Genomic DNA, 248936 nt, shown 5'->3' with positions numbered 1-248936 from the left:
TTACGTAACCTATCCCGGAATCAAATCTTGCGCCGCAAACACACCTAAATTTCTACCTTCTTCATCTTCCAGCTCATATGATGTTGCTCCTCTTCTAGCTATTATCTTACAAGGAACATAAACGGGGCCAAGTTTGGCTGAATAGTGATCAGCAGCACTTGAAATTTTGAAGTTCTTCTTGTAAACTTTTTGACCAATGGTAAAAGTAGGTGGTAGACCTTTGTGTCTGCTGTCATAGTTCTTCTTGTACTTTTCAAACTGTTTTTTGTTGTTTTTGATTACCTCTTCATATACGGTACCCATAGCTTTAGTCCTGCTTTGGATGAATTGATCTGTTGATGGATCAGAAGTACACCTATCCTGAAGATGGTCTCTTCCATCGACTATCGACTCATATCCATGTACTAGGAAAAAAGGTGTGAATCCCGTAGATGAATGCTTGGTATTATTGATCGCAAATTCTATTTCAGGGATCTGAGAATCCCAAATACGGTGATCATTTTGACAATATGTCCGGATACAAGCCAGTATTACTCTGTTCACTCGCTCAACAGGGTTGTTTTGACAATGCCTCCTGCTATTTTTGAAATGATGAACATGAAACTTAGACAACAAATCTTGAAACTTATTAGCTAAAAACGTTACAGCGTTGTCTGAAATCAACACTTGAGCGCATCAAATTTTAAAAACCAATCACACTTAATCAACTGAGACAAATTTTCAACACTTATTTTTTTAACAGGGAACAGACGAACATATTTAGTGAACACATCCAGACAAACTAACAAATCACTATTTCCCGACTTACTACGTACAAAACCACTAATATAGTCCATAACAATCATTTGAAATGGACGCGTAGCATCCTTCTGTTCTCCCATTGGAGGAACAGTAGCAATCGTCGAATGCTTCGACTGCTTACAAGTGCCACACTTAGACAAAATCTTTTGGACATCAGATTTCATCTTAGGCCAATAATATTTTAATTTTATTCGTTCAAGTGGCTTTTCTACACCAAGGTGCATGATTTTGGCATGTTCCTCTTCCACTAGTTGTGTCATCTTGTCAGGTGGCACAACCACTTTCCATTCCAGACGACCCATTTCAAGAGGAGATCTGGAAGTGACAAACTTGTACAAGTCACCATTTTCAATTTTGAAATTCTGGTAATTTTCTGGAGTATGACTAACTTTATTTTTCAACTCATTGTACCATTCTGAAGTCGAGTCGGCAAAAATGGCACAAACAGCTCGACTGAGGGCATCGCAGACTACATTGTCTCGGCCTTTCCGATGTTCGATGGTCATGTCGAATTCTTGTAATTTGACAGACCATCGTGACAGCCTTGAACTAGGACGCCACTTTGCATTGCAGATGAACGTTACTGCAGAGCAATCAGTTATCAGCGTGAAGTGGGATCCCTCCACATAACATCTGAAATGCTCGATTGCTTCGAGAGCAGCTAAGCCTTCCTTATCGGTGGGCCCATATTTTCTTTCACATGAACTCAATTTCCGTGAGAAGTAGGCAATAATGTGTTCTTTACCATCCAACTCCTGCGTCAGTATGCCAGCTATTGCTACATCACTTGTATCGGTTTGAATGGTAAATTATTTTGTCCAGTCTGGGTTGGCAAGGACCGGCTCTGAAATCAAACATTCTTTCAGTCTGATAAATGCCTGTTCAGCTTTATCATTCCACCTAATCTTCTTGGGCTTGCCTTTCAACAAGTCAGAGATAGGGGCTGATATACCGCTAAAATTCGGGATAAAGTTGCGGTAGTATCCCGCCATCCCTAAAAATCTGCGAATCTCCTTTGGAGTTTGCGGTCGAGCAAACTTGGAGATCGCAGTGACTCTTTCAGGATTCGGCTGGTAGCCGTTCTCTGAAAGAATAAAACCTAAATATTTTATTCTTTTCAGGCAGAATTTACACTTAGCCAAATTCACAGAGAGGTTAGCTTCTCGTAAGCAATCAGCGACAATTTTTAGATATTTTATGTGATCCTTGAATGTTCTGGTTGCAATTATAATATCATCAAGATAGGAAAATATGAATGGCTCGTAGAGCCCTTCTTTCAAAACCCTGTCAAGGATACGAGACATGGTAGCACTGCTATTGATTAACCCAACAGGAAGTCTTTTGTATTGGAAAAGACCCCTACCAATAATTTTAAAGCTTGTATATTTCTTAGAGTCTTCCGCCAGCTTGACCTGTAAAAACGATTTCTTCAAATCCAGAACTGAAAAATATCGATTTTTGCCTAAATTGTTCAAAATTCTCATTGAGCTCGCTAGAGGATATGCGTCTCTAACGGTTTTGGCATTTAACTTATGAGCATCTAAGCAAAGCCTCATATCACCATTTTCTTTGGTAACTGGTACAACTTGCAAGGCCCAATTTGAGTTTGAGGGTTCAATTATGTCTAAGTCCAATAATCAATTTATTTCTTCATTGACTTTCTTTTGAATTGTGGGCGACCATGGATGGGGATTCAAATGAATGGCATTTTTATCTGTGAGCTCAATGCTATGTTCCATGACATTGCAAGCTTCTAGAGTGCCAGGCTCTGATATTTTAAATGAACATTTAACGGATTCTAGTAATTCAGTCTCTTCCGCATTGAGAACGTGAGAAGCTGGCTGAATTTCATTGCTTAACTCTACATTACAGGTTGCTAGATTATCAATGTCATCAAAAGTAAGCTTGATATTGAATAGTTTGAAAAAATCCATTCCTAAAATACAACGAGTTCCAAGCTCAGGTACAACTAAACAAGGTAATATTCTCGTTGATTTATTCACAGTAAATGGTACGTCTACAAATCCTTTGATTTGCATCGGTTCACCACTGGCAGTTGAAATTTTGAGGTCTCTGTTCAGATCTTGAATTTGCAGAAAGCTGGTTAAATTTCCAAAGTGTTCTCCAACTAATGACACATTACTCCCACTATCCAATAATCCATGCAACTGAAATCCTAAAACAGTAAATTTCAAAAAATATCTAGCATCGTTATTTAAATTCACAAAAACGGTTTCAACTTGATGAAAATAACCATTGTAATTTATTGAATAATCTGTTTCATGTTTCTCATCGGTACAATCTGTATTCTGAAATTCGGAAATAATTTGCTGAAAAACATTTATGGTTTTTGGATCTCGACGAACTGGAGGAATTTCTGAGGTTGGGGAAACCACCTCCTTCAATCTCCCCTTCTCTGGTTTTTTGCCTCACAGAATGGACATTCCTCGTAATGAAATTCCGGAAGTCCACATATGCAGCAAAATACATTGCGCCTTGAGAAACATTTCGTGAAATGATGACCAAATTTTCGGCAATTAAAACAAATTCTACGATCAGGAACTTTATAGTGTCTCAGAATATCATCCAACGACAACTCCCTCCATCCACAATCTGGTTGGTATTCTTGCTGAATATTTTGATTATTGTTATAATTAGAATTGTTTCTTGGTCTATTGCTTTGTGAATTAAAGTTTTGATTTGAGCTGTTTTGATTATTTCTATTATTATTTCGATTATGTTGCTGAACTCGTTGTTGATTGGTTTGATTACTATTGTTTGATTGAGGTCTGACAAAGGAATTAAGATTTGCTCTGGAATTGCTACTAAAATTGATTTCATTGATTTTTTGATTTTCGAATGAGAGAACAAACTTATTCATGATTGATTCATTGTTGTTATCAATTCGAGTGCACAGTTGTTCAAGAGTGTGCAAATCTTTCACGTCCACTAAGGCCAATCGGTCTCGGTAGATGGGCCTCATTGTGTGCCACATTATGTCGAATTTATCTTCTTCAGACATTGGAGTGGTTCTGCACAAAAAGAACTGTTCCATGCGAACCAAAAAATTGGAAAATAATTCAGCTTTCGCCTGAAACATTGAAAATGAACGCACTTTGATATTGTGGTCAATGTTACTTGGCAAAAACTGGTGTCTCAAGGCTTGGATAAAGTAATCCCAGTTTTTGTTGCGTAAAATCGGCCATTTTGCAACATACCAGTCTTGAGCAGGCCCTACTAAGAGAAAGTGGGCTGATTCAAACAATTCTTCTTTCGACAGGAGGTTGAAAGTCTTTTCATTTCACTTCACATGTATTTTCCGGACTCTATTTGATTTTTCCACAAAAATTTCATTTTTTTCGGTACGGTGCCCAAAACATCAAAAATGGGGGTGAGATTGGGTCAAGCAAGAACGATAGTACCGTAAAACGGGGTAACTTTGACAATGCGGGTAACTTTGATAGTGCGAGACCCCCAACATATTAAACGAAATAACGAAGTTTCTGTCAATCAGTTAAGAAAAACGAATGCAAAAGTATAGAGTATTAATATGACACTTCATGTCAAAGCTATGTTATGCAAATATTAAAAATTTACAAGATTTTAGCATTTTTGCAGCGCTTACAAACAATCTGTTCTACGACCACTATTTGATGAAGTCATAATGAGTTCGTCACTTACCCATGATAGCCTAGTTATTGTAGAACATGAATTCGGTCTCAAATCTCTTAGCGAAAACCATTTTTACAAACTGGGACCATTTTTGTAATCTAAGTCAGAAATTTCCATATATCGTTAAACGCCTAGAGGTATGCAACGCCCTATAAATGTTCCGTAATTCATTCAATCTTGTTCGATTTATACTCCATTATCAAAGTTACCCCAAAAGAGAAAACCGACTTTCGATTATATGAAAAATTATATATCCATTCAGAATAAATCTTTTGGCAATCTATCAAGTGTAATCGATAACTAGGATGTCAGTACTTGTTTTAAAAATATAAGTTGCTATTCTTTGAAACAGCATGCATAAATATTGAAGTTTTCCTCGAAAAAACTATCAAAGTAACCCCGTTTTACGGTAAATGAATTTGCAAGTCATTTTACGGCGCCGGGTGTTCTCTTTTTTCATTAAGATGTGTTTATTCTTTCTAAATACAGCATCTCTGAAACATCAAACAAGTCTGCTTGAGTAGTCCGTGCATTGAATAACAATGCAACGCATTTTGACAACTTCTCAAACCAGCAACTGTGTTTCGTGCGCAGCAACATCGTAAAATTTTATGAAATGGATTTATTTTTTGTAATTTAATTATTTATCAGTATTTTCATATTATAGAAACATCTCAGGGAAGTACAATAAGCTGGATCGCTGAAATATTGAGATTATGACGTCAACATCTGCCTCAATTGTAGTGATCGTGGAATGTCGCACCAAAATTTGACTATTTGCGAAGGTTTAAAATAATCACTGTTTCAGTACACCTTCGGAGAAATTGAAAAGGTTTTATGGCAATTGGGCTTATTTTACGAGTGGCGTGAGGTGACAATTGTCGGTGTCGTATAGCGAGGTGACAACTCTCGACTCGAGTGAAGTGACTTGCCGTGCAAATCAAATGGAGAGTCACTTCACTCCAGTCGAGAATTGTCACCCCGCTATACGACACCGACAATTGTCACCTCACGCCACTCGTAGAATAAGCCCAAATGGGGATGAGACTTTGAAGACAATTTGAGGGAAAAAAAACAAGAAAATTTATGTAAACTTGACGATAAATGTTGGATTTACATATTTTTTTCTCATAGATCTTCAATTTTTTGGAATAATCGTTCTTTTAAGTGAGTTTATCATACCTGTGAAACATCTTAGATATCTTTTCGTCTTGTTTGCATCGTATTCCATCAATATTTTTCAGCTGTGAATGGTTTTGCAATCATATTCTCAAAAATAAGTTTTTTCAATAACAGTGACCCAATGTCAACCCCAAGGGGTCAAGGGGTGAGATTGGGTCATTTTTCATTCAGTTGTAGTGCCGCTGTGAGTAAATAGTTTTCTTTAATTTTTTTAACAGTTGCTAATGTACCATCAAAGTACATACACACCAAATTTAAAGTTTATTGGAGTTATATTGCGATAGTTATTCAATAAATAAATCGTACATATCTTTTTTTGACCCATTCTCACCCCCAACGACGGTTCTGGAAAAGTACACCACTCCATTGGACCTCCATCAAGCACTATGCTCAGAACTTTCCTTTGAAAGAATCCATTCCGATCACTTACAACGTTTCAGCCCACGAACATCAACACCCCTTCTGGTTGCTGGACTTTCGTGCCTGCTGTTCAACATCGCGCTAGAAGGTGTCATGCGGAGAGCCGGGCTCAATAACCGAGGTACGATTTTCACAAGATCCAGCCAATTTGTTTGCTTCGCGGATGATATGGATATTGTCGGCAGAACATTTGGAACGGTGGAAGACCTGTACACCCGCCTGAAACGTGAAGCGACAGAAGTCCGGACCAGGCCGGTGAATGCATCAAAAACAAAGTACAGTCACCCCACAGTTATGGATCATCTAAGGGTCATTTTTCAGAACAAAATATAATTAAAAAACATGGTGAAGCTGTACAAAACAAAATTTCCGCCCTGGCACTGAAGAATATAGTTGTTTTTGAGAATATACCTCAAAATACCCGATTATTAACGAAAAAGTGTCGATTTCGAATTTCAAACGATGTCCACCCCACAGATGTGGATCAGTGGGAGAGGAGGATCCTTATATGGATCAAATCGACTCATATTATGAATCAAAACACTATAGGGTGATGTGCTAGTATCCATCGTATTAGGCATTGATAAGTGAAAACTGCAATTTTCCCAGTATTGCAATGAATGATGCTGATACAAACCGATGCCAAACAATTCTTTCTCAAAACGGCTTTAGCATTATACAATAACATTTTGATAAATCTTGATCTCTTTTTGGAAATAATGCAAAGAACCATGCATCTTACCGTATTCTCAATCCGCCGTATCGTTTTCAATTCCGTCGCAATCAGTTTCCAGATGCGGCTCACTGTGATGTATTGAGTGGTTAGAACACAACATATCAACGCTATAATAAAATGTTTTACTAGAATATATAGATCTACGGGCATCTCCCTCCATTCCTTCAGCATGATGAAATATACTAATTTCCTTTAAAATTAATTGTTCGTCATCCAAATTCAGCCCAAACATATGAACACAACTACTTTTGACCGAACAATAGACCATTTCCGTCAGACCTTATCCCATATTTTTATATTTTTCTTCGAAAGACGACCATTTTTAATGATTATTGGCGTTCCAAGATCTAATTTATATGAAGTCCTTATTTTCATACAATTTTTTGAAAACTTGGAAATTCACCACTTTTTTTTCAAAACTGTCGTGCGGCACAGTTGTTTCAACCCTGTGGGTATACAAAGTGGAGATTTTTTCACAACTTTTAGTCATACCCCTGCGTTGCGTGTTTGTAGACATGTTGAAATGTCAATGTCAAATCGGACAATCAACAGAAATGGAAAAATCCATGTTCTGAATCTACTCAGGTGGAGAAGATCATCGATGCGTGTCATTGTTTCTCTCTCTTATTCATCCGCTGTGCTTATGCCGCGCAGATTGTGACGTCACTATTGTTTGTTAGTTGAGGAATAGATTATCGTGCACATCTTCAACGAGGAAAAATAAATACTCACACATCAGTTTATATGGCACTTTCATAGAAGCACGCACCTTGCATTCAATGTACAATCCAACATAATGCGTTACATTGCGTTACTTGTTGGTTTTGTTAGCTACGACGCCATCCAATATATGGCAAACATGGTGGGAGAATATTATGGTGGGACAAAATTATTTAGGTGTGAGTCTATTGGAGGGCAAAATCCTCAATATTTGCTCTGAATAAGCACAGCGGCACGGTAAATGGCTGGGCATGGCGTACCATTGGTACCTCGCGTACCTACAGGAATAAAATAGACCCCATTGTGTGGTCCTTAGCCTCTTGCCCAGCAACTCCTATCCCTACCTCCTCGTGGTACTGGCCGGGGTACGAGTAACCTTGGGGAAGATCGGGTAACCAACCCCCGGTGGGAACTTTGGTCGTATGCTGACAGGGAAGGGGGGGTTTGCTTCTGCAAACCTCGAGCGTCTGTACTCCATGTTAGGAGCGGCTCACAGCAGCGTCTGTTCCCCATGTCAGGGGCGGCTGATCATCGTCCGAGTGCCAGAGAAGGACTCTAAGCTAAACTGCGCACTATGGCCCCCCGAACATATAGGGGGAATGGTCCTCCGGAAATCTAGGGGGTTGGTGTCAGGCCCTGCAAGCCAGCCGTAAAAATACACCAGCACAGGAACGTCAACGAGAGAATACGGACCGGAACAATCGGCAAAGACCACAGCGACGAAAATGGACTTGCGATTGGAAACTCGGTACGTGGAACTGCAAATCTCTCAACTTCATCGGAAGCACACGCATACTCTCCGATGTACTGAAGATCCGCGGTTTCGACATCGTAGCGCTGCAGGAGGTGTGCTGGACAGGTTCGATGGTGCGAACGTTTAGAGGTAATCATACCATCTACCAGAGCTGCGGCAACACACGTGAGCTGGGAACAGCTTTTATAGTGATGGGTGATATGCAGAGGCGCATGATCGGGTGGTGGCCGATCAACGAAAGAATGTGCAAGTTGAGGCTCAAAGGCCGGTTCTTCAACTTCAGCATCATAAACGTGCATAGCCCTCACTCCGGAAGCACTGATGATGACAAGGACGCATTTTACGCGCAGCTCGAACGCGAGTACGACCGCTGCCCAAGCCACGACGTCAAGATCATCATAGGAGACTTAAACGCTCAGGTTGGCCAGGAGGAGGAGTTCAGACCGACGATTGGAAAGTTCAGCGCCCACCGGCTGACGAACGAGAACGGCTTACGACTGATAGATTTTGCCGCCTCCAAGAACATGGCCATTCGCAGCACCTACTTCCAGCACAGCCTCCCGTATCGATACACCTGGAGATCACCACTGCAGACGGAATCACAAATCGACCACGTTTTGATCGATGGACGGCACTTCTCCGATATTACCGACGTCAGAACCTATCGTGGCGCTAATATTGACTCCGACCACTACCTGGTGATGGTGAAACTGCGCCAAAAACTATCCGTCATTAACAATGTACGGTATCGACGCCCGCCTCGGTATAACCTAGCGCAACTGGCCCAACCGAACGTCGCTGCCGCATACTCGCAGCATCTCGAGGTAGCGTTGCCGGAAGAGGGCGAGCTTGACGAAGCCCCTCTTGAGGACTGCTGGAGCAACCTAAAAGCAGCCATCAACAACGCAGCCGAGAGCATCGTCGGGTACGTGGAAAGGAGGACATGTGACGATTGGTTCGACGATGAATGCAGGCAGGTTTTGGAGGAGAATGATGCAGCGCGGGCTGCAATGCTGCAGCAAGGAACGCGACAAAACGTGGAGCGATATAAAAGAAAACGAAAGCAGCAAACCCGCCTATTCCGGGACAAAAAGCGCCGCCTGGAAGAAGCGGAATGTGAAGAAATGGAACAGCTGCATCGTTCACAAGAAACGCGAAAGTTCTACGAGAAGCTTAACGCATCCCGAAAAGGCTTCGTGCCGCGAGCCGAAATGTGTAGGGATAAGGACGGAAGCATCTTGACGGACGGACGTGAGGTGATTGAAAGGTGGAGGCAGCACTACGATGAACACCTGAATGGCACGGATAACACAGGCGCCGAGGGTCACGACAGCGGAGGAAGCGGCTACGTCAGCACGGCGGATGAAGGAAACCAACCTGCCCCCACATTGAGGGAAGTTAAGGATGCCATCAACCAGCTCAAGAATAACAAGGCCGCTGGTAAGGATGGTATTGGAGCTGAACTCATCAAAATGGGCCCGGAGAGGTTGGCAGCCTGTCTGCACCGGCTGATTATCAGAATCTGGGAAACGGAACAGCTGCCGGAGGAGTGGAAGCAAGGGGTCATATGCCCCATCTACAAGAAGGGCGACAAACTGGAATGTGAAAACTATCGTGCGATCACTATCCTGAATGCCGCCTACAAAGTGCTATCCCAGATTATCTTCCGTCGTCTATCACCAATAACAAATGAGTTTGTGGGAAGTTATCAAGCTGGTTTCATCAACGGCTGCTCGACAACGGACCAAATCTTCACTGTACGGCAAATCCTCCAGAAATGCCGTGAATACCAAGTCCCAACGCATCACTTGTTCATCGATTTCAAAGCGGCTTATGATAGCATCGACCGCGAAGAGCTATGGAAAATAATGGACGAGTACAGCTTTCCCGGGAAGCTCACAAGACTAATAAGAGCAACGATGGACGGTGTGCAGAATAGCGTGAAGATTTCGGATGAACATTCCAGTTCGTTCGAATCCCGCCGGGGACTTCATCAGGGTGATGGACTTTCGTGCCTGCTGTTCAACATCGCGCTAGAAGGTGTCATGCGGAGAGCCGGGTTCAATAACCGAGGTACGATTTTCACAAGATCCAGCCAATTTGTTTGCTTCGCGGATGATATGGATATTGTCGGCCGAACATTTGGAACGGTGGCAGATCTGTACACCCGCCTGAAACGTGAAGCGACAAAAGTCGGCCTGATGGTGAATGCGTCAAAAACAAAGTACATGCTGATAGGCGGAACCAAGCGCGACAGAGCCCGCCTGGGAAGCAGTGTTACGATAGACGGGGATATTTTTGAGGTGGTTGATGAGTTCGTCTACCTCGGATCCTTGTTAACGGCTGATAACAACGTTAGTCGTGAAATACGGAGACGCATCATCAGTGGAAGCCGCGCCTACTATGGGCTCCAGAAGAAGCTGCGGTCGAGAAAGATTCACCCTCGCACCAAATGTACCATGTACAAAACGCTTATAAGACCGGTGGTCCTCTATGGACATGAAGCATGGACCATGCTGGAAGAGGACCTGCAAGCACTTGGAGCGTTCGAACGAAGGGTGCTTAGGACGATCTTTGGCGGAGTACAGGATAACGGTGTGTGGCGGCGGAGAATGAACCACGAGCTCGCTAGGCACTTCGGCGAACCCAGTATCCAGAAGGTTGCGAAAGCCGGAAGGGTGCGCTGGGCAGGGCATGTTGCAAGACTACCGGACAACAATCCTGCAAAGATGGTGTTCGCGTCGAATCCGGTTGGCACAAGAAGGCGAGGAGCACAGCGAGCGAGGTGGCTTGATCAGGTGCAACAAGATCTGGAGAACGTGGGCCAAAATCGAAGTTGGAGAGACACAGCCATGGACCGAGTAAATTGGCGTAACATCGTAAACGAGGTTTTATCAAATTAATTGATGTAATACCAACTAAATAAATAAATAAAATAATAAGCACAGCGGAAGAATAAAAAAGAGAGCTAGTGGCTCGCATCAATTATATTTGCCACCTGAGTAAACCAGAACATTGCGGAGAAATATGTCGCAAGCTCTGTTATCAAATTGCCAAACTGCCCACAACAAAAACCTTCACGACCACAACAAATATTGTCCCCATCCGCAGTGCTCCACAATAATTCCCAAAAACGGTTCTGCTCCCCACCGGCCCCGTGGACGGCGGTAAACTGGAGGGAGCGACGAAGATTTCTCCATGCGACAGCATTTTGTTCTGGTCACTTAATAACCATGCATCGAAGCTGGGGGAATCCATTCTGAATGATGGATGTGCCAATCGAGGACATCTTGTATAGTCTTCCGGATTTACAGTTTGAAAAAAAAAGGTTCAAAACATAATGCTACGCTCATCGCCAGCCCCCGGTCGACCACAAAACCGGAAGAGAGAAAGATTCTTCTTATATCCAATTGGAGCATCACATCAGCTCCAGGCGAAGGAGATGGTATGATTGCGAAAGATTTCGTCGTGATCTTTCGCTTGCACCAAATTAGTCACCAGCAAACCAAAACAGCATCTAATATATAACGTATTAAAACATGAATAAAGCTATAGATGGTTGTACGCCTGAAATAACCTCGAAACTCCAACATTTCCAGCAGCGAATGGCAACTCCTTATAAAAAAAAACAATTTCAGCAGGATTGTCAAAGAGCGGGACAGTCAATACAGGTTAATGGAAGAGGTAAGATGAAAAGTTTTCCGTGATGTCACCATGTACACTCCCCAAGGAACAATTGGTAGCTTTTAAGATACTTACGTGTTTGATACAAGCTGCATAGCAGCAACCATTGCTGAACAACTTTTAAGTTGAATCATTAATTGAATAAAATTAATTTCCGCTTATAAAAAAGCTGTTATTCCACTTGCAGTTTGTGTTTTGAATAAGAGCTGAATAAACCTCCGAAAATGCAAATATAGTAGCTTTTGTTCTACAACACATAAGAAGTTTAACAATTGACTGATTAAAAGCTTCTATAGGTTGAAGCCATCAATTTAGTAGCATATTGAACATTTGATTAACAACAAATCGTACAAAAGTTTCAGTGTCTAATACTTAAAATGTTGACCAGCATGATTAGTAAAACTTATAAACAATGTGAATAACAGTATATGAGTATGCTCTTATTCAAGCAAAACATATTATGTCTTTTTATGTTATTTTCAAATGTTTCAAATGTTTTTCAAATCAAATTCAAGACGTGTATGCGATGTATGGATTAACGTAATGAACGTAATGGCGACGTAATGGATCAACGAGGGTAAAGTTCGAATCACATTGGATTAAAAATATCAAAATTTAAATTTTCTAAATGTAGTTATCATCATCTGGGACGTTATTGATATCGGGAAAAGTTACTAATCATAACATTTTTAATGATAATCGAAGTATAAATAATAATTAAACAATAGTTACATGAAAGTGGTTACCCAACTTACAGTCAAGTGTCACAAATAAACATACAAAGTTAATTATTGTTGAATAATGGTGACAGCTGAAAAAATGCCCTACAAAGAGCTGAGAAGATGGTATTTAGATCCAAATTTAAGTCAATGTTCAACATTTTTCATTGGAATGAATAATAATAGAATCAACACTTATTAAACTTCTCCAAAGAATCTCTGCCGACGTTAAGATTGTTTTACTAATGAGTTGAACAAGTCATTTTTCCTTCTATTAAAGAGCCAATATTCCACCAAACAAATATAATTGTGTAAACAGATGTACATGATGATGATGATGATATAGGCTGCCATCTATTGTAGCAAGGTATCCACCGGTAGCAATGGCCTATTCTAACAAAACAATTTGTTCAAGATTGTATGACTATTCGTATTCAATCATACTCCTGTCTGAAGGGCCAAAAACGAATGGCGGACCCGTAAGCAGAGACACTTACGCGAAACCCGCAAGGAAAAAGAATCTCCTTCCAAAAGTAAGTTCACACGAACAGTCGTATAATCAAGCCCTTGCTTGTCAGAAAGACCCAATAGATGGGAAGAAGAGCCCGCCCTTTTTCCACGAAATGTTAGCGATAGGAAGTTGACAGTTTCACTCTTCCTATCCATCTCGCTTCAATCGGGTGCCCTGATGGTCCCACCCAACCCAAAATGCATATAACATTGGAAATATAATCAAATAACACAAGTCATCATGGAAAGATCTCACCGGTTTTTTTTATCCTTGTTGTATTTTGAAGCTGGTCGTCGCAACGATGTCGTCGAACTATTTCACCGTTAGCTATAAAGTATCATTTATGCGAAACTGTTCAAAAACCGAGAAAAAAAAACAAACTTCCACTCCTCCGATAAAGCGATACGAAAATTAAATCCACTTGTTGGGCTTCTCAAACTGCACTGCCCGAAAACCGAAAAAAAAACTTCCATTCCGACGAACCGAAAGCCAAAAAAAAAACACTTCTGCTATGCGAAAACTGTACCCGCTTGCTGGGTTTCTCCAAATGAAGATCAAACGGTAGAGTTGCCAAAATCGAACGGGCACTGTATTAAATTTGCAACACTCCAATTGAACACCACTGTACATGCCCAGTTTTCTAATCGTACCGTCATCTTGCTCATACCCGCTTCTCTTTCCCGCTTCCGAAAGATCACTTTAATCAGTTGGTGTGGGTAAAACTCGCAAGCGAAAATTCTCCACACGTTCACCTCTCTCACCACACCACATCCACCCGTCCTACCTTTCACTACCACTACTACTGAGACCGCGTTCACTCAAACACTAATCGCTTCCCCCGCGCATGCTGTCGCCAATCATTTTTTTTTCAACGCAATTCCACTTTTTTAAATTCTAAATTATTATCTTTTAATCCATTTTCCAACTGAAATTTAACTTGCACTCGCGACTTTGCTCTTTTCTACGTTCGGATATGTATTTTTCGTCGATTTTACTTTGATATTTCCACATTTTTTCACAATTTTAGTACCACGTTAAAAATGCACAACCTTCCCTCAGCCAGTGCTGCCAGGGTCGAATTGTGTAAACAGATGTACAGGAGACGAACTAACGTTTTGGTTGCTTCGCACTTCAGCTGTTTCCATGTTTAACATGAAAATGATTAAAAGCTGAATAGGTATTTTATAAAATCCTAATACAACATGGATATATCATCCGAGCAGGTCATCCAAAGAAGTCCAAAATAACGATTACTAAACACATTGTTCAGCAACAAAGAAGCTTTACAAAAGAGGTCACACCATGGCCAAATTTTTGAAAAATGGACAAAATATCTAAAAATTGCGTTGTACTCCTAATGTATTGCAATGATCAACTTACTAATATTATTATTATTTATCTTTATTTGAGTGGCTTTTCGCCCTTGGCGAATTCATCACTAACTTACTAATTTATAAAAACATATTGGATACAATAATAACTGATGCTTTCTCAATACAATATTCAATTATGTTTAGAAAATATTTTGAATCAGTCTTCTGACATAGGATTATTGATTGAAATAAGGTACAGTGGGGGAAGTGTAGCAGTGGGGTAAGTGGATCATTTGTCAATATAAAGCATAAATACTTGAATATGTTGAATGTTTTCGCACCATTGCTTCGTTTTAGGTTATATTCTTACGCCCACGCTGAAACTATTGCAAAACTGGTACTACACGTACACTAACACAAGCAAACTTTTTAGCTGCAAAAAGTAATTATTTTGAAAATTGTTTTCCATCAATCAAAAATTCATTGTATCTCTGTCTAAAATCGAATTCTTTTATTTTTTTCGACACATGGTGAGCATTTCAGTTCTAATTGAAGGAAGCACAATGAAAAATATGTCATTTTTATAAATAAATACAAATATATTGGACATGGTACACTTACCCCTACTTTTTAATGGGGTGGGGTAAGTGGATCAAGAATAATTATCATTTATTGGCAGACTGCTTACGAGAAATTTAATAAGCTATAATATCCGCAAATGTTGTTTTCCTTTATTAAGTTCCATTCCCAGCTTGAATTTGTCAAATTGGCCATAGAAAATTTGAATTAATCCACCTAAAAGTTTTTTAAACCTTTCTGGTATAAAAAAAATATTAAAAAAATAATAATTACAAAATTCACACGAAACTTTTCGTGGTTTATTTAAGCTGAGTTGTAAAAGAGCAAAATATACTTATTTTCCAATCGAGAGCATAGTATCGTACCTTATTTGACCATATAAATTGTTCTAGACAGATGATACACATATATTCAAAAATAAAATAGAAGGATTTCAGTTTGTTTTTCAAAAGCAAATGTAACTAATGTTTTTAAACCATGAATGTTTTTCGAAAATATCTTTAAGAATAATCCTACAATACTTCTGTATAACTTATGCGCATAAAAGAAAGAATTTTCTCCAAATTTTTCTAGTTAAAATGTTTTTTTTTTTGTTCAAATTAGTACGAATTAATATATACGTACTTTTTATAATATTTTGATTTAATAAAAATACTTTTTAATTTTAAAGTATTAAAATGTATCATAAGTAGCACTAATAACAAGAGCGAGGGTAATATCATTCTTATTAAACATAATCACACTACATTTGTTTCGAGAACAGATTTTTTTTAAAAGGTGATCCACTTACCCCACCATGGTGGGGCAATTAGATCATTTGGCGCAAATTTTTAAGTCTCTCATACTCAATACATAACAATCAGAAAAATCGAAATAAATGACGATTTGAAGTATAATAGTCCCTTATTTGTTATCCACAGAAAAAAGTTTGAGTTACATAGTTCACGTTAGCTGTACATAATAATGAAGTTAACTATTGATTTTTCTGTATCCACTTACCCCACGGTACCTTATATTTTATATTTGTATAATGTTTAATAGATGGAAAAAGTACGACAAATAATTAAAATATTAACCTAGTAGAAATATTATACATTTAATAAATGAATTTTAGTATAGTTAGATGAACAATTCAATTAAAGTTTTAACAGGTTAAAACTTATTATTAAATTCGATTAATCATTTCAGACTGTTCTTACTTTGCGAATAAACTTTATTTTTGACCAGCATTGAAATAAATTTTCTCACTGTGTGCTATAAATAGCCGACTGAGTTCAGCTCGCATCAGTACTGAACAGCAGCAGAAGTAATGCGCTTATTCAGTTGTTGATCAGCATAGCACGTGTTGATTAGTTATTGTTGAATAGAAGCTCAAGCATGATCAATAATCAGCTACAAGAGGTTTATATTGGGCACTGGAAGGCTGATATATGAATTCAAGGATGGCGCAGATGGCAAGATATACCGCTGACGATGGGAAGGTCTCGAGTTTGAATCCAGTATTCAGGTAATTATTAAAAGTGTGGTTATTAATTCATGGTAAAGGTATACACTGCATTTGATGTATACAGTGTTAGCTATTTTTAGTCATTTATTTGTTTTCAATCAATTTTGTGGCAGTTGAATAAAAGCTGAGATGAATGCTTATAAGGCGATTTTGAAGTTGTAGAATAAAGTCAATATACAACGACACGCTTTATAACTTCTCCAAATTTGTGTGAACAACGCCTGAACAAAGGCTTCACTTAGAAATAATTAAAATGTTGTTAAACGTGATGCTGAATTAAACTGCAATAATGTAGTTTGTTAAACTAGCGTTGTTAAATCATCAATCCTTATTAAGCTAAGTGAAACCTGAATAAACATCATTACAATACATGATTACAGTCACTAAATGATAAGAAGCTTAATAATTTCGCCAGATTTGCTTGAACAATGTGTGCGTAGCAGCTGCAAAGTAATATAATATAGCAACTATTCAGTATGTAGTTGTGAAAAATTGCTTAATAAATGATTATAAAATAGGCAAATGTTTCTTGGGATCTCTCTATCATGATTGATCCGAACCAGCTGATCAAATATTCGCGACTACGAAACAAAAAGAGATTCCACAAAGCACTCGCACCAATGGAAAACCTCGTAAGGAACTGTCATCGTGTGCGTGAAAAAAAAGCAAAAAATATCTCTCTCCTTGTTTTTCTCACAGAAAACCGAATAAAACATCAGCAGCTTCGGAGTCGCGAATTCACCACGATGTGGAGAAAGAATCATAGGGCAAAAAGGGGTCGCATAAAAATCGGAGAGAAATAAATTGTAGGGGACCGAGGAGTGAACTAACGTGCCGCAAGTTTTTCATTGTTTTCTAATAGTTAGAGACTTCAAAACATATCGGTTCCTTTGGAAAGTCTGTTCAGTGAATAGACCATTTCCGTATTTTTTTTTAATTGCTTATATGGTTTCTGTTAATTTACTGAACAAACTTTCCAAAGGAACCCATATGGTTTGAAGCCCCTAACTATTGAAAAACAATGAAAAACTGGCGGCACGACTTTACACCCCACGGTCCCCTACACTTTATTTCTCTCCGATTTTTATCAGACCCCTTTTTCTCCTATGATTTTGTCTCCACGTTGTGGTTAGAGTGCCTGTAAACAAGAGTGACGTCATGTTCCAGTTTTGACAGATCTCCTGCTCAATTGGAACGCGGATTTGTATGGAAATGACAGTTCGTCGCTGTTCCAATTTTGACATTGACGCCACTCTTATCTAGATCCACTCTGGTTGTGGTGAATATTTGATCAGCTGATTCGGGTCAATCATGACAGATACCTTTATTTACGTTTTCATCCGCCACTTCCACCGTGGCTGAAATCAACAAAATCATCCCGGAAACCATCTTGGAGCTGCTGCTGGTCGTCAATGTTTTTAGTTTCGGTTCCCCCTCCGCAATTTTAAGGGTAATTGTGTGCGCAAATGATATATATTTTTATTTGTCTCAAGACTCCCCGGACGCTTTCCATCGTCGTGGTTCTACTAATTTGATGGTAAAAGAGATCCAGCACGACGAAATTTTTCACGACAACGGTGGGTATCCTTTTCATCTTCATCGCTTGTGGTTGCTGTGGTGCTCCACTTGCTCTTGATCTTTTTCGGTTTTGTGGTTCGCTAAGGGTGGCGAAGAAAATTTTGCTGAAATCCAAAAAATCACCTTCTTCGAGATCGCAAGAAATCTTTGATTGGCACATTATTCTGTTTGGATTCCTGAAGCTTCCATTGGAATCGAGTAACAGTATGCGTTGCATGGTGAAATCTTCGTCCCCAGTTTGCCGAAGGGCACAGGGCCGAAGAGGAGCAGAACCCTTTTCATGAACTATTCTGGAATTGTAACCTCTCAAAATGGTTACATTTGTTTTTTGTAAATATTCCCTGTAAATAGTATTTTTGTTCATTATTATTCTTATTATTATTGTTATTATTATTCTTATTATTATTCTAATTTTTACTTTTATTATTATCCTTACCATTATTATTTTTCTCATTACTACCCTTATTACTATTATCGCATTTATTAAAATTACGGCTGTTTAAAAATAACATGAATTTAAAATTGAAATGCCTATTCTGAAATAAAATGAATTTGAAAAAAGAAAATGAATTACACAAAAAATATCGAATGCACTCCACCTTGAACATCCCCATCCCTATTCCCATAACGTTTGTACTACACACCACCGTTACCAGCGACAGCTGTCATGACGGTGGTAGCGATTCGAGAGCAGCGATTGTATAAAACCGTTTGTCAACAGAAAAACGGTCTCTAATAGGTGAACAGACATCACCACAAGTTGTTGTGCCGCGATTTTAATCGTGATTCGTTCTCTTTCCGTACAGTGAACGATTAGTTCGGAAGTGCAATTTGGTGGCTGATTTAAATCCGCCATAGTGGTTTTGACGGAGGTTGATGGAGTGCCACGCTTTGGCCCAACCGTAGTGCCAACCGCAGTGATTGTGGAAAGGAGTCGCTGGTGTGTCCCGTATTTACCCAGCCGGCCCGGGACCGGTTCGCCATTGAATGACCGGAGGAGTTACGCTGTGACCTAGTCGGACCGATCGTCGAAGAGAAGCCATCAAGAGTCACCAGGGAGCCAAGAAGCCATCAAGAGTCACCGGGGAGCCAAGAAGCCATCAAGAGTCGCTGGGGGGCAACGTTCTGGCTCTGTAGGCCTTCCCCTGTTTCGTCGTTCTATTCGCTCAGTTTTGAAGGATGTTAGAATTAACGGGTGGTCATACCCGGCTGTCTGACTGGGCTTGCTGCTGACTGACTGCCTCGTACGGAACCCGCTCATCATCGAAAACCATGGAAGAATGGTAATCTGGTATGTGGTGCACGTTCTCCTATCCCATTATAATTCCATCATTCTCTTTGGAATATCAGAACCATGAATATATATAATGTATAGTTAAACTACCTTAGCTTTTGAACATCATTTATTCTTGCGCATTTCCCTATATTCCACCCTATCTCATTTAATGAATAGTCCACCTGTTTGCTTTGTTTTGTTTCTGATTCATTCATGCCTGTCCGTCGTCGTCGTCAGAACCATAATATTTTGATTGTCCTCCTCGTCGACATAGTTCGCATCATCCACTTCTTTTTTCCTCTTTCTTTCGTTCCCCATGTTTACCCTTTTAACAAGGGTCGAACTAAGGGGAATGTTTACCATTTTCATAACGCCTCCCCGGTGGCGGATTTCGATCGATTAGTTCGTCGGTCCAACCGAGGGGTCTGCAGCGATATCGCTAGGCTTCCTCAAAATTATTTAGAATAGGGTACCCTAGAATCTTAATTTAGTATATATAGCGTGTGAATGAATTGCATGTTGTCTTGGGAAATAAAGTTTTATCCCAGACAACCGTATGAATGAGATGAATATATGAATGAATTTGTATGAAAGGTGGGGGTAATGAATGTGTGAGTGAATGCGTATATTTTCTAATCCCGAGAAAATCTCGGCGATGATCCCATTATTATGGAAGAGATTTCCGTAAAGTTTATTTTCTCTCCTAATAATAGATTAGTTTTAAAATAGGCTATAATTGAGTTGATTTAAAATAGAAGTTTAATTTATAAAGATTTGATGATGAGAGGATGGATAAGAACGCTTTTATTCTGACGAACCTGTATTCTGGAAGGCTGTATTTTCCAGATTCACTTATTATTTCGATACAACTCAATCATTGTCCTCTTATTTCAGCTTATGGTAATTAGAGAGTACAGTGGTCAGGCTCGCTCTGCAATTTCATGTAATTTGAAGGAAAAGAGCCTCCTTTCGTGATCAATCATTTATTTATTTTATTTATTTTATTTATTTATTTATTCTCATTAAGTAACATAAGACTATTGTCTCTTTGAATTGTTACCTTTTGTAAAAAGGGGCACAGAAAGGTGCATCAACATATCAAAACTAATTCGATTACAATTCAATAATTCATCGCTTAAATCTAATTTAATTTGATGAGATTCTTGGCGTGAGTAGAAAATCCAAATCTAGTTGTGAGTTTTTGACATAATACATTATGAGAAATGGAATCGAAAGCTTTCGAAAAATCTAAGAGCAGAAGAACAACTGGTCTTCCTTTATCCAAAACTAATCCTATGTCATCAAAAACCTTCAACATAGCGGTTTTCGTGCTATGTTTTTCCCGATACCCGGATTGCTGTTTAATTAGCAAATTCTTCTGGTTGATATAATGGCAGACTTGATTCTTAATTATGCGTTCAAAAACTTTCGACAACGCTGAAAGAATGCTTATGGGACGTAGGTTCTGCAAGCTATTGAGATGAGTTTTTTTCTTCAAGGGTAAGATTTTAGTTTTTTTCCATTCATCGGGAAAAACGCTGGTTGTAACAATGGAATTGAATAAATGTGTAACAGGTCTAACTATAAGTGGATTGATTGATTTCAAAAATTTTATGGGTAGATTATCCAATCCAGTGGCATTTGATTTCATATGATAAAGCGCATTGATTACATCAATTTCATTTATTTGGTCGAAATAGAATTGGTTTCTGATGGTCACGCTGGTAGTAGCATTATATGTATCCAAAATACAATTACTCTTAGAGAAATTATTAGCAAAATTTGCATTAATCACATTGGATTCAAATTCATTTTCTGAACTTTTAGTTCCCTTACCAACACCGATGTTTTTCAATCTTTTCCATAACTCTTTAGAGGGAAGTTTCGTATCTAAATTTCTTTCATAGTATGCTCCTTTTGTCTGGCGAACTTTCAATGTCACCTTGTTACGGAGAGTTTTAAATGCTTTCAGATCAGATGAGCTTTTAGAGATTTTCCACCGCTTATAAGCCAAATCGCGATCTACAATGGCTTTGCTTATAATGTCGTTAAACCAAACAGTTTGTTGATTTTTCAGAAACAATGAACGTACAGGAACGTACTTATTATGCAATTCAAGAATGTTGGAATTAAAAAAATCAAGCAGGGAATTTGGATCATTTATACGATAATAACTATGCCAGTCTAAGGAGTTGAATTCATCTAAAAGACCATTGACATCGATGGCATTATAGTTACGATATTCAATTTTTTTAGGAGTGTGAACAATGTCAAAATCAAGTGATGCAAAAATCATATCGTGATTGGAAAAATTTGGAACATCTATTTGGTTAAACCTAAGAACTCGTGCCTTTGAATTGAATAACATAAGGTCCAACTGCGAATATCCGTTATTATGAAAAAAAAAAGTAGGTTCGGAGCCTAAACTGAACATATTGTGGACGCTCAGCAACGCCATTAATTGTGAAGTTCTGGTCAAATTAGGATTCAACAAATTTGTATTGAAATCACCTGCAAAAAATAAGTTCTCATAATTTGTGCCATAATTTGACAACAAATAATCAATGGTATCAACACAATTGAGCTCTGGTGGATTGTACATCGCAACGAGAAATAACTTTTCACTTTTAAGGACAATTTCTACGGCAGCGTATTCACAATACGACACACCTGAACGACGGATGGATTTGTCCAACAATCGGTAATGAATTCCTTGCTTTATGTATATCAAGATGCCACCTCCTAGCCTTCCTTCTCTATCATTCCTAATGATGTTATAACCATCAATCGCCAGTAGTGAATCGTCGGTTTTGTTATTCAACCAGGTCTCAGTCACACATATTACATCAATAGCACTTGATTGGGCTATTTGTCGTAATTCGTCTAGTTTGCATAACTTGCGAGCACATATGCTCTGACTATTAAGGCTACAAATTGAAAGTTTATTGGCAATAAGGGCACTTTTCATGACGGTTCCTGGCAAACACCAATTCAAAGAGGTATCTCTAGTAGAACCACTAGCCATAAGGATAAGATAAGAACAAAGCAATTAAGAGGAAATCTGTAAAGAGCACACGCAATTGACTAAAAACTAACAAAATTACATAGAAAAATTCGAACATATTCATAATTATTCGACGCGTATATTAATAAGTTTAACAAACCACACTCGATGAATGATAGCATCAATCCAGCATCTACTGCAGCAGCATCCAAATGGCATCCAGCAACCCCAACAGCAACAACAGCAGCAGCAACAAAGTGGTTTAACTTTTAGGAGGGGAGACACGGAAAGATAGGAGGGAATGAAGGATTAAACAACAATTGGGCCTTAAGGATAGGTTACAGTAGAGCTTGTAGATCATTCTCCGATAGTATAGGCTTCTCTTGGTCGTTGGCTGTTTTCTTGACGTAAACAATCCCCATCCTCGTATAGACTCCAGCTAGTTTTCCTCTCTTTTTCATTTGCAAGGCTTTTGAACGAAGCTCCCTCGCCGCTGGTTCCAAATTCTCGTTCACAAATATACGCTGATTAGATGAGAACCCGATGTCCGTGAGCGAAAGCTTTCTTGAGCGTAGATAACGGGCATAAAATTCGTTTCGTTGTATGGTGATTGCAAACTGAACTAGTATTAGGTAAACTGTTCCGCTTGAAGGTGAACCTCTTACGAGCCTTTTGATATCGACCAGTGGAATCGTTTCATCTGTATATCCCAGAGATTGACACCACTTGATAAAATGATCTGGCAGACTCTATCCTACTACGAACGGTACACCGCTTACGATGAGATCGTTAGCACGCATGCTTCGGTCGACGGCAGCTAGGCACTCAGTTTTATTCGTTTTGACGGTGTTCAGTATATCAGTTGTGGTTTTCAGGGATTCCTTGCGCATGTTCTCAAGTTCCGAAGTGATGTCCGAACGCAGTTTGTTCATTTCGGATTGAAATGAGTGTTCCAATCGTCGAATCTCTTCATTAGTAGATTGTTGATAGGTAGCAAACTGCGATTTCATCAATTTAGCCAGATCAGACACACTCATATCATCGGCAGCGGAGCCAGGAAGTTTGGTCGTAGATTGACCTCGAAGAGTACGACGATCGTCTGCCATGATTGCTCGATACCAGCCGCCCGTTTAACGGAAACTTTGGATGCTGTTTGCGTTATGGCTTCCCACGAAATATTGTAGAAATTACAAATTTGTTTTCTCAATTTCGGCAGTAAACTGATCAGCAACTTGACAAACTTCACAGTAAAATGCAGTAACTATATCTCTAATTTACGGAACACAGTGAAAACCGATTTATACGTGGGAATAACCGTGGTTTCGAAGATAAGCGTCTGCACTATACTTTTACGTGTACACCATTTCTGTCACGAGCACACTCACGACTGCTTCAAATTATCACTTAAATTGCAGGGGAGAGAGCCACTGTAGGAGAACTAGCTTTCAGTGAATCTATCACGAATTCGGGAAGTAGGACTACTGCTTCTCCAATTCGATCTTGGATCGTGGAAGTTCGCCTCTCCCGGTAATTCCTTTGATCTTAAACAGTGACTACTAATCTCGAAAAGAAGAGCTCCCACCGAGGAAACAATCACTTTTCCAGATTGGAAGTCACCAACAAGAGAAAAAGGTTTACTGCAAACTAATTATTCTAAGAGGGAATAAGATTCGTAGTTCGGCAGCCAGACTCTATGGCTGAAAGTTTGGTGATTTGGTGGAAAAGAGCTCCTCTCTGCACGGAAAAATCATTCCACTAAATCAAAATAACCTTCAGCTAAAAGAGAGCTGCCAAATAAGAGCTCCTTACTTGACCTTCTCCTTCTAGTGGACAGTCTCTATTATTAAGTGTTACGTGATTTTGTGGAAAAGAGCTCCTCTCCATGGACAAATCATTGCACAAAATCAATCTAACACTTAACAAGAGGAGGGCCACACTGACATTTTTCCCTGACCAATTTCCTTTTCAGTGGACAGTCTCTATCATTGAGCGTAGAGTGATTTCGCGGAAAAGAGCTCCTCTTTATGGAAAAATCATTTCGCAAAATCAAATTACACTCAATGAGAGGAGGGCCACAAAATTCCATGATCCAAAATATCCATTCCCAACTTCTCTTAAAAAAAGTGGGGGATGAATGTAACCTCTCAAAATGGTTACATTTGTTTTTTGTAAATATTCCCTGTAAATAGTATTTTTGTTCATTATTATTCTTATTATTATTGTTATTATTATTCTTATTATTATTCTTATTATTATTCTTATTATTATTCTTATTATTATTCTTATTATTATTCTAATTTTTACTTTTATTATTATCCTTACCATTATTATTTTTCTCATTACTACCCTTATTACTATTATCGCATTTATTAAAATTACGGCTGTTTAAAATAACATGAATTTAAAATTGAAATGCCTATTCTGAAATAAAATGAATTTGAAAAAAGAAAATGAATTACACAAAAAATATCGAATGCACTCCACCTTGAACATCCCCATCCCTATTCCCATAACGTTTGTACTACACACCACCGTTACCAGCGACAGCTGTCATGACGGTGGTAGCGATTCGAGAGCAGCGATTGTATAAAACCGTTTGTCAACAGACGGTCTCTAATAGGTGAACAGACATCACCACAAGTTGTTGTGCCGCGATTTTAATCGTGATTCGTTCTCTTTCCGTACAGTGAACGATTAGTTCGGAAGTGCAATTTGGTGGCTGATTTAAATCCGCCATAGTGGTTTTGACGGAGGTTGATGGAGTGCCACGCTTTGGCCCAACCGTAGTGCCAACCGCAGTGATTGTGGAAAGGAGTCGCTGGTGTGTCCCGTATTTACCCAGCCGGCCCGGGACCGGTTCGCCATTGAATGACCGGAGGAGTTACGCTGTGACCTAGTCGGACCGATCGTCGAAGAGAAGCCATCAAGAGTCACCAGGGAGCCAAGAAGCCATCCAGAGTCACCGGGGAGCCAAGAAGCCATCAAGAGTCGCTGGGGGGCAACGTTCTGGCTCTGTAGGCCTTCCCCTGTTTCGTCGTTCTATTCGCTCAGTTTTGAAGGATGTTAGAATTAACGGGTGGTCATACCCGGCTGTCTGACTGGGCTTGCTGCTGACTGACTGCCTCGTACGGAACCCGCTCATCATCGAAAACCATGGAAGAATGGTAATCTGGTATGTGGTGCACGTTCTCCTATCCCATTATAATTCCATCATTCTCTTTGGAATATCAGAACCATGAATATATATAATGTATAGTTAAACTACCTTAGCTTTTGAACATCATTTATTCTTGCGCATTTCCCTATATTCCACCCTATCTCATTTAATGAATAGTCCACCTTGTTTGCTAAGATTTTGATGTAGGACTACGTCTACGTCCAGGTTTTGTTAAAGGGAAGTTCTTCCGCTCATCTCTCCCAATTTCCTCTTGGAGCAGCATAAACGACCCTGAGGCCCAGGACAAAAGCCCGGTTGGGGACAATAGTGGTTCCCAACCTTAAGAATCTCTAACAGAATACGGTAGAAACTTCCGGCGGGAAGACGAAGGGGATATTTGTTGTGGTCGTGGAGGAATTTTCGGGGAGACCTGAGAGTGATAAAACGGGGAAGTATGTAAGCTCTATTGGTCATATGGTTCCGGACCAGTTTGACGATATAAGCAGCAGATATCAAACGGTAATTGCTAAGTATCCGTTGTGGGTCTCAGATTTGTCCGTTTTGTTGTGTAGTCCGTGTGTTTGATTCTTGATTTGACATTGACATTTCGTTATGTCTACAAACACTCAACGCAGGGGTGAGAATGAAAGTTGTGGAAAAATCTCCACTTGGTTCACCCACAGGGTTGAAACAACTGTGCCGCACTACTCATAATGTGGTGAATTCTCAAGTTTTCAAAAATTTATATTAAAATCAGGAGTGCATATAAAAAAGATCTGAAAGCGTCAATAATCATTAAAAATAATCGTCTTTCAAAGAAAAATATAAAATAGGGGGTAAGGTCTGACGGAAATGGTCTATTGACAGAAAGCATATAAGCCAATAAAAATTTTTCACGGAAATGGTCTATTATATACGCGTAACGCTCTGTCCAAAATACATAAAACACCCTACTGTGAGCAAATGCCATAATAGACCATCTCCGTGAAAAATTTTTATTGGCTTATATGCTTTCTGTCAATTCACTGAACAGAGTTTCCAAAGGAACCGATATGTTTTGAAGTCTCTAACTATTAGAAAACAATGAAAAACTTGCGGCACGTTAGTTCACTCCTCGGTCCCCTACAATTTATTTCTCTCCGATTTTTATGCGACCCCTTTTTGCCCTATGATTCTTTCTCCACATCGTGGTGAATTCGCGACTACGAAGCTGCTGATGTTTTATTCGGTTTTCTGTGAGAAAAACAAGGAGAGAGATATTTTTTGCTTATTTTTCACGCACACGATGACAGTTCCTTACGAGGTTTTCCGTTGGTGCGAGTGCTTTGTGGAATCTCTTTTTGTTTCGTAGTCGCGAATGTTTGATCAGCTGGTTCGGATCAATCATGATAGAGAGAGTGTACATGGTGACATCACGGAAAACTTTTCATCTTAGTCCCTCTTCCATTAACCTGTATTGACTGTCCCGCTCTTCGACTTTCCTGCTGAAATTGTTTTTTTTATAAGGAGTTGCCATTCGCTGCTGGAAATGTTGGAGTTTCGAGGTTTTGTCAGGCGTACAACCATCTATAGCTTTATTCGTGTTTTAACACGTTATATATTAGATGCTGTTTTGGTTTGCTGGTGACTAATTTGGTGCAAGCGAAAGATCACGACGAAATCTTTCTCAATCATACCATCTCCTTCGCCTGGAGCTGCTGTGATGCTCAAATTGGATATACGAAGAATCTTTCTCTCTTCCGGTTTTGCGGTCGACCGGGGGCTGGCGATGAGCGTAGCACCATAATGTTTTGAACCTTTTTATCAAACTGTAAATCCGGAAGACTATACAAGATGTCCTCGATTGGCACATCCATCATTCAGTATGGATTCCCCCAGCTTCGATGCATGGTTATTAAGTGACCAGAACAAAATGCTGTCGCATGGAAAAATCTTCGTCGCTCCCTCCAGTTTACCGCCGTCCACGGGGCCGGTGGGGAGCAGAACCGTTTTTGGGAACTATTGTGGAGCACCGCAGCGGCTGCGGATGGGGAAAATATTTGTTGTGGTCGTGAAGGTTTTTGTTGTGGGGGAAAACCATCAGATTGGAGGAACTGCGAGAATAGACCATTTCCGTAATTTTTTTTAATTGCTTATATGCTTTCTGTTAATTTACTGAACAAACTTTCCAAAGGAACCCATATGTTTTGAAGCCCCTAACTATTGAAAAACAATGAAAAACTGGCGGCACGACTTTACACCCCACGGTCCCCTACACTTTATTTCTCTCCGATTTTTATCAGACCCCTTTTTCTCCTATGATTTTGTCTCCACGTTGTGGTGAATATTTGATCAGCTGATTCGGGTCAATCATGACAGATGAACTAATCTACGATGACGTCACGCTGCAACTTCCAGCGGGAAGAAAACCTTTACTGCGGGCCTGCGCTTTAATCCACTCAATGTTCATCCGGTGAACATTCCTTGACTGGATGTTGGTCCGGATGTCATTTTATGTAAACACGGCCCGCATTTAGAGCGGAAAAGAAAAAGAAAATCGACAATAAAAGAAGACCGTGGATAAGTCCATACCTTTATTTACGTTTTCATCCGCCACTTCCACCGTAGCTGAAATCAACAATATCATCCCGGAAACCATCTTGGAGCTGCTGCTGGTCGTCAATGTTTTTAGTTTCGGTTCCCCCTCCGCAATTTTAAGGGTAATTGTTTGCGCAAATGATATTATTGCTCCGTTTTTATTTGTCTCAAGACTCCCCGGACGCTTTCCATCGTCGTGGTTCTACTAATTTGATGGTAAAAGAGATCCAGCACGACGAAATTTTTCACGACAACGGTGGGTATCCTTTTCATCTTCATCGCTTGTGGTTGCTGTGGTGCTCCACTTGCTCTTGATCTTTTTCGGTTTTGTGGTTCGCTAAGGGTGGCGAAGAAAATTTTGCTGAAATCCAAAAAATCACCTTCGAGATCGCTAGAAATCTTTGATTGGCACATTATTCTGTTTGGATTCCTGAGGCTTCCATTGGAATCGAGTAATCGAAACAGTATGCGTTGCATGGTGAAATCTTCGTCCCCAGTTTGCCCAAGGGCACAGGGCCGAAGAGGAGCAGAACCCTTTTCATGAACTATTCTGGAGTACGGTAGAAACTTCCGGGGGGAAGACGAAGGGGATATTTGTTGTGGTCGTGGAGGAATTTTCGGGGAGACCTGAGAGTGGTAAAACGGGGAAGTATGTAAGCTCTATTGGTCATATGGCTCCGGACCAGTTTGACGATATAAGCAGCAGATATCAAAAGGTAATTGCTAAGTCGTGTAGTCCGTGTGTTTGATTCTTGATTTAACATTGACATTTCGTTATGTCCAGGGCTGGTAGCAAGAATTGGTACCGAAAAAAGTTATTTTAGTGACCAAATTTGAGAAATAAGTGACTAAAAAGTGACTTTATATTCTCGAAAAAGTGACTAAAAGTGACTTTAGAAGTAAGCTGTAATCAATTTTATTTCAATTCTAGTATACTGTTTTACGATCAATATCAATTATGATAGGGAATATTCCATATGATCTTCTGCAGGTAGTAGGTCTAGTTGAGTACCATATTTGGACATTTTTATTGTGCTTCCAAATTTACAAGATATCGCCTAGATTTTTTTCAAACAGGGTAGTTTATATTTACGTAAATAATCCTTTTTTAGTAGATTTTGAATATTTTCAAAATTTTGTGTCTTTTATATTACCAAAGTATTTTATATTGTACATTTTAATAAGAATTTGGAACATTTGTAAAATTAAAATTTTTGTCATTCCACATTTCCATTTAAACTCCAGCTCTTCTACCTAATAAGGTCAATATTTTTACGCATTAATCGATATCTATATAAATAAAAATGGAATGGTGTTTGTATGGCACGAAATGGCTTACGAACGGGTCAACGGATTTGAAAGATTCTTTCTCAGTTTTGTTCGTCAGGGGTTCCGACGTGTTCGTGTGTATAAAAGTCCCAGGATATTCACCGGGAAAGTTGAAAAAACGAGCGCGAACGAAACTGTCATTTTATATGGGACGATCAAAAGCGTTTTTCAACAGCCTACTTGATGGCAAGACGAAGTTTGCCGGGACCACTAGTTTCAAATAAAAAATGATGACAGAAGATCAAATTTGATTGGAATACTGCTTAAACCGCGTCCTTTAAACGCCGACTAAGGAAGAAATTTTTCATCAGTAAGTTTAATGGCCTTCCATTCACATTCTAAGACTTCCTCGTAAAATTACGACAAGTAACTTTTCGTTTTGCCGTAAATTATATACCTTAATGTATTCAATCTGTTTTTTTTTTTAAGAAAAACCACGAACGAAAACTTGAAAAAAATCATATTTTTTGTGAAAAATTTTGAAAAATCCACGAGGAATTTCTAAAAAAAATCCTAGTGTAATTTCTGATGAAACTTGTGTGAGTTATAATGATGCATACCTACAAAGATAACACTGCGGAACACGTTTTTGTCTCCAGCACCAAAATACCGCTGTTCACTTAATTAAGGGTTGCTGAATCCATTGCCGTTTTCAGAAATATCATAGCACGTCTAGTTTTTGAGATATTGACTGTTGAAAATGCAAAAAATGACTATTTCAGCCAACTTGCATGCAAGTTTGCCAGCTTGTAAGGTAATATATTGGCTAAATTTGCCACAGAATTCAAACTGTATGTGTATAACAATACTTATTATCAAAGTTTGTAATATTTTCGATGCGAAAAAGTTATTTTTTTATGGTTTAGAGATTTGTTGTATTTTGCCATATAGAAGAAACGAAGAATTTTGTATGGAGACTGCAAGCATGTTGAAAAAATCGGTTCAATCGAAATTTAATCGCGCAATTTCAATCAAATTATGTCTAAAATGAAAGTTCAAGTTCTATTTTGCATGTTTGGCGGATTAGATCACAAATTTTTTTTGACAAATCGTACTTTAAATTTCATGTAAACATTAATGAAACCAGAGTTTTATGCAACTTTGGCGACCTGTAGCTAAAAATTGTGACGTGCTGGAACATTTCTGAGAATGGAACCAGATTCAGCAACCCCAAATCTACTAGAGACACATAATTTGATCCTTGAGACACGCAAAAATGTCATTTTTGTTACGCTGTGTAACTGAAAGATCTCTCGAATTCTTGATGAATATATTTCTTGATAAATTACTATGATAATAAAAGCATACTAATCCATCAATGGTCGGAGCAATGACTGTAATAATTTCTGTAGTATTAACTAGTGTGGAACCTTGAATGAAATTTTAAAGAATCTATGCAGGTCTGGAAACTGTATTTGAATAAATATCAGTGAAGTGTTTGAGCCGCAGTAATAATATTTTGAAGAAATGCTGGAGAAATTTCTAGAGGAATCTAATGAGGAATCCCAGATGCAATTCATCGAGCAATTCTTGGAAAAGATTTTATACAATAATAGCTTAAGTAAGTTTTGAGAAATTCCGGAGAGTAATTATGGATGAATTTTTGAGAGAATCCTTATAAAAATGCCTGGATTAAATGAAAAATGCGTAGGAATTATTGTTGGGTTTCTTGTAAAAATGTCGATTTTTTTCGAAAACTCTATAATAAATCTTTGGGGAAAAACTTCTGTATGGCATGCGGGAAGAATCCTAGAAGTTGAAGTTGAAAAAATCTGTGAAAGATCAGTGATCTGGAAGAAATACTGAGATTTTTTGTGTAGGAATGCTCTAAAATTTTTAGTATAAAATGGAGAAGAAATTCCTCTGAGCTTCTATTGAAAAATTGCTGGTGGCATTCCTGGTGGAGTTCTTGAAAGTATTCCAGAAGGAATCTCTGGATAAATAGTTACGTAATAGTCTCTGAAGGTTTCTCTGGAGCCTCTAGAATGTTGCACCAGAATTCATTGCAAGCAGTTTAACCATCTATGTCCGACGACTTTAATCGACAGTTTCTTTATGAAAAAGCGTTTTTGTAAAAAGTAATTCAAAAAACAATAATTCGAAGGGTCTATTTTTTCAAAATCAGTTCAAAATATATTGGTTGTTTTACAATAGTAAACTGATTGCTCACCAATAGTTTTACTATTCAAAAAGTTATTTGAATTTTGGATCTGATAAGTATAGAATCATAATCTACTGTTAACTCTCCCTTACTCGATATTTTGTATCTCGATATCGAGTTAGAGAACCACAGTAAAAGTTGGTTTTCATGGCTACTGCGATGGTCCCTCGGATCGCATTTGCACTGGTTTTTTGTTCCATATTTCGATACCTTACTCGATGGCCCCTTCAATATCGAGTTACGGAGAGTTGACTGTAGAAACTAATGCATAGTATTCCTCTGGTTCGGTTTGCCTCAAGTTCGTCAAAAATAATTGAGCTCTGGAGCTACTATGGGAAAGAGTGGGTTATGGCAAAAAAGTGACTTTAGATACCATATTGATTATAATGTCTTTAGAGACCTTAACTAAAAATAAACACTTTTTAGAGATATTCATTGAAATAGTATCCAAGCCTTTAAAAAAGATCTGCTTACCTGAAAATATACTATTTTTACTTTCAAAATATTTTCAAATTTAGCGTTACGTAATAAATGGACACTGCCTTTGGTGGTTCGAGGTTTTTTTTCTTGCGTATAGCCGAAATTCTCTGTTAATTCCAGGTTTTTCCAGGTTGAATAAAATTCCCTGATAATTTCAGATTTTCCAGTATTTTAAATTAAGAAGGCCGATTCACAATTTTCTCGCGAAAAATTAGCTCAAAATAGTTGAAAAAAGTGACTTTTTGACGAAAAAGGTGACTTTAGTTGAAGTGGCTTCAAAAAAGAGACTTTAAAGTGACTGGCCTCAAAAAAGTGACCAAGTCACTAAAAAGTGACTCGCTACCAGCCTTGGTTATGTCTACAAACACTCACAGTCTTCAAAATTGCCTTTGCATTTCGTTGCTTTGATGTATAAAACAAGGAGAAAGAGAATACACTATCCTTATTTTCCAATCCAACAAGGCTTTGATTTGCTCCAATCATTTCGGTGAAAATACTGCATCATTTATTTGAATTATTTGTGGCTCCTTCGACTTTGCGCACTAGGCTGCAGGAGGATAACAAACATTGTTGGTAGGCTTAGCAACCAAGAATGTTTTCTTTTCATTGCAAGGTCAAAAAGTGCTTGTCAGTAGGTAGGGTGATCAAAGTAATTTGGACAGACCGTTACGCGTATATAATTTGGCCATTTACGGCAAAATCAAATGGAGGTGGCCAAATTATATACGCGTAACGCTCTGTCCAAAATACATAAAACACCCTACCTATCCATTTGATGAATCGGTGCAATGTATTTCTTCTGATTTCACAAGACTGGGTGCCAAACCAAAGCAATGAAAATTATTGACAGTCTGATCTGCAATGTTTTTAAACATATACAGCGGGGATTCGCTGGTTGGAACACGACTGCCTTCCATCAAGCAAATCCGATCCGTTAGTTGGAGCGACTAACAGCTGGTGAAAATGTTCCAGACTAACGCATCTGGAGCGCAAATCCTCACGAAATATGTGCGTACATACACATTTGTTCAATATAGGGATACTTCAATGCGCCGGTACTCAGACGTCAAATCAGTTTGACATCTTTTCTTGGCATTCGGGTGCTTTTAAGTTGGATTTTTTTCCAACCAGCGATCATCCAACCATCGAGTCATTCCATGTAGTGGACCCCCAGCGAGCGAATTCCCACTATAAATTGTCTCTTGCCAATAGGAAATATATTTCTGAGTTATGTGATGATAAGCTAATAGGGTGATCAAAGTAATTTGGACAGACCGTTACGCGTATATAATTTTTTTTTCTTTGGGATGTCTAGTTAGACGGCTAAGACCGATCACGGTCCATCTCGCCAATATATAATTTGGCCATTTACGGCAAAATCAAATGGAGGTGGCCAAATTATATACGCGTAACGCTCTGTCCAAAATACATAAAACACCCTACTGCAGTACTAGCAGAACACTGACGACATTGAGAAGAATTCGGAACTACAGAGAAATAATAAAACGCGTGTGCTTGCTGTGAGATACAAAAACGAAGTGAAGTTTTATTCTACCAACTGTTACAACTGTCAAACAGGCCAAGGTGATTATAGTAGGGAAAGGTGATCTTATTTACACATTAAAACTAAAGTGATCAGATTGCTTTCTCAACACCCCTCCTCAAGCTAATCACTATTGAACTCCCAAAATTGAACAGTGTTTCTTGAAAGAAGCTAACGGTAACCCTTTGGTCATTAGATCTGCCGGTTGATCACCACTAGCCCTGTATTGAACACTTATCTTTCCATTTGCGACGCATTCCTTGATGAACTGGAGCTTTACATCGGTATGCTTCAGCTTCCGAGACGGCGCCTCCGAACCAGCGATTGCTTTTGCTGATTGGTTATCTTCAAATACTACGATGGGCTGCTTGTCACGAATTTGCAAATCCAGAAACAGCTTATCGATCCAGAGAGCTTCACACATGCAGTCGGCCAGAGCACTGCATTCCGACTCAGTTGAAGAAAGTGCGATCGTTCGTTGCTTCGTAGTCTTCCACGACGTAGTCGCACCATATATCTGGAACACGTATCCAGAAACGGAGTGCCGATCGTTTTGATCTGACGCCCAGTTCGCATCTGCATAGCCGACTATTTGTCCGGCTGTTGTCTGTCGACGGTAGGTCAATCCATGATTTGTCGTTCCCCTGAGATACCGCAGTACTCTCTTCAGATGTGACCAGTGCTCTTGTGATGGGTTGCACTGAAATTGACTGAAAAAGGAGACAGCTGAGCTCAGATCAGGTCGTGAGGTGACCATGAGGTAAGTCAGACACCCAATCAGTTCGCGATATGGCTTGCCAAGTTTCTGCTCCTCTTCCGGTCTCTGCAGCTGCAAGTTGGCATCCATTGGAGTTGACGCAGGCTTACTCGATTCCATTCCGAAACGACGAAGTACTGCCTCAGTATAGCCCGGCTGGCTAAGCTTTGTAATTCCTTTGGTGATATCGCGTTCGATCTTCAGTCCCAGAAACATGCGAGCTTCACCAAGGTCGACCATACGAAATTCACGTTGTAGCATCCGCTTAACCACTTCAATTTGAGACAAATCCTTGCAAATGATGAGCACATCATCCACGTACAGAAGCAAGTACACAGGACCAGTCTTGCTCCATCGTACGTACAAACAGGTATCCTCTACACATCGCCGAAATCCAATTCTAGCCGCGAACTCGTTGAACCTTTCGTTCCATGCCTTCGACGCCTGTTTCAGCCCGTAAATCGATTTGCTCAGTTTACATACCTTATTCCCCTCCTCAAATCCTTTGGGCTGCCTCATATGTCATATGTAGATGTCCTCGGTTAGCTGGCCGTGCAAGAATGCAGCTTTCACATCCATTTGGTGGACAAAGAGATTTTCTTGGTTTGCCAGAGCGAGCATCATACGTACAGTGGACATCCTAATTACTGGCGAATAGGTTTCACTGTAATCATAACCGTAGCGCTGAGTAAAACCTTTAGCAACCAGCCTCGCTTTCCGTTTGTTGATGGATCCATCCGGGTTGGTCTTCAATCGAAACACCCACTTACAATCTATGGCTTTGCGACCCGGCGGTAGTTCTGCCAGCTGCCATGTTTCGTTTTCGGCTAACGACTTCAGCTCGTCATTTATCGCTTCCTTCCATTCCGGCCAGTCAGGTTGCAACTTCAGCTCGTCGATGGTCTCAGGAAGGTTCTCCACGTAATTTTCTGCGTTGAGTGCATAAGCGACACACGAGTAGTCGTTCAGCTTGGCCGGCGCGTTCCGAACACGCTGGCTTCGGCGAATCTCCGAAGGATCTGACTCGTTCCCATGCAGCTCCACTTCTTCCAGACAGTCGTCAAATTCGTCGTCTTCGTAGGCATTAACGACTTCCAGGCGGTCCGTTTCCACCTCAACCAGATCCGGTACATTGTCCTTCTCAGTTACCGACGATGGGGTGTAAGGGCCAGCCAAATCCACGCTGCCACCGCTCTGCTTTCCACCAGGAACACGAGCTGTTCCCTGGAGATACAACCGCTCCTCCACGACGATATCCCTAGCTGTGAAGACTTTCCGCGAGTCCCACAACCTATATCCGTTGGCGCTGTATCCGACGAAATAACAGCATTTGCTCCTGGATTCCAATTTGTTCCGCTTTTCCTTCGGAACAAAACTGTATGCTTTTGCACCGAAGATACGAAACTTCGAGACGTCAGGCTTGTGGCCATACCACATCTCGTATGGTGTCTTGTTTACCGTCAACGCTGCCGTTGGACTTCGGTTGATAATGTAAACCGCCGCCAGAACTGCCTCGCACCACAGAGTCTTCGACATTCCAGCATCCTCGATCATCGCCCTTGCTTTGTCCATTATTGTGCGATTGAGCCGCTCGCTCACACCGTTTTGCTGCGGCGTATACGGAATGGTGTATTCCAGCTGTATACCTTTTCCCCGACAAAAGTTCCGAAACTTTTCTCCGACATTCTCCCCTCCGTTGTCACAGCGTAAACGGGAAATATGGCTGTCAAAGTGTGACTCAGCCATCGCCGCGTATGTTTCGAAAGCTTCGAGCACTTCATCCTTCGTGCTCAGCATGTATACAGCAGTGAAATGGGAAAAATCGTCCGTAAAAGAAACAAAGTATCGCTTACCGTTATACGCTGCCGGTGTCATGGATCCGCACACATCGCTATGGACCAGTTCGAGAGGACGGGAACTCCGTGGCAACGGCATCTCCGTAAACGGCTTTCTTGTCTGTTTACCTTTGAGGCACGGCTCACAGAGGGCACTTTCCACGAGATCACTCTTCTTCAGATTCAGGCCATTGACCATTTCAGTGTTCACGATCTTCAAAAGTCCACTTCTACCGATATGGCCGAATCGCCTGTGCCATAGCTCTTCGCTGCTTATGGCTTTTTCACTCACTAGAGCCGACGGCTCTTTCACTCGCCACACATCAACGTTCAGTTCGTAGAGTTTGTCCTTACGTTTCCCCGTGCAAACGACCGTGCCGTTTCGCAGAATCTCGACACTGTTCTTCCGGAACACTACCGACATCCCCAACAGTCCTATGCGTTGGATCGAAAACAAATGGTACCGCAGGCCGGGTACGTACAACACTTTGTCCACAACAGCTTTCTCTCTTCGATTTCCAACCCTTGTAGTAATGTCCACAACACCGGAATAGTTGCTCTCGAGTGTTTGCCCGGAAGCCACTTTAATTAGCACTGGTTTGTCAAGTTTCTTCACGTCACGCAACCAATCAGCTCGTCCGATCATATGATCAGACGCACCCGAGTCGAGAATCCACGAAACGTCACTTTTATGTGAGTCGTTTGGCACTGAATGACCCTCAAACACCACCTCTTTTTCAACAATATTTGCTTTCCCTTTCTGCACATTTTTCTTCGTGCCTTTTGGCACACCGTCGCCACGAACACGATCATCGCGACTAGGACACTCCGCACGCTTATGCCCCACTTTGCCACAGGAAAAACACTTCCACTTTTTCTTCTCGAAACTTTTCTTGCCTCTCCCGGCGAAAGCGGTAGAGTCCACCTCCGCGCTGACGTCATCGCTGTTCGCGCGCTTAATGCTCTCATTGAGCAGCCGAGCACGTACGAAATCCAATGTGCACTGTTCGTCCGATAATGTTTCGAGCACCGTAACTAGCTGGCTGTACGACCGCGGCATCGACTGAAGTAAATAAAACACCACCAGCCGCTCGTCCAGCTTTATTCCCGCCAAATCCAAATCACGAACAGTCTTGTCGAAACACAACAGATGATTTTCCATCGAACCGGTTTCATCAAACTTTAACGCCGATAACTTCTTTAACAAGAAAAACTGTCCGGAAATTCCCTTCCGTGCGAACGCGTTCTGGAGCGCACTCCAGATTTCGACCAGGTTCCGCTTTTGCTTCACGTATTCGAGTTGAGAGTCCGCGATATTTCGAATTAGCACCGATTTGCACCGCACATCCCTCTTCCGACGCTCATCCAAAGCTGCTTCCTTGTTTTGTTTAACTTGAACACTGTCTCCGGCGAGCACTTGAAAATCCACCACATCTTCCGCAAGCTACTGAATGCACTGCAGGAGACCCAGCTCCTCCAAGTGCACCTCCATCCGGAAGCTCCAGTTGGCAAAATTTGTTCCATCGAACAAATACACTACATGGCTGGAATCGACTTTTCACTCACTCGACCGAGACTGTTCGAACACGATGCAACACGTTTTCTTTATCTGCGGAACAAGCACAACTTGCAGGTTAGGGCGTAGGCTGGGCCCATGACCTGAGAAGAATTCGGAACTACAGAGAAATAATAAAACGCGTGTGCTTGCTGTGAGATACAAAAACGAAGTGAAGTTTTATTCTACCAACTGTTACAACTGTCAAACAGGCCAAGGTGATTATAGTAGGGAAAGGTGATCTTATTTACACATTAAAACTAAAGTGATCAGATTGCTTTCTCAACAGACATAAATGACCTCAACTAGCGAAAATATAACTGACCTTTTACATCAAACTGTTTTTTTTTTCGTAGAAGGAGCTAATCTTTAAACAAATGATATTACTCATATAAATTATAAGTTTATACCCATGGTAAGTACATTAGACTACAACACTTTTATTTATTTACTATACTGTTTACATTGCCCTTTAGATAGGTTTGAGATAGGTTTCAAGAAGTTCCAATTGAAAGCTCGCTGAAAACCGCATTTTTGAAAGGGGTTGTTTTTATGCTTACCGAGGCTGACAATCCGAGGTCTAGAGTATGCAGTTTGCGGTGAAATGATTTGAATCAATGATGCATTAGTTTTGATCAAGCACAGGAGCAATTGAATTGAAAAGGCGCGAATCCTACGCGAAGCATTGAATAGGGTCCTAAAGCCCTGTCCCAATTTTAGTGTCAAACGCTTAAGTTTAGGCCAATAACACATGTTTACTCAATTTTCTAATGTTTTCCGTTGGTTTGAGTCCAAAAAACATTTTTTAGATTTTGTCACACTCCTTGGCTTAAACTCAAATTTTGGGTGTATTTTGTTTTCCGTGTCCCTTCCGAAATGTCAGATAGGAACAACCCCAGTGGTAAAACTAAAACCCCTGTGGTGTTTTTGTCGACTAAGCGAACGTCAAACATGATCTTAAGTGTCAAGGTTCATTTATGGACCCAATTTTTAAATTAAAGTTCAAACATGATATAGCCGTTATTTGAGCGGGAAATATTGCTAAAGTAGTTGCAGTAAGATGCTGTTTCGTGTTATTGAATAAAAACAAGATTTCATTAAAAATTTTAGGACCCAATTTTCAAAGCATGCTTTTCAAAATATCTGTGCAGCAATGATGATCTTTGAAGACTGAACACTCAACGCAGGGGTGAGAATGAAAGTTGTGGAAAAATCTCCACTTGGTTCACCCACAGGGTTGAAACAACTGTGCCGCTCTACTCATAATGTGGTGAATTCTCAAGTTTTCAAAAATTTATATTAAAATCAGGAGTGCATATAAAAAAGATCTGAAAGCGTCAATAATCATTAAAAATAATTGTCTTTCGAAGAAAAATATAAAAATAGGGGGTAAGGTCTGACGGAAATGGTCTATTATGCGGAAGGAAGTAGGTACGGAAATTAAAGATTGTGAAATACAAAAAAAAAACAAAAGAACAGATTAATAAAAAGAGAGTGATGGTTCAATAGGGTCCTAAAGCCTTGTCCCAATTTTAGTGCCAAACGCTTAAGTTTAGGCCAAAAACACATGTTTACTCAATTTTCTAATGTTTTCCGTTGGTTTAAGCCCAAAAAACATTTTTTTAGATTTTGTCACATTCTTTGGCTTAAACTCAAATTTTGGGTGTATTTTGTTTTCCGTGTCCCTTACGAAATGTCAGATAGGAACAACCCCAGTGGTCGAACTAAAACCCCTGTGGTGTTTTTGTCGACTAAGCAAACGTCAAACATGATCAAAAGTGTCAAGGTTCATTTATGAACCAAATTTTTAAATTAAAGTTTAAACATGTTATAGCCATTATTTGAGCGGGAAAAATTGCTAAAGTAGTTACAATAACATGCTTTTTCGTGTTATTAAATAAAAACAAGATTTCATTAAAAATTTTAGGACCCAATTCAATGAATATCTATTTTGCCTCAGAAAAATGGCTTGACCAACGTTTGAAAATTAAATTTTCATTCTTCGCCGCGTGAATATGAGCTTAACAGCTCAATATGAAATAGTACTTCAATGCATAATATGCATAGGGTAACCAATATATTTTGGACCCCTATATATTTTGGACCCCCTTGGCCATTTTCCTGCAAATTTCCCAGTTTAAATCGAAAGACCAACTCAATTTGCATGCCATTTGGAAAGATAGGACTATTCCGCACTTACACCAACCGTTTGTACAAAGAAAATGTGTTTATTTTATCTGAAATTAATTTAATTTAATCGGTGCATCCATGCAACCGTTACAACATGTTACACACAGAAATTGGAGCCGTCAGAAATTTACCAAACGTAAACAAATACTTTTTTCAAATTTCTGGACAAAAAGCGTAGAATTTCTTCGGTTTTCCATTGTCGATCGATTGATTAGACTATGGGCAAGCATATTATACATCCAGTGTCATGGACTTTGTCGCCAAACGATAAAAAAATGCCGGGGGTCCAAAATATATACTTTGAGGGTCCAAAATGTATTGGTGTGTCCAAAATAATGAAAAACAGTGCTTCACAATTCAATTATTTTCGACGTTTTTTAGAACCTACATGACCGTTTGGGCATTTTTATCTCGTAGAGGAAGTTTTGACATGTTCTTTGACTTGGTTACGCTGTGCAATTAATTAATTTGGACACAAAACTAAAATCTCTTCCTTAAGGGGTCCAAAATACGACCGTTACCCTATTAGTCTTCGCTCAGTTGTGGTGCATTATCTGCCGTTAGTGTTGTTGGCACGCCGAAACGAGAAAATATAGTTCTCAACTCGTCAATTGTACTTTCCGATGTGATACTAGACATCTCACATATTTCAAAGTATCGACTGTAGTAGTCCACGACTACCAGTAGAAACTGTCCTTCTGGGAGTGGACCTAAAAAGTCTATCGCAACATCCTGCCAAGGTCCAGTTGGTAAGTCTCGGCGGCTCATCGGTTCGGGTGGATCGGGGGTGGAAACCAGCATGCATCCCCGACATTTCTTAACAAATGTGTCAACATCAGTGTCGATTTTGGGCCACCAAACGGAAGCACGAAGATGGCATTTCATCATGCGTGTTCCAGGATGGCCATCGTGTGCCAAAACTAGTACCTTTTCACGCAAGCATTTTGGAACAACAATTCTGTCGCCCTGCATCAAAACGTTTCCAACCTGGCAAAGCTCCTGTGCAATAAGACGATACTCTGCTGGAAGCTCAAACAAACGACCCTCTTCTAGTTTTCGTAGCAGTTCCTGAATTTCATCGTCTTCATTACAAATGGCATCAAGCTCTTCCCATCTAATAGCCGCGTTGGTGGCGGCTGCATTGGCAATCTCGTTAACGAAAAGCTCTTCGGAATAATCGAACGGGGTTGGTACCAGAGTCGCCAGACGTGACAGAACGTCAGCTACGTTCTTTTCTCCAGCGATATGTTTGATCGAATAATCAAAGGCTTGCAGGCGAAGCACCCACCTTTCTATTCTAGCGCATGGTTTTGAGCGTGAGGTGAATAGATATAGCAACGCTTTGCAGTCCGTAATTAAGTCAAACTTTTTTCCGAGAAGGTACATCTGGAATCTTTCGACGCCCCAAACGGCCGCCAACGCCTCTTTCTCCGTTTGGCATTACCGTTTCTCAGTTTTGGTCAGCGATTTAGATGCATAGCATATGACACGGTGTTCCCCAAAATTATCAGTCTGCACTAGCACCGCTCCTAATGCGTTGGGACTGGCGTCTACGATGACAGACGTTGCATGTTCCACATTCAAATATCCAAGACTGACGGAGTGTGAAAGTGCATTTTTGATGGCTTCAAAAGATGCCTGGTGTTCGCTAGTCCATTCGAATTTTACAGATTGTTCTGTTAGTCTTCGCAATGGTTCGTCTAGGGTTGCTAAATTATTGATAAATTTATTCATATAATTTGCAAGCCCTAGGAAACTTTTCACTTCGGACGTATTTTCCGGACGCCTAAAGGATACGAGGGCTTCGACTTTGGATGGTGAAGGACGTATACCATTGGGGGAAATTAGGGTAACGGTCGTATTTTGGACCCCCTAAGGAAGTGATTTTAGTTTTTTGTTCAAATTAATTAATTCCACAGCGTAACCAAATCAAAGAACATTCCAAAAGGTAGAGAAAAACTTCCTCTACGAGATAAAAATGCCCATACGGTCATGTAGGATCCAAAAAACGTCGAAAATAATTGAATTGTGAAGCACTTTTATTCATTATTTTGGACACACCAATACATTTTGGACCATCAAAGTATATATTTTGGACCCCGGCGTTTTTTTTATATTTTGGCAACAAAGTCCACGACACTGGTTGTATGATATGCTTGCCCATAGTCTAATCAATCGATTGACAATCGAAAACCGAAGAAATTCTGCGCTTTTAGTTCAGAAATTTGAAAAAAGTTTTTGTTTACATTTGAAAATTTTCTGACGGCTTCAATTTATGCGTGTAACGTGTTGTAACGGTTGTATGGATGAACCGATTAAATTTAATTAATTTCAGATAAAATAAACACATTTCCTATGTACGAACGATTGATGCAAGTGCGGAATAGTCCTATCTTTCCAAATGACATGCGAATTGAGTTGGTCTTTTGATTTAAACTGGGAAATTTGCAGGAAAAGGCCCCAGGGGGTCCAAAATATATAGAGGTCCAAAATATATTGGTTACCCTACATGACCAATGAATTGAACTTCTGGAACACCGATCACGCATTTCTCTTGATTCAAAACCACCCCACGGTCTCGCAGTCGTTCGTATACTGCGTTTAAGCGAACATTATGTTGCTCTAAGTTTTCGCCTTCAACGTATATATCGTCCAGGTAGCATACCGTCCCTATTAATCAATGTTTATTTTATTTTATTTTTTTTAATAAGTAACAACTCAACATGACTTACCCTCACATCCAACCAAGATTTCTTCCATCACCTTCTGGAAAATCTCAGGAGCCGAAACCAGCCCAAATGGAAGTCTCTTGAATCTAAAGAGACCTCGGCTGGTGATGAATGTCGTCACGTCACGTGACTCAGGGGCAAGCTCCGTTTGTAAAAATGCATCACGAATATCAAGTCTACTTCTTATTGCGCCCTTACCGATGCGTGCTAGTAACTCGTCGACTACCGGCATGGGATATCGTTCTCGTAAAACTGCCTCGTTCACGCGTCTAAGGTCTAAGCATACACGTGGCTCACCGTTCGACTTGCCTACCACGACTAGCGTCGATACCCAACTTGTAGGTCCTGTTTTGACCTAAAATAGTGTTTCCAACAAATTCAACGTAAGGATGTGTGCTAATACTGAAGAACATTTAGCTTATTGTATATTTCAGTGTTACCCTATTCGAATCAATAATTATTTATTCAAAAATAGGTGAGTAAATATCATGTATTATTCAGACTGATATGGTAACAAAAGAATATCATTTGACGAAATTATTTCACCTCAATGATGTCTCGATCCAGAAGTTGATCCAATTTTTGGTTCACAGCAGACTCGTAGGGAAGTGGGACACGTCGCACCGGCTGAAATACAGGTTTGAACGTCGGATCCATGTGAATTTGTACCTGTACATCCTTTATTTTGCCAAATGGAACATTATTCACTTGATTAACTTCGACACCAATTTTCAAAACTCCAAGAGCTTTTGCGGTTGTATCACCTAAGATACCTTCACGTTGACCTTCCTTTACGACGAAAAACTTGGCGCATTCACTTTTATTTCCGATTTCGATCTTTGCTTTGAATGATCCCAAAATATTCAAAGGTGTTTTGCTTCCAAACCCTTTGATAACTTCGTCGCCTCCTTTTTGCATTTCGTAAACCACTACTCGTTGTTGCTTTAAGGTTTCCCACGCCGTCGAGTGGATCAAATTAACGTCGGATCCTGAGTCCACGAGCACATCTAACAGAACACCACCGATTTTGCATTCCAGGATGTTGGTGTCGTTTCCGAAATGGAAACAGTAGTAAGATTTTCCGCTTGTATCCGATTTAGAGTCCAGTTTGCTATCGGTGCTTGGGAGGTCATTCGGCTTTTGATCGATTTTCTCAACTAGACGTACCTTCTTCGTCTTCTGATGCAATGGCACGTCCGCAGGTGCAAAGCGTTTTCTGCACACAGCCTCAAAATGTCCGACACGCTTGCACCGGCGACAATTTTGGTTTCGAGCTTTGCATTCCACAGACATAGCGATGTGCCCTTGCGTGCCACAGTTAAAGCATTTAATTTCTCGGCTTTGAGGCATTCGACGATTGGGCCATCGGTTAGGAACTACTGGTGGCTGTTTCATGGGTCCTCGCTTTTGAACTCTGAACACCTTTTCTGCCTGTTGTTCTCTCGACTGCTCGTTACCGTTAAGACATGTAAAGTCGTTGACCTGCTGTTCCACTCCTTCCATCATGGCACCCATGCTTTCGACTTCCACCAACGTGATGTCCTTCTGCAGAATTCGACGACGAAGCTCTTCCGAAGCACATCCTTCTACGATCACGTCAATTACGTAGATTTCAGTTAGTACTTCGCGAACATCAGCTGGGTACTTTTCTAAACCGCAGTCTCCGAGCTGTTGTCTGATGCGTAAGACAAAATGAGCGAATCGTTCGTTTTTTTCTTGACGCATTTTGCGCAATCGACAACGTTCGAGAATATACTGGCGCCCTGGCTCGAAGTATTCGTGTAGCTTGGCAATCGCATGGTCGTACCAATTCGATTTGGTCGATACCAGAGGTAGCTTATCAGCGTCGGGTAGATTCTCGTAAACACGTTGCAGTTGCTTGCCACCGAAATGAAGCAACTTCGCTCTCATCTTTTTCTGGTCAGAAACGTCATAAGCCTCGAAATAGATCTCGAGAACCGATCTCCAACACTTCCACTCTTTGGCCAATTGGTTCTTTCCAATCTCCTCACATCGGAATGGAGGAATCGGACGAGACTCGTCGATCTGTAAATTTATAATTTTGATCAATTTAGTTTTTTTTTTCACAAAAACCAAATTATTATCTCGTTGTGGTGTTACATGTATTGCAGTTAACAGTGACAATATCACTGCCTGCTTTGATATACCGCAATGTTTTCATCTAACGGAACACGCACAAGAAAGTTAACAAGAAACTCCTCAGAGCCTAATCTCACATACTTCTCAAAGTTATAACCTCCAAAACTCCTCAGAGCCTAATCTCACACACTTCTCAAAGTGATAACCTCCAAAACTCCTCAGAGTTATACTTTTGCTCTCCAGCATAATTATTTCATATATTCTTTGATTTAACTTTCTCGACAGAAGTTCCTCAGAATCAACGTCATCTCCTCAGAGTTCGAAACCAATCGTTTAAGTATAGTAATCTCAACAGCAGTTCCTCAGAACTTTTTCTTTAACTCCTCAAAGTTTCATAAAATTGTACCCATAACTCCATTTCTTGTATTCTCCTCAGAGACAATATATTAAATCTTCATTCTATTTGTGCGTGTCCAAGATTCCAGATTCAAGATACAAAACAGTCCTTGTGAGTTGTAACTGATTCGACACCTGTTTTGTAACCTAACCTTCATTTTTCTTACTTTTTTTTCTAGTCCGGGACTACGCCCCGTCAAAGTTGACCCGCGTGGCCTTATAAAACAATGTGATAAAATATGCTTCCAATTGCAGTTTTCGCTGTACTTACTAGTTTTTCCATTATCCTCGTCGCCAGATGTAGAGGTTTCGGATGAATAACAGCAAATCCACTCGTTTTATTTGCGTTTTAAATATATAATTTCACAACTTACTTTTCCCGCTTACAACCGTTCACCCTGATAGTCACAGTCAAAATCCCCTTTTCTCCTCTCTTTTCCTTTCTACTCTCCATTTTCTCTATCTCTACATATGAACTCTACATTACGCTCGTTGCACGAGGGGTGCGCCACTACAAGTAATGTAGTTTATACTACTGAAAAAAGAAATCCTTAAATTATAATATCAATGTTCATAATGTGGGTTTGGCGGAACAGGATTCAGTGCATTACGCGACCGGTAGGAAGGAAATCGACGGGAAAATCTCGGAAAATAATCGGACCAAAATATGAACGCACGCGGTACTCTCGAATGGCGTTTTTATTAGATAACAACAATCAAAGTATACAAACTGAAAGGTATACCACGCAATGTGGTTTATGCTCTGGTATGGCAGATGTCCTGCCCGGTGTAGAGGGATGACACGTTGTACTCCTAACACTCCTCCTCAACGGTCAGCCCTCGGAGGTCCAAGTCCAAGTAGCTCCGAGAACCGATGGTGTTTCACAGCCCCAAGTGGCTTCGTCAGCACGTCGGCTCTCATTTCGTCGGTTTGACAATATTTCAGCTTTACGGTTCCTCGCTCACACAAATCCTTGACGAAACAACGCTTAGTCTCCACATGTTTCGACCTCTTGTTGATCTTCTCCGATTGTGCAAACGCTAGACAACCTTGGTTGTCCTCATGGACGACAGTCGCGGTCAACTGGCTCTCCCCCAAATCTTCCAACAAGCGTCTCATCCACAGAACTTCCTGGCAAGTTTCTCCCAACGCAATGAACTCCGCCTCCATGGACGAAAGGCTCACGCAGTCCTGACGACGACTGACCCAAAATACGACACCTCCAGCAAAGAACGTTGCAAATCCGGTCATTGACTTACGCGTCTGTGGGTCTCCTGCCCAATCAGCGTCCGAGTACGCAACTAGCTCGTTGGTCTCGACGCCTCCTAGCTTTAATCTCCAGTCGACGGTGCCTTTAAGGTAACGAATCACTCTCTTAGCAGCCGTCCAGTCGTTCTCAGTAGGCGCAGCAAATTTTCTCCCTAAAATCGACGCACTTGCAGCTATGTCGGGTCTTGCACACACTGCACACTGTGCTACGATGCGTGCCTTGAATCGCGCTACTTCGCCCGCTTCATTCAGCTTCGCCTTGTAAACCCAGCGACTACCTACTACTTTCTTGCCGGGCGGCAAGTCGACTAGGTCCCAAGTGCCGTTCACCATGTGCGACTGGTACTCGTCGTCCATCGCACTTCGCCAGGATTTTGCTTGCTCAGACTTCGTTGCTTCGTTAAAGTTCACCGGTTCCTTCATCGCGTGGGTAGCAATACCCACCTCATAATCTCCTAAATGCTTCGGCAACTTGCCACGAGTCTTCCGAGTCGCCAACTTTGAAACGCTCGCTGGAACATCCTCTTGCTCAACTGGTTCTTCAGATGGCTCAATTTTAATCGCCAACGGATCCTCTTGGAATGCTTGAGGCGAACCCATGTCAAAGAACTCTTCACATTCGCTATCCACTTCGCTTGAATCATCCTCGGCTTCATTCATATCCTGCTGCTCATCGGCCGGCGCCGAATTTCGCAACGGCATCCAGTTCACCTCGTCGTCTGTAGGCTCCGAAACAGTCTTCGGCTGCGACACAGCTTCCTCCTCCTCAAGCTCGACGAACTTGGCATCGCGACTAATTGTAACCTTCTCGGTCTCCAGATCCACAAAACGGTAGGCCTTGTGCTGTTCGGAGTAACCGATAAACGTGAGCTTACGCGCCTTGCTGTCAAATTTTCCACGCTTGGTGTCCGGAACGTGAACCCAAGCCTTACAGCCAAACACCTTCAGGTAGCTCAGGTCGGGTTTCCACCCAAACCACTTCTCAAAAGGCATGCTGTCCACCGATCGCGACGGCAATCGATTTTGCAAGTGAGCAGCCGTCATCACAGCCTCACCCCAATACTTCTTGTCCAGCTTGGCGTCAAGAAGCATGGCAGTTGCCATCTCCTGCAGGTAACGGTTCCTCCTCTCGGCGACGCCATTTTGTTGAGGAGTATAGGCAGTCGTGTATTGCGCCTTTATACCCTCTCGCTCAAAGAAACTCTTCAAACGTTCGTTGCAGTATTCCCCGCCGCCGTCCGACCTGACTACTTTCGGCTTTCTTCCGAAAAGGGTTTCAACGTACCTGACATACTCCATCAGTCGATCCGGGGCGTCGGACTTCTTTTCCAATAGGTACACAACAGTATACCTACTGTGATCGTCGATGACAGTCATTAGAAAACGGTTTCCACTCGGCGTGGGGGTTCGCATCGGACCGCACAAGTCCGTGTGCACGAGGTCCAACACTTCCTTGGTCTTCTTCGTAGCTGCCTTCGGTATCGGTGTCCTGGAGAGCTTACCTTCAATACACGGCTCACACGTCATACGTATGCCGCAGTCTTTCAGCACCATTCCGTTGCAAAGCTTCTCTTTATACATCTTCTCTACAACCGACAATTCCCGGTGCCCGAACCTTCTGTGCCATTGGTGTTGGCACCACTCACTATGCCGCTTGCATTGCACCTCCATCGCAGACTCGGAAATCCTCAAAACGTACAAACTTCCACTGCGATCACCCTTGGCAACAACTTCTCCAGCGACGTTAACGATTTCGCAGCCGTCCCGCTTGAATCCAACGGTAAATCCCGTCTCAGTCAACTGTGCCACCGACAACAAACTGCTATTCAGCGTTGGCACGAAGAGAACGTCTTTCAGGGTGATTTCCGTAATGCCGCCACAACCACTCACACCGTTCAGCTTACAGTCACCGGATCCAACAGACTTCACTGTGGCCCCATTCGCCAGAACCACGTTAGGAGTGTCATCCTTCACGAACAGCGTGTAAAGTGATTTGCTGTTTGTCATGTGTCGACTAGCACCGCTATCGATCACCCAGCGGCTTTCCTGCTGCTCCTCACCGGCAAGAAAAAGAACTGCATTCGAATGCTCCATAGTAGCCTGCTTCGCTTTCGGGTTGCCCTTCTGCTTCTCTTCACCGCTTTTATTCTGCTTCTCCTGGAGTAGACGACAATTTCGACGCAGGTGCCCCTTCTTCTTACAGAAGAAACAAGTTTTCTCTGCAACACCAGCACCAGCATTGGTCCTCGCTTGGCTCTTCATCGCTTTCACATCGGATGATCCACTTCCGCACTCCTTGCGCCGCTTGTATTCATCGAGTAGTTTGGATTTCACCAACTGTACCGTCAAAGCGCCGTCAGGGCGACCTTCGAGCGCTGTCACTAATCCGGAGTAGGAATCAGGAAGGCTCCTCAGGATTATGGCGATCTTCAGAGTGTTTTCCAAAGCCTGACCGGCATTCTCCAGCCGACCGAACAGGTCCTCTACCTCGAATAAGTGGCTTTCCAGATCTCCTCCTTCGCGCAAATTCAAACTGCAGAGCCGTTTCAGCAGCGAGACTCTCGAAGTGATGGTTACCTTCTCGTGATAGTTCTGCAGCTGCTCCCAGAAATCACGCGCTGATGCTGCCGTCTTCACAAGGCTGTACTGGTTGTCTTCGATGCACAACCCCATCGTAGCCTTCGCCTTCTTATCGTCCTTGGTCCACTGCGGCGTTTCCGGCTCCAGCTTCACGGTGTCGATGACGTACCAGAGTTCCTCTCTGGTAAGCAGCATTTCCATTCTAAACTTCCAGGTTTGCCAATTCTGGTTGTTTAGTTTGGCAAACTTGCTGATGGAATCCATGCTGCGCTGCACCAATACACTCACGACGACGCCGACGACGCAAACAAAAGTCAAACTTTTCCCGACTGACCGAACCGAAAATCACTTTCGCGAACGACGCACTTTTCTCACGGAAAACTCACGATTCCTTCACAACTTCCACTGGGCCCATAACCTGTGGGTTTGGCGGAACAGGATTCAGTGGATTACGCGACCGGTAGGAAGGAAATCGACGGGAAAATCTCGGAAAATAATCGGACCAAAATATGAACGCACGCGGTACTCTCGAATGGCGTTTTTATTAGATAACAACAATCAAAGTATACAAACTGAAAGGTATACCACGCAATGTGGTTTATGCTCTGGTATGGCAGATGTCCTGCCCGGTGTAGAGGGATGACACGTTGTACTCCTAACACATACACACTTAGATTTTATTACCGAAGTCGGTAAAATTTTACTGGGTTTTTGAACAGCAGAGTTAAGTCGGTAATATTTTATAAGTACCGAAAACTCCGCAAAGCCAGGAAATGTTGAACTGTCAAAAAAGTACCGACTAAGTCAGTAAACATTTTTGTGAAACGTTACTGTCTTTTTCAGTACAATTATTTTTATTTACTTTTGTTTACTGATTTTTTCGGTTATACGATTTTAGTACTACTGGTTGTTCTCAATATGAATCTAATGCTAAAGGTTCACACTTAAAAACGACATCGCTGTTCGGTAATTTTTTTACGGTTTTCGATCAGTAAATCACAAAAAAATACTGAGATTTCAGCACTTTTTGTTGAAAGTACTAGTTTTCAGTAATAATTTTCCTAATTTACTGAACTCAGTAAACGATTATGCTGATAAAACAGCAAAATTACAAATTGACCGAGAAAAAGCAAAAAGTCAGTAAAATGATACTACTGACTAATCGATTCTTTTTGCTGAGTTTTTGTTAATATAAAATGAAAACAACTAACCACGTTTGCTATTTGCCAAGCGAATGTTTTGTTTTCATTTTCTTGATATAAATTCTAATTTTATTAATATTTACACACATCCAGCTCTATTGTCTCAAGTCGCAACTCATGGTAAGTAATCGAAAGTCTGTTGACGAATAAAAATCACAACGATCTTCCGCCAATGCTTTTGCAGCTGAATGATTTAACTAGCCCTTTGTTGCGAAGCGACATGAGCCTTGCATCCCAAACTTACGGAAGGCCGCTCCGGTTCTGGTGGATGGACTGGGCAAGTCTCTATCATGCCAGGGTGCCATGTAAACCGAGTGTGGGAAGCGTTGTGAGGAAATGTTGGGACATCAGATTCCAACCATGGGATGGACTGGAACATAAAAACGGGAATGATGAAATTGAAGTGGGAACCTTTAGCATTAGATTCATATTGAGAACAACCAGTAGTACTAAAATCGTATAACCGAAAAAATCAGTAAACAAAAGTAAATAAAAATAATTGTACTGAAAAAGACAGTAACGTTTCACAAAAATGTTTACTGACTTAGTCGGTACTTTTTTGACAGTTCAACATTTCCTGGCTTTGCGGAGTTTTCGGTACTTATAAAATATTACCGACTTAACTCTGCTGTTCAAAAACCCAGTAAAATTTTACCGACTTCGGTAATAAAATCTAAGTGTGTTTTGTATTTGTATTTAATCCAACTGACTTTGTTGTCTCATTGAATATTCTTATCCTATTACATAAATCCAGAATATAAAAACACTAACAGGAATCAATATAACAATCGAACATCATTATAATACTGAACATAACTGCATGAGCAACATTACACAACATGACACGAGATATAATTAATACTAATATACATTCATCAAAACATAACAAAACACAATACAATATGTTATTATAATATTAATGTTCGGGCCTCCAAGTAACGTTGTGTCGTGTGAAAAATTCTCTAAATTTAACATATTTCGGCCATATCAATGGATTCATAGCCTGATCTTTCCACTTTTTATTGAGAGTAACTTTGAATGAAATAAAATCCGGCGGATGAGAGTTGTTCCATTTGGACACCAGTTTTGATACATCGATGTGTTCAGGGTCCGGTGTGTTCAGCGCTAGACAAACCATTCTCTGAATATCCCGCTCAGAGACACTAGAATCAATGTTCGAGATGAACAATGAGAAATCGTCTCTTTCCGTATACTGTGACGACTGCTGCTCGTTTCCCACATTACTCGCATCTGTATCGCTTGTTGTCATTTCGTCGAATTGCATGTTTGTTGAAACGGGTGTTGAATGTAGTGGAGCACGATCATTTAAAACAGGAGTCGCGGCAAGTTTAGAAAGCGTTTCCAATATTCCCGCAACAGTGGTTTTCAGGTCCCTAATTTCATCGTCGATGGCTTTACCTTTGATTGAATCTGCAGACGAAGTAAGCCATGTTCCGCCACTCATTCTCCGGAATTTGACCATGCATTCATCACACATCCATATGATATTCGTTTTCAAAGCGAATGTGCACAAGTCATCTTCGCTTAGGCCAACACAATTAGCATGAAAGAGACACGCGCACTCTCCTTCACAAACAGTAAATTGCTCAGTATGTGCGTCTACATTCTGAGTGCATTTTTTGCAAACTCTCCTATCAGCCATTGCAAACGGAATACTCCAAATATGCTTCGATGTACAACGCCAGAAAAAACTGGTTTTTTGAGCAAATTCAGGATCAAAACACTCCTACGACTGCTATCGGCATGTGCGATATATAGCGGTAATACGTGTAGATTACATTTAACGATGATGTGACAGTCCAAAAACGCTACTAGACGAAGAGCAACAACTAACGCGTGCGAACAGTAACAACGGAACTCCCACTTCAATTTCATCATTCCCGTTTTTATGTTCCAGTCCATCCCATGGTTGGAATCTGATGTCCCAACATTTCCTCACAACGCTTCCCACACTCGGTTTACATGGCACCCTGGCATGATAGAGACTTGCCCAGTCCATCCACCAGAACCGGAGCGGCCTTCCGTAAGTTTGGGATGCAAGGCTCATGTCGCTTCGCAACAAAGGGCTAGTTAAATCATTCAGCTGCAAAAGCATTGGCGGAAGATCGTTGTGATTTTTATTCGTCAACAGACTTTCGATTACTTACCATGAGTTGCGACTTGAGACAATAGAGCTGGATGTGTGTAAATATTAATAAAATTAGAATTTATATCAAGAAAATGAAAACAAAACATTCGCTTGGCAAATAGCAAACGTGGTTAGTTGTTTTCATTTTATATTAACAAAAACTCAGCAAAAAGAATCGATTAGTCAGTAGTATCATTTTACTGACTTTTTGCTTTTTCTCGGTCAATTTGTAATTTTGCTGTTTTATCAGCATAATCGTTTACTGAGTTCAGTAAATTAGGAAAATTATTACTGAAAACTAGTACTTTCAACAAAAAGTGCTGAAATCTCAGTATTTTTTTGTGATTTACTGATCGAAAACCGTAAAAAAATTACCGAACAGCGATGTCGTTTTTAAGTGTGTAAGGGTGTTTTATGAAATGGTTTTTTTCACCAAAGTTGACTTTGATTTCACCAATAGGTAATTATGTTGTTTGTCAAGAGAGATATTTCAACAAAAAAAATAACTTTGGTTGGAATCGGACGAAAATGTGTTACAAATCAAATTTTGCTCAATACTCGAAGTATTTTTAGTCGGCAGAAATATTTTAGTAAGAACAATACTTTTCAAATTCATAAGGTAAGCTGGAAAAAATATTCCTTTCATTATTTCTGCTCAACTATTGATAAGATATAACGTTGTTCGTTTTATCAGGACAAGTGAAGACATAATCGAATTCAATTCGGAACATAATTCCTAGCAGGATATGATCCCCAAGTAACCACGAGCATTATATCATTGCATTAATTTGATCGAAAGTCAACATTTTTTGCATTAACGTGAAGATGCATCGAAGCCAAACCTTGAATTTTAAAGAGCACAAATCTAGAGAACCAGACAATCGTTTATGCTGAAAATACTACTCACTGGTCACTCGCTGGTGGTGACCAATCGATTAGATTTTCAGCACGAACCGTTGTCAGATTCTCTAGATTTGTGCTCTTGAAAATTCGAGGTTTGGCTTCGATGCATCTTCACCTTAATAATGTTATGATGCATTTATTCAATAACTCAAGCAATGATCCATTTGATTAACATTATAAATGCTTTGTTGCATTAAATATAGACCGATTAGGGTGTTTTATGTATTTTGGACAGAGCGTTACGCGTATATAATTTGGCCACCTCCATTTGATTTTGCCGTAAATGGCCAAATTATATACGCGTAACGGTCTGTCCAAATTACTTTGATCACCCTACGGCAAAATCAAATGGAGGTGGCCAAATTATATACGCGTAACGCTCTGCCCAAAATACATAAAACACCCATGTGGGATGTCAACGATGGCGGTGATTTCATGCTGCTCTCCAGTCGAATGACGGTTCTGTCTATTATAATCTATCTAAAAATTCAATTCCGTATTAACTTCAAATTATCTGAAAAAATACCAACTTATTACCTTTGAAAATATTCGAACAAATTGATGATACTTCCGTAAATAAATCCGCAATCAGCGTCCAGTTATGCTTCCATTTGCAAATTTTCATAACAACCTGTAGTAAACGAAAGATGACGAATAAAATTAACATCTGTTCGTTACCGCAATAGTTACCAGAATGCATTGTCCCGCTTCAACTTAAGCTAACGATCCCGATTTCGCTCCGCCAAGTCAAGTAGGTGCAATCTTGGAGCTTTATCTCCGAAGTTTCACTACTACATATATAATCACATTACGCAAGTCACTCGTGTTGCGTTCATCATCTTCCGAGCTCCACACGAGAATCGTGTGGCTTCAATTCGTTTTTCTGTATTGGGCTCGCTTCAATCCGAAGTAAGCCTTCGTTCAATTTTTCGTGTTTCTCTTGTTCTCTAATGTTGTTCCGATTAGAACTCGAGCGATACCTTTAATTTCGGTTGTATACACACTCAACAAAATCATACCATTTTATTTAACATTATTACCCTAACCACTACATTATTCCCCTTCTCTACTCTCCGAAATGAATATCAATATATTTTTGTTTATTTATGACGTTCAACAGTATTAACAAAGGTTTGAATACATGTGTATACAACTTATCGAAATACTACTGAATTTTGGTCCAAATACGACCATTCCAGATCTTATCCATAACAAATCCTAATCCAATCCATATCCGATGCAAATCTAAATCAACTCCGATCCAAATCCAATCGAAATTCAATAGAAATTTACATTTAATCATTATCCAATCCATATCCAATTCAAACCTAAGCCTAATCAAAATCAAATCCAATACCAATGAAATCCAAATCCAATCCACATGCAATCTGAATTGATATGAAATCCAATCCAAATCCAAGCAAAATTCAATACAATAAATAAATAAAATCAAAATAAAACCCAATCCGAATCTCCGAATCCAAATCCAATCCCAAATCCAATCCAAATCCAATCCAAATCCAATCCAAATCCAATCCAAATCCAATCCAAATCCAATCCAAATCCAATCCAAATCCAATCCAAATCCAATCCAAATCCAATCCAAATCGAATCCAAATCCAATCCAAATCCAATCCAAATCCAATCCAAATCCAATCCAAATCCAATCCAAATCCAATCCAAATCCAATCCAAATCCAATCCAAATCCAATCCAAATCCAATCCAAATCCAATCCAAATCCAATCCAAATCCAATCCAAATCCAATCCAAATCCAATCCAAATCCAATCCAAATCCAATCCAAATCCAATCCAAATCCAATCCAAATCCAATCCAAATCCAATCCAAATCCAAATCCAATCCAAATCCAATCCAAATCCAATCCAATCCAAATCCAATCCAAATCCAATCCAAATCCAATCCAAATCCAATCCAAATCCAATCCAAATCCAATCCAAATACAATCCAAATCCAATCCAAATCCAAATCCAATCCAAATCCAATCCAAATCCAATCCAAATCCAATCCAAGTCTAATAGAAATAAATTCAATCCGAATCTCCAAATTCAATCCAACTCCATTTCAAATCCAATCCAATCCAAATCCAGAGCCAATCTAATCTAACCGAAATGCTAACCAGATCTAAGCATACTAAAACCAAATCCAATCCAAATTTAATCCAAATCCAATCAAAATACAATCGAAATCCAATCCAAATCCAATACAAATCCAATCCGAATCCAATTTAAAACTAATCCAAATCCAATCCAAATGTTAACCATATCTAAGCATAACAAAAATCAAATCCAATCCGAATCCAATCCATTCCAAGTCTAAGCATAATCAAAATCAAATCTTATACAAAATCAACATAAATCCAATCAAATTTCAGTCCAAACCAATCTTAATCTAATCCAACCCAAAGCCTTACCAACTCATATTTAAATCCAATCCAAAGTTTTTTTTATTTAATCCAATCCAAATACGACACAACTTCACTCTAAATACAATCCAACTCTAACAAAAATCCAATTGTAATCCAATCCAAATTCAAATCAATCCAAAACCGATCAAAATTTCGTTATTTTTTTTGGATTTTTTTTATAACTTTTTTATAAATTTAATTTATATCAAACCTAATTCATATCTATAACAAATATACTCCATATTCCATCAAAATCAAAACTCGAATCCCAATCTTATTCAATCAAAATCCAATACAAATCCTGTCTTAATTAAAGCAAACTCATATCCAAATCGAACACAAATCAAATCCAAATTTAATACGATAAGATTCGTATTCAAATTCAAATCCAATCGAAATCTAATGCATATCCAATCTAATTATTTTGCAATCTAAATCTCATCCAATCCAAATCCAATTCAACTTCAATCGGAATTTAAATCCAAATCCAACCCAAATTCAGTTCATATCCAATCCAAATCCGATCGAAATCCTGTTCAAATCCAATTCAAATGTAATCCAATTCTAACTCAATCCAACTCCCATTCGTTATTTTTTTAAACTTCAGTAACTCCAAATTTAATTGAATTCCATTGAAATCCATTCCATATCAAATACAACCCTAACCCAATCAAAACTCAATCCAAGTCAATCCGAAATCAAATCTAAACCCAATCGAATCGAAATCCCATCTTAATCCGATCGAACTCCAATCCAAATTTAATCCGAATCTTATCTTAATTTAAATTCAAATCCAATTTTAATCCATATGTTTCATAAATTAGAATCAAATGCAATACAATTTCGATCTTAATTCATTTCAAATCGTATTCAAATCTTTTGCATTTGTTTTTTTTTTCATTATTTGTTTTCAATTTGATAACTCTTTACTGTTCGGTTTCTCCTCATTTAAATACAATTTGTTTTTACTTCCATCTGTAATGGGCTGTTTTTTTGTCATTCTTTTTTTTCCATTCGATTGCTCTTTAATAGCAGCGCTTCATTCATTAAGTTGTTTTTTTTTCACTAATCCTTTTTTTTGCTCCGATCAATTATTTGTCTTGCCATTTATTTTTTTTTTCATTGACTTTAATCATTTATTTTCTTTTGCCGATCCTTTCAATTTTTTGCCATTTTTTTCACTGACTTCAATAATTTTTTTTGTCATTCTTCTCATTTTTTTACTGTCATCATATTTTTTTTTTTACAATTTATTTTTTCATTAGCTTCATTCATTTTTTTGCCAATCCTTGCATTTTGTTTTGCTTCTTTAATTTTTTTTTTCAACTTCTCAGCTGCAATTTCATCATATTTTTTTTCTCTTTCATATTTCCAATGCAATCGAAACCCTTTTTGACTCATACTCATTTTTCAATCAAAGCACATACTTTTTTTTATCCAAAACCATTCTAAATCCAATATAAATCCAATCCAATTACAATCCATCCCGAATCCAATTCAAATTCAATCTAAATCCTATCGAATTTCAATTTAAATCCAATCCAAATCCGATATAAATACAATCCAAGTCCAACCAAAGACCAATCCTATCCCAATTATAATCCAAATATCACATAAATCCAAATCAAATGCAATCAAATTTCGAACTCAGTCCATTTCAAATCAAATCTTTTTTACATTTTATGCAATGCTTCCCTCCATTACTCACTACTTTCAACTCCCTGACCGCTTTTCGTCCAACTTCTACTTCCATGCACTTCAATTTCCATTACGATTTCAATTGCACTTCCATTTCACTATAAATTGCACTTTTTCTACTGTCACTGTAACAAACACTGTAATTGAGGTACCAAAATATAATTACTTGAACTACTGGTTCCAACAGGCCACAGGAATCAGAAAATTCGACCGATTGGCCTACCGGCTGCGCCATTGTAGTAAACGAAAGATGACGAATAAAATTAACATCTGTTCGTTACCGCAATAGTTACCAGAATGCATTGTCCCGCTTCAACTTAAGCTAACGATCCCGATTTCGCTCCGCCAAGTCAAGTAGGTGCAATCTCGGAGCTTTATCTCCGAAGTTTCACTACTACATATATAATCACATTACGCAAGTCACTCGTGTTGCGTTCATCATCTTCCGAGCTCCACACGAGAATCGTGTGGCTTCAATTCGTTTTTCTGTATTGGGCTCGCTTCAATCCGAAGTAAGCCTTCGTTCAATTTTTCGTGTTTCTCTTGTTCTCTAATGTTGTTCCGATTAGAACTCGAGCGATACCTTTAATTTCGGTTGTATACACACTCAACAAAATCATACCATTTTATTTAACATTATTACCCTAACCACTACACAACCTTATGAGTTTTTCACACTAGTGACAGCTATGAGCTTCATAAGGTGACCCAATGGGAAAAAAATATGAAATTCGTTAATGTATTTGCCTGAGTGTAGGAATCGCCAAAGAAATTTCTCGCCGATTCCTTGCAGAAATTTTCTACAGCGACTCCCGTTTGAACTGACATTTCTTTTCAACTGCGTACTGCGATCAGAAAAATTAGCTTTCTTGATCGTTTCCTTGCAGGAATATCCCATGCATCAAGATAGGCCGAGAAATTACTTGTCAGCAGCGAATCAGGCTTTAAGCCCGATTCGCTGCTGACAAGTAATTTCTCGGCCTATCTTGATGCATGGGAAATTTCTGCAAGGAATCGATCAAGAATGCGCTTTTTTCTGATCGCAGTACGCAGTTGAAAAGAACTGTCACTTCAAATGGGAGTCGCTGTAGAAAATTTCTGCAAGGAATCGGCGAGAAATTTCTTGAGCAATTCCTTTTCAGTAGCAAATCAGGCTTTAAGAACAACCAATTTTTTGGGTTGAAAATCAACAAAAAAAAAATAGTTTATTGTTTCAAGCGAGGCTGATTTTTCTCCGTGAAACTCTTCGATGACTGTTTTTATTTCTGAGTGTACACTGAAATGAATTTTATTGTACAAACTACTAAATCCATGGTAAAATTAAGAACTGCACCAACGATTTTCAACCGACTACATTAATCTGTTAACTCTACCAAAACATAGTCAACAAGAAAATATATTCTGTTTATTTAACCAGAGTTGTAGTATTTATGACTAGAAACATTCTAGATTTGACAAGTTAGGCATTATACTTTTGACCACACTGTGTTGTACGGTGGGTGCCACGGATTGAAATACAATGCAGGTAACTTAACTTTAGTGTGTAATAAACTTATTAACCCGTATAGGCCTGAGTGAAAACAAAAATTCTAAAATCCTCACCGCTCAGCGAATTCTTAATGGATTCAAATGATTTTTTGCCAGTATACTGGCACACATATCTAGTTTCTAGAAGTGGACAGAGGAACGCGGAAATATTCCTGTGGTCGGAGTTATTCCGGTGGATCACTGGGTCAGGTCGAGTGAGAAGGGTACTATGCGTTTGTGCCCCTGGAGGTAGGCAAATTTCAAGTCACTGATAATTTCCGGAATCGTTTATAATGTGGCCACTAAATGACGTAATTTTAATAAAATTGCATCAGTGTAAACCTTTTGAGAAACGATTGAATTAAATAACTATGAGTTTTGCATTTGATTAATCCCACAAATGACCATTTTCGGGTCCCGGGACATCTCAAACTTACGATAAAGTGGCCAGTTTGTATCTGAACATCTGTGCCAAGTTTATGGGAACGCATTTCAATGCACAATTATGTTTGATTTCTACTTTTCGAGAATTGAAACGAATTAGTATGCAACAAATCTACAGCCGGTTTTTCCGGGAATTACGTCCGAATGGCCACATCCGGTATATTTTAAACGGTGCAAAACTCTTCATTTATAATGTTGAATGTCAAATTTTAATAATTTATGCAAATTAAAATTATTGTCATTTCAAATAAATGAAGGTAACTTGGCATGTCCTAAAAAATAGCCCTTTTATACCCGACTTGACCCAGTGACCCACCGGAATAACTCCGGCCACAGGAAAATTTCAAGGTTCCTCTGGCCCCTTCTAGAAACTAGATATGTGGGCCAGTGAACTGACAAAAAATCATTTGAATCCGTTAAGAATTCTCTGAGCGGTGAGGGTTTCAGTATTTTTGCTTTCACTCAGGCCTATACGGGTTAATTTTACCGAATTGATAACGGTAACGTGATGCTCAAACAAGAAACGCTCGGCTTCTGTCATGCGGCGGCCCCGTTTTCTTTTTCAATTTTTCATCCAGTTTGTTTTGTTCGAGGTCGTCGTAGCTGGAGCCAAAAATATTAATGGAAAGAAAAAAAAGATATTTAATATTTATCTCCTGCATTTTTCGGAACTATTGCTTTTTTGAAATGATTGCATAAAAAGCCGTTCGCGAATTTCAACTCTAGGATTTCACATACAAGATCGTCTGCATAGATCTGTGGGCTTCGATTATGGTAAGTAATTTCAACCTGAGATATCGAAAATGGGAAAGTGAAATTCCTGCTGGATTTATTTATAGCTCTGAATTCAATCTCATACCAGATTGATTGATTGGCTTAATGAAATTAAATATTCTTGGAGCGAATCTACCAAGTTGCAGTTTGATGTTGGCGCTGTGATAGATAATTATAAAATTCATATATTTGCCGTAGTATCAATGCTAGATATTAAATTTCGCAAGGGGTTCGTGCGCGCTTCACATCCTTAGCGGAGGTGGGGGTAAATAGGGCGATCTAGTATTGATTCAAACATTAAATGACTATTAATTTGTCTTATTATTTAACTGCACATGAAGAGACAACTGTCGCATATAAAAAAATCTTTAAGGTTACTAATAAGAATTCACTGCAAGGAGAAGGAAGATCTCCTTGCAGTGTATTCTGATTCGAAATACCTAACCGAAATATTCAACAAGAATTTTCTAAAATGCTAATCCAAGATTTCCTTTAGAGATTTATCCATCAATACCAGTTTCCTAATAGTTACTCTAGCAGATCTTCCATAGATTCCTCAACTGCCTCAAGGTAGTCGTTAATTCATACATTTTGTAGATTTCCGCATCAGGGTACTACAATTTAGTATTTAATATCCTATTATGTAAATCACATTTTGAGGTTTCTTTACAGTATTGGACAAAACATTTGCAACTTTTTTCGATTTACAATACAAATGGTAAGCTAGATTTCAGTTATTTATCAGGGTGTCGACTACCTGAAAAAAACCTGCAAAGTCAAGGAATGTCAGGGAATTCATTTTTGATCTGGAAAATCATGGAAAGTCAGGGAATTTCACTTGACGTCAGGGAAAAAAATATCAATACTACAACATCAAACGAATTTATTGTCTGCAAAGTTATCGATCAGGTTAATAATCATGATGTTTACATTCAACACGATATATGAAAAAAAATGGCTAATCAATCTATCGAAATAGCAGTTAACTTAAGTTAAGCATTCACCATTGAGAAAATGCTCTTATGTATAATAGAGTAAACTGTACATGTTGCCTTCTCAGAATTCAAATTTTATGAAATAAAAAGCATCAACTGTGCTCTCCGAAGTTGGCGTGGAATGCTTTAAGCATATTTTGTTCTAAAGTTTCCTAGATCAACTCATTACCTAATTTCGCGCATTTTGCTCAAAACTTAAGAAAAAATGGTGTTCACTCCATTCAATCATGACAATCTTTACAAGTTTTCTCAAAATATCGAATTGAAGATGATAAAAAGCCGCATCTCAAAATTTTAAGAGCATTAATATGGTGAATCAAACAATAATTTATTTAAAAACAAATCGATTGGTTACTCGCTGGTGGTGATCAATCGATCAATTTTTCAGCTCTGAACACTTTTTAGTTTTCTAGATTTGTGCTCCTGATGGTGGTTATTTTTTTCAATTGAATGTTTTGGACAGTTTTACTCTTGGTATTGGGGATTTTGCCCTCCAATAAACAAAGATCCGATTTTTTCACATTCACTTAAGCCGTAAACCACGTTTACCCATACAATTAAACAAGGTTTAAGGCCTAAGCGGGGATGAAGAAATCGGCCCTAAATCCTATATAATATTGTCACATCATTTTGCCATATATTGGATGGCGTAGTAGCTAACAAAATCAACACGTAACGTACACTATTCATTGTGCATTGAATACAATGTGCGTGCTTCTGCTAAACTGTGATATAGGTATTTATTGTGCTTTGCAAGATAAATCCACGGAATGCCTTTATCTGAAAATCTCGATATATTTACCGTCGCAGTGATAATAAAAATCATCAAATGTTTCAAATTTGGCAAATGCTTGCAGAACGGAACAATTCAAGCCTACTTGAAATTTGACGTTGCGTTTGAATTGCGCGCATATAATCTGCGTGTTACCGCTGCCGCTGGATGTGGATTTAAAATGAGCGCCGCAATAAACAGTCGTGTTCGTTTCTCCATCTTGAAAATTTGCACGAACATCTATTCAAAACGAGCAATTTATTTGATGTAAAATTGCAGCATGAAAAGCATGAATAAATGAAAAGTATAAAAAAGTGTCGAAAATACGTATGTTTCAGATTTGACGATATGGACAGGATATTTCCTGATATTTTTCAGGTTGTTTCTGAAAACAGTTTATTCAGATAAAACCGCCTTTCTTCATGATTTTTAATCAAGAGTGTTCTTATAGATATGCCCAGTTTTTTTTTCTAATATAAATATACCCATAAAATTCCTTTTTTTATTTTTGAATCCGGAACATCATTGAAAAGCAGAAATTTCAAGAATATTCTTAGAAATAATCTGTCCTAAAAACTATTGACATTTTGTGAGATTACTTGGAGATACTCATAAAAGAATTCTTAGAGGAGTTCCTCGAACCATTGCTGGAGGCACGACAAATTCAAGAGGAACATTAGAAAACGACGCATTGATCAATATCTGAATGAATTTCGTTAAGATTGATCATCACCAAAATCAGGGCTGTGCATTTTCGAAAGCATTTTGTGAAACACGAAGGTTTGGTTGCGTCGTCTCGATGGTGACGAACAACTGCGTCGCATCGTTCTTCTCATTCGTTTCGTTACCTGATTGTAAGCAGCGAACAAGAAAGGTGAAATGAAAGAGTAAGAACTTCGTTTCATTTGCTTTCATTGAAATCTATCAAAATGTTTCAAGTTGGATTTTACCTATTTTTTGCAATAGTAATGTATATAACTTGTTAGGTAATAAATTAAGATAGAGAAAATATGCGGGCCACCACGTCGATCATTTGAATTAATCTGCTCCTAAAGTTAGAGACTACCGATTGAAAGACCAGCTCGCTGTGGTAAGGCTCTGCTATATAACGCGCGACGCACAGGCAGCACGAAAGAAATGAAAGACTAAGCTTGCTGCGATGAAAGGAAATGTTTATCGGATTGAAACGAAACAGTAGAATTTCAATCGAAAGGGAAGCTTGAGTCAGTCAGTTGGGGACTGAAAATGCTTTCAATGAATTGAAAATATACGGCCTTAACCAAAATGCAACCATTTCATTAAATTTTCAATGCGAACGGTTGTCAGGTTCTCTAGATCTGTGAACTTGAAAATTCGAAGTTTGGCTTCGTTTTATAATCACGTTAAGAATATTTGAATAAATTTCTCGGGAAGAAAACCTAGGCATAATTCATATCGTAATCCTAAAATATTTACTAAACTGTAAGAATCATCGTGAAGAATTATTGAAAGTATTCTAACGAAGAAAAAAGAAAACATTTTGCGCAAAAACATCTATGCGATTCCTGAAAAATTGTTTAGGAAGTATTCCTGAAATAAACCCTGGCCACGATCACAGGGTTTGACGGTGCCAAAGTAGAAGGTGCACCATAATAATACCCGCCTGTGAAACATATCACCTTCCCAATACTTTGGCACACCTCTAACGGTTCATGATTTATCATGAAACGGCTGCATTCAGGCGGAGGATCTGTTAATATGTTTCGGCATATTATCAGGTCCTCTTCGAACGGAGGGACCGCCAGGGCTCATTAGATACTTATAAACCAGTGCTGGTTGTTTATGGTTCAGTTCGTTTACCACGAGCTGTAGCATCCTTTGTACTAATCAGTAATGGTTGTTAAGTTTCGAAGCTAACGTGTGATCAATCGTGTTATAATGCAACATAAGAATGGGTGTTTGGTGGAACTGCGCGTAACACTCGTTGTTATTAAATTTAGTGATTGTGAGGGTGCTAATAGTGATTTTATAATAAAATCTATGGTGATGAAAATTTGAAAATGAAATTGGAAGTGATTCTGATAGTTTTGTTAAAAATATAATAATGATGATGTATAATGATGTGAACTCTACTAATTTAATAAAGGCCATAATACATTTTGCAATCATTTCTCTGAATATAAACATTATTGCCTAGTTCTTCAAACATGCATGATAAACGTGTTAATAATGACAGCGAGTGCAGAAGAATGGATCTAAGTGATTTTGTTTTACTTTAATTTTTTTGATAGTGCTAAATTGTAGTTTGAATAGTAATGACTCTACAGCAACAAAAATAATGAAACATTTAAATTGAGTATCTTTTAATTACTTAGTAATGCTAACAGATGGTAAATGGTAATAACAATGAATTTATATGAAAATGGTGTGATATGAAAAGTGATATAATGGAAAGTTGATGAGTGATAATCGGTGATATACGTGATAGTGTCGAAAATAAAAGTGACGATAGTGAGTGATGAAATGAAATGGGGAATGAGGACCTTTTAATAAAACTATTTCGTTCTTCACTTTAACCACTCTAGTAGCATTTCAGACCTTACCATAGTTTGATAGTAGTCTGAACTACTAGACTGCAAAACTACGGTAAGGGCTGATTGCTGCTAGGGTACACAGTGACCATTTGAGCAACATTGCTTAGGAACGTCTGTGTGATGAACGTAATAGAGGCTTATAAAAGCAAATGTTGGGAAGGAGCTTAGGGCAGATTAAGAGTCCCAGTACTACCCCTATCGCTACTGACAAAAAAAAGGAAGTATTCCTGAAATAATCCTAGGAATTCCAACTGCTATTGAAGGAAGATTGGAAAATGTGGAAATATGTGTTAAAAAATGTCTGTGAAATCTATGTGGAATTCCTTAAAGCAATTCTCCAAGAAAGCTCTTTGGCAATGGATAAAATTTTACCTCGATAAAAAAGGTCAAATTTCAGGATTATTTTCTTACATTGAAGATGGAGGAGGGTCGTAATAGTGTTGCACCTTTTATGAAAAGTTATAATCTGGCATGATCAGGAAGGTGTCCAAAATTGCCGTTTATGCATAAAAGTTGTGAAATTATATCTGAGGTAATTCAGCAGCTGAATACATCTTTTTCATACGGATTTTCAAGTTTGAAAAGTAAACAGATATTATGTATCTTCTTGTTCAAATCGTATTTACTTCGGTTCAAATTAACCAATTCAGTGGTCTCGAATTTTTCTGGAAAATTACTGGAAGGTCAAGGAAAGTCAGGGAATATTATTTTCAAAATTGAGTCGACAACCTGTTTATGGACCACATTAATTTTAACATATATTTTTGAAGATTTTTTCAACTTGTTTAACCATTATAGTATTATAGAACCTGAGTAAAAACAAAAGTCAGTGAATGAATTGTCACCCAACACGCAGCAACAAAGGCAATATCATCTCCTGTTCTTGTTGCAACAATTTCATTCCGCAACATCAGTTTATCACCACTTGAACAGTATATGACAATGATCAATCAGTACGCGCGCAGCGATTTTCTGCACTTCGCATTGCAATCTTCTGTGTTGGTAAACATTGGCACATTATCGAACAGCATTCATAAAACAAATTTGGTTTTGTGTTCAAAATAACTGATTAATCGTGAGTTGAAAAGGTTGCAACAATGTTGCGTCCTGTGATTGTCATGACAATCATTGTCATGCTTTAGATTGTATCATAATCCGCAAAAGTTGGGATAAGCGGTTGTGAGCGAGCATGCCTTGTTGTTTGTTTTTCGTCTCCTTTGGTGACAATTTGATTCACTGGCAAAAGTAGTAACACCCTCATTGCTAAGCGAATGCTTAGGGTGAAGATGGATCGAAGCCAAAGTTCAAATTTTCAAGAGCTCGGATCTGGAGAATCAAACATTCGTTTGAGCTGCACCAGCTAGTGCCCAATCGATTAAGTTTTCAGCCCAATCGGATGTTTGGTTCTCCAGATCCGTGTTCTTGAAAATTTGAACTTTGGCTTCGATTCATCTTCACCTTAAAGCAGAATTTCTCAACCGGTGGTCCGCGGACCTCTAGGGGACCGTGAAGAGTTCCCAGGGGGTCCGCGAAGCCATTGAGAACAAGTGTCGTTTCTCCTAACTGATGAATAAGTCTCGCGTTAAAAATTAAAAGGGCCGATCCTCAAATCATTGAATCACAGTAAATTTGATATGAATATTGATCACCACATTTTCAATTCCTATTTCTCTGTATTCAAATACATCTATATGACATTTTACTCGTTGAATGAATTTTACTATTTCAACACGTTCATAAAAGATATTATTATGAAAACTGCCAAAAATGTGGAAATGAGATTAAATGTTTATGAGTTTTGTTAGCGTGCCGTGGCTTAAGGATAGCCCCTTTGGGTTTCCAACGAATTAGCAAGAGAGAGTCATTGGCCTCTCACCCTACTAAGGCCAATGATAGTTTGCGATTTTTTCCGATTGTAGGCCATCTTGATGGAGAAAGATCCGATCATCGGCCGTTTTGAGTAGTGGACCAATGAATGATTTGGAAAAAACAGGTATTGGCTGTTTTGAAAATCGAGTTTATAATGTTTTATAACGAGTTTCATGATTATGTTGACAATGTTTGTATAGTTTGTGTGTGTTGGGAGATACAATCGAATTGTATCAAAGTCCGATTTTTTTTACAATTGGATCATTGGAATTGTGAAAAATGTGGAAAAATGTGATTAATCTTTAAGGCCCAAGTAAAAATGGAGCAAATGTCATTTTTCGCCGTTTAAATCAACTAATCAAAGAAAATAAAAACACAGAGCCTCTTTATCTTACAAGTAAAACAGAAGTGTGTTCTTATTTCTTACGATTTATCGATTTTAACTGCTTTTTCACTTTTGGTATTTGCTTCATTTTTACTTGGATACAGTTTGGTCTCAAGAAAACATTTATACCGAGTTGCAAATATATGATCTGTCTGAAACCTTTTTGTTCCTTTCAACGTAAATTCTTGGTCTTAATCTGAAATAGCCGACAACCAAGAATTTATGCTTCAACTTCCAACCGCAACCCCCAATAATTCATTTCAACTGTGAAAATACTGAAAAATATCATCCTGTCAGTTAAGGGTTGCAAGTCAGCTATAGTTACTCATCGCACAGCCATGGCTGCAATTTCTATCCAGTGTGATCTTGAAAACTAAAAACTAAGATAATTTCTGGAAGGTATCAATAAAAAATATCTGAAATATTTGAAGATTAATCCTTAGTAGATTTTGCGAGCTTACTGGCGAGATCCAACGTTTTCGGAGATTTCCTAACAATTTTTTGATAATTTCCCCTACGGCTTGTATGGAACACATGAAATCTGCAATTAACTCCTGGCAATATTTTTGGCGGAGTTATTCCATGTGAAGTATTTTATTCTTTGCACTCCTCATTCACTTTGACAAGGTTTTTTTTTCAAACTACTGATCACAATATGCGTTGTTTCCAAGCGCTTCTTATTACCAAGTTTCAGACAATTCAGCCTAGAAAATTCCCCCTGTCAAAGTGGATCCTGGAAGTGCCGAAGTTTTTTAGTTAATTCTGAACCGTACAAAAATGCAGCTTAGTGTTTTGTTTCAGACAATTGGATCATGAAAACCCCCTTATGAAAGTTCCTTGTCGTTTTATGGGAAAATACAAGGTAAATTCATGACTCAATTCATAGTGGACTCCTTCAAAAGATTACAGCAGTATTCTTGTATTGATGATTTCTCCATTAGGATTTGTTGTGGATTACAGACATGATTTGTAGAAGTGCCTGTCCAGTACATTAGGTAACACTTCAATAGTCGCATTGTGTATATTGTACAACATAGTTAAGAAAACCACCTCGCTTTTCAATCACATCCACAGCTTTGTGCTTCTGGCAATGGTACACTACGTGGCGACCGGAAGGGAAAATTATTGGAGAGATTCGGTATTTCCATAAACATATATTTTAAGAACATCCATTTTTAGGGGTCCGTGAGACATTTGTAAAGCTTCAAAGGGGGTCGCGGCACCAAAAATGATTAGAACCACTGCCTTAAAGGATTTTTTTTTCTATCTTTATTAACGAGATTTTTAGCCCTGGGCTAGTTCATCTCGGGACCAACGGCTTTACTTCCCCTTCCGAAGGAAGTCGTCACTGAAATTTTTAGTGACTATGTCGGGGATGGGATTCGATCCCAGGTCCTCGGCGTGAGAGGCGAGTGTTCTAACCACTACACCAGGTCCGTCCCCTTAAAGGATTCAAATAATGTTTTGTCAGTATACTGGCACATATATCTTGTTTCTTAAAGTGGCCAGAGGAACTCGGGAATATTTCTGTGGCCGGAGTTATACCGATGGGTCACTGGGTCAGGTCGGGTGAAAAAGAGCTATTTTTTGGGACATGCCAAGTTATCTTTATTTATTTTCTAATTTTGAACATTTAATATAAAGAGTTTTGCACCATTTAGAATTTGCAGGAGGTGGCCACTCGGACATAATGCCCTTTTTATTGTTTCGGTTATTGCTAGAGTCTAACGCTGTTTTCGTCGGTCCGTCGTTTTAAGCAATTTAATCGCGAAGATCCGCATTATAAGTTTATATTGTCGCTTGTCAATATATGTGACTACGTCTTTCAATTTTTGATGTGATAATTACGTCGTAAATGCTTTGCATTTGCTGAAAAATTGAAAAACCTTCAACGTTTTCACCGTTCCTACAATGAATACGGAATGCAGAAACTGTGCCGCAAACATCGACATGATGAAAGAACAGTACACCGTTTGCGAAGGAAGATGTGCGAGAAGATTCCATGCATCGTATGTTGGTGTTAGCGAGGTAAATTTGTGTGCGCTATCCAAAAACATTATTTGGATTTGTAATTGTAATTGTAATTGTAATTTATTAAACGTACGATATCCTGTTAGTTATACAACTATTAATCGGGACAAGGAAAGCAAACAAAGAAAGTGTTTACATTGGAAAGCTAATCTAATTACAAACAATGTAATTTGTTAATGAACTGATTATCGTTGAATCTAGTTCTGGATTCTTAGCGCTTGTTTGAATGTCGCTAATGTAGGTCTGGTCTTAATTCCGATGGGTAATCTGTTCCAATGTGAGATTCCGTATATCAGCAGGCTCTTCTTTTTACTCGTTGTGTGCGCCGGCAACTGGAAGGTCCTCGCACGTTCCATTAACCCTCGCTGGAGATGCTGCTGGATGTACTGTGGAAGTTTCTTGTCCCACGCCTGGCGGTAGAAACAGCATATTCGTTGACGGTAGTTGCGTGGAAGATCATGACCGAGGATGGCATTTCGAAAGGTGGATGTTGTGTCGAATCGATTTAATCTGAAGATAAATCGTAGCGAAGACTTGAAACATCGATGCAGCCTATCTTTCATTTCCACGGTGAGGCCGGGATAGTAAACAATGTCGCAGTAAGTAAAAACCGGCATAACTACCGCTTGTACCAGTTTCAACCGAACTTGGGGAGATAGCACTGGTGTAAATCGACGAAATGTTCGCAGGATGTTATACGCTTTCATCGTCGTCTCGTTGACCAGATCCGTCCATTTTAGGTTTTTATCCATTACCAATCCGAGATTAACGACTTTGTCACTTAGGTCGATGGTCTCCCCGCAGAACCTAATGTCGAGACTAGGAGTGATCCGTCCTGCCTTGCAGAAAACTATGCCTTGGGTTTTCTTCGGATTCGGGAAGAGGTTGTTCATTGCTGCCCAGTGTTCTATGGAGCCCAAATCTTCGTTGATACTGTGAACCAACCTATCTACGTCATCAATAGGTCCGGATACGTAGATCTGAAGATCATCCGCGTATACTCACACTTTAGCATGGTTGGTAGGCTATTGATAAATAAACTGAACAACAACGCACTGAGGCACGATCCCTGAGGAGTACCATCTACAAGAATCCTTTCTGCCGATATTTCTTCTCCAAGCTTGACCACTTGGCTTCTATCTTGTAAGAAGGACTCGATCAATTGGACAGCTGACTGGTCAAAACCGAATTCTCTCTGTAGCTTTTGGTGTAGCTTTGCGTGTCGTACACAGTTGAATGCCAGGGAGAAATCCACAAGTACCATGACAGTGCACGAGTTGGCGTCGAAATTGTTGTAAATATCATGTACAACCTTAACCAATGCAGTCGTAGTACTGTGATTCTTCCTATACCCGGATTGGTGCTTATCGAGGAGAGGCGGGTCTGCTGCCTGTAGGTATTCGGTGATCTGGTGAAGTAGTATCTTTTCAAGTACCTTGGAGATGGCCGGGAGCACGCTAATCGGTCGGAAGTCCTTTGGCTGAATTGGACTTGCTGCTTTTGGTATTGGAGTAACTATGGCTTTTTTCCAGATATCTGGAAATGTGTGCGACCCTATGATGGTGTTGAAAAGATTTACAAGGAGTGGTAGTATGAAAGGACACAGCATTTTTACGAAAGATATGGGGATGTGGTCCGAACCAGTCGCATTAGATGATATCTCGTAGATCCTCTGTGAAACATCAGCCGCATCCGTATATCGAAATTCAAACCGTTGGCGGGTAGCATTGTTCCCAAGGACGTTGTTCTCACCGCGCGAAATTAAAGGTGATGCTATCTGTTGTGCTGACCGTTGGAGATGTAGATGGCCCTCAGCAAAGAACTGATTCAGCTGGTCGACATTTATCTGCGTATCGGCCACATTACGTTTGGGATTGTTGTGTATACCGTCTCTTTGGAGATTGCTCCAGAGTTTCTTCGCAGGTAGCTCAGGAGAAAAATCCTGTCTGCATACCTCTTCTTCGCAGCTGAGATCAGCGTGCTAACTCTGTCACGTTTTGCGCAGTAGTCTTGCCATTGCATATCGCCTCTTGCTCGGTTGGGGTTCCTCGAATAGAGTTGGAATGCTAGGTCTCTGAGTTTAACTGCTTGTTCGATGTTGCAGTCAATCCAGGGCCGAATTTTGCAAAGCAAGGGATGCAATGTCTGAATCGCCCAGATCTAGTTCAACGTCAACAATTGTAGTTGAGCTGGATAAATTGAAGTCCGAAGTTGGAAGAATCAACGATGCGATAGCTGAAATCAACGATAAAATTATTGCGCCAGATCGCATACTAAGTCATTCAACTCCAGTTACTACGCCAATGCCGTCGAACAACACCAACGTTCGAACGTACAGCAGTGATAGCCATTGTAGCTGTGTGGTTCCAGACTGTGAGGAATTGTTTTCAATTGTTTTGTCTAACATCGATAGCAGCGTAACCGAATATGACATCGTTCGTTTGGTTTCTCGTTCACTTTGCGCATCAGAGCCCGAGTGCTTGAATGTCACAAAATTAGTACCGAGTTGGAAAAGTTGTAAAAATTTCGATTACATATCATTCAAAATTGTTTTGAGTAAACGTTGGAAAGAATCAGCAATGAACGCTAAGACTTGGCCGAGTAATGTGAAAATTCGAGAGTATGTCGACAGATTAAATTGTTCCTGGAAACCGGAAAACGTTGACCTCACTTAGTAACGATTGTTTGAGTTATTTTATGATACGTGAAGCTATTGATGAAACTATGTAACTTTGGGTACGTTTGTGTAATTGATGATGAGAGACTGTAAAACTTTGCAAGTGGTTTATTTCTAATGTTTGATAAGTATCGTGATTATGAATAAGATGATGTTAGAACTAGTTTTAATATGTTGTTGTGCTCGATTGTTAATCTGTATATGGTCAATGCTTATTTGTGTAACAATTCTTGAATTTTGTATTAGTTTAAGTTTAAGTCATTCAATGAGACCCCAGAAGGTCAGTTGAAGCAGCTGAAATAAACAAATAAACAAGAACCGGCTATAGATTTGTTGGATATTAAACCGTTTCAATTCTCGAAAAGTAAATATCAAACACTAAAATGCGTTCCATTAAACTTGGCACAGATGTTCAGATACAAATTGGTTTTATCGTAAATTGTAGGCGTTTCGGGAATCGAAAATTTTCTTTTGTACCCGACCTGACACAGTGACCCACCGGAATAACTACGTCCACAAGAACATTCCCAATATCCTTTGATCACTTTTAGAAACTAGATATGTGTGCGGGTTTTTACTTACTTATGAGTCCTGGGCACCCATTCTGGTGCATAGGGCCGACGTGAAAGATATCCATCCTGGGCGATTGCCAGCTATCGCCTTGACCTGCGGCCAGGTCAAATTGTCGTCGACTTCTTTTATTTCTTTGTTGAGGCTGCGCCGCCATGAGCCTCTGGGTCTGCATCTGCTGCGATGTCCTGCTGGATTCCATTCCAGTGCTTGTTTGCAGATTTAGTTGACGCCCCGAAGTAGAGTGTGGCAGACCTAACCCCACTTTCGTTGTCGAACTTCTGTTTGTATCGGTTGCTGGTGGCACTGACGATGGAGCTCAGCATTAGAGATCCAGTTGTGTGGCCACCATGCCCGAATTATATACCGTAGGCATCTGTTGATGAACACCTACAGCCGTTGAGTGTCTCCGCTGATACACACCACGTTTCACTGGCGTATAACGGCACAGACTTACTTACTTATTTGGCTTTACATCAATTATCTTGATAAAGCCTCGCCAACAATATTTCGCCAATTCACTCGGTTCATGGCCGCTTCTCTCCATCCTCGACTGTGACCCACGCTCTCCAGGTCCTGGTGCACCTGGTAAATCCACTTAGCTTGCTGCGCCCCACGCCTTCTTGTTCCGACCGGATTTGTAGCAAACACCATCTTTACAGGGTTGTTGTCCGGCATTCTTGCAACATGCCCTTCCCAGCGTATCCTTCCAGCTTTAGCTACCTTCACGATACTGGGTTCGCCGTAGAGTTGAGCGAGCTCGTGGTTCATCCTTCGCCGCCACACGCCGTTCTCCTGCACGCCGCCGAAGATCATCCTTAGCACTTGGCGTTCGAAAACCCCAAGAGCTTGCAAGTCCTCCTCGAGCATAGTCCACGCCTCGTGCCCATAGAGGACTACCGGTCTTATGAGCGTTTTGTACATCGTGCATTTAGTGCGGGGGTGAATCTTTCTTGACCGCAGTTTCTTCTGGAGCACATAGTAGGCACGACTTCTGCTGATGATGCGCCTTCGTATTTCCCGACTAACATTGTTGTCAGCCGTCAACAAGGATCCGAGGTAGACGAACTCGTCCACCACCTCGAAGGTATCACCGTCTATCATAACACTGCTTCCTAGGCGGGCCCTGTCGTGCTCAGTTCCGCCAACCAGCATGTACTTTGTTTTCGACGCATTCACCATTAGCCCGACTCTTGTTGCTTCGCGTTTAAGGCGGGTGAACAAATCTGCCACCGTTTCAAATTTTCTCCCAATAATATCCATGTCGTCCGCGAAGCAAACAAATTGTCCGGATCTCGTGAAAATCGTGCCTCGACTGTTAAGTCCGGCTCTCCGCATGACACCTTCTAGCGTAACTTTGAACAACAGGCACGAAAGTCCGTCGCCCTGTCGTAGTCCCCGCCGAGACTCGAACGAACTGGAGTGTTCGCCCGAGATTCCCGGGAAAGCTGTTCTCGTCCATGATCTTCCATAGCTCTACACGGTCAATACTGTCGTATGCCGCCTTGAAATCGATGAACAAATGGTATGTAGGGACCTGGTACTCACGGTATTTCTGAAGGATTTGCCGCACGGAAAAGATCTGGTCCGTTGTCGAGCGGCCGTCAATGAAACCTGCTTGATAACTTCCCACGAACTCGTTTGCTATAGGTGATAGACAACGGAAGAGAATCTGGGATAGCACTTTGTAGGCGGCGTTTAGGATGGTGATTGCACGATAATTTTCACACTCCAGTTTGTCGCCCTTTTTGTAGATAGGGCATATAACGCCTTGCTTCCACTCCTCCGGTAGCTGTTCCGTTTCCCAGATTCTGAGTATCAGCCGATGCAGACAAGCGGCCAACCTATCCGGGCCCATCTTGATGAGTTCGGCTCCTATTCCATCCTTGCCAGCGGCCTTGTTGTTCTTGAGCTGTTGAATGGCATCATTAACTTCCCCCATCGTGGGAGCTGGTTGGTTTCCGCTGTCCGCTGTGCTGACGTAGCCATCGCCTTCGCTGTCCTGACCTTCTGTGCCTGTGTTCTCTGCGACATTCAGGTGTTCATCGTAATGCTGCTTCCACCTTTCGATCACCTCGCGTCCGTCCGTCAAGATGCTCCCATCCTTATTCCGGCACATCTCAGCTCGCGGCATGAAACCTTTGCGGGATGTGTTGAGCTTCTGATAGAACTTCCGCGTTTCTTGAGAACGGTACAGCAACTCCATCTCTTGGCATTCCACCTCTTCAAGGTGGCGCTTTTTGTCCCGAAATAGGCGAGTTTGCTGTTTCCGCTTCAGTCGGTATCGTTCTACGTTTTGCCGAGTACCATGCTGCAGCATTGCAGCCCGCGCTGCATTCTTCTCTTCTAAAACCTCCTGGCACTCCTCGTCGAACCAATCATTTCTTGAGCTCCGTTCCACATATCCGACAATGCTTTCGGCTGCGTCGTTAATGGCTGCTTTGACTGTCCTCCAGCAGTCCTCAAGAGGGGCCCTATCGAGCTCGCCCTCATCCGGCAACGCTGCCTCAAGATGCTGCGCGTACGCATTGGCGACATTTGGTTGTTTCAGCCGCTCGAGATTGTACCGGGGCGGGCGTCGGTACCGTACATCATTGATGACGGATAGTTTTGGGCGCAGTTTCACCATCACCAGGTAGTGGTCGGAGTCAATGTTAGCGCCACGATAGGTTCTGACATCGGTTATGTCGGAGAAGTTCCGTCCATCGATCAAAACGTGGTCGATTTGCGATTCAGTCTGCTGAGGTGATCTCCAGGTGTACCGATACGGGAGGCTGTGCTAGAAATAGATGCTACGAATGGCCATGTTATTGGAGGCCTCAAAATCTATCAGTCGTAGGCCCCAGGGGCTTTGTTAGATTTCATACTTTGGATGGCTGTTTCTATCTCATGCAGTGATGGAGCTTCGGTGTTAACGCGATTAATACGCCGAACCCTAAGCGGATCATGCTGATTGTGAGGTTTTTTTGAAAATCCTTAAGAAATTCATGGTGGAGTCTAGAGTAATTTCGGGGGCTATCTTGAAAAAAAAGGGGAAAACTTTTAGAAGGCCGTTAAAGAGTCATTTTTTTGGGTAAATGCCTGAATTAGTTCCTGATTAAATTCCTGGAAGTACAGTATACAGTAGTACGAACAGCTATACTTGTAACTTCCAAGAAAAAAAGTAAAAATATTCATAGAAAAAAGTCTGCCCGGAGTTTGTGAACTACTTTTATAAATACAAATTTTAATCTCCTGATTCATGTGAGAATTATTTTTGGTTTTCTTGGTCTTGCTCAGGTTCCCGTTCAATTTTTTTTCCTCCTATTCGGTCTTTTTTGGTCTGTGTTTCAAACATAAGGTCTCTAAAGTTCCTAAATTGCATAAATTCTTGCATGCCATATTCATTTAGCACAGATTACTCTTTCTGTTATTGAGATGTCGCTATAAATCATTTCATTATAAAGTTTTTGCATATCGTTATGGCCCCAGATAGCCGTAGCGCTAAATACGTAGCTATTCAGCAAGACCAAACTGAGGGTCGCCATAGAAAGAAGAAGAAGATATCGTTATAAAGAGCTGCAAAATAGTCGTTATCTTGTTTAGAATTCAGTTAACAAGTGTAAAAAAGTCAATAATTACTAACAAATATTAAGAAATTGTTATTTATTATTGTACATTTAACAACAATGATTAAGTTAGGTAAATAAACTCAATAAAATTATTTTTAACCATTTCATTCTATCTATTCTTTCTTTATTATTTTTAGGTATGTTTGATGAGTATTTCATACGTCATAAACAACTTGTAATGTTACACCGTTGAAAAAATATGTTTAAAACAAAATTTCATCAGAAAAAGTTTATAGTGTGCATCGGTGTTTTGAAAAATGTCGTTATAATGAATGACTACTAGGTATATACAACTGGAACGTCGTAATAGATAACGGTCAAAAAAAGGAAATGTCATTATAAAAGATAAACTCAATATGTGAATTTTAAGGGACCTTCGAAAACGTCGTTGCAAATTGGTTTGTCCAAGAAAAGTGATTATCTTTGCAGCTCCATATGGAAGTAGTGCAGAAGTGATTGAGTATCCATTCGATTACATCCGAAACGATCGATGAGTTTTTCCACTTACGGGTCGTAATTGACACTCATTGATTTTATTGTCCTCTGGTGTTTAGTTCAAACGCGCTTCTTTTTTCAACTATTCTGCAGTACCCTACTCTCGGCCGTTATTATTTTTGTTTTTGTTACGGACAACTTTGGTCGTGTTTTTTTCCTGAGCGGATTGGTTTTTGACAATCATTGGTTTTATCGGTGTTTAGTTCTTTATGCGTTTTTTTTTTTTGTTTTTGTTCAATCCGATGACCCTAGAGGGATCGGTTTTGCTTTGTAATAGCTATAGAGCAAAAGTAATTCCCGTTCAATCGACAGGCATTACGCGAAATACCATTCATAAAATAAATAAATTACTGTTTTCTCTTTTGATTGCCGGCATTCAAAAGATTAAATTAAAAACATTTAAACTACAAATACTCGCCAGCTTTTAAGGCGAATCCTGACGTTATACCTCTCCCAACCTCCAACTCTGTAGCACTTATGAGGGTGTCGCTGAGTCGGTGGCCCCTCATTAAGCAAGTGCTACATCAACATATCCTTCCCCTATCCCAAGTTACGGTAAAGATGGGCGTGGCCGGAAATAGCGATATTCATGCGTTTAATTATCTTGTTCATGATTGGAACAAGGTACACTCCCCTGCCTTGTTTCTGAAAGCAGTCTGGACAAGATTATTAAAACAGAAACATGAATGTTGCTAGTATCCAATCTACGAAGTATACCGTAACAACGCTAACGCTAACCTTCGAAAACGTCGTTGCAAATTGGTTTGTCGCAATAAAAGTTGTCGCTATAACGAGCTTTGACAGTAGTAGATAATCAAAAAAATCTAACTGTTTTGTTTTGTTCAGAAATGTGATATACACAACAAATTTGCAAATGTAATAAACTCAACCAACAAACAAGTCAGTTTGTTTGGATAAATGTACAGCTTAAAAAAGCAGGAATGTAAATTATGCGAATTATTTATACCGCATGAATCTGAGTGTGGGACTGAACCTTAGGAATTCGTCCGTTGTGTGCAAAACAAGCATTCCAACGAGTGACTTGCAGCATTTTTGTCGAGACGTGCATTTTTCAAATCGTAAAACAACCAACGACTAATTTTAGCACCGAGTGGTACGAGCGTTTCATGAATGAATCTATTTTAGAAATAACGTATACCTATATTATGCTCAGTGCCCATTCCCACATTACTGTTCTCTGCAGCTTGTCGGGTTGACAGGGCTGGTAACAGGTATCTTTTCAGAGACTTCGGTCTCTATTTTAATGCAAATCTCTAAAAAGTCTCTCGGGTCAGATGGAGCAAGATGAGCACCCTAAGTTGTTTTGGTAACATCCTTATAGTTTGACATTACTTTTTCAACTTCCATCCATCATATGTTTTGATAAGTGAAGTTTTCCAAATAGCTGTTTTATCTTCGGTCAAAAATACTTTGCACGGAGAAAACGGAAAACCCATATTTGAAGATTTTTAACTTACTTTTGAGTTGTTTTTCTCTCCCTATTTCATTCGCTCCTTCTATTGTTGTCAGAGAGCGAAGAACAAAACAACCCAAAAGCCGAACCTTTGTGCGTTACCTCAAATTTGAGTAGTGTAATAGTACTGGAAGTTGAGTTATTTGATATGCCGGTTGAGTGAAAAGAACTTAGCCAGTAGGTTTTTTTTTCGCATGGCTGCAAGTGAAAACAACTTTTACCCCATCAACCCCAAATTAGGTTAACGCACGAACCTCTGGAATTGAGTGGAATGAATTCACTTTTGAGTATTTAATTTTCTCCGTGTGAAGCAAGATGACGCATAAAAAGATGCAATTTACTGAAGGAAACCATTACTTCCCAATGCTTGTAATATCCGAAGATTTATCTTGAATTTCTGATAGTATTTATATTCTTGTAATTTAACTTTCAAGCTATTATTAAATCAAAAATAACTTTCAATAAATTTCTGAAAATCCACTAAGAAATTGATATAAATTTTTGTTTGTTAATGAAACATGAAAAAATAGTTTGGTGCAAAGCGGATACCGTATGCTAAGCTTAAAACTATGTGTGGTTTTATAATTTCACACTTTTTCTCATATTTGAATATATGTAGTGCTCATCTTGCCCCAAAGTTTATACATATACCTTATTATTGATATGCCCAAAAAATTGAAACAATTTTAATATTTGATAAAAGTTTCGCATCAAATTATCTACAGAAGATTGTTCTATAACTATACCGCCAAAAAAGTATAAATGAACTTGTTTACGCAATCAAAATATCTCTTTTGAATGATCAAATCTCACATGGAAAGGTTATTTTTTGGACTATTATGTATTTTTTACAATATTTAAGTTACGATGTTGATTTTTCAGTTGAAATTGTTGGCTTTGATATCAATTTAATGTTATTCATTAGAATCCCATAAAATGTATTGAAAAACTTCGGTAAGAACGCCAGAAACAAATCTTGCCCCTTGGAAGGTCTCTAAAGTCTCTTTTTCTGCTTGCAGTGGATTCTGCTTCAATTTCTATTTGTTCCAGAAAAACCTTCAGAGACTATTACGCGACTACTGTACAGAGTCTTCAGGAGAATCTGAGCCTAGAGGAAACACTGCCGAAATTACTCTAGTCATTTCTACAGAGATTCCTTCTGGAATACTTTCAGCGACTCCTCCAGATATCACTCTATTGATTCCACCCAAAAATTCTTCCAGTGGCTTTTTAAAGTATGCTAAGAGGAATTTCTTCAGAATTTGCTCCTGGAAATCCTTAAACACTCCAACGCATCTACTTTCTTTAATTTCCGCAAGAAAAGTTTTCGGAGAGACTTTCTCAGGGTTTTCTTCAGATATTTTTGATTAGTTCTTCCCCTGATTTACCCAGTTGTTACTATAGGAAATCTTCCAAAAACAGGAGTTCTACCAGATTTTTTTTAAGAATTCGTTCAAGGATTTTTCCAAGAGGGTTACAAGAAATCCCACTTACCTTTCTCCAGTTACCCTTCCAGGCATTCTCAAAAATCCATCCACGTTTACTCCCAGGAATGGCTCCTCAAAGAATTATTCAAGAAAATATGTTTAGTACTTTTCCTGGAATTCCTCAATAAATTCGATATGGGATTTCTCATGCAGTTCCTTCACGCATTTCTCAAGAAATTTCTATAACATTATATCCAAGAATTACACCTGCGGATCCTTAAAACAATTTCTTAAGTAATTTACCAAGAAAATTGCAATTTAATGGCTTCTTCATATCCTCATTCAAGGTTTTCACCAGCCTATACTACAATAATTATTCCAGGGATTCCTCCGGTCATGTAAATTTCTTCAGGAATTTTGTACAATAATTTTCAAGAATTTCATGCAGGATATTCTTCGCAGATTTGATTGTTTTTTTTCAAGCAATTCATATTCCATATCCTCCAATACTTCTTCAAGAGGAATTCTTTCAGGGAATCTTGTACGAGCTCATCAAGAATTACTTTTGAACTTGTAGTGTTATCAGATGCTACTTCATAATTTCCTTTTAGGGGAAAGGTATTCAATATTATGATTTCATGGAGACATTACTTAAAAAATCTTTGAGGACTCCTTTGGTGAATTCAGCATAGATTTTCTGGAACAGTTCCTGAAGGGATTTTCAGAGGAATCTCTAGTGTACCGTTTAACATTACAGACACTTAAGGTCCCAGTGAAGTATAATTCATCCAAAAGCATATACATCAAATCATTCTGAATGATTCCTAAGCGTCATCAAGCTTAAACATAATTTTAAAGTCGTGGGTAAAGATTTGTATTCCGCAACTTGAAAAACCATGAGAAATGTTTGACTTTTTCATGATACTTAATTCGTATGCAAAGCCATTGTTCCATATACCAGACACTTTGATCCGAATTCTGGAAATATGAGCTTTAGCATAATCAGAAATGTCAAACCATTAATTAGGCTCACTCAGCCATTAGAGAGACGTCTAATTCAGTTGGGGATTCTAAATTTGAATGGATATGTATCTATGGATATTGCTTACAGAACACGCCTCCAAAGGGACTTCTTTTGAACGGAAACAATTGAAAAGTTTCAAGTATAATGTTTCCCATATAGAATGTTTGGAATAAGAGGAAAATACAAGTTGAATTCATGAAGATGTTCTGAACGGGAATCTTGGTGGGAGTTTTGAAAAAATGAATATGAATAAATTCCTGGAGGTCTTAGGATTTTCTTGGAAAATTTCAGAAATAATTTTTGAAGGAATTACTAATGGAATCTCGTAGGTAATTTCTGTGTTTAGCCTTTGAAAAATTCCAGGGTTAAATATTTGATTCTAAAAGAAATTTTTGTAGGGATTCCTGAGAAAGTTTGTAAAACATAAAAAAACATTTACAGTAATATGATTAATAATACTTGTCGTAATATCATGAGGAATTCCTAAAAAGTATCTTAAAAATATTCTTAGAAGTCCCTTTTTACTCATTCTTAAAGCAAGAAGTCCTATTTTCAAGACACTTAATCACTGCCAGTCCTGGGTAGAACTTTTGAATGGGATTACTCCACTAAATGTATATATTTTAAAATATGAATATTCTGGTATTTTCCATTACTTGCAGGGTAAAACATCGTCGCCCGATGCCTATACAGTGGCACCGATCCATCATCATGTCGAATTACTGGATCAATGCGTTCAGCTGATAAACTCGGAATGGCCTCGTTCGTACACTGCTCGCCTTTGGAGTTTGAAATCCTCTAAAGATACATTACCCACTAGCATGGTACTGATTGATGGGACCGAGAGCGGGAAACCAACTGTTTTGGCGCACGCTAAACTATCTCCAATACCATCTGACGCAGATGCCGTCTTCATCGAGACCGTTGTCGTGGATCGACGATATCGCGGAAAGGGTCTAGGGAGATTTCTGATGAACGAAGTAGAAAAGCACTGCTTTGGAACGCTAAGTCTTAGAACGATTTACCTGTCAACCATTGACCAAGAGGGTTTTTATGCTAGATTGGGGTATAAATTATGCAAAGCCATGAACATGTTTGGAACTAGAAACGCATTCAATACTTCCACGAAAAAAATATGGATGATGAAAACGCAGAACGAATGGAATTCAAATCATTCAGCCAGTAGATAAAACATTCAAACATAAAGTAGACATACATCAAGGGAAATATGTTGCTTATATGTCCATTTAGGTAATCTACGTGACAAATGACCTGATCTGTGGCTTAACAAGATAGATTCAAATTTTACTTAATATCTAGTATGTATTTCACCCAACTCGTGCTGCAATAACTGTTATTAATGTGTAAATAAATTATTTGTAGTTACTATTTAATTATTGTTATTTATTTTCATCTGATTTGTTGGAATGAAGTTTGGTATGGTATTTTGGAATGATTCGCCCAATGTATGAAGCTATTGTTCATGCACGATGAATCACTTAAAGTATTTATTATAGTAGAGATAAACTAGTTTATTATTTTTTTATGCTGTGCAAATTTAAAGGGGTAGGACCCGTCATTGATTTCCAAATTTTCAAAACAGTTTTTTTCGTTTAAAATCAATAAAATTCACACGAAATTGTGTTCACTGTATTCTATTCTCAAACCAATACACAATGAACACATTTTCAGTTTCCGTCATCGTAATCACGTATTTATGAAAATGTTGTATGTTTCAATTCACTCCGCAATGGGGCATATAGAAACACTTTTCAGTAAAAATCAATACTTTGAAAAACAGCCTATTACGATGCGAAATTGCAAAAAATAATTAGCGACTTTAGACCAATTGCCTGCGTAGTAGTGCAATGTTGACAAAATTTTCTTTGTTTGCTGTGAGAACTGTCACAACATTGCTTTTGTTTGCTGTGAGAAAGAAAACATAAACAGAATTGCTGCAGAGCATTCACTTTCTTGTTGGACTGACGTTGACCGAAAGCTTAAATGTCGCCAAACAAACATCGATACGTTTTTATTCTGCGGAAATCGACTTGTGTAAGATTGATTGTGCGTTGGTATTCGTGACAGTTTGCTTGAAGACCTCTATTCAGTAGTTGAAGTATTATCCCCACTGTAATCTCCTTCTTGACCGTTGCAAAATTATGTTTGAGCTTTAATCAGGCTTTGAAAAAATTAACGATCATTGACACACGAGCCATAATTTCATCCCATTTATTCGCCTACATTCATGCAACACCCATGACATTTACCGTTCGTGTAAGATGACGATCCATGAACATAAACAAGACAGACACACACTACTCACTGTTTGGTGCCGATCACTGTGTGTCAACACGCTGACCCACTCTCATTCTGATCAAGAAACAGAGGCGAATATTTTCCATTTTCTGCGCTATTTTTGCAACCAAAGAGATGTTCAATGAGTCAATAGATTATAATTAGGTTGTTAAAGGCTGTATTATCAATAAATATGAAAGTTATTACCAATTTTATGCAAAACATAAATCACCCGAACGACTCGCTACTGTTGCAGGCTGTGAGAGTTGCTGCTCTCGAACGCTCTCGTGCCACGTACCAAACGAGAGAGTGAATGTTTACATTCATAGGGCTTTCCGAATGCGATGTGCCACGAACTGCTATAGTTCGCTAAGTGTAACACTCTCCGAATATGGTTCGATCGGCTTCTTTTTCTTCTTTCTGGCGTTACGTCCCAACTGGGACAAAGCCTGCTTCTCAGATTAGTGTTCTTATGAGCACTTCCACAGTTATTAACTGAGAGCTTTCTTTGCCGATTGACCATTTTTGCATGTGTATATCGTGTGGCAGGTACGAAGATACTCTATGCCCTGGGTGTGGGGTGTGTATGTTTAATATCTTTCCCCTTACATGCGTATGTTTAATACCTTTCCCCTTACTGGTTGACAGCTGAGACGGTAATGCATGCGTATGCTATGATCGCAACATTAGTGTGTGCGTGATGTGGCCGTCAGTCTTCCAATCGCCTCAAGTCAGTCAGTGTTAGATTTCCGGTGAAGTAAGTCACATTCCGGGTGATTCTTCCACACTGTTATAAGATGGCTGACAGTCTCCCAATTTGGGATTGTCGAGTATTTACATTGGCGATCCTGCCAGGAGCTTATTATTGACATTGCTTATTGGTAAGCCAGGTGTGAAGAATCACTCGGAATGGCATTTCAATAGAAGGAGCGGTTCATAAACATGGTGATACAGCTAGCAAATTGTGATTGAGTGTGTAAGGTGCAGTGTGCAACGAAAACGACCGATGGAAAAGTGTATGAGAAAACCTGTGGTGCGTAGAGAAAACCACTCTGGTAGAGTAAATGGAAGCGTAATGAAAACCTTCCAAACAAAAATTGGGTGTGTAATGAAAACCACCCGGGAAAAAATAGGGTGCGTAATGAAAACCACCCCGGGAAAAAAATAGGGTGTGTAATGAAAACCACCCGGGAAAAAAATAGGGTGTGTAATGAAAACCTGAGACGAGACTCGCGAAGAGGAAAAAAAGCAACGTCATATCACAGACAAACAGACGTCACACTCTCATCACTGGCCATCGACCACCTTTTTAACGGTCGATTCAAAAATATGGTAGGTGGCCAATCCGCCACCCGCAGCGCTCGCATCGTTTTTGTTCGTGTTTGACGTTTACACACTACCGCCATCTGTTGGCCTATCGGCCAAACACACCAATTTTAGCATTGGGCGTACATGCCCTCGTGACTATGATTTTGATCGAGATTTGTTCTAAGTGTTACGTCTGTTTGTCTGTGGTCATATGCAGCCCAGATTTCGCTGTCAGATGCAGCCAGTTGATTTTGTGGGCGAATATGTGGAGAGTATTGGAATCATTCATAAAAAAAAATTGATTCAGCGAAATATTCTATTTGATTTGCGCTGACGAAACTAAATCGAAACAAGCAAAACATTTGTTATTGCAATGTTTACTGCGTTTGCGGATATGAAATTTAACTTGAAAAGGTTTTCTGAACTTGGAACGATGCAATCGCAATTCATCTTTGCCATTGAGTTCATGTAAAAGCTTGAACATCTTGCTCACAAATTTGTGTAAACACAGAATCGAAGAAGAAAATCTTAGCAACCGTAGAAAAAGAAGACCGACTTCGCGAGTCTCGTCTCAGATGAAAACCACCCGGGAAAAAATAGGGTGCGTAATGAAAACCACCCGGGAAAAAATAGGGTGTGTAATGAAAACCACCCGGGGAAAAAATAGGGTACGTAATGAAAACCACCCGGGAAAAATAGGGTGCGTAATGAAAACCTCCCGGGGGAAAAAAATAGGGTGTGTAATGAAAACCACCCGGAGAAAAAAATAAAAAATAGGGTGCGTAATGAAAACCACCCAGGAAAAATAGGGTGCGTAATGAAAACCAACCGGAAAAAAATAGGGTGTGTAATGAAAACCACCCGAGGAAAAATAGGGTGTGTAATGAAAACCACCTGAAAAGAGGTGCGTAATGGAAACCACTCTGGAAAATAAATATTGTGGGTAATGTAAACCACCAGATAAAAATAGGGTGCGTTATGAAAACCACCCGGGAAAAATGGGGTGTAATAAAAAACCACCCGAAAAAAAAATATGGTGTGTAATGAAAAACACCTGATAAGAAAAGAGTGTGTAATGAAAACCACCCAGAAAAAAAAATGTAATGAAAACCACCTGATGAAAAATTAACCCAGGAAAAAGTAATGAAAACCACCGGGTGCAAAACAGGGTGTGTAATGACAAACCCTCAGAAAATAAGTTTTGTAAAGAAAACGACCTGAAAAAATAGGGTATGTAGTGAAAACCACCTGATAAAATAAGGTGTGTATTGGAAACCCTCTGAAAAAAATTGGTGTGTAATGAAAACTATTCGAAAATAATAGGGGATGTACTACAAGATAACCCGGAACGAAATAGGATGTGTACAGTGGGAATTCGCTCATTGGGGGTCCGCTACATGGAATGACTCGATGTTTGGATGTTCGCTGGTTGAAAAATATTCCAACTAAAAAGCACTCGAATTTCAAGAGAAGATGTCAAACTGACTTTGACGTCTGAGCATCGTCGCATTGAAGTTACCATATATAGAACAAATGTGCATGTATATATGCGTTTAGTGACGATTTGCTCTCCAGATGCGTGAGTATGGAGCATTTTCACCGTCTCTCAGTCGTTCCAACTAACGGGTCGGATTCGCTAGATGGAAGGCAGTCGTGTTCCAACCAGCGAATCCCCGCTGTAATAGAAACCGCTCGGGAAAATAGAGTTTATAATGAAAACCCACCTGAGAATAATTGGGTGTGGTAATGACCTCCTGAGAGAAATAATGCAAATCACGAAAAAAATTATGTGTAATGAATACCACCTGAAAAAATATGGTATGTAATGGAAGCCATCTGAAAATGGATGTGTAATGAAAACCTCTAAAGAAAACCCAAGTAACCATAAGCACTAATAATAAGCCCTTAATCAGCATCATAAATGCGTACATGCATTATAATAGCACCACAAATGCTTACACACCTTATAACAGCACTTCCGCTACATAGAAACCCTATTACAGCATCATTAATGCTTCTAAGCCTGATGCATACGGGCATTAAATAAGCACTATATTGGCTCTATATTCGCATACAGGGCTTGTTTAAATGACATCCAGTGTTTTGACAGATATACCACGTGCTTTGTGTTTGCATGTAGTGGTGAGAGGGAGTCAAACATAAGTCTTCTCACTACTACAATTGCAGGTTTTATGACGGGGAAAAGTGGTGGTTTAAATTGGTCACTTTTCTTTCCAATACTATTCATCTTATGTGGGCGAAGGAGCAAAGGAGCAGAACTTCAACAACTCAACAATACAGGTGTCGCAGGTTCGAGACGCAAAATGAGGAATTTCATTATCATAAAACAAGGATCAATATGTGGCAATTTCAAGTCCTTAAAAGGATGAAAACCACCAAAATGAATAAGTCTGATACGGAGAAGTACTATCTCAATCATTTTATAACATATTGCATACTATTCGAGGTTTCCGTTTTCATTCATTTATTTATTTACCTCGTGTACCAGCTGCTTGGCCGCATACGCGAAAGCTCTCTAGCTGCGTACGCGAAAGCACAAAATATTCGCCCGAAAAACCTGGCGAAAACAACTGACATTTCTCACGTGGTCTTATATCAGCACTAGTGATGCCGAGAAGCACGGTTATATCTTCGCATTATAATGGCACGCTATTTCGCCTTTTCTGGCATTATAATAGCATTATATGCGTATATAGAACTGACAAGCATCAAATGATTACCCTATATGCGCATATAATGCTGTTACCGTGCCGCATTATCGTGCTTACTGGTTACTTGGGAATGGCATGTCGGGACAACCCCTAGAGACAGGTAATGAAAATTGTCTGAGAAAAGTCGATAATGTTGCGTAATGAGTCGATTGATGCGTAATGAGAATCGTGTAGGTAGAGTGAAATGGTATGTCGGGACAACAGGAAAGGTTGGAATCTGTAGTGTTTAAGAAAACTCACCCAGAAGTTTATTTTGTTTATCTCTAGAGTGTTAACGAAATTCACTCTCAGAAACTGGCTAAGTAAACACTAAATATAAAACGAATCAGAAATACGGAACAGTGATCTTTGGGGACTGGCCTGGTGTAGTGGTTAAAGCACATATCCCTCATACCAAAAATCTAGGATTGTATCTCAACTCCGGTATAGTCACTTTTGACGTTAAGGTTACAGTTATTATTATTATTTTTATAGAAGAGACTTTCAGCTGAGATAACTAAGGTTACACGATCGACTTACTTCGGAAGTGAAATTAAGGCGTTAAGCTCGAGATAAATAAGGCCAGAGTTATCACCTTAATGGAAAAAGAAGCAAGCAATATTTTATTGAATTTTGAATTGAATGGATTATGAAAATTGAGTGTCTAGAAATTTACGAGAAATTGTTGTGATCCTGAAAGTTGGTTAGAGTTCAGTTTTTTTTTATTTGATACTACCATAGTTAATCTTGAATAAGTTGCAGATACAACGAAAGATCGATTCTCAAGTTAAAATCATTCGAGTACAATAATTTGATGACACAGGTCGGGCATCTGGAGATGTAAGTCGTGAAAATATTATTACGGATAAGTGATTGTCCAATTAGGAGAGCCGGCTTCTAAAGCCATGGAGTCAAACAACTTCCCATTTAACGGCGATAATGTTGAAATATATTTTCAACGGCTGCTGATGTGAATACTCTACTACTACCTATTGAATATGGAATACTACAACATCAATAACAGGTGAACATAAAAATGGAAAATACACGTCTGTCACGTGAATGACCATCGCCACGTTGAAGTTGTGCACGAAAAGTGTTGGTTTTGATCCCTCATATGTTGTACAGAAAACAAAAGCGCGACCAAAAAGTGTTGAAAGTTTGTGTTAACTATAGAGCTCAAAGTTAATAGCAGTTCGGAGATGAACCAGTTAAAAGCGTGAAAATCTCCTTAAGAATGTATAATAACGGGAACTATGTATCCGAAAAGTAAAGTAATCGCCTTCCTTCATGCGTGGGAAATTCCTTGCAAGAAATGGTCAAGAAAATCAATTTTTATTAAATCACAGTACGCATTTGAGAAAGTATGGCGCTTCACACGTTACTCGCTGTAGAAAATTTCTTGAACATTTCTCCCAACTAACAATTTTAGCGCTATAAGCCAAGATTATTTGCTTTGTGCTGTATAACAGTTGAATAGAAGCAGCGAACGCAGCAAAAAAATTAAAGCTGTCAAAAATAGAATAAATCAGAACATAACTATATAAATAATTGCATTGAAATATAAATATTGGTAACACTAGAACGGCGCTAATGATTTTTTTTTCGGAGAAGAAGGAGAATGTGGGGTGTGTATGTTTAATACCTTTCCCCTTACATGCGTATGTTTAATACCTTTCCCCTTACTGGTTGACAGCTGAGACGGTAATGCATGCGTATGCTATGATCGCAACATTAGTGTGTGCGTGATGTAGCCGTCAGTCTTCCAATCGCCTCAAGTCAGTCAGTGTTAGATTTCCGGTGAAGTAAGTCACATTCCGGGTGATTCTTCCACACTTTTATAAGATGGCTGACAGTCTCCCAATTTGGGATTGTCGAGTATTTACACTGGGAATCGAGAAAATTTCCTTTGGAAAAGATCCTCGACCAGTGGGATTCGAACCCACGACCCTCAGCATGGTCATGCTGAATAGCTGCGCGTTTACCGCTACGGCTATATGGGCCCCTGGTTCGATCGGCTTATTCTGATCGAAATCCAAACACTGGCTTTAACCTTAATATAAATATATTCATATAAAAAGCGTTACAAGGGTTATGAAATTTGTGAATAAACCCAAAGCAGTTGGTTTTCATTATTGACACTTTAGACACAGACAAACAGACGTCACACTCTCATCGATGTCCATCAACCACCTTTTTAACGGCCGATTCAAATATATGGTAGGTGGCCAATCCACCACCCGCAGCGCTCGCATCGTTTTGTTCGCGTTTGACGTTTACACACTACCGCCATCTGTTGGTCCATCGGCCAAACACACCGATTTTAGCATTGGGCGTACATGTCATCGTGACTATTATTTTGATCGGGATTTGTTCTAAGCGTTACGTCTGTTTGTCTGTGCTTTAGACATTCATATTGGCTTCACATGACAATGTTGATACACATGTATGACGAAATGTAATGACGAAATTCATATGGCTTTGTCCTTATTTCAAGCGTGTGCTAGAATAAGGGCGTAAGTCGCATAATCGATTTCTCTTCATCGATCCTCTCTTCTGTGAATAAAGGTGATAGAATGCAAGTTTGTCAGCATTTTTTCACTTCAGACCGCTTGGCAGCGATGCAATCTTGCGCTCTGAAGAGAAAAACTGCGGACAAACTTCCAGCTTGTCACCTTTATTCACAGAAGAGAGAATCGAAGAAGAGAAATCGATCATGCGACTTTCGCCCTTATTCTAGCACACGCTTGATTTCTGCCGGATCCATAATCGTTAACTTTAATATTTATGTATGCACACACATAGATCAAATACCCGCATAAACCCAAATCACAACGAAACTGTATTGAATACAGTTTATGGTTCACTTTCAACCAAGCCCACAATAGTACATCGGATCATAAGCCAACCATTGGTTGGTAATGTTTTGACTGTTATGGGTAAGGTTTTTCAAGATCCGACCATATGGACAACGGGTTGTTAAGAATGTTTACCGCTCCAAAACGCAACTTTTCCCATACGAAATTTGAATGATAACAGCAAAAGGAGCATATCTATTAAGGTGAAGTTGAATCGAAGCCAAACTTCAAATTTTCAAGAGCACAAATCTGGAGAATCGAACACCCGTTTGAGCTGAAAACTTAATCGATTGGTCACCACCAGCTTAAACGGATTTTCGGTTCTCCAGATTCGTGCTCTTGAAAATTTGAGGTTTGGCTTCGATTCATCTTCACCTTAATGTGGAAAATCATTCAATCAGAGAGTTGAAACTATAGTTGGAGTACAGTTTTACAATGACAAGAAACAGTTGTTGATATGGTTCAAATACAATTGTATATTATTGTTTTAATTTAGAAAATTAAAAGGCAATATATGGTTCATCAATAAATGTCCACAGACAAACGAACGTCACACCCTCACTGATGTCCATCGACTACCTTTTTAATGGCCGATTCAAATACATATTTTGATTTGAAAATCAGACTTTTCTATTTCCAGTTCGTGAATTCAGTACTTTTAGGTTGAACTTAAAAGTAAGTGGCCATCAGCTGCATTTAGGTTTCTTTATTTTTAAATGTAAGTTGCAAGTTTTGTTAGTTTTTGAATAGTTATTTCAACGAGAATTGATTTTACACTGCCATATTTAGCGAATTCATTTTGCTTTATCATGAATTAGGGTAAATCGCCAAATGTTGAACGGTTAAGATAGACGTTTTGTGTTACCGTAATCCGGGGTAACATTGATCATGTTTTTGAATATATCTTAAATATTTCGTTTGAAAATGCAAATGTTGCAAATTTGATATTTTTAAAAACAAGTACTGCCACCCATAGCTCGTGACTTTATAGTGTATTTTGTTTTTAGAAAGATTTATGCATGTTTAAAAAATGTTTTGGGCGATTTTTTTATTAAGCTGATTTGGGGTAACATTGATCACCTATGTAAACAACGTTCGGTAATATTGAAAATGTCGTCACTGAGGGATTCCACGGAGGCATGCAAGTCGATTCGTCATTTTCCGATATCAAATCTTCAAGTTGAGTCACGACTAACTTTCCAAAAGGGTTTATGTGAAAATGGTTCAAAAATATTCAAAAAGCTGCACAGCAAAAACGGTTCGTTCGGTTGTTAGACAACTAAAGAAACAAAGTTAGACAACTAAATAAAGATTCCAAAAAAAATACACACAGTAAAAAAAATTTTTTTTTGCATTAAAGAACATCATTTTTGTCACAAAAACTCAAATATCTCAAAACCCTATCGGAATACTAACGTAATTTTTTGAGGGAAAACGGTCCATTATATTAGCTATCTACCATAAAAATTTGGTGATGGTAAGCCAATAAACAAAAAAGTTATGACATTTCAAATATTTCACAAATTTGACACTTAGTGAAATTTTATTTTTTTTTCATTGTTAATTTGTTTTAGGACCGCAGTTTGTTGCTGAATTTTTGTTAAGGGTACCACATGAGGTTAACAAGTTGTTTTCATGATATTTTATTTAATTATTCATAACTATTATAGCATCTATTAAAAAGTTAGATGCGATCCAGTGTTGTGATCTAAAGTCTTGATAGTGTCATATTTTTTATTGTACGTAACTGAAGAAAAATTCTCTCAATAGTGTTGAAACCTTTTGATAAAAGAAACCTATACACTCAAGAAAATGGCTCCCTTGAATTAATGTGGATTTGCACATACGTTGCTTAAATTTCCAAAATCATTAGTTTTATATGCGCCATATACACACTATGATAGTAATAAATACCTACTATTTGCAGCACATATACGCCATTTGAAACGTATTCAAAGTATGTGCAATGTATACATTCTTCTGAAGCACATTGTGTAAAAACATGGCGTCCGTAAAAAGTTTTCGCGGTGGTGATCTAAATAAGCTGCATTTGTTCAGCGATATTTTGTTTGAATTGGAAGGTAATTATGGCTGAAAATCAACTCTATGATATTGTTATAACTTAATCTACTTTTATGCAAAGAATATTACAGTAATAAACGATGACCAGGACGATAACCGACTGATGAACTACCCACCTCACTGCCCACAGAGATGTGATGAGAATAAAGACCAAAACGAGTTGCCTCAATAAGCAATTTTTGGTTCGTCTGCTTCACCTGCTTATTATAATTATTTTTTTTATCATACCGCATATTGAGGCTGTTGTAATATGTCTATTAACCCTCTAATACCCAACCCCGCCTTTAGACGGGGTACACTTTGAAATTTTGTGTATTTTTTCGTAGCTCGCAAATCAAATGATTTTATTTTTGGCTTATACCTTGACTCATAACACGCATATAAGAAAAGTTTTTTATGACTTTTGAAACTTGTTTGTATTTTTAGAAATTGTTTGAAAAATTGCATTCTTATATAACCTACAAATGCCTTGGCTTCATTTAACGTGTAATATAAAAAATCGTACCTTTATATTTTTCTACGATTAAACTATCACAAACGAAGAGCCTGGTGGTATTAAAATCATTTCAAACCTGTTTTTCCGTTAGTTACACGGAAAATAAAATACGCTCCGAAAAAAAATTCAAAATTTAATATTTTTAAAAATACCGTAACAATTTGAATTTTTATTATTGCCAAAAATTAACAACTAGAAAAGGCTTCAAGAAAAAATGAAAAAAGCTAGGGGTGTTCAAAAATAAAAATTATAAAAATCAAAAACCAAAATTTAAAAATTTGCGAATAAAAATTGTGGTGACGAGTGCCTTACATGTGGTGCATCACCTTTATACACACATGCGTCTGCATGTTGGAACCAACGAACGCTCTGCAACGCAGCAGCACAAATCAGTCTTTCGTGCATACTGAAGCTTAACACACGCGGCTACCACAAGTGGCGACGAGGATAAAAAACAAAATTGTGGAACGGGCTTAAATGAGTTGAAAGTTTTAATTAATACATTGACAACTTCTTAAGTTTATGTAAAAATCAATGTTGACAATGATATGTGAAATGTTGACAATGTGGTATGCGAAAAAAAAATGGAATTAATGAATCAAGTGTGTGAATTATGAAAAGGTTTTTTAGTGGAAAAAATGCGGCAGAATGTGAAAGAACAAAACATATATTGAAATTTGTGATACATGATTTTTGGAAAGAAAACAGTTCAGTGAAAAAAAAAACAGAATCAAAGAGAAACGGATCTTAATTTTTGATGATGCTGTATCAAGCAGTGCAGACGGTGACCTTGGTTTTTTTTCGCACGCGCAGAACAAAAGGGAATAAGTGATTGTGCTGTGTGGCTGAAATGAAAAGAAAATCGCGCATGCATTGTGGTGCGGTTTCAACTTCCAGAGTGTACTATTCGTTCGAAATAAAATGCCTCGTTGGATGAAAGCTGATCGTTGGTTGCGTTGTGTGGCATCAAAATTTCTCTAGGCCTAGGCATTAGCTTAGATCTGGCAAAGGTATGGTAAATCATTTAGCATGCTGTACAGCGTAGATCGGCACAAAAAGGTACGTGTTCGCTTAAAATGATTTTTTTTATATTATCTATCCAAGTCATCACTGCAAAGTTGCTCAAGCGTCGCATCGCAGGGTTGGCGGTTCCAACAGTTTAGTGCTGCAACAGTGCATTGAAATTGCCAGTGCCGCTCGAGCACTATAATGAAAAAGTCGCCATCGACCAGCGAGCTTAAAATCGCGCGAAAAATTGTTGAGCAATGTTGATACTTGCACGTGGTTTTATCAACACCTACAATGGCATAGAACTGCTTTGATGTTTCAAACTTATTAGCATTTATGCATTGAAGGATTTAAATGTGCATTACTATGAAAAAAATAAATAAACTGAATAATGATAATGTGAGCTAAAATATACAGAACATTTTGTGTTAAAAACAATGTTCAACATCTGATTAGCGAAGGAAAAAAATCAGGCGGCGCATCAGGAGTAACAGTTCTCAATCATCCGAGATTTTCAAAGGAAAGTTCGACTTTCTCTACAATAAGAAAAGAGAATACCATATCATGTTCAAAGAGAGCATATCATGGGAAAAGATGTAGTGATTCAATTCACTGTAAATGCAGGATGAGCGTTGACTAAATTCGCTGGTGATTTCATATAGAAGTCTCTTAAATTTGCTTTGAAAACTGAATTTATTACAGTACGTATCACAAAAAAAAGGAAATAATTCAGCAAATATAAGAGGTTACAATATATATCGGGTCAAATTGTAAGAGACCACATTCTACACGATTTTTATAGTATAACAGCTAAACGATATGAACCCAATAGATCTGTTCCGCAAGGGAGAGCTACACATTTTTATTAATCACAGTGATTATCTGTTGCAGTGTATTTTGTATTAATATTTTGTTATAAATGAAAGCAAACATCGCAGATAAATACATATTTGTGTTATGGGCGGATAATCCGTATAATCATAGAGCCATTCAACATGATATTAAAAAAAAAAGTTCAATTGAATCAACTTGTGAGAGCGTAAATAGTTTTATTCGATTTTAGACCATATTAACATTTCGTTTATTAGTACCGACGAAAATATGCAGAAACGTTTTCAGCAATCGCGCGATATGGTCTTCACTCAAGATTCACCATATATATTTGTTTTGTTTTCACATATCTATCTTGTGCGTACTACCAAACAGTACACTTAATTACCAGCAAACCTTTTAAAGTACAACTGTTGTCTACAGTGCAGATTTTCTTTAAAATTATGTTTTTGGACGATTCCAAAGTTTGCATGTACCAGAGGTGTGTCCAGTAACTTCTTTTGCAAGTATTCTGTCTTTTGCATGAAGCATGTCACGTTTGTTCATTTTTGCAGGAAAAAAGGTTAGGTACTACCAAAGCAAAGGCGGTGTTCAAGTCTAAGATAGGAACGGAGTTACGAAGATACATCACATTGAGAAGGTTTCTGGGACTGATTTTTTTGGTCGAAGCCTTCAAGTAGTATTACATACTTGCTATACCACTGTATGTAGATGCTGTGGTGCGACGCCTAATAGGTAATAAATACGTTTTGTTATCGGATATCAGACATCTTTGCAAGGATTGCTATACGGGAGCAATCTGTCATGTTGTAATTGGTCAAATATGCAAAGAGGTTATATTTAGCTACAAAACATGAACTTTTGAATGAGCTGTGATTAAATTCACTAGAAGCGTATTGAAACAATAGTTTTGAGCTTATCAACGACAAAATTAAATAGAAAAGGTTATTAAAATCTTAATGTTATTAAATTCACTGAAGGTACATAACATATGATTGAATTTGATAGAAAGCAGTGAGTTTTGATTGAATTTACTGAGAGCACAATGGACGAACGCTAATAAACTCTATGAGAGTGGATAAGAGGACTGTGATATAATTCACTACATAAGGTATTATCGGGTGCAAATAGACGAAAGCACAAAAAAAAGTTGTGATTAAATTCACTGAGAGCGCAATGAAAAAGGAAATAAAGCAGCTGAGCATAAACATGGAAAACCGTGACCAAATTGGTTAGATGCACATGAAAAGTATTGTGATTCAATTCACTTGAAAACATAGAATGAGCTGTGATTTAATTCACTAGTATCACAATCAAAAGAGGAAACGAGCCAGCTGAGCATAAACATGGAGAACAGTGACTGAATGTGCATACATTGAAAGAGTTGTGATTCAATTCACTTAGAAAGCCAGAAAGAGCTGTGATTAAATTCACTGATTGAATGACGGGAAGCTAATTATAAAACGCACTGCATAATCTGAAACTCGGAGAACTAAAGTAATGTCAAAGAGTTTTTTTTTGCCAAAGCTGCCATTCTTATGTCGTGTGGAAGGTGCGATGATACTATATGGCCAGGAAATCAAGGAAATTTCTACAACGACAACATCTGGACCGGCCGGGATTTGAAGTCAAGCACCTTCAGCATGGTTTCGATTTGTAGTTCTGAACGTTACCTTAGGCCAAAGAGGCATAGCATAAAATTTAGATAGAATGATCTAATGATCTAGTTTAGTTTAATTATAAACATGATGATATAAAAAATAAAACAAATAAATAAAATACCATTTCTTAATTATATTTTTGATATTATGTTATGTAAACCTGAGTACATTTTATCAGTATTGCTAGCCACTAATTAAAAAAAACACTTATTTCATGATGTGCCGTGGCAATGTTTTTGCATTAGAATTGCTTAACTCATAAACATACAGCCTTATTAATTTTTTGAATATCAATCTAAACTTAAAAAAAACTAAACTTTTAATCAGTACTCAGGAATGAAAGTCTTTCAATTATATTTATTATAAAATTTTCGAAAAGGAAAATGGCCATCAAAAGTTTTTGTTTTTCCTTGCGACATGTTAGTAGCTGTGATTCAATTCACTGAAAGTACTCTAAGATAGTAGAGTATCAGAATACTAACTCTGAGTTCGAATGAACTAGAGTAAGAAAAGAGTTCATTCACATAATAAACAAATAATAGTATATTGTATGAAAAAAGTGCATTGATGGAAATTACTAAGAGCACTCAAACAATGCACGGAGGTGAATCAACGGGTATGCGTAAGACGTCCCGGAGCCTGCTATACTTGCGTCAGAAGAGGCACTACATTTTCTTCACCTCGGAAACAATAAGTTTCATTGTCCGTGTTCGTGCCATGGTCATAGTTGTAGTCTAAGGTGGCGCCAAGACCTCAGACTCTTCGCTGAGGTTTTCAATTCAAAAGAGATCGTTTGTGCCTGGTTGCAGTGTTCCAAAGGAGGCTTTATTATTATTATTGTTTTTTTCACGAATTATTAGACTTTCATGACGGAATTGAGAAGCCGCCAATAATGTACTTACGGTACATTTTCAAACACCTTTTTCATTTCATTCTTGGTTTCAGTCACTGCCAACTGGTTTTGACATGAGTACACGACCAGCTGGTGAGCCGAGAACAAATAGAAAATAGTAAACACTGACTTAGCCGGAGAAAACTGTCATGAACATCAGGATCCGAAAAAAGACGAAATTCATATCACTGAAGTCCAAGTGAAAAAAAAAAAATCGCAAAAGAACAAAAAACAAAACAAAATTTCTCAGAATTTGAATTGTATTCAAGTGAAACATGTTTGAAGAAGCTGTACTCCACAAATCTGCATAGAAAAGGATTAAATGGAAAATGAATGGATGATGATATTAGTATTACTTGTGGAACATGGTTACTTCTATAAGACAGGTAGGATTATAACTCAAAACAGAGTTGAATATTATCTTAGCAATAACTTGTACTGTAGGACAGAATTTGGCTTTGCTATCGAACAATATCGAACAATAGATATTAGTGTAATAAAATCTTGGAATGTTAAATTACAAAACCAATACTTAATTTCTCAAAGGTTCGAATGTTCTATAAGCATAACAAAGCAATAACCATGCGATTTTAACATGACAATCCTTAATTTGTATAATGTATCGCAAGGAGAACCAATCCAGATCTGTAACAGTTACTTTTAAGTGTAATATAAATTTTAAATTCTCAAAGCAATGTAATATGTTTGAATTAAGTGTAGTAAGAATCTCTTTATGATCAATCAATTCATATCCTTTAAACATGTAATGAAACAGAAAGACTATGATTAAACTTGTATTACCATTGAGGAGAGAAGCAGATTGCTTTAGTTCTGTAAGAATAAAAGGCGATGTTATCTTTTCAACGTTTTATTTCAGAATGGTCTTATTTGTCACTGTCCAAGTCAATGCCTACTTAGCTCTAGAACTATGCACCAAAACCTACTACAAGTTCCTTGATAAATGAAAAGGAAATGAGATCGATAGACTAGGAGTCTTTGAAACAATAACCAAAAAAATAGATGCACTACAATTATTTGAATATAAATCTCGTCATAAGGCAGTTTGCTTGTATGATTGTTAGAATAAAATCATACTTGAGTTGTTAGACATAGACAATAGAAATTTATAATAAAGAAAGGGGGATGTGGTGACGAGTGCCTTACATGTGGTGCATCACCTTTATACACACATGCGTCTGCATGTTGGAACCAACGAACGCTCTGCAACGCAGCAGCACAAATCAGTCTTTCGTGCATACTGAAGCTTAACACACGCGGCTACCACAAAAATAAATAAATGCCCGAAACGTGTTTAAAACGATTTTAGATAACGAAAAATAATACTTAAATCTAAAATAAAAATTTAGGTATTAGAGGGTTAATCTATACAATAAACCTTTCTTCTTTATTTTTGATCATTGTAGAATATTATTGCGGCGCTTATATTAAATCCACATCCAGCGGCGGCGGTTACGCGGCGGTTACTGCGACGGTATATCGACATTTTCAGATAATCACATTACGTGGATTTATCTTGCAGAGCACAATACAAGGAAAACCAAAAACGTTCATTAATATGATTTGTCCAATCAATATACTCCATTGAAGCCGCCCATGTAAAGTATGTGTCTGGGTTATGGATTGGATATGAAAAAATCGTACTTTCAATGGAAATAAAGATTGACGACAATCCATTGATTTCGCACATATCCTTCATATGCAAACCCCCATTGCAAAAATCCATATGGGTTGGCACATGCATCAAATGAGGACATTATCTTGAGTGTAAGAAATCTAATATTGAAGACAAAAGCTACAAAAAAAGTTTTCTATACAGGTATACGACTAGTTTACCTGCAAAAAGTTCACCTCGTAGAGAACAAGGCGGGTCTATACCCAGGTGATCTAGTATACGTAAAGCAGGTCGGTTTTCTCGGCGCTGGTTTTAGCGTTAGCGTTAGCGTTAGCGTAGTTACGGTATACTTCGTAGATTGGATACTAGCAACATTCATGTTTCTTTTTAATAATCTCATCCTGACTACTTTCAAGAACAAGGCAGGGGAGTATACCTTGTTCAAATCATAAACAAGAATACTAAAAGCATGAATATCGCTATTCCCGGCCACGCCCATCTTTACCGTAACTTGGGATAGGGGAAGGAAATGTTGATGAAGCACTTACTTAATGAGAGGCCACCGACTCAGCGACACCCTCATAAGTGCTACGGAGTTGGAGGTTGGGGAAGGTATATTGTCAGGATTCGCCTAGAAAGCTGACGATAGACCATAAATATTTGTTGTTTAAGCGTTTTCAAATTAATCTTTTGAATGCCGGCAATCAAAAGAGAAAACAATAGCTTATTTATAGTATAAATAGTATTTCGCGAAATGCTTGTCGATTGTGCAGTAATATTTTTGCTCAATAACCAGTAAAAAGCAAAACCGATCCCTCCAGGGTCATCGGATTGTATAAAATAACGATACGCGTAAAAAAAATCACGCCTATTGAAAAACTGTACTGGGTGGTACGGTATTTTTAGATAATCAAAAAACGTTCGAAACTAAACACCCTAGGATAACACAGTCGGTTTTTCTGCTCAAAATTCTACGAAAAGCAGAATCGATCCCTCCAGGGTCATCGAGCGGTTGAAAAGCATCCACAACCGATTGTTAGTTGCGTAACACCCGCCCGGATAGAATGCGCAATCTGAGCATAATTATCAAACTCCGAAAATAACATTTTCCGTTCAAGAAACGATCAGAAGTTCCACGACGCGGACAAAAACGATCCGGAAGGCTCACAAAAGAAAAAGTTTCATACTGGAACAAACTCACCGGATTGATTCTCTAAATTTATGTGCTGCCTGTTACTTCCGGATGGTTCGGTGAACTTAGGGCAGCCAAAAACCAACAGTACTGAGGACACAAATCAAACAAATCACTTTTTCATTTTTCACTTTTCACTATTCCATTTCTGAATGTAAAAACTGTCCTGCTTGGGCTTCACGAAGCACTACCCAGCAAGACGCTCCAAAACAGAAAAAAAAACCAAAAAAAAAAAAAATCTCCAGCGACGAAAACACGCGCGAAACCGTGAGCTAAATCTATCCGACGACCCAGACAGTGTCAGTAAATCGTATCCAGAGTGGAAGACTACAAGTGGTAGTCGAAACAGGGATGAGAAAAGTACTGGAGCAAACATTTACCGCCTCTACATTTACATCTTTCTACACGACCATCAAAATCCAAAGCAAACCATGACGGTTCAAAACAAAAAAATGTCACGGCTCTTCAAAAATGTAATCTTCTTCTTCCTAACGTTTTTCAACCCCGAATCGGTTTTCTCGGCGCTGGTTTTCTCCACAAAGTTAAAATCTGATTACACCTGGGTATAGACCCGCCTTGGTAGAGAATAGACTTTGTTAATCATATTTGGGAGAAAGCGAGTAACTTCAACAACATCAAAAACATGATAGGTACATACCATGAACATACTCACGAAAAAGCTAAAAATATACTACCACTATGGTTATAAAAGATTTAATTGTAAAATTTTTCTTCAGTCAAGCAAACGACAACTCAATTTGCATGCCATTTGGAAAGATAGGACTATTACGCACTTGCATCAACCGTTTGTACAAAGAAAATGTGTGTATTTTATCTGAAATTAATTTAATTTAATCGGTGCATCCATGCAACCGTTACAACACGTTACACACAGAAATTGGAGCCGTCAGAAATTTTTCAAATGTAAACAAAAACTTTTATCACATTTCTGGACAAAAAGCGTAGAATTTCTTCGGGTTTCCATTGTCGATCGATTGATTAGACTATGGGCAAGCATATTATGCATCCTGTGTCATGGACTTTATCGCCAAACGATAAAAAAATGCCGGGGGTCCAAAATATATACTTTGAGGGTCCAAAATGTATTGGTGTGTCCAAAATAATGAAAAACAGTGCTTCACAATTCAATTATTTTCGACGTTTTTTGGATCCTACATGACCGTTTGGGAATTTTTATCTCGTAGAGGAAGTTTTTCTCTACATTTTGACATGTTCTTTGACTTGGTTATGCTGTGCAATTAATTAATTGGGACACAAAACTAAAATCACTTCCTTAGGGGGTCCAAAATACGACCGTTACCCTAGTCAGTAAAAACTTAAAAGTGATTTTGTTTATTAAAATCTAACGAGCAACATGAGTAGTCGCTTTCTCAACTGTTGCAGGCCGTTTGCAGAAAAAAAAGTGTTCGAAAGAGCTACGAAATCTCACCGAAAGCACCATAGATAAACTGAAAGCGGCTGGTTATGCTCCTATGTCTACATTTAATACAAATTCACGCATTTGTACGTCCTGCCGTTTAAACGTTGACAAACGGGCAATCTGTACATCATCGGTGGATCAGGTTGCAGGAAGTTCGAAAACAACAACAATTGAGGAATTACTAGATGCACCGACAACAACTGAGGAGTTACCAGAAGTACCAAGTGCAGATAGTCTTGCCACGGTACCATCAGCGACATCTGTTTCAACAAATCAATCAGAAGATGAGTGCATCCAGAAGGTCAACATCGAACGCTTCAACGAAGGGATAGCTGGAATAAAAGTGACTCCGATTAAATGGACGAAGATGGGTTACGTCAATTATCCCGAGAAAAAATACCGTGAAATCAACGAAGCTGTACGAAGAAACCTCTTCAAATTAGGACCTGAGGATGTGGAAAATACAGACTACGATGAGGTAATTATGAATATGAAGGAAAGGTTCTCGAATCTAGCCACGACAAGGAAAGAAAAATTATTGATTTTGTCGATGCTGCCAAGCTCGTGGTCTATTCAAGACGCCATTGATGAGTTCAAAACCAATAGAATACAGCAAAAGAGGCAAAACAATCCAAAAATAACTGTCTTGCAACCAAAAATGCTAGGTCGAGTACTTCATTAACAGATGAGACAAAAGAAAAAATAATTATATATTTTGAAGACGATGAAGTAAGTAGAGCTATGCCTGGCCAAAAAGATTATGTATCTGTAAAAAAAGATGGAAAGCGTCAAGCAATCCAAAAACGATTAATGATGACTACTTTGAAAGAAGTAGTACACGCTTCAAGGAAATTAACGAAAATATTAAGGTAGGTTTTTCCTCATTTGCAAGCCTTCGTCCAAGGCAATGCAAGCTTCTATCCAATTCAGGAACACATAATGTTTGTGTGTGCACAACACACGAAAATATTAACCTAATCTTACATAGTTTGAAAAGAATCAATTTATCAAAGGATATTAAAATGTTAACTGGTAGTCTTTTGTGTGAAAATACAACATCAAATTGCTATCTACGATCTTGTTCGGATTGTCCAGATTCTTCATCATTGGAAAATACTTTATTCGCTGAGTTTGAAGAAAATTATATTGATCAGTTATCATTTGAGCAATGGGTGACCACGGATAGGTGTGACCTACACGGAGAAAATGCAAAATACTAATTAGATTGCTATTTATTATTTGTGTTTCATTTAAGGTGTTTATTATATACAAATTATATTAATTATGCATTTCCAATATATTTTTTATACTAGACGATGCATATTTGGAAATTATTTTTTGTCATGCATTTGTGTTGCTTGTTGCTACACTTGGGACTTCGATTTTTTTTTGTTTCAGTTTCGGTATACCAAGATGGCCGGAGGAACAATTTTCCTGTGTGGTTGTGAATATTAAGTTTTTCTCCTTGATCGGGCAGTTGGAAGTAAATTAAAATAGCCGTGATTGAAGTAATTCAGTCCTGCGGTAGTGACCAAAACGTATTAGAAACGCCGGAAACATTTTTCGCCGTCCGGAATGGCGATTTATTGACCGACCCTAAAAGTAAGATTCCTCCAGGAGGACGATGAGATTAAAAGCGATGAAAAGGCCGACGTATGGTAAGTTAGATTGTATGTTTACTCATGAATTGTGGTTGAATGTTTTCAATCGGTTACAGGATAGTTTCCACCCAGCATCCGGCAAAATTCCCATGAGGCAGGGGATCTTAAAATGGACACCAAACAAGATGAACCATACGCTAGAACAAAGGAGTCCGGGAACACGATGGGAAGATGAGTATGAGAGTGTACATTTCAAATTAGTATTATCCAAAGTGAATAACATGTTATTTTAATGACGAACATGATGATAAAATAAATAAATGGGATATAGTTTGTTTTATTCTATTCGTATTGAATTTTCAGTTCATCTTCACATATATTTGATTCAGATTTTTTTGTAAACAAAAGAATAACGGCGGTATAGAAATAGGAGCGTGATAAGCATTACGATTATTAAACGATTTTTATACTATGCAATCATATTCCAGAAATATGCATTCCAAGGGGTGAATAGACCGAATATGGTTTTAGAATGGTATTTATGCCAACTAGTATTTTATTTTCTTAGCGTGTAGAAACTATTGTAAAACCTGTAGATGAGTTTGTGTCATATTTTTGCTTGAAATTAGAAAGTTTAATTCCTCACGACTTTATTAAAACAGAGCAATCCCGCTTTTTAAAAATTACGAAAAATACATTACAAGATGGTGAATTTTTAGTCATTTGTGATTTTTCTGAAAACTATAGCTTTGTATTGCAAGATGAAGTGCAGTCCCATCACTGGAACGTACAACAAGCTACAATTCATCCATTCGTTATTTATTTCAATGGAAGTACGCAAATTGAACATTTTAGTTTTATTGTAATTTCCGAAGATTTAAGACACGACTCAGTATCTGTAAATTTGTTCATTGCCAAAATGATTAACTTTTTACGCGTTGATAAGGATAAAGAAATCAGAAAGATATATTTCATGTCTGATGGAGCAGCATCGCAGTACAAAAACCGTAAGAATTTTTCGAGCCTATGTCAATTTAAAGCAAAGTACGGAATTGATGCAGAATGGCATTTCTTTGCTACGTCACATGGCAAAGGTCCTTGTGATGCTATTGGAGGAACCATAAAGCGCATGGCCACAATAGCAAGTTTAGCCAAAGAACGTGAGCATCCAATTAAAACTGCAAAAGAACTATTTGATTGGGCGAATCGCAGAAAAGAAGAAGATTTAACAAAATTATCATTTTGTTTTACTACTACTGAAGAGTACGAATTAACGGCATCAGAGCTCAGCGAGCAATATAATAACGCGAAAACGATCCAAGGAACCCAAAAATTTCACTGTTTCATTCCATTGTCAGAAAATAAAATTAAAGCAAAACTATACTCGAACTGTACTGATAATGATGCAAAAGTGTTCGATATTGTAAAAAAATTGAATAACAATAAATAAATAAATAAGTATTAATAAAATGTTTTCATGATCTCATAACGCATACCCAAATCCAAAACTTCTAAAGTTTATATATAACATTTAGAAACTCATCGATCATACTCTAAAAAAAAATATCCTGGTAAAAAAAAAAATATTTTCGTGTAATCTGTTAATTCATTTTAATTTATACATATATACATATACATATAATATTTATACATATACATAATATTTATACATATAATATACATAATACTAATGAATACATGAAAACGACTCGTTTAATTCACGCAAGGCCCTTAACAATAAAATCAGCAACAAACTGCGGTTCCCGTAATAATTTAAACTGAAAAAAAAATTTTTTTTCTACTAAACGTGAAAATTGTGACATGTTTGAAATGTCATAACTTTTTTGTTTATTGGTTTACCATCACCACATCACATTTTTATTGTAGATAGCTAATATAATGGACCGTTTTCCCTCAAAAAATTACGTTGGTATTCCGATAGGGTTTTGAGATATTTGAGTTTTTGTGTCAGAAATTATGTTTTTTAATGCAAAAAAAATTTTTTTTTACTGTGTGTATTTTTTTTGGAATCTTTATTTAGTTGTCTAACTTTGTTTCTTTAGTTGTCTAACAATCGAACGAACCGTTTTTGCTGTGCAGCTTTTTGAATATTTTTGAACCATTTTCACATACACCCTTTTGAAAAGTTAGTCGTGACTCAACTTGAAGATTCGATATCGGAAAATGACGATTTAGATGGAACTGAAAAACTGTGCAAAGTTTCAGCTCAATAGAAAAAAATGAATTAAAAAATTTACCAAATTTTGGTGCTGTTGCTTGGAATCACTCCACTTACTTAAATCATGGCTCCTGAAGCCGAATATGAAAGTCAAACGCTTACAAGTCATTTACTTTTTGAGTTATTTTAAAATTAAAAACACCTCGAACCAGGAAATACACCTAAAGGTAGGCAATTTCCTAAGGGAATTTTACATTCTTAACAGTAATTCGGTAATGTTGCCTAATTTAGCACACTTTTGAAAGTTTTAACAACGGAATCGTTTTCGGCGATGCCATTTTCAGTAAGAAACGCATTTCCATTGCTCATATCGTTTGCAGAACTTATGTGTGACATGAATCTTCGGTAGTGTCATCCTTAACCATCAAAATTATTGTTTCGAAAAGTTGCCAAATTCACGCATAAGGTAAACGCAATCTTCGCAAAAATCTTCACTTCTATTAGCTCATGAATATGAGAAAGAGAAGCACCACTCATGTTTTGGAAATGTTCCATCAATAAATGATAATACCAACTTTTTACGAGATGAGTCATTCCGATCAATTTTACCCCCATGATCAATGATACCCCGGATTACGGTATTTGATTTTAATGGAAATTCTGATAGAAAGGTTGCTAAAAGAGCATTCTACACCGTAGGCGATTGTTTAACATTATTCCTGTTACATTTTTGGTACTGTAATGTCCATTTTGAAATGAAAAATATATATTTAAAAAAATATTTCTATACCCAATTGTTGAACACATACATAACCCATCTTATCCTAATGTTGAACTATTACGGCGCTCATTTTAAATCCACATCCAGCGGCGGCGGTAACGCGCAGAATTGCAACGTCAAAACTAAAGTAGGCTTGGATTTTTTCGTTCTTCAAGGACGCAAATGTTTCAAATTTGCTAAATCTGGATTTATCTTGCAGAGCACAATATTGTCGCTAAATGGTGACCGCTTTACTCCCGCGTTCATTCAACTTGCAAGTTCGCGTTCCTCGTCGGTTGTGAGGACAGGGTAAGGTCCGCGAAGCACTTTCCCTGACCACTCTGGGCTGAGACGGAAGTGAATCGTCCCCTTCGGCACTCCATAGACTTTAGCGGCTTCTCCTAATGTACATTACCTTCGACATTACAGCATCAATCGCGAGATTGAGGTTATACTCTGGATTTTTTTTTGTTGGGGGATTAAACCTACTGCGTCCATTATTTAGAACTATTGTACTCCGGATAAATCGGCAGCCGATGCGTAATTTCCATCATGATGTAAACAAACAAACGGTGATGACATTGATGCCATAGTGAAGATAGTGAAATTCGAAAAAGATTCAGGGTATAGCCAGGGATACAATTAATCATACTTTACTGAATCGCGTTTTTCATCATTGCAACAGACACCATTATAGGATTTTTTTTAATAATAATTATTCAACAGATATTTAAAGCAATAAACAATACTATATTGTGTAATGCAATATTTCATTTCAATATAGGTGTTTGCTACGTAAATAAAAAATCTGGCAATACTGTTGATGAATCCAAGACTGTCATGTTATGATAGTGTTCAACAAATGGAAAATGTACGTGAAACGAAAGTGCAATTGAAAATGTTTTTATGTTTTTAATAGGTACGAGTAAATTGTACGGATGTTTAGAAAATAACTAAAGTAGACTTTTACCAGGTCCGTCTAACTCGAGCTCAGATTGGGTACCACTTCTAGTACTGCATTTGGTCCCTCGGTAGTGCAAAAGGTACCCAAGTTTGACAGATCGCAGTCCACTTTTCACGGCATTCTAGATTACCTTATGAGCCATAAAATTTTGGGCAACTGCAAGGCACATGGAGGTCTTTAATTTGTCTTTGCTTTTACTAATATCGTGAATAGGTGCTTAACCCAATATACGCAGTATGTTTTACTACACAGCTTATTTCATAGCAGCCCCAGCTTAAGTTTTTTCTAAGAAAATTGAAATTTTCGTTTCACCTACCTATAAAAATTTGCAATAAATATTTCGTTTAAGAAATTAATGTGCTAATTAAATTTATTTACAGCTAACTTACAAAATAATCTGTATAATTTATTGAAACTGTTTGAAAATGGTTCAATTTCCTGTTTTAACATGGTTTCTACAGATCGTTCAACATTTGGGTAGCGTTCAACAATTAGCGAATTACCCTACAGAAATCAAGAGATGGTTGAAAAAATTACTTTTATTCGTCATCAATATAACTATGAAACATGGTAGTTTTGACTGATTCAGTCTTGCGTTGCCGCCATGGTAAAAATAACGACACGAAGTGTTCGAAAAGAATGCATTGCGTAGTCTGCACAAATCAGTGTAGTTGTGTGTTGGCGAACTGCTATTGATTTTTAGTATTTACAGTCATCTCTTTTACTCGATATTCAAGGGACCATCGAGTTACAGAACACAAAACCAATGCAACTGGGATCCAAGGGACCATCGAGTTAGCCATGAAAACCAACTTTAACTATGGTTCTCTAACTCGATATCGAGATACGAAATATCGAGTAAGGGAGAGTTAACTGTATATCCTTTTTTAATAGTGAAAACAACATGGAGTAAATATGATTTTGATCAAAATAAATTCATCTGACCGTTGTGCACTACCCAAGAATTGAAACAATGAAGCTATAGCTATAGCTCGTTGTTTCTGAGCAAGTGAATGAATAAACATCCAAACCAACATCACTGGTAGATAGATAATGGTCCTTTCTTCACCATAGAGTTGTTAAACAACGTGGATTTACAAAAAATTCAAATGCTCAGAAACAATGAGCTACACACATGGTCACCAATGGCTTTTAGGGCGAGATCACGAGTTATGCGAGAATTGGGTCCTAAAATTTGTAATAAAATCTTGTTTTTATTTATTAACACGAAAAAGCATGTTACTGTAATTACTTTAGCAATTTTTCCCGCTCAAATAATGGCTATATCATGTTTAAACTTTAATTTTAAAATTTGGTCCATAAATGAACCTTGACACTTTTGATCATGTTTGACGTTCGCTTAGTCGACAAAAACACCACAGGGGTTTTAGTTCGACCACTGGGGTTGTTCCTATCTGACATTTCGTAAGGGACACGGAAAACAAAATACACCCAAAATTTGAGTTTAAGCCAAAGGATGTGACAAAATCTAATAAAAATGTTTTTGGGCTTAAACTAACGGAAAACATTAGAAAATTGAGTAAACATGTGTTTTTGGCCTAAACTTAAGCGTTTGGCACTAAAATTGGGACAGGGCTTTAGGACCCTTCGGGCCCTTGTTCTTCGGGTCCATAAACTTTACGTTTGCAATAGTGTAGTTTTACAGGTTTTTACCGCTTTATTTTTTGCGTGTGATTTCACAATGAAATTAATTTCAGTGTGTTATTTCAGTTTCTTCAATCGAGGCATTTTCAAATGTACGACTAGTTTTTCAATTTTGGTTGGCAGCTCTGAATTATTTCTTTTTTTTTCAATCCGCGGTGTAAAACGTCAAAAAGTTCTTTCTTGCTAGAAATTCCGAGCAGACAAAATGGGTTTCGCTGATCTCTGGTATTCGCATCCCCGTAAATATGGACAAGGTTCCCGATTCTGGTAAGTATTGGTGTAAAATTGCACGATAATGGACGGTGTGCTGAATTTTGACGAAGGAAGCTCCAAGATCGGCTTTCTATTCACGAAAACATTCAGCACATGTGTACTCGACGCCATGACGTCAGGGTTCGCTTAAAATTAATATTTTCCTTCATATTTTCACAGCCGGGCTTGCTCCAACAATCATGGTATGATCCGGAAGTACGGTCTCAACATTTGCCGTCAGTGCTTCAGGGAATACGCCAAGGATATTGGCTTCCGGAAGGTAAGTGAAACATTTGTAATGCAGTAAATACAGGATTTGAACCTAACCTCAATTTTGTTTTGTTTCTAGCTGGATTAAATTCCCTCGACGTTTTCTCTTGCGGTTCGGTTTATTCATCACCTTTGCCCGAAAAGATGGCCGGGAATGGTTCTGTTGATGTTCCGATTATTGTACGGTGTCATTGCTGATGAATAAAATTGACTGACAAAAAATGTAAGTACCTGATGTGACTATTTCATCCGAAACATCCGTAGTGATCGTGATGATCCAGAGGAACCAATAAGGGACATTCGAGAATTACGTCCATTTTTTGGGGCGGCTGAGCGGCCAGATTGTGTTTTGTTTAATGATCAACAATCGGTAGATACCGGTAGGCTTATTAAACTGAATACAAAGTTTTGGACATAATCAAGGTACTGGTAGCAGGTTTCTCTTCAAAGACTTGGTGTCTATTTTAATGCAAGTCTCTAAATTGTTTCTATTTCACTAAGGAAATTCAGTGAATTCGGATTCGAAATAGGTACATAGCCATGAAGTTTCCATAGGGCTTACTGTAAACAATTGCAAAAATGCCCGTATTTCCTTTAAAGATTTATCCACAAATACTAGTTATTACTTAAGCAAATCTTCCGAAGAATTCCGAAATTCCTAAGATTTTGAAGAAATTTGTTAAAGGCTATTCCAGAAACCCAAGAATTCTTTAAAGATTTCCTACGTCGTCATGAATTCATCTACGATTTAAATCGTTTGTTATTGAGGAATTTAATAAATTTATCTAGAATTTTCTCCAACACGAATTACTCACGTAGATCTTTCAAAAAAATCTCGAGTGAATTTCTTTGCATCGCAAATGAATTGATCAACATATCATTTGAGATTTCACACCAGCAATTATTCCGACAATTTTTGTTTCAATCATTATCTTACAAATTAATCTGGACATACCTCCAATACTTCTCAGAAGTATCGAGTTTTTCAGTGATCCTCGTAAGAGTTCTTTAGAAGTTTCATTAGGGATTACAATTAGATTTCTTATAGCAATACTTTCAGGATTTTTTCATGGATTTCTCCAATAATGTCTTAGAAATTGTCATTGATAATTCTTTGAAAAAATCCTGGGTAGTTTATTTAAAGATTTCCTTGCAAAGTTTCCTAAAAAAATATGCTGGGCTGAAGAAATTATAGAAAGAATCGCCGGAGTTACTTCTAAAGGTATCATTAGAAACTTTAAAATCTGAACGACAATTCTGGAGGAAATCCTAAGAAATCAGTGGGAACTTCTCTGCACAAATTGTTGCTAGAGTTATTGAAAATGTCCTACTCAAATATCTTGGACGAACCTCCTAGCAAAATCGATTAAAGAATCACTAAATCCAGTATTGTGTTGAAAAAAATTGTGACAGAATCTTTAGAGGAATTCTTGAAGAAATTCATGGCGGGGTGTTTGGTGTATTTCTGGAATTATCCTCAAAAAATTCCTAATTGTCCAAAGAAACAACAACTGAACCAATTGCGGAAAAGCCTATATAAGATATGATGAAATTGCTGGAAAAAAAAATCTTAGAACAATATACGAACAGTTAATCAGTGCCGGACTTGGGCGCCAGGGGGCTTAGATCTGATCTCATAAAGGGGGGCCCTTAATTCAAAATTCAACACGTTTTGGGATTCCACAAACTAACGTATTAAATTTGATTTTCCAATAAGATGTTGAAAAAAATGTGAGAAACTTCAAAGCCGGTTTTCTGCAAAGTACCGTAAGGAGGCCATTCTGTCAAAAATCGGTTTTTCGATATTTTTCGCAACTGCTCTGAAAACAACCCCGCTGGCTTCGACGAGAAGGGCGGATGTGACGGCAATTCCGGCGGCGACGGAAGATTTCAGTTTCCACCGAAGACGTAGTATTGGGTAAGCTATTTGAAATCGTTGGGAGGACTGAATATGCGACGGAGACTGATGAAATGGACTCAGACGGAAGTTATACGGCCGTTGATTAATTCGTCAACAAATGCAAATCCCTGGGCTTGAGATTATATTTTCCAGAAAGCGATGAATTTTGATAATTGATCGCTGTTGTTAGTAGTTTTAATTAGATGTTGGGTGAATTTCAAAGCAATGGCAACCTTTTTATTACAAAATTTAGATTTTATCTTCTGATCTAAAGATTCTGGTTAAACTACTGTACTATGCAGTTGAGCTGCACTAGGCTATCACTTATTAAAATTACTTTCACTTCGGGAAAATATAATTTCAAGCTGGCGAGAAGATTACGAATAGGGGGGTCTGTAGCCTTGAGGTTACGCTTGCGCTTCATAAGCGGAAGGTCATGGGTTCGATTCCCAGCCCCTCCACAAAAAAACCCGTCCAGCCACCAGAAGACGCCTCACGGAGGACCGTGCTTTGGGAAGCACGTCCATCCTCCGTCAGTATCAGATGGTGACTGAGACAAACTGACCCTCTTCGCAGGCAGCTAGCCTCACTAACAGCAGAGCTCTCTCTTACCTGCTCGGTGTGAGAGTAAAAGAGTAGGAGAGAGTGAAACTAGATGTAAATATAGATAAGTTAAAAATAGATCTGTATCGGTAAAGAAGCTACAAGATCAACTGAGTCCGGCACAGTGGTGGCCACGAGCACGGAGTGCCCTTGAAAAAAAAAAAAAAGAAGAAGATTACGAACTGAGGGTGGGCTAGGCAGGGCTGGTAGTGGGTCACTTTTTAGTAACTTAGTCACTTTTTTCGACCTGGTCACTAAAAAGTCACTATTTCCAACAAAAAAGACACTAAAGTCACTTTTTTCAGAAAAATGGTCACTAAAGTCACTATTTTTGCGATCTGATGATAATAAAATTGCAGGCTGTTTTAGCTTTTTAAATACAAACAGCAAGAAAGGGATGGTACACAAATTATGTCACGCTAAATTTCAACTTTTTCGATCCCCTCCCCCCCTTTGTCACGTTTTTTGTATGAGTCCTTCGAAAATTTTGTAAGGCTTGTCACGCTTGACTTGACCACCCCCCCTTGGAGCGTGACGTAATTTGTGCATGACCCCAAATGGATATTTCTTATTATAAAGACAACTATAGTGTGATTTGGAAATCGAAGTGTCAAAGTGGCTTTTTTCTGGAAGAATTCAGATGAATTATCCGTAGACATTTCCAAAGGAAAGTGTAAAAATATTTTGGGAAAAGTTTTGGATAAGATTCTGACAAAACTTTGAAAGCAACTTTAGGATGAACTTTTTGGCCTAAATATTTTAATACATTTTGGCGAAAACCAGGACCAATATCTGCTGAATAAATTATCAGTGAACTTTCTGCATTAATCTACAGCTATAGAAGGTATCCTAAACCTATCTTATTAAAGAACATTATCAAAATTCCTCCGGAAGATAAACATTGAGAAGAACAACCAAAAAAATCAAAAAGTTTGTCAGAAACTCGTCCAGGACGACCAGGGGCAAGTACCGGTTTGATTCATATTACGGACACTTAAGGCTTCAGTGAAGTACAACTAATCGAAACACATATAAATTTGATTGTTCTGTACAACATTTTAGCGTAATCAGGCCTTGCAAACACTTGAGTTTTGAATGGGGGGTGAAGATTTGGATTCCACATCTTCGATTCACTGTAATCAATAAAATAGTTCGGCCTTTTCATGATTTTTATTCAGGGCACAACCACATTTTTGCTTCATATTCCGGACAGCTCTTGAAAAACATAATTGTTTGACTGATATCAGTGGCTGTTTCCTCACGACAAATTCACTTGTTCATGAATTTCAGCAATAAATATGCGATTTCAATCGTTTGTCATTTTCATATCAGACAAAACGTAAGGTTACGAGTCGCTAATGAGTTTTATAATTGTTTTCAATAATATATTTATCGCGTGAGCAAATGAACAGATCTACAAGTTATTCAACAATGCTAGGACGAAAGCAAGATCCTCCTCTTTCTCCCAGTGGTGATAGTTTTAATCTTAGTCTCAAAAACAACGAGTTACACACTTGGTTACCAACGGCTTTTAGGGCGAAATCACAAGTTATGCGAGATTTATTGAAACGTTCAGTTGAAATATAGATACTTTAAGTTTACGCATAGAATTTTTTTTTAATTCCTAATGCACACCAGTCTCATTTGTCTAGACTTCGTCAACAATTCTAGAATGCCTAGAATTGTTTATTTGGAAGGAAAGTTTAATTTTACGGAAATTTCACCACAAATTTAGCCTGAGTTTCTTTTTTTTGAATTTTCAATTCTGTCAGGTTTTTTGTTTTGTTTTTCAGAATGTTCTGTTATTCATTAAAGATTTTCACCACAATTTTGTCTACAACCAACAATTTTCCTTCGATTTATTCCACTGTTTAGTTTAGTTTGTATCTATATTTCAAACTTTTCAAAGAATTTTTGCCAGTTAGCTCCTCATGAACAGGAATTATACTAAAAATTCTATCACGAGTTTGTTTTCCGGAGTTCGTGTCTGTGATGTTTTTTGTTTTATTTTTCATTTGATTGAAATCTGAAACATAAAGCAGTAACTTATATCAAGTTAATATTCGTCTCGTGAAAAAATACGATAGGTTAAATCTTCAATTCGCCATCTTTTCGACAACTTATGGCAATCAACTTTTATAGTGAACAGGATAAATGTTAAGAAATATTTCAAATTAATGGAGTTCTCTACATTCTAAATTCACCCAATATGTAGATTGGTTAATATACACATAGAATATATTTTCATTTCTGGTCATTTTATGGCTAATATTTGTTGTTTTGAAGTCACTTTTAGGTCACTTTTTGGTCACTATTTTCATCATTTTGGTCACTAAAGTCACTATTATTTTGCTGCCTGACTGCTACCAGCCCTGGTTAGGAGCACAATCAGACCCTCGAATGTGCAATGTGGGGTAGTAATTGGGAATGCCATTGACGGTTTGTAATCTTCTACGAGGTTTTCGAAACCCAACAGGGCGCGTGCACCGGGTTGCGGATAGGAGCAAAGGGAGAACAATAGCATCTACTTAAAATAATAGAGCAAAAAGCCGTTCCGTATTCTTTACAGTCTAACTGGGAAGGCTACTCGCTCGGTCAAACTCAGGCCCATGGCACGAGACGACTTTTAGCGTAGTCAACATCTCCATGTGTTTACTCATTTTCGGGTAATTTGAATCGAGAGTGCAATCAGAATCCCTCCCCTTGGTTATGCGACCTTGCCGCGATGGGAGGGCATAATCCATTAGCCCATATGATGGAAACCAAAGGCGTAACCTGTAGTGGTGGTATCACATTTTGGCACTTTTTGCTTAAAGCCGCGTCATAATTCATATGGCATAGACGCAATAATATCTCGGATGTGATCCAACGGACATTCTGCGTCATTGATAGAATTGATGCCCATTTCAAATAATTAATCTATTCAAAGTAGACATTAATACTATTGGTGACGTTCAGTTTGCCTTTTGCTAACCAGAATGATCCGTAGCCACTCTTACTCTTACTATTAGCTAGCTAGATACATCGTTATCATATACGACGTAGGGAATACATAGGAACTCTTAGGAAAATGACTAGTAGATTCACTGAGTAGAAATAAGTGGCGACAATCTTATTTTAATATGGTTTTTACATTGCCATAATAAGAAATACCTCTTTTGTAACAGCGATATAAATAATCTAATTCCAGCTTCATTTTCGCAAAATGTACAAGTAGAAAGTAGGCGTTGTGAAGCATTGCATTTGCCACCGAAAAGTGAATCATGTAGGAGACTGTAATAGAAGCCTAAGGTAACTTTACTTTTCAATATTCACTATAAAATGACTGTGGAAAGTAAGACGCTGAGATCGATCATTAGGGTACACTTGCTAGTTTCGAAAAATTGTTGAACAGACAAGGAAAGCGACTTTTTTCTTCAAGGATATATGAACGTAATGACCAATAAATACTTTTAACAACAACAAATTAAATTAACTAGTACTACTACTAAACAGCCTAATTTTGTTAAAACTTGACGACAATTGACATTTAAGACTCTAATCTAACGTAAAAGACAGGAGTAATCAGAATAGCACTTGAATGACAAATTATTCAAAACCATTTCGACTAAACAGTATTAGTAATGACACTACTACACTACTATTTCAAACAAATTCTGATGGAGCTGCTGATTTTCACAATGCTTCCTTTTCTCAGAAGCAAGGGAATATGGGTACTTTTCAAAAACTACCACGTCACAATACTAATAAAAAACAGTGTTCATGTGGGCGCCATTGCCTAGTCCGTCTGAGTATTGGTCCTGGTAGAGGGGAAACTTGGCAAAAGCCAGACCGAGGGTTCAGCCTTGACAAGTTAAGCTGTCAGGCAGCTCCAACTGAATACCACAAAAAAAAAAAAAAATGAATCGAGAGTGCAATCAGAATGCGATGTTTTGTTTAATGTTTATGATCCATACTCGAGCAAGTGTCGCAATCAAATCACTGATTGCTTGCTTGGAGGCTTGCAAGATGCCTTTTAATGTTTGCTTTCCTTCCAAAATCATCGAAATGTTGAATGTGCTTTAACTTTTTGGCACATTATTAGCTGATTTTACAATATCAAAAATTGATAAACAAACCATAGCAAACAATCAAACAAAACAATGGTCTTTATTTTCACAGTTCTTACAACTGACAGTGGGCGATATTCACTTATCGCCCGAGACATCCTGGCTACGAAGAACACTGTGTATCGATATATGGTTGTCATGGGCCTGGTCAAACTACATCCTCCGTGACTTTCATCAATCCCCCAGAGATTTATAACATCCGGGGATCCATTCCAGAGCAGCGGAAATTTCAACACAAATATCATTTTTTTTACTTGACACAATGTATTATTCATATAGTTATGTAAGAGATAATGAATAAATGTTATGCTCTTTGTATATTTCTTCTCATTTTATGAATAACATAATACATTTATTTCCAAAAATATTATTTCCTGAAGTGAGTGACATCTACTCACTTTCGCAAATTTCAGATTAAACGAAGTGAGTAAGTGTTACTCCCATATTAACATTTGACAATGTTACTCTAAAGTGAGTAACGATGGTGTTACTCACTTTTGAGCAGTTCCACTTTGTTCCGAAGTGAGTCGAAATCTACTCACTTTTGAGTAGATCTGAACGAGCGTGAATGAAATTTTGACAGGAGGTGGTGTCGTAACGCGTGATAGTAACAGTAATATCATCAGTGTTGCCGTTTCGTAAAATGGACTATCGCTGCAATACTATCGAAGTGCAATTAGGCTCTTATGATTACGAACGCTAGAAATACTTCGTGATAAGAAACGATTAGCTGTGCGCGTATAGATACAATTCACGGCGTTCAAGTGCGATTATTTAACAAGAGTCATTGACTCCTTTTCATTAGTTTTAATAGTTCGTTTATTAGTCAGTTTGCTGATTTTGCAGTAGAAGTAGTAGAAGAAAAAGTGAAAGATGCAAAAAATTGTTGTATTTGGAGGCACCGGTATGACCGGTCAATGTGCTGTGCAATATGCGCTTGATAAGGGTGATTATGCATTTTTCTTCGCAAATAAATGAATAGGTATGCTAATTCTCATCATTATTTGTTATGTAGGCCTCAAGGTTCGCCTTATGGTGCGAAATGAAGCAACAGTTCCAGAATCTTTTAAGAATCAAGTGGAACTAGTGAAGGGTGATGTAGTCAATGCAGAGGATGTAGTCAAAGCGATTAGCGACCAGGAACTCGTATGCGTTGTATTGGGGACAAGAAATGACCTGAAACCGACCACAATGATGTCGACTGGGATCCAGAATATTGTAGATGCTATGAAGGCTGCACATCTCAAAAAAGTATCTGTATGTTTGTCATCCTTCCTGTTTTTCGATGCGGACAAGGTGCCAAAGATGTTCACTGAGTTGAATGCTGACCATAAACGGATGCTGGATGTACTGAAGGCTTCCGATTTGGAGTATCGTGCAATTCTTCCTCCACATATCGCTGGTAAGTTTATTATGCAATGCGGAAAATCATGGGTTGGGGTTGAAACTGTGATTCAGAACGGGTTTCGCCAGTTCCAACCTAGGTTCAAAAACGAGTTTGACAATAGACATTTGACATAACTAATCAAATTATTTAGCTGGTATTCTGCACAATGGTCATTAGGCATAACATAAAGAACAAACTATTAGAGCAGGCCTGCCCAACGTACGGCCCGCCGCTTCATTTTGTACGGCCCGCGAAGAGCTCTGAGATCTTCCTCATAACTGGCCCTTTTACTGCTCTACCAGCTTGATATTAGAACATTTCAGGACTAATTGTTACAATTTTAGATTCTTTTATTTTGAAGATTCTTCACATTAGTTCATTGAACCTTCTAAATTTACTTGGTGTTAATGATTTAAAAAGCTTCTGTTAACAAATAATGATTTTTTATGAGAAGTAAACACAAGAAATCTTGTTAATAACTTTCTTAACAATCAAGAAACAAAACTGATTTTATATCAAGTGCCAACAAACATTGTCAATCAAAGTTTATGACCGAACCGAATCTCACTATATCAGAATCACTATATCACTACATCTTGAGCATAGAAAATTATATCAAATATTAGTCGAATTAATAGGCTATAAAATCATATACAGAATTCACACATAAATTTCAAAGAAAACTCAGGCACGATTCTTACAAAAACGGTAGAGCAAGATTTTATTTGAAATCCCTGGAGGATTACAAAATATTCTAGCCATGATTATCAGCGAATATGGGACATTATTTTTAGAAAGGTAAATGAATTTCTTACAGAATTCTGAGCAGAGCAGACTTCTTCAGTTTATAGAACGAAATTTTAAAATGTGTATATGGTTGGGTTCTGACGAAGTGCTGAGAACATTTTTCACAGAATCCAATGCTTTATTCTTGCAAATGTAGGGAATTGTTTCTAAAAAACAAGAAGGAATTCTCAAATAATATTAGATTAGAATCTGACAAAATCCTTTGAAAAGTGTGATTGAATTCTGAGAATGATTGTATAAAATCCTGGACAACATAATTACAGGGTTCAGGGCAAATTTTTCAAAAGAATCCTTGGTTGGATTCTGCCGTAATCAGGAGCAGAATTCTCACAAAATTTAGGGCAAGATTATCTCGTCTATTTGTAATATTTTCAAAAGAATTGTTATCACTTTTATTTGATTTTATTAACAAATTTTGAAATTGCTGTATTAAAGGTGGGGATTGCTCATCAAACCTTCCGGTCCGCCTCATAGTTACGTACTATTTGGTGCTGGGTGTAGTTCTTGTTTTTCCAGCTGTATTGAAAAGCATGAGCCATAGTCTTTGGCATACAATCGGATCTATCTTTAGCAGAAAAGAACCGAAATGTCTATCGACGACCGGTGATTGCTAGCAGATATAGTGGAGAGCTTGTCTTGAAACGTTCATCGCTTCAAGCTAGTTGAAAAACTGAATACACTGATTGCCTGTCGATCAGAGCCGAACTAGGCATAGATCGTATACATACATCTGAATCTACATGTCTCCGATGTATTACATCGTTCCAGGTGGGAGTTATCTGATATGTGAATATGGTACCATAACAGAATTTTCCATCTGAACGAAGTGATAAATCATAATATTCCGCAAACTGTATCACACATCTACAGAATGTATTGCGTGAAGTTAAGACACAGCAGAGTATTGGGTACATAGGACCAAGTCCCTGCCGGGTGGCGCGAAACTGATGAGCGATAGACAATAGAATCAACAACACTGCCATAAGGGATAGTAAGCATGTGACTATTGTCGAAACTTTGATTAGGAGGCAAATCAACATCCCAAGATCAAATTTTTGTTACAACCCAATGTAGGTATTATTAAATTAGGCTGTAGAAAATGATAAATATCTGATCACTTAGGAACCTTGCAACAGGTAATAAATGCTCGTAATCTGTTTTCTTCGAATACACATGTATAAATTGTTAAAATTGCCGAATCATACGCGGAATTTATTAAACGGATCATGAAATTAGGACTGAAATCATAATGATGATAGATTATCAACTTTCCTTTCGTCTTGCTATTTGTTACCGTTAGAATCACCAAACTGATTGGTTTCCCACTACTTACTCCAATACAACAGCACGAAAACTGAAGTATTATAATCGCGCGTTGGAACTTTCAATATCCATATATTACATCAATAGTGAATTCTTGTATGTAGCCAGTATAAATAACAGAATCATCAACTTCTTGAACATTCTTTAACTGAAAACAGGATGCTTGTTTTATCAAACATGCTCAATCTGCACCTAAAATCTCGGATCCAAATAGTTTTCTAAATAAAATTGTGTCTAAATAAAACGTGTAGGCCAACAAAACATAATTGAGTAGGAGTTTACAAGTTACTTAGCACATGAAAAGCAGTTTAAATTAATCTATTACTAGATCAACACTAATGCTCACATTTTCATATTCTCATTTCATCATGGTCCTCATTGCTCGAGCGGAGACGAACACCCTGGAGATGGAAAAATCGACAGCGCTACGATAAGGAAACGTAACAGATGAGAAACTATCGATACATTTATCAATTATAAAACCCCGTTTTAATGTTAACACTTTGTTTCTGTTTTTTCTGTTTTTTTCGTTTCAGCAATCAAATAACCGAACCAACTCTACTATCTTTTCATTTCTTCTTCGTTATACTTATAGTCCTTCTGGCACTGAACCGAGTGGTGCGCCTTCCGCTTTCTTACTGGTGCTGTTTTTCCTGTACATTTGGCATAGTGTCGGAGGTGGTGTACTGTATTTGCTATACAACGCGCTACTTTCGATATTGTGCTTGGCGTGTGGGGAAGCAGTACTAGTGGTGAAGCGGAGGGCGCCATTCGGTTTAGTGCCAGAGGGACTATATATATTTAATGTATCTGAAGCTTGTGGGACCGCTTTAATTCCGGCGCCTGCTTGTGGAAGATCCCGGTGTGCTAAACGGTATAGGACATGTTAACGGGGGAGGCTTGGTAGGTCCTCACCCAGCCCGTGTCTAGATGGGCGGATAATTGTCTGCCAGGGTGTGGATTGAGCAATTACAATTACAATTACAAATTTTGAAATTGCTGTATTAAAAAAAGGTTGGCCCGCCTCGCGATATTGTTTCTTAGATTTGGCCCGCGATTCAGAAAGGTTGGGCAGGCCTGTATTAGAGGGTCAACTATGGTGAGAACCCAAATTATGCTAAATGACCACCCAGTTTTTAATATGGATATGCAAATTGACTTGATGATGATTATTCAGAAGATAAATGATTCGCTCTTTTTCAATTACAGATGAACCTTCAACCGAGTACGTTATCGCATATGACAAATCGCCTGGATTGACGCGTTCGATTTCCAAATTAGATTTAGGCAAGTTTTTGATCGAAGCGCTATTCGAAGATCAACATGCTGGCAAAGTTATTGGAATGTGCACGAAACCTGCTTGTTAAACTGACGAGGGATGACATTTCACTTGCATTATAATGGACGCATTATTTCTAATACTAGGTAGTGTGTTACACATTGAATCGTTTATTGAACATTAAATAGAATGCATAGCTAGCAATAAATCACAAATCGTATCTTCCTTCTTATAGTTATAAACAATATTCCTAATTTTACGAATCATATGATTGATATCCAGTATGGGACGGTCCACTTTAGTTGCACTTTCGATAGCATCGTCTGGATTTTCTGGGTTTTCGGCGATATTGTTCTGCGTCTCATCCGATCCTTCTACATCCCAATCTGATAACACTTTTTTCATCCAATGCTTTTTGCTTGATGTGTTTCTAGTAGTGTTGGTTCCAAAAATATTAATTGCCTTACAGAAAATATATCCTAACTTGGCGTAAAATACTTCTTGACCATCGGTTGCCAAGTATACGTTGTTTATGTTGAGTATTCTTCTGCAGTAAAGTTCAGCCTCTGTTACTAAATATGTTCCAATGCCTCGTCCACGATACCGGTAGTCTACTACTACCGATTCTAGATAAGCGGCATCTAGATCGGCTGGAACAGGTGATAGTTTTGCATGACCGAGTACGATGTTCTCTCCATTAATAAGCTGTGATAGAACCAAAGTAATAGGGAGAGTATCCGTAGATGATTCAAAGCTCCAGAAGCGTGCCATACGCGATCGTGGCCATTCTGAATTTATTAAACGAACGCATTGTTCTTTCAATTCCGGATGATGATGGATAGGAGCAACTACATAAGGTTCATCAGAGGTCGGAGGCGGTGGACCCTTAGAAAGAAAGATTGAATACAATGAAAGAATATAGAGGACATAATATAATAATTAAGGAATAATATAATCAAAAAATGTATATGAACTTAACCCCTCTAGCGGCAGCATATATTTTTTTATTATTTTGATCGCGGGGCCTTCCTTAGCCGAATGGTTAGAGTCCGCGGCTACAAAGCAAAGCCATGCTGAAGGTGTCTGGGTTTGATTCCCGGTCGGTCCAGGATCTTTTCGTAAAATTTCCTTGACTTCCCTGGGCATAAAGTCATCGTACCTGCCACACGATATACGAATGCGAAAATTGCAACTTTGGCGAACAAAGCTCTCAGTTAATAACTGTGGAAGTGCTCATAAGAACACTAAGCTGAGAAGCAAGCTCTGTCCCAGTGAGGACGTAATGCCAAGAAGAAGAAGAAGAAGTTTTTGGTTTACAAGTTTGCAAAAAAAAACTTATGTTTAAAGCTCTCAGTACCTACTCGTTTTGTCGTATATGCAAATATTTGTTCAGGCATAAACCAACAAACATTGGTTTTAACACTGACAATTTTTTTTTCGATGTAGAACATTTGTTTGTCTCTGTATCAATCCAAGACAAATATTTGCCAAGTGTACTGCTAGTTTCAAATCGGTGTCAGAGTTTTTTTTTCTTTATTGCGCTCCAATTTCCTTGACAGCTATTTGGTGTATAGTCAATTTATCAGAAAATAAATAAAAACATTGGCTATGAAGGAGCTTCTAAAAAATCATGCAAATCGGTTTAGTTGTCTCCTAAAAATGTCAAAATTACTAAATAATGTTTTTTGATGGTTTCAAAATTACTGAGAGTGCTACAGAAATGTAAATGCTTTTTAGGTACTCGAAAACGGTTGCACCAATTTGCTTCATTTATTTTTCACAGCAGACTCTCATCAAAGTATTCACCTCTATTCTTGTTCGCATGCTTTTTCGATCGAAAAACGTTTTGCATTCCCATTTACACCAACAAAATCAAGTGGACCATGAATTCGAACGAATAAGATTTGATCGTAAATTTGATATGCCGTAAATGAATTATTTAGAAAAGCGAATAACCGAACATGAGTAAAAATGTTTTGAAATATTTACGTGGTTATGGCTACACGCCAAGGAATTTTGGAATCAGATGATCAACGATTATATACGGACAATATGGACAAAACGTTTACAAATGCTCAATTTACTATCTGTCGAAGGTTTGGAATAAATTTATGAAAAGCATGACAGTTTTCAAATTTACTTCACCTTAGAAAAACATAGGTATTGCAAATAGAAATATGAAATTGTACTACAATGTCATTCAATCTCTTGGATTCATATGATAGATAACGATAATTTTCAGTTTCTGTTGAATACAATCGGTAGTTTTTTTAGATGGAAGTAAGATAAAAGGTAGGATAAAGGTATGATAAGAGTTCAATACCAATTAGTTAGTGGTTAGTTAGTTCGCCCAGGGCGAATATCCACTTGAATAAAAATAAATAATAATAACTTTTATGCAGTTAAATCTTTATTGAATATATCGATATATATAGTGAAGCTAAAGGATAAAGACCGAACATATGTGAAAAGTCAAAAAATTACAATATACTTACATCATACATTTTTCGGGGTTGTTCACTTCTTTGCTGAAAGTATGTATCATCATCTTCATCCTGGTTGTAGAAATAATAGTAGTAGTAGCTTTGTCTCTGGAACAACAATTCATCGTTCAGTTTATCCTGTTCTTTGGCAATCCACTCATGCGGATTTTTTGTAATAATGAACTTTTTTATCATTTCTTGCGATTTTTCCCGTTGATAATAATAATAGTATTCATATTCCTCTATGCTAATTTTCTTTTCCTCAATCTCTATACCAGATTTGTAAAAACTGTATAAAAATTTCAAACCCAAAACTTGAATATCTCGTGTAACGACAAAAACATTCTCCATATTCAGATAATAACAATGATCATCTCTTACGATCACTTCTAGTAAACACCTTTTGGCGCACGATGGAATCTTTGATAGCGAGCAGTATGCAATCACTTGAACTCTGTCTGAGTACGCACTCTCTAGTATTACATACGAAGGCAATGGCTTAACGGCTTCCAGCTTTTTAAGCTCTCGTTTCCTTTTACGGCTCCACTCACAATTCAGTTGTCGATTGCATTGCTTGTAGTACTTATTCTTATCATGAATGGGCAATACAAAAAAATAGCTTGTTGTTGCTGTAGGATAGTTGCGAAGGCAGTTCTGAAAACAGAAAAAAAAACAATTATGTAAAACGGATTACAAGTATACGGTTCAATGTAAAACGGTTGTTTTGAACAATCCTGTGAAAAAAATATTTCCACCTAATAAATAGTGATAAGAAAAATAGATAAAACTTGCTTCTTGTGAAACCTCGAATTTTCAAGAGCCTAGAGAACCAAACTGCGCTCCACATTAAAAAATTTGATCGATTGGTCACCACCAGCAAGCAAGCTATGGATCAAATTTTCAACGCAAACGGTTGTCAGATTTCCCAGACTTGTGCACTTGAAAATTAAAAGTTTAGCTTCGTTTCATAATCATCTTGAAAGCATTTTTTAAATAGGTTTGTCTGTAAGACAAAATAATATCAGAAGTTAATGTATGTAAAATAAAAAATATTTCAAAATGTATCTTGGTACACTTTCTATATTTTACCAAGTCCGATGATACAACCGTTAGCTGAACGTCCTTCACGTTACGTATTTTTAGATATTTTTGGTAGCCCAATTGTGTATCAAAAATTTATTGTATTAGATTCATAGCTGTAACCGTACGAAATTCCCTCCCCTTGGTTATGCGACCTTGCCGCGATGGGAGGGCATAATCCATTAGCCCATATGATGGAAACCAAAGGCGTAACCTGTAGTGGTGGTATCACATTTTGGCATTTTTTGCTTAAAGCCGCGTCATAATTCATATGGCATAGACGCAATAATATCTCGGATGTGATCCAACGGACATTCTGCGTCATTGATAGAATTGATGCCCATTTCAAATAATTAATCTATTCGAAGTGGACATTAATACTATTGGTGACGTTCAGTTTGCCTTTTGCTAACCAGAATGATCCGTAGCCACTCTTACTATTAGCTAGCTAGATACATCGTTATCATATACGACGTAGAGAATACTTAGGAACTCTAAGAAAAATGACTAGTAGATTCACTGAGTAGAAACAAGTGGCGACAATCTTATTTTGATATGGTTTTTACATTGCCATAATACGAAATACCTTTTTTGTAACAGCGGTATAAATAATCTAACTCAAGCTTCATTTTCGCAAAATTTACAAGTAGAAAGTAGGCGTTGTGAAGCATTGCATTTGCCACCGAAAAGTGAATCTTGTAGGAGACTGTAATAGAAGCTTAAGGTAACTTTACTCTTCAATATTTACTATAAAAATAACTATGGAAAGTAAGACGCTGAGATCGATCATTAGGGTACACTTGCTAGTTTCGAAAAATTGTTGAACAGACAAGGAAAGCGACTTTTTTCTTTAAGGATATATGAACGTAATGAACAATAAATACTTTTAACAACAAAAAATGAAATTAACTAGAACTACTACTAAACAGCCTAATTTTGTTAAGACTTGACGACAATTGACATTTAAGACTCTAATCTTACGTAAAAGACAGGATTAATCAGAATAGCACTTGAATGACAAATTATTCAAAACCATTTCGACTAGACAGTATTAGTACTGACACTACTACACTACTATTTCAAACAGATTGTGATGGAGCTGCTGATTTTCACAATGCTTCCTTTTCTCAGAAGCAAGGGAATATGGGTACTTTTCAAAAACTACCACGTCACAATATTAATAAAAAACAGTGTTCATGTGGGCGCCATTGCCTAGTCCGTCTGAGTATTGGTCCTGGTAGAGGGGAAACTTGGCAAAAGCCAGACCGAGGGTTCAGCCTTGACAAGTTAAGCTGTCAGGCAGCTCCAACTGAATACCATACAAAAAAAAAAAAAAAAAAAAGATTCATAGCTGTAACCGTACGAAATTGAGATTGAAGGCCTATTGAAAAAAATGTTCAGTATGTATTTTTTAATGTTACAATCTTATGTTATAAATTGGTGAAATTGCAAAAATGTAACACGGTTTGGAGAAATTGATCACTCGCTGCTGAAATGCTTAGCCACTAATAAACAATAGTTACAAACCTGCATTAATTTTGTTTGCTTTTTAGCTTCAAGAGGTTGAAATTTCCATCCATATTTGCACACTTTATTTCAAATTGAAGCGATTTCGGAATTCCATTGATTTTTTTTTTTCGAATTGCGATGATAATATCAAATCGTCAATGCAAAACAAGCAAGCCAGAAAGACGTCCAACATAAAATTACTCGCATAACTTAAGATCCCACCCTATATGCCATTTGGTAACCGAGTATGTAGCTCATTGTTTTTAGGCAAATTAATGATCCCAAATAAAAACTCGTTACCGGAAGATAGAGCAGGCTTTTCTTTTTGTCGTAGAATTGTTAAATAACGTATAAATCCATTCATTCGCTAAGTAAAGCAAACTACACACTTGGTTACCAATGAATTTTAGGGCGATATCATAAATTATGCGAGAACTGAACGATATGAAGAACGTTTTTGGTGGAACCACGACTCAAAAAAATAAAACCATTTTCATAGGAGCCGGATCTTATTCTTGGAACTTTTGATTCACTTCGACAGTGTTTTTATTTTTTATTTTTTAAAAGAGCTCATATTTACCCACAATATGCATCGTATACAGAATTTTAGATCTTTATGCATGAATTAAATAATTTCCGAAAATTCATTTCCGGAAATAAAATATGTTTATACTAACGAAGGAATACATCAGAATGAGTGAATAGATTGAATATGGTTTTTGAATGGTATTTAAGCCATCTAGTATAATGTTTTCTAAGCGTGTACTGAAGCGCTTCGTATTGCAAAGTTTCAGACAACTCGTCCGAGAACAACCCTTCATGCCAAAGTGAATCATGGAAGTGCCCAAGTGATTCTGCACGGATTTTTTTTTGAATTCGAGGCTTCCGCAAAATCGCGAATTTTTCATTGTCCATTAATATCACTGACGAATTCGAACAAAAGCGATACGGGTGAAAAAAAAATTGGCGCAAAATTTGAAAACTATTCACCCCTTAGTATGATGTACACTCAAAATAATCCACATGTCAAGGCTTCGTGAAAATTCACGTAGATCCCTAAAATGAACTTTTCCTCAATTTACCTGACAACGGTAACAATCATCTAACCGTTGGTAAGGATGAAATGAGACTTCAGTAATATTTACTGTTAATGATCATCACTCCTACGTGAAAATCACGTACCCCACTTAGATTAATTTCGATAGGTCGTTCATTCTGTGTTGTGGTTTGATATTTGACATTTTATATCACGTTAATCATTTGTTGTGCTCGAGATGGTGAAGATGAGGTCAGTTCCTAAAAGAATTTCTCATTTTGAAGTATGGAGGCGAATTGCAAATCAAATCAGCATCAGATTTTTGAGCACGAAGAGTTTTTGCGGCACTTGATTGATTTGTTTCATTCTACCCAAAGCGTAAGTATTAAAATGTTTTGTTTGCATTGTTTTATCTAATCTATCGACATTGTGTGATTCTGCAGGAGCTGTGTAAATCTGGATCCCAAGTACCAAGTACCAAGTTGTATACCCGTTAAACATCTACTGCAGTGGCGATTCCCTAACCTCAAATCTACCTGTTCCACGAATAGAAATTCTTGAATCTCAGCAACAAATTTGCATGTAATGAGTAGAGATTAGTTAGAAAAGAAGTTTTCAATAATTAACTTTTTGATGTATAATCTAAATTTGTCGAAATAGTCGTTTTTAGAGTCGTAGAACAGGTAGAAAGTGAGGTTAGGAGTCGCCACTGATCTACTGAACAAAGCACCGCTATCCAACAAAGCACCTAGTAACTCGGTCGGAACTACCTAGGTACTAAATACGTGCGGCTGTAACGAACTGGAGAACAATATCATCGATTTAATATAATAAAACACTTTTCTTCAGATAGTTGAACGGTTGAACCTTTCGTTGAACCCTTTTTGAGTTGAATAAACCTTATGAAATTCAAAATGAAGCAGAGTAATTATTATGGAAATTGTTGATGGATTTTTCGGGAACATCATCTAGCATGTACTGGAACAGCTTGTGAAAGATACGGGAGAATTCACGTAGCTGTTACGTGAAACTTCGGTGGAAGTGACGATGCTGGAGTGATCATGCGTTCATTCTGTGTCACTTATGATCCACGTAAGTGCTACGTGAAAAGAGGGATGAAAAAAAAACCACGTATGTTTTTACGTAACAATGACGTTTGGATTATTTTGAGTGTATGTATCGTGAAAAAGTTTGGGATCACCTGAGACGCATGCAAATCATGTTCTGCCATTTTTTTCAACTGATTTCAATAGTCTATGGGTTATTTCCACGTAAATAATGGGGCGTATATAATAGGGTAACGACTGTTTACATCGATCTTGAATGCAGTTGGCGCCAGCGGTAAAAAGTACAAACAACAACCTTTCGAACATTTAGTTTCTCTCACTGGCCGCTGAGCGGAGACACTGATGTTTGCACACTCAATCTGTTCGGTAAAAATAACTGGGTTTTTGAACTACCGAAAAAGTCAGTAAACTAAAAAAAATGTCAGGAATCGAAAAACAGATTTTTTACTGAAATTTTGCAGAGAGCTTTCTTTTTATATCATATATCTATAAAAAATAAAACATGGTGAAATTTGCTTTTCAATTACGCGTGGCGACAGTTTTCATTTTACTGACTTTTTCGGTAGTTCCGAAACCCAGTAAAATTTTACCGATCCCAGTAATTTAATCTAAGTGTGTGTATTCCACTCACTGATCACACTAACCTCGGTTCTCAAATTTCTCAAACAGCCAACACAAGCGCATGGAAGAATGGTTGTCGAGAACTGTCAAAACGTATGAGAAATAAATAATGAAAAACGTAAATTATTTGCAACTGGATCGTAGTGATTAGAAATCAAGCGCAATGTGAATAGATAACTTTTTGTGTTTAGTTCATGTTCCATGGTGGTTTCTTTGCTTCAGGATTTCGTTTTTACTACCACTGAAAACGAGCCATCTGTTTTTTTCTGTTTCGAATACCGCCCTATTGGTACAAGATTTTACAGAATGTTCGTGTTTAAGTAAGTTCTAGGGACTCAAACTTTTGCATGATACACCACATTGATGGGTGAACCCAAACTTTTGCACGATGACATGAATTACTGTTTTAATTGTTTTCAGATTTTTCCACCGAAATTTTGCAAATGCTCTTCAAAGATTTTAAAATTACGATACTAATGCCGTACCGGTTTTCAATTTTGGTCTATCCAATGCTGAGAAAATTAGCCATATTTTTCCAGTGTGATTTTTGAAAAAAGTCACAACTTCAAGTAAATATTTAGTAAACAAAATTCAAAACAAAAATACTGGACGCCATGTTGAATCTATGTTGGGAATAGAGATATTTAATAAACCGAATTTATTTTCATGTGTAGTGATGTTGATTGTTTTGGTAGAGAAGGTTCTATTAGAATCGGTCATTTGCCAATACTAAAACAGCTGGTTCCTTTCAAACCGACAACATTTTTTGAACGTCCGTTTCTTCAAAATTACTTAATCATAGTCATATATGACTATTTTCTATCTGCCACTCTTCCACTCGACAGGTTATTTTTATGCTATTTGTAAATTTAACTGGGTTGAAGCACCACTAAGCTTGAATCCAGTCGAAATTACAATTCTCGATTACTTTTTCAAATCGACGTAAGTAACTTCCATACAAGGGGGTGGCAAGAGCCAATAATTACCAACCCAACATCAATTCAACATGGCGTCCAGTGTTCTTGTTTTGATTATTTTGGGATGAACAAAACAAAGTTTTTATGGGTAAGAGACATCAATGATACCTCGCTGATGCATAAAACAATAAACAAAATGATGAACAAATGAAAAGCCTATTAAAATACGACGATTTTATGCGATATGTTTAATTGCCAGAATCTAGCACTAGCAGCATATGAGCCGTATACTCGAAAATCAGGAGCAAGGTTAGGGCAAACCGACCAGAAAGTGGGTACCAAAACGCGAAGTACCAAAACGATGTGAGGAAGAGCCGAAATGTATGCAGAATGACAGTCGTGTCAGTGCTTCCATACGATTTTGAGAAAATTAATTCAGAAGAATCACACTAAACTGTTTCAAAATGAATCACCTTTTTAACATTGTTTCACCGTGTACATTGCTTAAATTTTGCATACAATGAGCTCGCGTTCAAAAACTATGGAGTTCCTATTATTTCACACAAGAATTTTATGACAAAATGATAAGCCGTTCTATTCAGTTACTTGCGACGTTTCTCGTCGTTTTGTAAATCCGAAAATTAAACGTTCTAAAAGTGAAAAATCGAGTTAGTTCAGAGCGAAACGTGTAGAATTTCGTCTGCGAAACACGTAGGATCGATGAAGTAAGTTTGTACACTTTTTTAACTTGAGTCTGTATGAATAAGTTTTCGAGACTTAGCGTAAAAATGCACAGCATAATGAGAGAGAGGCTGATAGAAAATAGTCAGTTAAGTCATTAACTTCAGTAATTCGGTGACTATTTTTAATACTGAGTGCAGTTTCCAATTTAAATTTTGCCGCGCCGCGTTGACGTTCACATCGTTGTGCCCCAGCCCAAGGTATTTATAGAAAGGTACATTGATCTAAGCAGTCAGTGGATGCGGGGAATGATAAGCAGCGAGGGGGTAGAAAATGACAGCTGGTGAGTTGGCTGGCTGGCTACTTCCCTTCCCCTCCGCTGATTGTTCTCGTTTCCATGGCACAATTATTATTTTGTTATGTTTTCAAAAACAAATTGAACATATGTACTCTAGCAGAGACAGATTTCGAGTAGAGAGATTGGTAAGCAAATTTTCTGGTTTAAATCCATGTCTTATTTCAATAATCTAGTTCTAGAGTGTCGGAATTGTGCATTGAAACGAAATTGATATTCAAAAAGGACCTATGGAATAATTTTGTTGCTGCTAATCTGATCTGAAATGGAATATGTCAGCTTGTTTGAGACATCAATTGGTCACTGTGCTTTACTCGGTTTGATTTAGAAATGAGAACGAAGTTTTGAGCTATGGAGGTGGTTATGATTGGTAACTAAATATTCTTCTTTTCAGACTGTTTCTTGCAACGGTGACAGACGAAATAGAGCATGAAAGTCGCTGAAATGGTGTCTCATTTTGATCGTTTTTCGGAGTTGACCCAGTAACAATTTTCCATATTCGTCAACACTGATTTTTATTTGCAGATTACCTTAATGTTTTTGTTGTACCAGAAAAAGCTACAAAATATATTTGTTATTCTTTGAGTTTTCGAGTAATGTGTACAATATTCAATTCTACCCACTTGCATGAATTGCAACAGCTGTAATGTGCACTAATGTATCATATAAGGTTTAAATATTTTTATAGTATGTAACCGTACATATACTGTTTATACTCGCACAACAGTTCTATTGATATAAAAAATCTCATAGAACTTGGGACTGTTTCCGAGTATGGGCAGTACAACCGGTGATTGCAGTTACTGCAATGGACATAGGTGTCTCGTAAGTTCGGTCAACCGTTAGAAAGTACATTTAGCCGAATATGAATTTTTCTCTGTATCCATGCAAGATTCCCTACTTCGGAAGTAGGGCGCATCAGAGCGCATCCGGATGCGAATCAAATGCATAACTTCCGAAGTTAGGTATCTCGCATAGATTCTGAGAAAAATACAACTTCGGCAAGACAATGATTCTAAGTTTTTACTGCACCGACAATACTATTGTGCCACAACTGTTTTCACATCATATCACTGAGAGAAATAATTACATTATTTATGAACACGGTCGTTTGCGAATACCCTTTAATGGGTAAAAAAATACTCATTTTGGAATAGCACCCATATCTGTCAGAAAGCGGGTAAATTCAGAAATGTAAAAAGGGTAAATATATACCCATTACAGTAAAGCAACTGTAGTTTAAAAATGGGTGTTTAAAAACCCATTTATGGGTGAAAAATAGTTGGAAATCATGTACAGTAATTTGAAGCAGCTTGTGCGACGCAGTATACGAATTGAAAATGGTAGTTTATTGTTTGTAGGTTTTACTTTTAGTATACAACGTGTTTACCGATGAAAGCACTTCACTAGTAAGTTGTGAACTTAAACAGCTTTATACAGATTAACAGATAAAAATCTTGAAACACGCATAATTTTCAGGTTGTCTCGTTGTTTCTGCCACCTTGCCTGTAGCTGACATGTCGCTGGTCGAAAGGAAGTAGCTGTTGGTGCAGAAACAAAATATCTTCATATATTAATACATTTATCAAGCGTATTGTATTAATGCAATAAATTGTGTTATTAAAAACTAATATTTCGATTCATATATTTATTTATTTCATGAGTTATGATTTGAGGTTATAATTATTTATATCTATTAATCGCAAAAAGGGTAAATTTTTACCCGTTTTTTGGCAAAAAGGGTAAATTTTTACCCTTTTTATGCCGAGAGCTAGTTTTACAAAAAGGGTAAAAAAAATACCCATTCATTGACAGAAATCGCTTTTACCCGTTAAAGAGTAAACCGTGTTTACTCTTTAAATGTGGAGAGGCACTTCTAGCGGAAATGGGTAAATTTTTACCCATTAAAGGGTATTCGCAAACGACCGTGAAGGTCTTTAATTGCATCGCTATCGAGTCAGCTTCTTGTAATGAGAATGTATGATCAGCACTGAATAATTTGAAGAAGTAATTCGAAAACTGAATTCTCAAACTGCGGTTGATTGACAGGAAACAAAGCGAAGCGGTTTAAGGGGAAATATGTTGCTAGGATCTCAAGGCTTGCTGACCTGATGAAGCATAACAAACCTGCCAGCTGTCTGATTGTTTTCCAATATGGCGGAATGCCCTGTTTGACACATTGAACTACCTCCCTTTTAAATACCTTGCCCCAGCCTTTAGACGCTGAGACTTTCTGAAGGGCACACTAATGATTGACATTTTCTGACAGAAGAAAACAAACTCAACGACAACACAGTCGAGTGTTTATAAAACTCTCGCTTTAAAATTGTATTTACTGAGTCGAAATTTGTATAAAAACTGTTTGAAAATATAAGAGTTGGAAACTTTTTCGTTCTTTGAAAAGGAAACGTCGTTTGCGCCCATATCAATGATGCCTGGAAGATTAGGACTTCCGATTGCTCAAGAGAACCCTCTTTGGATATCCTGGCACGATTCCAACTGGATACCAATTCTGAATCCGGCGAATATTATGGAATACTTTTCTGAAAAATCGAATCCTTTCTATGACCGCACCTGTAACAATGAGATTGTCCGGATGCAGCGGCAAAGCCTTGAGCTATTAGGGTAAGTACATTTTTTACAACCCTGTGAAAGAGTAGTAAAAAGTAGGTACACTTTTCCTGTTTTTTACGGTTTAGGGTTACCATCCGTCCTGATTCATATTTTAGAATATGTCTTGAGTTTCCCAATAAAATGTTATTTTGTACCGATTTTATAAACAACGATTCAAACTTTGCTTTTGACACTTCATATTCAAATTCAGATTCCAAATGTACAGAAATTTTATTAAAATTGTTATTTTTTCCATAAAATTTTATAATGCAAGAAAGCTTTAAAAAATATACCAACATGTTAAAAACTATCTCCTATTCTCACTGCAATGGTGAAAATCTATTGCTTTGAAACGCATAATTCAATTACATTTGCAAATTTCTTCCGGTTCTCTAAAAAGTACTGTTGTGAAATACATTTTTGAAGCTGTTATTTTTAAAAATTTGAAAAAGATGCTAATTAGGTAAAAATAGGTATGTTTGGCTAGTCTAGCTAAATTTACTGACAGGTTTTAACAAAAAAATAATTAAAATATTTCAAAATATTTATCTTTTATTGACCGCGAATACGATTTTCGAGACAGTTCTAAATACTATCCATTTAGAATTAATGATTGCTATTGCTAAGAAGTAGCTAAAAGCAGTTTTTAATATAAATTTCATTAGATCAATGTCGGTTATATGTTATACGGCTCATCTGTAGAATTATCCCGTTCATGCTTCCAACTTCGACGAAGACGATTTTTGCTGAACCGAACACTGGCGAGCCTCAACGCCATGCCTTCAGATCTCTTCATGTATCGTTGATAAAGAAATAATATTTTATTATGTTGTTTTCTCGGATACTTCTTTAGTCGTATCAAATAAGTTTTGTCAAAACGCGTACGACTTTTGTTTTTTTACTATTGGCCTCTAATCTCCACGGCTGATCATATTCAATCACATCACTAGTTGCAACACTCCTTTGCTGTGTGAACGATTTTGCTTCATTGTGGGGTTTGCACGGACGTGAATAATAAAATGCGACGATTTACAATGTATTTACTACTGGATTTATTCCTTCGATCGTTTTGCTTCTCGGGTTTAACAACAACTGAGTTTTTGTTATGGTAACCTATCACTCAAAAAAATCCAAACGTCGATGCTACGTGAAAAATCACGTAAGCTCTCATTTATATCACTGTTGTCAATTTTACCTGACCAACGTAAGACGCACCAATCGATACTAAAAAGTATAGACACACTTGGTTTATGAAGTCGAAAGAGGACAATATTTTATTTGACCTTCGCTTATATAGCCTGCATAACAATAGGATCTCATTTGGTATTATTCTAGGGTGTTGGTAGTAACTCATATTGATCAATGGAGTAATAGCTTGAAGAGATAACTTTACTGCCTGCACTGAAACTAGAATATGTTATATCTTTCCCCTTAAGAAAATAGAATACATTTTTAAAAAATTAGACCATTTAACATTCTTACTGAAACTGATAAAATGCTTACTACAATTATCAAATCATTCAGAACTGATTATTAAAAACTTCATTCATGCAATTTAACTCCATTCTATTATCAATTATTTTACTAATCAATTTGTTTCATATATAATTAAAATTTCACTTAAAATATATATATTCTTCTTTCGAACATTTACGCTTTAGTCTCTTAGATCTTCTTAATTCACTTTTCGATTGCATGCCTTCATTCGATAGCAACACTGTTGGATGCACTTCACATTTTGCTGGAGGTGGAGCATAATCATTGGATGGAAATCCCATGAACGAATCTTCATCATCGATACTCCCATACTTTCTTTTCTTGGCTCTATCTCTGTTGAGCATCGGTTGCGATTCTCGACCCAAATCATCTCGAGGATCTTGAACATATTTATTTTCAGAGTCACGGCTGGTAGATGTCGTCGGTGTCTGGGTATCCGGAACGTAACATTACGCCTGGGTCCGGATTTGCGTGGTATGTTCACCTGCCCCTTGTGAGCCGAGATGATATGCGTTCCGATGGAAATCTGTAAGATATTTTGAGAGATTCGTTTAATAAAAACAGCTTCAATCCATTTGGGAATATTTTTAGTGTTAGGATTCTTATAATGAACCTTATCCCCTGCTGTTAAAGTAGCTAATTTATCTTTAGTGACTTGAAGATTCACATTTTCCATACTCGGATTTCTAATATTTGTATCAGTTATCTGTGTTGACAATTGTTGTTTATATGATTTCTTCGGATTTATCAAATCAATTATTGTTTTAGGACGGAAACATAGTACTTTTTCTGCCGGATAAACATCCTCGTCAGATAAACAAGTATTTCGGTAGGTCATAAGGAAATAACTAATTTTATCTTCCATGTCCAAATGTTTTGTTTTAGGATCCAACATGATTTTTTTTAAAACATCTTTGGTTACTCTTACTAAACGCTCGGCTTGGCCATTACTTTGTGGATGATATGGCAGGCTTTTTTAAACTTGAATTCCCTGTCTTTCAAGAAATCCAACGAAATATTCCGAATTGAATGGAGGCCCATTGTCCGTAACTATTATGTCCGGTAATCCAAATGTTGAGAAATATGTATGAAATCTCTTAACAACCTTTTTTGCTTCGGTTCCGTATTTCATACAGTAGATTTCAAGCCATTTTGAATAACTGTCGATTACTAAAAGAAAAGTTTGTCTCTCAAAAAAGAAAAAGTCAGCATGGATTCTGCCAAATGGTCTTGAAGCCGGAATCCACTTAGACGTTTTGTTTTGACCCGGAACCACTGCCATTTTTAAGCAAACATCACAAGTTTGCACAAATGTTTCAATATCGCTATTTAGTCCAAACCAATAAATATTTTTACGCGCCTGCTGCTTCATCTTAACAATGCCAACATGGTTTTTTTTTCTGTTTCATTTATTAGAAGGCTCACACGCCGTACCCAGCATCACAGAGCCGATTCTCAGTTTCTATTACTAATAGAAAAATTCAAACCCTTTACAAGTTCATTATTCGATAAACTCTGTTTAAGTTCCGTATGATCCGTGTTTGGGGAACACTGGTCAGAGCAAGCCTTTTTTGTTGCACTCTTCCCGTTGATCCGCCTCGATCGCCGTCGCTTATTTGTAGCCTCATTGTGTTCTGTGGATGAGTTTGATCCATTGTCATCATCAGTCCAGTCGTCGTCATTGTCATCGTCGTTTTGTTGTTTCGCTTCAGTTTGGTCAGGAGATGGTGATGTTTGCCGGTTGTCGTTTATGGGAGGAAAATCCTCCTGATTGAACAAGTTGTTGGACGATTTTGATGCTGTCGATGTTTGCAGTGATTTACGAGCAGGTGCAGCGCTTGAACCTGCACACTTTCTGCCAGGATGAGATGGTTCGGAGCATCGTTGGCATGATTTGGGCTGGCCGACATAAGAGACCATAGTAGGTTCATTTTCTATGGTGATGAACGATGGAATTTCTCGAAGTAAATTCATCCTGAGTACTCGCACTCCGTTTGAAATTCCGGGAAAGTAGTGCTTCCACTTCTCACTTCTAATGGAGATTACCTCTCCATACTTCATCATGTGGTCAGCGATTGTAACTTGACTCATCGACGGTGGGAGGTCGTGGATTCGGACCGTCACTGCGTCACAATCGATGTAAACCGGAATTCGAAATTTCGTGTTACCACACAGCATTGTTCGCTTCCAATTATGCTCTAATTGGTATCGAGCGACAATTTCTTTTGATTTCATTTCGATGAGCACACAGTTGCGCGTGTGATGCAACTGTATGCTCTTAAGATCAGTAAGCTGGAGCTTTATTTCATTCTCCAAAAATTGCTGCACATTTGCCACATCAGGGCGAACGGGGAGAACACTAAAGTCCACCACTAGAGTGTTATTTCGCGCACTGCACATTTTCCACAAACTGCAAACGAAAGCGAGAAAGGCAAAGAAGTACGTCCGACGCGTGCAAAGTTTGGCTGGGAACTGGATGCCAACATGGTTGGCATGTAGAAGCAATAATACTTTGTTCTGCAGAGAAGCTGGAATGACCATCCTATTTTGAAAAATAAGGTACCCATCTACCTCTTCAAGATCATTTTTGTGGGAATAAATATTTCTATAACATCCATCGATTCGCTCAGGCCAACCGTTCTTTATATAATCGAGTAATATTAGTAAAAGTTTATCCTTTTGAGTTTCTATTGCAACGGTTTTATGATCAATAGGCATATCTGTAGACAAATTGAGGCTATTAATGTAATGTCTATCCCAACTTTTAGGAACTTCTTTTTTTAGTGGAAAGCGTGAGCAAAAATCAGCGTTCGACATTTTATTTGAAGGTCTATAAATAATTTCATAGTCGTAGATTGATAATTCCATCGCATAACGCTGAAGTCTTGTCGCTGAAATAGAGTTACGACCTTCTTTCCCTAAAATTCCTATTAGGGGCTTATGATCCGTAAAAATTGTAAATTTTTGCCCGTACAGAAATTTATGAAACTTTTTAACGGTTGAAACAACTGCCAAAGCTTCTAGATGCAGAATTGGATAAGTTTTTTGTGCTTGGTTTAATGAAAAGGAAGTAAACCATATAGGTTTCTCTGCTCCATCAATAATGTGTGAAATTACACCTCCCAAGCCATAAGATGAGGCATCGGAACAAACTACAATTTTTTCTTTTGGATCGTAAAACGTCAATAAATTTGCTTCTAAAAGTTTTTGCTTAAGGCCCAAACGCAATGATAGCGGAACGGCAACGGAATGCGGAACCGGTTCGCCAGCATGAACTATAATCAGCTTGTCGACTCAGTGTTGATCCAATTTCATTCGTTGTCAGCTCAGTCGAGATGTTGTGATTCATGCTGGCGAACCGGTTCCGCATTCCGTTGCCGTTCCGCTAGCATTGCGTTTGGGCCTTTACTCTTTAGAAAAGCTTTGATGTTAAATTCTTCCAGGCGGTTCAATACTAACATCAACTTTTTATGACAATCATCCAGATTTTTTCCAGCAATCAGGACATCGTCTAAATAACAATATACAAATTCTATATCCTTTAAAATTTCATCCATTATTTGCTGGAATATGGCAGCACTAGATGATGCCCCTTGAGGAAGTCGATTGTATTTGAAAAGACCTTTAAGAGTGTTTATCACTACAATTTCCTTAGATTTTTCAGATAATTCTAACTGTGTATAAGCAGTTGTTAAGTCCAATGAGCAGAACACCTTACACCCTGCCAATGAAGCAAATAAATCCTGGGCTGTAGGAAGGGGGTAGGTATTAGGGATCAAAATCTTATTAATAGAAACTTTACAGTCTATTACCAATCTTATATCACTATCTTTTTTAACGACTACAATAACTGGGGAAGCCCACAAACTAGTCTTGACAGGTGTAATGATGCCATCTCTTTCTAACAATTTCAAGTGATCTAAAACTTTTTCTTTCAACCTATATGGCACTTGGTAAGCTTTTTTGAAAATAGGTTGATTCTCTTTCAATACAAGATCAGCTTCAAATCTTTTAATAGGGGAGGAGAAATCTTTGTTGAAAGTTTTCGAAAAACGCGATTTTATGTCATTTACCAATCTATCTTCAATGCTTGCATAAGATGTACTATTAACATGAATAATATTAGCGAAACTGTTTCTCCAACCAGTGCATAGAACATCTAACCAGCTTCTACCCATTAAAGGGGTAAACTTGTGTTTTTCATCTAAAACCACAAGCTCCAAATGCGCTAATTTGCCATTTAACGAAACATTTATGATAGCTTTTCCAAAAATTTTCAGTTTGGATCCATTAACAACAATTAGTCTTTTCCTGCTTTCAGTCATTTCAACTTTTCCAATTTTGTTAAGAAAATCAGCTTTATTCATAATGGAAACTGCTGACCCACTGTCAACTTCCATTAAGCAATTTTTTCCTTCCAATTTAACATCTAGGAGACAAGGTTCGCTATTGTGACATGCAGAAGCAACCATTAAACAAGGATAATCACCTTCTTCATCCTCGCTGTCGCTGTCATAGTCAAACTTCAATCTCTTGAAGTAGTCGTGTACGTTTTCTGGCTCAGCTTCTTTCTCTACAAAATTGATCATGTTATTTTGATTTTGACTCTGCTGCTTAAAACGGAAGCAATGCTTCTGGATATGTCCTTTTAATTTACAAAAATTGCAAATAAAATTAGCATATCGACCACGACCTGGTTGACGCTGTCCAGACCTAGCTCTTTCCCTATCACTATAATATGAATGCGTATCCCTATTGAAAAAGTTTCTACCTCTAGATCTGCTTCTGCTACGATCTCGCTGGTCATCGAAGGGTTTCCTGCCAAGTCGATGTTTGACAGAATTAACTCCGGTTTCTTCATTCATAGTTTGGGACCTAACATTAGCCATATCAAAACTCTTAATAATCTTCTCAGCTGTTCTAACCACTAAATCATCTTCATTTAATAAACGACGCTGCAACTCTTTATCATAAATTCCAAAAACTAGTTGGTCTGTAATAGCGGTGTCACGAAACTGTCCAAAATCACAAGCTTCAGCTAAAAGTTTCACTGCGAGGATAAAGTTCTCGCCACTTTCACTAGGACCTTGCCTTCTGCACAGGAATTTATATCTCAATAAAATCTCAGACTCCACTTTATCAAATCGTTCCTTTAGCTTCTTAGTAATTTCCGCGTATGAAATAGTTTTTAGGTCGGTAGCCGGAAAAAGCAGTTCGTCAAACACAGTCATACCACATAAACTCATAAAAACGTCTTTTTTGCGACCATCAGGAATGTCATTAGATGAAAAAAAATATTCAAGACGCTCGACATAATTCGCAAAACTTGTGCCGGGCACATAAGGGTCGACCGTACCGTATAGCGCCATTATGGCTGAACCGTAATGAAAGAAACAAAAGATCTTTATAGAGCAATACAAATAATGGCATCCAAAGGTAGATAAAAGAAAATCCACGTACCTTTTACTTTGTATTTGATGATTCCGACACTTTCAGGCTTCTAATGCTCTAACCGATGAAACCTTTCGAAGCAAACCACAATGCAAATTATATGCTCCGAACGATCGAATCGATGTAAACGATCCGAAAAAAAGGAATCCAGGAAATGTGCCCGAAATGATAGAGATGGCGGCGTGCTGGTATGGCGTAGGAGGCGATGTGGCTGTCTGAGCGGCGTAGGAGGCTATTTGGCTGGCTGATGGGGCGAAGGAGATGGCGTGGCTGATGCGGCGAAGGAAATGATCCAGAAGATTTGATTCGAAATATGCACATTTACTAGGAAACGTCTTCTTATAATCCTCTACAGAATTAAAACCAGCACACGAGGTTCTGATCACTTTTCAGTACACGTTCTTTTTTATGTATGCACACTGATCTTTTCAACCCGGCCTCCAGATCAACTACAAAATGGCCTTGTAGACTACTGGCCCTTATGACGTACTGTTGTTGTTGTTGTTTGAGAGGGACTTTAACCCGAAGGTCATTCGTCCCTTTATGACGTACTGTTACACTGCCTTTGTTCTATTCAGCAATCAGTGCTCACTAGCGAACAAAAATGGTTATCTACCGTACTGTATGTCCAAAAGACACAGATTCCTGCCAAGGTCTTCTAACTGAAATGAACTATCACTCAAATTTACTTCGGCTTAACACCCGCGTTCTTCAAAATGTTTTACTTAATTTTTTTCGCTACTATCTTTGATCCGTCGTCGCCACTAAAAAGTATAGACACACTTGGTTTATGAAGTCGAAAGAGGGTAATATTTTATTTGACCTTCGCTTATATAGCCTGCATAGCAATAGGATCTCATTTGGTATTATTCTAGGGTGTTGGTAGTAACTCATATTGATCAATGGAGTAATAGCTTGAAGAGCTAACTTTACTGCCTGCACTGAAACTATAGTATGTTATAGCTACGTGAGCCAGACTCAAAACCTGTTTAAAAGTCACCGAAGTGCTGCATGAAGTCTACGTGAATTCCACGTAGCTGATTTCCACTTACGTTTCATGTAAGGGCGACGTTGATTATTAGTGGAACTGAGTGGCTCATTGCCACTCAAATTTTGTAAACAAAAGTTTTCCTCTGACAGTTGGTACAGGTGTTAACATCGAGTAGAAATTTTACCATTTCAGTTCCGTGCATTTCGTTTTTAGTTAAAAGAAGTGATAAAATCGAATTGATACGGTTTAAAAATGAAGGTAAGTTTTTCTATCGTATATTTTTTGTTTGGTTTACTAACATTCCATTGATTTCAGCTCGGATTTCAGGCAGCCGGCAAAAAATGGAACATACCGTTAAGACAATAAAATATTTTAGAATAAATCAGGGCTGGTAGCAAAAAGTGGTGCCGAAAAAAGTTATTTTAGTGACCAGATGTGAGAAATAAGTGACTAAATAGTGACTTCCGATTCTCGAAAAAGTGACTAAAAGTGACTTGAAAATCAAAACGTAATTTGTTTTATTTCAGTTCTACTATACTGTTTTCGATCAAGAATGGAATGTCCAATATAATCTACTGCAGGTAGTAGGGCTAGTTGAGCTTGAGTACCAAATTTGGACATTTTTATTGTACTTTCAAAATTTCAAGATATTGGCAATTTTTTTTTTTCAAACAGAAAAGTTAGCATTTACGCAAATCATTCTTTTTTAGCAGACTTACACTGCCGTGAAACGCAAGTCAGTCCCATCTGCATTTTCGTCAAAAATGAATTGAGCTCAGTTTTCAACATATCTCCCAATGCTCTTTCAGCTGCACTAATGAGATGAAATGTTTTGTTCAGAAAAATTAGGAAAAAACAGCAAGTCAAATTGTCCCATAATGAAAAGTAGCCGCATATCAGTCCCACTACAGATTACCGCACTATGTAACACAAAAATGAACCGTCTTTTGATTACTTTTATATTTTTCTCGAAAAAATATGGTAGTGAAAAGCAAATTCTGAAAGTTTCATTAAGATTTGATCATGTTCCAATTCTCTTGAATTTTTTGAATAATCGTATGGAAAACGAGTTTGAAAACTTCACAGGCCATTTTCTCAATGCCTACTTTTTACAGATGGGACTGACTTGCGATTCACGGCAGTACAACCCTTTTAAAATTTCAGAAAGATGATTTGAAGAAGATCACCGTTTGTGTCTTTCATATCATTAAGTATTTTATTTTGTAATTTTCAAAATAATTTGGTATATTTGTGATATTATTGTTTTTTGTCATTACACATTTCCATCCAAACTCACAAAAAATGACATCCTAAAAACCTCTGAAATTGAATTCATTGTAAACTGTGTAGATCCAATTTTTTTCCATTACTTCAGGTCGATAAGAATTCAAGATTTAGTCAAGAAAAATTATTAGCGTATAGATAAAGATGGATAAAATATAATATTGCTACATTCTATTAGCTTTGTGTAACTAGACCAATATTACTAAAAATGTAATATTTGACCTAATGATTGATGGTCAAATTAAAAATGTTGATAGAAGATCGAATATGATTCTTAAGACCAATGTCCTTCGAATGCCGACTAAATGAGAACAAATAGTTGAATCAAGTCTGAGTAAAATTGAAATTTTCCATCAGCAATTTAATAAGGAGGTGCGTTTGGCCAAATGGACATCAAGCATAAAAACGATAGGCTCAATAGGTCGTTCATCTGAGTTATGCTTTTAAAGTAGTTATTAGCACTAAGCTCCTAATATTTTAATCAAACTTACTAGGAGACTTTCATGATTCACTTGGTATTGGGGGTTATAGTCGGTCGAATTGTCATTAAGTATGTAATTAAAAATATTTTAATACCATGCATATTTTTGTCGAATATACACTCCGTGGCTTTCTAAAAACCTCTTGCCGAAATGAATCAAAAGTGCCAAGAAGAGGATCCACCTCCCTACATTTCTTTGGAGATAGCATGCATGATTTCATTAAACAATTCAATGAAAACGATAAATTCTCTGAAGCTTTTCTGTATTATGTATTAATCCATGAATATATGCATACTCAATAAACTTCGAAAAAGGTTTTTTTTTTCAAAATTTATTCCTAGAAACAATTGATAATATACATTCCTAAAGGATGCTTAAATACATGCATAAGAAAAAAGGAAGTATACTCTACCCAAGGTCTATTCGGCCATTTTAATGGTTTGGTTTGCAAATGAAGACTGTCCTAAGAAGTATATATTTTCTTATTCTCAAATAGTTTTTTTTTTTCGTTGTAGTGTTAAATACCTATATTAAAGATTTTGTAAAAATTTAAAGAGCTAATGTGCTTCATACTAGGCTGGTTTGGGTAATAAAACGAATTCCGAAGATAAAGAGAATAATTATGTTCCTATTTTGAAACGTATTACTCGACAATAGAAGACAACATAATACATCACAAGATATAAAAATTCCTATTGAATGAGAATACACGAGATATTTAACAGAATACGTAAAATTTAAACCTTTAATTTTACATCAATGAACTCATACCATACTAATAATAACAAAGATACTATCACAAATGGAGTGAAACTCTATGAAAGATTAACTTTTTTTCACATGAAAACCATGAACCTATGGATACTGACATGAAATTAAATAGACCATTTCCGTCAGATCTTACCCCCTATTTTTATATTTTTCTTCGAAAGTCGATTACTTTTAATGATTATTGACGCTTTTAGAACTAATTTATATGTACTCCTTATTTTATTATAATTTTTTGAAAACTTGGATATTCACCACTTTTTTATGTGGAAACTGTCGTGCGGCACAGTTGTTTCTGACGACGATACGAGCAGGTAGAAAACACAGCAGATCAGCGAAGCCGCAGATTCGGATTTGTCACGGGAAATAAAACACGCGAGCTAACTTTGAACGGTTTTAATTAGAGTTAAAATGAATATCAACTGTACGCGGGAAATGTGCTTTTAGGAATGAGCATAAATGTCAAACGTACCTGGGGGTACAACAATGCGCTAGTAATCATACTCACGGGGGGTGCTTGGATGCACCGTATACTTAGCCGGAGGTAATCATCGTTCCTCTACACTCCTCCTCGATGAGCAGCCTCCGAACTTTCCGGAACTCCGTTACTCCAAGCCTAACATAATGCGGAAGCGGTCGTGCTTCAGCGGTCCCAGCGGCTTGGTCAGTATGTCGGCTGCCATTCGATCTGTCGGGCAATACTCGAGTGCGATCTGCCCCGTCGAACACAGCTCCTGCACGAATTTCTGTCTTGTGTCTATATGCTTAGACCGGCGGTTGACACGCTCCGTTTTCACGAACGCGATACAACCTTGGTTGTCCTCACGAATCGTAGTAGCTTGCTCCTGACGCTCACCGAAATCCACCAATAGTTGCCTCAGCCAAATCGCTTCCTGACAGGCCTCGCTGAGGGCAACATATTCCGCCTCCATAGACGAAAGGGTTACGCTTGCTTGCCCACGACTTGCCCACGAGATCGTTCCGCCGCAAAACATGAAAGCGAATCCTGAGGTAGACCTGCGACTTGCCACGTCGCCGGCCCAGTCGGCGTCCGAAAAGCCTTGCAATGCTTGATCTTCACCACCCAAACGTAGACAATAGCCGTTCGTCCCCTTAAGGTAACGCATCACTCTTTTCGCCGCCACCCAATCTTGCTCCGTGGGTGCAGCAAACTTTCTTCCAAGGACAGCCGCACTGTTGGCAATGTCCGGCCGAGCCACGACCGAAAGGTACAAGAGACTTCCAACGACACTTCTGTACTTGGAGATGTCCTTCAACAACGCACTATTATCTTCGCTCTTCACGTAGTTCGGGTCCATCGGCGCCTTTGCCGGTTTTGCTTCACTCATACCGTTGTCTTCGAGCAGCTGACTTATGTAGTTCTGCAAACGAATCGTATACACGTTCTCTTCACGACGAACCTCCATGCCGAGGAAATGGCGTACATCCCCCAAGCATGTCACTTCAAACTCCGCCTTCAATCCGTCCGTCACAGCATCCAGTTCCTTGGAGATGGCCGACGCCAGTAGTATGTCGTCGACATACACGAGCAGAAACACCTTCATACTTCCACAGCCTCGCACGTACAGGCAAGGATCGGCCGATGATTGCTTGAACTGTAACTTGACCAACACATCATGAAGACGCTTGTGCCAGCATCGCGCGGATTGGCGTAATCCGTAGATGCTCTTTTTAAGTTTGCAGACATAGTCTTCTTTTCCTGGAACTGCATACCCAGGAGGCTGGCGCATATACACCTCTTCTTCCAAGATACCGTAAAGATATGCTGTCTTAATGTCGAGGTGCCTTACCGCCATCTTCCGCTTGGATGCAATCGATAGCAGTGTGCGAAACGTTGCGTGTCGGGTCTCCGGCGCGAACACATCTTCAAAATCCTCCCCGAATTTCTGAGAGAATCCTTGGGCGACGACTCTTGCCTTATGTTTCGCAATGTTCCCTGCCTCGTCACGCTTCAGCTTGTATACCCACCGCGAACCTACGACTTTCCTTCCTTTCGGCAATGGGACAAGTTCCCATGTCTGGTTCCGCTTATGGGAGTCAAGCTCGTCCTCCATCGCATCTCGCCATTCCTTGGTCTCCAGCGCTTCTCGAACGTTGACTGGTTCCTCCGAAGCACACGCTACGTTCCCAACAGCGAAATCAAGAACGTACTCTTCTAGGTTCCGCGGTGTCTTACCACGCGTTTGACGCTGCGAGCGACGAACTGGTTCCACCTGAGTAGGCTCTTCTTCTTCGTCGTCATCTGCCTCTGGATCCGGGGCAGGCTTCTCCTCATCTTCAAGCTTCAGTGGATCTCTCTCCTCCTCAACGGTTGCTCTCTGCTTCTCGTTGGCTTCCGGCTTCAGCGGCATATCTACCGACGAACTACCGTTCCGCAGTTCCACAAAGCGCGCGTCGCGGCTGACGGTGATCAGGTCAGTCTCGCAATCCACAAAACGGTATGCTTTGTGATCCATCGAGTAGCCCACAAAACGTAGCTTCCTCGATTTGCTTTCTAGCTTTCCGCGCTTCTGATCTGGAACATGGACGAAGGCCTCTGCACCAAAGATGCGAAGGTGAGCCAGATCCGGCTTACGGCCCCACCATAGCTCATAGGGGGTCTTCGGGACACTTCTTGAAGGCAAACGGTTTTGGAGATAGGTAGCGGTTAACACCGCCTCTCCCCAGTAACGCTTATCCATGCCAGAATCGATTAGCATACATGTAGCCATCTCCGTAATGGACCGATTCTTGCGTTCGGCCACATCGTTCTGCTGGGGAGTGTACGGCGTCGTGAACTGCGGCATGATCCCTTCGGCGCGATAGAAGCTCTTCAGGTCGTTGTTGCAAAATTCGCCCCCTCCGTCGGAACGAATGGCTCCAGGCTTCCGGCCGAAAATATTCTGCGTCCATCGAACGTAATCCTTAATGTGCTCCGCTGCATCCGACTTGTACTTCAACAAATATGTCACCGTGAAGCGGCTATAATCGTCAATCAAGTGCAGAACGTACCGATTTCCACTAGGGGTCGTGGTTTTCATCGGCCCGCACAAGTCGGTATGCACGATGTCGAGGATCCGTTTGGATTTACGCTCCGCCACCGGGGGAAACGGCTGCCTAGCGGATTTCCCTTCGAGACAACATTCACAAACAAGACGCATGCCACAGTCACCTACCTTAACACCTGTTGCTAGGTTTTCCTTGAAGAGTCGTTCAGTCGCTGCCCAGTCACGATGGCCGAATCGCCGGTGCCACTGGTGCTGGCAATTCTCACGATGCTCACCAGCGACGGCCTTGTTGGAAACTTCCAGCGTTCGAAGGTAGTACAAACCTCCGTAGCGATAGCCTGTTGCCACCACGTCTCCTCCTGCATCAGCAATCCGACAGCCTTCGCCATCGAAACTCACCGCAAGGTTCTTTTCTGCCAATTTGGCCACTGATAACAGGCTTGTCGAAAGCCCTGGAACGAACTTCACACTCTTCATGTCAATCTTCACCGGCTGACCGGCACCGTCCACACCACTAATCACTCCACTGCCTTCTCCGAGGATCTTCGTCTTCTGTCCATCAGCGAGCGTGATCCACCCGCCAGAAAACTCACTCAGCGTATCGAAAAACTCGCGACTGTTGGTCATATGGGCGCTGGCCCCACTGTCAATGACCCATGATGACGACCGAACACTTTCCGAACCGGTAAATGCCACATTTCTTCCGTCGCTCTGGGCGGCTTTCGCTTTGGGAGCTTCTTTGTCCCCACTACCTTCTGCCTTCTGCGCCTTAAACTTCCGGCAATCACGCCGAAGATGACCCGGACGCTTACAGAAGTGGCACACGCGAAACTCTTTCGTTTTGTTGTCGACCGACCGCATTGCTTTCTCCGATTTCGAACCGGAATTACCACACTCGCGCTCCAAACGACGATGATATTCATCCATTAATTTGGATTTGACGATATCGAGCGAGATATCATCATCTTCACGGCTATCCAGAGCCGCCACAATGCCATCAAACGAGGGAGGCAAACTTCGCAGGAGCATGCACACTTTGGTGTCTTTGTCCAGCTCCGTGCCGGCCGCGTCTAATCGATCGAACAGTTCATCCACCTCACGCAAATGTTCCTCCAAATTACCGCGCTCGGGGAGGTTAACCGCACACAACTTTTTCAATAATGAAACTCGCACCGAACGCGTCGTCTTTTGGTGGTACGATTTCAGCGCGCGGAACACGACATGAGCACTAGCACAATGTTTGATGAGCGGCAGCTGGTTATCTTCAATCAGCAACACCAAAGTGGCCTTCGCCTTTCGATCGGCGGTCTTCCACTCATCGTCCTGTCCCTCTTCATCCGGGACGGGTTCACTCACAACAGTCCACAAATCTTCCCGTTGCAACAGCATCTCGATGCGCACCTTCCAGGTTGACCAGTTTGTGCCATTCAACTTGGCAAAGGCAAAACGAGAATCAGCCATCTTGGCAAAAACACTACCGCTATTCCGCACTCGCGACGCTTGGAGAGAACAAAAGCTTTTTCACCAAAGCCACCGGTGGCTCTGCACTCAGCAGCAGCAGCGCACCAACACACACAAACGCCGTCGAACTTTCGCGATACTCCGTCACTTCCGATCGGACTATTTCTTCCGCAATTTCTCAAATCCTACTGCTTCCTGGGACACCATAACCTGACGACGATACGAGCAGGTGGAAAACACAGCAGATCAGCGAAGCCGCAGATTCGGGAAATAAAACACGCGAGCTAACTTTGAACGGTTTTAATTAGAGTTAAAATGAATATCAACTGTACGCGGGAAATGTGCTTTTAGGAATGAGCATAAATGTCAAACGTACCTGGGGGTACAACAATGCGCTAGTAATCATACTCACGGGGGGTGCTTGGATGCACCGTATACTTAGCCGGAGGTAATCATCGTTCCTCTACAGTTTCAACCCTGTGAGTATACAAAGTGGAGATTTTTCCACAAATTCCGATCTCACCCCTGCGTTGAGTGTTTGTAGACATGATGAAATGTCAATGTCAAATCGGACACACGACAGAAACGGAAAAATCCATGCTTTGAATCTACTCAGGTGGAAAAGATCATCGATGCGTGCCATTATTTCTCTCTTTTATTCTTCCGCTGTACTTATGCACAGCAAATTGTGACGTCCCTAGTTGCTCTGCATAAGCACAGCGGGAGTATAAAAAAGAGAGCTAATGTCTCGCATTAATGATCTTCGCCACCTGAGTTGAAATAGAACATTACGGAGAAATCCGTCGCGAGCTCAGACGCATTCCTGTTATCAAACTGCTTCCGGAACCATAAGGCCGCTTCCTCATTTATTTACCGGAATTATGAGCGCTTCCCTGTTTTATATGCCCCTCTACCCCTCGTCATCGTGAAACAAAAAGTAATTCTCGCAGTGCAACCAATCTGTTTACCTCCACAATAAAAACCTTCACGACTACAACAAATATTCTACCCCGCCCCAGCCGCTGCGGTGCTTCCCGATAGTTAAGAAATGGTTGAGCTCCCCACCGGCACCGTGGCCGGCGGCAAACTGGAGAGAGCCGCGAGAGCTCCAAAGATTTCTCCACGCGACAAAATTTTGTTCTGGTCAGTTTATACCTATGGAAGCTGGGGAGAATCCAAACTGAATGATGGATGTGCCAATCGAGGACATCTTGCAGTCTTCTGGATTTGCAGTTGGGAAAAAAAAAAAAAAAACAGTTCAAAACATTATGCTGCTATGCAGCAAAATTCTCATCGTCAGTCCCCGACCGACCACAAAACTGGAAGTGGGCAAGACTCTTTCTATATCCAGGCCCCAGGCGAAGAAAGTGGTGGTTGTGAAAGATTTCGTCATGATTTTTCGTTTCCACCATCAAACCAAAACAGCATCTAAAAATAACATTAAAAAAGAAATAAAGTTATAGATGGTTGCACGCCTTACATAACCTCGAAACTTCATAATTAGAAATTGTCAACATCTCATGTAGTGAATGTCAGCTCTATATAAAAAAGTTAAACAAATACAGCAGGAATGTCAAAGAGCAGGACAGACAATAGAGGTTAATGGAAGAGGGACAGAGATGGAAAGTTTTCCGTGATGTCACCATGCACGCTTCTATCTGTCATGATTGATCCGAACCAGCTGATCAAATATTCACCACGATGTGGAAAAAAAATCATAGCGCAAAAAGGGGTCGAAAAAAAATCGGAGAGAAATAAATTGTAGGGGACCGAGGGGTAAACTAACGTGCCGCCAGTTTTTCATTGTTTTCCAATAGTTAGAGGCTTCAAAACATATCGATTCCTTTGGAAAGTTTGTTCAGTAAATTGACAGAAAGCATATAAGCCAATAAAAAAAAATCACGGAAATGGTCTATTGAGTTCCGGCACTCACCATTCACGTAGCTGTTACCTGAAAAGTGCGATGGAAAAAAAACTACGTATGTTTTCACGTAGCCTTGACGTTTGGATTATTTTGAGTGTAGGAGTGTGCCAAAAGTTCGACACCACCACAGTGGGGGCCGTCACATCAAGAATCTTATTCTATGGCCGGATGATGTGACTACTTTTTTATTTTCTTCAATTGTTGGATGTAGTTCTTTCAGGGCAAATGCTGGCTTCACACGGTCAATTGATACACGCTGCTGTTTCCCATTAACAATTACGTCTACAAATTTGTCTCCACACTCGATGACTTCGTACGGGCCTTCATACGGACGCTGTAAGGATTGTTTACCATATCGATGCGTGCGATTTTTGCAATTCCGCATCATATTAGCCTACTTTTCATGAATAGTTTGAATAGTATAACGGCCTACTTTTCCTAACAGAACAAACAATTCTGAAAAGTGCTACTTTTCAGCACTCAAAACGGTGCCGAAAAGTAGCACTTTTCAGTACTATTTTAGGAGCAGTCAATTTGTCATCGCGATGACTCTTCATACGCAATTCGCGGTGTCTCTTCATACGCAATTCATCGAATTGCTCTGTGGTTCTCAATGACTTACAATGACTACAAGCTTACGATTTTATATCCATTGGGTGATCTGTATCCGTTGATTAGCCATACGGATGCGGAACCGGCTCGTCCAGTGAACGTAGAGGCGGTAGGTGAGCCAGATCAAAACTGACTGGAACTTCGTGTGGAACTTTTTGTGTAGGAAGTTTGACCCATTATAAATAACTGTACCTACAACACAGACGAAAACTGCAAGCGGCGTTTTACCTGGCCCTTTCATGAATTAAGAATCAAGATCCATTTGAATTTGGGTGAGGCGAAAAAAAATGTGACATTTACGTTTATGGTCATAGACATTATTGCATCACAGCCTACCTGATTGAAAATACCGAGGGCTTCTACGCATGGCTGTTTATGTGGATTTTCTTTTCAATTTTGATTGTGCTCCTGGAAATAATCCAACTGAAACTGCATTTTTCGTAATAGCAAAAAAAAAAGTTGTATGCAACTCGTTGCAAAACTCGATTTTTTCAGCACTCGTCGTATTTATCTAACTCGGAAAGTCTCGTCGGATAAATGTACGACTCGTGCTGAAAAAATCATCATTTTGCATTTCAGATTCTAGTTGTCTACCCTGATCAGTTGTGATTTATTCCGGTACTCCGAATCTTGAAATCCATGAAGAGCAAAATGTAGGGTAACGGTCGTATTTTGGACCCCCTAAGGAAGTGATTTTAGTTTTTTGTTCCAATTAATTAATTGCTCAGCGTAATCAAGTCAAAGAACATGCCAAAATGTAGCGAAAAACTTCCTCCACGAGATAAAAATGCCCATACAGTCATGTAGGATCCGAAAAACGTCGAAAATAATTGAATTGTGAAGCACTGTTTGTCATTATTTTGGACACACCAATACATTTTGGACCCTCAAAGTATATATTTTGGACCCCTGGCATTTTTTATCGTTTGGTGATAAAGTCCACGACACTGGATGTATAATATGCTTGCCCATAGTCTAATCAGTCAATTGACAATGGAAAACCGAAGAAATTCTACGCTTTTTGTTCAGAAATTTGAAAAAAGTTTTTGTTTACATTTGAAAAATTTCTGACGGCTTCGATTTCTGTGTGTAACGTGTTGTAACGGTTGCATGGATGAACCGATTAAATTTAATTAATTTCAGATAGAATAAACACATTTGCTATGTACAAACGCTTGATGCAAGTGCGGAATATTCCTATCTTTCCAAATGGCATGCGAATTGAGTTGGTCTTTCGATTTAAACTAGGAAATTTGCTGGAAAATGTCCCAGGGGGTCCAAAATATATTGGTTACCCTACGTGCCACTATTTCAGCAGTTATGTCTTCGATCGGAATCGCCTCAGGCCATCGAGTGTAGCGATCTATCATCGTCGTGAGTAGATAACGGTACCCATTACTCGGAGGAAGCGGACCCACGATATCCATATGTACCTATTTTTTTAAAAAAGACACGGACACGTTAAGGCCGCACGGGACGTCATCATAATCACCCTATCCATTTCAAGAAGCAAATCCCAAGAATTGCTCCATATATCGATGCAAAAATGTATCACTATGATTCTATATATGTAGTGCACAACCCGATACATTTTCAGCTTCATTGGTTCACTAAAACTCGAGATTTGCTTCTACAAAGTTTTGATGATTATTGTTAGAGTGAGACGAAAGATAGGAAAAATAACACGGTCTCCCGTGTCCCTTTTTTTTTTTTTTTAATTTTTTTTATTAGTATCATTCCAAACATTACATTCATTTCTTATATCTAGGTGTTCTGTGTTATTTGACAACACTATCATCCTAATTTGGTAAAACAAATTTAAGATTTAATTAACATTTTGTTAACAACATATTACATTTCATTTGCCGTAGCAGTTCAGTTTTTTTACAGGTGAGTTGATTTCACCTGCTTATAAGAGAAAAAAAAATGTTTTTAATATACTTAACCTAACTTAACCTAAACATATAACGCATTAATCGTGGCAATAGAAGATTGTAACGATTTTTGCCTGAAATTATTGATGATTGTATTTGACATTTGTTCCAATGTTTCAACATTGGATATTCTATGTAACTCATTGGTACTATACCAGGGAGGAAGCCTCAGAATCATTTTCAAAATTTTATTTTGAATTCTCTGCAGAGCTTTCTTCCTGGTATTACAACAGATAGTCCATATTGGTACAGCATACAACATGGCTGGCCTGAAAATTTGTTTGAATATCAACAGCTTGTTCTTAAGACAAAGTTTTGATTTTCTATTAATAAGGGGATAGAGACATTTTACATATTTATTACATTTGGCTTGAATGCCCTCAATGTGATTTTTGAAAGTTAAATTCTTATCTAGCATGAGCCCTAGATACTTAACTTCATCTGACCAATTTATTGGAACCCCTCTCATCGTGACAACATGTCTACTTGAAGGTTTCAAATAAAGAGCTTTTGGTTTATGTGGGAATATTATTAGTTGAGTTTTGGAAGCATTAGGAGAAATCTTCCATTTTTGCAAGTATGAAGAAAAAATATCCAAACTTTTTTGCAATCGACTACAGATGACACGCAGGCTTCGTCCTTTGGCGGAGAGGCCTGTGTCATCCGCAAACAAAGATTTTTGACATCCCTGAGGTAACTCAGGTAAGTCAGATGTGAAAATATTGTATAATATTGGTCCCAAAATGCTGCCTTGAGGAACACCAGCTCTTACAGGAAGTCGTTCAGATCTGGAGTTCTGATAATTAACCTGAAGTGTACGATTTGACAGATAACTTTGAATTATTCTAACAATGTATGTTGGAAAATTAAAGTTTTTTAATTTTACAATCAAACCTTCATGCCAAACACTGTCGAATGCTTTTTCTATGTCTAGAAGAGCAAGACCAGTAGAATAGCCTTCAGATTTGTTGGAACGGATCAAATTTGTTACACGTAAAAGTTGATGAGTGGTCGAATGTCCATGGCGGAATCCGAATGAACAGCAAAAATTGAATTTTCGTTGATGTGGGCCATCATTCTGTTCAAAATAACCTTTTCAAAAAGTTTACTGATGGAGGAAAGCAAACTGATTGGACGATAGCTAGAAGCTTCTGCAGGATTTTTGTCTGGTTTTAAAATTGGAACAACCTTAGCATTTTTCCATTTGTCAGGAAAATATGCTAATTGAAAACATTTGTTAAATATATCAACTAAAAATGATAAGCTACTTTCTGGAAGTTTCTTGATGAGGATGTAGAAAATTCCATCATCGCCAGGAGCTTTCATGTTTTTGAATTTTTTAATAATAGTTCTCACTTCTTCCAAATCAGTCTCCCAGGCATTTTCGAAAACGTTCTCTTGATTGAGAATATTTTCGAACTCCTGAGTAACTTCATTTTCAATTGGACTAGTAAGTCCTAAATTAAAATTGTGCGCACTTTCAAATTGCATAGCAAGTTTTTGAGCTTTTTCGCAATTAGTTAGTAATAATTTGTTTTCCTCTTTCAATGCCGGTATTGGCTTCTGAGGTTTTTTCAAGATTTTAGATAATTTCCAAAAGGGCTTAGAGCCAGGGTCCAATTGAGAAATTTTATTTTCAAAATTTTTGTTTCTCAATTGAACAAAACGTTTCTTGATTTCTTTCTGCAAATCCTGCCATATAATTTTCATAGCAGGATCGCGAGTGCGTTGAAATTGCCTTCTCCTCACGTTTTTAAGACGGATCAAGAGTTTAAGATCATCGTCTATAATCACGGATTCAAATTTTACTTCACATTTTGGAATTGCAATGCTCCGGGCTTCAACAATGGAATTTGTTAAAGTTTCAAGAGCATTGTCAATATCAAGTTTAGTTTCTAAAGAAATGTTAACATAAAGATTGAAGTCAACATACGTTTTATATATATTCCAGTCAGCTCGTAAATAATTGAAAGTGGAGCTGATAGGATTGAGAATTGCTTCTTGGGATATTTGAAATGTAACAGGGACATGATCAGAATCAAAATCAGCATGAGTAATCAGTTGGCTACAAAGATGACTAGAGTCGGTTAAGACCAAATCAATCGTAGATGGATTTCTAGAAGAGGAAAAACATGTGGGGCTATCAGGGTATTGAATTGAGAAATATCCTGAAGAGCACTCATCAAATAAAATTCTGCCGTTGGAATTACTTTGAGAATTATTCCATGACCGATGTTTGGCATTAAAGTCACCAATGACAAAAAATTTTGACTTATTGCGAGTCAATTTACGCAAGTCAGTTTGGAGCAAATTAACTTGCTGTCCAGAGCATTGAAAAGGCAAATAGGCAGCTATGAAAGTATATTTACCAAACTGTGTTTCAACAGAAACACCTAAAGTTTCAAAAACTTTAGTTTCAAATGATGAAAATAGTTGATGTTTTATACGCCTATGAATGATGATTGCAACTCCCCCACATGCCCCATCAAGTCGATCATTACGATAAACAAAAAAGTTAGGATCTCTTTTGAGTTTAGATCCAGGTTTTAAATACGTTTCGGTAATAACTGCTATATGCAAGTTATTAACCGTAAGAAAATTAAACAGCTCGTCCTCTTTACCATTCAGAGAACGAGCATTCCAATTTAAAATATTTAAATTATTATTTGGATCCATTAGAAAAACGTAATCCAATAACAATTTGATTTGTAAATTTTACACCTACTTGGACTGCTTCAGTCGTAGTGGTGGCTTTGAACATTGCATCAATCATTAGATTCAATTGTTCAGTTAGAAAATTAAAATCAGAGGCAGACATGTCATGTGATTTCCCATTGGAATTTCCGGTAGGCGAAGAAGCGGAGTTACCTGTGGCGGTAGGGTTTTTTCCATTTGATTTGAAACAAGTGGAATGGGTACCCATGGATCGAACAGGGGAGGAGTTCGAATTTCCTGCTACGATATCGGCAAAGGATTTACCGTGGGTAGATACATTCGAAATAGAAAGATTCGAACGGCTACCCGACGGATTAAAATTTGTTTGTGAATGAGCATGATTATGATCTTCCTGATGGGTATGATTCATGATCAAGCGATCGTTAACTGAAAAATGAGCATTGTTCGATACTCTACCAGGCAAATTCCGGAAACGACCGTTATCGTAACGGATATTATCTTTCATCTGCCTGGCACGAGCCTCAATGACCTTTTTGCGTGAAGGACAATTCCAAAAATTGGACTTATGGTTAGCCCCGCAATTACAACATATGAATTTGGTGGTATCTTCCTTCACTGGACAGACGTCTTTGGCGTGAGAAGAACCTCCGCAAATCATGCATTTAGCATCCATGCGACAATTTTTTGTACCATGACCCCACTTTTGGCACCGACGGCACTGAGTGGGGTTCTGGTAATTTCCTCCAGGTTTCTGGAAATGTTCCCATGTCACACGGACATCAAACAAAAGTTTTGCTTTTTCTAAAGCTTTAATATTATTTAGTTCTTTTTTGTTAAAGTGAACTAAATAAAATTCTTGAGAAAGCCCTTTCCGAACAATGCCAGATTGGGTTCTCTTTTTCATAATGATTACTTGGACTGGGGAAAATCCAAGTAAATCATTTATTCCATTTTTGATCTCTTCAGGTGATTTATAGTCACTTGAGAGACCTTTCAAGACAACTTTGAACAAACGTTCAGTTTTGTCGTCATAAGTAAAAAATTTGTGCTTCTTTTCTTCAAGATGTTTGAGAAGAAGCTCACGATCTTTAAGAGTTTCCGGCAAAACGCGACAGTCTCCTTTCTTTGCGATTTGGAAGGAAACCTTGATTCCCCTAATGGAGTTCAAGATCTCCTGCCTAAATCCCCCAAATTCGGAACAACTGACCACGATAGGCGGCACTCTTTGCTTCCTCACTTGAATCAAAGAGCCTGGGCTAGAGGCTGCTTCGATTTGGTGTTCGGAAAATTTGTCTAGAGCATCGAACTGATTGCTCATTTCGATACAATTATTCATTTCACCCTTGGAAGAAAGTTCGCATTCCGGAGAAACGTCCTTTCTTCCATTCTTGCCACGTGTAGTGACAGTTTTAAAACCCACTTTTTTGGAAGGAAGTAGTGAATTCAGAGATTCACCCTTCCTTTTGTTTGTTGTTGATACCATGTTTAATTAATAAACGAAAGAAGACGTGACCTTCGAAAGGTTTTTTCCCAAGACGGTGTCCAAGAAGGATTACCACCGCTAGCTTTCGCCAACGGGTCCAACGAAAAATCGAAGGCACGGGTCCAAACAAGGATCGTAAAGGGATCAATAGTAGAAAAATAGTACTGAAAAGTACTGTTTTAGTAGCACTGAAAAGTACCGTTTTTAATTTTAGCACTGAAAAGTACTGTTTTTGTAGCACTGAAAAGTACTGTTTTATTGCTTTAGGTAGTTTTTAAGAAAACTTCCAAGAGCAGAGAGAATTCGTGTACGCACAGCACGAAGGTACGATGCGCACTGCCCCGTGTCCCCTTAATGCTTCCAATGGACGATTATGTCCTTTGAAGGAAGCACCACACTAGACAACGGACTAGCATGCAACGCCCAGTGGCACAGTCGATATACTTTCCTGACGAAAAGTTTTCCGGACTGAAGCGGGAATCGAACCCACACTCCTTGACTCGATGCGGCTAAATGCTTGGTAGCACTAACCGCACGGCCACGAAGCCCGCAATTTCAGACGTTTAATTTTCGATTGTTGACAGGACAGACAGTGCTTAACGAAAATTGCGATGTCCTTATTCATCGAATTCCAAACGAATCGATCCGCCACCAACTTTCTTGTCGCTCGAACACCTGGATGCGATAATCCGTGCACTATTTGCAGTACGCTTGGAAATGGAAATTATCACAGTACAGGAGCGTGCCATCCCGGAAAGTTTGTTCAACCAACTTCAGTGATGACCAAGGATGGAAAAAAATCGTCTCTAGCGACTAACAACACAATATTTGAACGGTCTAAGACAAGGTATCTAGAATCTTGGTCTAAGAGGGCCGTCATTCTTGCAAAATCATTAGGCAGGCATCCACAAATTACGTAACGCTCTAGGGGGAGGGGGGAGTAGGCTCAAGCGTTACGGCTCATACAAAAATTTGAAATTTTTCATACAAAAAGCGTTACGGAGGGGGGAGGGGGTCAAAAATTTCCAATTTCAGCGTTACGTAATCAATGGACGCTGCCTTACGCGCGCTTTTCACAGATAGGTACATGGAGCATCTGATGCACTGTTTGTCGTGGGACAAAACGTTTGTCGAATAGTGTAACATGTTGCGATCAGAACACATTCACGGCATTGATTTTCGCCCAAACCATGCCAAATATACTTTCGGATCAGGATACGACTTCGGTTTGCAAACATTTGATCGTTAGCACACATGTGGAATGATGCATTATTCGCGGAAATAGAAATAATAAACCATAGAAGAATAATGTCGCTGGTGTTCCCTTTGTTCTCGCTCAGAAACATGTTGGGTACATAAGTGTCAAACTGCATACATTTTCGCGTTGACATTTATAGCCCCGCCTATCTCCGCCAGCAAAAGATGTTCCTACTGCGACACCAGCGACATTCTTCTTCTATGGTTTATTACTTCTATTTTCGCGGAGCGTAGTTTGATATAATGACGACAACAGGTTAATCGTTGTTGCTATGAGCCTCTGTACGTACCATAAATTCTTTTGTTCTTATGACTTTTACTGTGCGCCGTGTGTTGGTGCTGTCTCGCTCTCTCTCACGGGCGACTTAAAAACAGGGCGCACAGTAAAAGTCAAGCATTCTATAGCATGCATAGGCTAATGATCGCAGGATAAAGAACAACCGCGATGCATCATTTATTTTGTCATGATCACTAGATTTCCACCCTTGGTGATGATGATTTCAGCAGCTGTTGCAACTCAGGATCATCAAGTTGATTTTCCGCAATCGCATGATAATCGATATTTGCTAGCGTCGTTATTGCATCAACTCTTGAAAGAGCATCAGCGACGTAGTTGCTTCTCCCAGCTTATGTCGTTTGTGAACTGTGAAATATACTGGAGATATCTGTCCTCATGAGGAAGTCTCGACGTTGAGCTTGATGTGAGTACATTCGTCAATGGATTATGATCCGTGAATATTGTGAATATGCGACCTTCAACCATATGACGGAAGTACTTCACCACCATTTTCATAGCCGTAAGTTCCCTACCAAACGTTGAATACTTCTGCTTTGCTGCTGAAAACTTTTCGCAATAAAATCCCAACGGCTTCCATTCTCCTTGTACCAGTTGCTGTAGAACCGCCCCGGCAGCAGTGCTGGAGGCATCGATCATCAATCCCATCGGCTAAGATGAGTCTGGATAGTGCAGTAACGTTGCATGAGACAGTAAAGATCTACATTCTTCGAATGCATGTTTTTGCAAATCGGTCCAATGTAACTTGCGATTGTCATTTTTCTTGTTTCCTGGGATTAATTTACGTAATTCTGCTTGCTGATCAGTGGCCTGTCGGATGAAACGTTTATATCCATTAATCAGTGCTAGAAATCGTCGTAGCTGTTTCACGGTTACAGGAAGTTCATATTGACGAATGACCTTGACTCGATCCGGAAGCGGGAGTATTCCGTCCTTGGTAATAGAATAGCCGAGAAACTCGATCTGATGCTGGGCAAATTTACATTTTGACAAATTAATCATCAAACCGTTTTCGCGCAGCACAATCTGAACATGACGTCGATGTTCTTCAGGGCTTGTGGAAGCTATGCATATGTCATCAATAAAGACAACCACGAAGTCCAGATCGGCAAATATTTGATGCATATAACGTTGAAACGTTTGGCTGGCATTGCACAAGCCGTTTTGCATCGTAAGAAAGTCAAATAACCCGAAGGGCGTAATGACGGCTGTTTTAGCTATGTCCTCCTCATTCATAGGGATTTGATGATATGCACGTTCGATATCAATAGTTGTGAAAATGGTTTTCCCCTGAAAAGTATTCAACAAATCTTGAATATGTGAAACAGGATATCTATCAGGCACAGTCACTTTGTTGAGTGCGCGATAGTCTCAGACAAACCGCCATTGCCCGTTCTTTTTCGGGACACAATGCAAAGGGCTGGCCCAGCAACTGTTAAAGGGTCGACATATTCCTAGTTCTGACATTACCTGCAACTTCTTTTTGGCCGCCTCCAGTTTCATTCATTCATTTATTTGTATAACATTGTTATTACAATAAAACCGCGTCAACAATTCCACGCCATACAACTCGATTCGCAGCTGCCTCCCTCCATCCTCGGCTGCGGCCCACACTCGTCAGATCTTGTAGCACCTGGTCAATCCACCTAGCTCGCTGCGCCCCACGCCTTCTTGTTCCGACCGGATTCGTAGCGAACGCCATCTTTACAGGGTTGTTGTCCGGCATTCTTGCAACATGCCCTGCCCAGCGTATCCTTCCAGCTTTAGCTACCTTCACGATACTGGGTTCGCCGTAGAGTTGAGCGAGCTCGTGGTTCATCCACAGACAAACAGACGTCACACTCTCATGGCTGTCCATCGACCAACTTTTTAACGATCGATTCAAATATTGGATAGGTGGTCGACCACCCGCAGCGCTCGCGTCGTTTTTGTGCGTGTTTGACGTTTACACACTACCGCCACCTTATGGTCCATCGGCCAACTACAGCGTTTTTAGCATTGGGCGTACATGATTTCGCGACTATGATTTTGATCGAGATTTGTTCTAAGTGTTACGTCTGTTTCTCTGTGGTTCATCCTTCGCCGCCACACGCCATTCTCCTGCACGCCGCCGAAGATCGTCCTAAGCACTCGGCGCTCGAAAACCCCAAGAGCTTGCAAGTCCTCCTCGAGCATAGCCACGCCTCATGCCCATAGAGAACTACCGGTCTTATGAGCGTTTTGTACATCGTGCATTTGATGCGGGGGTGAATCTTTCTTGACCGCAGTTTCTTCCGGAGACCGTAGTAGGCACGACTTCCACTGATGATGCGCCTTCGTATTTCCCGACCAACATTGTTGTCAGCCGTCAGCAAGGATCCGAGATAGACAAACTCGTCCACCACCTCGAAGGTATCGTTAAGAAGGTCTATCGTGACACTGCTTCCAAGGCGGGCCCTGTCGCGCTCAGTTCCGCATGTACTTTGTTTTCGACGCATTCACCATTAGCCCGACTCTTGTTGCTTCGCGTTTTAGGCGGGTGAACAAATCTGCCACCGTTTCAAATTTTCTCCCGATAATATCCATGTCGTCCGCGAAGCAAACAAATTGTCCGGATCTCGTGAAAATCGTGCCTCGACTGTTAAGTCCGGCTCTCCGCATGACACCTTCAAGCGCAATATTGAACAACAGGCACGAAAGTCCGTCGCCCTGTCGTAGTCCCCGCCGAGACTCGAACGAAACTGGAGTGTTCGCCCGAGATCTTCACGCAGTTTTGCACACCGTCCATCGTTCCTCTGATCAATCTTGTGAGCTTCCCGGGAAAGCTGTTCTCGTCCATGATTTTCCATAGCTCTCCAGTTTATCAGGGGCCAATCTCTGTGCTTTTGTTGCAACAGGTGGACCTTTCGTTACTATGGGATGCTTCACCTGCCTGTGGGCAGACCGCCGTACGCATTTTTGAAGGAAGTGTAATATTCCACCAGAAGATCCTTGTAGGGGCGGTCGTAGTCGATTTTCGTGACACTGTGTATAATTGTCGATGCGGTAAAAAGTTAGAAACGGTTTCTCACCGAAGTTGGATTTTTTCTCAAAATACTGCTGTAGCAATTCCGCCGATCGATTTAAGTTGAGTTTTACCGTCGATTAACCGTCGATTTTGAAAATCCACGATTATGCCAAAGAATGCCAAGAAATCAGCTCCAATTATTGCGACGCTCACATCCGCCACCAGAAAATTCTAAGAAAACCGACGGCGAAGACCAAGATCCATGGAAACAAAGTGAGATTCGTATGTTTTGATTTTAGTTCCATTTGCAGCGTATAGAACAAACGATGTAGATCCCCTTAATCGGTCGTTTCGTGTAGCTGGTATGATGGAGACATGAGAGCCGGTGTCAATAAGGTATCGGCAATTGCTGGAACGGTCGAACACAAGCAGACGGCGAGCATCCACCTTCGCCGTATCAGGTGAGACTCCATCTAGTTTTTTGGCTCTTCAAACACACAGGGTGGCCGACACTGTCGAGCATTTTTGTCGTATTTGCGGTGGTACCAACAAACTGTACTTGATTCATCGTTGTCTGTAACTCGTTCACGTCGAGCTCTGGAAGAAGGTCGGCTTCTAACTCCGGTTGCCTTGAGGCGTCGCACTTCCGCTGTTAGACTTGCTATTTGCTCGTGCAGTGACGATAAATCGCTTTCAGTGGAGGCAGTCGCAGCCGCTACGTGAGGGGCAGACGTTTCGATCATCTTGTTTCTGGACAAACATTTCAAAAGGGCACATCGACATTGGTAAACATTGGGTTTGCAAGACGCTGTTGAGCCCAATTCAACTCGATCACGCTCACCAATACCACTATCAGGAAGAGCTAACGCCAATCTTTCTGATAGTGGTGTTAGTTTGCGTGGGCGGGCTAAGATGTGCTCAACAGCAACGTTTCTAAAAAAAAGGTTCAAGACCTCTTGGGCCCTTTTCAAATGTTTGTCCAGATTTGCTATTTCGGCTAGCTTGCTGAGTGTTCCATCGCTTATGGGAAGAATCGGCCGCAGCACGATTTTCTACATTTTATTGGAGATTGCAGGGAATTTAAAACTTGCTTACTATACTAGACATTGACTCTCAGGTAATCAAATTCGTTCGACTTTCTTTCAAATTCAAGGATGGTAACAAACAAGCTTTTTAAGATTTAACAAGAGTGTTCTTTACAAAATATAAAACAATACTTGTTTGAACCAGCACCAGAAGAACTGAGAAGAGTAAATGTTGAATCCTTGGATTTGAAAAGCAAGTTTTCTAAGTTTTAACAAGGGCTTAATAAAATTTTCCGATTGATAAAAGCGTGGTTAATTTGATAGTTGAATTTTGTGTTTTTGAAACTTTCATTGCCAAAAAGCAACGTTCCACACAAAGGTGCTTGTTCCAGTTGGCTCAATTGTTCAAAACAACGACCTACACACTCGGTTATCAATGGCCTTTAGGGCGAGATTATAAGTTATGCGAGATTTGATTTGTTCGGCAATCGTCAGTAATATCTGTAAAAGAGTACACTTGAGTCTTTAGCAAAAACGTAATAGCACACTAATTTTTAAGGCAAAAAAATATTAGGTACGTCTGGTAACCCAAATCATAAAAATGGTAACATAAGACAATATGAAATCATTTACTAAATCACTATTACAGAAACATGACCGGTGTGGAATATATACTGCTGCATGTACAGGATCCCATCCTGTATGTCATTCGAAAGCAGCACAGATACAGCCCGACGGAAGCAACTCCACTTGCGGATTATTACATTATTGCCGGGACGGTTTACCAAGCACCGGATTTAGCGAGTGTTTTCAACTCAAGGATTCTGTCCACCGTGCATCATTTACAAAGTGCTTTTGAAGAAGCCAGTTCGTATTCGCGATACCATCCTAGCAAAGGATATTCATGGGATTTTACTTCTAATAAGGCGCGTAAGTATATCTTTTCATTCATATATTTATCCAATTTCCATTTATATACTTGTTTTTTAATTGGGTTGTTTAGTGATGAAAAATTCGCAGATTTTTGTAGCTTGATCGAAAGAGCACAGTTTTCTAAGTGTAACACGATTTTATTGCGCTTTATTATCTTAATTTTGATATAGTAAATGATTAAAATAGATTCCCCTGGCCACGATCACAGGGTTTGACGGTGCCAAAGTAGAAGGTGCACCATAATAATACCCGTCTGTGAAACATATCACCTTCCCAATACTTTGGCACACCTCCAACGGTTCATGATTTATCATGAAACGGCTGCATTCAGGCGGAGGATCTGTTAATATGTTTCGGCATATTATCAGGTCCTCTTCGAACGGAGGGACCGCCAGGGCTCATTAGTTACTTATAAACCAGTGCTGGTTGTTGATGGTTCAGTTCGTTTACCACGAGCTGTAGCATCCTTTGTACTAATCAGTAATGGTTGTTAAGTTTCGAAGCTAACGTGTGATCAATCGTTTTATAATGCAACATAAGAATTTGGGTGTTTGGTGGAACTGTGCGTGACACTTGTTGTTATTAAATTTAGTGATTGTGTTGGTGCTAATGGTGTGTTTATAATAATATCTATGGTGATGAAAAATGAAATTGGAAGTGATTCTGATAGTTTTGTTAGAAATATAATAATGATGATGTATAATGATGTGAACTCTACTTATTTAATAAAGGCCATAATACATTTTGCAATCATTTCTCTGAATATAAACATTATTGCCTAGTTCTTCAAACATGCATGATAAAAGTGTTAATAATGACAGCGAGTTCAGAAAAATTGATCGAAATGATTTTGTTTTACTGTAACTTTGGTGATATTGCTAAATTGTAGTTTGAATAGTAATGACTCAATAGCAACAAAATAATGAAACATCTAAATTGAATATCTTTTAATTACTTAGTAATGCTAACAGATGATAAATGCTAATAACAATGAATTTATATGAAAATGGTGTGATGTGAAAAGTGATATAATGGAAAGTATATCTGAAGTGTATTACGAAAGTTGATGAGTGATAATCGGTGAAATACGTGATAGTGTCGAAAATAAAAGTGACGATAGTGAGTGATGAAATCAAATGGGGAATGAGGACATTTTAATAAAACTATTTCGTTCTTCACTTTAACCACTCTAGTAGCATTTCAGGCCTTATCATAGTTTGATAGTAGTCTGAACTACTAGACTGCAAAACAACGGTAAGGGCTGATTGCTGCTAGGGTACACAGTGACCATTTGAGCAACATTGCTTAGGAACGTCTGTGTGATGAACGCAATAGAGGCTTATAAAAGCAAATGCTGGGAAGGAGCATAGGGCAGATTAAGAGTAAGAGTACTACCCCTATCGCTACCGAAAAAAAAAAAAAAAAAAAAAAAAAAGTAAATGATTAAAATAGATTTAATTCCGTCGACTCAATGACATTTCCATTTACATAATGACAGCTCGTCCCGGAGTAAAATTTGCCGAGGGGTGATTCAAACGCGATTTCCATACGAAATTCAAACGTGTTTCAAAAATAGTTCCAGGGCACGGAAAATTATGAAACTTTGGATTCTGGCTCAGTTTTTAACGTAGAATCAGAATATGTAAAAAACAGGATACCCCTAAACAAGCCAATTATGAATCATGGTTTACGGCTAACCAGCCGAGTGGAAGTTTAACAACTACCGAAAAGCTAAACATTACATATACTTTGCAATTGGATTAAATGGACAAATTGATGTGAAGTTTTGCGAAAAAGTTACACGTCTTCTCAGTGAGAATCGAAATCAGGGAGTCGTGAGTTCAATTCTCACTGAGAAGACGTGTAACTTTTTCGCAAAACTTCACATCAATTTGTCCATTTAATCCAATTGCACAGTATATGTAATGTTTAGCTTTTTGGTAGTTGTTCCATTTATACTTTTTTGCTGCTACGAGTTTAATTTGTTTGTTGTAATTTTATTCTCAACGCAATACCTGTTAAACTAAACGGTGGTTTAAGCCGAGGATGCAGTATGAATATGTAGTAATACTGTATTTCGATTCATGCTTGTTCTATTTTGTGGATACTGCTAGAGAATATTTATATTCCAATGATGTAACGGCACGAGGTTTGCTGTTACTTTTTATTCAAACACTCATCTGCTGACGATGTTCAATCTGTTCAATGTGATTGCACTTGTAATTTGTTGCTTTATTCATAATGATATCTGGTTAGTTAAACTTTACATCTGGTCAAGGAAACGAATATGTTGGCAGGTTCTTTTATATATAGTGAACAAACTGAGGATAATCCACTAAAAATAGGAAGAAGTGTCCTATTGTTATTATTATCTTTATGAGGAGATTTTTATCCCACGGCTGGTTCATCTTCAAAGAAATGTCTTATTTGTAGCATATTGAGTACACATTTTAATTTTTTTTTTGTCTTTATTACCGAGATTTTTAGCTTTGTTGTTGTTGTTTGAGAGGGCCTTTAACCCGAAGGTCATTCGTCCCTCGAGATTTTTAGTCCTAGACTAGTTTATCTCGGAATCAAGTGGTTTACTTCCCTTCTTAAGGAAGTCGTTTACCATAAGCTTTACGACATAAGTGACTATCTCGGGGATGGGGTTCGATCCCAGCCAGGTCCTCGGTGTGGAAGTCATGAGTGCTAATTACTACATCAGGCCCATTCCCTATTTCCATTTTTATTACTCAGGTTTTTGAGTTTGAATTTTGGGCCCATTTTTTTATTCAAGTTTACACTACCCGGGCCTTCCTTAGCCGAGTGGTTAGAGTCCGAGGCTACAAAGCAAAGCCATGCTGAAGGTGTCTGGGTTTGATTCCCGGTCGGTTCAGGATCTTTTCATAATGGATATTTCCTTGATTTCCCTGGGAATAGAGTATAATCGTATCTGCCACCCGATATACGAATGCGAAAATGGTAACTTTGGCATAGAAAGCTCTCAGTTAATAACTGTGGAAGTGCTCACAAGGACACTAAGCTGAGAAGCAGGCTCTGTCCCAGTGAGGACATAATGCCAAGAAGAAGAAGAAAATCATCCGTCATAAATACGGACTCGCTTGAAAAAGTATTGCAACATTCAGTTGAATATTGAATCACCCTGAAAAGTTTAGCATCGCCTCAAAACAGGAACATTCATGATACTGTATCTCGAGATGCTGATGATCTATAATTTTGCGGTCTTCAGCAAAGTTGTTCAACAGGTCAAGGACATTCGGCAAGCAAGTAGTTTGGTTCGCAATTCTGCCGTTAGGTGGCGCTAATGAGCATGTGAAATTGAGCATCTTAAGCATGTTCTATCTCGTGATCCATATGTTATAAAATGTTCAAGTCTTTGGCAAAGTTATTCAGAACGCCAAGGACACCCGGAACACACGTTATTTGATCCATGATGTTGCCACTAGGTGGCGCTAGTGAGCAGATTAAATTGAGCAGATAGATGCCAGATAAGATAGAAAGTTGGACAGGGTCAAGGACATCCGAAATACAAACTGTGTGGTTCTTAATTTGGCCACATGTTGCATTGAGAATTTTAAGCTAGTTCATATCATATTCAATTGATTCAGATCAAATCCATTGCATATTCACGTATTTCAGATCTGATGCATCTTTCAAGGATTCAGGTATGTTTTATTTCATTTGCAAGTGATTCATGCCTGACGCACATCATATTCAATTTCTTCAAGTCAAAACCTATTCATATCCAAGAGTTTCACGAATGATTGACTTTATATTCAAGTGATTAATGTTGATTCATTCCATACCCAACTGATTAATGTCTGATCCTCTTTATATTTATGTGTTTCAGGTTTGATTCTCTCCATAATATATAAATCATGTCAGATTCACTCCATGTTCAAGTAACTCAAGACTTCATATTCAAGTGATTCGGGTAGGGTTCGCTTCATATCCAAGTGATTCAGGTCTGATTCACTTGATATTCAAATGATGAAGCTCTGATTTTTTTATATCCATCTGTTACACAAATACTTGATATTCAAGTTGTTCAGGTTCGATTTACCTAAAAGTTAGGTCATTCAGTATTGTTTCACTGCATTTTCCAGTTGGTCAGATATGATTCAGTTTACGTTCAAGCAGTTTAGGGCTGATTCACTTAATTTCAAGTGAATAAAATCTGATTCACTTTTTATTCAAGTGTTCCAGGTACAATTGACTTCATTTTATTGAGACTCAGGGCTGATTTACTTCATATTCATCTTTGAGTGATTTAGGTCTGATTCATTCATTTACAAGTGATTCATGTTTAATTTACTTCGTTTTCAAGTTTAGAGTTTGAATTCATTTATTTTTTAGTCATTCGGGTTTGGTTTGCTTCATATTTAAGGAATTCAGGACTGATTAACTCCATTTTCATGTGATTTAGGTTTGTTTTACTTCATTTTCAAGTAATAAAGTTATGTTTGAATATTTATTCATTTGACACAGGTCTGAAAGTTAAAAGCTTTCAAATGATTTATATTGAAATCTCTTCATAATCGTGACTGATTTACTATAATCAAATGTTTCAGGTCTGTCATATTTCATATTCAAGTGATTCAGTCCTGATTTGCTTCATTTACTAGTGATTCGAGTGTAAATAATTGGACTCCAATTTTCTATCTTATCTGGATCTGAAGATATAGCTTGCTTGAAATCCTAAATTTTATTTGCTCACTAGTGGCACCCACCGAATATTTTTTATTAAAAAGTCTGCTTTCCGGATGTCCTTGACACTCTGCACAACTTTGCTGAAGACTCGAGCTTTTTTCATCTCACGTGGATCGCAAGAAGGACTTGCTTAAAATGCTCATTTTCACTTACTTACTAGCGCCACCTAGCGGCAGAACTAAACTGTTTGCTTCCGGATGTCTTTGACTTGTAAAACAACTTTGTCGAAGACTCGAACTTTCTGTCTCATCGATGACAATTTGATTAACTGCCTAGAACATTAAATAAATTGAATTGAATTAATTTATTAGTTCAAGCACATTGGAAACATCATCTCAAAAATATCTAACACATAAAAAAAAACTCATTTGATAATGATAAATTGTATTGATTTCTAAAAGGGTAATCCAAAGTAATCCTGGTTTTGTTTTAAATGGACACATTTTTTTATTTTTGTTATTTATGCATTTCTTTTCATTTCATCATGGATTTGCCTCATATTTGGCATATTTGTTACGTACATAAATCAAAAGAAGCCCCGTTCGACGGTACATACAAAAAATCTCATGCATAAAAACATACAAAAAAAATATTCCAAAAAAGTTTAATTAAATAGATTTTTTTCTCTAAATAATTTTAGTTGCAGAAAAAAACAAATCCGAGAAAAGTAAAGAGACACCAGCTAAAGAGGAACCGAGCTCTCTATTTCAACGGCAACGCGTGGACATGCTCTTGGGCGATTTATTGAGGAAATTTCCTCTTCCACTTCCCCAAATGCATCAGACACAGAACGCATCCCACCAGAACCAAAATGGAAACACTGGCACGAACAACGCAGATGGACACGATTCGGTGAACATTAAACAGGAACCTGTTGAACATGCCTCGATTGATCCGAACGATACTGGCGCGGGTCTTCTTATATCAGGCATTAAGGAAGAGACCCGCAGTGATATGAAACCTCCACCGGAGAAGAAAATTAAGATGTAAAATTTTTGTATTACACAATCCACAATTTCATGTGCACATTAAACAACGCTACCTTAAATCTTATGCAATCTTTCGACTTGAACACTTTTTTCAAAGCACTTCTCCTTCTGTTGTTAGCCATGCTTCTCTGATAAAATACGCTGGTAAACTGAAACAGTTCACATTAGGAAACATCCTCGCGATCAGCTGTTCGAAAATCGAGCCAATCGGGTTTTATTCTTCAAGCGATACGACGTGATACGACGAGATAGATCTGCTTTTGTATGATACCTTCTCATGGTATATGCATTCCCAAGTAACCATGCTGCTCAAGTTGCAAATTATGCATATAAACGGTGTACAGAAAGATAGGTGCAATTTGAAGTGGGAACGGCTTGAGCAGCATGGTTACCTGGGATTCGAGTTTGAATTTTCATTATTAATGCGACAGCTTCCACGCCTCATTTCACTCGGAGGACTAACCCGAATGTATTTTTAATCGCATTGATAGTAAACATAAAATTTGAATGAATGCCAATATTGAAATGCCTCGAAGTCTAGTCAGTCTCAGCCGTCACAATACGGAAAAACCGTCGTAGACGTAACAAAAACTGTACAGTGGTTTTTCGGTTTTATCATCACTTATTTTAGTCACTATACCCAAGTAATCACGCCGCTCAAGCTGCAATTAATGCATATCAACGGTGTAGGGAGCCGGATTCTATTCTTGGCACTTTTGATACACTTCGGCAGTGGGGTTTTTTGAAAGCTACTTATCTTATATTTGGCTACAATATGCGGGGTATTGAAGTGCTTCTTCTTGTCAAGTTTAAGACAATTCGGCCAAGAAAAAACCCCCATGCCAAAGTGAATCATGGAAGTGCCCAAATAGCTCTGTACCCTATAGAGCTAGAAGCCATATTGAATTGTAGTTGAATTGTTATTATTAAGTTGTAGCTTTGAGGCAGCCACTTTGAATCGACTTTAATTGTACATATATAGTGATGCTAGCTTTATGTACACCGTTTATGTGCGTATATTGCAGCTTGAGCAGCATGCTAACTTGGGTACTTGGTCAAATTATTCAGATAACCACGTATCTATATATGAATACTTCATGTTTGCTCTAGACGAATTCCATGTCAAATCGGTCAGCCATAGAACTCGACCATCTTCGATTAGCAATAAATTTTACACATGTTTTTGGTATGATAGAATAAGTGTTTTCCAAAGAAAAATCAATCATTTTGACTCGAGAATAACTTAGAGAAATAAGAATAAATAAATGGCCTATACATTTTTGCATGCAACTTATTCGAAAAATTCTAACTGTTGATTCTATAGAAAAATGTTCTATGAAGAAGTTGTAGTGAACCGTTTGGCCTACAAGAAAAATTTCATGAAAAATTCAAAAATACAACTCAAATTTTAAATTACACAAAACCCCCATTTTCAATATTTTTTTAATTTTCACCATAGAATCTTGATAGTCCGCACTATTCTATCATACTGAAATCATGTTCAAAATTTAATCCCAACCGAAGACTATCGAGCTCGATTTTTATTTCTTCCGACTCATTCTGGATGGAATTTATCTCTATAGTGTGCTATCAGATTTTGTTTTAAAGTGACATAATCTTTAAGAGCCGTATAAAGCATAATTAAAGTGGGAAAGGGCCCCACAACAACCAAATTAGTGCAATATTTGATAAAGCAGGTTTAATGCACAAGCCCTACTAAAGCATTTATGGTTGTATTTTTAGGGATTATGATGTATATTAGCTTAAAATAATGCATATTTCGGGCATGCGTTAGAGTAAATGAGTCCATTGGCTACCTTTCAATGTTTTTTTTTACCATCTCAATGATTTTTTTTTTGTTGGAATCAGGATTCGAACCCACAACTTGGATGATGATGTGCTCGATGACTGGCGCGTTGGTGTCCTGTGCTAAAGCTGCTGATGTGATAAGGTAGGATCAAACTTCTTTATAAACCAAGCCACTGAGTGTGTCAACCATTACTATTCGCCCAGTTTTTACGAATAGAAAGAATTCTCTTCGGCGATTGAACAACAGTGGTTTCCTTTCCTCACCAAATGGAACATCAATAGAAAGAATTTGATCACCATTCTTTCTCGTAGATGAAATAACAGAACTTAACTCACAAAACAAAGTCCTAGAGTATTGAAAAGATTTCAGATCAGGTGAGAGAAATTGATCGACATTTCTTCTCGCTCCATATGAATAAAAGAGTCTCATAGATAAAATACAACATAATTCTGAATGAATACATATATCCTTAAAATCGGAATTCGAGATGGAAGAAAGTCATTTCATTATGAAAATTGTTCTTCTTCCATTTCCCACAAAACGAAATGAGCGAGTGCGAACGTGCTTGATCGTCTTACAGCATAACTGTATACACGCAAGCAAATTTTGTTGTATAATCTACCGAATCTATGGTAGAATTAAGAACTGCACCAACGATTTTCAATCGACTACAAAAATCTATTAAGTGTACCATAATCTGGTAAAAATCACTGAGCAATGCAGTAAATGAAAACCATGTCAATAGTATCGTCCACTACAAAGGGCCCATTCACAAATTTCATAACGCTGAAGGGGGTGGGTGGGTGTCCTCATGGCGTTACAGTTCATACAAAATTTGTAGAGCATTCTTACAAAAAGCGTTACGAAGGGGTGGGTGGATGTCAAAAATGCCCATTTTCGGCTTTATGAAATTTGTGAACAAACCCAAAGCATTGCATTTCAATCTGTGACACCCACCGAAGAAGAAAGTGTGGTCAAAAGTATAATGCCAAACTTGTCAAATCAAGAATGTTTCCAGTTATAAATACTGCAACCTGGTGCTAGGCAGCCATGTTTTTGAGTTCGGCATAAAACTCAAGAACAACAACGTTAAGTGGCGTAATCATATCGGGGATTTTTTTCGATTTTTTAATGTGTTCCACGCTAACTACACCAACTCAAATTACCTTGCTGTACTGCAAACGAACAGTTAGCAACCGTTTGTTTGTGCCAATCTAACTGTTGTTGAGAGAAAAAAAATTTTCTGCATAAAAGATTACGCCTTTCTCGATTGTTGGCCCTTAAACGACTATTGTTTACAAATATTGAGCTGTCAGTGGGAACCAAAGACGTTTGCTCGTTATTTTCCAATGGGGTAGTATGGGCGGTGTCAGGAGGCTGAAATACTGCCACTCTGGTTAAATAGACCGAATATAATTTCTTGTGTAGTGATGTTGACTATGTTTTGATAGAGTTAACAGATTAATGTAGTAGGTGGTAGTAGGTTGAAAATCGTTGGTGCAGTTCTTAATTTTACTACGGATTCAGCAGTTTCAACAATAAAATTCATTTAAGTGTATTCACTCTTAACGCTTAACATAATGCGGAATTAAAATAATGCTACAAAGCATTTATTGCGCAGTTCCCACCTTATTGGGCCCCGCACTTCAGAAGTGCGGGCGGGTTCATAAGTGCGGAAACGTCAAACCCTTTGTTTTCGCCGTTGGCGAGCAAGAAAAAGCAGTGAATCGGTTTCGCGCCAACGAAAATTGTTTTCGTTTTAGCAAAAGCATGTGCTCTCAGCAGGATTGCTAGTTTGTTTGTTTTATTTGTTTCACGAAAACTTGCTTGTAAAACATTTGTAAAAGTATGTCAGCCACTTGAAATAGGCGTGTTCGATTATTATTAATTGTGGCAATGATGCAGTCAAGTGCAAATCTGCATTTGGATAAAAAAACCAGTGTAATTTGTCGCGTAAATGTACATTTGAAGAACTTTGGGTATGAATCCATTTGCATGGAAACATATTTGGAACCACTGCTTGGTGACCTTCGAAGTGCGATACACAACTTTCCCAATACTCCACTGCACTGTGACGTCACGCATCAATTTTGACAGGTACTGGTCCTGTTGTTTACAGTTTGGACTTAGTACTCTTTTCGAATCATTCTTAATTTCGTGAAAGTTTGCTGCGATGAGAGGTCAAATCCACTGCAGATACCCACGGATCGTATTATTCTATCTTCCTACCGTGGAAAATCGTCACCATCAGCATGCTGGTGATAGAAATGCGAAGATGAAAAAATGATGGAAAAAACGATTAAGTCCGAAACGTAAACAACAGGACCAGCAGCTGTCAAATAAGTGAGGTTAGGCTCGTCATATGCAGCGCTCTATAGGCCTATTCACATGACGTTCAAAAACAGCTGATCGGGGAGCTCTTTGACAGTTCTTCTATGAAAATGACAGCCTCGTGTATGCACCGGTCCTCCACCGATGTAAACAAATGCATAGACGGACCTGTCACATGAAAAGGCCAATAATCCATTTATCAAAGCAAAGCACAATATAATGTTAATCAAATGGATCATTGCTTGACAGTTCTCGATTACTTTTTCAAATCGACGTAAGTAACTTTCATGCGGTTTTGAGAAAATTAATTAAGAAGAATCACAACCTGTCTTCTAAAACTGTTTTAAAATGAATCACCTTTTTAACATTTTTTCGCAGTGTACATCGCATAAATTTTGTATACAAAAAACTCGCGTTCAAAAACTAGATAGTTTCTATTATTTTCTACAAAAATAATTATAGAAAAATGATAAGCCGTTTCTTTCCGTTACTTTCGACGTTTTTCTATCAAGGCTGGTTTGCTACTGACAAGAAAAGGAATCGCCTATCTCGATGCGTGGAAAATTTCTTCCAAGAAATGGTCAAGAAAATCACATTTTTCTGATCGCAGTACGCAGTTGAGAAGAAATGTCACTTCAAAGGGGGCTCTCTGTAGGAAATTTCTTGACCCATTCAGTCAAGGAATTTCTTTACTTTTCTTGAGCGAAACAGCATACTTAGCTTCAGTGTAAAATCGGCTCAAGTAGTGTTTTGTTTTGATTCGTGGTTAAGTCACTTTGTCTCTCCATACAACGGAGCGGTGAAAGTAGCGGTTGGGTTGCGAAAGTTAAAATTCTTACTTACTCCGTGTTCGCACCACCCAACATCGAACAACCATCACCCAACTGAAGGTGTCGGTTTGGTAGCGTGTAGTAGGTAGGCGAATTAGAGTAAGCAAACTGTCGGGTGTTGAATTCGTCCCGGCGCAAAAAGTAAATATTGGGGAGGAAGATTATTTTGTAAATTGAGAAAAAGTTACTGTATCGTAGCCATTGCAAAGTTAGATGAATTGAATTCGAGCGCGTAGACAAATTTCTAGTTTTTTTACGCAATTGTGCAAAGTAGAATTGAAAAGTGCTGTGGAAGGAGAAATAGCAGTTCGGAATTGGTTTTCGAGATTTCGGATATAGCTGTAAGTAGTAGAAAACGTATTGTAAACTAGTTGATATTTATTGAAGATGATTCACAGTTTGGTGATCAAGCCCGAGCGAACGAAACCTGCAAAGAAAAGGATAATTAAACGCAAACTATAAAATGTAAGTTAAAAATAATTAGGAAATAATAGCAAGAAAATTAATTGAATACATTTAGTTTCAAGCTGCTGTAACCGAATAACACTGCTGTGGAAATTTTATTTCGAGAACTGGTCCGAACGAACATTCTTGAAAATTTTATAATGTCGAGACCAAGTCAGGATCCTGAAAGGACAGGTTTCAACTGCGCGGGTTGCCATCGTCCGGATGATGACGAGAGTGAGATGGTGTTTTGTGACCACTGTCAACGGTGGTACCATTTCGGATGTGCTGGTGTGTCGGCCGATGTGAGGGACGTTTCGTGGTCGTGCGAAGAGTGTCTGCGCCTGTTGGCGGACAAAGAGGGGCCACCCGGCCTAGAAGAGGAGTTGGAAAAACTCGAGCAAGAGATGGAGAAGGAAAGACAGGCCATTGAATTGGAGAAAATCCTTCACAAGAAGAGGCTGGAGCATCAGAAAAAGCTATTTCTGCTGCGTCAGCAGGCGGAAAAGGAGAAGCGGGATATGGAGTTGGCGTACGAGCAGGAGCAAATGGAACTGCAGGTGACAGAAGAAGAAGCCCACCGGAAGAAGCGCGATGAGATGCTGAGGCAGATGCAAGCGAAGCTGGAGAATGTGAAGGTTGATTCGGCAAGGAAAGAGGTAGCAGAACGGGAAAGAGGAGCATTCGGAGCCGTAAATGGAGAAAGTCAGGAAGAATGGAAGTCCAAGCAAGCGAAGTCGGGGATGGAAAAGCCGGATGAAGATGAGCCCGAGAAACGAAAGTCGAGCAAATCAAACCGGAAAACAGCTGAACCGATGAAAGCAGACCGTGAGGATTACCGTGGAGCCTTCAGCAAGTTTTCCACACCGAAAGCGTCCGGAGTTGCACCGCCTGTACTACAGGATTTGACCTCGCTACCTGCTGTAAGCGACAAGCGCACTCCGCTAGGGCATCCAGCGTTGCAGAAGAAGAAGAAAAAGCAGTTCGTCGAAGTCGAAGAAGAGGCTCAAGGATTGTATCCAGCCAACGAAACATCCGAGGAAAAGGAGTCCGAAGATTCGGATTCAGAGGAAGAGAGCTCGTCGCAGGAGGAAGACTTCGGAATGCGTCCCGAAATCGTTATGCGTGGACCAACGAAGGCCCAACCACAGACAAACAGACGTCACACTCTCATCATTGTCCATCGACCACCTTTTTAACGGTCGATTCAAAAATATGGTAGGAGGCCAATCCACTACCCGCAGCGCTCACATCGTTTTTGTTCGCGTTTGACGTTTACACACTAACGCCATCTGTTAGTCCGTCGGCCAAACACACTAATTTTAGCATTGGGCGTACATGTCCTCGTGACTATGATTTTGATCGAGATTTGTTCTAAGTGTTACGTCTGTTTGTCTGTGACCCAACTATCCGCTCGGCAGTTTCCTACATTCACGGGGCGGCTCGAAGAATGGCCGATGTTCATCAGTGCCTACGAGACGTCTACTAAAGCGTGTGGATTTTCCAATGTCGAGAATCTTGCACGACTTCAAGAGTGCTTGAAGGGTCAAGCGCTGGATGCGGTGAGAAGCAGGTTGCTACTTCCCAGTGCAGTGCCGCAAATTATCAAAACCTTGCGGATGCTGTACGGAAGGCCTGAGCAGCTGCTGAATATGCTGCTTTCGAACGTGCGATAGGCTCCGTCGCCAAAAGGGGATAAATTGGCGACGTTCATTCAGTTCGGTGTCGTCGTTCAGCAGCTTACCGACCATTTGGAGGCAACGGGACTGACAGCGCATCTCATCAACCCGATGCTCATCCAGGAGTTGACGGAAAAACTGCCTGCCAGCACGCAGCTGGAATGGGTGCGGTACCGGAGGAAAGCCCAAATCGTTACGCTCCGGACATTGTACAACTTTCTCTCGCGAATCGTTAAGGATGCTAGCGAGATCACTCCGTACAGCGAGTCGGCACCAGTTGCATCGGATCAAGCGTTCCGGAAGAAGAAGGGAAGGAATGAGCATGCCGGATTTTTGCACACGCACAACGTTGAAGACAGCGGAGCAGTCCACCAAGTTCCGCAAAGGGAGAAGAAGCCATGCAGGATTTGCGGCCGCTGCGATCATCGGATTCGGAACTGCGACACTTTCAAGAGGTTGCGTCTGTCGGAAAGATGGGAAGCGGTACGGAAGTGGAAGCTTTGCCATCTGTGCCTCAACGAACACGGGAGCGCACGATGCAAACTGAACTTCCGGTGCAACGTGAACCAGTGCAACGAACACCACAATCCGCTGCTGCACTTCGACCAAACGGTTAGCACGAATTGCAACGTGCATCTGCATCGCCAGTCGGTGATTTTCCGGATGATACCGATCACTGTCTACAACGGGAAGCTGGCCGTAGACACCATTGCTTTCCTTGACGAAGGGTCGTCATACACGTTGCTGGAGAAGTCGTTGGCCATCGCGTTGCAAGCCAGAGGTGTGACGCAGCCGCTCCGAGTTACTTGGACAGCTGGCGTGTCCCGAGTGGAGAAGGATTCGCAAAAGGTAGAGATCTTCGTTTCAGCCCGAGGATCGACGCAGCGTTTCCGCATCAAAGCCGCCCATACGGTGGAAAGTTTGAAGCTACCGCAGCAAACGGTCGCTTTGTCGGAAGTCGTCAACGGCCATCCCCACCTGCGAGGTCTGCCGGTGGCCGAATTCCATCGAGGAGTCCCGCAAATCTTGATAGAACTGAAGGACATCCATCTGTATGCGCCTCTTGAATCCAGGATTGGTAAACCGGATGAACCAATCGCCGTCCGATCCAAGCTTGGTTGGACGATCTACGGTCCTACGTGTGCAAGCCGAGCCGAGTCTGGAATAGTCGGCCATCACAACTGTGAAACGGTTTCGAACCAGGAGTTGCATGACATGTTACGAAGCCACTACACCCTGGAGGAGTCGGTGATTTCCGTGGCGATGCTGCCGGAATCCGAAGAAGATAAGCGAGCGAAGGCGATTCTCAGCAATGCGACTGTGCGAATTGGTGATCGCTTTGAGACGGGGCTATTGTGGAAGGAGGACGAAGTACGGTTCCCCGACAGCTACCCGATGGTGATGAAGCGTTTCCGTTGTCTGGAAAGGCGGCTAGCGAAAGACGATCAGCTGTGCAAGAAGGTAAGCGAGTTGATTAACGACTATGCGATGAAGGGCTGCATTCACGTAGCAACAGAAGGGGATTTAAGACAATTCGAGCCAGAAGAGGTGTGGTACTTGCTGATCAGCGTGGTGGTGCATCCCAAGAAGCCGGGAAAAGTGCGTCTGGTGTGGGACGCGGCGGCGGCGGTCAACGGTGTGTCGTTGAACTCGAAGTTGTTGAAGGGGCCGGACATGTTGACTCCGCTTCCCAATGTTCTAGCGAAATTCCGTGAGCGAGTAGTAGGTTTCGGAGGCGACATCAGGGAGATGTATCTGCAAGTGCGAGTGCGCGCAGCAGACAAGCGAGCGCGGTTCGTTTTCCGCAACAGCGCGTCGGAAGAGATGAAGATCTACATAATCGACGTGACGATGTTTGGCGCGACGAGTTCTCCTTGCACGGCGCAGTTCGTCAAGAACCGTAACGCAGAGGAATACGCCGGACAGTTTCCGGAAGCGGCTAGAGCGATAGTCGAGAATCATTACGTGGACGATTATTTCGACAGCACGGACACCGTCGAAGAAGCAGTGAAGAGGGCCCAAGAAGTGATATTCGTCCATTCCAAGGGCGGGTTCGAGATCCGAAACTGGGTGTCGAATTCGGAAGAGTTTCTCCATGGCATCGGGGAGCGCACACCCGACCAGAACGTGCAGATCCTGCAGGATAAAGAATCCAATCTGGAGCGTGTGCTAGGAATAGTGTGGAATCCAGTTAGCGACGAGTTCACCTTTCTGGCGAAGCTTCGAGAAGATCTGGTGCCGTATTTCTCTGGCGATCGTCGGCCGACTAAGAGGATGGTGATGAGCAGCGTTATGAGTCTGTTCGATCCGCTAGGAATGCTGGCAACATTCGTGATCCACGGGAAAATGCTGATCCAGGATCTGTGGCGAAGCGGCAGCGACTGGGATCAACCGATCGACGACGGAAGCTGCGAGAAGTGGGATCGGTGGATAGCTCGTCTCCCGGAGATTGAACAGGTGAAGATTCCCCGCTACTATTTTCATGGGTCGAGGTCCGTGGATTATGATACGCTTCAACTTCACGTGCTTGTCGACGCCAGCCAGGACGCATATGGTGCAGCGGCATATTTCCGGGTGCTCACAAGTGATGGGCCAGCTTGTTTTTTGGTGATGGCGAGGTCGAAGGTTGCTCCGTTGAAAATGATGTCCATTCCGAGGCTAGAGCTGCAAGCGGCGGTGATCGGAGCGAGATTATTGCAGACGGTCGTCGAGGCGCACTCGCTAGACATCAAACAACGGTTCATTTGGTCGGATTCAAGAACCGTAGTCTCCTGGATCCATTCAGAGCAGCGGCGGTACAAGCCTTTTGTGGCGTTCCGGATCGGCGAGATTTTGAGCCTCACAAAGCACAGCGAGTGGCGTTGGATATCGACGAAAAGCAACATCGCGGACGATCTGACGAAATGGAAGAGTGGAAGTAGCCCACAGTATTTCGATCGGCCGAAATCGTGAACTTAATTCTGTAGCACCTTTAAACGTGATTTTTTCGGAATGGTGTCTTCGGACGAAAATTTTCTAAAAATATAGCGCATATATTGACGGTAAATGTTAGTTCGCAACTTTGCCACGGGCGGCGCTGCGAAAATATTTTTTTTGAGATGACGATCTTTAAATATGATGTCTTCGGCAAAGTTGTAGATAATTCAAATACAAACAACTTTGCCAAAGACACCTAGTGTGTATTCAGCCGCATTTCCAAAATACGGGAGTATTTTATGAACGACCCCCTAAAACTAGTTTTTCTCGTATATTTTGAAAATGTGAAGTTTCCGGTAGCAACAATGTTCTACAAAATTGTGTAAACAGTCAAAATAAATCATTCTCTAGAAGACACTAATCTTCTAAAGACCAAGGAAAAGCAGTTATAACCGTTTAAGTGCAAAAATCAGTCATTTTTGGGGTCCATGTATTTATTTGGGTGGCAGCTGGTGGCAGATGAAACCTAGTAGGGTTAAAAATACATCATTAGTAGTTGTAAATGTCGATAGTGTCATTAGTATCCACGAGTATCCCTTTTACTTAGAGGAAGTTTCATCAATGACTCTTATTACCCTGAAGTACTTAGTTATGTGATGGGTAGAGGGCTATGGGACTCCAAACTTCTTCTTTTTCTTCTCCTTGACACATTCTTCATCTTTATACACACACTCAATAGGTTCCAAATGCTTTTATGAAGAAAGTTCTCAATTAGTCTTTGCAAAATGACTCGCCATACAACTATTTTTCGCTTGCAGTTTTAGCTATTTTTCGTACATAGTAATAGTATACACTATAGTAAGTGCAAGCTATGCAAATTTGGTGAAATATTCTGTTGAGAAAAGAATAAATCATTGAATCACTATTCTGTAAATCACATCAGTGTTTAAATGTTAACGCAGTTCTTATGGTTGCAACACTCATTTACAAAATGATCTGATATTGAGGCACTTGCCTGATTTTGGATTTGAATTTGATACATCACTTAATTTGCTACTTTGGGGGGTCCGTAGACTTGAGGTTACGCTTTCGCTTCATAAGCGGAAGGTCATGGGTTCAATTCCCAGCCCCTCCACAAAAAAACCCCCGTCCAACCACCAGAAGACGCCGCACGGAGGACAGTGCTTTGGGGAAGCACATCCAACCTCCGTCAGTATCAGATGGTGACTGAGACAAACTGACCCTCTTCGTAGGCAGCTAGCCTCAAAACGACTTAGGAACACGGCAAAATGGTGGTTCATGCAAGAGCAAAGAACTATGGCTTATGGAAATCGATTGGACTGAACAGCAGAGCTCTCTCCTACCTGCTCGGTGTGAGAGTAAAAGAGTAGAAGAGAGTGAAAGCAGATGTAAATATAGATTAGTTAAAAATAGATCTGTATCGGTATAGTAGATACAAAGAAACTGATTACGGCACAGTAGTGGCCACGAGCACGGAGTGCCTTAAAAAACAATTTGCTACTCACCGCATCGTTCTTGCACGTGTCATGTAGTAAACACTAGCCTGCTAGTTTATCTTTTTGGTCTTTAAGTGCTATTATTCGACCAATTAAGCGTGTCAGTTGTATAATGCTAACATGCAGAGCGAATTAAAGTGCTATTTGGTTACTTGGGATGTACGAAAAAACGCAAAAATCTCAAGTGAAAAATAGTTATAGGGCGAGTCATTTCATAAAGCGTCTTTTCAGAAGATTGAGAACTTTCTTCAAAAATGTATTTGGAACCTATTGGTTGTGCGTAACGATGAAGAATGTGTCAAGAAGAAAAAAAAGTAGTATAGAGCCACATAGCCCTCTACCAATCATATAACTAAGTACTACAGGGTAATAAGAGTCATTGATGAAACTTCCTCTAAGTAAAAGGGATACTCGTGGATACTAATGACACTATCGACATTTACAACTACTAATGATGTATTTTGATTCCTACTTTTTTTCATCTGCCACCAGCTGCCACCCGAATAAATACACGGACCCGAAAAATGACTGATTTTTGCACTTAAACGGTTATAACTGCTTTTCCTTGATCCTTAGAAGACTAGTGTCTTCTAGAGAATGATTCATTTTGACTGTTTACATAATTTTGTAGAACATTGTTGCTACCGGAAACTTCGTATTTTCAAAATATCGGAGAAAAACTAGTTTTAGGGGGTCGTTCATAAAATACTCCCGTATTTTGGAAATGCGGCTGAATACACACTAGGTGTCTTTGGCAAAGTTGTTTGTATTTGAATTATCTACAACTTTGCCGATGACATCATATTTAAAGATCGTCATCTCAAAAAAAAATATTTTCGCAGCGCCGCCCGTGGCAAAGTTGCGAACTAACATTTACCGCCAATATATGCGCTATATTTTTAGAAATTTTTTGTCCGAAGACACCATTCCGAAAAAATCACGTTCAAAGGTGCTACAGCATTAAGTTCACGATTTCGGCCGATCGAAATACTGTGTAGCCTGGACTCGAATGGACCGTGGTTTCGAGGTCCAAGTTTTCTTTACCAGCCGGAAGAACGGTGGACAAATCAAGAAGCGGTAGAAGCGAATACTCCTGAAGAGGTACGGGCGTGTCATCTGCTTCACGACATTTCGATAGTCGATGGTCGATGTGTCGCGCATTTCCCGTTGGAAGGTGTTGGTCAGGGCGGTTGCATGCGTCTACCGGTTCATATCCAACTGCGACCGGAAGAGCAAGGGTCTGGCGATCGAAGCGGTTCCGGCAACACCTAGAGTGCGCAGTTTGGTGAAGAGAACCATACCGGCGGTGGCAGTTCCACTAAAGCGAGAAGAGCATCAGCGAGCGGAAGCCTATCTTTGGCGGTCGGCACAGGTCGATTCTTACGAGGAAGAAGTGAAGACTATGGTGAAGAACCGTGAAGTATCACGCAGCGAGTGGCAACCGATCGAGAAGTGCAGCAGTCTGTACAGCGACAGCCCGTTTTTAGACGATGATGGTGTACTGAGGATGGAAGGCAGAGCAGCACAGGGTTCGTTCCTCCCTTTCGAACTCCGGTTTCCGGTTATTCTACCGAAAAAGCATCCCATTACCCGGAAGTTGCTGGAATATTACCATCAGCAAGCGGCGCACGCGAATTCGGAGACTGTGGTCAACGAGGTCCGACAGCGTTTTCGGATTCCGAATCTCCGAGCGGAATTAAAGGCGGTGGTGTAGGCTTGCTTGTGGTGTAAGACAAGGAAATGCGCTCCAAAGGTTCCTCGGATGGCACCTCTCCCAGTAGCGCGAATTACTCCTGGGTGGAGGCCATTCAGCTTCACCGGCGTGGACTATTGCGGTCCGATCATGGTCACGGTTGGGCGAAGATCCGAAAAGCGTTGGATCTGCCTATTTACGTGCCTCACAACGAGAGCGATTCACCTGGAAGTGGCACACAGCTTGACGACGCAGGCGTGTCTGATGGCGATTCGACGTTTTGTGTGTCGCAGAGGCAAACCGGTCGAACTCTATTCCGACAACGGGACAAATTTCCAGGGAGCGAGCAAGGAGGTAATCAAGGGGTGGATCACTTTTCCAATGTACATTTAATGTGCATCAACTTGCATCAAATGCATTTTTTCTTCATTTACATCAACTTATCCATGACCTTTCATGACATCCCCGTATCATCATAGCAACATGTTGTTTGCTATGAAAAAAGTGAAAAGTTGTTACGTTTCGTATATTTTGATCCTGTTCAAACTTCAATAATCAATCAATTAATGAATATTGCAGCTGTTATTTAACATAAAATTCATTTCTTCTAGGTCTTCATTTCAATTTGAGCAGATATGATGCCACCCAGCCGATTTTTTCAATATTTTGTTAAAGGCATGTCAACTTCAAAAGCTTTGTGAAGGACGGTCTAATTATTCGTATGGCGTTATACAGTTCCAAAGACAAGATTATTAACCAATCATAAATATGTATTTAATAAAAGCAATTTCTTGAAAAATGTATAATTATGTATGAAACTTTCAATACTTAACTTGACTCTTTCCAACTCCCACATCTTACATGTAGCTGGTATTCTGATAATATATGGCTTATTTTGGATTAACTTTTGCATGTAAGATATCTGCAAATATTCTGACCATAAATATTTTGTATTTCTTTCACTACCATTGGGCTGTGCAGCACTTAACCAAAGACAAATTAACCCTTAATTTGCATATAATGAGTCCGCAGAAGACACCGACTCGGTTGGATGCAATCATGCATATTTTTTCGGATTCCCGTACTTGTAAAAACTACTCCAGTAATCCAGTGTTAAACGAAATGTGCACTATTAAACAGGAAACTGAATGCCCTACAGCTGTGAAAGCGAATTTCTCAGTCTATGAATCAGTTCTCCAATGTCGCTGTTCGTCATAGAAAAAGAAATGTTATTCGTAACGACCTTCGTTTTATGGATTGTTATCTGGTGTTCATCGTAAAATCACGTAAATTAATACTACAAAAATTGTTCATGATTCACTTTATATTTGAATCGCGTGTTATATTTAAGTTTACCCATACGTTAGGTGTGGCTCCTTAATCCAGGCTGTTAATTTTTGATTGTTCACTGATCCTGTAATCCAGAATCTATCGGTCCTGCACCTCTCTATAGCAGAATCGTAGCAAAATAGATCTTCTCTAAGAACTATCACAGCTATCACCATATAAACTCCCAAACGGCTGATGCTTCTCATCCCATGAACCCATTGTGTTGGACTTGAAAGCTGCAATAAAAATACTAATTACACAAAGGTACTACTCCTCTGATTCGATACGAAAATGTTTACAGAGAGGTTTAGTATTTTTCGATTGAATGCCGACACTGCACCGCCGATATCCAATTTCCAATAATTGGGTCCTAAAATGTTTAATGAATTCTTGTTTTTATGTAATAATACGAAAGAGCATGTTATTGCAACTACTTTAGCAAGTTTTCCAGCTCAAATAACGGCTATAACATTTTTAAACTTCAATTTTAAAAATGGTTTCGAATATGAACCTTGACACTTGTGATCTTGTTTGACATTCACTTTTTCGACAAAAATGCCACAGGGCATATAGTTTGAACACTGGGGTTGTTCCTATCTGACATTTCGGAAGGGACACGGAAAACAAAATATACCCAACATTTGAGTTTAAACCAAAAGGTGTGACAAAATCATAAAAAAATGTTTTTTGTACTTAAACCAATGAAAATCAACTAAAAATTGAGTAAACATGTGTTTCTGCCCTAAACTTACGCGTTTGGTACTAAAATTGAGACAGGGCTTTAGGACCCTATTGCAGGAGAATTCAGGACCACGAATTTTGTGAGCTCCAACTCGGCAATAAATGGTAGATTGAGGTATTTACAACACTTTCACAGACTGTTGTAGTTTGCTCATAGAGCAGTTTGACAGTTCAACAACGATAGCACTATAGCATTGTAGCAATCCATGGATTAGGAAAAAATGAGTACATTCAAATGCATTTGAATGCATTTATTTCTGCTGATATATTAAATGCATCAAGAGTGATCCACCCCTTGGAGGTAATTCAGAAAATAGATGGAGAATACGAAGAAGCGATGACGGATGCTTGGACTCGGTGGAACTTCAATCCACCAAGCGCGCCCCACATGGGAGGCGTCTGGGAGCGGTTAGTCCGATCCGTGAAAGCAGCACTGGCGGTGTTGAACGATGGCAGAAGGTTGACGGATGAGGTCCTGCTGACCACACTGGCCGAAGCAGAGGACCTTGTGAATTCACGGCCGTTGACGTACGCAGGATTGGGACCCGAGGCAGGTGAAGCGTTAACACCAAATCACTTCGTGAAAGGTGTAGACCTGGCTGTAGATCAGGTTTCGAAGACAGCGAATGCGGAGGCTTTGCGAGACCTCTACAAGCGGTCACAGGTGTTGGCCGATCGGATGTGGGACCGTTGGATAGCGGAATACGTGCCGGCGATCTACAACCGCACGAGATGGCATGCAGAGACCCAGCCAATCAGGCCGGGGGATCTAGTGTATATAGCCGAAGAAGGAATGAGGAAGTGTTGGACACGTGGAGTTGTTAGAGAGGTGTATCCTGGTGCTGATGGCCGAGTGAGGCAAGCGTTGGTGAAGACGGCGAAAGGAGAGTTCAGGCGTCCGGTGGCAAAGCTGGCGGTGCTAGAAATTCAGGAGCGTAACTCTGGTGTTGGAGTAGCCCCCCCAGAATTACGGGGAGGGGGTATGTTCGCACCACCCAACATCGAACAACCATCACCCAACTGAAGGTGTCGGTTTGGTAGCGTGTAGTAGGTAGGCGAATTAGAGTAAGCAAACTGTCGGGTGTTGAATTCGTCCCGGCGCAAAAAGTAAATATTGGGGAGGAAGATTATTTTGTAAATAGAGAAAAAGTTACTGTATCGTAGCCATTGCAAAGTTAGATGAATTGAATTCGAGCGCGTAGACAAATTTCTAGTTTTTTTACGCAATTGTGCAAAGTAGAATTGAAAAGTGCTGTGGAAGGAGAAATAGCAGTTCGGAATTGGTTTTCGAGATTTCGGATATAGCTGTAAGTAGTAGAAAACGTATTGTAAACTAGTTGATATTTATTGAAGATGATTCACAGATTGGTGATCAAGCCCGAGCGAACGAAACCTGAAAAGAAAAGGATAATTAAACACAAACTATAAAATGTAAGTTAAAAATAATTAGGAAATAATAGCAAGAAATTGAATACATTTAGTTTCAAGCTGCTGTAACCGAATAACACTGCTGTGGAAATTTTATTTCGAGAACTGGTCCGAACGAACACTCCGTTTTGTAATTTTTAAATAAAACGTTCTAAAAGTGAAAAATCTAGTTGTGTAAGAACGGAACGTGTGGAATTTTGCCTGCGGAACACGTAGGATCGATAAAGTAAGTTTGTTCACTTTTCTGACTCGAGACTATTTGTATAAGTTTTCGAGAGTTATTGAATAAATGCATAATAACATTATTAATGCAAAAATGTCGTCTTTCGTTTAAATTACTGCAATGATATTAGCTTGTGGTTACTTGGGTTTTTGGATATTATGGGTAAACTTTACCCATATTTAGGTAGACTGATCTTAGCGTGTAAAGTATGTTTCACTATACAGGGTATTCGCTGGTTGGAACACGACTGCCTTCCAACTAGCGAATCCGACCCGTAAATTGAGACGACTGACAGATGGTGAAAATGGCCCAGCATCTGGAGAGCAAATCTTCACGAAACGCGCTTTATATAAATGTATAGTGGGGATTCGCTCGTTGGGGGTCCGCTACATGGAATGACTCGATGGTTGAATGTTGGCTGGTTGGAAAAAAAATCCAACTAAAAAGCACTTGAATGTCAAGAGAAGATGTCAAACTGACTTTGACGTCTGAGTACCGTCGCATTGAAGTCTCCATATAAAGAACAAATGTGTATGTATATGTGCGTTTCGTGACGATTTGCTCTCCAGATACGTTAGTGTGGAGCACTTTCACAAGCTGTCAGTCATTCCAACTAACGGGTCGGATTCGCTAGATTGAAGGCAGTCGTGTTCCAACCATCGAACCCCTGCTGTATTCTTCAATGCGTGGAAGAACACCAATTTCCGACCCTTTCATATTTTTAGGCCTACTTTGCATGAAAATCCAAAAATTGAAACAGATTTCTTATTCCAGACACTTCCTAACATATTTTTATACATTTTCTGTTGTGCTTGACCCGTATTTAAAACGTATTCAATTTGAAAATTTTCAAAATAAGTTTTTTCGTTCAAAATCATGAAAGTTTATCATACAAACTACGGTCACTGTATTCTATTCTTCAACCGAAGCACAGTGAACACATTTTCGTCGAATAAATTTTAGGTTTGAACGGCCAATCAGCAAATCAGGTTTAAATTTTCCCCGACAGAATATTTTCAAACTATAGGGGTACCGGGGCAAAATGAACACTAGGCCGTCCTTTATTTTTCGAAAATACGAAATGTTATAAGTTCATCATTGTAAAGTGCTCGTTTTGGTAAGAAAAAAAAAATCAGGTAAAAATTTGAAGTCCGTACGTGGACGCTAAGTGGTCCCCTTGGTTGCCTTGAAGGCATCAGGTGTAGATGACCCCGTGCGCAAAAAGAGCTCGCTGCTCTAGTACACGCTACGTGAGTACGAAAAGCCATCCTGCGCGCGTTATATTTAAGTATTCAAGCGCATGAAGTGTTTTAAACAATGAAAATCTATTGAACAAAGCTAGTTAACATGAAATTCACTACTACAAAGAAAATAAACTTTAATGCTCACTATCAACACGCGCAGGGTAATTTGTTACTAGTGGCTTTTCGTACTCACGAAGCGTGCACTAGAGCAGCGAGCTCGATTTGCTCGAGGTCATCTACACCTGATGCCTTCAAGGCTGTTGGGGACCACTTTAACAATGACAAATTTATAAGGGTCCATTCACAACTTTCATAACGCTTACGTGGGTTGGTGGGTGTCCTTAATCTGTTACAACTCATACAAAATTTGAAAAATATTGATACAAAAAGCGTAACGGGGAGGTTGGTTGGTTATCAAAAATGACTATTTTTGTCGTTATGAAATAAATCCTAACATTTCACAATTTCGAAATATAAGGGACGGCCTTAAGGATAAAAAATACAATACAAAAACAATATAACGTATTGTAACAGTACAATTCAATATATTGGAAATACAATACAGTATATGTAAAATGACAATACAATTACAGTACAATATATTGTTTTGAACAGTTTACTGTATGGTATATGAGATTTTTGCAATATAATGGTTGGGTGGTTAAGTATCGTAACAATACAAATACAGTCAACTTTCGTTCGTTGCACTAAACCCGTGGCCCGATTAGTGAAAGACTTTCACTAATCGGGCTAAGTTTTGAGCTGTCAAAACACCGATTACAATAGAAATTCAGGGCTACCAACATTGACAAATTGCGGTTTATGTCAGAAAGTGACGCTTGCCTTCGTTTTAGGTGGGCTATAGCCCACTTAACGAGAGCCCAATTAAAACGAAGTGCAATTAAACGTAGTGCAACGAACGAAATTCGACTGTATATATATTTTCTCATGCATACATTTTGAAAATACAATACGATATAATGTTCATGTATTGTCTTGATTAGCAATTCGTGTATTGTTGTACAATACAAAAACAATTCAACGAACTGTATCATGGTTGCATTCGTCGTTACAGCTAATGTCAAATGACTCCTAAAAAACTACTTATTTTTACTTTTTGAATATTTTTCACCCAACATTTCTTGCTTTCTGAACTTGTTTTGTTTATTTTTTTCAGCAAAGCTACATAGAAAAAAGCAACAGTTGTTTTACGCGAAAATAGGAATTTGACCAAAATTGTAAGGTATAAAACCAATTAAAAACAATACAATGTTCTGTTACAATATATTATATTGTTTTTGAATTGTATATCCAAACAAGAATAATATTGCTTCAACACTCAATTTCAATACGTTGTATTGTATCCAATACGTTATATTGCACATTAATGGTTTATTCCATTCACTGAATGATACGTTTTTATCCGGGTTATGACTCCCCCCATTATTCGGAAAAAATCTGAATAACTGATTTTTAACATAAAATAAATGTCAATTTAAATAAAATTCAGGTGAGCTCTGCTTTCCGTGTTCGCTTTTTATTTAACGAAAGTCATATCCCTCGGCGTCGGTGTTCTCATCTGTCAATGTGATTGCGAAAAACGCTATACTTCGTCTGTCCGTCTTCGGATCACTTTTGCTGCTGCTTTTTGCTGTACGAAATTTGTGGATGTCAGTGAAAGCCATCGGCAGTGCAGAAAAGTTTATTTCGTCCTGAGAATTAAAATGGCTGGTCTAGTTCAGGATTGTTTTTCTATTGGAAGTACCGTGGCCTGTACGACATGCTACAATCAGAACATCGAAGGCGAAGTGCTGGCCTTTGACCAACAAACCAAAATGCTGATATTGAGTATCCTTTGCAAAAAGTTTTATTTGGGGTGACATACTGTGGGTTCTATTTTGGTTTCTAATTCCTCAATCACAGGTCTCTTCGGAATCTATATACAAAAGATTCCCTTGTTTGGGAAGCGTTATACTAAAAACCCGATGATTTTCCACCTAATTTTCCTTAATCAATGCATTTTACTAAATCACAAAGAATGTTCGTCCGCCAGTAACTCTTCGAAGCTAAATGATGTGTACATTCTCAACTTGGCGCTCTGCAGTGATGTCCAAGTCAAAAAAGAAGTAAACTCCATACCAGATCCACCACAGTCCTTGAATCTCCAGCGCGTAAGTATATATTAATCTCATAAGTGTAATAACAGAATCCTTGTTTAAAAATACCAAACTTAGTACTTTTCTCATACATTATTTTAAGAACAGAAAATATTTCAAAAAAGACTAAAATATTCGGTGAAATTAACATGCTAACTCAATTCACTTTCCCATAGAGATGAAAGTTCTTCGAAATGAAGTTAAGTACACGGTGTCCCAACAGACCGTTAATATGAGAAAAAAATGTCCACCAAATCTGAGTACAGGGCTTGATTCCTGAGGTCATTCTGCACCTTTGGGCTTCTAGGGTCCTAAAGCCCTGTCCCAATTTTAGTATCAAACGCTTAACTTTAGGGCAGAAACACATGTTTACTCAATTTTCAAATGATTTTCAGCTTGAGCTTGAGCTTGAGCTTAACCCTTTCTTTCCCACAGCTTTGTTCGACAATTTAACTATCAAAATGGCGTTTCTAAAAAAAGTGCTTGAACAAAAGTTGTTCCAAATAAGCTATATTATTCAAAATCACAATAAAAAATTTAGATTGTTTTTCAATAGTTAGTTGATTGTTTTTCAATAGTTTGACCCTTAGGTCACTTATTTCGATGTTTGATAAGACAAATGAGCGTATACATTTATTCCAATAATTATTGAGCTACTCGTACCAATTCGGTTTAGCTAGCGTTCGTTGAAAATCGGTGGATCACCTGTGCTACCATGGGAAAGAGAGGGTTAATTGGCCGCCCGTGGATGCTACTCCAGTATCGCCAGATCAGCTGCACTTATACAAGGAACCAACCGAATGACTGCTTGGGACTAACAGGCATCCTCAGTGTATAAGTGCTGGTGATCTTCTATTTTTAGCGACAATGGTGCCTGCCACGTCAGAATGCAGACCAATGTGGGGAGGGGGAGGAATTGATGATGCATTATACTGGCTTCCACGTAGACCGTATATACCACTGCATCTAAGCCAGTTCATGCGGGAGTGTATGGATTGGGGGAAAGGCATGGCAGAGAGGTTTGCTTTTGTGGTAAGCAGACTGCCTATGTATCAGGCGTAAGGAAAGGCATGCGCGTGGAAGAATGGAAGCGTTAGGGAAACGGTTTCTTGTCCGTCTCTGGTTCTAGCGTTTGCTATGAACGAATAGTTTGAGTGTGATAGATGTAGAATGTAAGATAGAAGTAAGTGAGAGAAATACAACTACAAAGTACGAGGAAAGGGACGGGCCTGGGATTGAACCCATGACCTTCTGCTTATGAAGCAGAAGCGGTAGCCATCAGACCACCAACCCCGTTCTTTTACTCAATTTTCAAATGATTTTCATTGGTTTAAGTCCAAAAAACATTTTTTTTTATGATTTTTGAGGTTTTGTCACACCCTTTGGTTTAAACTCAAATTTTGGGTATATTTTGTTTTCCGTGTCCCTTCCGAAATGTCAGATAGGAACAACCCCAGTGTTAAAACTATAAGCCCTGTGGCATTTCTGTCGAAAAAGTGAACGTCAAACATGAACACAAGTGTCAAGGTTCATATTTGGAATCATTTTAAAAATTGAAGTTTAAAAATGTTATAGCCGTTATTTGAGATAGAAAAATTGCTAAAGTAGTTGCAAGAACATGCTCTTTCGTATTATTAAATTAAACAAGAATTCATTACACATTTTAGGACCCAATTCCAATATAATGTTGATGAAATGTTCGATAAAAGTGAAACATACAATGCTACATATTATTTATCTTCAGCTTATTTTTCAATTTTCAACACTAAGTGACTAGCCCACTGAATCTGCCGTATTTATTTCACTTAATAATATTAACCTCTTTGTTCATCTAGTACTCTTGATGTATACTTTTAGTTTTCACCGAGTATTGTCCTTAGCGCTTATCGTATTTTGTATTCTCAGCCAGAACATGAATTTAACTACACGGGACGCATAATTTCCACATGTCACAAGTATTCCAAGATTAACAAATGCTTCAACAATTTCAAACAAATCCTCAATAAATACTATCAAATTTTCAACACCACTAGCATGTAGAGAAAGAAGCAGGTTCAGTTTTGTTGGTGCTGAGGCAGTGCTTGATGGGGATGTAGTTGAAGTTGTTGAAGAGCCTTGGAACACTTATGACGTGTGACAATAATGTTTCCGGTGTAATAAAATTACGTGTTCTGGCTGCGAGTACATATCACCTTTTATTCATTACGTAACCAGCTAAGAAACCCGAAACTTGCAAAGGAAATTGACATTTCTACACAGTTGATTACTAAGGCTTATCTGAATGTTCAATGATGGCTTATTTGACTTCATCGATCATCTTTGTAGTTAATAACTTTGCCAAAATATACAACTCCACAATACTTTTACGATATCACGATCCTTTGTCGTACAACACTGAAAAGTGTTTTTAAGAGTAAATCAGTTTTCAATAATAATGCGAAAAAATCAACGGCGAAGATTGAAAGAGGATTGCAAGTAAAGACTGGACTCGAAAAAAAGAGACACACAAAAATGATCACCAAACATTTATTTTAAATCGGATAGGCTAATTTTCAGGGATTCAATACCTGTATAATTGCCATGTTTAATTTATTTATTGAATTTCCTCTCCCAAGCTGAATGCTCGTACATTTCTCTTAACACTGCTCATGAAATCTTGGGCGAGGCTTTGCCCATCTTTCTTACACAATTTCTCCCAATTTTCCTTCAAAGCTTTATCGGTTTTTAATGTTTTTCCGCTTTTCTCCTACATCTTCTTCATTATCGCGGGTTCGACTCATTAGGAACCACACGCAGCGAACTGGACTATCGAAATTCATACATTTTGCCTTATGAAAGATGGAACAATTATCGCAATACGAACGCTTTATGTATCGTTTTAGCATCACTCCACTTCAAGGCGTCGATAGGCGCGGGGTGTACGCACGAGCCTATCGAACGCAAGGTCCTTGGTTCGATTCCAGGTTGCCGCAAAAACTATTTTTGTTTTCAAATTTCGGTTTCATAAGGCTAATTTATGAATTTCAACCCGATTCCTTGTGGCGAATTTTCATAAGGGGTTCCTTTGTTTATCGATAGTCCATTTGCCTGAGTGCAGATGACGTTTTTCATTATTTGCCATACGTTTTGACAGTTCTCGACTATCTTTCTTCCATGCGTTTGTGTTGGAAGTTTGAGATATTTGAGAACCGTGTGTAGCGCGATCAGTGAGTGGAATACAAACATCAGTGTCGCCGCACGGCGGCCAGTGAAAGAAACTAAACGTTCGGAAGGTTGTTGCCTGTACTTTTTGCGGCTGGCGCCAACTGTTAGCATTTTAAAGGGAAGTAAACAGTCGTTACCCTATTCTAGCATTCTTGGTCACTATTTCGATAATTTCGGTCACTTAAGTCACTATTGTTTTGTTGTCTAACTCTACCAGCCTTAGGGCGCGGCTAGGGTAGACGCGACTTGCGAAGCGAAGCGAAAATTGCACGGAAAGAATAACAATTATTAATAATGAAATGTCAAACTCAAAAGGATTTTCGCGTGACGCGTCTACCCTTGCCGACACCTTAGAATTATGGTGTTTCTCAAAAGTTTGTTCCGGTCCAGCTTGAAATCAATCTAGAAATGTCAAAAAAGCCACAGATTTGACGCAATATAATTGTTGAGAAAGGCCTCACACATTTTTAGAAACGAGTTTCCACAGTCTATTAAAAGGGAGTACGATTTCGCGCAGAAGATATGTACCATCACGTTTTGAAGTAACAGATGCACAGTTTGTACTGGTAAAAGACAACATTACACGGGATGATATTTTTCGCACAAATGTTCATAATTTTTTAATACATTTCCATACCCTATTCATTCAGCACCACAGATTACTCATTTTGGATCTATTTATCAGCAACAAATATGAACCTAAATGCAATTCATGTTTAGCAGCTGATTTTTTTTTTGTAAATGTGTGTAGGTATTTATCAGAAGTAGGTACATGACGAGACCTTTGACTGGATTACTTCGAAAGTATTGTTAAATACACATATCGATGATTAGAAATGAAAAGCGCAAAGTACTGTTTAGTTTTTTTTTTAGATTTGTGCTGTTGAAAATGCAAGTTATGGCAGCGTTATATTTTTTTCAGAAAGCATGTTTCAAAATTTGGATTTGTTAGATATATGTCGACCTATTTTCCTTACTGGAATTCATAGCACTTTGAATAGGTTAGTACCTATATATAGTAGCAATTGTCAACTCGGTAAAACTGTTTAACTCATTGAACGGTTTTCAAATTACATCAAGCACTGCTGAGACAATGTATTGAATATACTAATAAAGTGCAGTTCAGATTTAAAGCGAAGTTCAACTCCGAAAAACGATCAAAATGAGACACCATTTCAGCGACTTTCATGCTCTATTTCGTCTGTCACCGTTGCAAGAAACAGTCTGAAAAGAAGAATATAATTTAGTTACCAATCACAACCACCTCCATAGCTCAAAACTTCGTTCTCATTTCTAAATCAAACCGAGTAAAGCACAGTGACCAATTGATGTCTCAAACAAGCTGACATATTCCATTTCAGATCAGATTAGCAGCAACAAAATTATTCCATAGGTCCTTTTTGAATATCAATTTCGTTTCAATGCACAATTCCGACACTCTAGAACTAGATTATTGAAATAAGACATGGATTTAAACCAGAAAATTCGCTTACCAATCTCTCTACTCGAAATCTGTCTCTGCTAGAGTACATATGTTCAATTTGTTTTTGAAAACATAACAAAATAATAATTGTGCCATGGAAACGAGAACAATCAGCGGAGGGGAAGGGAAGTAGCCAGCCAGCCAACTCACCAGCTGTCATTTTCTACCCCCTCGCTGCTTATCATTCCCCGCATCCACTGACTGCTTAGATCAATGTACCTTTCTATAAATACCTTGATCATGCGCATCTAGTGCATTCATCTAAAAATTGTTAGAAATCATGCAAACATTCGAAAAATTCATAATATTTTCAGCATTTTTATCGACTTTTCCTTAAGGTGGCCAAACTGCCCCACTTTCCCCTATTTCTCTTAACAATCTCAACTGAGGGTCATGACGATGACGTTTGAAAAAGTAAGAAGAATCGTCACAATCGTTACTGATAAGTCTATTTTGCAATTTAGAACGTGGAACCGTAATTATTTATTGCAAACAAATAATATACATTTTTTTATTTTTATTATCAGCTGAGCACCCGAGTCAGAAATCAAGTGGAGAAGAAGAAGCGACAAGTATCGGCACTGGCGGCTGGAGTTAGCCAGGAAGGACAGAATCTGTTTCTGGCTATTGCACGAACTATCAATCAGGTTTGATAACTAATCGCAACATATCAGTTTCATCCGATTACTAATCAAATGATGTATTGTAGGTATCGTGGCAAGGTCCTAACATAGTTGTGTTCCAAGACGTAACCATAACACCTCCCTACAAAGTAGATAATGTAAAAGGTTCTCCTGAATCCCGACAGCTGACACACATAAAGAAAATAGTAAGTAACAAGTAAACTAATGCTCCAAAAAGTTGGATATACCTTATTGAGGATATCTCATTGTTATGTTTTACTAGTTTGTTTATTTGAGGCTAAATCGATTATCTCATTGCTTATCAATGATGAAATCAGATTACGTTTTTCTTCTTCTTCTTGGCATTACGTCCTCACTGGGACAGAGCCTGCTTATCAGCAATGAATGTTCAATGAGGATTGTATAACATTTTGCGGTAATCCACTTCGCGGTGTACCATTTCGCGGTTTGCCATTTCGCGGTACGACATCTCGCGGTCAGTACCATTTCGCGGTATACCGTTTCGCGGTATACCGTTTCGCGGTTTGTACTCAGATGTTTCATTTATCTCAACAGTGCAAATTGAAGGACTTCCGGTGTTTAAAAGAAGGGTAAATCACCGATGAAAATGTTATTAGTGAAAATGCCAACAATTTTCAGTGCAACTCGTAGGAAAAACCACACCGCGAAATGGTATAGGCCGCGAAATGGCATACCGAGAAATGGTACTAACCGCAAAATGATACAAACCGCGAAATGGTACACCGCGAAATGGTTGACCGTGGAATGGTTTACCGCGAAATGTCGGACAACCGTGGCAGGTACGATGATACTATATGCCCAGAGAAGTCAAGGAAATTTCCATTACGAAAACATCCTGGACCGACCGGAAATCGAATCCAGACACCTTCAGCATGGCTTTGCTTTGTAGCCGCGAACTCCAACCACTCGGCTAAGGAAGGTCCCACTCTTCCATGAAATTAGTAAATACCAAGGCCACTAAACGTCAAAATTCCAAACAAAATCAAAATAATGCAGAGCTCTATAATGTAGTTCGAAGGCCGAAATTATCGGGTCTGGGTCATTTGGCATAAAGCCATTTAGCATAACGATCATTTGGCGTAACAGTTTTTCATCAAAAACACGCATCTTTTAAAAAAATATGGTTATGTCAAACAACCATTGTGCCAAATGGCCATTTTGCCAAATGGCCATTGTGCCAAACGACCTTATGCCTCCCGGAAATAGCGCTTACATCGACCTTGCGTGTCTCTGTCGTTGATTTGATGTTTAATGTTTAATGGATTTTATTTCATCGACATACAGGGCTGTTACAACAGTCTCGAAATTCGCGGATTTATCCCGCCAGTCGCGAAAATCGGGGGTGAATAAAATACTGCCGCGAAAATCACGGAATTACCAATGTATGCTGCGGAAACCGCGAATTTATCTTCAATCGTGTAATTTTTACCTTCTCATCGTGTATACATACTGAAATTGCATAGTCTCTATTGGAGTATGGACTCCCAGTTTATATTTTAAGTAGAGATGTACCGAATACCGAATAGTTGAAATATCATTATTCGGCAGAACATTCGGCCGAATAATGGCTTAATATTCGGCCAAATGAAACCTCAATATTTAGCCGAATAACAATCATATGCTTATCAAATTTCCTGAAAACTGCATTTTTAATACTGAATTAAGCGAAGAATTGAATGGAATTTGAATGGACATGAATGAAGATCTTCTTGATCTTTTGGAACGTTTGTAGAAATTACAAAAAGCGTAAGTTCTGAGGATTTGTATCTCCGTAGTCCGGGAGTCGTATCTTATTGATTACATTTTTAATCCATTTCATTTTTTTTAAATTGAATTAATACGTCTCTTGATTCCTCATCCGACTTCGGAAAGTGCTTCATAGAAATTGGAAAAAATAGACCGCAGACCAATGTTTCGTATAATAAAGAAATACCGAATTATCGAAAGTATGGAAAACCCTGATAATGATTGAGATTAAAAAGGTATTAATTAACAAGCCATACTTTACAGAATTCCTGCAAGATGAGTGAAAGGTTGATTTGCAAAGAATGACTTGTGCATTAAGCAGGATAGTAGTCGTCTCAATGTCATAAGACGCCATTCACAAATTAGGTAACGCTCTAGGGGGAGGAGGAGTAGGCTCAAGCGTTACGACTCATACGAAATTTTGAAACTTTCCATATAAAAAACGTTGCGATGGGGGGAGGGGATCAAAAATTTCAAATTTTAGCGTTACGTAATAAATGGACACTGCCTAAGAAATTCCCACCTTTTTAGAAATTAGGCAGGAAAACTTGAAAATATTATTCGTTTTTTTTTCAAATTTTCCTTTTCCATGATATTTATTACAATTTAGTTTAAGGTACCGTGGGGCAAGTGGGTAATTGAATTCGCATAGTTGAGATTCTTCAAATTCTAGAGACTTCTAATTGAAACACATGAGGTCGTGTATATTTTTTAGCTTGACTCCCACCAAATATAAGCAGCATGCTGAAATTGATTTTCATGAAAAATTGAAGAAAAAAATACAGAAAAAGTTTTTGAAAAATGTCTCCTTACTTTTCACTTGCCCCAAAAGTGGGGCAAGTGAAAAGTTTACCGTTTTGAACATTAAATTCAAAAACAAACAGTTATATTCACGATTTCTATTAGCTTTAACATTTGTTAAGGCTTCCCAATGAACAATAACATAAGTAACATGTAAACAAAGAAAATGTTATTCTTTTCACTTGAATTTTCTTCTGTTCAGTTATGTTAGTTGAAATGATTCGACAACATCATAACTGCAACATTTCCAATGTTAGTTCTTACATTATAGGACAGCAATTGCATTTCTGCTCTGTAGAATCTCCACCGCTCGTTATTTGTTTTTGAGAAAGTCGGATATGACGTCGGATAACTCTTCGGGAGAAATCAAACGGAATCCTTCAATAACGTATTTAGAATCTTTTTTATGTGGATAGACCTATACCCCATTTTTATGTTTTGAACTAGCTTTAGATAGACATTCCACGAGATTTGCGTGTGTTCTCTAATATTGCAACTTTTCAGTCAACGTCTTCCTTTCAATTGGCTGCCCGAAGTAGACATATTAATATTGTAATGTTTGGCAACATCTATTACAGAAGTTCCATGATTTCTAATAGCTTTTAACGCTTGAGTATAGTGTTTCTTGAATTATCAGCACGTTATGTTTTTCTATGATAATTGCGAACCATGTTTACTTATGGCTACTTAAAGAGAAAACACAAATTTAATCTCTAATGATAAACTTTTCACTTGCCCCACCTGATAAGAAAATTGACGGTGTTTAAATTTAGTTATTTTTAGGTCTACGTCGAATTAATTCTAAAACTTTTTTTTATTGCAGTTTGAAACTGTCACAGAGGGCAACTAAGAAGTGGTACAGGAAATTATTTTACGCAACTTTTTTCCACTGAAAAAATTAAAATCAGATTGTACGCCGCCAACTTGTTACGGAGTAACAGTTGACAGGTTAACAATTTTTTGCTCTATTATGCAATAATGGCTGAAAAATCTCAGAAATCTCTTACCTATTGTAATGTTCTCAATGGTCTCAAAGGTTTACGCATGAGTTTAAAACGTTAATTCACATATTCAGTAAAATATATCAATTGTTTTCACTTACCCCATTTACCCACTTGCCCCGCGGTACCTTATCTAGTTATTAATCGGTCACTATTCGGCCGAATAACAGATTTCAATATTCGGCAGACCGAATATTCGGCAAAACCAAAATAATCGAGATATTCGGCCCGAATATTCGGTACATCTCTAATTTTAAATTCCCACTTTAGCACACATTCTCTTCAGAATCATTGAAATATTTCATACAGAAAACATGTTAAAAATGGTAGTTCTCTGGAGTAGTCAAGTTGTAGGGGCAATGGGGGCAATATGAGCCACCTCGGATTTGACCTCGAAAACAGTGTTTTGATGTGTAGTGTCATTATGATCTGCTAAAGGATGCTTCAAATAGCCACCACAATAAAAACCGTAAGAAAATTCGTTTCAACACTCGAAATATTCACAAAAATGTTCGAATTTGTCCTTTGTCATGAAAAGCTAATACCCTGGCCACGATCACAGGGTTTGACGGTGCCAAAGTAGAAGGTGCACCATAATAATACCCGTCTGTGAAACATATCACCTTCCCAATACTTTGGCACACCTCTAACGGTTCATGATTTTCATGAAACGGCTGCATTCAGGCAGAGGATCTGTTAATATGTTTCGCCATATTATCAGGTTCTCTTCGAACGGAGGGACCGCCAGGGCTCATTAGTTGCTTATAAACCAGTGCTGGTTGTTGATGTTTTAGTTCGTTTACACGAGCTGTAGCATCCTTTGTACTAATCAGTAATGGTGGTTAAGTTTCGAAGCCAACGTGTGATCAATCGTTTTATAATGCAACATAAGAATGGGTGTTTGGTGGAACTGTGCGTTACACTCGTCGTTATTAAATTTAGTGATTGTGAGGGTGCTAATAGTGACTTTATAATGAAATCTATGGTGATGAAAATTTGAAAATGAAATTAGAAGTGATTCTGATAGTTTTGTTAAAAAATAATAATGATGATGTGAACCCTACTAATTTAATAATGACCATAATACATTGTGCAATCATTTCTCTGAATATAAACTTTATTGCCTAGTTCTTCAAATTTGCATGATAAAAGTGTTAATAATAACAGCGAGTGCAGAAGAATGGATCGAAGTGATTTTTTTACTGTAACTTTCTTGATCATAGTGCTAAATCGTAGTTGGAATAGTAATGACTCTACAGCAACAAAAATAATGAAAAATTTAAATAGAATATCTTTTAATTACTTAGTAATGCTAACAGATGGTAAATGGTAATAACAATGAATTTATATGAAAATGGTGTTATGTGAAAAGTGATATAATGGAAAGTATACCTGAAGTGTATTACGAAAGTTGATGAGTGATAATCGATGATATACGTGCAAGTGTCGAAAATGAAAGTGACGATAGTGAGTGATGAAATGAAATGGGGAATGAGGACCTTTTAATAAAACTATTTCGTTCTTCTCTTTAACCACTCTAGTAGCATTTCAGGCCTTATCATAGTTTGATAGTAGTCTGAACTATTAGACTGCAAAACTACGGCAAGGGCTGATTGCTGCTAGCGTACACAGTGACTATTTGAGCAACATTGCTTAGGAACGTCTGTGTGATGAACGCAATAGAGGCTTATAAAAGCAAATGCTGGGAAGGAGCTTCGGGCAGATTAAGAGTGCCAGTACTACCCCTATCGCTACCGACAAAAAAAAAAAATTGTCCTTTGTCATGAAAAGCTAATAATTTTGGCAGCTTATATTATATTATATATAAGCTTATAAGACAATTATATTTATGATTCTGGTAAGTTATACCACTCCATTGAAACTTCAGATAATACTGAACATTTTGTGCACGTAACTAGATTTGTTCTTAAACAAAATTTTTAGAAAACATAATATTATTTAAAAAATAAAAGGACGGGGCAAAATGAGCGACCTATGTTAAAGCTAGAAAAACGATATTTTGAACACAACAATTCATTGCATAAATATTCTAGATTTTTTTACTGCATAGTCATCTTGGTGCACCATTACAAATGGAACACTTTGCTAGAAAATAGATTGAACCAAGTGTCGCAATTTATTACTATAAATACTTACTATGTCTTACGTAATTGTCAAAAATCAGCCGCTGGAATTAATAACTTCAAGCAAAGATACTAAAATTTTCTTTCCAATATTGTACAGTTTATTATTAGCTATACTCTATTTGATTTTAAATAAAAATTATACGATTAAATGAAGTGGCTCCTACTGCCCCGTTGGGTGGCTCATAATGTCCCATATGGTTGGTGAACACGAGGTAAAACGAGTAAACGATAGTATTTGCTGTTTTTCTATGCATTCAATGACGTTTTCCTTAGGCGGCCCATATTGCCCCGATCACCCCTATCCAACTAATCATTAGAATTTGAAAAACCTAAACTTTTGTAGCCTTATTCGTTTGGTTTCCTAATGACATTTACAAATCGTTCATATGAAGTTAAAAAAAATGATTTATAGGAGTTCTATATAATTAACCCTCGCTTTCCAAAGGTGACCCACCGATTTTCGACGACCGCCAGCTTATTCGAATTGGTACGATTAGCTCAATAATGATTGGAATAAATTTATGTGCTTATTTGTCTCACCAAACATTGAAATAAGTGACCTGAATTTAAACCTATTAAAAAATAATCAACTAACTATTGATATCTGTTATTTTTTTCCAAAGTGATTTGAATTATTTAGCTTACTTGCAACAAGTTTTGTTCTAGCACTTTTTAAACGCTATTGTGAAAGATGAATTGTCGAACGCAGCTGAGGTAAAAAAGGGTTAAAATAAGTTTCGTTTCAGTTTTTCATGTAAATATTTTTTGTATGGATAGCAAATTATACATATTTTATGTGTTCTTTGGCTTTCAACTAAATGATCGCATATTTGGAAGTTTTAGCAAATTCTCCATTACACATTAATTATAAATATTGTCTTAGAAAACCGAAGACTTTTTTGATGGATTCTCTAAATTTGACAACTATATGGACTGAGTACATTTCCTAGATTACCGGATGATAAATGTTGTTTTTAATCTTATTTTTTGTCAACTTATATTTTGGTTTGGATCATTCACTATGGAATTTTGCAAGTTTTGATGTGTCGGTGTCGCATAGCTTCGTCCGTGTGTATGAACTCGACATTGATTTTCCTCTAGGGCTTACTTGCATTGATACATGATTGATTTCGTCATCGTTACTCTTTTCGCGTTATTACAGAAAACATTTCAAAGCACAGAGTGTTATACAATAAAGAATTGCCCTATCTTGCATTGTGAGCTAGAAACAATGCGCAAGTTTTTTTTTGCGAAGTTATTAGCGAAAGAGAGGGTCGATGTAGTCAGATAAGCCTGACTACAGAATACTTTGTCAGGTTTGTACTTCGTAGACTACCATGGCGTAATAGATTTCGACTGCCTGCTTATAAAAACCGATGCGCACTCATCAGTCTTCCGACGTTGGCAACTAGGAGAACATATCTTCAGAGGCTTTTCGCGTTCGACCTTTTTTTTTAATTTCTTTATTAGTATCATTCTAAACATTACATTCATTATTTTTTATATCTAGTTGTTCTGTGTTATTAGACAACACTATCATCCTAATTTGGTAAAACAAATCTAAGATTTTATTAACATTTTGTTAACAACATATTACATTTCATTTGCCGTAGCAGTTCAGATTTTTTACAGGTGAGTTGATTTCACCTGCTTATAAGAGAAAAAAAACGTTATGAATATACTTAACCTAACTTAACCTAAAAATATAACGCATTAATCGTGGCAATAAAAGATTTTAACGATTTTTGCCTGAAATTATTAATTATTTTATTTGACATTTGTTCCAATGTTTCAACATTGGATATTCTATGTAACTCATTGGTACTATACCAGGGAGGAAGCTTCTGAATCATTTTCAAAAATTTATTCTGAATTCTCTGCAGACCTTTCTTCCTGGTATTACAACAGCTAGCCCATATTAGTACAGCATACAACATGGCTGGCCTGAAAATTTGTTTGAATATCAAAAGCTTGTTCTTAAGACAAAGTTTTGATTTTCTATTAATAAGTGGATAGAGACATTTTACATATTTGTTACATTTGGCTTGAATGCCTTCAATGGGATTTTTGAAAGTTAAATTCTTATCTAGCATGAGCCCTAGATACTTAACTTCATCTGACCAATTTATTGGAACCCCTCTCATCGTGACAACATGTCTACTTGAAGGTTTCAAATAAAGAGCTTTTGGTTTATGTGGGAATATTATTAGTTGAGTTTTGGAAGCATTAGGAGAAATCTTCCATTTTTGCAAGTATGAAGAAAAAATATCCAAACTTTTTTGCAATCGACTACAGATGACACGCAGGCTTCGTCCTTTGGCGGAGAGGCCTGTGTCATCCGCAAACAAGGATTTTTGACATCCCTGAGGTAACTCAGATAGTCAGATGTGAAAATATTGTATAATATTGGTCCCAAAATGCTGCCTTGGGGAACACCAGCTCTTACAGGAAGTATTTCAGATCTAGAGTTCTGATAATTAACCTGAAGTGTACGATTTGACAGATAACTTTGAATTATTCTAACAATGTATGTTGGAAAATTAAAGTTTTTTTAACTTTACGATCAAACCTTCATGCCAAACACTGTCGAATGCTTTTTCTATGTCTAGAAGAGCAAGACCAGTAGAGTAGCCTTCAGATTTGTTGGAACGGATCAAATTTGTTACACGTAAAAGTTGATGAGTGGAATGTCCATGGCGGAATCCGAACTGTTCATTGGCCAAAATTGAATTTTCGTTGATGTGGGCCATCATTCTGTTCAAAATGACCTTTTCAAAAAGTTTACTGATGGAGGAAAGCAAACTGATTTGACGATAGCTTGAAGCTTCTGCAGGATTTTTGTCTGGTTTTAAAATTGGAACAACCTTAGCATTTTTCCATTTGTCAGGAAAATATGCTAATTGAAAACATTTGTTAAATATATCAACTAAAAATGATAAGCTACTTTCTGGAAGTTTCTTGATGAGGATGTAGAAAATTCCATCACCGCCAGGAGCTTTCATATTTTTGAATTTTTTAATATTAGTTCTTACTTCTTCCAAATCAGTCTCACAGGTATTTTCGAAAACGTTCTCTTGTTTGAGCATATTTTCGAAGACCTGAGTAACTTGATTTTCAATTGGTCTAGTAAGTCCTAAATTAAAATTGTGCGCGCTTTCAAACTGCATAGCAAGTTTTTGAGCTTTTTCGCAATTAGTTAGTTATAATTTGTTTTCCTCTTTCAATGCCGGTATTGGCTTCTGAGGTTTTTTCAAGATTTTAGATAATTTCCAAAAGGGCTTAGAGCCAGGGTCCAATTGAGAAATCTTATTTTCAATCTTATTTTTTTTTGTTCCTTAATTGTGCAAAATGTTTCTTGATTTCTTTCTGCAAATCCTGCCATATAATTTTCATGGCAGGATCGCGAGTGCGTTGAAATTGCCTTCTCCTTACGTTTTTAAGACGGATCAAGATTTTAAGATCATCGTCTATAATCACGGATTTAAATTTTGGAATTGCAATGCTCCTGGCTTCAACAATGGAATTTGTTAAAGCTTCAAGGGCATTGTCAATATCAAGTTTAGTTTGTAATGAAATGTTAACATCAAGATTAGAGTCAATATACGTTTCATATATATTCCAGTCGACTCGAAAATAATTGAAAGTGGAGCTGATAGGATTGAGAATCGCTTCATGGGATATTTGAAATGTAACAGGGACATGATCAGAATCAAAATCAGCATGAGAAGAGTAAGGTGGGGCAAAAGTTCGATCTTAGTGATATAATCAAAGTTTCCAGAGAAATAATAGCAGTTGAAACAAAATAAATACCATACAGTGAACCTTCAACATATTGGCTATAATTTTGCTGAACATACTTGTGTCAAAATATTTATCCATTTTTAGTTAAAACAGTTTCAAAATTGATTGTCTTAAACGAACTTTTGCCCCACCAGTGGGGCAAGAGTTCGAATCAAGTGTGGGGCAAAAGTTCGCTGGCTAAACACTTAATATTGATACTTTTATGACGGGCATACTTTATACCAGCTGTAAACTTATGTTTGCCGGAAAATACACACTAAATTTTCATAAAAAAATTGTCCAAAGCAGGGTTAATACACCCAAAAAAAGCAGTTTTTCGCAAAACTAAGTGAAAATGGAAAATTTTGGTAATATTTTTCGCACGGTCAGGCAAATTTCGCTAAATTTGAAGATAAAATGTGGATTTTGGGTAATCTGAATTTTTTTCCGTGATTTTATACATGGGTCGAACTTTTGCCCCGCTGATTCGAACTTTTGCCCCACTATGGGCCAAAAATTGTTCCCAAGCTTTTTTGCAAAAACTAATACACCTCAAAGCATCCTTATGGTAGGCCTAGAAACGCCCTTACATAAAATATTTGAAAAGATTTTATCTTTATTTGGTTCCGTGAAGCGAAAGTTTGACCAAAAATTACAATATTCACGTCAAAAAACAACAAATAGCCATAACTTTTCCAAATCTCAACCGATTTTTATGATATTTGGAGTGAAAGTCTCCTACTTGAATAGCACTCGAACCACCATGACATTTATAAGTTTTGTTTTGAACTGAGTTCGAAATCTTAAAAAGAAACTCTTACCCCACTCGAACTTTTGCACCACTTTACTCTAACTAATTGGCTACAAAGATGACTAGAGTCGGTTAAGACCAAGTCAATCGTAGATAGATTTCTAGAAGAGGAAAAACATGTAGGGCTATCAGGGTATTGAATTGAGAAATATCCTGAAGAGCACTCATCAAATAAAATTCTGCCGTTGGAATGACTTTGAGAATTATTCCATGACCTCGCGTTCGACCTGCTGGAGAACAACGTTGACTGTCCGGATATTTTGGAAAAAGCTTCGTTTCAATGCTCCCGGTAGAACGATACGGCGTACTGACTTCTTTCGACGATCGGCACATCGCACACAGTATGGACAACATAACCCACTCGATGTTTGCTGCCAAGTTTTTAATGATGTGTATCATATGTATGACTTTAATTTGTGTTAATCTGCGTTCAAATCTAGAATTAGTCATTAAGTTTTAGTCTGTGCGATGTAAAAATATCAAAGACTGTAAATAAATAAATAAATTTGAAAAAAAAAAAAAATACTACGAAACCATTAGATGTTACCTAAACATGTCTTCATTTCTGATGAATTAGCACTTACAAAGTACTAAATTTGGGTTTTATTTACTAAAGATATTAGATTTTTTTTTATTATGAGCAAACTCTCAACAACATTGATTTTTTACGCGGATTGCTGTTTTCAGTCGCGGATCTTTATTTAGATGTTTCGCGGAAAAGATTTTCAAGTTTTTGTAACAGCCCTGGACATAGTAGATAGTCTCCGAACATCTTATAGTCATGTATGTGTTAGTCTGTGATGAAACATTACCTTAAAAAGCTCAAAACTTGAGAAACACTATAATGTCCATCAAAATTGGAGCTTGTTAACCCGTATAGGCCTGAGTGAAAGAAAAATTACTAAAACTCTCACCGCTCAGCGAATACTTAACGGATTCCAATTATTTTTTGTCAGTATACTCGTACACATATCTAGTTTCTAAAAGTGGTCAAAGAATCTCGGGAATGTTCCTGTGGCCGGAGTTATTGCAATGGATCACTGGGTCAGGTCGGGTGACAAGGGTTTTGTGTTTCTGTGCCCCTGGAGGTAGGCAAATTTCAAGTCACAGATAATTTCCAGAATCGGCTATAATGTGGCCACTATATCGAGGAGTTTTAAGAAAAATGCATCAGCGTAAACCTTCTGTTAATCGATTAAATTGAATAATTGAAACTGCATTTGATTGATCCTACAAATCGCCATTTTCAGGCCCCCGGGATGCCTTAAATTTATGATAAAGTGTACAATTTGTATCTTAACATCTGTGTCAAGCTTATGGGAACGCATTTTAGTGAACTATTATATTCGATCAATACCTTTAGATATTTGAAACGCTTTAATATCTAACAAATCAAGAGCCGGTTAGTCAGGACATTAAGCCGGACTGGTCACATCTGGTACACTTTAAATGGTGCAACACTATTCATTTATAATGTTGAATATCAGACATTAATGATTTATGCAAAATAAAATGAATGCCATTGGAAATAAATAAAGATAACTTGGCATGTCCCAAAAAATCGCATTTTTCAACCCGACTTGACCCAGTGACCCACTGCAATAACTCCGGCTATAGGAATATTCCTGAGTTCCTTCGGCCATTCCTAGAAACTAGATATGTGGGCCAATATACTGACAAAAAATTATTTGAATCCGTTAAGTATCCGCTGAGTGGTAAGGGATTTAGTATTTATGCTTTCACTCAGGCCTATACGGGTTAATCTTACATTTTTTGACTACCGTCAATGGTGTGTGCAAAAAACATGATTTTTTTCATATGTGTGTTGTACAAAATGCAAGCATTACTACTGAAGTGTTAAAAAGGGTATCAGACAAACAGACACAAATCTTTAAGGCGAAAGAGCCAAAAATTTCCAATATTTTACAACAGTTTTTGTGTACACGTGTTCTACTTTAATCTATTAATGTATACCCGTCAATAGTAAATCAAACAACGACATTAAGGTAAAACAGCTTGGAATCAAAACTCAATAATGTAAGTACCAAAATTTTGAAGGCACAAATCTCACGAAAGAAGCATCAAACTACAGTGCGATTTCTATTTTACCTTTGTGCACTAGCAGAAAGCTTGAAATAAGAAGATTGAGTTTGTACGTTCATTATTTCAGCAGATAAGTGCCTTTGAAATCGTGAGTAGGGGCACAAGCCGGCCATTGTGCCTGTCATGTTTGGATTCCGAGATGTGTCACCTTAAAGAATAATAGTATTTGGAATAGCTTTCTAATACAATTGAATATATTTCAGGTCGAAAAACACCTTAATGATCAGGCTTCGGCGACTTCAAATTTACCATCCGCAACAGTTTCTGCCAAATAGTGATGCTTTGGGTGTTTGTTTGTTGAAAGAGTAGAATGATTCACCTAGAACAAAATGCAATTTCCATGGTCACTACAAAAATACGATCGGACAGCTGTAACTCAACCACACACATTTATGAACAAGTAAGTATAATAGAAATATGATACGCATCTTGAATACTGCGTTATCATTGTACAGTACCATAAACCATAGGCTGTTGCTGTTCTCAGTTGTCATGCTTTATATTGTTGAATATATGTATTACCTACATTTCATTCCAAAAAGAGTAACTCACCATCAACCCGAGAGGTTCCGAATTCTCACTCACTCTCACGATAAAAGATTTCTCCCTCACAATAATTTTCAGCCAATGCTTTGCGAAAGTATCCGTGAACAAAACGAAGTGAAACTTTTTTCACACACTTCCACACTGCTCTTAAGGCCGCACGGGACGTCATCATAATCACCCTATCCATTTCAAGAAGCAAATCCCAAGAACCACTCCATATATCGATGCGAAAATGTATCACTATGATTCTATATATGTAGTGCACAATCCGATAAATTTTCAGCTTCATCGGTTCACTAAAACTCGAGATTTGCTTCCACAAAGTTTTGATGATTATTGTTAGAGTGAGACGAAAGATAGGGAAAATAACACGGTCTCCCGTGTCCCCTTAAAAGCACAGCTGTCCCATAAAAAAGAAGGCATGGTGAACAACGCGCTCAAAGTTTGTTTCCTCATACAAATTTTCATAATTTTCCAGTACATGGCATCTTCATCCAAAATTACGCACAGATTTTGCGTATTCCATACAAAATGGTAAATTTAAGAGGATTAGAACCGAGGTATTTATACCGTATAGTAGGTTACCGATTTGAAAGTCATATCCCGCAAAGAAAGAATAAAACAATGTGTTAATATGTCCACAGTCTGGGTGACTCTTAGCAACCTGGGTCAACTTCGTACATTTACAATATTTACACACACGATGCTACAATGCATACAAACTTATCGGCTTTTTGATTGAAGTCTAGCCATATATAAGCCCCAAATTAATTTTGATATCATCTGTAACTTTTTATCCTTCACTAATCCGCATGAACTGCACCGTTTGAATTTCAATTATATTGTGCTTGTCCTGAAAACATGCGCATTATATTCAAATAATTTTACATCTCTTTTTATGATCTTCTCTTTCAGATAGTTTTCCAGTGGTCATATGTTTGAATTTAATAACTTCAATAGAAAACGGATAACACACTTTTCATCAGTATCACAAACAGAAAATAAATTCAAATACTATAACTGAACGCTACTCTTCACATTTTGAAAGAAAGCCTGGTAAGCGGTGGGATTGCACTTCGAACTCAAGTAGATTGTCGTTAAGTTATAGTATATACAGAGACTCAAATTCATATTCGTACAGGGCACTGTTTTCACATTAAGTTGATGAAAAACTATTAAACGGTATATCAAATTCGAAATACTTTATCAACAAATGAATAATAAAGTATTCAAATTCTTTTTTATGTGGATAGACCTACACTCCCGTGCAAAAGTTTGGGTTCACCCCCTAAAAAACATACAAAAGTGTTTTGTCCATATCTCTGTGATTATACTTCCAATCGAAACTCTTTAAGTCGCATTCGATTGGCAAAAAGTTATTCTTACTTCGTATGTATTTTTCCAAAAACATTTTTTGAATTTTGTATGCTAAATTTTTACTTAAAGTTGTTACATTTTTCAAAAAACGCACTGAAAAATCATATCTAATTTCCTCAGCATTGGGTCGACAAAAATTTTAAATCAAAGTGTCATTAGAATCGTAATCTTATATTCTTTGAAGAGACCCCACGAAATTTTTGCGGAAAAATCTGAAAAGTATTCAAAATCAATGAAACAGTCAGTCAAGTCATCGTGCAAAAGTTTGGGTTCACCCCTCAGTATGATGCAAATCGTGCAAAAGTTTGGGTTCACCTGAACTTACTTAAATCTGTAAAATCTGAAACCAATCATGTACGCGCCATTGGTAGTTGGCCGATGGACCAACAGGTGGCGGTAGTGTGTAAACGTCAAACACGAACAAAAACGACGCGAGCGCTGCGGGTGGTCGATTGACCACCTACCAGATATTCGAATCGATCGTTAAAAAGTTGGCCGATGGACATCGATGAGAGTGTGACGTCTGTTTGTCTGTGCTATAGCTATCGCACAGACAGACAGACGTAACAGCTAGAACAATTATCAATTTAAAACATAGTCACGTGAACATTTACGCCCAATGCTAAAAATACTTCATTTGGCCAACCGCGAACTAGGTGGCGGTAATGAGCAAACGTCAAACTCGTACAAAAGCGACGTGAGCGCCACGAGTGGCCCGTCGGCCAACTACCAAATGTTAGAATTGGGCGCTATTCTGCTGTGCGATGGAAATAATTAGAGTGTTACGTCTGTTTGTCTGTGGTTATCGATTTTACCGAAAGTAGTCTAAAAACTTTTAGCAGAACACTACACACATTTTTTTTATTGCTCGATTTTTTCCTGGTTAATGAATTCATAGATATATTATTAGTTTAATTCGTTATTCATTACTCAATGCATATAAATTATCTTATGGGACCACGAAAATGCATATACAAAAATTTGGATCATGGGGCCAGTTACCAATCCTGTTAATCTCAATGTTTATGTGGACTTTTTTGTAGCTTAGCATGTTCAAAATAGGTAAATTTGATTCGTGGCCAATAAAACGGTGGTAAAATTTTAATTATTAAAACCGTTTGATTTTGGCACTATTTCAGAAAGAGTAAATTTTATCATCCGAGTATGCTTTAATCAAAAGCTTTTTCTGACTGTTAGAGGACAAAACCTTCGATATTTTTTGTTTTAGTACACTGAAAAGGCTAGTATAAAAATATAACACAAATTGTCCTACATGGCGAAGTCATGTTAGAATTTATTACAGTACCGCAAAACGCGGTATCCGTACACTGCCCATAACTGCATATTTGTAACATTCGACAAAAGTAGGCATTGAGTAAATGGAACACCAAGTGTGCATTTTATGGCAGTATGGGAAGAAACTATAATTTCTAAAAATTACCAGTAACTCAAAAGTGCTTATTTGAGGCTGAAAATTTGTACAGCTCATATCGAATATTGGGTGAATAGTTAGAAAATAATTCTGATAGAAATTTCCTTGCTACTACATTACGAGCCTCATGCATAATCTCAATGTGACTGTTATGCGGTTACAATTGCCAGTGTGACAAAACAACTTGGTATTTTTTTTTCGAATTTTCTAGAACAAAATCACAGATTTTAGTAAGTTGATCAAAAGTATACATCATTTGATGACTCTCCACGGTATTGTCAAAAATGTCGAAAGTGACTGATATGCAGTTATGGGCAGTACAGTACCGTATAAATGCGGGTAATTTTGATACTTGCGGAACCCGCAACACACTAAACGAAAAATACATAATTTCTGTTTATCAATTAAGCAAAACAAATGCAAAAAAATAGAATTAGTATGACACTTCATGTCAGTGTTGTTTTCGTTCGAGTCGAGGGTATCGATGAAACTTTAGCCTTTTTAAAACGCTTAGGGTTCATTCAAATATTACGTAACGCAAAATTTACCAATTTTAGACCCCCTCTCTCCTCGCACGTAACAGCTTTTGTATGGAAATTTTTTGGATGGATCGTAACACTACACACTTAGATTTTTTTTTCACGAGCTCGGCTGTGCAAATCTCGGTTTCCCGATTTTGCGGCTGTGCGGATCTCGGTTAAAATTAACCGAGATTCGGCATTCTGAATTAAGTGTGTATGTAAGACCCCCTCCTCCTCCTGTTGCGTTTGAACGATCTCTTACAAGCAATCAGTTCTACGATCACTACTTGATGCATCTATAATTAGTTCGTCTTTAATACTTGATAGCCTAGTTGTATTAGGACATGAGAACTATCTCAAACTTCTTAGCAAAGAGCAGTTTTACAAATTCGGACCATTTTTGTAATCCAAGTAAGAAATTTCCACACAACGTTAAACGCCTAGAGGTATGCAACGCCCTATGAACTGTTCGAAATTCATTTGATTTTGTTCGAAAGATACTAATACTAATATATACCTCAAAAACTTTTCATTTATGGTAAACTCAAACAATCATTGTCGATAGATATCTGCTCAAAGGTATACTTTTATCACAGACATACAGACGTAACAGCTAGAACAATTATCAACTTAAAACATAGTCACGTGAACATTTACGCCCAATGCTAAAACTACTTCATTTGGCCAACCGCGAACTAGGTGGCGGTAGTGAGCAAACGTCAAACTCGTACAAAAGCGACGTGAGCGTCGGCCAACTACCAAATGTTAGAATTGGGCGCTATTCTGCAGTGCGTTTAAAATAATTAGAGTGTTACGTCTGTTTGTCTGTGCTTTTATGCAAATTATTATCAGCTAATGATTGAGTTTGTCATGTCATCTAGTTCGAACTATAATGATGCCAAACAGTAGTTTTGTCGTGGATTTCCGTGTGTTTATCTAGAGTAAAGTGGGGTAAAAGTTCGAGTGGGGTAAGAGTTTCTTTTTAAGATTTCTAGCTCACTTCAAAACAAATCTTATAAATGTCATGCTGGTTCGAATGCTATTCAAGTAAGAGATTTCACTCCAAATTTCATAAAAATCGATTGAGATTTGGAAAAGTTATGGCTATTTGTTGTTTTTCGACGTGAATATTGTAATTTTTGGTCAAACTTTCGTTGCATGGAACCAATTGAAGATAAAATCTTTTTCAATATTTTATGTAAGGGCGTGTCTAGGCCTATCATAATGTTGCTTTGAGGTGTATTAGTTTTTGCATAAATGCTCGAAAACAATTTTTGACCCATAGTGGGGCAAAAGTTCGAATCAGCAGGGCAAAAGTTCGACCCATGTATAAAATCACGGAAAAATTTGAAAATTGCCTGAAATCCACATATTATCATTAAATTTAGTTAAATTTGTTTGATCGTGTGAAAACTGTCACCAACATTTAGCATTTCCACTTAGTTTTGCGAAAAACTGCTATTTTTGAGTATATTACAATTAACCCGGTTTTGGGCTATTTTTTGATGAAAATTTAGTGTGTATTTTTCGGCAAACTTAAGTTTGCGGCTGGTGTAAAGTATGCCTGTCATAAAAGGATCGATATTTTGTGTTTTAGCCAGCGAACTTTTGCCCCATCCTAGATTCGAACTCTTGCCCCACCGGTGGGGCAAAAGTTCGTTTAAGACAAACTGTTATAACTTAAAATGGGTAAATATTTTGACACAAGTTTGGTCAGCAAAGTTATAGCCAATATGTTGAAGGTTCACTGTATGGTATTTCTTTAGTTTTAACTACTATTGTTTTCCTGGAAACTTTGATTATACCACTAAGGTCGAACTTTTGCCCCATCTTACTCTAGTCATTTTCAAAGTTACCCCAAATCCGAAAATTGATTTTCGATTATATCAAAAATTATCGGTGTATTCTTAACGAATCGTTATGCAATATTTCAAGTGCAATTGATAACTAAGATACCAGAGTTTTTTTTAATATAAAATAAAAATCCTTAAATCAAAATGCAGAAAAATTCAGATTTTACTAAAAACCAAATTTACGGTAACCATAAATTACATTCAGGCAGCGTCCATTTATTACGTAACGCTAAAACTGAAAATTTTCGACCCCCTCCCCCCCCGTCCGTAACGCTTTTTGTATGAAAATTTTCAAATTTTTGTATGAGCCGTAACGTTTGAGCCTACTCCCCCCCTCCCCCTAGAGCGTTACGTAATTTGTGGATGCCGCCTCACCTACGAAAAGAATAAAAATGACATTTGTATGTAGTAAAGTCATTTTCGTGAAATGTTTGCATTTTTATGGGCATAACTGTCCCATATGGAATGAGCAGGCATTCACACTTCAATTATTGCACCGACCTCAGTAAAACGTTTCGCTGAGAATTCGGTAATTTTCAACGCTGAATCGCGGTAGGTACTTATTTTACCGAAATTTCGGCAATCAATTTTTTTACGAGATCTCGGCGAACATTACCGATATTCGGTAAACGTTTACCGAGATCTCGATAATAGTTTAATCGAGTATCGTCAAATTATTACCGAGATATCAGCTGTTGGGTTCTCGGCGATTCCGTTTGTGCGTTGGGAAAATAGCACTCAAAGATTGAAGTTTGTCTTCTCATACAAATGTTCATAATTTTCTAGTACATTTTTGCATGCCATATTTACTTAGTACCGCCGGACAGACAACTCATTTAGCTTCTATTGATAAGCAATAAATATAAACTCCAACACAATTCACGTTCTGCAGCTGCTATTTGGGTCGAAAATTCATATAGAGACTGTTGTGCCTTTATTTTTCTATATGGGAGTGCATCAACTTCATCTTTTTCCACAACATTCTCAAACAAAATGTACATTATCCTTATAAGCGTAGAAGACATGAATGTTGCGATGAAAAATAGGTGTTCATTCGAAAATCAATATGAGATAGTCATGCTTTTATGGGCAGTATTCCTGAAATTAATTTGTAAAACCAGGGAAAAACCTATAGGAATATCAGGGAATTTCATTTCTGCAAACGTAATGAACAACGAAGACACCCTGCCTGGTTGTCCAATAGGAAAAATCAGCTACGTTTCTGTTACATTACTAGTAGGATGAAATAGGCGCTACCACATCATAGATGGCGCAAAAGTGCCATGTAATTTCACATATAAGGCAGTGCCATCTAAACGCGGACATTTGAAAATAGCAATAGCAACACGTTTGAAAAATTGCAATCAACAAAATGATGTAAATCGACTCTGATACTAATATCAACATTTTTTATATATTGTTCGATTTTTGGCCTGAGCGGTAATGGAAAGGCATCTAACTTCAAATTTCTTGTGAGTGGAAGTTGTAATCAAAAAAATATTTGGTTGGCGTGATAGCCATTCCCATTACGCACAACCAGTACCAAATATTGTTTTCGAAAATAGTTCTCATTTTTGAGAAATAATTCGTTAGATACATTTCGCCATACAAATATTCTTCGCGTTACCTTTTGGCGACTTTTCGTGCAAAGACACTAGCGCAAGTGCGTTACTATGTGGTGAGCAGCAAATCAGGCCCTGCATATAACCCATTGGAACATACCAAAATCTACTGATCCAATAGCCGCTCACAAGGTCTTGTGGTTTTAATATAAAGAATTAACACTTAAAGTGGTCATAAAATCACTATGCTAACTACCGGGCTCTGCCCCAGTGGGGACGTAAGCCAAGAAGAATAAGCTTAAAGGCCCAAACGCAATGCTAGCGGAACTACAACGGAAAGCGGAACCGGTTCGCCAGCATGAATCACACCGTCCTGACTGAGCTGTCAACGAACGAAAGTGAACCAAGTCTGAGTCGACCAGCATGTTATAGTTCATGCTGGCGAACCGGTTCCGCTTTCCGTTGCTGTTCCGCTATCATTGCGTTTGGGCCTCAAGTTGTTTCAGCATTCTATTTTAGAAAATTCAAACATTATGGACGGGGTCGATAGTCCAATGGCTACCGCTTCTGCTTCATAAGCAGGAGGTCATGGGTTCAATCCCAGGCCCGTCCCTTTCCTCGTGCTTTGTAGCTGTATCTTTTACTTGCTTCTATCTTCCACTCTTCATATATCGCAGTTGATCTATCACAGTTTATAGCATGTACTAGAATCAGAGACGGACAAAAAGTCCGTTATCATACGCTTCTATTCTTCCATCATTATAGGACGCCTTTCCTTACGCCTGATACACAGGGGATTGCTACGAGCACCTCTTTCTGTTGTCTCTTATAAAACGATAGCAGAGCTCACACACACGAATGTGCATTGTTCACAGCATCAACAAAATAGCTGGGGTGAATGTGGAGAAATGAATCACGACACACAAATTCAACGCGTCACTCGCGTGCCGTTCTGAAGAAATCAATTCACGCTTCTTTTTTTGTCTATTGTATGTAGTTTGATTACCCACGAAAGATTTGGGTTTCTTTAGCTTAATACCATATATCAACTCTAGCATATTTTGTTGCGCTCCATGCGTTTTGTACTGCTCTCCCTCGTATGGAAGGTAAACATTCGAAAAACATACAAATGTGAGTGGAATTTCATACTGAAGTATAAATTATGCTCCCGATAAGGAGGCATAACTTGATCAGTCAAATTCCATAGTGAAAAAATAGGACGTCGCCCTCTGCTGATACATAAGCAGTCCTCTAACTAAACAGCAAGCTTTTCTTCCATAAATTTACCACCCGTACCCCTTCCCGCATAAACTGGCGTAGATGCAGAGATATATCCGGCCTAATATAGGGGCCAGTTGAATGCATCATCAATTCCTCCCCTTTCCTCTCACTGGTCAGCATTCTGACATGGCAGGCGTCATTGTTGCCTAAACAAAGAAGATCACCAGCATCACCTACACTCAGTGATGGAAAGTGGCGAACGCTTCTTCTGAACAGGAACAAAAACAAAACCAAACGCTCCCGAGCGTCAGAGCGCTGGCTTACTCGCATCTGTCGACTCCCGAGTAACTGAAGCTAAAAGTGATTCGCGAACGTGTTCGGAGCTGCTCAGAGTCATATTGTGCTTTTGGGAAAAAAGCTGCTTACCCTCCGAGATTTATGGTTTTCAGGGGCTTTTGACTACAAACTAGTAGTTTACTGTCGATATGATGGTTATACAATTATTTTGTCTGTCAAAACCATAATAAATCACACCTTGCTCGGTTACTCGCGAGTCAACGCTCCCGAGTTTGTTGCTACTTCTTTTGACATGTTCTCCCGAGCAGACGGGTGCGTACTTACTCACACCTAGCCAGATCCCGAGTCTGTGATGTTTGTTATGCGTTCGTATACACTCGTGAGCTGCTTCGTGATGCGAACTTTTCCAGCACTGCCTACACTGAGGGTGCCGTGTCCTGTTAGTCCCAAGCAGTAATCTGGTTGGTTTCTTGTGTAAGTGCAGCTGATCTGGCGATACTGGAGTAGCAACCACGGTTGGCCAATGGGGTGGAATGAGCACCTCTTGAAAACCGCATAAAATCATGAAATTTCATCTGATATAACATGCAAACCCGAAGCTGACAAGGAAATGAAGCAATGAGCATGCTATGAGACAATGTTCTAAACTTAAAGAAAAAGAAATAAATGCTGTTCGTTAAAACTGCCCATATTGCCTCGAATGGCTCTTTCAAATTTCATAATTTTAGAATAATGATATTTGACTGTTGGAATGTTCTTAAAAATTTGATCTTTTTGCACGGAGTGTTTTTAAATACTAATGACTTTCATGTGCAGTGAAAAAAATAATTAAATTTTTAGATTATATGAAACAATTTTACAACCAAAAATAGGGTGCTCATTTCATCCTATCGGCAAAAATCGACTCAAAAAATGCCAAATTTTGAAAAATCTGATTTATTTGTGAACATTATTAGACAATGGAAATCCCCTGTCCTTTGGTTCAGAAAGGGGTATGGGCGCGTTCTGCCAACTCGGTCGAGGCAGATTTCTTGTGTGAACAAGTTACAACATAGACGTTCTAAAGTGCCAGAATGAAGTGTTGTGCTTGTGGGGAGCACTTGAAGATGGGATGGAAGGTCATTACTTCGCGTTCGTGCTTTACTCCTGCTTATCTTAAAAGTTATATACAATAACCGACCCTAAGTTTAACTATCGAAATTAACAGTTGCAAATACATTAATCGTTCTGAGCTCACTAACATGTCGTCGCGTTAATTTTATCATAATGATCTTTTATCTACATCCGTCGAACCATTCTGAATGGCCGTTGTGAGAATATCACCAAGAACTTCTCACATGCATCAAATCTGAATTGTCCTACATTTAAACATTGAGGTTTTCGCTCTTTTGGATTCATTTTTTGTTGTTCGTCCTCAGTATTGTTGAGATGTCCTGAATGCCGCACATGGCGTACAGTGATCATTGCCATGGAGTTTCTCGTAAGCTGCATGGGGATTGTTATCATGGGAATCCAAAGAGCGAATTTTTTATGATTTCATTGTAGGCCAATGCAGCAATAAAGCATGTAACAATCACTAACATTTATTCTCTCTTTATCCTTGTTTTCATATCTAACCCGCCATTACAACGAGGAAACATCCATTGGAGAGAAAAGACATGGCAGCGTATTGACCGAGAAAAGATAAGTATCATATTTTTGTAAATATTCTTATTACTGATTGCAAGGTGAATCAGATTAACTAAATTTTTAACTAATAACAATCTTGTTCCACAGAGCTATTTACAAAACACCACCCAAAATCCCTCCTTTCCCATATCCTTAGGCAAAACACTTCACTACCGCTATATGTATGACTGATTCATGTTCTTTTGACCTTGCATCATTCATACGTGTATTGGAAGTCAAGAGTAGAAGCAAAACTTAAAGAACCTTCTGGTCAAAGATGTTGCGTTGCCTACTTCCCAAACTCCAAAACCCCCTCGGTGTATTATGGACGGTGTGAGTTTTCAAACTTATGCTGGAGACTTGGCCCCTGACCCCCTTGTATATCAATAAAATAAAAAAAAAAAAAAAACATTATTAGACAATGGAAATCATACGGATCTAGTGTATTGATCTAAACACTGTTGTAAATCGTGCAAAAATCCGAAGATTCCATAATATTTTCAGCACTTTTATCGACTTTTCCTTAAGGTGGTCAAACTGCCCCACTTTCCCCTACCGTTTTCAACCATCTATAGCTGCACAGACTGATAACATAACACTAGACAACGGACAAGCATGCTATGCTTCAGTACAATAGTGAGACATTTCTGACGAAAAGATTCAATGGCTGAAGCGGGAATCGAACCCACACCCCATGACACGTTGCGCTCACTGCCTGGCAAGACTAACAGCTCGGCCATGAAGCCCACGACGACAATCTGGAATTCTTCACAACTACCGCGTAATGATGGATTCTATGAGGCGGCATCCATAAATTACGTAACGCTCTAGGGGGAGGGGGGGGAGTAGGCTCAAGTGTTACGGTTCATACAAAAAGTTGAAAATTTCCATACAAAAAGCGTTACGGACGGGGGGGAGGGGGTCAAAAATTTTCAATTTTAGCGTTACGTAATAAATGGACGCTGCCTAACATGGTTGAGATACGAACAAAAACATACTATGTCTCCGAAATATGGATCGGCGATTCTTTATAATTATTCAATATAAATATAAGATAGTGAAAAAACGGATCTATCATTACGTTGAGTGTTATATTTTATGACGGTAGCCCTAATGTTTTTCTGACAATTCGTTTAGCTATCTTGTTGAATTCTTCTCTATTTTCGCGCCACATTATGGCTGCATCTACATTAGCTCCTGATTCGTCATTCGGTTCTGAAAGAGAGAAAAATAAACAAAAGTTCATATAGTATAAAGTTGTTCAGAATTTTCAGATCACTTAGAGTAGACGTATCAGTTTTCGTCTCACTAAGGCACACAATTTATTGCAAATCAGTAAAAAGACTTCTGAATACTGGTAATAGGTACGTTAAACGAAAGCTTTCAATCCCTAATAAGCGGCAACAACGACGAACTCGAGGCCAAGTTAGATGACTATTGTGCAATAATAGAATGCTGAGGTGAATCAAATTGTCAAACAAAAATGGATTCAATAATTAGTGCAATTTTTGTTTAAACAACTAAAAACTAAAATAAATTGAACTGCAATATTTATGAACCTTGCAACGATTTTGTTTTTTGGATCCACTATGCATACACGATTTTTATTATGGTAAATAGCATCCACTCAATGTTTGAAATGGTTCGGAAGAAATTTGACTGTGCACACGCCATTAGAAGTTTATATGGAGATTGCTATGGAAAACGCCAACCTTTGATTTTCAGCTCTCTATCTCTTCGACATAACATTTTATGGAAAATTGAACAAACTCTTCTCATGTGAAATCCTTTTAGCTACAACTTTGCCGAAGACCATATTTTGATTGGACGTCAGGGTAAATTGTTATTTATCATCCTAAAGTATGTTTGCATGTATCGGCGCGGCAGCCAACAGTGCACATTGGTCCACGGAACGAAATTGAGGGTTCATTCACAAATTTCATAACGCCGAAAATGACCATATTTGATACCCACCCACCCCCTCGTAACGCATTTTGTATGAATAGTTTTTTTTAATACTCTCCCTTACTCGATATTCCGTATCTCGATATCGAGTAGAGAACCATAGTATAATTTGGTTTTCATGGCTAACTCGATGGTCCCTTGGATTGCAAATGCACTGGTTTTGTGTTCTGTAAGTCGATACCTCCCTAACTCGATGGTCCCTTCAATATTTATCGAGTAAGGGAGAGATGACTGTATCATATGAGCTGTTACATTTTTAAGACCCCCTTCAGCGATATGAAATTTGTGAATGGGTTCTAAGTGGAATAAATTAATAACTTGAAAAAATATAAAAGATGGGGTTTTAGTGTCTTCTGAACATTTGTTTGTCTGATCAAGGCGCGTTATATGCAAAAAAGTCCTAAGGGCCAAATTGTATACCAATGGACCGATGCACGAGTTCACTAATTTGACGTTTGAGCGGTGCCGAATTCACTCGTTTCCATGGTCACCTACATAATACGGCACCGCTCCTACGTCAACTAGTGAACTCGTGCATTGGTCCATAAGTGGCGGGTAGAATGGATCAAAGTTAATCTGAATGCACAATAATGCAGGCTACCTATGTTCTTCAGCAAAAAAGCAGTGTTGCTCTGAAAGTAATTGAATGATCATCTCAGTATGATTTAGACTTTGTTATCAATAATAAAAAATTATCCTTACGTTCCACCACAATGTGATCTTTGGCAAAATTGTAGCTGGGAAGATTTTACATGAAAAGAGTTTGTTCAGCATTTAGTGGACGGAACACGAAAGATTTGCCTTTGCCATAGTAATTCCCATATAAACTTCAAATGGCGTGTGCACAACCAAATTCCTTCTAAATCACTTCAAATTTTGGGAAAATGATTTTCATCATAATTTACAACGTTTAAGCATAGGGGAGCAAACATTTCAAAATTTGCATCAGTTCAGTTCAAGCACTTTTCATGAAAACGTTATTTTGATATAGAAATACAGTCATTTCCAGAATTCACCACCTGCATTGATTTCTTATGGAAGGTGACGAATTATAAACATGCAGAAGCAAGGTCCAAATGAGCAACATATTTAGGAAAAGCAATTTTTCTATTATTTTTTTTGCAAAATTTTAGGTTTCTGAAAATGTTGCCACATCTTTTTAAAGTAATTTAATGAGCACTAGGCGAATGTACTAATTCCTGTTTGTGTCTTGAAACGTTTTATTTTCTAGGATGTCAAATACCGGTTCATCTCTCCTAGCATAAAGTCATTACGCATAACGGCATATGAAATAATCATATTAGGCTTCAGGTGGCCATTTGACATTACTGGTTTTTGGTTAGTCCTCTTCATTTCTAATAAGTCATTCCTCATTTTTCCTCCTCCTCTTAATCCTATTGATGTTCATACACTTACCAGCTAGCATGCTAACAACACTCAGCAAGATTTTTTCGACGCTCTGGACTGGACTCCAACGTTCAGCGGATAATTCATAACCTGAAACCAAACGGTTTTAAACAAATAGAACAACATTGTCGTAATTGATCTTATTGATGCTACATACCTAATGGGTCATCACCGGGAGCGTGTAGTATTGAGATACAAACTCTGCCATCCGCAAAAACTAAAAAAATAAATAAATGGAATAATCAATAGATAGTAGAAAATCGGTCGAAAGATCATACAAGATCAATAGATAGTAGAAAGTTTGGTCGAAAGATCATACAAGATTACCTTTGTATGGGTCCCCTCACATTGCTTAATTTATGGCAATGAGAAGGCGGACTCTCTCGGCAAAGATGGGCGCTTAGGAAGGTGAGATTTATGATAGACGAATTTCACACGATGAGTTTTTTTTTCATTTAGTACGTCAAAGTTCTTTTCACGGTTGGCAAAGCGATTGGCCAACTGGGAAGGTGGTTACATTCTATAATTCCTAGAGTTGCCTTGCGAGCCTGGTGGAAAGGTTTGGACGTAAATCGAGATTTCATTCGCGTAATGTCAAGACTTATGTCCAACCATTACTCGCTAGATGCACATCTGCACAGGATTAACCTCGCGGAGAGCAATATATGTAATAGGTATGGTTCCGGTTATGATGACATCGATCACGTAGTTTGGAAATGCCCGGATATGGACGTCTCCAGAGCGCAACTTTTGGATACCCTTGCGGCCCGAGGTAGACAACCCTATGTTCCAGTTAGAGATGTGTTGAGCACCCGCGATCTTATTTATATGGTCGCAATTTACGATTTTATTCGCTCGTCTTGTATAAAAGTTTAATTCTCTTATGTTCTCTTCTCCAGTTTTTTTCTGTGTTGTCTTTTTTTTTTTGTGTTGGATTGAGGATCCTGGTCATCTGGCATAAACGCGATTGAGCCTCAAATAAACGAACAAGTAACGACTGCAATACCATGGCTGCACTACCGCAAGGACAAAAAAAGTGCTTCAGATCCATGATAAAAAAAAATGTCAGTTTGATTTAAAATTTCATATTCATGTTTTCATGGAGTGTAGCCAGATAAAGGATAATTTCAACACCTAACATAGCAAAATACGACAATATTTAGATTTGAAGTCTTCCATAAGAGGGCGGGTACCCCGATTCTACAATAGTATTGTGCTCTGCAAGAAAAATTCACGCAACGCAATTAACTGAAAATGTCGATATACAGTGGTCAAATGTTACATCGAATTCAGATTACTTTATCAATAATGCGGGTCATAGGTGTCATCTTTTTTATCTTTATTTTGAGAATTTTAACACTTTCGGCTAGTTCTTCACTCGTCAGAGAAAGCCTAACAGATTCCCCGGTGTCATCTATTGTTCGACAATTACAGACTGTTTCCATTGACTTTGGGATGGTACACAAATTATGTCATGCTAAATTTTACCTTTCTTGACCTCCCCCCCACCTTTGTCACGTTTTTTGTATGAGCCCTCCGAATTTTTTGTAAGGCTTGTCACGCTTGGCTTGACCCCCCTCTCGGAGCGTGACGTAATTTGTGCATGACCCTTTTCATCATTGGTATAATTTAAAAGTATTGAATTTGTGTCGTACAATATTTTAAATTTAAATAAATTTTTGAAAAGTAACACTTTTTCAACGATTTTTTTTTCATATTATTGCCTTTAAAATCATAATTGGGAATCCTGAATGAGTCTCAATACAGTCAACTCTCCATAACTCGATATTCAAGGGACCATCGACTTATAGAATTATAGAGTTATGGAATGTACCGGCAACAAAAAATATCACAAAATCGATGGAACAAATTTCTGTATTTCCAATACATATATGATCTCTTCTGTAAGAAAGCAACATTATTTTGTTGGTAGTATTTCACAAATTATTGTTTGCAAACTTTTTTCGAAATGCTCGAAAAATCACGCTATTTTAACTGACAATTTTTTTTTATTTTCATGTTATTCAACTTTCATCGCAAACTGCATTCACCTCCAAACAAAAATTAGACCAAGTTTCCCAAAATAAGAGCGATTTTAAAATAGATATCGAGTTATGAAGGGAAATTTACCTCTCACGTGACATCGACTAGTGGAGATATCGAGTTATAGAAATATCGACTTATGGAGAGCACGATGTATGGGAATTTGAAGGGACCGATAAATCCATCGAGTTATAGAGTATATCGAGTTATAGAATATCGAGTTGTGGAGAGTCGTCTGTATCATATTACAAGTTTAACAGTGCCTACGAAGGGATATCTGCATCTTATACTATAAAATCTTGTTTGGTACATCAATTGTAAATAATCTCAAATCAAAATGTTTCGTCAAAATCTTCTATTTGGCTCTTAAATGAACAAAGTTATTCCATAGTTAATTTTTCTATTGCAGCCTGAATAATAATCTAATTTTCTGTTTTACTAGCATAAACTATTATAGAGCAGGATATTAGAAAAGTTATTGCCGTAATGTTCAGCATATATGTACGTTATTTCAAATGATAAAAACAGCAGGGTATATTCCAGTAAAAGTATATAAATGCGTTACGGTATAATTTGCTCATGAACTCAAATAAAGTTGAATATTGAGATGAATATATTTGATTATGGACAGCATGGGTTATTTATTTATTTGGGTTTACATTAATTTGATGGATATAACCTCGCTAACAATATTTCGCCAATTCACTCGGTTCATGCCCGCTTCTCTCCATCCTCCATCCTGGTGCACCTGGTCAATCCACCTAGCTCGCTGCGCCCACGCCTTCTTGTTCCGACCGGATTCGTGGCGAAACCATCTTTACAGGGCTGTTGTCTGCCATTCTTGCAACATGCCCTGCCCAGCGTATCCTTCCAGCTTTAGCCACCTTCAGGATACTGGGTTTGCCGTAGAGTTGGGCGAGCTCGTGGTTCATTCTTCGCCGTCACACCGTTCTCCTGCACGTCGCCGAAGATCGTCCTTAGCACTCGGCGTTCAAAAACCCCAAGAGCTTGCAAGTCCTCCTAGAGCATAGTCCACGGCTTATGCTCGTAGAGGACTACCGGTCTTATAAGCGTTTTTTTACATCGTGCATTTGGTGCGGGGCGAATTTTTCTTGACCGCAGTTTCTTCTGGAGCCCATAGTAGGCACGACTTCCACTCATGATGCGCCTTCGTATTTCCCGACTACCGTTGTCGTCGACCGTCAGCATGGATCCGAGATAAACGAACTCATCCACCACCTCGAAGGTATCCCCGTCCATCGTCTATCTCTTGTTGCTTCGCGTTTCAGGCGGGTGAACAAATCTGCCATCGTTTCTAATTTTCTCGTAATAATATTCATGTCGTCCGCGAAGCAAACAAATTGTCCGGATCTCGTGAAAATTGTGCCGGCTCTCCGCATGACACCTTCAAGCGCAATATTGAACAATAGGCACGAAAGTCCCCGCCGAGACTAGACCAAACACCGTCCATCGTTGCTCTAATCAATCTTATGAGCTTCCCGGGAAAGCTGTTCTCGTCCATGAAATCGATGAACAGATGATGCATAGGGACCTGGTACTCACGGCATTTCTGGAGGATTTGCCGCACGGAAAAGGTCTGGCGGTCGATGAAACCTGCTTGATAACTTCCCACGAACTCGTTTGCTATAGCTGATAGACGACGAAAGAGAATGTGGGAGTACTTTGTAGGCGGCGTTTAGGATAGTGATTGCACGATAATTTTCACACTCCAGTTTGTCGCACTTCTTGTAGATAGGGCATATAACGCCTTGCTTCCATTCCTCCGGTAGCTGTTGCGTTTCCCAGATTCTGACTATCAGCCGATGCAGACAAGCGGTCAACCTGTCCAGGCCCATCTTGATGAGTTCGGCTCCGATACCATCCTTTCCAGCGTTGTTTTTGGGCGGTTGAATGGCATCCTAAACTTTGGTTGGTGTAACGGATGAAGATATCATACCTTGGGGAACAATGACTTTGATTCGAATGAGATTTAGTAACGGGTTTACTTGGTGTATGAATGAAAGACGGAATAAAAGAGAAAGCACGAGAGAAAGTGGTAGAACCGGGATGACCGACAAGAGCTGGGTCAGTCGTGTTCGGACGGTGATGACGATCGGTTGACAAGCGAGTCGTGGAGTGAGCAATCAGGCGGAGAAGAGATTCGGGCGCGGAGTTTTACAATGGCGACGAGAATGAAAATCGGTACGTGCAAATTATCAGTTTAATGCAAATTGTAGTTTTAGTGTTAATATTACAGTATGGTGTGATCATTTGAGCCAAGAAAAAAAATATATCTGGAAATAAATTGCATGAAAAGTGAACAAAAAACAAAAGAGGAATTGAAAAAAAAATTGAAACCAACGCAGAGTGAAGAAAAACAAAATGGCGGTAAAAGTGAGAGAGGAATATTGGTGAAAAAAAATTCTTTGGCAAGAGTGACGCCATCGATAAAGCCAGAAAACATGAAAAAGAAACAGCGGCAATGGCTCAGGGTGACTTAGAAAATTTTGTGCGTTTTACATACAACGAAGATAATTAAGCACAGTTGCAGATTTGTTTTGGCCAGTGATCATTTTTCTTGACGATTCCAATATGTTTTTTTGCGATCGAATCAAACAAATTTAACGTAGATGAGCTTCGTGCAGTAGTAGTAAATGGTTTTTTGTGTTGCTTCGTGCATTCGATGCTCTTGCAGGGAATCCTGAAAGATGGAGTTGCTTTGTGCTGTTTATTGTGCTGCGTGTGCATTTTTTCCTACGTGCTGGATATGCTGTGTGCTTGCTACGTGCTGGGTTTGCTACGTGCTAGGGTAATTGTCCAGTTTCGATGAGAAGTAATATTTGAGGTTATGCTTCGTGCCGAGCTTATGTGTGTGTGTGTGTTTGGTTATGCTTCGTGCCGAGCTTCGTGCAAAAATAGAAACAAGAAGAAACACAGAGGAGTGAATATAGAAAAACGCCGGCATTATGTATTGACCTGAAGAAACGACATGAAATCGAAAAAATGAGTTATATATGATAAGTGCACGCATGATAAATAAAAATAAGTGATAATGGAAGCAAAAAAATGTATCGGGAGAGTTATTTATGATGTTTGGTTTCAGATGCATCGGTCATGCCACCGTTCAAAATTGGCAGTGATCCCAGAAATGATTGGCTCAAATGGAAAAGAGCGTTCGAAAGGTTTCTCAAAGCAAATTCAGTTGAAGAAGATGGAGAAAAATGCGATCTGTTACTGGTGCTGGGTGGCATGGAGCTACAATCCTACTATGATAAGGTATTCAAATGGGAGGTGCAAACGCCTACGGCTGATGGAAGTGGGGATCTTATGCAAGTGAAGTATGATTCAGCTGTTTTGTCCCTGGACAAATATTTTGCACCTCAATCGAAAAAGCGTTTCGAAAGACATCTTCTCAGAGCGATGAAACAAGAAGAACAGGAACCGTTCGAGGAATTTGTCTTCAGGCTGCAGGATCAAGCAAACCGGTGTGCGTTCGCTGATGTCGACGACATGATTGTCGACCAGATAATCGAAGGCTGCAAATCATCAGATCTAAGGAAGCGCCTGCTGACAGAGGATGTGACTTTGAACGATTCGATTATACTCGGCAAGACCCTCAAGGAAGTACAGAAGCAAACCAAGGAATACGAAAGACATCCACTGGCGGTAAAAACATTAGAATTACGAAATGAGTAAGTACTATTTTTTTATTAATTTATTGTTGTATTTATTATTCACGGATAGATACGAGAGATGCCCATGGTGGTTCAGCAGATTGCAGACCCCAAATCTCGGTCTTTTGGTAATGGTGACCCAAATAACTCTAAGAAATGTTACAACTGCAATAGATATGGTCACATTGCCAGAGAGACAGATAAATGCGCTGCTAGGGATTTTACGTGTTTCAATTGCGGAACTAAAGGGCATTTCAAAGTATGCTGTCGAAAAAGAAAGCATAATGAACCAAGAAATGAGCACAGTTTCAAAAAAGCGCAGAAGTATAAACGGATCCATGCCATTCAAGGAAACCATGAAGATCACAAAGCGGTGTTTTTTGTCGATGACAAACAACTTAATGAAGTGCTTCGAATGGATGTGGGAGGGGTTGAAATTGCATTGTTGGTTGATTCTGGGTCTCCAGCTAATATTATCAACGCTCAAACATACGAGTTTCTCAAAAGGAACAACGCACACATTTTGAATGAAAGAAATCCAGATCACGAAGATATGAAACTGAAATCCTTTGCCTCCGATGGAAACATTTTGTTCAGTAGCGCTTTCGAAGCACAAATCAAAATTCCAGGAGAAGATTCTGGAATATGGTCCCACATCCTTGTCGCTCCTCAAGGTCAAACAATTTGAATCTTTGTCTTTTGTAGGGTAATAGGTGAGAATATACAGAGATGTTAAGCATATGTACATTTGATTCTGTTTGAACAGGTTTTGGAACGTATTGAACAAATGAACATGAAGATAAACGAGCAAAAATCACAGTTTGGTGTCAAAGAAGTCATTTTTCTGGGCCATCATGTTTCAACAGAGGGAATCAAACCTACTGACGAGAAAATCAGAGCAATTTTGAACCTGCAACCCCCCTCATCAACGACGGAATTAAGATCTCTTTTGGGTTTGATAAATTTTGTCGGTAAATTCGTTCCAAATTTGGCGACTATGACCCGGCACATGCGATACTTATTGCTAAAACAAAACTCTTTTGTGTGGGGCGAAGAACATTCACGGGAGCTAGAGGCTATCAAGACAGTCCTAGGGAAGGTGGAAACCTTAGGATATTTTGACCCGACTGACGAAACGCGATTAATCACAGATGCGAGTCCATTTGGATTAGGAGGCATACTAGTCCAAATTAAGAATGGCGTATCCAGAACCATTTCATGCATTTCTAAGAGTTTGGCAGATCATGAGAAGAAATACTGCCAAACAGAAAAGGAATGTCTTGCCATCATATGGGCAATGGAAAAACTGTTCATCTATCTGTACGGAATACGTTTCACTCTAGTAACGGACTGTAAGCCGCTTGAATATCTGTTTAACAAATCACAGTCTAAGCCTTCCGCTCGTATCGAGCGTTGGATTCTGCGTCTATTGAGCTTCGATTTCACCGTGGAATATGAACCCGGACAGAAAAATCTAGCCGACCCACTATCCAGATTAACACAAGGATCGGACATTGCTGAAACTGAACCGGATGTGATTGCGTGGTTATCGGAACAAGTACGACCAACCGCTATTAGTTTGGATGATTTGGAAAATGCCTCTGAGGTGGACGAGGAGCTTCAAAAGGTCAAGGAGGCAGTACATTCGAGAAATTGGGATGACGTTCCGTCGGAATACAAAAACGCAACTATTAAGGAAGATTTGTCTTTGTTCGGAGAACTAATCCTTAGGGGTGACAGAATTGTTATACCCAAAGCGTTGAGGGAAAGGGTGATCAATCTGGCCCACCTTGGACATCAAGGAAGTACTTCCATGAAAGCCCAACTTCGAGCTAAGGTGTGGTTTCCAGCCATGGACAAAATGATAGATTCTGTCGTAAAAAATTGCAAACCATGCAGAATGACATCTCTTCCCGACAAACCCAATCCAATGTCCAGACGACTTCCTACAGAACCCTGGCAAGATGTAGCAATTGATTTTAAAGAAGGCCTTCCTGGAGATATGTCCCTGCTGGTCGTGGTTTGCTACACTTCACGTTTCATTCAGGTTGAACCGATGAAACCGGCCACCACTCAACGTGTTATCGGCGCCCTTTTAAAAATGTTCAGTTCATTCGGAATACCAAGGTCAATCACTGCTGACAATGGCCCACAGTTCAAAGCCGTCGAGTTCAAGAATTTCTGCTTCAGTTACGGGATACACCTAAACCTTTCTACCCCATATTGGCCCGAGCAAAATGGCGCTATAGAAAGACAAATGCGCAACATAGGAAAACGGATTAAAATCAGCTCCATTCAAAATACTGACTGGAAAACTGATTTGAACGAGTATTTAATGCTGTATCACTCTACTCCACAAGAGACCACGGGGTTATCCCCATACAAGATGATATTTGGGAGGGAGGTATACAACGGCATACCGTCCATACACCAGCCACCAACACTGGCCTTGGAAGCTGCCAAAGATAGGGATATGGCATTGAAAGAACATCAAAAGGAACTCGCAGATACGAAGCGGCAGGCAAAACATCATGACTTGGAGTGCGGAGATACAGTATTACAGCGGAATCTAAAAAAGGGTGCCCTTCAACCGAATTTCACAGCCGAAGAGTTCAAAGTGGTTGGTGTTAACAAAGGAGCAGTACAAATCGAGTCTAACGAAACTGGTAATGTTTATGTGCGGAACAGCGCTCATCTGAAAAAGCTGAAGGGAAATTCAATATCGAACGACTACACAATTTCGGAAACAGCGGGTCCCAGTAACACGACAGGACTTGACGAAGACGATGGAGATAAACCGGAAGCGTCGTCAACGAACAATCGACAAATGCTGGAGAGACGCCGAAAGATACCAGCTAAGTATGAAGGATTCGTATTGTAAGTAACGATAAGGATGCGGGTAAGTCAATCTTTATTGTAAATAAATATCGGGTAATTCAAAAGAGTTTTATAGTTTTCTTGACTAAAAAAAAGGAGGGATGTAACGGATGAAGATATCATACCTTGGGGAACAATGACTTTGATTCGAATGAGATTTAGTAACGGGTTTACTTGGCGTATGAATGAAAGACGGAATAAAAGAGAAAGCACGAGAGAAAGTGGTAGAACCGGGATGACCGACAAGAGCTGGGTCAGTCGTGTTCGGACGGTGATGACGATCGGTTGACAAGCGAGTCGTGGAGTGAGCAATCAGGCGGAGAAGAGATTCGGACGCGGAGTTTTACAGTTGGTTTCCAATGTCCGCTGTTCTGACGTAGCCATCGCTTTCGCTGTCCTGACCTTCTGTGTCTGTGTTCTCTGCGCTATTCAGGTTTTCATCGTAGTGATGCTTCCACCTTTCAATCACCTCGCGTCCGTCCATCAAGATGCTCGCATCCTTATCTCGGGACATTTCAGCTCGCGGCATGAAGCCTTTGCGGGATGTGTTGAGCCTCTGCTAGAATTTCCGCGTTTCTTAAGAACGGTACTCCATCTCTTGGCATTCCACATCTTTCAGGCAGCGCTTTTTGTCCCGAAATAGTCGGGTTTGCTGTTTCCGCTTCAGTCTGTATCGCTCCACGTTTTGTCGCGTGCAGCATTGCAGCCCGCGCTGCATTCTTCTTCTCCAAAACCTCCTGGCACCTCTCGTCGAACCAATGGTTTCTTGATCTCCGTTCCACATACCCCACAATGCTTTCGGAAGCATCGTTAATGGTCCTCAAGAGAAACCCTATCGAGGTTGCCATCATCCGGCAACGCTGCTTCAAAATGCTACGCATACGCATTGGCAACATCCGGTTGTTTCAGTCGCGCTAGATTGTACCGAGGCGGGCGTCGGTACCATACATAGTTGATGACGGATAGTTTTGGGCGCAGTTTCACCATCCAGTGGTCGGAGTCGGAGTTAGCGCCACAAAAGGTTCTGACGTCGGTTTTATCGGAGAAGTGCCGTCCTTCGATCAAAACGTGGTCGATTTACGATTCTGTCTGCTGAAATGATCTCCAGGTGTAGCGATACGGGACATCATGGGTAGAGTAGTTTTGTTTTAGAATTAAAAAGTTCGGGATGTAGATTATTTCTACAAACAAGTTTGAAATGAGTCTTGTTCTATTAATTAGAACACAAATTTTGTATAAAAGGGTTACATGCATGTCCTGATTCGCTACTCGTCACACCATAACGCACATGCGCTAGTGTCCATGCATGAAAAATCGCTAGAAGGTAACGCGAAAAATATTTGTATGGCGAAATGCATCTAACGAATTATTTCAATAAATTGGGAACTATTTTCGAAAAAATATTTGGTACCGGCTGTGCGTGATGATAGTGACTACCATGCTTATCAAATATTTTTTCGATTAATGCTTTCATTTACGAGAAATTTGAAGTTAGATGCCTTTCCCCATACAAAATGAAACGAGAAAACTTCTGCTGATCAACTGTGGACAAGAGTAAAGCTGGTAATCCATTGATAATAAATAACATTTCTCAAGAGTTTGCTTTTCAAGTTATGCTGAAATACTGTTATCAACTTTAAGATGACAAGAACTGCTTGTTATTTTCATAAACTGAATTAATTTCAACCGAAACTCTTTCAGTACTCACTAATGTCGCTTTCACAACAGCTACATCGACAAATATGTACACTATTGTTAGATCTATTACATATAACATAAATCATTCACGCAGAGAATTACCAGTGATTCATAATAATGATTACTTTTGTTATTTTCAACAATCACTTTTAATTTGTTGTAATAGGGTCCTAAAGGCCTGTCCCAATTATAATGCCAAACGCTTAAGTTTAGGCCAAAAACACATGTTTACTCAATTTTTTAATGTTTTTCTTTTGTTTAAGCCCAAAAAACATATTTTTTTAGATTTTGTCACACTCCTTGGGTTAAACTCAAATTTTGGGTGTATTTTGCTTTCCGTGTCCCTTCCGAAATGTCAGATAAGAATAACCCCAGTGTTAAAACTATAAGCCCTGTGGTGTTTTTGTCGATTAAGCGAACGTCAAACATGATCAAAAGTGTCAAGGTTCATTTATGGACCCAATTTTTAAATTAAAGTTTAAATATGATATAGCCGTTATTTAAGCGGGAAAAATTGCTAAAATAGTTGCAGTAACATTCTCTTTCGTGTCTTTAAATAAAAACAAGGTTTCATTAAACATTTTAGGACCCAATTAAATAAATTGCATTGAAACAACACACTTAGAAAATATCACCGACTCCGGTAATTTTTTTACCGAAATATAAACCGCTGAGCGCTCGGTAATGCTTCCGGTAAAGTTAAGGATTACCGAACAATCTGTAATTTCAATCGACACGCAGTTGTCAAAAAAATTACAGTATGCTCGTAAATTATTACCGAACGAATTGTAAAATAAACTACCGAACGCATTGTTCGTAGCAGCAGGCAGTCGGAATAGAATAGGATGATCAAAACAAAAGAAAAACAATAAATTTCATATTGATAGCAAATGTGCATCGATTTATTTCGCGTTTTCGTTTTAAATCCGTATGAAGATGAACTGCTTGTCTGCTTATGAAGATGGGAAACCACCAGCGGCATCACCAACAACTCGAACGCGTGCTTTTGCACAAAAGCGCCACCGATTCCGTCATGGGTGCTTATGCCCGTTAATGTGACGATCTTATCCGGAACCGTAAGTGGGCTGTTGAATGCTACAACGAAAATATTTTATTCGACCTTAAAAATAGGTTTTTTAATTCAATCCCTCAGCTCATACTTACGGAAAAGTAGTTCCAGGCGCTCATCCTGCTGTTGTAGTTTTACTTTTTTCAAAAAACAGTGTCCATGACCACAACACAGAATATCAAATGGTATTGGATGCGATACTATCATGTTGACTAGCACATCAAAACAAATATGGCAGCCTCAAAAATATCAAATCACAATTTGTTCGGTAAAGCGTTGTGGCACTATGAACTGAAGTACGATAAAAAATTACAGTCTACGGTGAATCTAAACGATTTACAGTTTTTTCGGTAAATAAAACGACGATTCCGGTAAAAGTGGACGAATATTGTTTTGATTTTCTAATATATTCAAGGATGTTCGGTAAATCTCGTTTGTAATACCGAAACTTCAGTTAAATATTTTTTTACAGTACGTTTCCGGTAAAAAAAATTACCGAACAACGAGAAAAAAACTAAGTGTGAACAATCATTTTTATCAAAACAAAACAGAAATATTGTTGAATTTACGTAGAGCATTTTTAACCCGATATATTTTTAAAACAACAAAAACAAATTGCATTTCAAATGGAAGGTTTGTTTGTTTCAATTATTTCCATTGTTGGTGTGTAAAGTGACTCGCCATTTTTGTTTTTTGCTCGAAACCATGTCAAAGTAAAAAAAGCCGACGCGAAAATATTTATTGAAGCATTCGATGTGAAGAAAATTTTATCAGAAAAAGTTCAATCAATCGTTTGGGAACATCAGAATCAACGATCAAAACTATTCTTGGTAATTTATAACCATTTTTTCTAGAATTCTGATTCTAATTAGCTGTTTTTCATAAATTAAGCCTTTCAAAGCCGTAACCGCGTTTTTTTATTTCAAAATATAAGAAAAAAATGGAGAGGGCCAATAAAAATATACTGCTTCGCGACTAAAAATGGATGAACTAACGTGCGAAGTTCGATTTTTGACCAACCTGCCGCGTCGCGAGTCACTTCGCTGTAGTGCGCATCTATGCCCTTCACCGTGTGCATTATGCGCACTATTGAAAATCGAGTTGCAACGCGGCGAAGTTAGTCAAAAATCAAACTTTGCACGTTGGTTAACCCATTTTCGAACGCGAAGCAGTATATTTTATCATTTCAAATAAAAATATTATATAATAATCAAATCAAATATAATCAAAAAAGATAGACTTTGTTTTAAAATACTAAAGTGTTATTTCAACGCAAAAATATTGTTGTTTCAAAAGAAAAATATATTGAATCAAAAATTTATCTTGTTGAATCGCGTTATACTTCTTCTTCTTCTTTCTGGCATTACGTCCCCACTGGAACAGAGCCTGCTTCTCAGCTTAGTGTTCTTAAGAGCACTTCCACAGTTATTAACTAAGAGCTTACTGTGCCAATGACCATTTTTGCATGTGTATATCGTGTGGCAGGTACGAGGATACTTTATGCCCTGGGAAGTCGAGAAAATTGCCAACCCGAAAAGATCCTCGACCAGTGGGATTCGAACCCACGACCCTCAGCTTGGTCTTGCTGATTAGCTGCGCGTTTACCGCTACGGCTAACTGGGCCGCGTTATACACAGCTGTCAGATTCAACAATAAATATTTTTAAACTAAATGATGAGCAGTTATTGAAACAAAATTTGTTGTAATGATTCAGAATATATTTGATATCAAAATTCTTTTCTCTACGTGTTTAAGGGGGCAGGATCCGTCATCGATTTCGGAATTTTCAAAAGCAGTTTTTTCGTTCAAAATCAAGAAAATTTACAGGAAAATGTGTTCACTGTATTCTGTTCCCCAATCGAAACACAGTGAACACATTTTCATCGAATAATTTTAGTTTTGAACAGAAGAACTGCTTTTCAAGTTTCGATGATGACGATGATTACGATGACGGAGCGTTGATCGTTAAAGTGGTATTGTTTTATAACTTTGTTTAAGGTCCGCTTATGATTTTTTTTTTCAAAAGTACTCTGAACAACGTTGTTAAGGACTTGAGTAATCATCTTCTTCTTCTTGGCATTGACGTCCTCACTGGGACAGAACCTGCTTCTCAGCTTAGTGTTCTTATGAGCGCTTCCACAGTTATTACAGGGTGTCGACTACCTGGAAAAACCTGGAAAGTCAGGGAATGTCAGGGAATTCGACTTTTGACCTGGAAAGTCAGGGAATTTCACTAGACGTCAGGGGAAAATATTCATTAACGGTTGCTACAACATCGAACAAGTTGATTGAGTAAGTTGCAAGTTGCATATGAGAGTAAGCTGTATTTTACTACTTATACTTATTCTTAGAATCCAAAATTTTCTAAAAGGAAAAGCATTAACAGTGCTCTCTGAACAATTTCTTCAAAGTTGGCAAAGTTTGCTTTATTAATATTTAGCTCTAAAGTTTCCTAGATCAAATCATTGCCTTCTCTTCAAAATCTCGAGAAAAAAATGCAATCCACTTCATAAATTTATGCCAATCTTTACATGTTTGCCCAAAATATCCAAGTTAAACTGATAACACGAAATATAAAGAACAACCAATGAAGATTCTCGTATTTAGGTGATGATGAAAACAGTATCTCAAAATTTCAAGAGCACAAATTTGCAAGTCAGGATATTTCTTGAATGTTTTATCATGTCGTTTCTGGAAACAATAAAGATAATACCGCAAAGTGCTCTAATATTGGTATTTGTCCATTTTGCTATCTATTTCAATTTAGATTTTTCAATTTTAATTTTCCAGGATTTTATGAAAATATCGTGATTTCCAAGCGTTACTTCAGGATTTTATTCAGGAGCTTACTTACAGATATGTTCAGTTTGTTTTTGTTCTAAGAATACACAGGAAATTATCCAAAAATTTTTAAGATCATTATCTAAGATATATTTGTGAATCCATGAAATCCATGGAAGCAGAAATTTCAGGAATTTAATTTTAAGGAATCTGATCGATAATCCTTTGATAGTTTGTGAGATTACTTGGAAGGTTAGTCGGACATCGTCCCGTAGATGGGCTAGATCGAGCTCGAAACCGGTCGACCAAAACGGTAAATTTAAATCTTTTTAAATTGTTTGTAAGAACAATATGTGTTATGTCCGTTCTGTGAGTGTACATGAAGTTCTTACGTTAGCACAAACCCCCGAAAAAAGTACTTGGAAGATACTCATTGAATACTCATTCTTAGTGGAGTTAAATCGAGGATTAATAGAGGCATGACAAAAACACATCGGAATTTGAAAAATAACTAAAAAAACTAATTAACCTGTAGGAAATCATGATGAAGAATTTTAAGAAAAAATGAATACATTTAAAAAAAGTGTCTATGTGATCCTTAAACATTTTTTGAAGTATTTTTGTAATATTCCTATGAATTCTAAATTAATTTGTAGGAAACAAATCATGACTGAAGAAATTATCTTTCATTATTCACCAGCAAGCATTTTCTTCAAAGGAAATATGCGTTGGAATTCGCCTACTGGAGGTGTAATTATAAAATATTTTAACTAGTTTAAAATCTTTGGACGAACAACGTAAGAGTTCTTAAAACACATTTCTTTGTGATATTAAAGTCATATATTTGGATAAAACATTTGAGGAGGTTCTGGAAGAAATATTAGAGGAGTTCCTGGAGAAGGTATTTGAGGATAATTTGGAAAAAATACATTTAAGAATTCAAATTGGAATTTCTGAGATTTTTTTTTTGTTGAATTTTTTGATGCATGAAAGTTCTTTGACAATGGCTGTAATTTTACCTGAAAAATGAGTAGCCAAATTTCAGGAAGAAAGTCCTTCCAATAAAAAAGCATAGTAATAATCTTAATAGAGTGACGACTTATGTATGAAAACTGGTATAATCAGGTTGCGGAAGGTGTCCAAAATTGTCCTTTATGCCTAAAAATTGTGAAATTATATCTGAGGTACTTCAATATCCGAATACATCGTTTTCTACCATGTTAAAAGTAACTTTTGCGCTTGAAGATTTCAATATGATCAGTAGATGACTCAGAATTTACTTAGCTTCAACTCAGCTTATATCGCTTTATTAGTACGAAATATCAAGTTTGAGAAGTAATCCAAATGCTCAGTTTTATCATATCAACTTGAAGAAAATTATCGTTAAAACTATTGCTCAGTTTATTCATAGGCAGGCATTGCAGAATGGATCGATGCAAGAGTTCACTTATTTTTTCGTTTGAGCGGTGCCGAATTCACTGGTTTCCATGGTTACATAAATAACAGGGCACCGCTAAAACGTCAAATAGTGAACCCGTGCATAGGTCCATTCGCTCTCATTTGAGTATGAAGCACGATCAAAGCAAGCACCTAAAACGTAAACTCTATACCAAACAAACAAATCAACATAGTCTGGAATTTTTCTGGAAAACGACTGGAAGATCAGGGAAAGTCAGGGAATTTTATTTTCAAAATTGGGTCGACACCCTGTATTAACTGAGAGCTTTCTGTGCAAAAGTTTGTATATCGTGTGGCAGGTACGATTATATTCTATGCCCAGGGAAGTCAAGGAAACTTCCATTACGAAAAAATCATGGACCGACCGGGAATCGAACCCAGACACCTTCAGCATGGCTTTGCTTTGTAGCCGTGGACTCGGCTATGGAAGGCCACACTTTTTCATTATATTAAAAATAAAAGTAAATGGAAGCAGTTTATGATTGTCAGTAGATAACATCTATGACCTTCATTATTGATAAAATACCGAATTCAAAGTATTTCATTTCTAGTGTTTACAAAATTTATGTGAAAACAGTGCTGTGTACGAATATAATTTGAGTCACTGTATCGTCGCAGTGAAATACATTCAGTTACAGCTGTCCTTTTATCCTAAGAGAGCATTTTTAGGAGAAAATGGGACAAAACGGGAACTTTCACACGATTCCGGTGAAAGAAAGTGTAACAATTCGATTCCTTTTCGTTTTTCCATGTAATATGGAGGCGCATAAATAAGGTGCTGATTTGGGTCCATATTTCCCCACTGTGCATCGCATCAAATGTTTTGAGATAAAAGATCTTGCAAAAATCTTACTGTTTGGATGGAACATTTCACATGTAAATCGCATTTTTGGAGGACTCAGCGGATAGTCGGGAGGGAATACTAGCTTCGCTGTAAATACACCGCCCTCAAAGCAGGTTCCTTCTGGTCCGCTAAAACGAAAAATGGTTTACTAGTAATTGAAATTACGCGAAAGTTTCGGCAAATCCTACGTGATTAATGCTTCCCATTCGAAAAAATTTTCTTCGCTTACGGGCCCTGCTATGATGCCTTCCGGTGGATTCAATGTTAGTTCTGGAGGTGAAAGTAGACGTAAATGAAGTCGATTCATTGACATCGATTGAACATTGTGATACTTACGGCGATACTCTGCCATTAGACGTCTAAGAGCAGAACCTGCCATCGTAAAATTAATTTAGATGTAAGAAATTGTGAAAGTTCTGCAAATTTTAAACCAAAAATTTCCAATGTTGATCTGTTCAAAATCTGTCAAAAATGTACACGCTCGTTCAGATCTACTCAAAAGTGAGTAGATTTCGACTCACTTCGGAACAAAGTGGAACTGCTCAAAAGTGAGTAAAGCCATGGTTACTCACTTTAGAGTAACACTGTCAAATGTCAAAATTGGAGTAACACTTACTCACTTCGTTTAATCTACAATTTGCGAAAGTGAGTAGATGTCACTCACTCTAGAAATAATGTTTTGGGAAATAAATTTGTTATTTTTATTTATAAATAGAATCAGAAAAATAAATTCGAAAGACATAACATGTATTTTATTATCTCATACATAAATATATGAATAGTACATTATATTACAAGTAATACAATTGTGATGTTTGGGTCCATTTATTTCTCGCTTCTCTGGAATGGATCCCCGGAGGGGATCAATTTACGATGACGTCACACGGCAACTTCCAGCAGGAAGAAACCTGAAGGTTCGTAGTAAACTGCGGACCGTGTTTACCAAAAATTAACGATTTTGCTGCGCATTTTACCACTCAATGTTCTTCCGGTGAATATTCATTCGCTGGATGTTGATCCGGATGTTTGCCCGAGCCAGTAGCTTTTCCGGAAAGATTGAAAAGAACTGAGGATTAGTTCAATAAAAAAAAGTATGACGGTAAAACTTACTGTATATAAACTTTTTTCTTGCGGTTGTTCGATCAAAACCAGGACTTGGTTACCTTCAAAAACTTCGATCTCGCTTCACTTGATATCGGGATTAATAATAACAGTAACAATAAATCATCTATTGCACAACTTGCATGATTCGTTATAGGTAATTCTACAGATTTTAAGCACTGTTTTACTAGTATAATACATATTCTTACAACGATATTTACTCCTAAACTTGGAAGCCGAAATTTTCACAAGTATTTGACAGTTCCAAAGTGAGTCGAATATGTTAGTGTTTACTCAAAAGTGAGTAAGGTCGTTTTCTTTCATGAGTGAGTAACAAGTTACTCACTTTGATAAAATAAAGCTACTCACTTTTGACAGCTATTATGAAAGTTCAAAAGTGAGTCAAAGTTACTCTCTTTTGAGTAGATTTGAACGAGCGTGTAATGTTTATTTGTTGCTAATGACGTTTCAGTCAATTCCAAGTAAAAATTTCAAGGTGAGGACGAAGACGAGACAACGTTGATCAGTGCACCTATTGGCGATGTTTTTTTGTGAACGTAGCCTAACAGGGGCTTTCAGACTGTTTTGGGCTTGTGGTGGAGTACTTTTTATATTTATGTATTTTGACTTCGCAGGATCAATCGAGTTCGCCGGTCGTACTAGCGAACTATTTAGCGAATCGAATATATATGTGTTCATTAGTACATATTAGACAAAATTATGAAAACTGTCTTTTTTTTTTTTACTAAAAAAGCCAGAGAGACTGACTTGCAATTACTTTTTCCATCAATGCGAAAAGTAATCGCAAGTTCGTCACATTGCCATGACAATATTGCGTGTATTATTCACCACAAATTCTTGCTATGAAAAATTGACCATCTTCAGAGTACAAGTTGATTTATATAAAGTCAGTCTGAAAAAATGTCGGTGCTACAATATCTTAAGTTGTACGGACCGGATGAAAGTTCCAACTCATCTGAAGACGAAGGCTTCCAAGGTTTTTGTGATCACGAACAGCGTGTGGATGAATCTGGTTTTGAAGCATTCAAAGCTGCAGTGAATGGAGAAATGGTACCCAATGTAACTCCCCCCGGAAGCTGGAGATCCTTTTCCAGAGCCGTTCTGAATGAAACCACGGGAGAAGCACTTAATTCTCACATAAATCATAAGGTTAGCTCAAATGCGAAATTGCCCGAGTGCGGAGGGGCAAAGATCACCCGAAAAGAGCCCAGTAACGTTGCCGAGCGTTTATCTGAACACGGCGTCGGCTCTTTCGAGAATATATCCACGCTCAAAGAACCCACGGAGAACATCTGGAAAGATCCGATTGATTCGGACGGAAGCTTTTTCGATGCAGAAGAAACTTCTGCAACTATGAAACGAACGGAGAAAGCCATTCAAAAGGAAGACTCTGCCAAGAAACGGCGCATGTCGCATGGTATTAAATTAGTCGATTGCAAATGCAAAAAAACGATGCCCTGGTAAAGTAGATGCTAGAACACAAAATCACACCCGCTTTTGGAATTTGGACAGCCTTGGCCAGGATTCATTTTTTAGAGGAACGAAAGATCGTTTTGTACTGGATGGACCAAAGAAGCGGAAAAGCTATGTATTCAATTTGATGTCCGAAAATAAACTGATTGAAGTTTGCCGGAAGTTCTATCTGAATTCAATCGGTTACAATGAGAACTGCGGGTAAGATGTGCTGCTCTGTGATAGTGTTTAAAAATCTGCTGCAATAAACATTTCCTTTTAGAAACATGGTTTACCGATGTGTCGATGGTGATAATAATTACAATCGAAGAGTGTCCCAGAGAGGAAAACACACTCGTGACATGACGAAGAGAGATGCTGTAAAAGCTCACATCAATTCCTTCAACCCAACGATTTCACATTATCGACGTGAGCATGCTCCCAATAGGCTCTATTTGCCATCCAACCTAACGGAAAAAGCGATGTATGAGCATTATCTCAATAAAAAAACGTTCATGTCAGCTACCAATTCTACGGCCGTGTTTTGAACCAGATTAATATATCCATCGTTAAATTAGGCCATGAAGAATGCGAGCTGTGCACCCCTTCAACCGAACATCAAAAACAATCGGGACATTCAACTACGTTCAATTGTTCAATCCTCGGAAGGAGATGATCTTTGTACGATCTGTGACAAATTTTCTGTCCACTTGAATTTCGCAGCCATGTCTCGAGATGCTTATCGAAAGGATGGAGATAATGTAAAACCTGGATGTGTTGTTCTGGCTGTCGACTTGCAAAAGGTAGGTGAAACCACTTTTTTTAAAATAACGTGTTTTGACCCCTGTATATTTTAGGTGTTGAATCACCAAGACTTGATGGATACAAAAGTATGGACCAATGTACGAGTTCACTATCTGACGTTTGAGCGGTGCCGTGTTATTTACGTGACCATGGCAACAAGTGAATTCGGCACCGCCTAAACGTCAAAATAGTGAACTCGTGCATAGGTCCATTGTTTTTCTTTTTCTCAGCGTTTACTGGCGTATAATTAAACTTTTGCTCCGGTGGGTAGCTACACGAAAAATCTACCTGTTATAACATGCCTGTGGGACGAATCTATTGCTGGACGCCATGCTAGTGACATCGCAAGCTGTTTCCATCGTGTCATCCATCGGTTCAAAGATTCAAAAGAAATCATATTTTGGCTAGATAATTGCAGTGCTCAGAATAAAAATTGGAATTTATTCCAACATATTATACTGCTGCTCAACTCCAATGATATTAAAATTAAAATATCATTCAAGTTCTTCGAAACTGGACACACTTTTATGGCAGCCGACAGTGTTCATGCTGCAATTGAGAAAAAAATGCGTAAAAGTAAAGCAGCAGAAACTTTCCCGGATTTTGCAGGAATAGTTAAAAATGCGAAGAATCACATGGAAGTAATGGATATGAAGTTCAACGATTTTTTCAACACTACCATGAATACAACTCAATACATGATAAATCAATGCACACCCCGGCCGTATATTGAAAAAATCAAACACATTGTTTTCAAGAAGGGAAGCTACGAACTTTCTTACAGCAACGATTTCGATGGAAGTAAATTAATGAATTGTAGAAAAACTTCACAATGGACTGATTTTCGGCTTTTATTTTCTAAATCGACTGTTTGCCGCGCCGGTTAACGTGTAACTAATGGGGCAGCCCCCTATCCGGCATTAATGAGACCCCCTTCTACACTGCCTCAGGGTCGGCATATGCGCGTGATAAACCGCGACCAAGAAAACACTTGAATACTATCGAGCGTCACTTAAACCCACTTTATTGACTTGTCTTGCACACAGGTACCTTTATTTCCTCCCACTTCCTTACAGCCTATCTCCTACCTTCCACTTCCTCTTCTTCTCTTCTTCTGGTGGCGGGGCCCCTTCTTCGTTCCGCTACCACACCTTGCTTCGTCACCGCCGGTTCGCTTCTCTCCTCGGTTTGACTGCGACCGCGACTCCTCTCCGTGTTTCCTTCCTACAGTCTTCCCCTTCCTAGACCTTGGCTTGCCGATGCTGCGTCGCTGCTGGCAAAATGGCGTCTCCAGACGCGGCCTCAAGCACAAGGCACGCGTTTGCAGTCTCGAGGGTAATGAAGAGTACTGCAGCGTATTTCAAGGCGGTAGGACCACTCAAGATCTTCGGGTCTACTACGCGCACTCCAAGGCCCACGCTACGCCAAGACAACGGCCAAGGTCACTCCAAGGTCACCAAAAGTAACACTAACGGTAAAACCAAGGGTAAAACCAAGGGTAAAACCAAGGGTCCTGCGGGTATTTGGAGGACAAATGGGGGGTGTGTTTTAATTATGGGGACGAATGGGGGCTCTTGTCGAGGGTCTGTTACCTGGATGCTTCCAATAATTCACACTATCCACTATCTTCTACTCTTTTCACAACTCTTTCTACTCTTTACAAATTTTCTGAACTTCCGACAGACGTCTATCTTGCTTAATATTTGGCTCGATAATGATCCAGAGCAATGGTGGATATCCTTTTCAGAGCCCTCGACCTAGAGTTTCCCGCAGTTTTCTAAATTCGCCCCATCATGGCTCCTTCTACACCACCCCCAATGGCCGCCCATTCTGCTCGTCCAGCGATGCCTGGTGGTGAGTAGCGGAACTTGTTTCGATGTGGCTGCATGCTGTCCAGTGGGCGATGGGTGGTGATGCACACGAATACTCAAACACCTTCTTGGTTTTTTCGTACAAACTATTACATGGAACACTCTACATCGCGAAAATCTCAAAAATCTCGGACAGACAGACACACCACTGGTTACAAACGTTAAACTGCCTCGAGTGGCACATTTTTGTGCAATATATCCGTTCATTCGTTCTCATACACCCTCACACACACATATGTAGCATCGATTCAATAGCGGAAAAGGAACAGGAACCACATCAACGCAACGGTAGCAGATTTGATTTCGAGAATAGACTTTGCGTTCGAACAGTGTGGCCGTTCTTCTGGAAATTCTGGTACAGATACTACAACTCGGCCATTCCTGACTACTGATCGTCCCGATCATACAACCATACATACAATCACAAATTATAATGCGGCTTATTTTTACTTACATATAAGTACTGTTAGTAACCATTGTGCTCTATTAACTTCTCGAGATTAGTAAACTAAATTGTACACCCAAACCCAAAAGTGTTGCATTACTTATCATCTATGTGTTGATGTGCAGCTCTATATCTTCCAATTTCTTATCATCTGAATCACGCCAGTCCGCCCAGCGTTTTATTCGGGCAGCCTCGACTATGCCATCGTAAGGTAGTTGAGATATTTGACCGTTCTCAATGTCTCTAATTACATATCGGTCATGGAGAAGGACTTTATGGATTCGATATGGCCCTTTAAATTTGGGAACAAGCTTTTTATTAGTACCAATTGTGTTGTCAACGTTCTTTGTAACAACAAATTCTCCTTCAGAATACTGTACGGGAGGAATATGCTTCTTATCGAAAATATGCCTCCAAATTCTTTGCTTGTGACTCTTGGATGTTGTGCGCAGCAACATCACGTATTGACGAAAGATTTCGTGGCACACCAGCATAAGATTTCTCCTCCAGAAATTCAGTGAGCAAATCGACACTTTTACTGCGTTGATTTGCACCGAATAATAGCACACTGGGAGTATGACGAGTAGTTGAGTGGATGGAATTATTGAGAGCACGCTCCACATTACTTAACATTTTGAACCAATCAGAATGTTGCACAGGTTCGGAGACTTTTGCTAGCATAGACTTCAAAACTTTGTTGACCCGTTCGACCTGTCCATTGGCTTGAGCGGAAGCTGTAGCTACTTTAACATGATCAATATTTTTATCAAGAAGATAAGAACTAAACTCCATAGACGTGAAACATGTTCCACGGTCACTGATGATTCTGCGAGGACGACTGTAGTATTCGAAGTATTTATCGAGGCAAGTACAAACCTCTTTTGTACTGGTTGAATTTACTGCATATAGTTTAACAAACTTTGTGAAAGCATCGATAATAGCAAAGACGTGTTTTCTCTTCGAAAGTATCGATGGCAAGGGACCAAAGTGGTCTACATGGACGGTGTCAAAAGGAATAGGGTTCTTAGGGATGTTGTACAATTTCCGAGAACAACTATTTGACGGAGCTGAGTACATGATACAGCGGATACAGTTTTTAACAAACTTTTCGACTTTTGCTTGCATGTTTGGGAACCAATAGTATAACTTAATATAATCGATGCATTTTGTTATTCCGAGGTGACAAATTTTCTCATGCGCCTGCCTTATCACATTCGTTTCCATTTCCTTAGGTACGTACAACAACATTTTATCGCTATCAGATTGCCGGTAGACTAGACCATCTTCTAAAGAGAAATGCTTCACGGGACCTTTACTTAACTCATCTCTAATCCTGACAATATTCTCATCTCTATTTTGAGTAACTTGCAGCTGAAAAATAATGTCGTCCGGACTTACGGCAGAAACTGATCCGAGTTACTCAACGTTTGAATGGACACCGCAGGATAATATCGACTCAGAGCATCAACATGGTTCATCAGCTTACTGCTGCGGTGCTGGATAGTGTAATGATAGTTTTCGAGCTCCAAGGCCCAACGAGCTATTCTATGATTAACGATTTTTCGGTTGAGAGTCATTGTCAGAGTTACAATCAGTAATAATTCGGAAGGCGATTCCTTGAAGATATATACTGAATTTACGCAATGAGTATATTGAGCTTCTCGAGAATTTTTAGCATTTCGATCACTTCCTCTTCACTTCGAGTGTTACGCGCCATGGTCTGGTACTAGTTGGGCACTTTGCGAATCTTTTCTCAAAACCGCAGACCACCAAAAAAGTTGCGCGCCAATCGATTATGCGCCGACTTGTGGGTCGGTCAAAATCAGTGGACTGACACGGCTGTCATCCTGCATCTATTTTTGCTCTTCCTCATAGGGTTCATTCATTTATTTCATAACACTGAAATTGACCATTTTGGACACCCACCCACCCCCTTGTAACGCTTTTTGTATGAATATCATTCAGTTTTGTATGGGCCGTAACATCGTTAGGACACCCACCCACCCCCTCCGGCGTTATGAAATTTGTGAATGGGCCCATATCGTTTTGGTACTTTGCGTTTTGGTACCCACTTTCTGGTCGCTTTGCCCTAACCTTGCTCCTGATTTTAGAGTATACGGCTCATACGCTGCTAGTGCTAGATTCTGGCAATTAAACATATCGCATTTAATCGTCGTATTTGATGACGCTTTTCATTAGTTCATCATTTTGTTTAATGTTTAACGCATTGGCGAGGTATCATTGATTTTTCCTACCCATAAAAACATATGTTTTGTCCCTCCCAAAATAATCAAAACAAGAACACTGGACGCCATGTTTAATTGATGTTGGGTGGGTAAATATTTGCTCATGCCACCCCCCTGGTCAAAATCATTTCAATCGCTTGCAACTTAAACACAAGAAGGTACGAACAATTTTATTCCGTATGCTTTTTATCGATAAAACATTTATGATCGCTCTCCAGTTTAGGGCTCGAGCCCTAAAAGTGATTCACTTCCTCGGCGAGATATTTTGACATTTCTTTATTTACTTTTTGGCTGGCGCACAACTCGGCGCATGGGCCACCGGCGCGCAACTTGTTGGACAGTCTGCGGATTTAAGTAAAGATTCGCAATAGATAAATGCTTGTTTACAGCGATCATCAAACTCGAATTTAACATCCGGCTTAGTCAATGCACGCAATAGTTGAGAGATAGCAGAAAATGAAGGAATAAACCGACGGAAATAGGAAAACAATCCAAGACATTTGCTAACTTCTCTGGTGTTAGAAGGAAAAGGCATACCTCTTATAGCTTCAATGTGAGAATTGTTTGGTCTTATTCCTTCTTTGCTTACCGAAAAGCCTAGCAAGTCCACCTGTGTATAGCAAAACGAACATTTCTTAAATTTGGAAAATTAAATTTTCCAATCTGTATTCAGCCATACATCGCAAAACACGTCGCAGCAATACCAGATGTTCCTCGATAGTATCGGTAGCCAAAGGGGCCGTCCATTAATTACGTAAGGGTTTATGGGGGGAGGGGGTGTTCCAGATTTCTTACGCGCCAAACAAATTATTTTTAATTTTCATACAAAAAATCTTACCATGGGGGGGGGGGGGTTTCAAAAACTGCCAACATTGTCTTACGTAATTAATGGACCGCCCCAAAGTCACATCGTCCATGTATACAACAACCGTACCTTCCTTAATAAATGAAGCGAGAACCATATTTATAAACCGCTGAAAGACTGCGGGAGCGTTTCGCTATCCAAACGGCATCTTGACGTACTCAAACTGGCCTTTAGGGGTAACAAAAGACGTATAGGGAGATGACTCAGCTGCTACATTTACCTGATGGAATCCGTTTCTCAAATCAAAAACGGTAAAATACCGTTTGCCTTCTTTTTTTTTTTTTTAATTTCTTTATTAGTATCATTCCAAACATTACATTCATTTCTTATATCTAGGTGTTCTGTGTTATTAGAAAACACTATCATCCTAATTTGGTAAAACAAATTTAAGATTTAATTAACATTTTGTTAACAACATATTACATTGCATTTGCCGTAGCAGTTCAGATTTTTTACAGGTGAGTTGATTTCAACTGTTTATAAGAGAAAAAAAAACGCTTTGAATATACTTAACCTAACTTAACCTAAACATATAATGCATTAATCGTGGCAATAGAAGATTGCAACGATTTTTGCCTGAAATTATTTATTATTTTATTTGACATTTGTTCCAATGTTTCAACATTGGATATTCTATGTAACTCATTGGTACTATACCAGGGAGGAAGTCTCAGAATCATTTTCAAAATTTTATTTTGAATTCTCTGCAGAGCTTTCTTCCTGGTATTACAACAGCTAGTCCATATTGGTACAGCATACAACATGGCTGGCCTGAAAATTTGTTTGAATATCAAAAGCTTGTTCTTAAGACAAAGTTTTGATTTTCTATTAATAAGGGGATAGAGACATTTTACATATTTATTACATTTGGCTTGAATGCCCTCAATGTGATTTTTGAAAGTTAAATTCTTATCTAGCATGAGCCCTAGATACTTAACTTCATCTGACCAATTTATTGGAACCCCTCTCATCGTGACAACATGTCTACTTGAAGGTTTCAAATAAAGAGCTTTTGGTTTATGTGGGAATATTATTAGTTGAGTTTTGGGAGCATTAGGAGAAATCTTCCATTTTTGCAAGTATGAAGAAAAAATATCCAAACTTTTTTGCAATCGACTACAGATGACACGCAGGCTTCGTCCTTTGGCGGAGAGGCCTGTGTCATCCGCAAACAAGGATTTTTGACATCCCTGAGGTAACTCAGGTAAGTCAGATGTGAAAATATTGTATAATATTGGTCCCAAAATGCTGCCTTGAGGAACACCAGCTCTTACAGGAAGTCTTTCAGATCTGGAGTTCTGATAATTAACCTGAAGTGTACAATTTGACAGATAACTTTGAATTATTCTAACAATGTATGTTGGAAAATAGAAGTTTTTCAATTTTACAATCAAACCTTCATGCCAAACACTGTCGAATGCTTTTTCTATGTCTAGAAGAGCAAGACCAGTAGAGTAGCCTTCAGATTTGTTGGAACGGATCAAATTTGTTACACGTAAAAGTTGATGAGTGGTCGAATGTCCATGGCGGAATCCGAACTGTTCATTGGCAAAAATTGAATTTTCGTTGATGTGGGCCATCATTCTGTTCAAAATAACCTTTCCAAAAAGTTTACTGATGGAGGAAAGCAAACTGATTGGACGATAGCTAGAAGCTTCTGCAGGATTTTTGTCTGGTTTTAAAATTGGAACAACCTTAGCATTTTTCCATTTGTCAGGAAAATATGCTAATTGAAAACATTTGTTAAATATATCAACTAAAAATGATAAGCTACTTTCTGGAAGTTTCTTGATGAGGATGTAGAAAATTCCATCATCGCCAGGAGCTTTCATGTTTTTGAATTTTTTAATAATAGTTCTCACTTCTTCCAAATCAGTCTCCCAAGCATTTTCGAAAACGTTCTCTTGATTGAGAATATTTTCGAACTCCTGAGTAACTTGATTTTCAATTGGGCTAATGAGTCCTAAATTAAAATTGTGCGCACTTTCAAACTGCATAGCAAGTTTTTGAGCTTTTTCGCAATTAGTTAGTAATAATTTGTTTTCCTCTTTCAATGCCGGTATTGGCTTCTGAGGTTTTTTCAAGATTTTCGATAATTTCCAAAAGGGCTTAGAGCCAGGGTCCAATTGAGAAATTTTATTTTCAAAATTTTTGTTTCTTAATTGAGCAAAACGTTTCTTGATTTCTTTCTGCAAATCCTGCCATATAATTTTCATAGCAGGATCGCGAGTGCGTTGAAATTGCCTTCTTCTCACGTTTTTAAGACGGATCAAGAGTTTAAGATCATCGTCTATAATCACGGATTCAAATTTTACTTCACATTTTGGAATTGCAATGCTCCGGGCTTCAACAATGGAATTTGTTAAAGTTTCAAGAGCATTGTCAATATCAAGTTTAGTTTCTAAAGAAATGTTAACATCAAGATTAGTGTCAACATGCGTTTTATATATATTCCAGTCGGCTCTTAAATAATTGAAAGTGGAGCTGATAGGATTGAGAATCGCTTCTTGGGATATTTGAAATGTAACAGGGACATGATCAGAATCAAAATCAGCATGAGTAATCAGTTGGCTACTGATATGTTCGGATTTCACCACTAAACAACACTAAAGTTATTAGCTTCTGGGATTCAACTGACTTCCACTGTCTTTATTGCTGAGCCTATTTATAGCTATCAAAACAATAACAAGTTACATAGATCAATGCCCTCTTTGTTTACTTATGTACCAGCATTACAAATGATGCATAAACTATAGACCGGCGCAATCGTCGGCTGTATTCACTTCCTTCAACAAACCCTGACGTTACAATACCTTCCCCTTTTAATTAGAAATATTAATAATTCAAGTAATAAATGTATTCACTAGATTCAATTCAATAGTGATTGTTTTAAAATTCCATTAATACATGCTTCACTTTCTATACACAAAATCCTTATCAATTTTTTTCTTTTTCTCTCTAGTCGATCTTCTGAGCACCGGATGACATTGTGGAGTAGGTACACGAACCGACTTCTGACTGCCTTGGAGTAACCTGGGGTGTGGTTCACGAGCTGTAGGCAGGGGTGGTTCGGGACTGAACCCCCTGAATTCTTCATCGCTTTCATCTAGCTCACAAAACATCCTTTTCTTTGCTCGTCCGGTATTTGATGAAGCGTCTTCCACAGCAGGCAGCTGGAGCGTTATATTACGCCTTCGTCCAGACTTACTCTGAATTTTCACCTGCCCCTTGTGGGCCGAGATGAGCGTTGACCCGATGGAGATCTGTAAAATATTTTGAGAGATTTTTTTAATAAATGTTGCATTAAGCCATTTTTCTATATCTTTAGTGTTGTGATTTTTATAGTAGACCTTATCTCCCAATTTCAAATTAGCGTAAGGGTCTTGCTCATTACTTTCAATAATTTCACATTTCGTTTCTAATGGTTCGGTCAGGTGTTGTTTGTAATTGTTCTTAGGATTCACTAAATCAAGAATTGTTTTTGGTTTAAAAGATAGTACACTTTCTGAAGGATACTTTCCCCCTTCAGATAAACAAGTATGTCGGTAGTTGAACAGAAAATAATTTATCTTGTCTTGAAGATCCATCGGTTTCATAGCAGGGTCCAACAAAAATTTTTTCAACACCTCCTTAGTCACTCTAACTAAACGTTCTGCCTGTCCATTACTTTGAGGATGGTATGGCGGACTTTTAAAAACTTGTATGCCTTGCCTCTCTAAAAAACCAATAAAATAGGTTGAATTGAAGGGTGGCCCGTTATCTGTTACTATTACATCAGGAAGTCCGAAACGTGAAAAAAATGCTATAAATTCTTTTACTACTTTTTCTGCATCCGTACCATACTTCATCCAAACAACCTCTAACCATTTCGAAAAGCTATCAACTATTAAAAGAAAAGTGCGCCTTTCAAAATAAAAGAAATCGGCGTGAATTCTGCTGAAAGGTCTCGAAGTAGAAATCCATTCTGAGGTACCC

General features: G+C 38.6%; 7 protein-coding genes and 5 long non-coding RNA genes across 18 annotated transcripts; 7 read left to right on the top strand and 5 right to left on the bottom strand.

Moving 5' to 3' along the window:
* Window positions 1-28552: 28552 nt before the first annotated feature.
* Window positions 28553-102497, top strand: LOC5565333 (N-acetyltransferase 6). 6 transcript variants are annotated; one of them, XR_002501471.1, is made up of 3 exons: window positions 59996-60237; window positions 101950-102209; window positions 102269-102497. XR_002501471.1 is itself a non-coding variant. In XM_021850847.1 (2 exons), the coding sequence occupies exons 1-2, from the start codon at window positions 28862-28864 to the stop codon at window positions 81328-81330; spliced, it is 573 nt and encodes a 190-aa protein (XP_021706539.1). In that variant the 5' UTR covers window positions 28553-28861; the 3' UTR covers window positions 81331-81534. The 6 variants fall into 6 exon arrangements, 2 of the variants coding, with proteins under 2 accessions (XP_021706539.1, XP_001649676.1); XR_002501470.1 differs by lacking the exon at window positions 59996-60237 and adding an exon at window positions 83060-83471; XR_002501472.1 differs by lacking the exon at window positions 59996-60237 and adding an exon at window positions 100990-101029.
* LOC110678254 lies at window positions 53688-54486 on the bottom strand. The gene is made up of 3 exons (XR_002501473.1): window positions 54060-54486; window positions 53907-54000; window positions 53688-53849 (listed from the first exon to the last, which is right to left on the bottom strand). It is a non-coding gene; the product is annotated as an uncharacterized LOC110678254 (long non-coding RNA).
* Window positions 102498-107795: 5298 nt separating the features above from the next.
* LOC5569670 (40S ribosomal protein S29) lies at window positions 107796-108469 on the top strand. Its single transcript, XM_001652883.2, has 3 exons — window positions 107796-107987; window positions 108153-108252; window positions 108322-108469. The coding sequence occupies exons 1-3, from the start codon at window positions 107926-107928 to the stop codon at window positions 108328-108330; spliced, it is 171 nt and encodes a 56-aa protein (XP_001652933.1). The 5' UTR covers window positions 107796-107925; the 3' UTR covers window positions 108331-108469.
* A 7073-nt stretch (window positions 108470-115542) lies between these two features.
* On the top strand, window positions 115543-119884 carry LOC5565330 (flavin reductase (NADPH)). The gene is made up of 3 exons (XM_001649627.2): window positions 115543-115800; window positions 115870-116256; window positions 119581-119884. Exons 1-3 carry the CDS (start codon window positions 115728-115730, stop codon window positions 119736-119738), a joined length of 618 nt encoding a protein of 205 aa, XP_001649677.1. The 5' UTR covers window positions 115543-115727; the 3' UTR covers window positions 119739-119884.
* LOC5565331 lies at window positions 119784-168472 on the bottom strand. 2 transcript variants are annotated; one of them, XM_021850820.1, is made up of 4 exons: window positions 167835-168472; window positions 122534-122787; window positions 122146-122241; window positions 119798-120535 (listed from the first exon to the last, which is right to left on the bottom strand). In XM_021850820.1, exons 1-4 carry the CDS (start codon window positions 167901-167903, stop codon window positions 120499-120501), a joined length of 456 nt encoding a protein of 151 aa, XP_021706512.1. In that variant the 5' UTR covers window positions 167904-168472; the 3' UTR covers window positions 119798-120498. The 2 variants fall into 2 exon arrangements, with proteins under 2 accessions (XP_021706508.1, XP_021706512.1); XM_021850816.1 differs by having other exon boundaries at window positions 119784-120535; window positions 122146-122787; window positions 167835-167985.
* LOC110678210 lies at window positions 129296-129992 on the top strand. Its single transcript, XR_002501468.1, has 3 exons — window positions 129296-129527; window positions 129576-129716; window positions 129794-129992. It is a non-coding gene; the product is annotated as an uncharacterized LOC110678210 (long non-coding RNA).
* Window positions 131651-167850, top strand: LOC5569671 (mediator of RNA polymerase II transcription subunit 6). The gene is made up of 3 exons (XM_021850824.1): window positions 131651-132024; window positions 161796-162076; window positions 167433-167850. The coding sequence occupies exons 1-3, from the start codon at window positions 131828-131830 to the stop codon at window positions 167780-167782; spliced, it is 828 nt and encodes a 275-aa protein (XP_021706516.1). The 5' UTR covers window positions 131651-131827; the 3' UTR covers window positions 167783-167850.
* Window positions 168473-172794: 4322 nt separating the features above from the next.
* Window positions 172795-181807, top strand: LOC110678185. The gene is made up of 3 exons (XR_002501464.1): window positions 172795-173093; window positions 173151-173217; window positions 181613-181807. It is a non-coding gene; the product is annotated as an uncharacterized LOC110678185 (long non-coding RNA).
* A 5790-nt stretch (window positions 181808-187597) lies between these two features.
* Window positions 187598-207434, top strand: LOC5569674 (protein LSM12 homolog A). The gene is made up of 6 exons (XM_001652886.2): window positions 187598-187814; window positions 188004-188137; window positions 193337-193456; window positions 193519-193638; window positions 206067-206263; window positions 207325-207434. Exons 1-5 carry the CDS (start codon window positions 187691-187693, stop codon window positions 206136-206138), a joined length of 570 nt encoding a protein of 189 aa, XP_001652936.2. The 5' UTR covers window positions 187598-187690; the 3' UTR covers window positions 206139-206263; window positions 207325-207434.
* LOC110678180 lies at window positions 191477-193330 on the bottom strand. Its single transcript, XR_002501463.1, has 3 exons — window positions 192820-193330; window positions 192631-192771; window positions 191477-192550 (listed from the first exon to the last, which is right to left on the bottom strand). It is a non-coding gene; the product is annotated as an uncharacterized LOC110678180 (long non-coding RNA).
* A 9908-nt stretch (window positions 207435-217342) lies between the features above and the next one.
* LOC5569672 (ubiquitin-conjugating enzyme E2 G2) lies at window positions 217343-236651 on the bottom strand. The gene is made up of 6 exons (XM_001652887.2): window positions 236493-236651; window positions 236345-236426; window positions 236166-236284; window positions 219870-219929; window positions 219722-219802; window positions 217343-217555 (listed from the first exon to the last, which is right to left on the bottom strand). The coding sequence occupies exons 1-6, from the start codon at window positions 236533-236535 to the stop codon at window positions 217437-217439; spliced, it is 504 nt and encodes a 167-aa protein (XP_001652937.1). The 5' UTR covers window positions 236536-236651; the 3' UTR covers window positions 217343-217436.
* Window positions 230874-232339, bottom strand: LOC110678173. Its single transcript, XR_002501462.1, has 2 exons — window positions 231169-232339; window positions 230874-231099 (listed from the first exon to the last, which is right to left on the bottom strand). It is a non-coding gene; the product is annotated as an uncharacterized LOC110678173 (long non-coding RNA).
* Window positions 236652-248936: the final 12285 nt, after the last annotated feature.

The sequence above is a fragment of the Aedes aegypti genome, chromosome 1 (assembly GCF_002204515.2).
Source record: "Aedes aegypti strain LVP_AGWG chromosome 1, AaegL5.0 Primary Assembly, whole genome shotgun sequence".
Classification (NCBI taxonomy): Eukaryota; Metazoa; Arthropoda; class Insecta; order Diptera; family Culicidae; genus Aedes; species Aedes aegypti.
This window is presented reverse-complemented; position numbering and strand designations above follow the sequence as displayed.

Excerpts from the sequence above, each read along its gene's own strand:
- LOC5565333 (XM_021850847.1), top strand. The coding sequence starts at position 28,862 with ATGGCTCCGGACCAGTTTGACGATATAAGCAGCAGATATCAAAAG. Across the intron at positions 28,907-80,802 it reads TAAGCAGCAGATATCAAAAG|GGTAAAACATCGTCGCCCGA; the intron begins GTAATTGCTAAG and ends CATTACTTGCAG.
- LOC5569670 (XM_001652883.2), top strand. The coding sequence starts at position 107,926 with ATGGGTTTCGCTGATCTCTGGTATTCGCATCCCCGTAAATATGGACAA. Across the intron at positions 107,988-108,152 it reads GGACAAGGTTCCCGATTCTG|CCGGGCTTGCTCCAACAATC; the intron begins GTAAGTATTGGT and ends ATATTTTCACAG.
- LOC5565330 (XM_001649627.2), top strand. The coding sequence starts at position 115,728 with ATGCAAAAAATTGTTGTATTTGGAGGCACCGGTATGACCGGTCAATGT. Across the intron at positions 115,801-115,869 it reads GCAATATGCGCTTGATAAGG|GCCTCAAGGTTCGCCTTATG; the intron begins GTGATTATGCAT and ends TTTGTTATGTAG. Across the intron at positions 116,257-119,580 it reads TCTTCCTCCACATATCGCTG|ATGAACCTTCAACCGAGTAC; the intron begins GTAAGTTTATTA and ends TTTCAATTACAG.
- LOC5569671 (XM_021850824.1), top strand. The coding sequence starts at position 131,828 with ATGATGCCTGGAAGATTAGGACTTCCGATTGCTCAAGAGAACCCTCTT. Across the intron at positions 132,025-161,795 it reads CAAAGCCTTGAGCTATTAGG|AAACATGACCGGTGTGGAAT; the intron begins GTAAGTACATTT and ends TCACTATTACAG. Across the intron at positions 162,077-167,432 it reads TTTTACTTCTAATAAGGCGC|TTGCAGAAAAAAACAAATCC; the intron begins GTAAGTATATCT and ends AAATAATTTTAG.
- LOC5565331 (XM_021850816.1), bottom strand. The coding sequence starts at position 167,903 with ATGGCTAACAACAGAAGGAGAAGTGCTTTGAAAAAAGTGTTCAAGTCG. Across the intron at positions 122,788-167,834 it reads AAGATTGCATAAGATTTAAG|AACTGCCTTCGCAACTATCC; the intron begins GTAGCGTTGTTT and ends TTCTGTTTTCAG. Across the intron at positions 120,536-122,145 it reads AACCCCGAAAAATGTATGAT|GGTCCACCGCCTCCGACCTC; the intron begins GTAAGTATATTG and ends TTTCTTTCTAAG.
- LOC5569674 (XM_001652886.2), top strand. The coding sequence starts at position 187,691 with ATGGCTGGTCTAGTTCAGGATTGTTTTTCTATTGGAAGTACCGTGGCC. Across the intron at positions 193,457-193,518 it reads TTGCACGAACTATCAATCAG|GTATCGTGGCAAGGTCCTAA; the intron begins GTTTGATAACTA and ends GATGTATTGTAG. Across the intron at positions 193,639-206,066 it reads TGACACACATAAAGAAAATA|GTCGAAAAACACCTTAATGA; the intron begins GTAAGTAACAAG and ends AATATATTTCAG.
- LOC5569672 (XM_001652887.2), bottom strand. The coding sequence starts at position 236,535 with ATGGCAGGTTCTGCTCTTAGACGTCTAATGGCAGAGTATCGCC. Across the intron at positions 236,427-236,492 it reads TCTAATGGCAGAGTATCGCC|AACTAACATTGAATCCACCG; the intron begins GTAAGTATCACA and ends TTTCACCTCCAG. Across the intron at positions 236,285-236,344 it reads GAATGGGAAGCATTAATCAC|CGGACCAGAAGGAACCTGCT; the intron begins GTAGGATTTGCC and ends TTTTCGTTTTAG.